The 288,358-nt window shown below is 46.5% G+C and overlaps 1 protein-coding gene across 1 annotated transcript; it reads right to left on the bottom strand.

Moving 5' to 3' along the window:
- Window positions 1–271,558: 271,558 nt before the first annotated feature.
- LOC134910885 (paraneoplastic antigen Ma2-like) lies at window positions 271,559–272,950 on the bottom strand. Its single transcript, XM_063919272.1, has one exon. The coding sequence runs from the start codon at window positions 272,948–272,950 to the stop codon at window positions 271,559–271,561; it is 1,392 nt and encodes a 463-aa protein (XP_063775342.1).
- Window positions 272,951–288,358: the final 15,408 nt, after the last annotated feature.

Here is a 288,358-nt window from a genome sequence, read left to right as displayed (position 1 = left end):
CGCATCTGGGAAAGTTCCTGCCAGGGTACCTGGGTACAGGACCTCATTTCTCAGGGCTACAAGCTGGAGTTCGACGGTGCTCCTCCCCAACTATTTTTCAAATCAAGCTTACCAGCTTTGGAGGATACACGTGTTATGCTGCAACAGGCCATCCTATAATTGGTACAGTCCCAAGTCATTGTTCCAGTGCCACTGCAACAACAGGGAAAGGGTTCTTACTCCAACCTGTTAGTGGTACCGAAACCGGATGGTTCGGTAAAACCCATTTTGAATCTGAAATCCTCAAATCCTTACTAAGGGTTTTTGGGTTCAAGATAGAATCCTTGCCAGCAGTAATTGCGGGTCTGGAAGAACAGGAGTTCATGGTCTCCCTGGATATCAAAGACGTCTATATCCATATCCCGATTTGGCCACCCCATCAGGCTTACCTGAGGTTTGCCCTGCTGACCGATCACTACCAGTTCCAGGCGCTACCCTTTGGCCTGTCCACAGCTCAGAGGGTGTTCACGAAGGTGATGGTGGAGATAATGTTCCAACTATGGGTCCAGGGGGTCAATATTGTCCCTTACCTGGATGATTTCTTGATAAAAATTAGATCCTGGGAGCTTTTATTGCTCCAAATAGACCTCACTATCCAGCTTCTGTCACACCATGGGTGGATCCTGTAAGAGTAATATTGATTTAAAATGCTTTTGCTGTATTAATGTTTCAATATAGTCTAAATACTGTATATATGAACTTTACATATATTGTAAGGTCATCGTTGCTTGTATGTGTGCTAGAGACAACAGATGTTTTCCTTAATTTTTTACAAGAAAGAAAGCGAATCCAGAGGACAGAGAAAGACAGAAATAGGATATCTTCAGCAATCACCTCATTCTTTGACAAGACAGACTTCCAGAAAAGTTTAGGAATGTGTCTTATGTATACTACCTTCTATGTCACTGAAACTTGTAATTTGTATGATTAGCTAATTTTATACTTCACTGTGATTGGTGGGCATGTAATGAGACCACTTCTTACTTGGTATAAATAAAAGCTTTCTCAGTCATTGGAAGGATAGAGCAGTGTTATACTGACAACTGTGTGTAGTGTGATTTCTTGCTCTCCAGCCGGCTGTGTCTAGTACTTTGAATCTCCAAGACAGAAGGGCTACTAAGGTGTTGGTAATAGGTGTAAGCCTTATTACCCTAACATTTCCTGTGGGTCTCATCTGGGATTCCCCCACATTCCTGCCGCCACTGCCCAGACCAACCTCTGATGCCCAAGAGTCAACTGAAATAATCTGTACAGTGGGGTAAGCAAAGGCAAGTGCATTTGCACCTTCTTACTTTCAGCTCTTCCTGAGGTATGTTGGGGTTCAGTGGGGACGGGCTAGCAGGGATCCAAGAATCCAGTAATCTTCTGTCTTTAAAGTATAAGTTGTCTCGTTATTAGTGTATGACTGCATGATATGAGTGTGTTGTATGAGTGGTACATGAGAGGAATATAAAAGGCTGACAAAATTGATCAGAGGACCAAAGATTACCCCTTCCTGAATGCAATTTAAAGACTTGTCCTGTCTTTTGGGAACGGTGCCCCTGGGCCCAAAGATCTTTTTTGCATATAGACCTTGGCTCTCATGAGAAAGAAGTGATACGTGGACATTAAGTAAGGTGTCTGGATACGTACCCACGATTCCAGGTCAGGGTCCTTCACATTTGGAGGGTGTCTTGTATGACATTTGTGTTATATTTCTAGATTGCCAGATTTATGTTAGAACTGCATTTGTTTTTGCTTAAAAGTTCAGTCTTTGCAACACCGAAATTCTAGGAATTGCAGATAGGTCTGTTGGTTGTATTTGGGTGGAAGACAAGAGAGGTGGGGGAAACAGTGGTCATTGTAGGAACACATCTCAGTAGAAAATATCTGTCACAAGTTGTAGGATAAGATTGGTGTAAGGTGATCACATATTTTCCAGTAAATTTTATTTCTGTATAGAGATATAGTATTTGTCCTATATTCCAGCCCTATATAACTGTTACGTCAGAATAAATATTTGCAGATGATACCAAATTGTGTAAAGTTATAAATGCGGAGGGGGATGCTGAGTCGCTTCAGAACGACTTAGTTAAATTAGAAGCTTGGGCAGCGAAATGGAGAATGTGCTTCAATACAGACAAGTGTAAGGTAATGCACTGTGGTAACAAGAACAAAAATAACACCTACCTACTAAATGGGGTAAAATGAGGAGATTCTGTATTGGAAAAGGACTTAGGTGTCCTCATAGATAGCAAACTAAGCAGTAGTATCCAAAGTAGGACTGCAGCAAAGAAGGTTAATAAGATATTAGCATGCATAAAATGGGGAATTGATGCTAGGGACGAGAGTATTATACTCCCGTTATATAAATCACTTGTGAGGCCACACCTTGAATACTGTGTACAATTCTGGGCACCTTACTACAAAAAGGATATCCTGGAGCTAGAAAAGGTTCAAAGGCGGGCGACCAAACTAATTAAGTGTATGACGCTGGAATACGAGGAAAGGCTTGCAAGACTAGGCATGTTTACACTGGAAAAGAGGAGATTAAGAGGGGACATGATCAACATTTACAAATATATAAGGGGACAATATACAGGACCTGTTTTTGGTTAGATCAACACAGAGAACTCGTGGACACTCGCTCAGGTTAGAGGAGAGGAGGTTCTGCACAATACGGTATAAAGGCTTTTTTTACGGTAAGGACGATACGTGTTTGGAATTCCCTGCCTGAGGGAGTTGTAATGGCCGACTCAGTCAACACCTTTAAGAATGGGTTAGATAAATTCCTAATGGATAAGGATATCCAGGGTTACGGGGCATAGTCACGCACTATGGTTATTTCAAAAAAGAGGGGTAAAACGTAACGGCAGTCATCAACTTCAGTCAAAATTTTATACAAAATAATCGTGCATAGGAGACCACAAATAGGTTGAACTCGATGGACAATTGTCTTTTTTCAACCTTAGATACTATGTTACTATGTTACTATATATTATTTTAAGGGGATACCATGAAGATCAGAGTATCAGAAATAGTAGATGGGTGAGGGCACAGAAAATGGAATAATTTTAATGTGTCTCTTAGTGCTGGTAGTCATATTATACTGTCTTTGGGAACTTAGGCAGGGGGTACAAGGTGTTACGAAAATACTGAATGGTGGAATAATGATCTAGTGATCTTATCTGTGCACACTGTACAGGAGTTTTAGTATTCCAAACAGAGGGAGATCCCATACCCACACTTATGGGGGATCCTGCTTCTAGGAACAACTCCAGGGGTGTACATTAGAGAACTGCATAAAAAAGTTACAACACGCACTGACCATATTGGTTGGAACACATGTATCAGACCACAATTACCTAAATAAATTACAAGGCATTATTTGGGTATCATTGGTGTTAAATTTGCCCATGAATAAAAGAGGTACAGGAGCAAATGCAAGGCAAATGTTTGTCTTTACGAAAGGATGCAGGAGGTAATAGGTGTTGCAGTATATAAGGTAATTGAATCTAGAGAGAGGGGAAAATAAAGACCTTGAAAGGGTCAGACTATACATAAAGTATCTGTGACTGGGAACTCATATGGGGGCACTAAGGTAACTGTGACCGGTAGCCCATGTGGGGGCACAGGGGAGCAAGGCTATGGCGGATCATGCACCCAAGACTCCCATTGAGATAGTCAGACAAAAAGGAGGTCCTGAAGCCATTAAGGGAATACAAAATGTATTCAAAAGGGCATGATTTCCCCCTCAGGGAACTCTAGATTTCAAGAGATGGGAAATATTTTTAAGGGAAAAAAAGAAACATCAAGTAGAAATGTGAAAGAGAGCAGCAACAGAATATCTGCCCAAAAAAGAACCAGAATTTTTAGAAGACATACCATGGGACATACAGATACCAGTACCAACACTAGTAGTAAACCCACCACACCACAAGTGACACCATTGATTCAGGTACTACCACCATTAGTACCTATCACAGCACCAACTCTGACTATACCTTCAGCACCCTTTCACTCACCAGTACCTAATGTGGTACTGAAGAAAAGAGATGGCAAGTGGTATACAGTTTCTTCAGAACCATACAAACCAATATATCCAATATATCCAGATCTGCAAAAGGAATTGAGACAAAGAAAGTGTCCACAATGTCACCAATGTATACCTGAAGGATATGAACATTGCCCCTTTTGTGACAATTGGGTACCCCCCAGCAAACCACCCTGTGACAATAGCCAGAACACACCCATAATGTCTAAGAACAACCCGTTTCTGGCAAATAGTCCCCAGACTATTGGGACCAGGATAATACATAGAGAACAGTGTAAGAAAATGCAATCAGGGGACCTTAGTACACCATGTTTATGTAATACCTGTGCACCACATGTCCAGAAGTTTTTATCAGACACAGCCACCACCATATCCTGAAGAGACCATCACGGCATACCCAGTATCTGTACAAATCACTAGAGACCTTAATGCCGCGGGACTGGCAGGAAATTTTGTAAACCACCTTAGGCAAGAATTGAGGACGAGTCCGCAATTCCGCTCTATCCATATGGAAAACCAGATAGGGGCTTTTATGAGACAAAGCCGCCAATTCCGACACTCGCTTAGCCGAAGCTAAGGCTAACAACATGACCATTTGTAAAATAGAAAAACTGCGCTTGTAACTGGGATTTGAGTGTTTGAGCAGCCCTGAACAAGAATAAATGGATACTAATGATAAAAAATATAATAGACAAGGCCCTTGTTACAATGTATTATGTGTTTTGCAACAAGTGAATGTTGCCAAAACTATAGTGCAATACCTGTGAAAAAAAGGGGGTTAGATAAATGTTAACAGCCCTTTTGCTTTTTTTGGTCCTGTGGGGTTCCAGTATTGCCGTTTTCATCCCGGTATAGTCTCTGCACATAAGTCCAAGACCTAACTTTCCCTATGCTACCCACCTTGTTCTTACGGGTGGTGGGACGTGGTCTTGTCTCCGGGCGGCTAGGTTCCCTTCTCCGCAAAGCCGCTCGCTTCAGCCACGTCTCCCGTGTGCTGTGCGCTTGTAGCCGCTCAGGATCCCGGCTGGCGGGGCGGACGGATTCTTCTGTGTGCTCTGTGTGGCGGAGGACACCCGGACCGTAGTTCTTACCAACGCGTTTCGGGCTACATACACAATAACAGTAAAAAAAAGAGGGACCCCTTTCGGGTAATAGGGATGGACTAGTGGGAATACGAAGTACCACGTAGTTTGGTCAGAGGGGGTCCCTTTATATAAAAGGAGTAAGAAACCCAACAATGGATAAAAGCTTCTTGAATGATTGTATCAGGAAAATGGCTATTTTCCCTCTTTAAAGATGGCGGAGAGGGCCTCGGTTTGAGTGATCGATCCATTCACTCTATTATGGACTTAATATACATGTGGAGTTAATGAAAAGAGAGATGCATCGTACAATTAATCTAACCAAGTGGGAGTAGTTGGAATCAGAACCGCTATGTTTACAATGCCAGCGTCGAAATGGAATGCAAACGATCCCACATCCGGCTAGCACTGGAACGCACGGTGCGTCACTTCCGGTCACGGTTGGAACGCAAAACGCGGCACTTCCGGGATAGAACGCTCTGCAACTATGGACCCTCTACCAACAGGTGTAAATAATTGAAATCAGCTAAAGGGGTATAAATACACTCCCAGGAAGAGGATCCGCCATCCTATACTTGAAAAAGGTAATAGCTACATGACCGAAACGCGTTGTTCTTGGACGGAGGAGTTTTGTGACAAGGAGCAGTGACGCAAGTGAAAGGACTTTCACGCTGAATAAAGCCTATTGCGGTGGTGCCGGGCTATTTTCATCCTCGGACCCATGTTGCTTTGTTTAAAGCTAGCCCACCGCAATCCCATTATATGGTGAGAGACCCTTGTTTTACCTACTGCACGGTCACTTTGAATTGGTCACTGCGATCAGGTTCACTATTGCACTTTATGTATGTTATATGTCAGTAAGTTAATTTGTCACAATAAACATATTTTTTTATGGAATAAATCATTTGTTTCACTGATACTGTTGGTTCACACATCCCCAATTGATTTAAGGGATGCATCTGTAAGTCGGAGCGCCAGTGCATGCTACATATCTCATCCCATATTATATTTTTTAACAACATGACCACTTTCCAAGTGAGATATTTTAATTCCACTGTTTTAATTGGTTCAATCCAGTGCGACTTAAGGAAATTCAACACCTCGTTGAGGTCCCAAGGCGCCACCGGAGGTACAAAAGGAGGCTGAATATGCAGCACTCCCTTCACAAAAGTCTATACTTCTGGGAGAGAAGCTAATTCCCTCTGAAAGAAAATGGATATGGCCGAAATCTGAACCTTAATGGAGCCTAATTTTAGGCCCAAGTTCACTCCAGTTTGTAGGAAGTGAAGGAAACGGCCCAGATGGAATTCTTCCGTAGGATCATTCCTGGCCTCACACCAAGAAACATACTTCCGCCATATACGTTGATAATGTTTAGCTGTCACGTCCTTCCTAGCCTTTATCAGAGTAGGAATGACCTCATCCGGAATGCCCTTTTCCGCTAGGGCCGGCGTTCAACCGCCATGCCGTCAAACGCAGCCGCGGTAAGTCTTGAAACAGACAGGGCCCCTGTTGTAACAGGTCCTGTCTTAGAGGAAGAAGCCACGGATCTTCTGTGAGCATTTCCTGCAGATCCGGATACCAGGCCCTTCGCGGCCAATCTGGAACAATGAGCATTATCTGTACTCCTCTTTTCCTTATTATTCTCAACACCTTGGGGATGAGAGGAAGAGGAGGAAACACATAGACCGACTGGAACACCCACGGTGCCACTAGGGCATCCACTTCCACCGCCTGAGGGTCTCTTGACCTGGTGCAATACCTCTGTAGTTTTTTGTTTAGGTGGGACGCCATCATGTCTATCTGGGGCAGGCCCCACTGACTTGCAATCTGTGTGAAGACTTCCTGATGAAGTCCCCACTATCCTGGATGTAGATCGTGTCTGCTGAGGAAGTCTGCTTCCCAGTTGTCCACTCCCAGAATGAACACTGCTGACAGTACGCCTACATGATTTTCCGCCCAGTGAAGAATCCTGGTGGCTTCCACCACTGCCATTCTGCTCCTTGTGCCGCCTTGGCAGTTTACATGAGCTACTGCGGTGATGTTGTCTGACTGGATCAGAACCGGTAGGTCACGAAACAAAGTCTCCGCTTGACGAAGGGCGTTATATATGGCCCTCAGTTCCAGGACGTTGATGTGAAGACAAGTTTCTTGACTTGACCAAAGACCTTGGAAGCTTCTTCCTTGTGTGACTGCTCCCCAACCTCGGAGGCTCGCGTCCCTGGTCACCAGAACCCAGTCCTGGATGCAGAATCTGCGACCCTCCAGAAGGTGAGCACTCTGCAGCCACCACAGGAGAGATACCCTGGCCCTGGGGGACAGGGTGATCAACCGATGAATCTGTAGATGTGACCCGGACCACTTGTCCAGTAGGTCCCATTGGAAAGTCCTCGCATGGAACCTGCCGAAAGGAATGGCCTCGTAAGATGCCACCATCTTTCCCATGACTCGAGTGCAGTGATGCACCGACACCAGTTTTGGCTTCAATAGGTCCCTTACCAGAGTCATGAGCTCCTGGGCCTTTTCTATTGGAAGATAAACCCTTTTATGGTCCGTATCCAGAATCATGCCTAAGAAGGTCAAACGAGTCGTAGGAACTAACTGTGACTTCGGGATATTGAGAATCCAGCCGTGTTGCTGTAACACCTTCAGTGAAAGTGACACGCTGTTCAACAACTGCTCTCGTGATCTCGCTTTTATCAGGAGATCGTCCAAGTATGGGATAATTGTGACACCCTGCTTGCGCAGGAGCACCATCATTTCCGCCATTACCTTGGTGAAAATCCTCGGGGCCGTGGAAAGCCCAAACGGCAACGTCTGAAATTGGTAATGACATTCCTGTACCGCAAATCTCAGGTACGCCTGATGAGGTGGATATATGGGAACATGAAGGTATGCATCCTTTATGTCCAGGGATACCATAAAATCCCCCCCTTCTAGGCTGGCGATGACCGCTCTGAGCGATTCCATCTTGAACTTGAACCTTTTCAAGTATAGGTTCAAGGATTTTAAATTTAAAATGGGTCTGACCAAACCGTCCGGTTTCGGGACTACAAATAGCGTTGAGTAATACCCCCTCCCTTGTTGCAGCAGGGGAACTTTGACCACCACCTGTTGAAGACACAATTTTTGAATTGCATTTAAAACTATCTCCCTTTCTGGGGGAGAAGCTGGTAGGGCCGATTTGAAAAACCGGCGAGGGGGCACCTCTTCGAATTCCAGCTTGTAACCCTGGGAGACAATATCTATTGCCCAGGGATCCACCTGTGAGTGAACCCAGATGTGGCTAAAAAGTCGAAGACGTGCCCCCACTGGGGCGGACTCCCTCAGTGGAGCCCCAGCGTCATGCGGTGGATTTTGTAGAGGCCGGGGAGGACTTCTGGTCCTGGGAACTAGTTGTGGTTGGCAGCTTTTTCCCTCTGCCCTTACCTCTGGCAAGAAAGGATGATCCTCGTGCTCTCTTGTTTTTATTTGACTGAAAGGACTGCATTTGAAAATGTGGCGCTTTCTTAGGCTGTGGGGGAATATAAGGCAATAAATTCGATTTACCTGCCGTAGCTGTGGAGACAATTCCTCACCTCTATAAGGTAATACCTCCATATGCCTCTTTGAGTCGGCATCACCTGTCCATTGCCGGGTCCATAGGACTCGTCTGGCAGAAATGGACATAGCGTTGACTCTAGAACCCAGTAGGCCAATGTCTCTTTGAGCATCTCTCATATATAAGACAGCATCTTTAATATGGCCCAGGGTTAACAAAATGGTATCCCTATCTAGGGTATCCAAATCTGCCGATAAGCTATCAGTCCACGCTGCTACAGCGCTACAAACCCACGCCGACGCTATCGCCGGTCTGAGTAAGGTACCAGAGTGCGTGTAAATGGACTTTAATGTAGTCTCCTGCTTGCGATCAGCAGGATCCCTGAGGGTAGCCGTATCCTGGGATGGCAGTGCTGCCTTTTTGGATAAGCGTGTCAACGCTTTGTATACCCTTGGGGAGGATTCCCACCGTATCCTGTCCTTAATCGGGAAAGGATACGCCATAAGAATTCTTTTGGGAATCTGCAGTTTCTTGTCTGGAGTTTCCCAAGCTTTTTCAAATAACTCGTTCAGCTCATGAGAAGGAGTAAATGTTACCTCAGGTTTCTTTTCCTTATACATGTGTACCCTCGTGTCAGGGACCGGGGGTTCCTCTGTGATATGCAAAACATCCTTTATTGCAATAATCATATATTGAATACTTTTAGCCAACTTTGGCTGTAATTTTGCATCCTCGTAGTCGACACTAGAGTCAGAATCCGTGTCGGTATCAGTGTTTGGGATAGTGGGCGCTTTTGAGACCCCGAGGGTCCCTGCAACATAGGGGCAGGCAGGGCCTGATTCTGTGCATAATTCCTGGACTCAGCTTTGTCCAACCTTTTGTGCAGTAAATTCACATTAGCATTTAACACATTCCACATATCCACCCAGTCAGGTGTCGGTCTTGCCGACGGAGACACCACATTTATTTGCTCCACCTCCTCACTAGGAAAGCCTTCTACCTCAGACATGCCGACACATGCGTACCGACACACCACACACTCAGGGAATCCTCTTATCTGAAGACAGTTCCCCAACAAGGCCCTTTGGAGAGACAGAGAGAGAGTATGCCAGCATACACCCAGCGCCAATGACCCAGGAAAAAACACAGTATGTTTACCCAGACAGCGCTGTATTTATCTTATTTTGCGCCAAATTATGTGCCCCCCCTTCTTTAAAACCCTCTTTCACCGTGGTTAAGCAGGGGAGAGTCCGGGAAGCTTCCTCTCAGCGTGTGTTGTGGAGAAAACGGCGCTGGTGAGTGCTGAGGAACAAGCTCCGCCCCCTCAGCGGCGGGCTTCGGTCCCGCTTAAAAATTCAAAAAATGGCGGGGGATCTCTTTTATATATAGTGCCCAGCCTGTATATATGTTTTTAGCCAGTTTGGAGGTCCTTATTGCTGCCCAGGGCGCCCCCCCCCCCCCCCCCCCTGCGCCCTGCACCCTTACAGTGACTGCTGTGTGTGTGCTGTGTGGGAGCAATGGCGCACAGCAATAACTTATTGCTGTGCGTTACCTCAGTGAAGATCTGAAGTCTTCTGCCGCCTTTGAAGTCTTCTGTCTTCTCATACTCACGTGGCTTCTATCTTCCGGTTCTGTGAGGAGTACGGCGGCGCGCATTCGGGACGAACTCCTGGGTGAGACCTGTGTTCCGACTCCCTCTGGAGCTAATGGTGTCCAGTAGCCTAAGAAACAGAGCCTGACATTTAAGTAGGTCTGTTTCTCTCCCCTCAGTCCCTCGCTGCAGGAAGTCTGTTGCCAGCAGGCTCCCTGAAAATAAAAAACCTAACAAAATACTTTATTTTCAGGAAAACTCAGGAGAGCTCCCTGTAATGCAACCAGTTTCTACTGGGCACAGTATTCAACTGAGGTCTGGAGGAGGGGCATAGAGGGAGGAGTCAGTGCACACCCATACCTAAAGTTCTTTCTTAGTGCCCATGTCTCCTGCGGAGCCCGTCTATCCCCATGGTCCTTACGGAGTCCCCAGCATTCTCTAGGACGTAAGATAAAATGGTATGTTATCCTTTATAACACCCGGCTGATATTCGCATCTGATCTGTATACCCCATACTACTGTATGCAGCGGACATAACATGACTGTATGTTGGACAAGAATATGATGTTATACTGATTAATCCAAGACGGTGATTTTGTTAGGTACCAGATGTGTGCCTGTGGTGGGAAATAGTACCATGTATATATTTTATGCCTATCATGGAATATCTCCCTGAGCCTGATATGTGTCTGTCACAGTAATGTAGTTTATTGCATGGGTGTAATATTTTGTTGTCCAGTGTGGGCCCATCCAGGTAGCTATCATGAGTGTAATATTTTGTTGTCCAGTGTGGGCCCAGCCAGGTAGCTATGTAAGTTATAAACAGGAAGTGCAGGGCTGACCCCCCTCTGTCGCGGCGCCCCCCCCCCCCCCCTTAACAGGAAACAGCAGTTAGCTTAAGGGCTTTTGACATCACAAATGACTGCACTGGGTTAATTGTGACTCATTTTACTATACCCATGTGAACTACCCCATTATCAGCATAATTACCTGTCCTTTATTCTAACAGGGCTCTTTCTAGACTTAGTAACTCCAAAGCCAAAGGGGGTCCCCTGGTGTCCCTGGACACTTTTAAAATATTAGGATTGTGTAAAGTTCAGATTATTTCTAAATAAACATTTCAAATGCCAGCGTTAATATATGCTGCGGACGCATGGCACATCTTATTACCATATACGATAAAAGTGCGCTGTACGTCGCAAACACTACATCCCTTAAGAGAAAGCAAGTACTCGCACACATTGTAGGCTGAGGTCCAATGCTCAGAGATATATATTTGATATTAAAAGGGTATGCATACAATATAACATATGTACAGTATATCATTCAGTTATAATATGTATATATATGGTTACAGAGTTACAATCACAAAAGAAGTTGTAGTTAAAAAATCAGATACAGCCAAATTTACATACGCTTAGTTTCACTGGTCCCAGGTAGCTAGTCATAAGGTAGGAGACTTCTGATAATGGTGTGTGTGTGTGTGTGTGTGTGTGTGTGTGTGTGTGTGTGTGTGTGAGAATGTATCAGAGAGCGAGCTGCCTGGCATCTGAGTCTCTTTATACAGTAAAATAATGGGTGTATACAACAGTGAGTTTCATCTTCTTCCATTGGTCCAGGAACCAGACCTGTCAAGAACTCGACGGGTCATAGGTCAGTGTGAGGGCTTTTGTCCTAGGTTGCAAACACATGTGTCTGCCCTTAGGGTCATGCTGTGAGGCCAGTTTCTAGTATCAGAAAGTCCTTTGTATTCATACATTTAATCATAACTAATCGTTGCAATGTGCTATACCCATAGCTATCAAATTAACACACACATTACTGATCATTTTGAAACTAAGCATGATATGTTTAACTTGTTCCATTCCAACAATACATACCGTATATACTCGAGTATAAGTCGACCCGAATATAAGCCGAGGCACCTAATTCTACCACAAAACCTGGGAAAACGTATTGACTCGAGTATAAGCCTAGGGTGGGAAATGCAGCTCTAGCCGTACACAGCCCTCAGTGCCAGATATGCCCTCATACTGCCAGATATGCCCCCACAGTGCCAGATATGCCCTCATACTGCCAGATATGCCCCCACAGTGCCAGATATGCCCTCATACTGCCAGATATGCCCCCAGTGCCAGATATGCCCCAACAGTGCCAGATATGCCCCACAGTGCCTGATGTGCCAGATATGCCCTCATGCTGCCAAATATGCCCCACAGTGCCAGATATGCCCTCATGCTGCCACATATGCCCCTCATGCTGCCACATATGCCCCTCATGCTGCCAGATATGCCCCTCATGCTGCCACATATGTCCCTCATGCTGCCAGATAAGCCCCTAATGCTGCCACATATGTCCCTCAATGCTGCCAGTTGTGCCCTCATGCTGCCAGTTGTGCCCTCATGCTGCCAGATAAGCCCCTCATGCTGCCAGATATGTCCCCTCATGCTGCCAGATATGTCCCCTCATGCTGCCACATATGCCCCCTCATGCTGCCAGATATGCTCCCTCCCCAAGTGCCAGATATGTCCCACAGTGCTGTTACTTACCCCTCCGTCGATCCCTCGCTGTCTTCTGGAGGGACACGAAGCGCACAGCGCGTGCCTCTCCTGTGTCCCTCCTGCATCTTCGGCGGCAGCGGCGGGTCTATTAAAGGAAGTGCCGGTTCATGATCAGAGGTCACGAATGGGTACTTCCTTTAATAGAACCACCGCTGCCGCTGGAGATGCAGGAGGGACACAGGAGAGGCGCGCGCTGTGCGCTCCGTGTCCCTCCTTCACACTGCTCTGCTTCTGCCTGTCACTGACTCGAGGTGGCTTTTTCAGCACAAAAAAAAGTGCTGAAAAAGTCGGCTTATACTCGAGTATATACGGTATATATCTGATGTTACACTCTATTATATAAATACATTATAATGTCTGGTGCTTGACATGTTTAATTTATGTGTTGTATGAAATATGTGTTGAATATATCTGTGGCTTGTCTGTGTGAATGCGTATGCTACCATATATCGCTGTGCATGCTGCATGTATGCGTACGCACAGAGACCCATCTGTATGAATTTGTATGTGGTGTGTATGTAATATTTTTGAATTCGACAATCCACCCTTTGTCAGTAGATAATAACTGTCATAACTGACACACTAAACATGATTACAAAACAAATATTTCAAACACATCATCGGTGACCTAGACACACGTATGTATTCATTTCGCAAATCAGACATTGACTATATTTGGGGAAGACAGGGAGGAGGACGGGACATCCTCTATATGCACTCGGCGGTCACGGGACCACTGGTTGGGTGTGGGACAACATTCAACCTATAGAGTTTGCTGGGACAGTGCTATGGCCTATGATGTCTGATTTGAACAAATGTTGCACACATACATACACCTATGTCTTTGTACATTGATGTTCGGATTCGATAGAGGTTTTGATGGGTTGAGGGAGAAAACACAAACAAATCGTGAAAGAGACATATAAAATTTTCATGGTATATATTCCTATCACTCCCTGAACATTGGCCCTCATTCCGAGTTGTTCGCTCGCTAGCTGCTTTTAGCAGTTTTTCACACGCTAAGCCGCCGCCTACTTGGAGTGAATCTTAGTTTAGCAGAATTGCGAACGAAAGATTTGCAGAATTGCGAAAAGAAATTTCTTTGCAGTTTCTGAGTAGCTCGAGACTTACTCTGCCACTGCGATCAGTTCAGTCAGTTTCGTTCCTGGTTTGACATCACAAACACAGCCAGCATTCGCCCAGACACTCCCCCGTTTCTCTAGCCACTCCCGCATTTTCCCCAGAAACGGCAGCGTTTTTTCGCACACACCCATAAAACGGCCAGTTTCCGCCCAGAAACACCCACTTCCTGTCAATCACACTCCGATCACCAGAACGAAGAAATTTCTTCATTAAGCCGTGAGTAAAATACCAAACTTTTTAGCAAATTTACTTGGCGCAGACGCACTGCGAACATTGCACTTGCGCAGTTTGCGACTAATCGCTCCGTTGCGAAAAACACTAACGAGCTAACAACTCGGAATGAGGGCCATTGTTTCCATTTCTAGATCGTATGCTAGGTCTGTTTCATCTTTGACCAAGGGTTATTAGTAGTGTTCTTCCTAGATAACATAACGCTAAAAAGAAAGATAGAACAAAACAAATCTTGCTTATAGCAAATCTGTTACTACGACTGGTCTTTCTGTAATCCTTTAGTACGCTCAGGTAGTGTTCAACAGTGCCACCTCTCAGTCTTCACGGAACAGATTCTTGGGTGATATTTCTGCGATTTCACTCCCTTTATGAGTTCCTTCCGGACTAACGGCTTTCCTGCGATGGGAATTCCTGGACTCAAGTTTCTCACTCGGCTACTTTCACTGGGATCGTGCTGTTAACAAAACTTGGTACGGTCCTTCCCACCTGTCTATTAGGCAACCAGAGTGTAAGAATAATCACACAGTCTCTTGTTCACAATCAAGACAGTTAGTAGTTGGCATATCAGGAATCAACAGTTTCAAGTTCTTTTGTTAAGTTCTCAAATGCTGGCTCATCTTGATAAGGTACTGTACTGTCACCTCATTGAGTATTTCTGATCATAGTGCAAATCGATCATGACATGAGGTTGTCTTCCAAAACCCCCCAAAAAATAAAAAATTCAAAGAGGGTGATTCGTTAAGTGGGGATCTGGGAGTGGTTCCGATGCTACATAACACTAGTGGCAGTGTCTATGACCACAATAGTCCAGTTTCAAGCTATCACTTTGCTCCTACTCCTAAGGATACTATATCTACACACAAATTTCTGCACAATTTCCTTTGCGGTAAACACAGCATTATTTGTGGCAGCAGTAAATGCCTCTACCCAGTTTGGGAAAACATCAGTGCACACCATACATATTTCAAATTCCTACAGGGTGTTAACTGTACGAAGTCGATTTGTATTACCTGAAAAGGTCCATCTGCAGGAGGAGTGTGGGATGGCTCTGTCAGTGCAACCTTACCAATATTCTTCCTCAAGCAAGTAAGATATGTCATTGCTTTCCTGCTTGCCTGAGAAGAGAACCCTGGTACATGCCAGTAAGCTCTTATCAATTTGCACATACCTTCCTTACCCTAGGTGAGTCAGACCATGTGCCGTCTCAGCTAGGCCTGGGAGATATGTCCTGGGGGCCACTGGCTTACCTTGTCCATCTCTCCAGAGTCCTGAGGACTCCTGACCATACCCCTTCGCCTTCCAGACCTCCTTTTCCTGTAGGGAACACAAATTTGCATCTCAATTTAATTGTCTGTTTGCAAATGTAGAGTACCATGAGCATCACTCAAAAAAAGAAAAAACATCTCTAGAGGTCTGCGTTCACTAAAGGGCTGTCACTTATGTCTGGTCTCATAGTAAAGGTCTGATTCAGATATTCCATACCATCATGCATATCAGTGTCCAGTGATCGCAAAAACGCGCTATAGCGCGTATTTTACCCGATTTTGAGGGAAGGTGACTCACTTTTCTGAAATGGGCGAGTCCCCGGGGACGCGCTCTGCTGCATCAGCCAATCACTTCCTGTTAAGTGAGTGATTGATTCCTGTGACTGTGGGGGGAGAAGGTGAGCACCGCGGAGGCGATGATTCATCACAGACTTGGCGCTGCTGCCTGAATACTCCGCTAACGGCAACCGTGCTCATGGACTGAGCGCACCGCCTCTCCCCAGGTCAGTTTCCCCGCCGCTCCTGTCAGCCGCTCTGAGCGCCGGCCAGTGTGTGTGTGTGCGGTGTACATCTCCCGCCATTCCGGTCTCCGCGCTGCTGTAAACGGACTTCTAGCTGCCGGCTCTCGCCGTGCCTGCCATATGGGCTCTGCCAGCGAGGAGGTGCTTGCACTGTTGCGGGGTGTATGTGGAGGGGGCCAGTTAGTGTGTGTGTGTGTGCCTGGGGTACAAGGGGAGATGGTCAATTACTGCTTGTGTGTCCGGGTTGTTTTTTTTTTTGGGGGGGGGCAATTACTGGGTGTTTGCAAGGGGTATAAGGGGGGGGGGGGGATTATGAGGTTGGCAGATGCTGTGTGTGTGTGCCTGGAGTATGAGGTAGTCAGCTGCTGAGTGTGCCCAGGGTATGAGGTGACAGCTCCTGTGTGTGTGCCCCAGGTATGAGACAGTCAGATGCTGTGTGTGTGCATGGGGTATGAGGTGGGCAGATGCTGTGTGTGTGTGTGTGTGTGTGTGTGCGTCCGGGGTATAAGGTGGGCAGATGCTGTGTGTGTTAGCGCGTACGGGGTGTGTGGTGTGGTGGGTAGCTGCTGTGTGTGTGTGCCCGGGGTATGATGCAATGTGTCTCTGCGCTCTACCTGGAGCAATGTGTCTCGGCGCTCTACCTGGTGCAATGTGTCTCGGCGCTCTACCTGGTGCAATGTGTCTCGGCGCTCTACCTGGTGCAATGTGTCTCGGGGCTCTACCTGGTGCAATGTGTCTCGGCGCTCTACCTGGTGCAATGTGGCTCGGCGCTCTACCTGGCGCAATGTGTATAACGTGCTCTGCCTGGCGCATTGTGTATAACGTGCTCTGCCTGGCGCATTGTGTATAACGTGCTCTGCCTGGCGCAATGTGTAGAACGTGCTCTGCCTGGCGCATTGTGTAGAATGTGCTCTGCCTGGCGCATTGTGTAGTACGTGCTCTGCCTGGCGCATTGTGTAGAACGTGCTCTGCCTGGCGCATTGTGTAGAACGTGCTCTGCCTGGCGCATTGTGTAGAACGTGCTCTGCCTGGCGCATTGTGTAGAACGTGCTCTGCCTGGCGCATTGTGTAGAACGTGCTCTGCCTGGCGCATTGTGTATAAGGTGCTCTGCCTGCTGCAATGTGTATAGCGTGCTCTACCTGGAGCAATGTGTGTAACGTGCTCTGCCTGCTTCAATGTGTATAGCGTGCTCTACCTGGAGCAATGTGTGTAACGTGCTCTGCCTGCTGCAATGTGTGTAGCATGCTCTACTGGGCGCATTGTGTGCACCGTGCTCTACCTGGTGCATTGTGTATAATGTGCTTTACCTGGCACAATGTTTATATTTGATTTACCTGGTGCAATGTGTCTTAAGTGTTCTACCTGGTGCAATGTATATAACGTGCTCTACCGGGCGCATTGCGTATAACGAGCTCTACTGGCACAGTGTGTATAAAGTGCTCTACCTGGCGTAATGTGTATAACGTGCTCTGCCTGGTGCAATGTGTATAAAGTGCTCTACCTGGTGCAATGTGTATAACGTGTTCTACCTGGCGCAATGTGTATAATGTGCTCTACTTGGAGCAAAGTGTATAGCGAGCTGTACCTGGAGCAAAGTGTATAACGTGCTGTACCTGGTGCAATATGTATAATGTGCTCTACCTGGTGCAATATGTATAACGTGCTCTACCTGGTGCAGTGTGTATAGGAGGTTCTACCTGGTGCAATCTGTATAAGCGGCGCTACTGTGTGGTGTAATGTGAATTGGCACTATTATGTGGTCACGCCCCTTCTGCGTGAAGCCACGCCCCTCAAATTTTGCAACGCGCCTTCGGCGCGCACTGCCTATACTTTGCACTCTAGTAAGGTGGAACACCAATTCACTTTCTGCCTAAGGGCACCAAAATGTCTAGTTACAGCTCTGGTGCAGGGTGTCCTGCATGCTACACAGCCCAGCAGCACTGTCACCCCCATACCCCCACCTTGCAACACTTTTGTAGTGTCCAAACAAGATTAAGATTAATAATTCATCATTCCGATGGGACCCAGAAAAAGACCGCTAGGACCCCAATTTTTGAAAGTGAGGGGTCCCTGGGACCCACTTTTTTTTTGGATCAGTGCGATCACTGAGTGTCTATACAAAATTTTCCTTCACCAGTATTCTCATCCTCCACCCTTTGTGCATGACAAGGCACACTGCAGTAATATACTGGTGCCATCGTGCTTATGAGACATACCGGTTTCGGGCAGAACTTTGAAGGACCAACACGACATGTGGTGTATGAACTGTCAAATCATTTACCAGTACTACATCCCAGGTATTTGACCCTTGTCCTAAACAATTGCAGTTTATCCTTTGAGACCTTGTGTCCTGTCTGAAAAAGGTGAAACAGAAACTGTTTCTGATCTGCCAGAAACAACTCAAATGAATCAGCGCACAACAACAAATCATCAACATATTGTATCAGAACCAACCCATTCTCAGGCTGAAACGACTGTAAACAGTCATGTAGGCCTTGAGGGGAAAATACTCAGGCTTTCACTGAAACCTTGGCGAGAGTCAAGTCCATGTATTGTACCCCCTTTGTGAACGCAAAGATGAAGAGGAAACTGAAGAAAACAGAATAGAGGTTGGTGTCAGATAACTTTGTAGAGGTGGAAAGGATTTTATTAAAATGACAACTGGATTGGGCACTACAGGGAATTAATTAACTACTTGGTCTACCCCCCTTAAAGCTTGTGCTTGCTGTGTCACTACTGGGACTACCTGAGCCATCAATCCAGTGTCCTGTCCATCCTAAATTCATAGGGAACCCGGTATCTGTGAGATAATTTCCTCTACCTGTGATGGACATGAATCTAGAACAGTGGAATGCAACATTAGTCTTTGAGGAGTATCTAACATACCTTGTACTTCCTGAGCGGGAGTACAATATATGTATTTCATATTTCAATTTACATAACAAAATCTCTGTCGATTAAGTTAGTCAGGGGCCACTGCTGCTAGGGAAAAAAAAAAGGGTTTAGCATCATAGAGGCCCAATTGTAACTTCTGCAGGTATTGTCAAAGGGTAATGTTGCACTTCTCTCGTTCCTCCCATTTGCCGAATTAGTGTTTACCAGTGATCTTATCCTGACAGAGAATTTTCTAGTACTGCAAAAAAAAACAACAACAAGCTACTAGGTCATGCAAAGTATTCATTCAATCCTTCTCATCCCGAATTAAGGGTCTGTACATGGTCCAACAAACATTTCCGAGCTTATCTAGACAAGGGCATTCCTAGAAATTAATACTTCTTATGTGGTAATTAAAAAGAAACACCCGGGGGTTACCCCATCTCTGTCTGCTTTCCTACTGGGAAATACTAATGTGCGAACAGGATGTTCTCCATTTATGACATTACTTTCTTGATTTTTATTTTATTTTTGGCTATATATGTACTTGAATGACTCCATACTTACCAGTTCCACTGGTCTCAGCCACTTCCCCTGCAGGCTACAGCTCTTCTTTTACCAGTGGGATATTACTCTTCTGAGTGCATGAGAAATGGCTGAAACCAGTCAGGTCACCTTCTCCTCCTAAATAAAACTTTGACATTTATTAGTACATATATAGGTTACATTCACATTTTTCATATTTTTATTTTTATTATTTTATATAGTTTGTATACTGGTTGTAAGTGAAAAATTCCTTTACTTTACACAAATCACATCTGCGTATGCTTTACACAGCGCGTATGATGATGCAATTGCGTGGAATTACGCAAATGGTATTACATTGCGCCGTGTATCACACACATGTGCGGTCCAATCACACAGCTTATAGATAATTGTTATCTATACGCCCTACGATCACGCGAGTCGAATTCACAAGCTGCGCTCCACAGCCGAAGCGTAACACCAAAAATCACGCTCCTCCGCACGTTTTACCTTTAAAAACACACACACTATGTGCCTAAATACCAATAAATACGTGAGGTCGCTAGCTTCCACGTCACTGAGCCTCTGATAACTCAATGTCTTCTACGGGAACCCGAATTAGTCATGGAGTTCAATGCATTCACACTTACTTTTCAACAACCCACACTTTTAGGTTTTCTGTACATAAAAAAAAAGTCATTTACCAGTGATTGATAACATCCCCTTCAAGGTAATACACTTTAAACAAAGTATTATAGTAATGTGCTTTAAAATCGGATAGTTACCTGTTAAAATGTGTTTTATCCCACCTTAACAATCAATTTCTATTATGCGGCTAACTTCCGCTTGCGTTAATGCGCACTCACGTTTCCTGCCTGTACGTCCATGTGTGTAACCGTGCGTTGCTATATACGCGTCCACGTACTATTGTACTATGACACGTGTATACTTGCGTACGTAAATGTGTATCGCTGCGTACCTTTGCACGTAGTTTGCCACACTCTGTTACCCAACTCTAGCAATACAAGAAAAATAAAACATTATTTGTATGTATTGTAGTAGTTAGATAAATGCTTCCACATTCCCTTTGAGCACCGGAAGTCCCTTGCCGGAAAGCTTCCGCTACGTGCTACCTAAACTTTTAGGCAGGAACGGAGCTTCACTTATGAAATGCAAATATTTAGCAAATTTTCGTTAACAATAACACTTTAACAATCAATTTTAAAACACTTCAATATAATATGGCTATTGACTATAATTTAAACGCTATGATTCATATTGGATAGCTATCTTACAGAACATACACTGATACAAATATCCATATAATAATAATATACAGTACAAGGTGGCAGTGACGTGCGGTGAGGTCATTGGCTGGGGAGGCACTGATATATATATATTTTAGTGTTTGAAGTAGAAATTTTGAAGTGGGGGTATGCAACAGTTAAGGATGCAAGTATGTGCGCGACGAAGGCGCGCACACTCCAGAAAAGGGGGCGTGGTCACCCAATAGGTGGCGTGTCCAGTGTAGTAGAACCCCTTATACTATCTAGTACTGGTGCACCTTTTACCTTGTAGCACATGGTACGAGCCGAAATTCACATTATAGCACATGGTACGAGCCGAAATTCACATTGTAGCACACAGAATGAGCCGACATTCACATTGTAGCACACTGAAAGAGCCGAAATTCACATTATAGCACACTGAATGAGCCGACATTCACATTGTAGCACACTGAACGAGCCGAAATTCACACTGTAGCACACTGGATGAGCCGAAATTCTCATTGTAGCACACTGAATGAGCCAAAATTCTCATTGTAGCACACTGAATGAGCCGAAATTCACATTGTAGCACACTGAATGAGCCGAAATTCACATTGTAGCACACTGAATGAGCCGACATTCACATTGTAGCACACTGAATGAGCCGACATTCACATTGTAGCACACTGAATGAGCCGAAATTCACACTGTAGCACATTGAATGAGCCGACATTCACACTGTAGCACACTGAATGAGCCGAAATTCACATTATAGCACACTGAATGAGCCGAAATTCACATTGTAGCACCAGAGCCGGCCCTAACAAATATAATGCCCTAGGCAAGATTTTGGCTGGTGCCCCCTAGCACCACCGCTGGTTCCACCTCTGACTTTGCACCTCTTTCCCAGCACCATCACCCCTCACCCATAGCAGTCCTTATTTTGGTGCTTGTACCCCCTATATTTTAAAATGGAACAGTTCGCACTTTTGGCGCACAGCCCAAAAAGGGGTGTGTTTTTGCAGGCAAGGGTCATGGCCACACAATACTAACCCCAATTCCAATTACACCACACAGTACTGCAACTTTATTCACATTTTATCATGCAATAGTGTCCATAATTCATATTACATCCCACAGAAGTATCACTTTACCTTATAAACGTTACTCCTCACAGTAGAGCCCCTTATTCACATTACATCACACTGAATTTCTCCTTTTTCACATTACACCACACCCTATTGCTCTTTATTCACATTAGATGACACAGTAGTGCCCTTTCTATACACAATGCCACATAGTAGAGCACCTTATACACATAATGCCACAGATTAGTAATGCATTTATACACATAATTCCACACAGTAATGCCCCTTACACATATGAGACACATTATTAATGTCCTTATAAACATAATGTGCCTTACACATTATGACAACCTATATTAATGCCCTTTTACACATAATGTCCCTTACACATATGCCGCACATTATTAATGCCCTTATACACATAATGACACACACAGTGCCCCTACACATTTGCGCCCATTATTAGTGCCCCTATACACATAATGACACACATACAGTAGTACCCTGTTATACATATGCCGCACATTATTAATGCCCTTATACACATAATGACACACATAGTGCCCCTTTACACATATGTTGCACATTATTAATGCATTTTTACATGACACACATAATGCTCCTTACACGTATTCCAAACACTACTGCACAACGAACCCACTCACATGCACACAGCACTCACACTGCCACTAACACTGTGACCTCTGCCTCTGCTTGGATACAGATGTGTCCTCATAAATCTTGCCTCAATGCTAATGTCGGGCACCTTATTTTTATGAAAATGCATCTTATTTGCATTGCTATGTGGCTAGGATGCACAAGCAGCTTCTGCTGATTAAAATGATATGCAGCATGCCTATATACTGTGTGAGACTGTGGCTGTATCTGCATATGAAATGCTACACACAGAATATAGGCATGCCACATATCATTTTAATCAGCAGAAGCTGCTGATGCCCCTAGGCATATCAAATGCCCTAGGCAATTGCCTAGTTTACCTATGCCTATGGCCGGCTCTGTGTAGCACACTGAATGAGCCGACATTCACATTGTAGCACACTGAATGAGCTGAAATTGTGATAGCAGGGAGAGCCAGAGTGACGACAGGGAGAGCCAGAGTGACGACAGGGAGAGAGAGTGACGACAGTGACAGCAGGGAGAGAGAGTGACAGCAGGGAGAGAGAGAGTGACGATAGTGACAGCAGGGAGAGAGACGACAGTGACAGCAGGGAGAGAGAGAGTGACAACAGTGACAGCAGGGAGAGAGATTGACAGCAGGGAGAGAGAGAGTGATGATAGTGACAGCAGGGAGAGAGACGACGGTGACAGCAGGGAGAGAGAGAGAGAGTTACAACAGTGACAGCAGGGAGAGAGATTGACGACAGGGAGAGAGAGTGTGACAGTAGGGACAGGGACAGTAACGACAGGGAGAGAGGGTGACAGCAGGTGAACATTACCTGACTCATTTGTTGCGGCTGGTGGCGGTGAGTGGCTGTGCGCTCTACACAGCCGCCGGCCGTCAAGCAAGGGCTTCTGTCTGAGAGAGGGAGGAGAGCACCGGGCGCCGCTCAATTCACGCTGGGTCTGTGGCTTCCCGCCGCTGTCGCCGTGCACATTAGCCAGCATTTGGGCCAGCGGGGGACATGGAACACACTTTAGCTAGTAGGGGGAGGGGGGTACATGGCACATACACATTAGCTAGTATGGGGAGGGGGGGACATGGAACACACACATTAGCTAGTAGGGGGAGGGGGGAACATGGCACACACACATTAGCTAGTAGGGGGAGGCGGGGGACATGGAACACACACATTAGCTAGTAGGGGGAGGGGGGGACATGGAACACACACATTAGCTAGTAGGGGGAGGGGGGGACATGGAACACACACATTAGCTAGTAGGGGGAGGGGGTGACATGGAACACACACATTAGCTAGTAGGGGGAGTGGGGGGACATGGAACACACACATTAGCTAGTAGGGGGGGACATGGCACACACACATTAGCTAGTAGGGGGAGGGGGGGACATGGAACACACACATTAGCTAGTAGGGGGAGGGGGGGACATGGAACACACACATTAGCTAGTAGGGGGAGGGGGGTACATGGAACACACACATTAGCTAGTAGGGGGAGGGGGGGGACATGGCACACACACATTAGCTAGTAGGGGGAGGGGGGGACATGGAACACACTTTACCTAGATTACAGTAGGAAGATCTGCCGTTCCGCTCTCCCCCTCCTCCCTGTACCGCTGCTGGTGCACTCCTGTCTTCCGCTCTCCCCCTCCTCCATGTACCGCTGCTGCTGCACTCACTGTCTTCAGGCTCTGCCTGTGTGTGACAGGCGCCGGACCAGCAGCGCCAGCAACAGCAAGAACAGTACTATGAAGTCAGCCCCGCATGGACTCCTGGGCATCTCGGCGCCGCCGCAGCTGGAGCAGTATGACTGGTCCCGGCGCCGCTTCTCCCGGCCGCATCTATGTGATTGGACCAGCGGATCCAGCACTGGATCCGCTGTCCAATCACAGGTGCCTCGCTAGCAGGGGCGTGCTTTCCCTGCCAGCGAGGCACTTGTATAAGTGCCGCATTCTAGTCTTTTTGTAATGGGCTTTTCCAGCCCAGCGCATGGCCCCGCCCCCCGCTTTGTCCCGTTATCACTAGCTACGGGAGGCACTAGCTGTCAGTGCCTCCGAAACGTATTAGATGGGCTAAAATGATTATATTAATATAAAGAGGGTACATATGACACAGAATATGTGTCTTATGTATCTTCTTTCTATTATTTTAATCATAATGACAGGGGAGGCACTGCCTCCCCTGCCTCCCCTGACTGCACGTCCCTGCAAGGTGGGCGCTAAAATTTGGTATATTGACAATTAAGATGTTAAATGGCTGCTCACACAAGGAGGATCTGGATGTCCTCCTAAATAAAGAGACACTGCACCTAAGAAATATAGTTACACGTGTGAGCGCACATATGATTAGAATATATGGTTAATTAGGCTGCTGGTTTAATAAAAAAAAATCTTTTATTTCTTGAAAACAGACTAAATAGACATTACCAAAATTAAAAGAACATCACAATGGAAATCACAAAGTGACAATATGCATATATCCCCGCTATGGCCAATTGGACTTTAAGCAATTAGTATTTTGCATGCATGCCAATAGATTTAATGATTAGTTATAACAAGACATAGTCCTTGAGCACAGTCTTAATCATTAGAACTGTTTTCTCCCTCCAGGGAGTTTTTGTTAATAGTGTTAGTATTTGGTTAAGGATTGATTATGCTGAAGAATCAAATGTCCCTTAATACGTATTGATGGCACAGTCCGTTAGTGTGTAACAGCTTTCCTCAGATAGTATTGTGTGGTACTAGCCTGCACTGGTCAAGGGTGTGATGCTGATAGATTAAATAATCAGTTAGTCCCCCGTCGTGACACTCATATGGGCAATGCTTACCCTCCCACTCTGCGCTTCTCGTGTCTGCGGCTGGGATATATCACACTGGTGGCATGTAACTTTGTCCAGCTGAGCGGTGGCACGCTCAAGGCATGTAGTATAGCAGGGAGCGCTTGGCCGCGTACCGCGGCTTCCGGGTTGGGCGGAGCTTACGGCTTCCGGCTTCCGATGCACTCCACCTGCGTTCAACCTGCGTTCCACCTGACGTCCTTAGATCACCTGACGTGTTTCTCCGCCTTTTGTGGGTGGCGGTTTCTTCAGAGGTTTGAGAATCCAACAGCACAGTCTCTATTTATCCCCCTCGGGGACTTCTCATTGGTCACAGAATTACTGATCATTGCTGATTACATCTATTCCGTCCTTCTCAGGAATACCCTGATTAAGCCAGCTGTTTCTAATCAGTTGTACCACTTATATGCATAGATCATATAAATAATATATATAAAAAAATACATATATTTAAAATAAACAAGTAAATATATAAATATAAATATATTCTCTCATGACCACAATGAGGTGTCGTATCGGTCCAGATAGTACTTGCTTGTATATACACATTTAATTATGACTCAAATAGTTATGAGCCATTACTTGCAGTTAATTATAGCTATAATTGATATTAAGGAGAAATGGTATAAAGACCCAATTAGTTAGGAAGATATATAACTCGGACCAATTTGGTCCCTAATGCATAACCATATAAATGCAGAAAAATAGAGATGAAGTGAGAACATATGGATAGACACACATTTAGATGTATGCCAAATACATATATAGATAAATAGATACACAAATATATCTAATATAGAAATCTGCTGAGAGAATAGTGCAGGTATAGAGATCCATATTGTGGACACATATATAGATGGGGTAAATCTATTCATATGATATATAGTGTAAGATGGCCCATTTATATATATATATATATATATATATATATAAAAGATTAACCATTTATAACCACCCCTTCTAGTTTCTCGCTCCACAATTAATATCACCCATGTTATCTAGAGATGGGGAAAGAAAAAAGAGAAAGGGGGGGGGATCACTAACCTCATATTTACGGTTATTTCTGACCCCACCAATACTTAACCCTAAAGAGTGGCATTAGCCATATCAGTTGATATATTCCATATATAGAGATAGTATAGAACTCACAAATTATAAAAACTACAATATAAATAAACATAGTAACGAAGAGTTAGTTAGCCCAATGTTTATAATTACAGAGTTCTGGAGAGTACAACTAACGTAGAAAATCTAATTAGAAAAAGCATGTCAAGAGTTAATTGATATATGTCCCTTCTTATTATTAGATGTTGTTAAGTTCTATATTTTCATTTAGGCCCTGGGGTTCCAGGGTCTTTAGACGGAAAATCCAGTAGGCTTCTTTTCTACATAGAGTGTTAAATCTGTCACCTCCCCTTTCTGTTAACCCAATCTGTTCAAGAACTTTTAATCGGATGTTAGAGATTTTTCCCTGTTCACACTGATTTGTATGCCTTGATACTCTGTGGAGAGTATTTTCGTTTATAATGTTTCTTCGATGCTCAAGGAACCGTACCTTCAGCTTTCTGATTGTGCGTCCTACGTATTGGTACCCACAACCACACTCAACAAGATAGACTACATAAGTGGACTCACAGTTCAAGAAACCCTCTATATCGAAAGATTCTCCCATCACCCTTGATTTAAATGTCTTGTTGCATGAATTTACATTCATGCAAGTGAGACATTTTGTTCTAGCACACCTGAAGAAACCCTTAGGTTTCTCTCGCAATCTGTCTAGAGGGTTTGTAACTTCTGATTCTAACACCCTATTACTTCTCTGAATTTTTTTCTTTTTATCTATATTAAACATGCTTGGTGCTAGTTTCACCTGTAATGTCTCAGATTTCTTATATACAGTTCTGATGTTTTTGCCTATTACGGGTTCTAACAGGGGATCTACTGTATCAATAGGAGTGGGGTGTTTTTCTTTATTATTTGATTGATCTTAGTAGCATGAGTGTTGTACTGTGTTACAAAGACACATTTTTCTTTAAAAGCATCTCCCTTTTGAGGTTTTCGTTGTTTTTTAGGGAATTTTTTAGTCAGAAGACTGTTTCTATCCTGTTTCTCTACATCCTTTAATGCTTTTTGGAGGATATGGTCTGGGTAGCCCTGTTGCTCAAAGGAAGAGTGTACCCTCATTACTTGTTCTTGATATTTATGTTCTCTTGAACAGTTTCTTTTTACTCTTAGAAATTGGCTCTGTCGGATATTGTCCCGCCAAGCCCTAAGGTGACTACTGCTATATTTCAGGAAGTTATTTGTATCAACCGGTTTGAAATATGTTTCTGTATGTATGTTTTTGCCATCGGACAGTAGAGCAATATCCAGGAAAGTAATAAAGTGAGGGTCACACGTGCAAGTGAATTTCAATCCATAAGTATTAGTGATCAGATGTGATAAAAATGATGTGATAGAATTAAGGTCCCCATCCCAAACAAAAAATAAATCGTCTATATATCTGCCATAGGGGACCAGGCTCCCCCCGAGGTCCGCCCCCCAAATGAGCTCCTCCTCAAGGGTGCCCATATATAGGTTGGTGTAGCTCGGGGCGAACCTGGTCCCCATGGCAGTCCCCCGTGACTGTAAATAATACTTGTGATTAAACGTAAAATAATTATGCTCAAGAATAAATTTTATGGATGTCACCACCAGGGTCTTTAGATTGTCATCAACCGATTCATCTTTTTTCAAGGTATCAGTTATGACTTGTAGTCCTTTCTCATGTGGTATATTAGAATAAAGAGATTCTACATCACATGTTAGAAAATAATATGTATTTTTCCACCTGAGTGTCTTCAACATGTTTAAAAATTGAGTAGTATCTTTAATATATGATTTTAATTGTACTACGTATCCCTGGAGGTGAGCATCCACAAAGTGCGACAAATTAGAAGTTATTGACCCTATACCAGAAATAATTGGACGCCCCGGGGGTGATGTGAGTGACTTGTGCAGTTTGGGCAAATGATAATAAACTGATGGGATAAGGTGTAAACAAAAATTTACATGTGTCCCTGGATATTGCTCCCCTGTCCAACGCCTCATCCAACATGACCTTTAGTTCACCTTGAAATTTGGCGGTGGTGTTAGAGGGCAAGACCTCATAAAAAAAGGACATTATGGGGGGGCGTGGCCTGGCTGCTGAAGGGGATAGACACGTACTGAGTGAGCTCCGGTGTTTTGGGGCTCCAAATCTCCCAAATACACCCTCTCTGTGCCCCTTTGCTGCTCCCAGCAGTTCCCCTGTCCTCCTGTTCCCCCTGCAGTGTCCCTGTTGGAGCCGCGGAATCGGGGAGCTGCACTCTGTGCTCCCGCGGCTTGCGGGACTCCCTCAAGCCGGGGCCTTGATTTCTTCCTCGTCCCGGCGGCGGGTTCGAGAACCTCCGGTTTTGCCTGAGGACTCCCCCCTGACCTCCGGCACCTACGCGGCCGCTGGCCGCGGCTGGAAGTGACCCCCAGCTGCTTGCTGCCTACCTTTACCGCCCGCAGCCGCCGAAGCCCTGGAGAAACGGACGGGATCGCGGGACGCCCGGCGGCCATCTTTGTGGTGATATTTGTGCGGCCTGCTGTCTCTCTCCTGCTGGGCACCGCTGTGGATATTACTTGTGTGCTGCCGCTCGCGGGATTCCTGCACTGGGACGGGGGCTGGCTCCAGGGCTGTGCTCTCTGCTGGAGCTGGTGAACTTGGAGTTGCCCACACAGCGCTGCCTGCCCTAGTGGGATCTCCAGCCGGCTGTGGCTGCTGCCTACTCCTGCTGGGGCTACGCTATAATTGTCAGCTGCTGCAGCCGCCCCTATCCAGTCTGTCTGCCAACTGCTGCAGCTGCCCTTCGCCAGTTGGGCCCCTGTGAATGAAGTGACCCCCAAACCATCAGAGGCCGTGCTGTGCCCGCAAACCCCCTGCTGCAACATGTCACACCCTATATTCTGGCCTGACTGAGCACTGGTATTGTGATATTGCAATCCAATGCACAGGCCCCTAGCTATGTGTCTGCCTGCCGGATGTTGCCCTAAAGCCACGTGGGGGGCCACCGCACGGGGATGACCCACATTTTATCTAACACCAAGGCCATATGAAAGTATAACGCTACACCACCTTCCTAGCAGACCGATCTCATGGTGAGAGGCATAAAGAAGAAGAAGGCCAAGACCAAGCCGGACGCGACCCCGTCTCCTGCGGCCCGTCACTCGTCAGATCTGCGTCAGTTCTTAACTCAACAGACCTCGGACCCAGCCGCCTCCTCTGCCGTCCGGGCCTCTCCGATTTTGCATACCCCGGTGGAGGAGTTGTCGTCCTCCAGGAACCCGCTTCCTCCTATGGCTTCCTCTTCGACCGCTGAGATTAGCGAGATCCTGTCGCATGTTAGATCTCTTCCCACGAAACAGGATTTTTCAACCTTAGACTCTCGCTTGCTGTCCACCATCAAACAGGAAGTGACAGCACTTCGACAAGATATGTCTCAAATTGCGGACCGTGTGGACATATTGGAACGACACGAGACATCCAGCGTTGACACTCTTACCAAATTTCGGGAGGTGCTTTCTCATCAGCGGAGCGACATATCTTTTCTCAAATCACGTATTGAGGATATGGATAATCGCGGCCGGCGAAATAATACCAGGGTCAGGGGTCTCCCTGAGAGCGTCCAACAGGCTGATCTGACGAACGCCTTAACTGCAATATTTGGAGAACTTATCGATCTGGACTCTAACAAGGACATCGTATTTGATAGGGCACATTGTGCTCTCCGTCCCCGTGGCATACCATCCGACAAGACGCGAGACGTGATTTGCAGGCTCCACTACTATGTCCAGAAGGAGGAGATAATGAGAAAGGCCCGTCAGCTGGATGGTATTGATTTTCAAGGCGAAAGGATTCAGTTATTTCCAGATCTCGCATGGTCGACTCTACAACAACGCCGAGCCTTGAAACCCCTCACCGATTCCCTTCGGAAACTGGAACTGAAATACAGATGGGGCTTCCCTTTTTCTCTTCAGGTCACTCTTAATGGCAAAGTAGCTACCGTTTCCAGACCCTCGGAGCTTCCGGCCTTCTTCACGACCCTAGGCATACCACCAGTCCTATTACCTGATTGGGAGGCCTTTCATCACCAGCCTGACATGCCTACCGTGACCCCTCCAAATGATATGTGGCGGCAAGTGCGATCCCCGCGTACACGGGGGCCTCATCCTGCTGGTTCACTGTCTTCTGAACCTCCTTGACTGAGAGGCCCTATCCGGTTTTGATGTGAATTCTCCTGCTGCTGCTGTTACATGCTTGGTTTTTCTTCTTCTTCATGATGAACTACGTTGCTCACATGTGTGATCGTTTATATACTGGTTTTGTAGTTAAGCTGTATGTTATCGTTAGAATGTTTTGTATTTTGCCCATATGCGCCCCTTGGTAATTTTTCTCACTATTTCTGCTTCTACATTGTGGGTGGTCGCTGTCCTTGGTCCCCAATATGCTGTATCCCCTGTTTCTTTGGGCTAGGAGTCGGCAGGATTCCGGTCCTGTCCCTTTTGCAGCTGCTCCTTTTCTAATATTGCTCTTAGATTTGTTAGGTATTACTGCCCTTTGCAGAGTGGCTCTCCACTCCGCATCTTCTTTCTTTACTTTTTCTGATTTCTCTTTCACTCAGTTTCCTACCTTTGTTGTTCTTTCTCTACCACCTGGCTTACCTATCACAGGGATGTTCAATGCAATTCTCTTCAGACTACCGCAATGGCGGGGATGAATGATTTACACGTCACTACCATTAATGTAAAGGGTTTAAATATTCCTGAGAAAAGGTCTAAACTCCTCAAATGGCTTAGAGATGAGAAGGTCGATGTTGCTTTCATTCAGGAGACACATTTTAGGTTAGGACAAGCACCGTCCCTGAAAGTCCATTATTATCCTCATGTTTTTATGTCCAATAACCCTTCAGGTAAGACATTGGGGGTGACTGTTTTATTGGCTCATCACCTCCCTATCCTTAATGTTACTTCACATAGGTTAGCTGAAGGTAGGGGGCTGTTGGTTAAATGCGATATACATAATCAGCGTTTCTCTTTTGTGAATGTTTATGCTCCCAATGCTCAACAGCCTTCCTTTCTGTCTTCGGTCCTGGAAACAGCTGAGCCTCTCCTTGAAGGAGTGGTAGTGATGGGAGCCGACTTAAATTGGACTCTTGATCCCCTTCATGACACCTCTAAAAAGATCTCCTATAGGCCGGAGAAGGAGTACAGGAGGGTGAGACGCGCCTTGCTCGACCACCAGCTGATCGATACATGGAGACTGACGCATCCTGCTGAGGTAGATTATTCCTTTTTTTCTCTGACGTCCTAGTGGATGCTGGGAACTCCGTAAGGACCATGGGGAATAGCGGCTCCGCAGGAGACTGGGCACAACTAAAGAAAGCTTTAGGACTACCTGGTGTGCACTGGCTCCTCCCTCCTCCAGACCTCAGTTAGAATCTTGTGCCCGGCTGAGCTGGATACACACTAGGGGCTCTCCTGAGCTCCTAGAAAAGAAAGTATAATTTAAGTTTTTTATTTTCAGTGAGATCTGCTGGCAACAGACTCACTGCTACGAGGGACTAAGGGGAGAAGAAGTGAACCTACCTGCTTGCAGCTAGCTTGGGCTTCTTAGGCTACTGGACACCATTAGCTCCAGAGGGATCGAACACAGGGCCCGACCTCGATCGTCCGGTCCCGGAGCCGCGCCGCCGTCCCCCTTACAGAGCCAGAAGCAAGAAGATGGTCCTGGAAATCGGCGGCAGAAGACTTCGGTCTTCAACAAGGTAGCGTACAGCACTGCAGCTGTGCGACATTGCTCCTCATGCACACCTCACACTCCGGTCACTGATGGGTGCAGGGCGCTGGGGGGGGGGGGGGGGCGCCCTGAGCAGCAATATTAAACACCTTGGCTGGCATAAAATCACATAATATAGTCCTAGAGGCTATATATGTGAAAAATACCCCTGCCAGATATCCATAAAAAAGCGGGAGAAGTCCGCCGAAAAAGGGGCGGGGCTATCTCCCTCAGCACACTGGCGCCATTTTCTCTTCACAGTGCAGCTGGAAGACAGCTCCCCAGGCTCTCCCCTGTAGTTTTCAGGCTCAAAGGGTTAAAAAGAGAGTGGGGGCACTAAATTTAGGCGCAAAATTGTGTATTATAGCAGCTATAAGGGAAAAATCACTGTGGGTAGTGTGAATCCCTGTATTATATAGCGCTCTGGTGTGTGCTGGCATACTCTCTCTCTGTCTCCCCAAAGGACTTTGTGGGGTCCTGTCCTCTGTCAGAGCATTTCCTGTGTGTGTGCGGTGTGTCGGTACGGCTGTGTCGACATGTTTGATGAAGAAGGTTACGTGGAGGCGGAGCAGATGCCGATAAATGTGATGTCGCCCCCTGTGGGGCCGACACCAGAGTGGATGGATAGGTGGAAGGTATTAACCGACAGTGTCAACTCCTTACATAAAAGGCTGGATGACGTAACAGCTGTGGGAAAGCCGGCTTCTCAGCCCGCGCCTGCCCAGGCGTCTCAAAGGCCATCAGGGGCTCAAAAACGCCCGCTACCTCAGATGGCAGACACAGATGTCGACACGGAGTCTGACTCCAGTGTCGACGAGGTTGAGACATATACACAATCCACTAGGAACATCCGTTGCATGATCTCGGCAATGAAAAATGTGTTACACATTTCTGACATTAACCCAAGTACCACAAAAAAGGGGTTTTTATGTTTGGGGAGAAAAAGCAGCCAGTGTTTTGTTCCCCATCAGATGAGTGAATGAAGTGTGTGAAGAAGCGTGGGTTCCCCCGATAAGAAACTGGTAATTTCTAAAAAGTTACTGATGGCGTACCGTTTCCCGCCAGAGGATAGGTCACGTTGGGAGATATCCCCTAGAGTGGATAAGGCGCTCACACGCTTGTCAAAAAAGGTGGCACTGCCGTCTTAGGATACGGCCACTTTGAAGGAGCCTGCTGATAAAAAGCAGGAGGCTATCCTGAAGTCTGTATATACACACTCAGGTACTATACTGAGACCTGCAATTGCCTCAGCATGGATAGTGCTGCTGCAGCGTGGTCTGATACCCTGTCAGATAATATTGATACCCTAGACAGGGATACTATCTTGCTAACCATAGAGCATTTTAAAGACGTCGTCTTATATATGAGGGATGCACAGAGGGATATTTGCCGACTGGCATCCAAAATTAATGCAATGTCCATTCTGCCAGGAGGGTATTAGAGACCCGGCAGTGGACAGGTGATGCTGACTTTAAAAGGCACATGGAGATTCTGCCTTATAAGGGTGAGGAATTGTTTGGGGATGGTCTCTGGGACCTCGTATCCACAGCAACAGCTGGGAAGAATTTTTTTTACCTCAGGTTTCCTCACAGCCTAAGAAAGCACCGTATTATCAGGTACAGTCCTTTCGGCTTCAGAAAAGCAAGCGGGTCAAAGGCGCTTCCTTTCTGCACAGAGACAAGGGAAGAGGGAAAAAGCTGCACCAGACAGCCAGTTCCCAGGATCAAAAATCTTCCCCCGCTTCCTCTGAGTCCACCGCATGACGCTGGGGCTCCACAGGTGGAGCCAGGTGCGGTGGGGGCGCGTCTCGGGAACTTCAGCGACCAGTGGGCTCGCTCACAGGTGGATCCCTGGTTTCTGCAAGTAGTATCACAGGGATACAAGCTGGAGTTCAAGGCGACTCCCCCTCGCCGTTACCTCAAATCAGCCTTGCCTGCTGCCCTCGGAGAAAGGGGAGGTAGTACTGGCGGCAATTCTCAAGCTGTACTTCCAGCAGGTGATAATCAAGGTACCCCTCCTTCAACAAGGCCGGGGTTACTATTCCACAATGTTTGTGGTACCGGAACTAGACGGTTCGGTGAGACCCATTCTAAAATTGAAATCCTTGAACACTTATATTCGAAGCTTCAAGTTCAAAGTGGAATCGCTCAGGGCGGTTATTGCAAGCCTGGAAGAAGGGGATTACATGGTATCACTGGACATCAAGGATGCTTACCTGCATGTCCCCATTTACCCTCCTCACCAGGAGTACCTCAAAATTGTGGTACAGGACTGTCATTACCAATTACAGACGTTGCCGTTGGTCTGTCCCCGGCACTGAGGGTATTTACCAAGGTAATGGCCGAAATGATGATACTACTTCGCAAAAAGGGAATTATAATTATCCCGCACTTGGACGATCTCCTTATAAAGGCGAGGTCCAGGGAGCAGTTGTTGGTCGGAGTAGCACTATATCGGGAAGTGCTACAACAGCACGGCTGGATTCTGAATATTCCAAAGTCGCAGCTGGTTCCTACGACGCGTCTACTGTTCCTGGGTATGGTTATGGACACAGAACAGAAAAAAGTGTTTCTCCCGGTGGAGAAGGCCAAGGAGTTGTCATCTCTAGTCAGAGACCTCCTAAAACAAATACAGGTGTCGGTGCATCAATGCACGCGAGTCCTGGGAAAGATGGTAGCTTCTTACGAAGAAATTCCATTCGGCAGGTTCCATGCAAGGATCTTCTAGTGGGATCTGTTGGACAAGTGGTCCGGGTCGCATCTTCAGATGCATCGGCTGATAACCCTGTCTCCAAGGGCCAGGGCGTCGCTGTTGTGGTGGCTGCTGAGTGCTCATCTTCTAGAGGGCCGCAGATTCGGCATACAGGACTGGGTCCTGGTGACCACGGATGCCAGCCTTCAAGGCTGGGGGGCAGTCACTAGTGATGAGCACCGGAAATTTTTCGGGTTTTGTGTTTTGGTTTTGGGTTCGGTTCCGCGGCCGTGTTTTGGGTTCGAACGCGTTTTGGCAAAACCTCACCGAATTTTTTTTGTCGGATTCGGGTGTTTTTTTCAAAAAACCCTAAAAAACAGCTTAAATCATAGAATTTGGGGGTCATTTTGATCCCAAAGTATTATTAACCTCAATAAGCATAATTTCCACTCATTTTCAGTCTATTCTGAACACCTCACACCTCACAATATTATTTTTAGTCCTAAAATTTGCACCGAGGTCGCTGGATGACTAAGCTCAGCGACCCAAGTGGCCGACACAAACACCTGGCCCATCTAGGAGTGGCACTGCAGTGTCACGCAGGATGGCCCTTCAAAAAACTACTCCCCAAACAGCACATGACGCAAAGAAGAAAAAAAAGAGGCGCAATGAGGTAGCTGTGTGACTAAGATAAGCGACCCTAGTGGCCGACACAAACACCTGGCCCATCTAGGAGTGGCACTGCAGTGTCACGCAGGATGGCCCTTCCAAAAAACACCCCCCAAACAGCACATGACGCAAAGAAAAAAAGAGGCGCAATGAGGTAGCTGTGTGACTAAGATAAGCGACCCAAGTGGCCGACACAAACACCTGGCCCATCTAGGAGTGGCACTGCAGTGTCACGCAGGATGGCCCTTCCAAAAAACACCCCCCAAACAGCACATGATGCAAAGAAAAAAAGAGGCGCAATGAGGTAGCTGTGTGACTAAGATAAGCGACCCAAGTGGCCGACACAAACACCTGGCCCATCTAGGAGTGGCACTGCAGTGTCACGCAGGATGGCCCTTCCAAAAACTACTCCCCAAACAGCACATGACGCAAAGAAAAATGAAAGAAAAAAGAGGTGCAAGATGGAATTGTCCTTGGGCCCTCCCACCCACCCTTATGCTGTATAAACAGGACATGCACACTTTAACCAACCCATCATTTCAGTGACAGGGTCTGCCACACGACTGTGACTGAAATGACGGGTTGGTTTGGACCCCCACCAAAAAAGAAGCAATTAATCTCTCCTTGCACAAACTGGCTCTACAGAGGCAAGATGTCCACCTCATCATCATCCTCCGATATATCACCGTGTACATCCCCCTCCTCACAGATTATCAATTCGTCCCCACTGGAATCCACCATCTCAGCTCCCTGTGTACTTTGTGGAGGCAATTGCTGCTGGTCAATGTCTCCACGGAGGAATTGATTATAATTCATTTTAATGAACATCATCTTCTCCACATTTTCTGGATGTAACCTCGTACGCCGATTGCTGACAAGGTGAGCGGCGGCACTAAACACTCTTTCGGAGTACACACTTGTGGGAGGGCAACTTAGGTAGAATAAAGCCAGTTTGTGCAAGGGCCTCCAAATTGCCTCTTTTTCCTGCCAGTATAAGTACGGACTGTCTGACGTGCCTACTTGGATGCGGTCACTCATATAATCCTCCACCATTCTTTCAATGGGGAGAGAATCATATGCAGTGACAGTAGACGACATGTCCGTAATCGTTGTCAGGTCCTTCAGTCCGGACCAGATGTCAGCATCAGCAGTCGCTCCAGACTGCCCTGCATCACCGCCAGCGGGTGGGCTCGGAATTCTGCGCCTTTTCCTCGCACCCCCAGTTGCGGGAGAATGTGAAGGAGGAGATGTTGACAGGTCGCGTTCCGCTTGACTTGACAATTTTGTCACCAGCAGTTCTTTGAACCCCAGCAGACTTGTGTCTGCCGGAAAGAGAGATCCAAGGTAGGTTTTAAATCTAGGATCGAGCACGGTGGCCAAAATGTAGTGCTCTGATTTCAACAGATTGACCACCCGTGAATCCTTGTTAAGCGAATTAAGGGCTCCATCCACAAGTCCCACATGCCTAGCGGAATTGCTCTGTGTTAGCTCCTCCTTCAATGTCTCCAGCTTCTTCTGCAAAAGCCTGATGAGGGGAATGACCTGACTCAGGCTGGCAGTGTCTGAACTGACTTCACGTGTGGCAAGTTCAAAAGGTTGCAGAACCTTGCACAACGTTGAAATCATTCTCCACTGCGCTTGAGACAGGTGCATTCCGCCTCCTATATCGTGCTCAGTTGTATAGGCTTGAATGGCCTTTTGCTGCTCCTCCAACCTCTGAAGCATATAGAGGGTTGAATTCCACCTTGCTACCACTTCTTGCTTCAGATGATGGCAGGGCAGGTTCAGGCGTTTTTGGTGGTGCTCCAGTCTTCTGTACGTGGTGCCTGTACGCCGAAAGTGTCCCGCAATTCTTCTGGCCACCGACAGCATCTCTTGCACGCCCCTCTCGTTTTTTAAATAATTCTGCACCACCAAATTCAAGGTATGTGCAAAACATGGGACGTGCTGGAATTTGCCCAGATTTAATGCACACACAATATTGCTGGCGTTGTCCGATGCCACAAATCCACAGGAGAGTCCAATTGGGGTAAGCCATTCTGCGATGATCTTCCTCAGTTGCCGTAAGAGGTTTTTAGCTGTGTGCGTATTCTGGAAAGCGGTGATACAAAGCGTAGCCTGCCTAGGAAAGAGTTGGCGTTTGCGAGATGCTGCTACTGGTGCCGCCGCTGCTGTTCTTGCGGCGGGAGTCCATACATCTACCCAGTGGGCTGTCACAGTCATATAGTCCTGAGCCTGCCCTGCTCCACTTGTCCACATGTCCGTGGTTAAGTGGACATTGGGTACAACTGCATTTTTTAGGACACTGGTGAGTCTTTTTCTGAGGTCTGTGTACATTTTCGGTATCGCCTGCCTAGAGAAATGGAACCTAGATGGTATTTGGTACCGGGGACACAGTACCTCCAACAAGTCTCTAGTTGGCTCTGCAGTAATGATGGATACCGGAACCACGTTTCTCACCGCCCAGGATGCCAAGGCCTCAGTTATCCGCTTTGCAGCAGGATGACTGCTGTGATATTTCATCTTCCTCGCAAAGGACTGTTGGACAGTCAATTGCTTGGTGGAAGTAGTAAAAGTGGTCTTACGAGTACGACTTCCCCTCTGGGATGACCATCGACTCCCAGCAGCAACAACAGCAGCGCCAGCAGCAGTAGGCGTTACACGCAAGGATGCATCGGAGGAATCCCAGGCAGGAGAGGACTCGTCAGAATTGCCAGTGACATGGCCTGCAGGACTATTGGCATTCCTGGGGAAGGAGGAAATTGACACTGAGGGAGTTGGTGGGGTGGTTTGCGTGAGCTTGGTTACAAGAGGAAGGGATTTACTGGTCAGTGGACTGCTTCTGCTGTCGCCCAAAGTTTTTGAACTTGTCACTGACTTATGATGAATGCGCTGCAGGTGACGTATAAGGGAGGATGTTCCGAGGTGGTTAACGTCCTTACCCCTACTTATTACAGCTTGACAAAGGCAACTCACGGCTTGACAAATGTTGTCCGCATTTCTGTTGAAATACTTCCACACAGAAGAGCTGATTTTTTTGGTATTTTCAAAAAATGTCAATGGCCCTATTCCTCCCACGGACAACAGGTGTCTCCCCGGGTGCCTGACTTAAACAAACCACCTCACCATCAGAATCCTCCTGGTCAATTTTCTCCCCAGCGCCAGCAACACCCATATCCTCCTCATCCTGGTGTACTTCAACACTGACATCTTCAATCTGACTATCAGGAACTGGACTGCGGGTGCTACTTCCAGCACTTGCAGGGGGCGTCCAGTGTTGGGAAGGTCAGGCATCGCAAACGACACAATTGGACTCTCCTTGTGGATTTGTGATTTCGAAGAACGCACAGTTCTTTGCTGTGCTTTTGCCAGCTTGAGTCTTTTCATTTTTCTAGCGAGAGGCTGAGTGCTTCCATCCTCATGTGAAGCTGAACCACTAGCCATGAACATAGGCCAGGGCCTCAGCCGTTCCTTGCCACTCCGTGTGGTAAATGGCATATTGGCAAGTTTACGCTTCTCCTCCGACAATTTTATTTTAGATTTTTGAGTCCTTTTTTTACTGATATTTGGTGTTTTGGATTTTACATGCTCTGTACTATGACATTGGGCATCGGCCTTGGCAGACGACGTTGCTGGCATTTCATCGTCTCGGCCATGACTAGTGGCAGCAGCTTCAGCACGAGGTGGAAGTCGATCTTGATCTTTCCCTATTTTTGGAACCTCAACATTTTTGTTCTCCATATTTTAATAGGCACAACTAAAAGGCACCTCAGGTAAACAATGGAGATGGATGGATACTAGTATACTTATGGATGGACGAGCGACTGCCGACACAGAGGTAGCTACAGCCGTGGACTACCGTACTGCGTCTGCTGCTAATGTAGACTGGATGATAATGATATAAAAAATATATATATATCACTACTGCAGCCGGACAGGTATATATTATATAATGACGGACCTGCTGGACACTGTCAGCACTGCAGACTCCTAAAGTAAGCTACTAGTATCAAGAAGATAGAAAAAAAAACACAACAGGTAGGTGGTATACAATTATGGATGGACGAGCGACTGCCGACACAGAGGTAGCTACAGCCGTGGACTACCGTACTGCGTCTGCTGCTAATATAGACTGGATGATAATGATATAAAAAATATATATATATCACTACTGCAGCCGGACAGGTATATATTATATAATGACGGACCTGCTGGACACTGTCAGCACTGCAGACTCCTAAAGTAAGCTACTAGTATCAAGAAGATAGAAAAAAAAAAAAAACACAACAGGTAGGTGGTATACAATTATGGATGGACGAGCGACTGCCGACACAGAGGTAGCTACAGCCGTGGACTACCGTACTGCGTCTGCTGCTAATATAGACTGGATGATAATGATATAAAAAATATATATATATCACTACTGCAGCCGGACAGATATATATTATATAATGACGGACCTGCTGGACACTGCCAGCACTGCAGACTCCTAAAGTAAGCTACTAGTATCAAGAAGATAGAAAAAAAAAAAACCACCACAGGTAGGTGGTATACAATTATGGATGGACGAGCGACTGCCGACACAGAGGTAGCTACAGCCGTGGACTACCGTACTGCATCTGCTGCTAATATAGACTGGATGATAATGATATAAAAAATATATATATATCACTACTGCAGCCGGACAGGTATATATTATATAATGACGGACCTGCTGGACACTGTCAGCACTGCAGACTCCTAAAGTAAGCTACTAGTATCAAGAAGATAGAAAAAAAAAACACAACAGGTAGGTGGTATACAATTATGGATGGACGAGCGACTGCCGACACAGAGGTAGCTACAGCCGTGGACTACCGTACTGCGTCTGCTGCTAATATAGACTGGATGATAATGATATAAAAAATATATATATATCACTACTGCAGCCGGACAGGTATATATTATATAATGACGGACCTGCTGGACACTGTCAGCACTGCAGACTCCTAAAGTTAACTACTAGTATGAAGAAGATAGAAAAAAAAAAAACCACCACAGGTAGGTATACAATTATGGACGAGCGACTGCCGACACAGAGGTAGCTACAGCCGTGGACTACCGTACTGCATCTGCTGCTAGTATAGACTGGATGATAATGATATAAAAAATATATATATATCACTACTGCAGGACAGGTATATATTATATAATGACGGACCTGCTGGACACTGTCAGCAGAATGCGTTTATAGAATAAAAACACCACACGACGAGTGTTTAACTTTTTCAGGCAGACAATCACAATATACTGGTGGTCACTGGTCACTGGTCAGTCACACTGGCAGTGGCACTCTGGCAGCAAAAGTGTGCACTGTTAAATATATGTACTCCTGCTATAACTGCTCCCCAGTCTCCCCCACAATTAAGCTGTGTGAGCAGTGAGCACTCAGCACAGTCAGATATACATAGATGATGCAGCACACTGAGGCTGAGCACAGATATGGTATACTGTGTCACTGTGTATCGTTTTTTTTCAGGCAGAGAACGGATTATATTAAATAATAATAAAACTGCACTGGTGGTCACTGGTGAGTCACTAGTAAACTCTGCACTTTCTGAGTACTCCTAAGCTCCAGTAAATCAAGTGTCTCACTCTCACTATCTATTTCTATTCTAAACGGAGGGGACGCCAGCCACGTTCTCTCCCTATCAATCTCAATGCACGTGTGAAAATGGCGGCGACGCGCGGCTCCTTATATAGAATCCGAGTCTCGCGATAGAATCCGAGCCTCGCGAGAATCCGACAGCGGGATGATGACGTTCGGGCGCTCTCGGGTTAACCGAGCAAGGCGGGAAGATCCGAGTCTGCCTCGGACCCGTGTAAAAAACGTGAAGTTCGGGGGGGTTCGGTTTCCGAGAAACCGAAACCGCTCATCACTAGCAGTCACACAGGGAAGAAACTTCCAAGGACTATGGTCAAGTCAGGAAACTTCCTTACACATAATATTCTGGACCTAAGGGCCATTTACAAGGCCCTAAGTCAGGCTAGACCCCTGCTTCAACACCAGCCGGTGCTGATCCAGTCAGACAACATTACGGCGGTCGCCCATGTAAACCAACGGGGCGGCACAAGAAGCAGGATGGCGATGGCAGAAGCCACATGGATTTTCCGATGGGCGGAAAATCATTGGTTAGCACTGTCAGCAGTGTTCATTCCCGGAGTGGACAACTGGGAAGCAGACTTTCTCAGCAGGCACGACCTCCACCCGGGAGAGTGGGGACTTCATCCAGAAGTCTTCCAAATGATTGTACACCATTGGGAAAGATGTGATCGCAAAACATTATCACCGCATATGGCGAAAATATGTTGCTTGGTGTGAGGCCAAGCAGGCCCCAACGGAGGAATTTCAACTGGGTCGATTTCTGCATGGGCCTAAAATTGGGTTCCATTAAGGTCCAGATTTTGGCTCTGTACATTTTCTTCCAAAAAGAACTGGCTTCACTGCCTGAAGTTCAGACTTTTGTTAAGGGAGTGCTGCATATTCAGCCCCCGTTTGTGCCTCCAGTGGCACCGTGGAATCTCAACGTGGTGTTGGATTTCCTGAAGTCGCATTGGGTTGAGCCACTTAAATCCGTAGAGCTAAAATACCTCACGTGGAAAGTGATCATGCTATTGGCCTTGGCGTCGGCCAGGCGTGTATCAGAATTGGCGGCTTTGTCATGCAAAAGCCCTTATCTGATTTTTCATATGGATAGGGCGGAATTGAGGACTAGTTCCCAATTCCTTCCTAAGGTGGTACAGGTTGAGTATCCCTTATCCAAAATGCTTGGGACCAGAGGTATTTTGGATATCGGATTTTTCCGTATTTTGGAATAATTGCATATTATAGTGAGATATCATGGTGATGGGACCTAAATCTAAGCACAGAATGCATTTATGTTACATATACACCTTATACACACAGCCTGAAGGTCATTTTAGCCAATATTTTTTATAACTTTGTGCATTAAACAAAGTGTGTCTACATTCACACAATTCATTTATGTTTCATATACACCTTATACACACAGCCTAAAGGTCATTTAATACAATATTTTTATAACTTTGTGTATTAAACAAAGTTTGTGTACATTGAGCCATCAAAAAACAAAGGCTTCACTATCTCACCCTCACTCAAAAAAGTCCGTATTTCGGAATATTCCGTATTTCGGAATATTTGGATATGGGATACTCAACCTGTATCAGCTTTTCATGTGAACCAACCTATTGTGGTGCCTGCGGCTTCTTGGGACTTGGAGGACTCCAAGTTACTGGACGTAGTCAGGGCCCTGAAAATATATGTTCCAGGACGGCTGGAGTCAGGAAAACTGACTCGTTATTTATCCTGTATGCACCCAACAAGCTGGGTGCTCCTGCTTCTAAGCAGACTATTGCTCGCTGGATCTGAAGCACGATTCAACTTGCACATTCTGCGGCTGGACTGCCGCACCCTAAATCTGTAAAAGCCCATTCCACGAGGAAAGTGGGCTCTTCTTGGGCGGCTGCCCGAAGGGTCTCGGCTTTACAACTTTGCCGAGCTCTTACTTGGTCGGGTTCAAACACTTTTGCAAGAGTCTACAAGTTTGATACCCTGGTTGAGGAGGACCTTGAGTTTGCTCATTCGGTGCTGCAGAGTCATCCGCACTCTCCCGCCCGTTTGGGAGCTTTGGTATAATCCCCATGGTCCTTACGGAGTTCCCAGCATCCACTAGGACGTCAGAGAAAATAAGATTTTACTCACCGGTAAATCCATTTCTCGTAGTCTGTAGTGGATGCTGGGCGCCCATCAGGGACGTGCAGTCAGGGGAGGCAGGGGAGGCAATGCCTCCCCTGTGATTAATTATCAAAATAATAAAAAGAAGATACTTATGACACATATTCTGTGTAATAAGTATCTTCTTTATTGAATGCTAATAATTTTCCTGGTTTAAAGCAGTTTGGGAGGCACTGATAGCAGTCAGTCGCTGACAAAGACACCACCCCCATGTCAGCAAGGCACCTGTGATTGGACAGCGGATCCAGGGCTGGATCCGCTAGTCCAATCACCGACATGCGGCGCTGGAGGCGGCGGGTGCCGGCGCTGATGGGCCTTCAGTGTGTGCGGCTCCCCCCCCCCCTTCCCGTCCTCCTGCTCCGGCTCACCTTACCAGCAGCGGTAGTCCTGCGGTGCTCTCCCCTGTCCTCCCGGCTCCCGATCACCTGACAGTGACACTCAGCAGCAGCGGTGGCCGTGCAGTAAGTACGGCTGTCCGGCTCCAGCAGCAGGTCTCTCCTCCCGGCTCCCGATCACCTGACAGTGACACTCAGCAGCAGCGGTGGCCGTGCAGTATGTACGGCTGTCCGGCTCCAGCAGCAGGTCTCTCTCTCTCTCTCTCTCTCTCTCTCTCTCTATCTCTCTCTCTGAGGGACAGAATGCTCTGCTCCTGGAGTTCCCTATTAATTTATGATTCCCATCACCTGTGCTGAAACACCTTTGTAATCCATAGACCTGTTCAGCACAGGTGATGGCAATCACAAATTAATAGGGAACTCCAGGAGCAGAGCATTGTGTCCCTCCTGGAGAGGTCATGTTGGGAGGTATGGATATGTCAGTATAATTTTCATTTTTACAGGTGTCTCTACCCCTTTGGATTCTACTGGACAAGTGGACGTGACCGGCGTGGGATGTAGGTAAGTAATCTCTCTCTCATTTTTACAGGTATCGCTATTGGATTCTACTGGACAAGTGGACGTGACCGGCGTGGGATGTAGGTAAGTATGTGTTAATGTGTAAGTGTGTTATAATAAAATTTTACTGTCACGGTGTGTGTGTTTGTGTTTTTATTTAAGTATTTTTGTTGTTGTAGAACTACAGGTACCAGTGAGCCCGTTATTTCCCCGCCTGCTGGTACTTGAGGTACTCCAAGTACCAACAAGCTGGGGAAACTTGCTGGGCCTTGTAGTTCCACAACAAAAAAAAATATTCTTTTTTTACACACATGGCTATCAGCCCAGCACCCACCGCCCAGGGGTGTTGGGGACAGCCTCGGGCTTCACCCCTGGCCCTTGGGTGCCTGGAGGGGGGGACCCCTTGATTTAAGGGGTCCCCACTCCCCCAGGGTACCCCGGCCAGAGGTGACTAGTTGGGGGGGTAATGCCACGGCCGCAGGGACCTACATAAAAGTGTCCCCCGGCTGTGGCATTATCACTCTGGCTAGTGGAGCCCGGTGCTGGTTTTAAAAATACGGGGGACCCCTACATCTTTTGTCCCCCGTATTTTTGGAACCAGGACCAGTCTAAGAGCCCGGTGCTGGTTGTCTAAATACGGGGAACCCCTGTCCAATTTTTCCCCCAGTATTTAAACAACCAGGACCGGCTAAAAGAGCCCAAGGCTGGTTATACTTAGGAGGGGGGACCTCACGCATTTTTTTTAACCCATTCAGACCCTTCTCCATTAAGTTAATGGAAGCCCTGGACAACAAAATTGCATTCATGTCCTCCTCCCTCGCCCTTCCCAGTCCCAAACACTAATTTTTTTTTCTATAAAAATGAATAATATATCACAAGTATGATGAGCAGGCAGGCAGCGGGCATTGGCGGCATCGGACTGAGATAGAAATTAGTGGCGGAGGGCTGGGTCAGTTGATTGTGGGCGAGTTTGTAAGCCATTGGCGGTGGCAGCGGTTATCGGCTCAGAGGCAGTAGCGGGCATTGGCTAGGGGTCATCGGCAGTATTCGGCGGTCATTATGGCTGTAGTGCCTCACTAGCCACTGACCTCACCGCACGCCACTGGCGCCCATCCCAAGTGCGGATTGTCTGCAATACTTGTATATAGTTATTGTTAACTAAAGGGTTATTGTTGAGCCATCTGTTGAGAGGCTCAGTTATATTTCATACTGTTAACTGGGTATAGTATCACGAGTTATACGGTGTGATTGGTGTGGCTGGTATGAGTCTTACCCGGGGTTCAAGATCCTTCCTTATTGTGTCAGCTCTTCCGGGCACAGTATCCTAACTGAGGTCTGGAGGAGGGTCATAGAGGGAGGAGCCAGTGCACACCAGGTAGTCCTAAAGCTTTCTTTAGTTGTGCCCAGTCTCCTGGGGAGCCGCTATTCCCCATGGTCCTTACGGAGTTCCCAGCATCCACTACGGACTACGAGAAATAGATTGACCGGTGAGTAAAATCTTATTTTCGCACCCACATCAGACATATTCCAGGATTGATTACTTATTCCTGAGCCACCAACACCTACATCTTCTTTCTGACGCATCTATTGGACAAATTGTATGGTCGGACCATGCCCCTGTTAACCTTACAATACACCTCCCGTCTTGTACACGTCGCCAATGGTCTTGGCGTTTCAATGATACGTTTTTACAAGATGCGACGTGTCGCTCTCAAATTGACTCCGCCTTAGACTCCTATATCGGTACTAACGATCTAGATGATATCTCCAAGGTCTCAGTGTGGGAAGCACATAAATGCGTCATAAGGGGGGTTTGTGTCCAGATAGGCTCATTTCGTAAAAAACAGAGAGAAAAACTTAGAGATGATTTATTGTCTAAGATAAAATCTCTCGAACTTTTACATAAGAAATTCCAAACCCCACAACATTACTCTGATCTTGACAATGCTAGGGCTGATTCGAATAAATTGCTTTCTGATAGAGTTAAATTTTCATATCGGAAGTGCCGCAGCAGATACTACCAATGGGGCAACAAACCTGGGAAACTATTGGCCAAAGCTCTTAGAGAGCAACGTGCACTCACTTTTATTCATTCTATTAAAGATAGTCGCGGACAGCCCCAACACGAGACACTCCACATTGCCAAGGCCTTTCGGACCTTCTACTCCACTTTATACAATCTTTCTGGGCCTTCTGGACGGACAGATAGGCTATCTCACCGAGCAGCTATATCTGACTACTTAAGGACTCTAGACTTCCCGACAAGGGCCCTCATTCCGAGTTGTTCGCTCGTTATTTTTTTCTCGCAACGGAGCGATTAGTCGCTAATGCGCATGCGCAATGTCCGCAGTGCGACTGCTCCAAGTAAATTTGCTATGCAGTTAGGTAATTTACTCACGGCATTACGAGGTTTTTTCTTCGTTCTGGTGATCGTAATGTGATTTACAGGAAGTGGGTGTTTCTGGGCGGAAACTGGTCGTTTTATGGGCGTGTGCGAAAAAACGCTACCGTTTCTGGGAAAAACGCGGGAGTGGCCGGAAAAACGGAGGAGTGTCTGGCCGAACGCTGGGTGTGTTTGTGACGTCAAACCAGGAACGACAAGCACTGAACTGATCGCAGTTGCCGAGTAAGTGTGGAGCTACTCAGAAACTGCTAAGAAGTATCTATTCGCAATTTTGCTAATCTTTCGTTCGCAATTTTACTATGCTAAGATTCACTCCCAGTAGGCGGCGGCTTAGCGTGTGCAAAGCTGCTAAAAGCAGCTTGCGAGCGAACAACTCGGAATGACCACCAATGTCCAAAGATGAGATAGACGGTTTGGAAGCCCCCTTTTCTTATGAGGAGGTTGCTAAAGTTATTGATTCCTCACCCAACGGCAAAAGTCCTGGCCCTGATGGGTATACTATTGCCTATTATAAGGCTTTCAAGGAGAAATTAACCCCTCTTCTCACGAGAGCCTTTAATACTATATCAGAACACTCACATTTCTCCCCACAATCCCTTGAAGCCCATATTATAGTTTTACCCAAAGAGGGCAAAGATCCCAGTCTCTGCTCTAGCTATCGGCTGATCTCGCTGCTGAATATAGACATAAAACTCTTTGCCAAACTAATTGCAAATCGCCTCAAAACATTATTGCCCGGTTTGATTCATGGAGACCAGGCCGGATTTGTCTTAGGCCGAGAGGCCAGAGACAACACCTCTAAAGTGCTTAATATGATTCACTACGCTGGCCGGGCTTCGTCCCCCTCGATCCTGCTGTCGACCGATGCTGAAAAAGCTTTTGACAGGGTGGACTGGGACTTCCTGTCTGGCGTCTTGAGGCATCTAGGGCTTGGCAACGCCTGTCTCCATAGAATCTTATCTCTTTATACTTCACCATCTGCTAAAATTAGGGTTAATGGCTACCTATCCGATTCCTTTTCAATCTCCAATGGCACACGACAGGGCTGCCCACTATCCCCGCTACTTTTTGTTCTATGCATGGAAGCTTTGGCCAGAAGCATTAGGGCTAACCCCAACGTCTCTAGTTTGGTGGTGAGGGGGACCGAATACAAATTGGCTTTGTATGCCGACGACTTACTCGCTTTAATCTCGAACCCGGTCACCTCACTACCAAATCTGATGATTGAATTTGATAAGTTCGGAGCCCTTTCTAATTTTAAGATAAATTATTCCAAATCTATTGCCATGAACCTGACCACCTCCCCCGGTGTGATTGTGGGTTTAAAGAGCTCCTTACCTTTTGCCTGGCATGACCACAAATTAAAGTATTTGGGGATTTTACTCTCCAACGACTTATCCAAACTATTCTCCTTGAATTTTAGCCCTTTATTGACAAAGCTCCGTATGGACTTCCAGAGGTGGAAGAACTTACGACTATCGTGGTTTGGTAGAATTAATGTAGTCAAAATGAATACCCTCCCTAGGATATTATTCTTTCTTCAAACTCTCCCTATACACATCCCTCTCCTGTGGTTTCGGGACGTCCAGAATCTCATTCGCGCCTTTGTTTGGGGTTGCAACGCACCTAGATTTAAACACGATATCCTATTTCGGAGAAAACACCAGGGTGGACAACAGCTCCCACATATTCCCAGCTATTACCATGCAGTACAGTTGACTAGGATTTTAGAATGGACGCGTGCCAAAGACTGTAAACAATGGGTGCTTCTGGAGGAGGGATGTCTCCAACATCATATTGAGGTCGTACCATGGTTGCCTATCCTTCCAAGGGTTACTCACCCCACAGTCTCCCCCACGCTCAAGCTGTGGAACAAACTGAGGTCTGGAAGCCATATATCCTCCAAATGGTCTCCCTTAACTTCCTTTCTATATAATCCCGAATTTATTCCTGGTCTCCATGAGACGGCCTTTGCTCCATGGGCGGAGGCTGGGATTTTTAGGGTCGGTCAGTTGGTGAGTTCGGGCAAGGTGCGGTCATTTTCGGATATTCAATCTCTCTGGAATATACCTAGCTCCGGTTTTTGGAAGTTCCTTCAGGTTCATCATTTCATAACATCCTCCAGGAACCTCCCTGATATAACTAGGGATCTTACCTCTTTTGAAAAAATGTGTGTCTCTCCTAGATCTCCTATACACACCATCTCTCAAATCTATGTGCTTCTTATTGAGAACCTATTTCCACAGCCCCCTACCTTCATGACTTCCTGGGAGAGGGAAATGCCGGGATTAGCTACACGGGCCAATTGGGACACCATATTTCGTAACACCCAGGCGAGCTCCTTATGTTTATCAACTATGGAGACTCTTTACAAGCTCATATATAGGTGGTATAGGACTCCCCTTGTCCTCAATAAAATGTTTCCCTTTCTCTCAAATCTTTGCTGGAGATGTAAAGGTGCCCCAGGGAGCTTTTTACACATTTGGTGGGACTTCCCTCTTATGACCCCATTTTGGAGGGAAGTATTTAAATGCTCCGAACTGATAGTAGGGGATGTAGTTCCTAGAGACTCAGAGTTTTGGCTTCTCAACCTCACCTCGGCGGGTGTACATTCCTACAAATACTCCCTGCTGAGACATCTTAGCAATGCTGCTAAGGAGGTTATTCCGACTCTTTGGAGATCCGCCTTACCGCCTTCGATTAAACTATGGTTTAAAAAGATTGACTACTTTTTAGATATGGAAGACCTTGTCTCCTTTTCAATAGGAAAAACCACCAACTTTACAGCCATTAGGGCTCCCTGGTATGTTTTTAAGGAGTCTCCTATATATCGGTCTTTCATGTTTAACTAGACTGTCTACCATTATTCATTCCAGGCATATACTGTACTTAACATGTTTTGGAACTTCAACTAGAATAACCCTCCTGCTATTCACTCATAGGACTCATCCCTTCTCTGCAAATTTCCTCATCTAACACTACCTTCCACGGCTTCTCCCTTTCTTTCTTTTCATTTCTTTTCTATCTCTCTCTTCCTTTCTATATTAACCTCAGCTGTTTTGTTATGACGTTTGTTTTTGCATGTTTATTATGCTATTAAAAAGCAGACAATTTTTCTTTCCTTTTTTTTATGCCTTAGGAGCTTTACATGTATCTCATTGATATACATACTATGTGTTGATTTTGTCTCCTATTTTGGGAAATGTATTGTACTATTGTTTTTGTCTGCTGCCTTAATAAAAACAGTTTACATTAAAAAAAAAAAAAAAAGGATATTATTCAACTGTATGTTAGCCTCCCTAATGTAGTCTGCTGTATCCTGCAGTACTACCCCACCCCCTTTATCTGCCATTTTAATGGTAAGATTTTCATCTGCCATCAAGATTTTTAGAGCTTTCCGTTTATCATGGGTTAGATTATCTCTTAAAGGTTCTCTTTCTGCGGTCTCACATAACTTCCTGAAATCCTCCATGGTTATATTATAAAAACCCTCTATGGAGGGACCCCTAAACTGTAGGGGATAAAAATCTGATTTTTAAAAAAAAACTTTATCATTTTTTTGGACTTTATCTATGTTATATAGCTGAATAGTCCCATTATTTGTACTCTCCAGTTCTAACGCCTCAAGAATATTTAATGCACCCGTATCCTCCTCATCTAGAACTATGGGCATTGGATCCTCGCCACTAGCCAACTTTTTAAATTTTCTCTTACGTCCTAGAGGATGCTGGGGACTCCGTAAGGACCATGGGGTATAGACGGGCTCCGCAGGAGATAGGGCACCTAAAAATAACTTTGACTATGGGTGTGCACTGGCTCCTCCCTCTATGCCCCTCTATGCCCCTCCTCCAGACCTCAGTTAGATCTTGTGCCCAGAGGAGAATGGGTGCACTGCAGAGAGCTCTCCAGAGTTTTCTGTGGAAAATAATTTTGTTAGGTTTTTTATTTTCAGGCTCCCTGCATCGTGGGACCGAGGAGAGAGAAGCAGAGCTGGCTTGTTAAGTTGGGCACTGCTTCTAAGGCTACTGGACACCATTAGCTCCAGAGGGAGTCAGAACACAGGTCTCACCTGGGGTTCGTCCCGGAGCCACGCCGCCGTCCTCCTCACAGATGCCGAAGATAGAAGCCGGGTGAGTATGAGAAGGCAAAGAAGACATCAGGCGGCAGAAGACATCAGATCTTCATGAGGTAAGCGAGCAGCGGTAAGCTGCGCGCCATTGCTCCCAGTCACACACACACAAGCAGGCACTGAAGGGTGCAGGGCGAAGGGGGGGGGGGCGCCCTGGGCAGCAATATTCCTCATATTTGGCATTGATAAGCATGGATTAGGCTGTGGCACAGTAAATCTGGTAACCCCCGCCATTTTTCTATAGAAAGTTGATGGGACCGAAGCCCGCCATCGGGTGGGCGGGGCTTGATCCTCAGCACTAACTAGCGCCATTTTCTCCACAGAGACTGCACGAGGAAACGCTGGCTCCCTGCTCTCTCCCCTGCTGAACTTCACAGGCTGGAAAAAAGAGGAGGGGGGCACTTTGGCGACGCAGTGAGTGGAGATTACAATTATATACATATAACAGCGCTATCTGGTCATATATTCCAGTGTTTTTAAGTGCTGGGTGTGTGCTGGCATACTCTCTCTCTCTCTGTCTCTCCTAAGGGCCTGCTTGGGGTTTTGTCCCCTTATAGGTAACTCCCTGTGTGTGTGGGGTGTCGGTACGTGTGTGTCGACATGTCTGAGGCGTAAGGCTTCTCCAAGGAGGAGGTGGAGCAAATGAGTGGTGTGTCCCCGTCGGTTGTGCCGACTCCAGATTGGATGGACATGTGGCATATGTTGCATGCAAGTGTGGCATCTTTACATAAAAGGCTTGATAAGGCTGGTTTAGGGGGTACATCAGGCGGTCAATCCTCAGATTGGACCGACTCACAGGGCCCGTCGGGGTCTCAAAAGCGTCCCTTAACACAAGACACTACTACCGACACGTATTCTGATTCCAGTGTCGACTATGACGAAGTAAAATTGCACCCTAGGGTGACTAAAACCATTCAGCGTATGATTGTGGCAATATTGGATGTGTTGCATATTTTGGATGAACCCTCGGTCCCCGACACAAGGGTACACATGTTTAAGGAAAAGAAACAGATTATTAATTTTCCCACATCTCATGAATTAAATGAGTTCTTTGGAAAAGCTTGGGAGACTCCGGATAAGAGACCGCAGATCCCCAAAATAATTTTTATGGCATACCCTTTCCCTAAGCAGGACAGGGAGATTTGGGAATCACACCCCACTGTGGACAAGGCCCTGACGCGCTTGTCCAAGAAAGTGGCGCTACCGTCTCCTGATACAGCGGCCCTTAAGGACCCTGCAGATCGCAGGCAAGAAACCACCTTAAAGGGTATTTATTCTCATACGGGTGCTGTGTTAAGACCGACGATTGCGTCGGCATGGGTGTGTAGCGCAATTGCAGCTTGGACAGATGAGCTGACAGATCAATTTGATACTATGGATAAGGATACTATATTCCTAACTAGCCCATATAAAAGACGCAGTCTTATTTATGAGGGATGCTCAAAGGGACATTGGATTGCTAGCTTCTAGGGCCAATGCCATGTCTATCTCAACGAGAAGATCCCTATGGACTCGCCAATGGACGGGTGATGCGGATTCCAAAAAACATATGGAAGTACTACCCTATAAGGGTGATGTATTGTTTGGGGATGGGCTGACGGACCTGGTTTACACAGCCACAGCAGGTAAATCAAATTTTTTACCATATATTCCCCAACAGCAAAAGAAAGCAACACCCTATCAGATGCAGTCCTTTCGGTCGCACAAGTCCAAAAGAGGTCGGGGATCCTCTTTCCTCGCCAGAGGTAAGGGCAGAGGCAAGAGAGCACCTGCTTCGGCAAGTGCCCAGGAACAAAAGTCCTCCCCGGCTGCTCCAAGACCCACAGCATGACGCTGGGACTCCCCTGAGGGAGTCCACACCGGTGGGGGCACGTCTTCGACTTTTCAGTCAGGCCTGGGTCAGTTCGGACCTGAATCCCTGGGTGTTGGAAATAGTTTCCCAGGGTTACAAATTGGAATTCGAGGAGGTGCCCCCGCGCCGATTTTTCAAATCGTCCCTACCAGCTTCCACATCGGAAAGGGATGTAGTGTTAGCTGCAATTCAAACGCTGTGTATACAGCAAGTGATAATCAAGGTTCCCCTGCACCAGCAGGGAAGAGGTTACTATTCAACCCTATTTGTGGTCCCGAAACCGGATGGTACGGTCAGACCGATTTTGAATCTGAAATCCCTAAACCTGTACATAAAAAGATTCAAATTCAAAATGGAATCTCTCAGAGCAATAATAGCCAACATGGAGGAGGGGGAGTTTATGGTGTCTCTGGACATAAATGATGCGTACCTTCATGTAACCATATATGCCCCCCATCAGGAATACCTGAGATTCGCTGTACAGGATTGTCATTACCAATTTCAGACGTTGTTGTTTGGACTTTCCACGGCCCCGAGGATTTTCACCAAGATAATGGCGGAAATGATGGTGGTCCTGCGCAAGCATGGAGTCACAATTATCCCATACTTGGACGATTTCCTGATAAAAGCGAGATCAAGAGAGAAATTGCTGAGCAGTGTGGCGCTCTCTCTGAGAGTGCTCCAGCAACACGGTTGGATTCTAAATCTACCGAAGTCACAGTTGATTCCGACAACTCGATTACCGTTCCTAGGTATGATACTGGATACGGAACAAATGAAGGTCTTCCTCCCAATAGAGAAAGCCCAAGACATCCAGAACATGGTCAGAGACCTGCTAAAACCGAAAAGGGTGTCAGTTCACCAATGCACTCGAGTTCTGGGGAAAATGGTGGCGGCCTACGAGGCCATTCCCTTCGGAAGGTTCCATGCAAGGACTTTTCAATGGGACCTTCTGGACAAGTGGTCCGGGTCCCATCTGCATTTACATCGGAAAATAACTCTGTCCCCAGGAACCAGAGTGTCCCTCCTGTGGTGTTTGCAAAGTGCTCACCTGCTGGAGGGTCACCGGTTCGGGATTCAGGACTGGATCCTGGTTACCACGGACGCGAGCCTCCGAGGATGGGGAGCGGTCACACAGGGAAAGACTTTTCAGGGTCTTTGGTCAGACCAGGAGTCCTGTCTACACATCAATGTGTTGGAACTCAGGGCCATTTACAACGGCCTTCGACAAGCGGAGAGTTTTCTTCGAAACCTTCCAGTTCTGATTCAATTAGACAATGTCACAGCAGTGGCTCATGTGAACCGCCAAGGCGAGACAAGAAGCAGAGTCGCGATGGCGGAAGCCACAAGGATCCTTCACTGGACGGAAAATCATGTAAGCGCTCTGTCGGCTGTCTTCATTCCGGGAGTGGACAACTGGGAAGCAGACTTCCTCAGCAGACATGATCTCCATCCAGGAGAGTGGGGACTTCATCAAGAAGTCTTTGCAGACGTAACACGTCTTTGGGGAACTCCTCAAATAGACATGATGGCGTCACGCCTCAACAAAACACTTCGGCGGTATTGTGCCAGGTCTCGGGACCCTCAGGCAGTAGCAGTAGACGCACTGGTAACACAGTGGGTGTTCGAATCGGTCTACGTGTTCCCTCCTCTTCCTCTTATCACGAAAGTGTTGAGGATCATAAGACGAAGAAGAGTACAGACGATACTCGTTGTCCCAGACTGGCCTCGAAGGGCTTGGTACTCGGAATTACAAGAGATGCTCACAGGAGACCCCTGGCCTCTTCCTCTGAGGGATGACCTGTTGCAGCAGGGGCCCTGTGTATTTCAAGACTTACCGCGGTTACGTTTGACGGCATGGCGGTTGAACGCCGAATCCTAGCAAAAAAGGGGATTCCGGAAGAGGTCATCCCTACTTTAATAAAGGCTAGGAAGGAGGTGACGATAAAACATTATCATCGTATCTGGCGAAAGTATGTGTCTTGGTGTGAGACCAAGAATGCACCTACGGAAGATTTTCATTTGGGTCGTCTTCTCCACTTCCTACAGACAGGAGTGGATATGGGCCTGAAATTAGGCTTGGTTAAGGTACAGATTTCGGCCCTCTCGATTTTCTTTCAGAAGGAATTGGCTTCTCTTCCAGAAGTCCAGACGTTTGTAAAGGGAGTGCTGCACATCCAGCCCCCTTTTGTGCCTCCAGTGGCACCATGGGACCTGAACGTGGTGTTGCAGTTCCTAAAATCACACTGGTTTGAACCACTTAACAAGGTTGAGTTGAAATTTCTTACCTGGAAGGTGGTCATGTTGTTGGTCTTGGCATCAGCAAGGCGAGTGTCAGAATTGGCGACTCTATCACACAAGAGCCCCTACTTGATTTTTCATGTGGATCGAGCTGAATTGAGGACACGTCCGCAATTTTTGCCTAAAGTGGTTTCGTCGTTTCATATGAATCAACCTATAGTGGTGCCTGTGGCTACCGGTGACCTGGAGGATTCCAGATCCCTGGACGTAGAAAATTTATGTAGCCAGGATGGCTAGAATTAGGAAAACAGAGGCTCTGTTTGTCCTGTATGCGGCCAATAAGATTGGCGCTCCTGCTTCAAAGCAGACTATTGCTCGCTGGATCTGTAATACAATTCAGCAGGCTCACTCTACGGCTGGATTGCCGGTACCAAATTCGGTTAAGGCCCATTCCACTAGGAAGGTGGGCTCTTCTTGGGCGGCTGCCCGAGGCGTCTCGGCTTTACAACTTTGCCGAGCGGCGACGTGGTTGGGGTCAAACACTATTGCTAAATTCTACAAGTTTGATACCCTGGCTGATGAGGACCTAGCGTTTGCTCAGTCGGTAGTGCAGAGTCGTCCGCACTCTCCCGCCCGATTGGATGCTTTGGTATAAACCTCATGGTCCTTACGGAGTCCCCAGCATCCTCTAGGACGTAAGAGAAAATAAGATTTTAAACCTACCGGTAAATCTATTTCTCCTAGTCCGTAGAGGATGCTGGGCGCCCGTCCCAGTGCGGAAACTCTGCAAGACTTGTATAGAGTTGTTGCTTACATAAGGGTTATGTTACAGTTGACATCGGTCTTGGACCGTTACTGTTGTTTTTTGTTCATACTGGTAACTGGTTATGTATGAATCTTGCCCTTGGATTGTTAAATCCTGCCTTGTATTGTCCATCTCCTCTGGGCGCAGTTCTCTAACTGAGGTCTGGAGGAGGGGCATAGAGGGAAGAGCCAGTGCACACCCATAGTCAAAGTTCTTTTTAGGTGCCCTATCTCCTGCGGAGCCCGTCTATACCCCATGGTCCTTACGGAGTCCCCAGCATCCTCTACGGACTAGGAGAAATAGATTTACCGGTATGTTTAAAATCTTATTTTTTGTTGCAAAATAACGTTTACGGCATAGGTTCCTTGTGAACCTGTTAAGGTCAACAAATAATCCAAATAGATTTGTTTTTTTTGCAGGAGCATATTTCAGTCTCTTGCTGAGTAACTGATTTTCTGCTGTGGTTAATTCTCTGGAAGACAGGTTAAAGATTCCCTTGTCACTTATACTTTTCTTTGACTTTTTTCTTTTTTGTTGTAATCGTCCTCCCCTACATCCTCTGAATCTCTTTCCCTTCCTCTTTTCATATGGTTGGTATTCAATCTGTTGGTATGATTGTGTTTCATTGGGTTTATCTCTATAAAATGGTTTTGTTCATCATCTTTACAGTTATCATGTAAGTATGTAGGTCTCTTAGATTTAGCCCCTCCCCTTTCAAGGGATTTTGGTGAGTAATCGACCCTAATTTGTTTATCATGCTTATAGTTATCCCAATAGTGGGGTGGTTTTTTGGGTTTAGTCACTCCCTTTTCTATGGTTTCTGGTGAGAAGTCCTCCCTATTGAGACATTCATACCTATTTTTATGCACAAAACCTCTGGGATCTTTCTGAGGGGTATTAGGCTGAGGGAATCTTTTACCATTTGTAATCCATCTATTTTGCTTGCTTCTTGATCTATTACGTGTATTACTGTTCCATCTCTTATTAGAGCGTTCTCTATATGGTTGTCTGTTTTGAGATCTAGAGTAATCCCCTCTTTTCCTGTTATAGGTCCTCACTGAGTCTGTCTCATAGTCCCCTCCATCTCTCTCAAGTTTTTGGTCTTTCGACTGTATGACTGTCTTTTCGTATGCCTCTATCTTATTATTCACCCGCTGGTCTCTTTCCCTATACTCAGCAGTATTTTCAAAAGGTTTCAAGAGTTCCTGGATTTTTTCTATTTCTAATTGTATATTCTTAACTTTAGTGGTTCTATATTCAACCAGAAGCTCCATAAGATTGAAGGAGCACCTGTCCAATATAGTATTCCAATTGTCCAGGAACTCTTTATCATCCTTAAAGGAGGCCGATTTAAAAATACGTAGACCTCTGGGAATGAATTGATTCTTAATATATTTCTGAAGGGTCTGCTGATTCCACCAGTGTCTAGTCTCAGCCATACAGAGTGTTTCCAATTTGTTGAATAATTTATGTATATCACTAATTTCACTATTCCTAACTTCACTTCCCTCTTTAAGAATGGGATCTTGTATATACCTATTTCTCCTTTCTAACCTTTCGGTTAGACACCTCAGTGTGGTCATTTTATCAAACAAGCAGCCACACAACCAGAACTCCCCCTAATAAGGAGGAACCTCAAAACAATATACAGTACAAGGTGGGTGCTAAAATTTGGTATATTGACAATTAAGATGTTAAATGGCTGCTCACACAAGGAGGATCTGGATATCCTCCTAAATAAAGAGACACTGCACCTAAGAAATATAGTTACACGTGTGAGCGCACATATGATTAGAATATATGGTTAATTAGGCTGCTGGTTTAATAAAAAAAAAATATTTTATTTCTTAAAAACAGACTAAATGGGGGAGTGGCCTGACTGGAGAAGCAGATGGAAGCAGGAATCTGGAGCTCCTGCTATCTTCATTATAAATAATACCTGCCATAAGCTCTATAACCCCCATCACACCCCTACAGTCCCCTCTGTGGCCCTGGTTGCCTGAGTGCTTGGCTGCGGAGCCGGGAGATCATTTTTGTGGTCTTTGCAGGTTGCGGCCTACACCGAGTGCCGGAGCCGCGGACTGGATTTTTGAGTGTCCCCCGCCGAGAGGCTCCGTGAGGAGAGTGAGCACCGTAGCCACCCGAGATTACCGGATTTCGTGGCCGTGCCTTCCCGCCTGCTGGCTGAACCTCCGGATCCCCCTTGAGCCGAGTCTGGTGACCCGTGGAGCGCCTGCTGAGACCTGGCGGTCGCGGACGGAGGGAGTCACGGGACCGCGCTTCCGGTGCTGCGGCGCCTGCCAGACCTGCCAGACGTGAGTTCCCTGTGAGGCGGCTGCACCCTCCGTGTACTCCTCTCCCCCCTGAAATCCGAAACCCGCAATTTCACTGCAATTTCACTGCTGGGGCTGAGAGGGGTAGAGATATAGGTGGGACTTGGCACTGAGGGGGCCTATAATTATAAGTATAAGCACCACACCTAAGGGAAAGGCCTGAAGGGGACTGCCTGACACTCTGGGCCACTTGCATTATATAAAGTGCAGTAACATCACAGCCCTACCAAACCTTGCCCCCCTTCATCCTTCAAGCTAAGTACATCTTCACCTCATACTGGATGTCCTTTACACCACACTAAAGTGGGATGAAATACCTCCACTACCACTACTACTGATCCTCAGCACCTGTGCTGTTTCTCCGGTCCGCTGCCACAAAGTGAATTACAACTCCTACCCCCTCTCCCTGTCGCCGCGTGTGTGGGAGGTGTGTGTGGTTATCTCAATACTTACTAATCAATCGTCAGTTGGCGTGCTTGCACGGTGATGCCGCTGGCCGGATTGCCGTTGTAATTGAAAATTACATTGCTGATAATATTCACCACGCTCTCTCTATTTGGCTGCTTGATCTCCCACATAAGCCGACGACATTAAATTTATACCTGGTTAACACGATTACATCCTACTGACAACCTGGTGGACCGCACCCGCTCTCAGTTCCCTTGAGGCGACACATCTCATGACGATATGTGAGTTCACACCACCCGCAGCTGTGATGTAAAATTCTTCATGCTTCCATAACCAACGGCATACCTTCGCATACACCCGATCCTCATGAACCTGCACTCATTATTATGGACAAATTCTTAAGTCCTTCTGCACCAAAACCTCAAAGATACAGAAGTGGAAGTAAACGCGGGGAACCGACCCCCAACTCGCCACCACTGCCTTCTAATCCTGTCAACCTAGACATCGAAGTTGGATCATCGCCTACCATGGCCCCAAAAGTTCCCCCCGCTCCCGCTCCCCCTTCCTATTCAGAAATTGTGAAAGCAATCAAGGAAACCGTGGAACCTTTATTACAAGCACAGGCGGACAAATTTATGACAGCAGTATCAGACCTGAAATCAGAACTTGGGTCTATGACTCGTAGAATCTCAGTGAATCAGAATAGGATTGGAGTTAACTTCAAAGAAATTGAGGATCTCAAAGAGCAGGTCGTCTCTTTGACATCTTCGCGGCAACATATGATGGTGAAGATGGACGACCTGGAAAATCGTTCGAGACGTAACAACCTGAGAATTGTGGGCCTTAAGGAAACACTGAAAGGACCTGATCTTTTAAAATTCCTCCTCTCCAACCTTCCAGAACTTCTGGGTATCCCTGAAGAACTCTCTTCGATGGAAATTGAACGAGCTCATAGACTGGGTCCACCACGTGACTCTAATCAATCTAGACCCCGCCCGGTTATCTTTAAATGCCTCAACTTCAGACACAAAGAGCTGCTGTGGTCCGCGGCACGGAATAAAGGCCCACTTCAATGGGATGGCCAACGGCTGTTTCTCTTCCAGGATTACTCCGCAGAAGTCTCTAGAGCTAGACGGGAAATGTCTCCAATATGCTCTCAACTGGTGAAAAGTGGCATCCGATTTGCTCTTCTTTACCCTGCGAGGCTACGCATATTTACTCCACAAGGTCCGAAAGATTTTACTTCTGTGGACTCGGCTAAGGACTTCGTCACGGAACTCAGAAGATCCACGCGGTCGTCCTTGGCCTCACACCCATCTTCTCCGAGTAGAGCAGATGATAATGATTAAGACCTGTATTAAAACCTGACCCATATCCTTATGCTGGTTGATATAGTTAATGTTTCCCTTCTATTGCGGGGTGGATTTGGATTGACTCTTAACATGTTAATTTAGAGGTCACCCCATTATTCTTGTTTTAAGGATCATTGCGATGTTTCTTTTGAAGTTTATTATCTTGGTATTGCCTGTTGGTTATGTTGATATTTCTCTTTATTAATACATAGCAGCGGGACCATGCTGGAAGTTTATACTGATGTATGCTGGTGTGGACGCTACTATATATTGTTATTGTTTTTGTCTTAACCTTTGTCTCTACTTTTCTTTCTCCTCTCTGATTTTTTCTATTTTCTTCTTTCTTCCCTCTTGCCTGAAGATGCCTAGCCGATTGGGATGGGGATTGTCCATGCTTATGACACTCTGGATTGTTTATGTAGGGTGGTCTCTCGTCGCAGGATCAGGTACTGTCCTTCTGTATTCCCCCACCGATGGTGTAGATGTCGCAACTTAACATAATTTCGTGGAATGTTAGGGGCGTTAATTCTCCTATAAAAAGGAGACGTATCCTTACCTACTTAAATAAGATAAAAGCAGATGTCTCCATGCTCCAGGAGACACACCTGACCCCTGCCGAACATGCTAAACTTACCATGCTTAGACAAGAAGTTGTAGCTTCTTCCTCCTTCTCTTCAAAAGCGAGGGGGGTAGCGATCCTTATCCGTAAGGGGGTGGTGTTTGATATTCATCATCAGATCATCGACCCTCTGGGTAGATACATTGTATTAGATATCACCTTGGAGGGCACCAGAATCACCTTGTGTAATGTCTATGCCCCGGCTGTCTATGATAAATCATTTTATCTAGAAATAACGAACATCCTACGCCCATATTCACATACCTCTCTTATTGTTGGGGGAGATATGAATATGGTGTCCTCTTTGATCTTGGATAAAAAGGGTGCCTCGTCTCAGAGGACCCGACTTCCCGGGATTAATCTGGATTACATGTCTGTACAGCTGGGACTGATTGATGTATGGCGTCTTCATAACCCTGTGGAATTGGAGTATACTTATTACTCTTCCACTCACAATTCCTTTTCACGTATCGATTATTTTCTGGTTTCCACCGATCTGTCCCCCAGGGTCATTGAGGCAACCATTAACCCCATAACCATTTCAGACCATGCCCCTATATCGATTGTACTACAAGGTAAACTCACTTTGGGTAATAATTCACATTGGAGGTTCCCTGCAAAAATGGCGGCTTCTCCAGACTTTAAAAATATGTTGATAACTTCCTGGGACTCTTACGTTCTTAATAACTCTGATCACACGTCTGACCCTGCTCTGTTTTGGCAGACGGCTAAGGCTGTCTTACGAGGAGATATAATTGCATACATGACGAAACACAGACGGGACCAGGACGCCGCATATAGGGAGTCACAATCTATACTAACTTCCTCATTTCAAACCTTTAAATCCTCACCCACATTAGCTAATAAACAGAAATATAGAGACGCCAAGACTCAGTTTGATCATACTCTGACACAAATGGACAATAGATTCCTTATTGCAGGAAAATACAAATATTTTCAATACGGGGATAAGCCTAGCCGAATGCTCTCCAATCTTCTTAAATCCGATAAGGGACCCCAACATGTAACAGCTCTAAGGGACTCAACCTCAGAGATACATTCCGAAGGGAAAAAGATCACTGATATTTTTTACTCTTTTTATAGTGAACTCTACTCACGTAGCGATATTGACCAACCTACTAAAAACTCCTTCTGGGACACATTACAGTTACCCCAGATCTCCCCGGATCAGTCAGATTCCCTTATGGCTCCTGTTACAGCCATTGAAGTGACAGAGGCTATTAAAGCCCTAAAACCACTGAAGACCCCGGGCCCTGATGGTTTATCTGGGGAATTCTTTAAGTTACTCTCCCCTAAAATAGTGGATTCTCTAACAGCCTTTTTTAATTCCATTTTCTCCAACCTTACTATCCCACACTATTTTACCGCCCTATCTCTTTACTTAATGTAGACTACAAATTATTCACTAAACTGTTGGCGGACCGACTGAAATTTATCCTGCCTGAAATAATCCATGAAGATCAAACCAGTTTTATTTCCGGCAGACACTCGGTGACCAATATTCGTAAAGTTCTGACGGTGCTACAATCACTGGAGACGGAGGGGACGAGTGATCCCGCTTTCCTACTGTCATTCGACGCCGAAAAAGCGTTTGATCTGGTGACGTGGGACCACTTGTTTGAGACACTCCGACGTTTTGGTTTTCCTGACCGATTCGTCGCCGTTATACACGCCATATACCATAATGCATCCACACAAATTTTCACTAATAGATATTTATCACAACCCTTAATGATTCATAGGGGAACTAGACAGGGATGCCCCTTATCCCCCCTGCTTTTTGCGGCAGCATTGGAACTGCTAGCTGTAGCGCTGAGACGATTACCGGCCTTTTCGGGGATCTTGGTAGGGAAAAGGGAGGTTAAACTTGGATTATTCGCGGATGATATGGTCCTATTTGTCTCCAATCCCCGTACTTCGATACCAGCTATTTTTGACACTATACATTGTTTCAGCGCCTTTGCTGGTTATCGCATAAATACCCATAAATCTGAATTACTCCCTCTGACTAACATAAAGGACCCCCTTCTCTATAATGACTTCACTTCCCAATTCACGCTGACCCCTACTAAACTAAAATACTTAGGTATATTCCCTCAGAACTCTCCCGGCTATATTTATTCAACTATACACCCATCATTCAACAAATTAAAGCACGTTTAGAAACCTGGAAAGACCTCACACTGGGGTAAATTTACTAAGATTCGTAATTTCCTAAAAAAGGTCAAAGTTCAATCACGAATGACATCGACAGTGTAAAACTGCAACTTTTTGAATTGATTACGATGGATTTACTAAGCTGTCGTATTCGGGTTTTTCTTTTCTTCCGATGTCGATGTCATTCGTTTTTTTTTACCTATTTTTACGGCAGTGATTAGCAAAACACTGCCATTTTTTTTTACAATCAATCTCGGCCGGATCTGTGTGATCCGTGCTGGGGTTCTTATTTTTTTTTTTTTTAATTAAACAATGTAAAATCCCAAAAAAAAATGCGTGGGGTCCCCCCTCCTAAGCATAACCAGCCTCGGGCTCTTTGAGCCGATCCTGGTTGCAGAAATATGGGGAAAAAATTGACAGGGGTTCCCCCATATTTAAGCAACCAGCATCGGGCTCTGCGCCTGGTCCTGGTCCCAAAAATACGGGGAACAAAAAGAGTAGGGGTCCCCCGTATTTTTAAAACCAGCACCGGGCTCCACTAGCTGGACAGATAATGCCACAGCCGGGGGTCACTTTTATATAGTGCCCTGCGGCCGTGGCATCAAAAATCCAACTAGTCACCCCTGGCCGGGGTACCCTGGGGGAGTGGGGACCCCTTCAATCAAGGGGTCCCCCCCCCAGCCACCCAAGGGCCAGGGGTGAAGCCCGAGGCTGTCCCCCCCCATCCAATGGGCTGCGGATGGGGGGGCTGATAGCCTTTGTTGTAATTGAAAAGATATTGTTTTTAGTAGCAGTACTACAAGTCCCAGCAATCCTCCCCCGCATGCTGGTACTTGGAGAACCACAAGTACCAGCATGCGGCGGAAAAACGGGCCCGCTGGTACCTGTAGTACTACCACTAAAAAAATACCCAAAAAAACACAAGACACACACACCGTGAAAGTATAATTTTATTACATACATACACACATACATACATACTTACCTTAAGTTCCCACGCAGGTCGGTCCTCTTCTCCAGTAGAATCCAAGGGGTACCTGTTGAAGAAATTATACTCACGAGATCCAGGGGTCCAGGCTCCTCGGGAAATCCAGGGGTAATCCACGTACTTGCATAAAATAAGAAAACGGAAAGCCGAGCCACGAACTGAAAGGGGCCCCATGTTTTCACATGGGACTCCTTTCCACGAAAGCCAGAAACCCACTCTGACTGATGTCTAAGTGGGTTTCTTCAGCCAATCAGGGAGTGCCACGTTGTAGCACTCTCCTGATCAGCTGTGTGCTCCTGTCCTCACTGACAGGCGGCACACGGCAGTGTTACAATGTAGCGCCTATGCGCTACATTGTAACCAATGATGGGAACTTTCTGCTCAGCGGTGACGTCACTTTAGGTCAACCGCAGGGCAGAAAGTTCCCATCATTGGTTACAATGTAGCGCATAGGCGCTACATTGTAACACTGCCGTGTGCTGCCTGTCAGTGAGGACAAGACCACACAGCTGATCAGGAGAGTGCTACAACGTGGCGCTCCCTGATTGGCTGAAGAAACCCACTTAGACATCAGTCAGAGTGGCTTTCTGGCATTCGTGGAAAGGAGTCCCATGTGAAAACATGGGGCCCCTTTCAGTTCGTGGCTCGGCTTTCCGTTTTCTTATTTTATGCAAGTACGTGGATTACCCCTGGATTTCCCGAGGAGCCTGGACCCCTGGATCTCGTGAGTATAATTTCTTCAACAGGTACCCCTTGGATTCTACTGGAGAAGAGGACCGACCTGCGTGGGAACATAAGGTAAGTATGTATGTATGTGTGTATGTATGTAATAAAATTATACTTTCACGGTGTGTGTGTCTTGTGTTTTTATGGGTATTTTTTTAGTAGTAGTACTACAGGTACCAGCGGGCCCGTTTTTCCGTCGCATGCTGGTACTTGTGGTTCTCCAAGTACCAGCATGCGGGGGAGGCTTGCTGGGCCTTGTAGTACTGCTACTAAAAACAATATCTTTTCTTTTACAACAAAGGCTATCAGCCTCCCCATCCGCAGCCCATTGGATGGGGGGGGGACAGCCTCGGGCTTCACCCCTGGCCCTTGGGTGGCTGGGGGGGGGGACCCCTTGATTGAAGGGGTCCCCACTCCCCCAGGGTACCCCGGCCAGGGGTGACTAGTTGGATTTTTGATGCCACGGCCGCAGGGCACTATATAAAAGTGACCCCCGGCTGTGGCATTATCTGTCCAGCTAGTGGAGCCCGGTGCTGGTTTTAAAAATACGGGGGACCCCTACTCTTTTTGTCCCCCGTATTTTTGGGACCAGGACCAGGCGCAGAGCCCGATGCTGGTTGCTTAAATATGGGGGAACCCCTGTCATTTTCCCCCCCATATTTCTGCAACCAGGATCGGCTCAAAGAGCCCGAGGCTGGTTATGCTTAGGAGGGGGGACCCCACGCAATTTTTTTTGAAAAAATAAGCACTTTCCCACCCCTTCCCACTGATATACATGCACGGATCTCATGGATCCGTGCATGCCTATCCAATCACGAATAAAAAAAGCAGGTCTGTTTTTTTTTAGCACTTTTTTACGAGTTGTAATTTTTCACGGCAGTGTTTGTTCTTTTTTTGCTTTGCACTTCTTAGTAAATGACCGAGATTCATACTTAAACAGCCGCGTTTTGACCGATGGTGTATTCATTCGTAATTTTTTACCTGAACTTGCAAAAAATTACGAATGCCCTCATCACTGCCGTGATTAGTGCTTAGTAAATTACCGAGATGACACTTTGATGAAAAAATGGCATCTCGGTCAAAATCGGGAGCTTAGTAAATTTCCCCCACTGTCTCTACTAGGCAGGATAGTAGTGATAAAGACTGTTATATTCCCGAAACTGGCTTATTTGCTCCAGATGCTCCCCGTTACGATCAATAAACAAGACTCCCTACTTTGCACACAAATATTTTCAAAATTTATCTGGAAAAATGCTAGACCTCGCATGCCCAAGACCCGAACTTATATTAATAAACGAAAGGGTGGTCTGAGTATGCCCAATGTGATGATGTTTGCTAGATCAGCACTATTTAAATTCGCCTCAGACTGGCTGCTCCGGTCAGATATATTTACGAACCTGGAATTGGAGGAGGCGCTATTTTTCCCTTACTCCCCTGCAGCTTTGCTCCACACACCATTGTCTAAATTACCCCAAGAATTTAGGACTAATATTTTATTTTGGGATACCTATAAGGCCTGGACCTCCACTCATAAACTATTCCGTACTAACCCTTTTGAGTCACCATACATACCTTTATGGGGCAACCCTAATTTCCCCTCCTCATTAGATAATCGCCATTTCTACACATGGAAATGTAAGGGAATATATTCTATCAGAGATGTATTTGACCCTGGTGGACAGATGTTCTCCTTCACGCAACTACGTGACAGATTTTCTTTGCCCCATTCTAATTTCTTTATGTACCTCCAAGCGCGCCATTATATTAACTCCCTAGATGACCCCTTAGGCAAAAAGGCCCCTACTCGAACAATACTCGACACTCTCACGTTTTGCAGACATAATCCATTCAAAATTCGTTACCTATATAGTGACCTGATTGAGATATCAGCCCCCTCTTGGTCCCCTCTCTCTGCTTCATGGCAGCGGGAGCTCCCGGAGGCACCCGCGATGGGCGGGGTTTCTGCAAACACTGAGCTAGTCCTAAAGGCTCTAAAATCCGCTGCATTACAAGAAATACATTTGAGGATAGTGAACAGAATGTATATAGCCCCTTCTCAAAGACAACACTCCCGCCCCGGTGAGTCGAGCAATTGCCCTAAATGTGGATTAAGTGGAGCGTCCCTGGTTCACAATCTTTGGTTATGTGGGAAAATTAAACGGTTCTGGCGTAAGATCCTCCAGTATTTATCCCGTTTACTTAAATTACCTCTGCCTGAAGAGGTGGGCCCGTTGCTGTTCGCAGACTTTTCGCCCTGGCTGTCGCGGTTTGACCTAGCCCCTGTGATCCCTCTGCTGACTGTGATGGTCACGGTGGCGAAACAGACGATACTGCGACATTGGATATATAAAACTGCTCCATCGGTGGGGGAATGGGAATCTGCCTTATTAGACGTACTATTCTGTGAGAGGCGAATGGCCACTTTTCAAATTGAAAATGGAGTGAAGCTTTTCCATAAGAAATGGGGGACCTATATAGAGAGTTTGCCCCTAGACAGACGCGACTGTATCTGGAAGGTATTCCGAGACACAGCATGGTACTGGACTAGTCGAATAGTGGGAATTATCACTTGACCTCCTGTAGACTGGACGATAGATTTCATTGGGAGACCCAGATTATGCTTCGATCCCCCACATTAGGGTAATACATACCACATTACTCACTCCACGACCATGACCTACTTTCCTTATCCGGAATATGGACTTTATCAATAGTACCTCTGCTCTACTTCTCTTACTTTCATTTCTATATCTATCCCTTTTTCTTTTCTATCTCTTCTTCCTTTTAACAGCTGTGAAATTTGATTCATTTTTTGACAGTTATCTGATATTGGGGAGAATGGTACACCTAGGTGGGCCGCGACCCCTACTGCTACTCGTCCTAGACGGCTGTATTTGCATTATTTGATGTGAAATATTTCTATTTTTTCTTTTTTATTTTCCTTCTCCTATAAAAAAAAAAAAAAACAGTACAGCCTTTAAATTTTTATATTCTGTACATTCTTGAACTTGTTTATGTGACATCGCAGAATTCTCTTGTACGGTAATATCTAGTAACGTATGTTGTGACATTATGGCTGTCTAATAAAGAAATTTATAAAAAAAAAAAAAAAAACAGACTAAATAGACATTACCAAAATGAAAAGAACATCACAATGGAAATCACAAAGTGACAATATGCATATGTCCCCGCTATGGCCAATAATAATGATAATAATAATAATAATAATAATAATAATAATAATAACATATACACACACACACACACACACACACACACACACACACACACACACACACACACACACACACACACACACATTATTTATTACACTTCTATGAAACCCCTCACACAGCATATATTTTTTTATATCCACATACTGAATGAATGTAGTTTCTACAGAGCCTCTAATTTGCATATTAACAGATGCATATTAACATGCTTGCTGTTCCAGGGTGGTTGAACAGGTTCATTAACATTTCAATTGCCTATCTTGTAGCAAGCAGAGGGTTAACAAATCCTGGGGAAAATAACTTTATCATTTGTGTGTAATTTTTACATCAAGTTAAGTATTTATCTCATTATTTCTCTCTCTAGGCCCAATTGAAACACTATTTATTATTGACTATGGCATGGGTTAGTTAAATTCATTGGTAGCTTTTAAATGGTGTTGGATTTGTATATATATATATATAGTTTATATTGGCCCTCATTCCGAGTTGATCGGTCGCAAGGCGAATTTAGCAGAGTTACACACGCTAAGCCGCCGCCTACTGGGAGTGAATCTTAGCTTCTTAAAATTGCGACCGATGTATTCGCAATATTGCGATTACTAACTACTTAGCAGTTTTAGAGTAGCTTCAGACTTACTCTGCCTGTGCGATCATTTCAGTGCTTGTCGTTCCTGGTTGACGTCACAAACACACCCAGCGTTCGCCCAGGCACTCCCACCGTTTCCCCGGCCACTCCTGCGTTTTTTCCGGAAACGGTAGCGTTTTCAGCCACACGCCCCTGAAACGCCGTGTTTCCGCCCAGTAACACCCATTTCCTGTCAATCACATTACGATCGCCGGAGCGAAGAAAAAGCCGTGAGTAAAATTACTTTCTTCATAGTAAAGTTACTTGGCGCAGTCGCAGTGCGAACATTGCGCATGCGTACTAAGCGGATTTTCACTGCGATGCGATGAAAAATACCGAGCGAACAACTCGGAATGAGGGCCCTTGTGACAAAGGCTACAGATTGTTTAACAAACTGAAAGTCAGCTGTTAGCTAGGTGGATAGAGAGTGACCTTATGTACCTAAAATGGCCACTGCTGGTCCCCCTTCCCAAGCCATATGCATGGACAAAATGGTGATCACACCATGCGGCCAGAATACACAAACACTCTATCCTTCGTCACAAATAAATCACAAATTATAAAAGCACTGAAGTTTGTTACTTCAGGCCTGCGTTAACACATCTATATCATACCTATGCACCAACTTTTAAATGCTCTTTAAATTTACTTAACAGATAAACAATCCAATCTGAATCAAACACAATATGAGTTATTGAACCTCGTTTAGCAACAATAAATATACGCTGTAGCATTTCTAATATTGTGCGTTTTTGTCACACTCACACAACAAAGAAATATATTGTCCCTTGATTCATATCAGCGCCTTACTGATAACACAAAAAAATAACGCATGTGGTTCAGTAGCATCTAGATGCGTCCATCCTTAGCTGGTAGACCATAGCGTGTCTGTACTGCGTATCATTAAGTACGTGATATCGCAGCTGTGAACCCCCAACTGTAAAGTTCAGATTATTTCTAAATAAACATTTCAAATGCCAGCGTCAATATATGCTGCGGACGCATGGTGCGTCAGTTGAGTGAAGCTCCTGCTTTGTGAGGAGTTTTGGAACGAGGCTGTTGCCAGGAGTCGAGAGATCTTGTCAGCCCGTTTGTGTGGAGACCTGGCTATGCGGAGAGGGTCCAGTATACGCAACTAAGCGTTTGCTCCATCGGGAGTTATCCCAGGTGTGGGACTGGTGCAGGGGCGGATTGGGAACAAAAAGTAGCCCTGGAAAAAATTTGTACTAGTGGCCCCACTTGGCCAGCACCAGAGGTGTGAGGTCTAGCCATGGGCCATGGCAGCAGCACCCTCCCCCCAAGACTTCCCAGATAGTGGGGATGTCCAGCATCAAGGGGAAGTTAAAAGGAAATAAAATTTAATGTTATGAGCACATTATATGATACACCTTTAGAATTTAGGAAACAATATAATTCTTTAGAAAGATATATTTTCTTGCTTATTACACCAACCATATCCCAATCACTATTCACTCAATCTTATATGTCAGCCAAGCAGGCAGACAGAGCATACACTAGATCATCTGCAATCACAGGCTAAGTGGCAAAGTCATTTTCATATTTGCAAATTGTTTGGAATCTTATTCATTATGTCTATAAATAGGACCACATGTCCTCAAACAAAACAGGCCCCACGGGTGCGTCGGTCCACCGGGAATCTTCCCTGTAGACCCTATGGCCAATCCGCCTCTGGACTGGTGTGCCAGCTGGAGCTGGGTGACTAGTCAGAACGCCCTACCTCTGCAGGGTAGAGGACCATCAGGCCAAGAGCGGCTGGGATCAGCAAGACAGACATCATTGGCTCTTCCAGGATCCAGTATCCGCCAGGAGTCGCCAAACGCAAGTATTCCCTGAGGTGGCTAGTGACTGTGTAGGGGCAGGAGTTGTTGCTTTTGTGTGGTTCTTTCTCTCATATAATCTTAACTGTAATTGTTATTAATGCTACCTGTAAATAATGTATAAAGTGTGGTTATGCATTTTCCTGTATAATTAGTGTGTATGAATATAAAGGTGCATTTTGTACCTTGCTATTGTGTGCTTACTGTGTGATCTCAGAACTCGGTAGTGACCTCAGGGCGCAGTGCAGAGCTGTAAACACTGCCTTTCTCAAGGCGGAGATGAGCGATAGGCGAGAATAATGCACACATGTACCCACGGTAATCGCATTCTGGCAGTCGGGATTCCGGCGTTGGTATTTTCACCATTGGGATTCTGACCGCCGGAATTCCAACTACATCCCCATCTGATGGTATGTTTTCAATTAATTGTTGTTTCCTTTTCAAAACCTAAAAAAGTATATGGAAAAATCAGACATTACATTTTTTGATAACCACAGTTATAAATATTCATTCATAGGTGCTGGTTTCTGCTAACATTTTTTCTTCCACTGTATTTTTGTTTCAAATCACAATTTGTTTTTACTTTTGAGGATGCCGTCCCTAATTTTCCATGCCCATTTCTAACAATCTATTTATAAATGATGTGGGTATAGCAGCCAGTACAGCTAGATGGGGAAATGGGGGTGGGGGTGCAGCATAAAGTGGCTACAGCTTTTTATAATTGATGGTAGTAACTTCCCTTTTCAATTCTGTACAATCTATAATAATGCACATTTAACAAACTTGACGTCAATAATTTCCAAATAAATCATTTTTATTAAGTGTGCATTTGAAGCTGAGTCAGGCAATTTCATGGGCTGTCTGACAATCTTCAGTCTGGGAGCAAAAAAATAAGCAAGTGGGCCGTACTTTTCTACCAGAAATCTGTGACAAAAGATAGCCATGTTAAAAAATGTAGTTCCTCTCACATTATATAATACTATGCATAATATTACTGACCCTACTTTCCTCATTAAAAATGTTACCCCACATCTGAGCCCCCTCCCTCATTAAAAATCACATTCCATATTTGACCCCCCTCTTGAATTAAATATCATAACAATAATCTGACCATACTCCTTAATTAAAAATGACACCCCATCTCATTAATAATTAGATCCCAGATTTGACAGCTTCCCCCTCATTGACAATCATACTCCAAATCTGCAACCCTCCCCCCCATTCTCCAGTCATTGAAAATCTTGGTTGAAATCTGCACACAATGTCTTTGGTCCCACCCAGAGGCGTAGCTAGGGTTTTCGGAGCCCAGGGCAAGATGGAAAATGCCCTACCCCCCAAAAAAAAAAAAAAACACACACAAAAAGAAGCATGTGAGAGTGCCGAAGGCGCGCGTGCCGAAAAAAGAATGGGCGTGGCCACACACCAGAAGGGGTATGGCACGCTCCAGAAGGGTTGTGGCCACTGAAAATGGCCCACAGTGCCAGTTACATTGCCCCACAGTGCCAGATACAATGCCCCACAGTGCCGGATACATGCCCCACAGTGCCAGATACATGCCCCACAGTGCCAGATACATTGCCCCACAGTGCCAGATACATTGCCCCACAGTGCCAGATACATTGCCCCACAGTGCCAGATACATGCCCCACTCAGTGCCAGATACATTTGCCAGTTACATTGCCCCACAGTGCCAGATACATTGCCCCACAGTGCCAGATACATTGCCCCACAGTGCCAGATACATTGCCCCACAGTGCCAGATACATGCCCCACTGTGCCAGATACATGCCCCACAGTGCCAGTTACATTGCCCCACAGTGCCAGATACATGCCCCACTGTGCCAGATACATGCCCCACAGTGCCAGTTACATTGCCTCACAGTGCCAGTTACATTGCCCCACAGTGCCAGATACATTGCCCCACAGTGCCAGATACATGCCCCACAGTGCCAGTTTCATTGTCCCACAGTGCCAGATACATGCCCCACTGTGCCAGATACATGCCCCACGGTGCCGGATACATTGCCCCACAGTGCCGGATACATTGCCCCACAGTGCCAGATACATTGCCCCACAGTGCCAGATACATTGCCCCACAATGCCAGTTACATTGCCCCACAGTGCCAGATACATGCCCCACAGTGCCGGATACATTGCCCCACAGTGCCAGATACATTGCCCCACAGTGCCAGTTACATTGCCCCACAATGCCAGTTACATTGCCCCACAGTGCCAGATACATGCCCCACTGTGCCAGATACATGCCCCACAGTGCCACATACATTGCCCCACAGTGCCGGATACATTGCCCCACAGTGCCAGATACATGCCCCACAGTGCCAGTTTCATTGCCCCACAGTGCCGGATACATTGCCCCACAGTGCCAGATACATTGCCCCACAGTGCCAGATACATTGCCCCACAGTGCCAGATACATGCCCCACAGTGCCAGTTACATTGCCCCACAGTGCCAGTTACATTGCCCCACAGTGTCAGATACATGCCCCACTGTGCCAGATACATGCCCCACAGTGCCGGATACATTGCCCCACAGTGCCGGATACATTGCCCCACAGTGCCAGTTACATTGCCCCACAGTGCCAGATACATTGCCCCACAGTGCCGGATACATTGCCCCACAGTGCCGGATACATTGCCCCACAGTGCCAGTTACATTGCCCCACAGTGCCAGTTACATGCCACACAGTGCCAGATACATGCCACACAGTGCCAGATACATACCACACAGTGCCAGTTACATTGCCCCACAGTGCCAGTTACATTGCCCCACAGTGCCAGTTACATTGCTCCACAGTGCCGGATACATTGCCCCACAGTGCCGGATACATTGCCCCACAGTGCCAGATACATTGCCCCACAGTGCCGGATACATTGCCCCACAGTGCCAGTTACATTGCTCCACAGAGCCAGATACATGCCCCACAGTGCCAGATACATTGCCCCACAGTGCCAGTTACATTGCCCCACAGTGCCAGATACATGCCCCACAGTGCCAATTACATTGCCCCACAGTGCCAGTTACATGCCCCACAGTGCCAGATACATGCCCCACAGTGCCAGATACATGCCCCACAGTGCCAATTACATTGCCCCACAGTGCCAGTTACATGCCCCACAGTGCCAGATACATGCCCCACTGTGCCAGATACATGGCCCACTGTGCCAGATACATGGCCCACTGTGCCAGATACATGCCCCACAGTGCCAGTTACATTGCCCCACAGTGCCAGATACATGCCCCACAGTGCCGCATACATTGCCCCACAGTGCCGGATACATTGCCCCACAGTGCCAGATACATGCCCCACAGTGCCAGTTTCATTGCCCCACAGTGCCGGATACATTGCCCCACAGTGCCAGATACATTGCCCCACAGTGCCAGATACATTGCCCCACAGTGCCAGTTACATGCCACACAGTGCCAGATACATGCCACACAGTGCCAGATACATACCACACAGTGCCAGTTACATTGCCCCACAGTGCCAGTTACATTGCCCCACAGTGCCAGTTACATTGCTCCACAGTGCCGGATACATGCCCCACAGTGCCGGATACATTGCCCCACAGTGCCGGATACATTGCCCCACAGTGCCAGATACATTGCCCCACAGTGCCGGATACATTGCCCCACAGTGCCAGTTACATTGCTCCACAGTGCCAGATACATGCCCCACAGTGCCAGATACATTGCCCCACAGTGCCAGTTACATTGCCCCACAGTGCCAGATACATGCCCCACAGTGCCAATTACATTGCCCCACAGTGCCAGTTACATGCCCCACAGTGCCAGATACATGCCCCACAGTGCCAGATACATGCCCCACAGTGCCAATTACATTGCCCCACAGTGCCAGTTACATGCCCCACAGTGCCAGATACATGCCCCACAGTGCCAGATACATGGCCCACTGTGCCAGATACATGCCCCACAGTGCCAGTTACATTGCCCCACAGTGCCAGATACATGCCCCACTGTGCCAGATACATGCCCCACAGTGCCAGTTACATTGCCCCACTGTGCCAGTTACATTGCCCCACAGTGCCAGATACATTGCCCCACAGTGCCAGATACATGCCCCACAGTGCCAGTTTCATTGTCCCACAGTGCCAGATACATGCTCCACTGTGCCAGATACATGCCCCACGGTGCCGGATACATTGCCCCACAGTGCCGGATACATTGCCCCACAGTGCCAGATACATTGCCCCACAGTGCCAGATACATGCCCCACAGTGCCAGATACATGCCCCACAGTGCCAGTTACATTGCCCCACAATGCCAGTTACATTGCTCCACAGTGCCAGATACATGCCCCACTGTGCCAGATACATGCCCCACAGTGCCGCATACATTGCCCCACAGTGCCGGATACATTGCCCCACAGTGCCAGATACATGCCCCACAGTGCCAGTTTCATTGCCCCACAGTGCCGGATACATTGCCCCACAGTGCCAGATACATTGCCCCACAGTGCCAGATACATTGCCCCACAGTGCCAGATACATGCCCCACAGTGCCAGTTACATTGCCCCACAGTGTCAGATACATGCCCCACTGTGCCAGATACATGCCCCACAGTGCCGGATACATTGCCCCACAGTGCCGGATACATTGCCCCACAGTGCCAGTTACATTGCCCCACAGTGCCGGATACATTGCCCCACAGTGCCGGATACATTGCCCCACAGTGCCGGATACATTGCCCCACAGTGCCGGTTACATTGCCCCACAGTGCCAGTTACATGCCACACAGTGCCAGATACATACCACACAGTGCCAGTTACGTTGCCCCACAGTGCCAGTTACATTGCCCCACAGTGCCAGTTACATTGCCCCACAGTGCCGGATACATGCCCCACAGTGCCGGATACATTGCCCCACAGTGCCGGATACATTGCCCCACAGTGCCAGATACATTGCCCCACAGTGCCGGATACATTGCCCCACAGTGCCAGTTACATTGCTCCACAGTGCCAGATACATGCCCCACAGTGCCAGATACATTGCCCCACAGTGCCAGTTACATTGCCCCACAGTGCCAGATACATGCCCCACAGTGCCAATTACATTGCCCCACAGTGCCAGTTACATGCCCCACAGTGCCAGATACATGCCCCACAGTGCCAGTTACATGCCCCACAGTGCCAGGCCCCACTCAGTGCCAGTTACATGCCCCATTTGGTGCCAGATACATGCCCCACTGTGCCACCGCCCCCCCCCCCCCCCGGTCACTCACTGCCGCTTGCTGATGATATGTGAGGGGAGGAGAGCGCAGCGCCTCTCCTTCCCCTCACCGCTCCAGGTCACTGGCGGTTGTCTGGCGCCGGTTCGCTAGCCAATCAGAGCTCGCGGACCGGCAGCCAATCAGGAGCCGGTCCGCAAGCTCTGATTGGCTAACGCCGGAGACCGGACACAGCAGCGCTGCTGGCAGCACTGCTAGTGCTGGCAGCGGCGGGGAGGGGACGGAGAGACGCTGAGCTTTCCTCCCCTCACATTTCGGGTTGACGGGGGCGAGTGGGGCATGATGCCCTGGCCACCGGCGGCACCCCCCTCTGCTGGGCCTGCCAAGGCGCCCAGGGCACGTGCCCCACTCGCCCTACCCTAGAAACGCCTCTGGTCCCACCCTCTCTTGGTCCCTACAACTTCATGCTATCTGATTGGTGGATAGCTCCAGCCATCCACCAACCAGTGTGTGCAATCATTCCACCACTTGATGCATCATGTTGCACTGTAACCTAACAGAACAGCTGGATCTGCAGTGCCTTTATAACATGGTGTTGACACAATGACAGGCAGAAAATGCTGCCCTGCCATCCTGATTGTATTTATAACACAATCAGAGCTGCTGAGGGGGATGCCTAGTCCAGAATGTCCTTGAGTGCTTTAGTCCCAGATTAGTTATATATCTGTAACAGGGCTGGGGCGTGATGCAGTGCCTGCTGCCGTGCAGGTGTCATCACACTGCTTACCTGGGGCCGCTCCTGTCACGTACAGTACGCGGAAGCGTCAAGAAACCCAACCTTCCGGATCAATCACAGACGCGGACACCTCTCAACATCGGTCGACAATCAACCTAAAGGGAAGGAACGTACCAATTAAGATGTGTCAACCCTCTTTCTCAAGAGCGGGGCACATCAGGGGTCATCACTGTCCAGAGGCCTCAGCTACCCAATTCTCACACACTCGCACACTTGCGCGTAGTGTGGTGAAAGGGGTCCTCACGTCCATGAGCGAAACCCCTAACCGGTATACGGGGACGATAACAAATGGACACAGAGCAATACTCACTCCTGACTCACTGGTCACCTTGATAGTTGCACCTCTCTGCTTCTGTTGGGGCAAGAAGAACAGCCCCCCTAACTGCAGGCTACTCTAATGGCTAACAACAAATTACAGCCTAACTACGCCTGCTTGAACAAATTAACATTAACAACTGAGACTGCTGGTTCTAATCCAAACTAACAGAGACCGGACTAACCAGTCACAATCACTATACAAGTCAGTGGAATAATACCCCGATACAATAGATTAACCCCGAATGACCAGCTCCACTTACCGCTTACTGGTCGTTAGCCACTTCTTCCCCCTCTTTACTGAGGACATGAATGGGGGTCTGTTATGGACAGCCGTCCACTCCTGACTAACGGGAAGTAGAGGCGGTTGGGACAGGAATGTTACTCCACACTCTGTCCAATCCCTTGCACTATACACCGCGTGGGACCAGCCGGTTCCTCACACCCGACCAGACGCGAGTCCTCCAGGAGCTGCCGTACAGACCCACTCCCAGCAGAACCCATCCGGGCCGGTCTGTACAATACAACCCCAGGTCCTATAAAATACCATGGGTGTGGCGCAGGCCAGAGGCCTAGGTGAGACGCAGGCCGGTGGCCTGGTTCTGGGCACAGGCCGGTGGACTAGTTCTGGGCACAGGCCGGTGGCCTGGGTGGTCGGCACAGGCAGGTGGCCTGGGTGTGGGGCACAGGCCGGTGGCCTGGTGGCCTGTGGTGGGGCACAGGCCGGTGGCCTGTGGTGGGGCACAGGCTTGAGGCCTGGTGGTGGGGCACAGGCCGGAGGCCTGGTTATGGTCACAGACCGGAGGCCTGGTTATGGGCACAGGCCGGAGGCCTGAGAATGGGGCACAGGCCGGTGGTCTGAAAATGGGGCACAGGCCAGAGGCCTGAGGATGTGGCACAGGCCGAAGGCCTGAGGATGGGGGACATGCCGGAGGCCTGGATAGTGGGCACAGGCCTGGAGGGCCTGACTGTGGTAGGCACAGGCTGGGAGGGCCTGGTTGTCCCTGCAGTCCTAATGCCTGTCCCTGGTGCTCTAGGGAGGATTATAAATAAGTGTAAGTGGCCCACGGCCGCTTACCCGTCACGGTGGGAGAGGCTGCAGCGGGGAGCTTCTTTAGCTCTTTTGCTTCCCATATGCTGCAGCACTCTCCGCCGGACTTCTGCCGCTGGGCGTCTTCCCCCGCTGAGTCTACCGTTGACGTCTTCCTCCTCTTCTTCTGCCTTGCCGTCACCGTCGCTGTCTCTGCCGTCGCTGCCTCCGCTTCTCTGTCTTCTTTCTTCGCCAGGAGCTCTTCTTCTGTCAGCGTCTGGCACCCGACTGAGCTCTCCCGCTCCGCAGCGTCTCTTATATGATGCTAGGAGTGGGCGGAGCTATGACGCGGCGAGCCCTGATTGGCTCACCGCAGCTTCTCCCCATTGGCTGCCAATGCGTGATCCCCCCATTCAAAATGCTGTGACGTGATTGGAGGGGCTTGAATCCCAACGGATGCAAGTCCTTCCATGCTGGAAACCAGCCGCCGCGCCCACCGCTGCGCCGGAGCCCGCCGCCGTGCTGAAGCCTGCCACGCTGGAGGGGAATGGAGAGCAGCACTCTCCGCATTTTTCCCCCTTAGTCCTTTGTGGTCCGTACAAAGCAAGAACCCGACCACACAAAGTCAGGATCCACGTAGCGGGCGCCTGGAACACCCTGATTAGAACGCTGAGAACGTCTTAGTAAGAGAGGAGTGACCACGTCAGTCGGGGTTGAGTCCTTGGCGACTCGCTCGGCTGATTCTCCACGGCAGGCAGCCACCACTCTATGCCTGACATAGGAATAGGTACTTCCCAGGCAGGAGTCCCAACCCCTTCAGCCTCCTCTGAGGACCCAGTATCTGCAACAGGATACGGGAAAGGACAAGGTCGCAGTTTATTCCGATGTAACATACGTAGACGTCCAGTCCCATCGGTTGACTCTACTTCATAAACTGGACCACCCGGAGACAGGCAATGGCGAACAACATACGGGATGACCTCCCACCATTCTGACAGTTTTCCCCCAGGGCGGACCTCACGCACCAAGACCCGCTGGCCCACCGCCAATGACCCAGTTTCATGGGACATCACAGGTGCATGTTGTTGCTCCGTGATGAGTCTTCCCGCCAGCTCGTGGACCGCCTTCAGGCGTAGCCGATGTTCCTCCACCCATCCGGCAGGGGACAGGAGGACTCCCTCTTCGGTCCCGGACAATCGTAAATCATGCGCCTCCCGGCCCGGCCGACCAAATAGCAAAAAGAAAGGAGAGAACCGAGTGGTGTGATGAACCCAGTTATTATAGGTCCAGACTAGCTCCTGCACATGTTCGGGCCACCGATGCTTCTTTGCTCTCTTTAGCACGCGGAGCATTTGCAGCATGGTCCGGTTAAACCTCTCACAGGGTCCATTCCCCTGCGGGTGGTAAGGCGTTGTAAGGGACTTCTGGACGCCATAAAGATGGCAAAGTCGTTCCATCAACTGTCCTTGAAAAGAGGCCCCTTGATCAGAATGAATCCGCTCAGGACAACCATACTGCTGAATGAAATGCTCAACGATCGCTCGTGTTGCTGATTCGGCAGTTTGGTTTTGGGTAGGGACCACTACCGTGAACTTGGTGAAATGTTCAGTCATCACCAGGGCATACTGGTGTCCACTAATTGACTCCCCAATCAAAACATAATCAATCATCAGCAATTCCAATGGCCGACTGGTCCGGATAGTTTGGATGGGCACATGCTGTTCCTGTGGCTAGACTACCGCACATCTCCTGCACTCTCTACATACCTGATCCACGACAGCTTGTAGTCGAGGGGCGAAATACTGGCATCTCAACCAATGGTATGTCTTATGGGTTCCCAAATGAGCCCACTGCTCAATGCCCGCACCCGGGCTTCCGGCACCACCACCTGTTCAACAGTACGAAATTCTTGCTCCAAATAGCACTGTCTCCGCAAGGTACCAGCACAGCCCCACAATTGGTCCCAATGACGCATTACCTTCCTGCAGAATGCAGTCAGCCCATCATGTTCTCGTCGAGACGGCAGATGACCTTCCTGTTTCCAATGCCGAATGAGATTCTGACCCTCGTCATCTTGCTGCTCCTGCTCCCAGTCCATTTCCGTATATCTGAGCAGCACAACCTGGGTGGTCAGCCGACTCCCCCCCCAGTAACTGGCTGCCGCACGCAAGTTAGATCCGGTATCTCCTCCCCGTCATCATCTTCCTCCCCACCAGGGCATCCGCGTTGGCGTTACTCTTCCCTGAACGATAGTGAATCTTATGGGAAAACTTGGCCAACCTGGCCACCCACCGTTGCCTCAGAGCACCCAGCTTGGCGGTCTCCAAATACGCCAAGGGGTTGTTATCCGCAAAGATGTCCACGTAGGCCACGGTCAAGTAGTCAAATTTTTCAGTTACTGCCCAAACTACCGCCAGCAATTCCAGCTTGAAGGAACTGTAGTTGTCTGGGTTCCTCTCGGTCTCTCGCAAGCTACGACTGCCATAGGCAATCACCCGCTCTTGTCTATACTGAACTTGAGAAAAGACCGCACCCAGTCCCTGTAGACTTCCATCCGTATGCAGAATGAAGGGCTTCTCGAAATCCGCATACCCTAACACCTGAGCCTCCGTGAGACTTTTCTTCAACCGGTTGAAGGCCAGGTCCTGCGTTTCTCCCCACGTCTCCAGGGTTGCTCTCCTCGTAGTCACGATCCCTCGAAGCAACCCATGTAGGGGCACCGCAATCTGGGCAAAGTCTTTGATGAAGCGTCGGTAATACCCGACCAAACCCAGGAAAGCTTGCAGCTCCGTGACAGTGGTGGGCACCTTCCACTCTTGAACTGCTGCAATCTTGCTGGGGGTTGGGTACACTCCATCACGGGACACCACATGCCCGAGATACTCCAAATTGGACTACAACAGGTGGCACATCTGAGGTTTAAGCTTCAGGTCATACTTTTCCAACCACTGGAGAACCATGTTAAGCCGAGCAAAGTGTTCCTCCAATGTCGCTGCGAACAAAATGATGTCGTCCTGATAGATCAGTAAGGCCTAAAAATTTAAATCCGCCAAGCATCTTTCCATCATCCGTTGGAACGTGGCGGGTGCATTGTTCAAACCAAATGGCATGCAACAAAATTCATACAACCCCATGGGCATAACAAATGCGGTTTTCTCCCTATCCTGTACTTGCCAGTATTCGCTGGCCAAGTCCAAGGTGGAAAAGAATTTTGTGTTGCCCAATGCAGCTAAGGACTACTCGATCCTGGGAAGAGGGTAAGCATCACGGACAGTACAAATGTTCAACTTCCTATAGTCCACACAAAAATGGATGGTCCCATCCTTCTTCTGGACAAGGACTATGGGTGCAGCCCATGGACTCTTACTCTCTTGTATCACGTGGTTGTCCAACATCTGATGCAGCATTGCCTTGACTTCCTGGTACAATCAGTGAGGTATCGGCCGATACCGTTCTCGGACAGGTGGGGCGTCCCCTGTGCGAATCTCATGTTGCTGGTCATTGGTGTACCCAAAATCATCCTCGTGTCGTAAAATAACTTTCTGTCGATTCCAGAGCATCTGGTCCAACTTGGTCACATCCCCGACATCACACTCTTCCAGCGACACGTCCATCTGTTTTCGGATAACCGTGCTGTACCACTCGGGGCAGGCCTATTCTAGCTCCTCCACTAGAACAGAAGTCTCGGGTTGTGGGGAGAGTTTCCGCATCCCCTGAGTGCTACCTTCATCGATTGCCACCACCTGAGCGATAACTGTTCCCGCCGGCATTCGCCAAAGCTGATCTGTGAGATTGCAGAAACGAACAGAAACCTTCCCTCTGGTCACTGCCGACACGGTATGGTCCACCATCACCCCAGACCCTATTCCTAATACGTCCATAGGCTAAACCATTACTTCCCCGTCATTCAGGCGCTGATGGGTCCGTACCTCCAAGGGAATAATGGTCTCTTGACGAGGGGGCAATTCCAGGCGTTGGCGGTGACCGACCTTCAAAAGTCCCAGATGCTCATCGGTCGTACCTTGGCCCCTGGTCCCCTGTCGCCGGCCTGCCTGTTGGAAAGCCTGTTGGACAGGATGCTGAACTCCAAAATTTTTCCAGTATCGTGGTCCATTCTCCTGGAACAGTAGTTGGTCTAGATGTCGTAGTACATGGCTCAACCCGGGGCTATTGACTACCAGCAGTCCCTTTTATCCAGGTTCTGACCACAAACTTCCATTTCCATCCACACCACCTCCACCACTGGGATGGGCAGGTTATTAGCTGCAGTGAGGACCCTCGTCATCTTGCTGCTCCTACTCCCAGGAGATATACACAGAAGATACAATATTACAGAGAAAAAGCTACAACCAATAGTACATACGTTTGTTCACCAGCTCTTCCCGCATCTGGTCCTCAGTCAGTCTTAGCAAGATGACCTTCAGAGAATAGACTGAGGCCGGCCAGGAGGCCTTTCTTTTATATAATGGGTCCAAAACACAATACAAAAGGAACTGTAAGCTCTTCTTCCATAGGTCAAGGGGCAGGTCATTTACAGTACATGAGGGGGTCATAGGTTGGTTTGAATAGGTGGGCGACGCTTGGTCCAGGTGTACTTGCAGAGGTCCGCCACTGGGTCCCCGCTGAATATCACGAGTACAGTAATTACAGTAGGTTATGAATATTGTATTCCTGCGCATATCTATGCGCAGGAGCATGCAATAATCTGCAAACTGCGATCGAAATACTGTACATTTGAATACCAAACACTATGTTCTAACCTAGTTCTGTCCCCTCACATCCTGTAAAGCTGGATATCTCTGTTGTTCTATTTCCTAAGTAAATGTAACTTGCTGGTGTGGTGTGTGTAGACTATGTGTAAATGATGCACTATGTGGATAAAATATTGAATATGTCTTTGTGGCTCTTCAATGCGAATGCGTATGCTACCGTATTCACCCATACCACTCGCCAATATGCACGACTCGTGAACCATTGTACATAGCATGTGTGTACGCGTACGCACGGCAGAACACGTGCACGCACAGAGACCACTCTGTGTGGACTTTGTACATGTGAATGCGGTATGTAATATTTTTGACTTCGACAGTCCACCCTTTGACAGTAGATGATAACTGTCATAACTGTCACACTAAACATAAAAATATTTCTTATACAATATACACAACATTCGAGTATGTACCTTAGAACAGGGGGAAGAGTTGTAGGTGGAAAATATGTAGCCTAGTGTTATAGGAAAAAGCGTGTATGTATGAGTAAATGTTTGAGGGGGATGTATCATCGCGCCATGTAAGTTCTATGAAAGCTTCAAGGTTCTGCGAAGTATACATTTAATCCTCATCCTGTATTAAGGGTCAGTACATGGTCCAACAAACATTACCGAGCTCTTTCTAGACAAGGGCTTTTCGCCCTCACCTTGTTCGGCTTTTTTTTTTTTAAATCATAAATTTTTTTATTTATAGAACAATCGATAATAACATACAAGAAACATGAATACAATCAGAATAGAGCATGGGAGAATAGGAAAGTACAAAAATTTGCTAATATGACGCTCGGAGACCCAAGTAAAATCAAACATTTATAAAGTAAATTGTGGGTGGAGGAGAGTCATATGTATCCAGAAAAAAATATAAAATTATAAAAAAGAAATTGGTAGTAGACAGATATCCATAAATAGAACAAGAAATAGGAGAAAAGAAAAAAGGGGATAGAAGAAAAATGACTTGCCAGGGCCAGCCAGTGGAACACCTGGGACAGTGTAGAGAGAGAGAAAAAAAAAATTATAAGAGAGAAATATAAGGAGTAAACATTGGGAAGAAAGAAAAGGAGGGAGGAGTAGGGCAGGAAGAGGGAAAGGGAAATAGAAAAGAAAAGAGCGTAGAAGAGAAAAGAAAAGAAAGCGAGCCGTGTGTGAAGGGGGGGAAGAAGGCAAAAGAGGGAGTGAGGAGGTATCAGCGGCGGCCTGGTAGATTCATTTGAAATTCAGAGTACCAGGGATGCCATGTATCATGAAATTTATCCACGGTGTTGTTCAGCATAGATGAGAGATGTTCCATCCTTGCCACAAACCAAATACGTTTCACAAGTTCCTGACGCGTGGGAGGAGAGATTTGTTTCCAAGATTTTGTAATTTGAAGCTTAGCAGCACAAGAGATATGAAGTACCAATTTGTTTTCAGATCTAGATAGTTGACAGGCTGGAGGACACAAAAGAAGCACCTTGGGTGAGACTGAGGGGCAAAAGGGAATAACTGAATTGATCAAATTTTGAACCAAGGTCCAAAATGGCGCAATCTTGGGACAACTCCACCAGACATGAAAATATGAACCAATTTGACATAGGTCGGGCGTGTTGGGATACATCTGATGTAAGCGGTCTGGAACCAGATACCACCGTGTATATACCTTGTAGGAGTTTTCTTTAACAGACACGCTGATTGAGCACTTAGAGATATTTGAGCGTATATCATCGCATTCTTCCTCTTCAAGAGGGGTCCCCAGATACGTTTCCCAAGCGGTTTCATGCGGGGCACGAGAAGGAGGGGTGGGTGTCAAGATAGTTTGGTATAGAGTGGAAATAATGCCTCGATCCATAGAGCGATGAATACAAAGACGTTCCATAGGGGTCGGGAGAGCAGAAAGAGGCGTTTTTCTCATAGCAGACAGAGCAAAGTTTCAGATTTGGAGATATTGGTAGAACGAGGATGTGGAGATAGAGTGTTTTGCTTGGACGTCTGCAAAGGAGTAGGGTGTGTTATTGTGGAGGAAGTGATGAGACGAGTGATTCTTGTGCTGGACCAAATGGACACCATATGAGTGGAACTACCCGGGGGGAAGGAGGGGTTATTCCAGATAGGAGTTAGAGGGGAGGGGGATGTATAAAAGGACAGCTTATTGTGTTGTGAGTCCCAGACCGACAATGTGAGAGATATTGTAGGAATAGACTTGACGTTTATAGGCCGGTGAATTCTAGGAAGCCACGGGAGGTTAGAAATGGAATCAACCTGGGCCAGATCACTTTCCAGGTCCACCTACTGTCCACCTACTGTTTCAGACAACGTGGAGATTGCCAAGTGACTAATTGACTCAAGACCGTGGCATGGTAGTATCTCGCAATAGAGGGAAGGCCCAAGCCACCACATATGGAGCTTTTCTGGAGGGTTTCCCTGCGTAACCTAGGCTTTTTATCGTTCCATATGAATTTACAGAATTGAGTTTGGAGAGATTTTAGAGTACGGGGAGGAATAGGGATAGGTAGGGTCTGGAAGAGGTATAATAGTTTGGGGAGAACATTCATTTTAATAGCATTTATCCTGCCTATCCAAGAGATAAAGTGTTTTCACCAAGATTGAATGCCCTGAGATATTTCTTTAAATATGGGGGGGGGGGGGGGGATAGTTCGCTTAATATGGATACCTAAATAGTTATTGGAGCTGTGACGCCAGGTGAAGTCAAAATTAGTTTTGATGTGTAAGGGGTGGGCTTCGGATTTCTCATTATTAATTCTGGAGAGGTCCCCATATAAGGTTAGTTCCTTGAACAGATTAGGCAAAGAGATTACCGGGTTGGTGATTGTGAGAAGAATGTCATCGGCAAAGAGGGAAAGTTTATATTGTGAGTCTTTGACGGTGAAGCCCGAGATGTCCGGGTTAAGACGGATGTGACAGGCTAGGGGTTCAATTATTAAGGCAAATATGAGGGGTTATAGGGGGCATCCTTGGCGTGTGCCGTTAGCGACGGGAAAGGAGTCCAAAAGGATGCCATTTGTGAGGACCGATGTGGAGGGGTTGTGATAAAGAGCTGTAATGGCATGGAGGAATTCACCCTGGAAACCAAAGCTACGGAGGGTTTGAGCAAGAAACGCCCATGAAACTCTATCAAAGGCTTTTTCTGCGTCTAAAGCCAGTAGCATGGAGGAGAGCTTATTCACGTTAGCATGGTGAACCAGAGCAATAGTACGTCTGGTGTTATCCAGAGCTTGATGGGAAGGGACAAATCCGACTTGGTCGGGGTGTATGAGGGATGGGAGGAGTAGGTTGAGACGCAAGGCCAATATTTTTGGTGTGGGTATGTGTGCGTCAGAAGCAGTGGATTCAATGTCTGGGGAGTTGTATAGTCGTGTGTAGTATTCTTTGAAGATAGAGTTAATGTCCGAAGGGTTATAGTGAGTAGCGCCATTGGAGTCTTTGATAGATGCAATAGAGGAGAGAGCTTTACGAGCTTTCTATCTGTTTGCAAGGAGTCAGTTGGCCTTATTACTCTTTTTGTAGAAGCGCTGATTAAGCCAACGTAGGGATTTCTCAATTTTTTCCATCAGGAGAGCATTGAGAGCTGCTTTGGTGGTGAGTAGCTGTTTATAATTCGCATCTGTAGGGTTTCTTTTATGAAGAGAGTCTAAGGTGTGGACTTGGTCAGAGAGAGATTTGAGAAGTAACTTGTGTTCCCTATTACGGTGTGAAGCAAAGCTGATTATGTGTCCACGGAGGACAGCTTTGTGAGCTTCTCAGACTAGAGGAGAACAGCCCGTGGGAGGGTTATTTAGGGAAAAGTAGTCGTTTAGTACATCTCCAATTTTAGATTTAAAGGATGGGATCTTGAGAAGGGTTTAATTTAGAAGTCAGGAAGGGCGGGAATTAGGTACGTCTAATAGGTCAAAAGCGACAGTTATTGAGGAGTGATCAGACCAAATACTGGGAATGATGGTTGAGGACAGGATATGTTTGGAGGCCATAGGGCCGCAGAACAGGTAGTCAATTCTGGAGTACGAGCGATGTGGTGCAGAAAAAAAAAGTATAGTCCTTGGAGGACGGGTTAAGGGCTCGCCATGTATCAAACAAATAGGCTTCTTTGATCTGTTTAGAAAAAGCAAGGGAGATTGGGCAAGGGCGAGAGCCTTTCTGGGGAGCGGATTTGTCGAGAGAAGGGTCCAGTACTGCGTTAAAGTCACCTCCCAGAAATACATAACCCGCTCTATGTTTATGTAAGTCGTTGAAGAAGGTTTTAAAGAATCGTTCTTGTCCTGTGTTGGGAGCATAGATGTTTGCAATGGTCACCTCTAGGTGACCCAGCCTGCCAACTAAAATTATATATCTCCCATCTGTGTCCGTGTGAACCGAGGATTGAACAAAGGGAAATTTGTTGCTGATCATAATAGCCACTCCGTTGTACAGCAGCGTGGAGAAACGTTTAGAAGAGTACAGCAGCGTGGAGAAGAGTACAGCAGCGTGGAGAAACGTTTAGAAGCTATAGTGGGGTGGCCTGGGTACCTAAAGTGAGTTTCCTGGTGCAGTACTATGTCCGCTCGTAGGGTGCGGATTGTGTGAAATAGGTGTGAGCGTTTCTGGGGGGCGTTGAGGCCCCGGACATTCATGGAAGCTATAGTGAGAGGCATAGTGGATGGGGAGAAAGGAAAGAATAAAGGGAGATATAGATAGAGAAAACAAGGTAGAAAAGACGGCTCGTTTAGTGTCGAGAAAAGAAGGAAGAAGAGAAGATAAAAAGAGAAAAAAAAGGGGGGGAAGGGAGAAAGGTGAAAAGTACTCAACCTAGGTCGAGCTGGGTATATTGGGAAAGTGGGGTGAGAAAGCGTAGTACCCGACACAATGCAAAAGCAGGTACTCAATAAGTAGGATTTAAGAATCCAAATGGGCGAAGGAGAAGAAGACAACAAAAATAAAAAAATAAATTGCCTGGTCGCCACAGAGAAGGAAGCGTAAAAAATAGAGAGAGGAAAAAAAAAAAAAAAAAAGGGAGGAAGAAAAGGATTTGAGGGTATGGAAAGTAAGTGGAGTAGTGAGAGCGCGGTAAGGAGGAGAGTGGGAAGATTTACGAGTTAGAGATAAGTATGTAAAGGTCGGAGGGGGGGAGCGAGCACCCCTGGATAATAAAAGAGAAGGGAGAGGGGAGGAGAAAAAAACAAAACCCCACATAGAGGTGCAGAGCAGTACTACAGTTGTGAGAGACAGCCCCATCTTGTGGGGAATACAAACCTAACATGGATTTCGGTGGATGTTGTCGAGGTTTTTATCAGATATAGGGGGTCATTCCAAGTTGCTCACAGCAGGAATTTTGTTAGCAGTTGGGCAAAACCATGTGCACTGCAGGGGAGGCAGATATAACATGTTCAGAAAGAGTTAGATTTGGGTGGGTGATTTTATTTCTGTGCAGGGTAAATACTGGCTGCTTTATTTTTACACTGCAAATTAGATTGCAGATTGAACGGGTGGTCTTCTGTATGCCGGCGGCCGGGCTCCCGACTTCCAGCATCCCGGCGCCGGAATCCCGACCGCCGTCATGCCGACATTTATTCTCCCTCTTGGGGGTCCATGACCCCCCTGGAGGGAGAATAAATAGCGTGGCGCACATAGCGCGCCACCATGCCCGCGGCGTGGCGAGCGCAGCGAGCCTGCAAGAGGCTCATTTGCGCTCGCCCAGCTGTCGGTATGCCGGCGGTCGGGATTCCGTCGCCGGTATGCTGGTCGCCGGGAGCCCGGCCACCGGCATACACTACTACACCCGATTGAACACACCACACCCAAATCTAACTCTCTCTGCACATCTGCCTACCCTGCAGTGCACATGGTTTTGCCCAACTGCTAAGAAAATTCCTGCTGCGATCAACTTGGAACTACCCCCATAATACCTAACGATTTAGATAGCAAACGGTATACATATATATATAGAAGTCAAACCATAACTGAGTTTATCCAAGGAGGGGAAACATTAAAAGCATGAGGATAAAGCATAACCATAAACGTAGTTGTCCTGTAACCCAGGTAGTAAGAAATATGTCATAAAAGCTTTACATAGCAAGACTAGCAACTGGTTCACTAGGATGGAAAAGGCATGAGAGGTCACACATGGTCAGATAAAGGCGGGGGAGGAGAGGGAAAAAAACAAACAAACACACACACATTGTAAATATATATATATATATATATATATATATATTTATTTCCATACATACACATATATACACATAAAAATTCAAACCCCCTATAGAAAAATACAAAGCAGTAATACAGTTGTGAGAAATAACCCATGCATGTGAGGGAAACCTACATAACACGGTTTCTGGAGGATATTGCTGAGATATTTACAACAAACAATATCAGACTTATATATATATAAGTCAAACCATAACAGAATTCTCCCAATAAAGGGAAACATTAATGGACCAAGCATAAAGCAAAACAGTAAACGTAGCCGTCCTGAAACTGAGACAGCAAAAAATATGTTATAGACGCTATAAATAGCAGGGTTGAGAGCCGGTCCATCAGGATGGTATGGGAGGTCACTTGTGGACATTTACTGCATGGTTTGGAGCAAATTCAACAGTGGGGGGAGGGAGAAGCATCTTAAAGGAGACCTGCTTGATACAGGGATAAGGTGTTAATTGGAGTGACCCGCATCAGGAGGGCGTCCCGATTCTTCAATGTGTGACAATAGATCCTTGCTTTCACGAGGATCCCTCACAATTACAGTCTTTCCGTGAAGATCTACAATCAGCTTGAAGGGAAACCCCCATCTGTACCGGATATTCCTATCCCGTAGAGCTTTAGTGAGATCACGAAGTTCCCTTCATTTGGCGATGGTTAGGGGGGCCAGATCTTGGAAAAACTGAAGTGTGGAGGATTTGAAGAGGATTTGGGATTTGCCCCGTGTAGAGAAAAGGACCCTCTCTTTATCCTTGAATTTCAGAAAGCGTAGTACCACATCTCGGGGGGGGTTCACCCTCTCTGGGTTTGGGACATAGGGCCCGGTGAGATCTCTCCAGCGGAAGTTGAGTATCTCCAAGGTCTGGAAGCAAAAAGGAAAAGAGAGTGTAGAGATAGGGCTCAAGGTTGTCCGCAATAACGGTTTCCGGGATGTTTCCGATATGGAGGTTACATCTACGTTTGCGATTTTCAAGGTCCTCATTTTTGGTGCAGAGATCAGAAAGTTCTGAAATTACTTGATCCAGGTCCCTGCCCGTATCGTTTAAAGCTTTTTGGAAGTTGTCTTGTCTTGACTCCGTTTTAGTAGCTCTAGAGGCGAGGGAGGAAATATCCAACTTAATGGAGACCACCGCTTTATCTAATTTGGATTATAGAAATTCCTTAAAGTCAGTGATGAGAGAGCGGAGGGCCAGAATATCATCTTTGGTAGAAAGTGCAGGGGCCGATTTGGCCGGAGTTTCCATTGAGCTGTGGGTGGGAGAGGGGAGTCCCCTATGTTGAGTGCCTTTGGTGGCCCTAGTGAAGTGTTGAGAGATATCAGCACCCCCTTGTTTAGGAGTTTTTGATGAGGATTTCTGCATGTGGACCAGACCAAGGCTGGGTAGCTTAGGACTAGATATGGATACACAGGGGGACAATGAAGACCAAGCAGGGGTGGATTCGGGGGAAATAAAAATCAAATCACCCAGGAGGATCGCTCTATCCAACTTTAGGCGGGCATAGAAGCGGCCTCAGAACTAGGCATATTCAAAAGCGCAGCATGTGTGCCCGAAGAAATAGAAAATACAAAGTCAGTGAAAATGATGTCGCGTAACCCTGGAGGAGTGAGAATCTCTGAGAAAACACAGAGACCTGTCCAGTAGAGTCCAGTATGTCCAGCAACTCACATCCAGAGATATATTGCTAGCAGTAATAGGGAACACTCCGTAATTAAGGTTGCAGCAAAGGGCGATCTTCCAATCACTGGGGGTAATTCCAAGTTGATCACAGCAGGAAATTTTTTAGCAGTTGGGCAAAACCATGTGCACTGCAGGGGGTGCAGATATAACATTTGCAGAGAGAGTTAGATTTGGGTGGGTTATTTTGTTTCTGTGCAGGGTTAATACTGGCTGCTTTATTTTTACACTGCAATTTAGATTGCAGATTAAACACACCATACCCGAATCTAACTCTCTCTGCACATGTTATATCTGCCTCCCCTGCAGTGCACATGGTTTTGCCCAACTGCTAACAAAGTTCCTGCTGCGATCAACTCAGAATTACCCCCACTGTCCCTACTGTATATCACTAAAGAGAATATGGAGGTAGGGTGTAAAGCAGCACTGAAGATCAGGGTAGGGTGTGATTATAGCGACCACTAGATAGCTTGTAGAGAGCCCCAATCTCACAGCCATTCATTGATCCCAGTAAGGGCAGACCCAGGTATGTGGAGTGAGCTCTTCTGTGTGCATGCACAAACCTTAGGTCCCGTGATGTCTGCCTCGCAGGTCACTGAGGAACAGGGAACGTCGACCAGAGTGTTGCAGACGTTCAGCCCTCCCAAAGCAGGGTTCCAGTGGGGTCCACCCGATGCTCCCCTGCCCAGCGTCCGTCTCCCAGTGGGGTCTATGGGCCACCGCGCCGAGCGCGGACCCACCGCGGGTACTGAGGGAGACTCGGCCGCAACCTGCAGGGACACAGCTAGCGTATCCCCCGCTCCGCGAATCTCCTCCTCCACAGCACTGTCAATATAATAATAATAGGGGCACTTATGGGCCTATTTCCAGATATGGAAGGCCTTTAAGGGAGATGGTGTTGGGGAGCTTTATTAGGCTGCCTCCGTTCCACTCAGCAGCTCCAGCGTCTGGTGCATTGGGGATGAGCAGGAGATTGTGTGCCCTGGGTCCCTTTCAAGATGGCCGCCGGGCGTCCCGCAGCTCCGTCCGGCCACCGGTGATCCAGGGGGCTCCGGGCAGCGGGTGCAAGCCGGGGCAGCAGGAGACATCTCCCTGGGGCGGCTAGTAGTAGCGGAGTCACCAGGGGAGAGCCGCATCTCGATGCAGTGGCGCCGGAGGTGCGCACCGGCCCGGGAGAGAAATCAAGGTCCCGGCTCGGGGTCTGGAAGTAGGCCGCAGCCCTCGGCAGCACCGGAGCTGGCTCCGAGACTTCGCGGCAGGTGTCAGGTCTCACCAATAGGGTAAGGAAGGCAGGGAGGGAGGCAGGGAGATGGGAGGTGCCCAGGGGGAAGTGGATTTGGGGCTTTTAATGGCGCTAATTGCAGGAACCACTTCCCTCAGCAGCTAAAACACGCCCCCCCTCCCTTGTTTGGCTTTTTAATAATAAATGGAGAGCACATTTATCTGATGACACATCCGGGGAGATGTATGTGTATGCCTGTCACGATCCGGGTACCTAGACGCCATGTCTTACCAGTTAGCTGTCTCCTGAGATTGGCTCAGCATGCCAGAGCCGGGACTTAACTATGCTTTGTTTTACATTTCATTTTTATGTTACCCGCAGCGCTGGTTCAGCGGCCTTCTTAGTGTTTTCACTTAGCTTAGTATGGCGCTCTCAGTTCCGTCGCTGCCGTCACAGCCGCACCCGCGATCTTGCCGCGTAGAAGCTGAGTGTGGCGTCCTCTGTGTGCCGCGGCCGCCGCCGTCATCTCTGTGGCCATTGTGCGTATGAGGGAGAGCGTGGAGTCTTCTGCTGCTGAGGCCTCCGCCGCCATTATTGTTTGGCACATGGTTCTTTCCCCTTCAAAACTCTGTCATGGGCGCAGCCATGTTGGATAAAGTCACATGTCATTCTCTTCACCAATCTGCAGCGCTGCTGGTACCTGAGTCAAATTGTCAGCCAATGCCTGCCCACCAGCAGGTATAAATATCCTGTCCCAGCACCCAGGAAATTGTCAGTGCTTCAATTGTCTTTTCAGTGATTCCAGTCTTCAGCTTCACTAGAGACTCTCCTGTAAATTAGACTCTGCGGTGCAGCCTGTTTTTCCTGTGGTTACACTCTGCGGTACAGCCTGACTTCCTCGTGATTATACTCTGCGGTGCAGCCTGCTTCTCCTGTGAATACCCCTGTGGCGCAGTCTGACTTTCTTGCCATTACACCCAGCGTTGGCAGAGTATATGCCTTGGCTTCCAATAGCCTTCCTCCAGCAGTATCCTGTTCTCATTGTTCTCAAATATCTACTATTGCAGCTAAGTGCTATTCCTACGATCTCAAGCATCATAAATTCACCTTGACAGCTAAAGTGCTGTCCCTGCGATCCCTAGCATCACTTTAACCTTTCACCTACGAATTTAAGTATCATAATACACCTTGAACCAAATCCTAAAGTTACTGGTCTCCAACCAGTAGGAATTCAGAGACTCTCTTTGATGATTATTGTTTTGTTGCACCTTCTATGACTTTTATTATTTAATAAAAACAGTAAACCTCACTTCCAGTTGTCATGGTCATGCCTTCGGCCATTGGTGCTGCAGCTCCTGCACATGTCTAGGAGTCTCATCTCACCTCCTAGATTTAAGTACCTGTCAGCACCTACAACTGAGGCTTCTCCGCTACCAATACCAGCCCTCAGTTGTGACAGTAAGCACTGACCTAATGGAGCCGGTCGGAGATCAAGTCCGAAGGACTAGGCCAATGCAAGAACTGGCATCCCGTCTTGAACATCAGGAGGCTGCACAAGGCCATGTCATCCATGTCTTCAGGACCTCTCTTCCCAGCTGGATGAAATCCAAGTAACCCTCCGTGGGTCAAGGGCGTCCAGTGTGCCGACTACAGTACCTACGGTGGTATCCCCACCCGCCATACCCATTTCTGCTCCACGTCTTCACTTGCCGACACCAGCAAGAAAAGATGGGGAGGTGGATGTCATTGTCCACCTAGGGACAAATGACCTCGCAAATGCTGAACTCATGGCTGTAAAAGATGAATTTAGGAAGTTAGGGACTGCTCTGAAGCAGGTGGCAACCACTGTATCTTTTTCAGAAGTATTGCCAGTACACAGAGGGGAAGACAGAACTCATTGCATCAGAAACTTCAATGTTTGGCTAAGGACATGGTGCAATGAGGAGAGATTTGGATTTATAGGCCACAGTCACACCATCTGGCAAGATAGGAGCTTATACAAAAGTGACGGCCTGCACCCATCTTCAAGGGGAACAAGACTACTAACTGAACAGTTTGGATGCTTCATCAAGAACTATTTAAACTAACAAAGGGGGGCAGTGAACCAAACAGGAATAAAGAAATCTGCTCCCCCAACACAGAGGTATTGTTTCTGCAGGCAAAAGGAATAGGAAGCATATCCACAGCAACAGAAGATAATTCAGATCAAAACCAAATAAAAATAGGCAGAGAGAAGAACATAGCTAGGAACAGAAAAAGCACAAACAAAACTCTAAAAGCTATGTGTGCAAATGCTAGGAGCTTAGGAAATAAAATCCCAGAACTAACTGCAATAATGACAAGGGATGATCTAGACATTGTGGCAATTACAGAGTCATGGTACAATGAAAATCATGACTGGGACATAGCTATACCGGGATATACTTTATTTAGGAAGGACAGAATTGGAAAATCGGAGGAGGGGTAGCAATGTATGTAAAAAATGCCATAAATACTACATTAATACAGAGTATTGAAGAAAAAACTGAGGCCCTTTGGGTGTCCATAGAAACAGGGGAAAAGTTGATTATTCATATTGGCGTGATATACAGGCCACCAGGTCAGGAAGAGGAACTTGACAAGAACCTATTGCAGGACATAACTAAAATGGCATTAAAAGGAGAGGTAATAATCATGGGAGACTTTAATCTTCCTGATGTAAACTGGGAGGTGTCTGTTGCTAGTTCCACTAGAGGTAGGAACATTTTAAATTTCCTTCAGGGAGCATCCCTCCACCAATTGGTGAGGGAGCCCACTCGGAAAGACGCAATATTAGACTTAATACTTACAAATGGAGACAGATTATCGGACGTAAAAGTGGGTGAAAACCTGGGATCCAGTGATCATCAAGCAGTATGGTTCAGCATTAAGACAGAGACTGACTCGTCCCATACAAAAACAAAGGTGTTGGATTTTAGGAAGGCTGATTTTGTAGGGATGGGAAAATGTGTAAGCGATTCTTTGGCAGAGTGGAGGAACTTGGAAACAGTGCAGGAGAGGTGGGAAACATTAAAATTTGCAATATTGAAGGCAACAGACCTTTGTATCAAAACTGTTAGGAAAAACACAAGGAAAAGGAAGCCAGTGTGGTTTGCAAAAGAAGTAGCAAATATTGTGAGAGCAAAAAAGATGGCTTTTAGGAAATATAAGCAGACACAAAATAATGAAGACAAAAAGATATATCTTGTTAGACAGAAGGAGACAAAGAAGGTAATCAGATGGGCAAAGGCACAAGCTGAGGAGAAAATGACCCAGTCAGTGGGTAAAGGAGGCAAAACTTTTTTTAGGAATATAAGCGAAAGAAGAAAAACAAAAGGCGGAATTATAAAACTAAAGACGGACACTGGGAGTCTTGTTGAAGGAGACAATTTAATAGCAGATCATCTTAATGATTATTTTTGCTCAGTATTTACTACTGAAAGAGAGGGGAAGGGGCCACAGTTAAGTTGCAGGGATATTCAGGAAAATGAAACAAGTACATTTACAGAGGAGAAGGTCCTAACAGAACTCTCAAAGCTGAAAGTGGACACATCTATGGGGCCAGATGGGATACATCCAAGGATACTAAAAGAACTTAAAGAGGTGCTGGTAGCACCATTGACAGAATTATTCAACCAGTCATTAGCTACAGGAGTAATTCCAGGGGACTGGAAAAGAGCAAACGTAGTCCCACTGCACAAAAGTGGAAGCAAGGAAGAGGCAAACAACTACAGACCAGTGAGTCTTACATCAGTAGTAGGGAAATTGATGGAAACACTCTTAAAAGAGGTGTAGATTATCTCAAATCCGGCAATTTACTGGATCCCAAACAGCATGGATTCACTGGGGGGAGATCATGTCAAACAAATCTTATTGACTTTTTTGATTGTGTGACTGAAGTGATGGATAAAGGTGGAGCCATGGATATAGCTTATCTAGACTTTAGTAAGGCTTTTGACACAGTTCCACATTGCAGACTGCTAAATAAACTTGAAAGTTTGGGATTGGATATTAGGATTATTGAATGGATAAGATCTTGGTTGAAGGATAGAAAACAGAGAGTTGTGGTAAATGGAGTGCATTCACAGGAGGGAAATGTTACCAGTGGAGTACCCCAGGGATCTGTACTTGGACCAGTGCTTTTTAATATCTTTATTGGTGACATTGCAAATGGCATTAAAGGGAAAGTATGCCTTTTTGCAGATGACACAAAGGTATGCAACAGGGTAGACACACCAGGTGGGGTAAAACAAATGATTGAGGATCTAGGTAGACTAGAGGAATGGTCAAGAGTCTGGCAATTACAGTTTAATGCCAAAAAATGCAAAATCATGCACTTGGGTCTCAAAAATCCTAAAGCTAAATACAGTATTAATGGCACTATACTGGAAACTACTGAGGAGAAAAGGGATTTAGGAGTCACTATTTCAGATGACTTAAAGGCAGGTAAGCAATGTAACAAGGCAATGAGGAAGGCTAGTCAGATGCTTGGCTGCATTGGGAGAGGAATCAGCAGCAGAAAGAAAGAAGTAATAATGCCACTGTATAGGTCATTGGTACGGCCTCATCTAGAATACTGTATTCAGTTCTGGAGGCCATATCTTCAAAAGGATATTAATACATTAGAAACTGTACAAAGGAGGGCAACTAAAATGGTGCATGGCCTACATCACAAAACATACCCAGAAAGACTAAGAAATCTCAATATGTATAGTTTGGAGCAGAGAAGGGAAAGGGGGGACATGATAGAAACTTTCAAATATATCAAGGGTTTTAACAAAGTCCAGGAGGGAAACATTCTCCAAATGAAGAGAAGCAATAGGACACGAGGACATGCACTGAGACTGGAGAGGGGGAGGTTCAGGGGAAATTTGCGGAAAAATTATTTCACAGAAAGGGTAGTGGACAAGTGGAATAGCCTCCCATCAGAGGTGGTAGAGGCTAAGACAGTAGAGCAATTTAAACATGCATGAGATAGACATAAGGATATCCTTACAAAGAAATAAGGATCAAATAAGGTTAGAGATAAAAATAATATAAAAAAAAATAGGGGCAGACTAGATGGGCCAAGTGGTTCTTATCTGCCGACAAATTCTATGTTTCTATGGATCCCCAAAAGCCTACAGGGGTTTCTTAAACCAGTGTGAGATCCACTTTGAGTTGCAACCTGGCAGTTTTCCTACAGACCGCACTAAAGTTGCCTATATCATCTCTCTTCTCAGTGGCTCCGCCCTCGACTGGGCATCACCCTTATGGGAAAAATCAGATACGCTGTTGTCATCCTATTCTGATTTCGTGACAACATTTAGACGCATCTTTGATGAGCCAGGTCGAGTGTCATCAGCTTCTTCTGAAATCCTCTGGCTACGTCAGGGGACACGAACTGTCGGCCAGTATTTACTTCAATTCCAGACTTTAGCATCTGAAGTTTCCTGGAATGAGGAAGCCCTCTATGCAGCTTTCTGGCAAGGCCTGTCTGAACGTATTAAAGATGAGCTCGCTACTAGAGACTTGCCCTCCAAATTGAATGAGCTCGTATTGCTCTGCACCAAGGTTGACCTAAGGTTTCGTGAAAGGGCTATAGAGCGAGGCAAGTACACAGTTCATAAGACTACTTCCACTCCTCCTCCTCGCCAGCCGTCTACACCCAAAGATGAACCTATGCAGATAGGTCACTCACGTTTGTCTCCAGCTGAGCGTAGAAGATGTCTATCTCACCATCATTGCTTGTATTGTGCTGCACCGTCCCACCTCATTAATGCCTGTCCTGAGCGTCCGGGAAACTCCAAGTCCTAGCCCGCCAAGGAGAGGGTCGGCTAGGAGCAATGAATTCCTCTCCGTCTTCAAGTGACTGTAACCTCTCAGTTTCTCTTCAGGTGGCTCAACACACTAAGAATCTTGTTGCCATGTTGGATTCAGGATCAGCCGGAAACTTTATAACTGAGAAGTTTGTTAAGCAGTGGTCTCTACCCACTGAGAGAATGTCATCTTCTATATCTTTGACTGCCATGGACGGTAGTAAGATTTCTGACGCAGTGATTACCTCCAAGACCCTACCTATCCGTCTGAAGGTAGGGGTGTTACACACCGAACTGATTTCCTTCCTGGTAATCCCAAGGGCCACGCATCCTGTGGTTCTTGGCCTCTCATGGCTTTGTTTGCATAACCCTCAAGTTGATAGGAGGACTACCCATATCCTGGCATGGGTTCCTTCTTGTTCTGAGACATGTCTACGTAAAGTGCTTCCAGTTTGCAAATCTTCTTCTAAATCTCCTGATGTTCCACCTTCTCCATATCAGGATTTCACCGATGTATTCAGCAAGTCCTCAGCCGATATTCTTCCTCCCCATAGAGAATGGGATTGCCCTATCGATCTCATCCCAGGGAAAACTCCTCCTCGTGGACGCACGTATCCTTTGTCGCTGCCTGAGACCCACTCCATGGAAGAGTATATTAAGGAAAATCTGGCTAAAGGGTTTATCCGGCCTTCATCTTCTCCAGCTGGTGCAGGCTTCTTCTTCGTAAAGAAGAAAGATGGTGGCCTGCGGCCTTGTATCGACTACTGGGGCCTGAATGAAATCACAGTGAAAAATCGGTACCCTCTGCTGCTCATCACCGAGTTGTTTGACAGCGTCAGCGGAGCCACCATTTTTACAAAGTTAGATTTGAGGGGTGCCTATAATCTCATCCGAATCTGGAAGGGTGACGAGTGGAAGACCGCTTTTAACACCCGTGATGGACATTACGAGTACCTCGTCATGCCTTTTGGACTCAGCAATGCTCCAGCGGTGTTTCAACACTTTGTGAATGAAATTTTCAGGGACATTCTCTATCGACATGTTGTGGTCTATCTCGATGATATCCTTATCTTTGCGAATGACCTGGAGGAACATCGGTTCTGGGTGAAAGAAGTTTTGTCCCGTCTCCGTACCAATCATCTGTATTGCAAACTGGAAAAATGCATCTTTGAAGTTAAATCCATCCCATTCCTGGGGTATATTGTGTCCGGTTCTGGCCTGAAGATGAACATCCAGAGATTTCTAGGTTTCGCCAACTATTACAGGAAATTTATTAGAGACTTCTCCACTATTGCAGCACCTATTACTGTGCTCACGAAGAAAGGTGCTAATGCTTCTAAATGGTCAGAGGAAGCCATTCAAGCCTTCCATCACTTGAAACAGAGGTTCACCGCTGCTCCAGTATTAAAACAGCCAGATACTAGCTCACCTTTTACCATGGAGGTGGACGCCTCTTCTGTTGGAGTGGGCACAGTCCTATCTCAAAGAGCCAATGATGGTCATCTACATCCCTGTGGTTTTTTCTCTCAGAAGTTTTCTCAAGCCGAGCGCAACTATGCCATTGGTGACCAAAAGCTCTTGGCTATCAAACTTGCGCTGGAAGAGTGGAGATATTTGTTGGAAGGTGCTTCTCAAACCATCACCATTCTGACGGATCACAAGAACCTTCTGTATTTAAAAAACGCTCAATGTCTCAATACTCATCAAGCCAGGTGGGCACTCTTTTTCTCCAGATTTGACTTCAAACATCAGTTTTGTCCTGGGTCGCAGAATCATAAGGCTGATGCCCTTTCCCATTCTTGGGAGCAAGAAAATGAGTCGGAGTCTACTGACAAGCATTATATTATTGATCCAGTGGCGTTCTCCGCAGTTGTTATGATACCAGTACGTCTGACCAGAGGTGATCTTATGACGGAGGTCAGAGTACTGGAATAGAATGCTGGTTACGGGAGCAGGATAGCCTAGTAACCCCTGGCGCCCTAACTCCGTTGTCTCGCCCGTGTTATCAGAAATCCCCTGCGAGACTATGGTTGCTTGAGCCCATGGCAGCCGCGTTTGAAGGGCGGATTATGTCTGCCCAACTCCGATGCCCCCTCAGGTCTTAATGGGAGACAAAGGGAAATCCGAGACAGGGTGATAACAAGGGGCCCTCTGACTAAGCAACCAGGCCAGGGGCTACAAGCTAACTAACTTAAACCAGAAGTATGTGCGGACAAACCGCCAGGGAAAAGGACAACCAAAAATCCACGAATCCGTTACTCCTATCCAGCACCGCTGGATACCAGAGTGGATTTGTGGGAGCGGAATCCTCCGCAAAAGCTCCGAAACACAATATAACCAAATAATAAATAGTAAGCGGTCAAGCCGCAACACACGGCTACGCCGCGACTCACGAACACCACAGGATGTTAAAGGTGCTCGGTCAGGACTCCAGGAAAAGATGACAACTTCCGAGTATTGGACCACTGAGGACAAGAACGACCGGATAGACAGGACTGGAAAACTCTCTGCAACAGACACAGCAAACAGGAAGCTATTACCGGCGTCTGTGAGAAGTCCAGAGAGTGCTTTTAACTGGGAGCTCTCCAATCAGGAGCCAGACAGGGTAATTAACAATCATGCCGTGCAGCTGCATGCTGCACGGCCAGGATACCAATGAGGTGATTAATCTAGACCCAGCAACGGGGAACACGGTCCGACAGTGGCGTCCCCGTTGCTAGGGTCTGAGCGGCTCCGTGCGCCCGGCGTCTAACGTTGCTAGGGAGCCGGCGGCTGTCCGCATGCGGCGTCCCTAGTTGCTAGGCGCCGGGCCGCACTGACGGGCGGACCCTCGGCGCCTAACAGTACCCCCCCCCCTTGAGGAGGGGTCAAGGAACCCCTAAGGCCAGGTTTCTGAGGAAATTCTCGAAAAAATACCTTTTTGAGCCTCGGGGCATGGAGATCCTCATCCAGGACCCAAGACCTTTCTTCTGGACCATAACCTCTCCAATGTACCAAAAAATAAAGCCGACCCCGGGACAACTTGGAATCGAGAACCTTCTCCACCAAGAACTCCTGCTGACCCTGTACATCTATTGGTGATTTCCCCTGAGAGATCTTCCGAGGAAATCTACTGGAAGAAACGTATGGTTTCAACAAGGAGCAATGGAAAGTATTTCCGATCCGGAGAGTTCTTGGTAAACGTAACCGGAAAGCAACTGGATTGATTTTTTTTATAATATGAAATGGTCCAATAAATTTAGGGCCCAATCTGGCTGAGGTTTGTCGAAGTCTAATGTTGCGAGTCGACAACCACACCCTATCTCCAACTTTAAAAGTGCACGGCCGCCGGAGCCTGTCAGAAAATTTTTTCTCCCGAAATGCCGCTTTTCTGAGAGCAAGGTGCACTTTTCTCCAAATGAGTCTGAGATGAGCGGTCAAGGTCAGTGAGGAGACAGAGGAATGTTGAAAAAAGGAATTAGCTCTGGGGTGAAAACCAAAAACTGTAAAAAATGGAGACACATTGGTGGAGGAATGACAGGCATTGTTGTAAGCAAACTCCGCCAACGGAAGAAACTCGGACCAGTCATTTTGGAGTTTGGCCGAGTACAAACGCAAATATTGTTTTAATGATTGATTAACTCGCTCAGTCTGCCCGTTGGATTGGGGATGGTAGCCAGACGTTAAAGACAATTTCATCTTTAAAGAGGCACAAAAAGACTTCCAAAATTGTGCAATGAATTGTGGACCCCGATCAGAAACAATATCAGTGGGTAACCCATGGAGTCTGAAAACATGGCGGAGGAACAAAACTGCCAATCCCTGGGCAGATGGCAATCGGGGAAGAGCAATGAAATGGGCCATCTTGCTAAAACGGTCAACTACCACCCATATGACTCGGCATCCGGCTGACAGAGGGAGGTCCACCACAAAATCCATGGAAATATGAGACCATGGCCTGAGAGGAACATTCAAGGGCATAAGTTGACCGATAGGCAAGGAACGGGGAACTTTATGCTGTGCACAGACCTGACACGAAAAAACAAACTCCTTAATGTCTTTGGAAAGACCAGGCCACCATACTGAGCGGGAGACTAATTCCAAAGTCTTAGCGATCCCCGGATGCCCGGCAACTCTGCTATCATGAAACTCCGTCAAAACAGTTGCTCTCAAAAACTCAGGGACATAAAGACGACCAGCAGGAGTATTTCCAGGAGCTTGATGTTGAAGCTGCTTTAACTGGGTAAATAAATCTTGTGTGAGGCCTGCCCGAATGACTGAAGACGGAAGTATGGGAGTAACAGGACTGTTATCATGAACTGGAAGAAAACTGCGTGACAGGGCATCCGCCTTGGCATTCTTGGAACCTGGCCTGAAGGTGATAATAAACTTGAAACGAGTAAAAAATAAAGCCCAACGAGCTTGCCGGGCATTCAGCCGTCTAGCTGATTCAATGTACTGAAGATTTTTGTGATCAGTCAAAACTGAAATGGTATGTGTTGCTCCCTCAAGCCAATGCCTCCACTCCTCGAAAGCCCATTTAATAGCCAGTAATTCCCGGTTACCAACATCGTAGTTGGATTCAGCAGATGAGAATTTCCTGGACATAAAGGCACAAGGATGTAATTCTAGAGAATCCGGATCCTTCTGAGATAGGATAGCCCCTACTCCAACCTCCGAGGCATCAACCTCAACAATGAAAGGCAATTCTGGGTTGGGATGTCTGAGGACCGGGGCTGAGACAAAGGCTTGTTTCAAGGCCTGAAAAGATAACTCAGCTTCACGTGACCAGTTGGTTGGATCCGCTCCCTTCTTAGTCAGTGCCACAATGGGAGCAACTAGGTCGGAGAAAGAGTGAATAAATCTTCTATAATAATTCGCAAACCCTAAAAAGCGCTGAATTGCTTTTAAGTTGGTGGGTTGCGCCCAACTAAGGATGGCTTGGAGCTTCTTCGGTTCCATACAGAATCCCCGAGGGGAAATAATGTACCCTAAAAAGGATACCTCCGTGACATGAAATTCACACTTCTCCAGCTTGGCATATAGGTGATTTTCACGTAATTTTTTTAGAACCTGACGCACCTGGGTAACGTGTTGTTCAATAGAGTCAGAATATATCAAGATATCGTCTAAATAGACAACTACGAATCTTCCAAGAAAATCACGGAGCACATCGTTAATGAGATCCTGGAAAACTGCCGGAGCGTTAGACAGGCCGAATGGCATAACCAGATACTCATAGTGACCCGACTGAGTACTGAATGCCGTTTTCCACTCATCCCCTGACTTGATTCGGATGAGGTTATATGCTCCTCTCAGGTCAATTTTAGAAAAAATCACAGCCGAACGTAGCTGATCAAAGAGGACAGAAATCAGCGGCAAAGGGTAAGTATTTTTTACTGAGATTTTATTCAAGGCTCTAAAGTCAATGCAAGGTCTGAGTGATCCATCCTTCTTCTCCACAAAGAAGAAGCCTGCACTTAAAGGGGATTTAGACGGCCTGATAAATCCTTTCCCTAGGCTTTCTTTAACATATTCATTCATGGCCACAGTTTCTGGTCCGGACAATGCATATAACCTTCCCTTAGGCAAAGTGGCACCAGGAATTAGCTCAATAGCACAATCATAAGGCCGATGGGGAGGCAGAATGTCCGCATTGCCCTTGGAAAATACATCAACAAAATCCTGGTATTCCACAGGAATGGGTGCGGGAATGACAGCAGCTATTCTGATGGGAAGCGTAATACATTCCTTATTACAGATGGTACCCCACTGTGAGATCTCCCCCGACTGCCAATCAATGATGGGATTATGAAAGGCCAGCCAAGGGTGACCCAGAACCACTGGAACTGCTGGGCAATGGGTAAGGAAAAATTAAATTTTTTCGGAATGAAGAGCTCCTACCGAAAATAGTACAGGAGGTGTACAGAGAGAAATAACCCCATTGGACAAGGGACTCCCATCTAAACCATGCATGGTGATACACCTACCCAAGGCTAACTGAGGAATACCTAAGGCCTTGGCCCACGTTAAGTCCATAAAGTTCCCTGCAGCTCCACTGTCAACAAAAGCCGACACCGAGGAACAGAGGCTGCCAAAGGAAACTTTAGCTGGGACTAACAGTGAATTATTTGAGGAGATAAGCTGCAGACCAAAGTGAACCCCCTCACAATTCACTTGGTCGAGGCGTTTCCCGACTTGTTCGGACAATTACGGGCAAAATGTCCCTTACTCCCACAGTACAAACAAAGACCAGAATTTTGCCTTCTGGTTCTTTCTTCAGGAGACAGCTTGGAGAGACCTATCTGCATGGGCTCCTCTATGTCCACAGGAATGGAAAAAACACCAGGAGTAGACCCGACAGATGCTCCTTTTTCAGCCCTCCGCTCTCTGAGACGACGATCAATCTTAATAGAAAGCTCCATGAGTTTATCAAGAGTCTCAGGAGCGGGATACTGAAGGAGACTGTCTTTTATAGACTCAGATAAGCCGAGGCGAAACTGACTGCGCAGGGCTGGGTCATTCCATCCACAGTCGTTCGACCAACGGCGAAACTCCGTACAATAAATCTCTGCGGGATTCTTACCCTGTCTGAGAGCACGCAAATGACTCTCGGCGGATGCCTCTCTATCAGGGTCATCATACAATAGCCCTAAAGACCCCAGAAAGGCGTCTACAGACAACAATGCCGGATCGTCTGTTCTTAAACCAAAAGCCCAGGTCTGGGGATCCCCCTGAAGTAAAGAAATAATAATTCCGACCCGCTGAGATTCCGTACCTGAGGAGACTGGTCTTAAACGAAAATAAAGTTTACAAGACTCTTTAAAATTAAAAAACTGCTTTCTATCCCCAGAAAAACGGTCAGGCAAATGCATTTTTGGTTCAGGAACGACCCTCGGGGAAGTCCGTAACAGATCTTCCTGTGACCTCACCCGAAGGGATAGATCCTGAACCATCTGAGTAAGTTCTTGAATCTGACTAACTAGAAGCTGGCCAGGATTTGGCCCTACACCAGTGGGATTCATGAGGCCGACAAATCTTCCAAACTGAAATAAGGGAAAAAATCAAACCCTGTTTAATTTTAAATTTTAGTCAGGCCGGTAATAATGTTATGATACCAGTACGTCTGACCAGAGGTGATCTTATGACGGAGGTCAGAGTACTGGAATGGAATGCTGGTTACGGGAGCAGGATAGCCTAGTAACCCCTGGCGCCCTAACTCCGTTGTCTCGCCCGTGTTATCAGAAATCCCCTGCGAGACTATGGTTGCTTGAGCCCATGGCAGCCGCGTTTGAAGGGCGGATTATGTCTGCCCAACTCCGATGCCCCCTCAGGTCTTAATGGGAGACAAAGGGAAATCCGAGACAGGGTGATAACAAGGGGCCCTCTGACTAAGCAACCAGGCCAGGGGCTACAAGCTAACTAACTTAAACCAGAAGTATGTGCGGACAAACCGCCAGGGAAAAGGACAACCAAAAATCCACGAATCCGTTACTCCTATCCAGCACCGCTGGATACCAGAGTGGATTTGTGGGAGCGGAATCCTCCGCAAAAGCTCCGAAACACAATATAACCAAATAATAAATAGTAAGCGGTCAAGCCGCAACACACGGCTACGCCGCGACTCACGAACACCACAGGATGTTAAAGGTGCTCGGTCAGGACTCCAGGAAAAGATGACAACTTCCGAGTATTGGACCACTGAGGACAAGAACGACCGGATAGACAGGACTGGAAAACTCTCTGCAACAGACACAGCAAACAGGGAGCTATTACCGGCGTCTGTGAGAAGTCCAGAGAGTGCTTTTAACTGGGAGCTCTCCAATCAGGAGCCAGACAGGGTAATTAACAATCATGCCGTGCAGCTGCATGCTGCACGGCCAGGATACCAATGAGGTGATTAATCTAGACCCAGCAACGGGGAACGCGGTCCGACAGTGGCGTCCCCGTTGCTAGGGTCTGAGCGGCTCCGTGCGCCCGGCGTCTAACGTTGCTAGGGAGCCGGCGGCTGTCCGCATGCGGCGTCCCTAGTTGCTAGGCGCCGGGCCGCACTGACGGGCGGACCCTCGGCGCCTAACAGCAGTGAGGATGGACTCTACGCCCCCATCAGGGAAAAGTTTCGTAAAGCCAGCTCTCAGAAGGAAGCTCTTGCATTGGGCATATTCCTCTTGCTTTGCCGGACACGCTGGCATTCAGAAGACCTTAGAGTTTGTTTCCAGATCATACTGGTGGCCGACCCTGAAGAAGGACATTACTGAGTTTGTTGCGTCATGCCCAAAATGTGCTCAACACAAAGTGCCTTGCCAGTCACCCATGGGGCAACTGGTACCGTTATCTGTTCCTCATAATCCGTGGACTCATTTATCTATGGATTTTATCACAGATCTTCCTATGTGTAATAAATTCAATACTATCTGGGTGGTAGTTGATCGGTTCACCAAGATGGCTCATTTCATTCCTCTCACCGGTCTCCCGTCAGCTTCCAAGTTGGCACAAGTCTTCATTCAAGAGATCTTCAGATTACACAGCCTTCCAAAAGAGATAATTTCCGACAGAGGTGTTCAGTTTGTGGCCAAGTTCTGGCGGAGTCTTTGCCAGGCTCTCCAAATCAAGTTGAAATTCTCTACAGCCTATCACCCTCAGACCAATGGGCAAACTGAGAGGGTGAATCAGGACTTGGAGGCCTTCCTCCGTATCTATGTATCATCTTCCCAAGATGATTGGGTTCAACTCCTCCCATGGGCAGAATTTTGCCACAACAATCAGTACCATTCTTCATCTTCCGCCACACCATTCTTCACCAACTATGGGTTCCACCCAAAAGTTCCAGAGTTCCAACATCTTCCAACAACATCGGTGCCTGCAGCTGATATCACGCTTCGGCAGTTTTCAGATAACTGGAAGAATGTTCGAGCAGCTCTTCTGAAAGCGTCCTCCAGGTACAAGAAATTTGCGGATTAGAAGCGTAGGGCAATTCCTGCTCTTAAAGTTGGTGATCGTGTCTTGTTGTCTACAGAGAATCTAAGATTGAGGGTTCCAAGCATGAAGTTCGCTCCCCGCTTTATCGGACCTTTCTTGATTGAACAAGTTATTAACCCAGTGACTTACAAACTCTAGCTACCTACGTTTCTGAAAGTTCCTAAGACATTCCATGTTTCACTCCTCAAGCCAGTAATTCTGAATTGTTTTCATTCAACGCCTCCCTCTGCTCCCTAAGTCCAAACTCAACGTGGTGTTGAGTATGAGGTTGCCAAGATCCTAGATTCACGCCTCAGATATGGTCAGCTTCAATATTTGATTGATTGGAAGGGCTATGGTCCTGAGGAACATTCCTGGACAAATGCATCAGATGTCCATGCTCCTAAATTGATCCGGGATTTCCATGTCAGATTTCCTCAGAAACCTAAGAAGTGTTTTGGGGCCACTCCTAAAGGGGTGGGGGGGGGGGTGCTGTCACGATCCGGGTATCTAGATGCCATTTCTTACCAGTTAGGTGTTTCCTGAGATTGGCTCAGCGTGCCAGGGCCAGGTCATAACTATGCTTTGTTTTACATTTCATTTTTATGTTACCTGCAGCGCTGGTTCAGTGGCCTTCTTAGTGTTTTCACTTAGCTTAGTATGGTGCTCTCAGTCTCGTCACGGCCGTCACCGCCGCACCCGCGATCTGGCCGCATGGAAGCTGAGTGTGGCGTCCTCTGTGTGCCGGGGCCGCCGCCATCTCTGTGGCCGCTGTGCGTATGAGGGAGAGCGTGGAGTCTTCTGCTGCTGCGGCCTCCACCACCATTATTGTTTGGCACATGGTTCTTTCCCCTTCAAAACTCTGTCATGGGCGCAGCCATGTTGGATAAAGTCACATATCATTCTCTTCACCAATCTGCAGCGCTGCTGGTACATGTGTCAAATTGTCAGCCAATGCCTGCCCACCAGCAGGTATAAATATCCTGTCCCAGCACCCAGGAAATTGTCAGTGCTTCAATTGTCTTTTAAGTGATTCCAGTCTTCAGCTTCACTAGAGACTCTCCTGTAAATTAGACTCTGCAGTGCAGCCTGTTTTTCCTGTGGTTACACTCTGCGGTACAGCCTGACTTCCTCGTGATTATACTCTGTGGTGCAGCCTGCTTCTCTTGTAAATACCCCTGTGGCGCAGTCTGACTTTCTTGCCATTACACCCAGCGTTGGCAGAGTATATGCCTTGGCTTCCAATAGCCTTCCTCCAGTGGTATCCTGTTCTCATTGTTCTCAAATATCTACTATTGCAGCTAAGTGCTGTTCCTATGATCTCAAGCATCATAAATTCACCTTGACAGCTAATGTGCTGTCCCTGCGATCCCTAGCATCACTTTAACCTTTCACCTACGAACTTAAGTATCATAATACACCTTGAACCAAATCCTAAAGTTACTGGTCTCCAACCAGTAGGAATTCAGAGACTCTCTTTGATGATTATTGTTTTGTTGCACCTTCTATGACTTTTATTATTTAATAAAAACCGTAAACCCACTTCCATTTGTAATGGTCACTCCTTCGGGCATTGGTGCTGCAGCTCCTGCACATGTCTAGGAGTCTCATCTCACCTCCTAGATTTAAGTACCCGTCAGCACCTACAACTGAGGCTTTCCGCTACCAACACCAGCCCTCAGTTGTGACAATGCCATTATGTGTGGATAACGTTTATCGGCTATGTGTATTATTAACTGAAGATTGCAGAGATGAGAGTTAAGGTCCATACACACAGATCGATATAGCTGAGAGATTTTGACTATATAGTCAAAATCGCTCAGAAAGTTAGTGCATATCGCTCTGTGTGTACACAGCCAGCGATAGCGATGCGCGTCCCCGCCAGGTCGCTATCGCTGCTAAAATTAGACTGTGCAGGCAAGTCAATTTTAGCTAGGTCGCTGGAAAAGAAAAAGCATCCCCTTGCTTAAATGAGTTAGCCAAAATCGCCCATAGCCAAAATCGCTGGTAAAGTTAGTCAAAATCTCCTACTGCCAGTTCAAGGGAAAACGCTCAGTCAAAATCTCTCATAGACAAAATCTCTCCGTGTGTGTATGCACCTTAAGACATGTAAAGGTACATACACCTAAATCAGGGTACAAAGATGTCGTTTCTGATTGTAGATCTCTGGGTAGAGGAGAGAACCAAAAATAAATAGTGAAAAAGAAACAGATCATGAAATTAATTTACATTCCTTATCACAACACTGTTTCTATGGTTGGATCGTATATTAGATCTGCCGCTTTTACAACGCCCTCGCTCCTTAGACTCATCAAATTTGCATTATGCCTTTTTCGCTGCGTCAAAATCCGAACACATCTCAATATTGGGCTGATAATTATGACGACACCCAGGATACAGAGGACAAACTTTCCCACACTTGCAATCACACCTTGTGCCCACTCTCCTAACCCAAAGAACCATTTGAGTTGGTTCAACCATGAGGCCCATCCGGTCAATTCATTACCCCAGCCGCTAAAGTGAGATTGTGTTTTTTCTGAACTCCCAATTCAACTGCAAGATCTCATCCATCTTTTGATCAATGATCTCTGTTGGGTCCTCGGTACTGTTCGTAATATACGTGCAGCACTTTACCCCATATTGAGTCGCTAAAGTAACAATACCCACCTGTCACGGCCGTGACATAATTCAAGACCATCCTGTGTTGGACCAGTTCCGTCTTGTAGGCCTGTAGTTCCCTACCTGTATACCTGAAGGTGTCATCATACATCTCAGTGATATTATCTATCAAGTTCGCTAGCGCATGGATGTACCTATAATTTATAATTCCTCTGGCAGTATGGGTGATATCTAATGCAAGAAGAATCTGAATCCCAGTGGATTCATGGATCAAATTAGAGGCTGCGAGCTCTCCCCTGTTTATGAGGTGTCTCTTGAAAATGTGCTCGTAGTGGGTGTGAGTATAAGGAGGCGGGGCGCTGTGGTGAATTTCTTTCATTTTGTCATGTGCAATGGTCATGACCTCTGGTATTACTCTGCCTATGTAGCACAACCCTTCAGAGCTCGGAGTAAGCCACTTGTACTCCTTTCTTCCACATATGAAATAGGCATCATCTGGAAGAACATAGGGGACAAAATGCATCAAGATCTGTTCACAAATAATTATCACGAAGAAACCTGTCCCCAGTTTTGCTATCTGTTCGATACAAATATCTGGCTGAATGATGTGCGCACAATATCCCTATGACACTTTACCATCCCACATGGTTTTGATCCCACGTGTATACCTGTATCGGACGTACCTTCCACTTGTGGTTATCCCACGTACAAGTTCAGAGTTGATGGGTTCCGTATCAGCTCTGTGTGAGAAGGTCATTGTCTGATTGTTCCAAGTCAGTTCCCAATTTCCTGGTTTCCGGAAAATTGTTACGTTGAAACACAGTAGTGATCTATCTACGTGGTACTGGTGGAGCTTTAAGCTAGGGGGTCTAGACAGGGCCGTAACTACGTGTGTGCCAAGTGGGCTTGGCACACAGCGCAGTTGCCCTGAGGGCACACGGCCAGCGGCATGTAATGAGTCAAATTGACTCATTACATGCCGCCTCTAAGTCTCTGCGCCGTGCGCCGCGCTGTGAAGATAGAAGACATCAGCGTCGCCGCCGGGCAGCGGAGAAGGAGGAGGGAGGGGGAGCAGGGAGCCGCAGCAGCGCTATGTTATTGGTAGTAAGCGCCGCTGCAGCATCCCCCTCTCCTTCCGTATTGGCTGCTGGGCAGCCAATACGGAAGGAGAGGGGGATGCTGCAGCGGCGCTTACTACCAATAACATAGCGCTGCTGCGGCTCCCTGCTCCCCCTCCCTCCTCCTTCTTCTCACCTCACTGCCTGCACCGAGGGAGCTGCACGAGGAGCCTGTCAGCGGGGAGAAGGTAAGTATATCCCCCCCCCCCTCTCTCTCTCTCTCTCTCGGACACCGCCTGCCGCAATGTGTAAAAAATGGGACTGGCTGCCGCAATGTGTAAAATGGGACTGGCTGCCGCAATGTGTAAAAAATGGGACTGGCTGCCGCAATGTGTAAAATGGGACTGGCTGCCGCAATGTGTAAAAAATGGGACTGGCTGCCGCAATGTGTAAAAATTGGGACTGGCTGCCGCAATGTGTAAAAAATGGGACTGGCTGCCGCAATGTGTAAAATGGGACTGGCTGCCGCAATGTGTAAAATGGGACTGGTTGCCGCAATGTGTAAAAAATGGGACTGGCTGCCGCAATGTGTAAAATGGGACTGGCTGCCGCAATGTGTAAAAAATGGGACTGGCTGCTGCAATGTGTAAAAAGGGGGACTGGCTGCTGCAATGTGTAAAAAGGGGGACTGGCTGCTGCAATGTGTAAAAAGAGGGACTGGCTGCCGCAATGTGTAAAATGGGACTGGCTGCCGCAATGTGTAAAAAGGGTCTATCTGCCGCAATGTGTAAAAAGGGGGACTGGCTGCCGCAATGTGTAAAAAGGGTCTATCTGCCACAATGTGTAAAAAGGGGGCCTGGCTGCCGCAATGTGTAAGAAGGGGTCCTGGCTGCCGCAATGTGTAAAAAGGGGGACACTGTCTGCTGTAATGTATAAAAGGGGCTCTACCTGGTGTAGTGGCGCTACTGTGCAGCGTAATTTGAATAATGTAGACTACTGTGCACCGTAGTATGAATTGCTATTATTTTGTGGCCACGCCCCTTCCCTGTGAAGCCACGCCCCCAATCTTTCATGGGGGGGGGGGCGCGCCACTGTCGTTTCTCGCACACTGCGCTAAAATGCCTAGTTACGGCACTGGGTCTAGATATATAGAATTTTTTGTCCACCGGTCTCCCCCCATGCAATTCGAGTACCTAATTTACGGTTAATGGGTATGGCACTAATCCCGATTTACTCTGTCCTTGAGGTACTTATGAGCACACCCAGCATTCCGTTTGGTTTAAGACCGTACCCACTAATGAGTGATAGTCACTCAAAGGATGTCCGTCGATATTGATATTATTGTTTGACTGACATCTCTGGATGCACCCATCTTCGGCTATGTTATCGCAGTACGCACATATGCAGTATTCATCAGACAATAACCCTTCACATTGCCTCCAAGCTCCGTGACTACCAGATCTCTTACCTATACCAGCTTTGACCAAAGTGATGGACTGATCCTGGGGTCCTACAAATTCATTCTCTCCATCAGAACCCATTCCAGATCCTTGCTCGACTTCTCGGGGGCCCTCACAAAAACAAATTGTCCTGATCAAAAATAGAATCACAAGAAAAATCCGGAATACAATCTCTTGATGTGGAACCATTCCGGTAGGGGGGGGGGGAAGGGGGGGGGGGGAAGGGGAGGGGAGGGGAAAAAATGAAGAGGGTGGGGGTGGGGGGGGGGCTGTGTTTGGAGAGAATTTTTTTTAAAACAACCGTCCTTGATTTTGCTTTTCACCACGCTCAGGTGCCGTTCAACAGTCCTGCCTTTCAGCCTTCCCGGAACAGATTCTCTAGAGATATAAGGTTTTCTTCACATTTCTCCTTCTCACGAGTTTTCTCCAGGTCAGCGACCTTCTTGCAGTGGGACGAGTGGACCCAAGTCTCTCGGCAACCTTCAGTGCTGTCGTGCTGGTCAACAAAACTTGATACGGTCCTTCCCACCTGTCTATGAGGCAAACTGAGCGTAGAAAATTTCGAATCATCACATAGGGGTACATTTACTAAGCAGTGATAAGAGTGGAGAAGTTGCACATGGCAACCAATCAGCACTGAAGTAACATCTATAATTTGCATACTATAAAATGATACAGAGCTGCTGATTGGTTGATGAGGAAATTTCTCCACTGGCTCACTTCTCCGCTCTTTATCACTGCTTAGTAAATGTTCCCCATAGTCCCCAGGTTCAATTTCATGACAATTACTGTTTGGTAGGTCAGGAATCGCCAGTTACAGACTCCTTTGCTGGTTTCCCAGTTGCTGGCTCATCCGAACCAAATATTGCACAGTTATTTCATTATTGCATTTCAGATCATCCTGGGGGTCTATCATCACATGGGGCTGTCGACTAAAAAGAATTTCAAAGGGTGATAGGTTAAGCGGTGACCTGGGAGTGGTTCTGATGCTGTACAACACTAATGGCAGTGCTTCCGGCCACAACAGTCCAGTTTCAGCCATCACTTTGCTCAGCTTGTTCTTAATAGTGCTATTCATTCTCTCCACCTTCGCACTGTCCTGTGGCCGGTAGGGAGTATGTAGCTTACTATTAATACCCATAAGTTTGCACATGACTTGAATGACTTCACCTGTAAAATGGGTACCCCTATCACTTTCAATAATCTTAGGGATACCATATTTACACACGAATTCTTGTACAATTTTCTTAGCAGTGAAGACAGCAGTATTTGTGGTGGCAGGGAATGCCTCTACACAGTTTGAGAAGACATCAGTGCATACCAGAACATACTTCAGATTCCTACAGGGTTGTAGCTGTATGAAGTCAATTTGTATTACCTGGAAAGGTCCGTCTGTAGGAGGGATATGGGATGGCTCCGTCGATATTGTCTTACCAATATTCTTCCTCAAGCAAGTAAGACATGTCATTGCTTTCTTGCTCACCTGAGAAGAGAACCCTGGTGCACTCCAGTAGGCTCTTACCAAATTGCACATACCTTCCTTGCCCAGATGAGTCAGACCATGTGCCGCCTCAGCTAGGCTTGGGAGATATGCCCTGGGGCCCAATGGCTTACCTTGTCCATCTCTCCAGAGTCCTGAGGACTCCTGACCATATCCCTTCACCTTCCAGACTGCCTTCTCCTGTAGGGAACACAAATTTTGCATTTCAATTAACTGTTGCTTGATTACCATATTGAATGTCATCAGTTGTGTGGTGTTACTTGCTGCTAATTTTGCAGCTTCATCTGCTCGGCTGTTACCAAGTGAAATTGGGTCTTAGTTGTAGGTGTGTGCTTTACACTTGATAACAGCAACTCTGTCAGGTTCCTGTATGGCTGTCAGAAGCCTTTTGATATGTGATGCATGTACCACGGGTGTGCCAACTGCCGTCATGAAATTTCTGAGGCACCACGGGGCCCTGAAATCATGCACCACTCCAAAGGCGTATCTAGAGTCCGTGTATATATTAGCTGACTTACCCTTTGCCAGCTCACATGCTCTGGTCAGTGCTACCAGTTCAGTGACTTGTGCTGAGTGAGGTGGACCAAGGGGTTCAGCTTCTATGATACCTTCGTCATCTACAACTGCGTATCCGGTGCACATGTCTCCTGAGTCTGTCTGTGACAACTACCGTCAGTGTAGAAGGTAAAGTTTACGTCTTCTAGTGGGTTGTCACTGATGTCAGGTCTCGCAGTAAAAGTCTGGTTCAAGTATTCCATACAATCATGCGTATCAGTGTCTGTACTAAATCCTCCTTCACCATCATTCTCATCCTCCACCCTCTGTGCATGACAAGGCACACTCAGCAAATAAGTTGCAGGATTTAGTGTGCTACACCTCTTCATGGTGATTTTTACTGTGGCCATCAGTGATAGTTCCCACTTTGTAAACCGAGCGGATGAGACATGTCTGGTTTGGGCGACGTTTAGCAAGTCTGATACAGCATGAGGTGTATGGATTGTCAGGTCGGGTCCTAACACTACGTCTTCGCTCTTACTTACCAACAAAGCTATGGCTGCAACACTTCGTAGGCAAGTGGGGAGAGACCATGCTACAGTGTCCAGTTGTGCACTGTAGTAGGCTACCTGTCTGCTGGCATCACCATGTTTCTGGGTTAAGACTCCTGCTGCGCACCCAGCACTTTCGGTACCGTACAACTCAAAAGGTTTATCATAATCTGGCATCCCCAATGCTGGTGCTTGTGACAAACACTCTTTTAGTCTCTCAAACGCCAGTTCAGACTCCTCTGTATGAGAGACCCGTTCTGGTTTGTTTGAAGAGACCATTTCTTGCAGTGGTAGTGCCAGTATAGAGAACCCCGGAATCCAGTTCCGACAATACCCACACATTCCTAGAAATGTTCGAATTTGTTGCTGGGTTTGCGGCAGAGTCATGTCACAGATGGCCTGTATCCTGTCTGTGGTCAGGTGTCTGAGTCCTTGCATCAAGCAGTGTCCCAAGTATTTAACCTTAGTCCGGCACAACTGTAATTTATCCTTAGAAACTTTGTGTCCTGTCTGGGAGAGATGAAACAGAAGCTGTTTAGTGTCTGCCAGGGACGACTCGAATGAGTCAGAGCATAACAACAAGTCATCAACATATTGTATCAGCACCGACCCATTCTCAGGTTGAAAAGATTGCAGTCATGTAGGGCCTGGGAGAAAATACTTGGGCTGTCAATGAAACCTTGGGGAAGACGGGTCCAGGTGTACTGTACTCCCCTGTAGGTGAAAGCAAAAAGGTACTGGCTGTCGGGGTGAAGAGGGACAGAAAAGAAAGCAGAACAGAGGTCAATCATAGTGAAGTACTTGGAGGTGGAGGGAATCAGCATGAGGATGACAGCTGGAATGGGCACTACAGGGAATTGGCTCTCGACTTTTTTGTTTATCCCCCTTAAATCCTGCACTAGCCTGTAACCCCTCCCCCCACACTTTTTCACAGGGAAGATGGGACTATTGGCTGTGCTGGACGTCCTGACTAGGATGCCCTGCTGTAGCAGCCGTTCTATGACAGGGTATACTCCTAATTCCACCTCTGGTTTCACAGGGTACTGGGGGATTTTTGGAGCTATCCTGCCATCTTTTATTACAACTACTACTGGGGCTACATTCGCAATCAATCCAGTGTCATGTCCATCTTTGGTCCGGGATCCGGTCTGAAGATCGACAGTGTCTAGGTTGACAATGTTTAGGTCGACCACTATAGGTCGACATGGATGGAAGGTCGACAGGGTTTCTAGGTCGACATGTGCTAGGTGGACAGGTCTAAAGGTCGACATGAGTTTTTCACATATTTTTTTATTTTTTTGAATTTTTTCATACTTAACGATCCACGTGGACTACAATTGGAACGGTAAAGTGTGCCGAGCAAAGCGGTAGCGGAGCAAAGGCACCATGCGAGGGGACGCGGTGCACTAATTTGGGATCCCGGTCACTTTACGAAGAAAACGACACAAAAAAAAAATCCTCATGTCGACCTTTAGACCTGTCGACCTAGCACATGTCGACCTAGAAACCCTGTCGACCTTCCATCCATGTCGACCTAGTGACTGTCGACCTATAGTGGTCGACCTAAACATTGTCGACCTAGACACTGTCGATTTGATGAACCACACCCCTTTGGTTCACAGGGAACCCGGTATTTGTGAGATCATTTCCTCTACCTGTGATGGACATGTGTCTAGAATAATGGAGTGTAACATTAGCCTTTGAGGGGTGTCTAACATATCTTGTACTTCCTGTGCATGGTTCTCAGGGATATCTAAAAACACACACTCAGGGGTACAATATATGACAAACCGCATTTTACATAACAAATCTCTACCAAGTAGATTAGTCGGAGCTGATGCAGCCAACAGGAAAGAATGTTTGGTATGCAAGGGCCCTATCGTAATCTCTGCAGGTCTACTCAAAGGGTACTGCTGCACTTTTCCCGTTACTCCCATTGCCGAAATCATTTTGCCCGTGGTCATTATACCTTCTGTGGAGTTTAGTACTGATCTGGCCTCCCCTCTATCTACAAGAAAAGGTTGTGGTGTGCCAGCTACATTGACCATGACCTCAGGTTCATTTCCAAGGCCAGCAATCAGTTTCACTGGCTGCAGAATACAGGTGTGACCTGACCTCTATTGTGGGTGTTGGCCTTCCCGTAGGGCATTGGCAGCTATTATGTGTGAGGGAGATATCTGTGAGGTTTTGGAGGCCTACCAGTCCTTCCTTGGTGGGTACCTCCGCCTTTCCCCTCTATGTGGTTCGTAGTCTCTCCTATATGTTCCCTGATCCCGTCTATGGGGTATATTTACAAAGATTCGTGTTTTTGCCGTTTTTAAGGGTGTTTGATCTTGAATGGTATCGGGTGCATTTTACTGCAACTTTTTGAATCCTGATACGGTCATTCACTAAGCTGACGACTTTTCCAAATTCATATTTTCCGATGTCGATGTGATTCGTAATGTCAGGCAGTGTTTTACGGGAGTGATGAGTAAAACACTGCCTGACAAAACACAAGGAATCCCGGCCGGATCTGTGAGATCCGTGCAGGGCTTCATTGTGTACCTTAAAAAGGTGTTTAAATTGTTTTAAAATCTGAAAAAAATTGCGTGGGGTCCCCCCTCCTAAGCATAACCAGCCTCGGGCTCTTTGAGCCGGTCCTGGTTGAAAAAAGATGGGGAAAAAAAATGACAGGGGTTCCCCCATATTTGATCAACCAGCACCGGGCTCTGCGCCTGGTCCTGGTGGCAAAAATATTGGGGACAAAAAGCGTAGGGGTCCCCCGTATTTTTGGAACCAGCACCGGGCTCCACTAGTCAGAGAGATAATGCCACAGCCGGGGGACACTTTTATCTTGGTCCCTGCGGCCCTGGCATTAAATCACCAACTAGTCACCACTGGCCGGGGTACCCTGGAGGAGTGGGGACCCCCTAAATCAAGGGGTCCCCCCTCCAGCCACCCAAGGGCCAGGGGTGAAGCCCGAGGCTGTCCCCCCCATCCAAGGGCAGCGGATGGGGGGCTGATAGCCTTGTGAAAAAAATAGAATATTGTTTTTTGTAGCAGTACTACAAGTCCCAGCAAGCCTCCCCCGCAAGCTGGTACTTGGAGAACCACAAGTACCAGCATGCGGGGGAAAAACGGGTTCGCTGGTACCTGTAGTGCTAATACAAAAAAAATACCCAACAAAAAACAGGACACACACCGTGACAGTAAAACTTTATTACATTCATGCACACCTACATACATACATACTTACCTATGTTCACACGAGGCTCGGTCCACTTCTCCATGTAGACTCCACGGGGTACCTGAGAAAAAAATCATACTCACATAATCCAGGGTAGCTACTGTCCTCTTTGTAATCCACGTACTTGGCAAAAAAACAAACCGAAAAAGCCGAACCACGCACTGAAAGGGGTCCCATGGGGACCCCTTTCCCCGACTGCTGGGACCCCCCCTGACTCCTGTCAAAGAGGGTCCCTTCAGCCAATCAGGGAGCGCCACGTCGTGGCACTCTCCTGATTGGCTGTGCGCTCCTGTAGTGTGATTGAGGCTGCGCACTGAAGATACAATGTAGCGCATAGGCGCTCCATTGTATCCAATGGTGGGAACTTTGCGGTCAGCGGTTGAGGTTACTCGCGGTCAACCGCTGACCGCAAAGTTCCCACCATTGGATACAATGGAGCACCTCTTTCAGTGCGTGGTTGGGCTTTTTCGGTTAGTTTTTTTGCCAAGTACGTGGATTACAAAGAGGACAGAAGCTACCCTGGATTATGTGAGTATAATTTTTTTCTCAGGTACCCCGTGGAGTCTACATGGAGAAGTGGACCGAGCCTCGTGTGAACATAGGTAAGTATGTATGTATGTATGTAGGTGTGCATGTATGTAATAAAGTTTTACTGTCACGGTGTGTGTGTCCTGTTTTTTGTTGGGTATTTTTTTTGTATCAGTACTACAGGTACCAGCGAACCCGTTTTTACCCCGCATGCTGGTACTTGTGGTTCTCCAAGTACCAGCTTGCGGGGGAGGCTTGCTGGGACTTGTAGTACTGCTACAAAAAACAATATTCTATTTTTTTTCACAAGGCTATCAGCCCCCCATCCGCCACCCTTGGATGGGGGGGACAGCCTCGGGCTTCACCCCTGGCCCTTGGGTGGCTGGAGGGGGGGGACCCCTTGATTTAAGGGGTCCCCACTCCTCCAGGGTACCCCGGCCAGGGGTGACTAGTTAGTGATTTAATGCCAGGGCCGCAGGTACCAAGATAAAAGTGTCCCCCGGCTGTGGCATTATCTCTCTGACTAGTGGAGCCCGATGCTGGTTCCAAAAATACGGGTGACCCCTACGCTTTTTGTGCCCCGTATTTTTGGCACCAGAACCAGGTGCAGAGCCCGGTGCTGGTTGATCAAATATGGGGGAACCCCTGTCATTTTTCCCCCCATATTTTTTCAACCAAGACCGGCTCAAAGAGCCTGAGGCTGGTTATGCTTAGGAGGGGGGACCCCACGCAAATTTTTTTCCCAGTTTTTACAGTAAACAGACCCTTTCCCATAGATAACCATGCACAGATCTCACTGATCCGTGCATGGTTATCCAAACTCGACTGGAAAAAGCAGGTCTATTTTTTTGCTGCTTTTTTTAACGATTCGCAAAAAAATACACCCGCACTTGAGCACTCAGAGACTAACACCCAAATACGAATGAATAGTGAATACCCGTGTTGTATGAAATAACAGCCGTGTTTGACCGATGGTCTATTCATTCGTATTTCTGAACTTTGCCAATCAAACCATTACGAATAGCCCAAACACTGCCGAGATTTGTGCTTAGTGAATTCCCGTGTTGGGACTTAGAAAAAAAAACACAAATCGGACAAACTCGGATTTTTAGTAAATATTGGCCTATGTGTTTGGTAGAATGGCTCGTGTTCTTGTCTAGGAGGTCTATACTTGTTATGTGTCCCTGCATACCTACATTCTCTGGCTATGTGTCCCTCCTTTTTACAAACAAAACATGTTATTGACCTTCTCCAGTCTTCAGGGGTCTGGGGTTTTGGTTGGTTGGACATCCCTTCAAGTGCCTGTATACTTACCAGCATCAACCTATCCCCCTGCGACTCCTTGTGCTTAAGGATAATACGGTCGTGTTCGATAGCAGACTCTCTCAGGGCATCTACCGTAATCCCGCTCCAATTTGGCAAAGAGGTTTGTACTCTGGTTCTTCGTGCCTTTTTGAGCCTGTCCATTAGAACAGAGACAGCTACCTCCCTGTGGTTGGCATTTTCCTTTATATCCCCTATCCCAGTGTATCTAGCCATTTTCTGTAAAGCTCTATGGAAATATTCGGATGCAATTTCACTTTCTTTCTGTCTTATGGAGAAAATTTTATTACACTTGACAACGGTGGGGAAATACAATCCTAGTTGTTTGTTAATTTGTGTCATCCTCAATCCTGATTGTATTCATCAGTCAGAGGCACGTCTGCGTCTATCTTGCAATCTGTTATAAATTTCTGGGTGTCAATATTTGAGGGTAGGCTCGCTCTTAACATTTCCGCCAATCTTTGTTTGTGGGCTCATGGGCATTGCCCAGTTCTTTAATAAATTTCTGGCATCCGACTAAATCTCTCCTGGGATCTGGGAATTCTGACATGATTGACCTCAGTTCAGACCGGGACCATGGACAATGCATTGCAATGTTCCTGATGGGGGTTACTCCATGGTTATCAGTTCTCATATTGGGGACTGCTATTACCCGAACAGGGTTTAACTCAACCACTTCACTCCTGTTTGTCTCAGTGCGGGGGGCTACTGTCTCTGCATAATGAACGGTCCCATACTTACCGGTGGATATAATCTCACCTGTTCCTCCAGTGGAGGGCATCGCCACGGCTCTTACTGGTTGGGCCGTGTCCACCTGAGTTTCCTGTATGGTGGCTGCCAGGGAGAGGGCTGAGATCATGCTGGGCTCGTCATCTTCCTCAGAACTACAACCTTTGGAAAAATTTAGAACAGGGTACAATTTGCATGGGTTAGGGTTAGTAAAATTTGTATGTGTGTTCCTATCATTTCCCGATGTACCATTGGTTGTAGCTACCTTCTCTCCATCGACATATGGCGGTGGTGGTGCACTCGCATTCGCATTCCTGTTTGGTTTGGAATTTACTATGCGAGCAAGTTCCCTTTGCATATCTCCCTCTTGTTGCCATATGTTTAAACAGTCGTTATGTCTGATCCTTTGTTTCTTAGATTTGATCAGACATATTCTATTTCTAACATTTTGCAGCACCTCTGGTTCAAAACTACCAACCCTAGGAAATGATGCCCTATCGTCAACAGTCATTCGTACCCATTTGTCACAAAAAGCCTCTGCATGTGGACCATACTTTCCTCACATTATCAACCGAGCAGACCCTCTTGGCCTCAGCTCTCCAGCCTGAACCCTGGCTGCCGAACGTTTCCCACTTGTGCACTTGGCTCCCATTGTGGGCTTTCTTTACACGATCCCCAAATGGACAATACGAGCAAACGGTGAAAGTCCTCTGAGTTCTCTCACCAACTCCTTCTCCGCTGGAATGTATAACGACTCACTCCAATAGTGACCACCGCGTACCCAGTGAGGATCCCTACCAGACCTCTCAGCACTGTAAGTATTGACGTATTAACAGCAATAAATCAATGCGCCACCTTTTTCAATGGAGGTTAAACAGCCTGATCTTTTTGGTATCTATCCGCTGAAATTTTCTTGGGTGAGAAACAACTTATCGATCACCCTATCCAGCGAATGTCTACCTAGGAAGATTTACTGGGAGAGAGTCAGCGAAAAATTCCTTCTACCTTACACAAATCACGTTTGCATATGTTCTACACAGCGCGTATGATGATGCAATTTGCGCCAAAGAACGCAAATGGTATCATGTTGTGCCGCGTATTGCAGACACAGACATGCGGTCCAATCACACAGCTTATAGATACTTGTTATCTATACGCCCTACGATCACAGGATTCGAATTCTACTAGCTCAGCTCCACAGCCGGAGCGTAACACCAAAAACCTTAAATCAATACTTCACAATCTATCATGCTCCTCCGCATGTTTCCTCACTACTTGTGTATTTCTCTATAACGTACGGTCGCTAGCCTTCACGCCACCAAGCCTCTGCCAACTCAGTGTCTTCTACGGGAACCCAAATTGGTCATGGAGTTCAATGCATTCACACTTACTTTCAACCCACACTGATACACAATGTTTTCTGTACAGAAAAAAATATCACTCCCTTTGACTGATAGCTTGTACCAGAGGTAGTACACTTTAAACAAAATATTATAGTAATCTGCTTTTAAAATCGGATAGTTACTTGTTATTGTATAACTATGGGGGTCATTCCGAGTTGATCGCTCGTTATTTTTTTGTCACAACGGAGCGATTAGTCGCTAATGCGCATGCGCAATGTCCGCAATGCGACTGCGCCAAGTAAATTTGCTATGCAGTTAGGTATTTTACTCACGTTTTTTTCTTCGTTCTGGTGCTCGTAATGTGATTGACAGGAAGTGGGTGTTTCTGGGCGGAAACAGGCCGTTTTATGGGTGTGTGCGAAAAAACGCTACCGTTTCTGGGAAAAACGCGGGAGTGGCTGGAGAAACGGGGGAGTGTCTGGGCGAACGCTGGGTGTGTTTGTGACGTCAAACCAGGAACGACAAGCACTATACTGATCGCAGATGCCGAGTAAGTCTGGAGCTACTCAGAAACTGCTAAGAGGTGTGTAGTCGCAATTTTGAGAATCTTTCGTTCGCAATTTTAAGAAGCTAAGATTCACTCCCAGTAGGCTGCGGCTTAGCGTGTGCAAAGCTGCTAAAAGCAGCTTGCGTGCGTACAACTCGGAATGACCCCCCATATCTTCTATTTCACCTTAAATTTAACTTTTATTGTGTGGCTATAATTTGTGCTCGCTACTTTATGCAACTTTACGCAACGTAAGCACGTGACCTTGCGTAAGCACGCAACCGTGCGCATTCTCGCGACACATGCACTTTCCCGTATGTTCACCTCACGTACTTTTTTCTACTGTACCACGTGAACACCGTGCGTTCCCACCTCAATATTCCACACTTATCACGATCAATGTAAGCAAAATTCTACTGCTCACTACACAATACACTTTTGTTCCTCACACCCGCTGGAAGTCGCCCACAAGGGTAATCCTCCTTTGAGTATTTACCTAAATTTTTAGGCCGGAACTGCGTTTTGTGTTTTTACGATTACCCACTTAAAGAAATACACCAAATGTATGACAAATAAACGTATCCGATTCTATGCAGATCTATAATGACTATTACAACCTATGGCAACAATATGTGAGTATGTATGCAAACTATCAGTACGTTTTGTGCGTGTTTTCGCGCCAAAAATTACACACAAAAGAAAGTGAATGGCTTTTCCCTGTTGTCCCTCGGTTCGCACCAGCACCTCTAAGACTATACCGGACAGTTGTGGTTTAATAACATTAGATAGTTTTAAACACAATAGAAAATTACTTAAGATGCATCTCCACCCTTTGTTGTTAGAACAAAGTCTGTTAGGCCCTGTAAGTCCGTGAGTATGTGGTAAACCGGAAGAGCCGCCAACTGTTCTATTCTATTAACTTTCAGGGAAATGCAGTACCTTATTACACTATGGTTCGAGCTGCTGCAGCCGCTAAATGCAAACAATAACCCCTGCGATGTGTATGCACTTTGCGTATACACGCCGACACGCTATGCGCACTATACGGCGACACGTGTGGCTGAATACACCTCTTTACCCAAACAAGAATGGAATGCGACAACAGTAGTTAAATGTTATGTTGTGGTCCAACGCAGCAACAATATTTACTTAAAAGATATACACAGAAGATACAATATTACAGAAAAGAAGCTACAACCAATAGTACATACGTTTGTTCGCCAGCGCTTCCTGGATCCAATCCTCAGTCAGTCTTAGCAAGATGACCTTCAGAGAATAGACTGAGGACGGCCATTAGGCCTTTCTTTTATACAATGGGTCCAAAACACAATACAAAAGGAACTGTAAGCTCTTCTTCCATAGGTCAAGGGGCAGGTCATTTACATGAGGGGTCATAGGTTGGTTTGAATAGGTGGGTGATGCTTGGTCCAGGTGTACTTGCAGAGGTCCGCCGCTGGGTTCCCGCCGAATATCACAAGTACAGTAATTACAGTAGGTTATGAATATTGTTTTCCTGCACATATCTATGCGCAGGAGCATGCAATAATCTGCAAACTGCGATCGGAATGTAGCCCTTGAAATACTGTACATCTGGATACCAAACACTATGTTCTAACCTAGTTCTATCCCCTCACATCCTGTAAAGCTGGATATCTCTGTTGTTCTATTTCCTAAGTAATTGTAACTTGCTGGTGTGGTGTGTGTAGACTATGTGTAAATTATGCACTATGTGGATAAAATATTGAATATGTCTTTGTGGCTCTTCTATGCGAATGCGTATGCTACCGTATTCACCCATACCACTCGCCAATACACAAGGCTCATGAGCCATTGTACGTAGCGTGCGTGTATGAGTACGCATGGCAGAACACGCACACGCACAGAGACCACTCTGTGTGGACTTTGTACGTGTGAATGCGGTATGTAATGTTTTTGACTTCGACAGTCCACCCTTTGACAGTAGACGATAACTGTCATAACTGTCACACTAAACATAAAAATATTTCTTATACAATATACACAACATTCGAGTATGTACCTTAGAACAGGGGGAAGAGTTGTAGGTGGAAAATATGTAGCCTAGTGGGATAGGAAAAAGCGTGCACAGAGACCACTCTGTGTGGGGTTTGTACGTGTGTATGCGGTATGTAATATTTTTGACTTCGACAGAGGTGACTGATACAAGTGACTGTCCTTTTATATAGTGTATGACTTATTTCTTGAACTGGGAGCTTTCTTGGTGCTTCTTGTAATGTTGGAAAACTAGCAGCCATGATGACATTGTCTTGTAGTGCATTACTGATTAATAAATCCCACCCATGCGTGGTTTTATTTTTTTGAAGATGGCTGTGGATGTATCCAATGTAATTTTTTGCTTCGTTGCCATGGCCACTAGCATTACTTCTTTTCTTGTACAATGCACTTAGTAATGTGAGGTTGTTTGAACGGATGTGATACGTGTGACTGGGATGCCAGTGCTCAAAAGACAGACATCGGCATTCTGATGCTGAGAATCCTGACAAGTGTCGGGTAAGTATACTTACCCTCCCTCCTACCCCCCCCCCTAATTCTAACCCATCCTTCCTGCAGCCTAACCCTAAGCCTCACCAGTGGTGCCTAAACCTAACTCCCACTCCCCACAGCCTAACCCTAACCCTCCCTTCCCAGCAGCCCAATTATCACCTAATTTGTGATATGGCAAATAAAAAATAAAAAACTGCTGCACAACCACTGAAATGTTTAAAGTGCACCTCAACAATTCTGTGAAGTGAGCCAATGTCAGCACATAGAGTGTGACACTCTGAAAAGGTCCCGTTACCTGAACGTATAGGGGTTTTATATATATATATATATATATATATACTCCTCCTGAAATCACGGCACTGGAGACAGTTTGCATATGAGCAAATGACTTGTATTTAGGTAGACGCACGTTTCGGAGCTACAGCTCCGTCCTCAGTACCTTACAAGATCAGCAAAAAACTTGTAAGGTACTGAGGACGGAGCTGTAGCTCCGAAATGTGCGTCTACCTGAATACAAGTCATTTGCTCATATACAAACTGTCTCCAGTGCCGTGATTTCAGGAGGAGTGCATGTGAGTTTACACTGCTGCACGGAGACTTGTTGCTGTTTCAGGGTTGCAGTGCCGGCTGCTATCTGCTATGGACTACATATATATATATATATTACTGGCAACATCGCTATTGACTGAAACCACCCGAGGGAGAGCCCCTTAATACCCCTTCTCATCACCCCCTATGATGACGTCGGCGGCAGCCCTAACACAGTGGACACAGTCAGGGACCCTGGGAATCCTAGTCGCAGCTCCTCCGAGCGGGAAGGCTAGGAGAGGGATGATTGGCTGCTGTGGAGCGGGAATCCGAGAGGCGGGGTTCGTGCCCATTGTGGTGGTAGAGAGCCCTCTGAGGAAAGAGAGGTGCCATGACCCGCTGATGAGAGCCGCGCTGAAGGAGGATCCACTGACAGGAGCCGAGTGGAAGACGGGAGCTGAGAGCTGCCAGCCGCCCACCGCGATCAGAGCCGGCACACATCCGCCGCTGCCAGCCTGCCGTGGAGGAGATCGGTGGTGAGGGAGCCCTGAATCATCGCCCGCTGCCAAAACCGGAGCTGGTGAGAGCCGTGACCCACTGTGGAGAAGTGCCGCACGCAGGGAGAGAGAACTTTGAGCCACTGCAGGGGCACCCGCTTGTCCAGCACGGAGAGAAGCCGACAGGTACCTCCTTCTGCTGCACAAACACCTCAGCCAACACCTGCAGTTAGGGACAACTCTCACAGCTAATGAGAAGGAGAGACACTCTGCCATTACCCCTTTCTACTCAGTTATTGAGTAGAGAAATCAGGGGGAAATCAGATGACTCCGAGGGATATAATGCTGTGCTGGGAACTGTGGTACCTCAAAAAACATACCTCCCTGTAATCTTACCACAGACTTAGATAGAGACTTGTAGACTGTATAACTTTTAGGGCTGCCGGCTCAGGAGATGTTTGCTTCTAGAAAAGTGACCCTCTTCATTTACCTTAGTTGCCTAACGCCCTGGTTAGGGGAGTAAGTTATCTTGTTTCACCAGCGCTATCTCACATCGAGTTGTTAGCATCCTTAGAAACCCTTAGAGTTCACCTGTCAGTTTATAGTGGCACAGAAGGTAGCGACACACAGAGAGACACTGCCATTCCCGCCCCTGCAGACTCCGCTAAGCAGGGCCAAAGACGCTGACTCAGCTTGAGGTATAAATTCGTTTTCACTCATTTTGTGTGCCTAAAAAAACTGTTCTCCTTTGCAACATACTGTAAGAGAATTATGCTGTCAGCACATTAATTAATCCCTTGTTGAACCTGTCAGCTTAAGCATGCTTCCCCATCTTGACTGAACTCTGTGAGGAATTTGCATGCTATTCTTCAGTCCACACTGTACTGCTTGCTTTAAACTGTGTACCTTCTGCCTGCTATTCCGCACTTATGAACTGTGCTACATTCTGCGATTTACTGTGATTTATTTGCTTTATCTACTACCTTTGGGACTGCAAGTGGTAAGGCATTCACACTGCAAAGACTTAAAGGGACTTCTTTGTACTTGGAGTAGCTACAAACTCATTCACTAGTCAGCAACTGCTTGCAGGGTCAGTTAAATTCAGACTGCAACCTAGTAGACACGGAAAGCTGGTACTAAGAGACACTTTTATGAGGTGATTAGGGAACTGTATCTCCCAGGTTACGCCCGATTCTTATTAGAGATGAGCGGGTTCGGTTCTCAGAGAACCGAACCCCCCCGAACTTCATTACCCGAGCCCGGCTCGGGTTTTCCCACTGTACTCGGAAACCAGAACGAGGAAAAACGTCATCATCCGGCTGTCGGATTCTAGTGGGGTTTGGATTCTATTTAAGGAGTCGCGTGTCCCCGCCATTTTCACTCCGGCATTGGAGAGTGTAGAGAGTGGACGTGTCTCTGTCCTCAGTGGTCGTGTCTTGTGCTGCATCTGTCCAGTCACAGTGGTGGTGTCTTGTGCTGCATCTGTCCAGTCACAGTGGTTGTGTCCTCTGCTGCCATATGTCCAATGCTGCTGTATAAGTCCAGTCCAGTGGTGCTGTGTTGTGCTGCATTAGTCCAGTGGTGGTGTCTTGTGCTACATCAGTCCAGTCACAATGGTGGTGTCCTCTGCTGTCATATGTCCAGTGCTGCTGTATAAGTCCAGTCCATTGCATTGGTGCTGTGTTGTCCTGCATCAGTCCAGTGGTGGTGTCCCTGTGCTGCTGTATATGTCCAGTGATACTGCCATATATGTCCAGTGATACTGCCGTATATGTCCAGCGGTGCTGCCGTATAATTCCAGTGGTACTGGTGTATAAGTCCAGTCCAGTGATACTGCCATATATGTCCAGTGAAACTGTCGCATACTGGGGGAGATGTACTAAGCCTGAAAAGTGATAAATATCACTGTGATAAAGCGCCAGCCAATCGGCTCCTAACTGCCATATTACAGGCTGTGTTTGAAAAATGACAGTTAGGAGCCGATTGGCTGGTACTTTATCACTGTGATATTTATCACTTTTCAGGCTTAGTACATCTGGCCCACTGTATGTCCATTGATACTGCTGTATAAATCCAGTGGTCCTGCCGTATAATTCCAGTGATCCTGCCATATATTTCCAGTGGTACTGGCGTATAAGTCCAGTGATCCTGCCGTATAATCCAGTGGTACTGGTGTATAAATTCAGTCCAGTGGTCCTGCCGTATATGTCCACTTATACTGCCGTATATGTTCATTGATACTGCCGTGTATATATATATATATATATATATATATACATACACACACACACACACACACACACACACACACACACACAGAGAAAACCACAGCACTCGCCACCCCAGAATTGGGGTACAGCTATGCACTTACCACTCACAGGGTGGGGTGCATGTAACACAGCACTCTCCACCACAAAAGCGGGGTACACAGCCAAACTTACCACTCACAGGGCGGGGTGCAAGTAGCCCATGACCACATCGCTCTATTTATATATATATATATATATATATATATATACACACCAAACAGAAAACCCAGCACTCTCCTAAGCAGCTTCATTCACCTTAATGCTTTAATATACATCTAAATAAACAATGGGGTTTTGGTTTATGAATTGTACAATGCATGTAAGCTTGCGGCCCACTCCACGGGACCCCATTTCACCACAAGTCCTACTCTATCACAAACTTTCACATAGATTTTATAGAAACCTGGCAACTGCTGTCTCATAGAGGAAAATGTGCTTATCTGGTTTAAAGCTTACCTGCCACACTTATGGCTTTTAAAAGGTAAGACAGTCACCAAACCAAATAACACAACTACACAAGTGTGCTTACCCAGGGCCGGATTAAGCCCTCGGGGGGGGCCAGGGCACCCAAGACAGCAGGGCCCCCCCACCGACCACCAGCTCCCCACTCCCGCCAACCACCAGCGCTCCCCCCCACCCTGCTGCACGTGCTGCTCACCTCCCCCGGTCACAGGCAACGGGAGCCGCGCTGCAGCAGGGGGAGAAGAGAAGACACTAGGCTGCCGGGGGAGGAGTGTGGCTGTGCATGCGGCTTCCTCCCCTCCTCTCGGGCAGCACGGTCGGGGACTGAGTCAAGCAATCTCCAGCCTCTGCTGCCAGCAGCATCTCTCCTGGCAGCAGCGAAGGCTGGAGATTGATTGACTCAGTCCCTGACCGTTGCCCGAGAGGAGGGGAGGAAGCCGCATGCACAGCATGGATCCCTCCTGCCCTGGCAACCTGTAGAGTGGTGCAGAGCTCCGGCCGGGGGGCCCCTTAAGACAGGGGGGCCCAGGGTACTGACACCCTGGGCACCCCCTTTAATCCGGCTCTGTGCTTACCTGGTTTACAGCTCACCTGCCAACAGACTAATGGCTTTCAAAGTGAGACAGTCACCAACACACCTAAATAGCAGCTGATCCAGGTTAAAGGTAAATGAGCTTAGGGGTGCATGAGAGAGAGAGATATGGTCACAAATGGGCCAATTAAAAATTAACCCTGTTATACAAACAAACACGAGGAACCACTGCACTCGCCATTCCCAGGGGTTGGGGTGCGGTGGGCTGTGACCACCGAACTCAAATATACCAAACAGAAAACTAGTGATGAGCGGGTTCGGTTTCTCGGAAACCGAACCCCCCCGAACTTCACCCTTTTTACACGGGTCCGAGCCATACACGGATTCTCCCGTATGGTTCGGGTAACCCGAGCGCGCCCGAACGTCATTATCCCGCTGTCGGATTCTCGCGAGATTCGGATTCTATATAAGCAGCCGCGCGTCGACGCCATTTTCACTCGTGCATTGGAAATGTTAGGGAGAGGACGTGGCTGGCGTCCTCTCCGTTATTGTTGAATTTGATTGTGCTTATTGCTTAATTCATTGTGGGGAGGACTGGGGAGCAGCTGTATAATATAGGAGGAGTACAGTGCAGAGTTTTGCTGATCAGTGACCACCAGTTATCCGTTCTCTGCCTGAAAAAAACGCTCCATATCTGTGCTCAGTGTGCTGCATATATCTGTGCTCACACTGCTTAATTGTGGGGACTGGGGAGCAGATGTATTATATAGCAGGAGTACAGTGCAGAGTTTTGCTGACAGTGACCACCAGTATACGTTGTCTGCCTGAAAAACACTCCATATCTGTGCTCAGTGTGCTGCTTTATTGTGGGGACTGGGGACCACCAGTATAATTAATATTATATAGGAGGAGTACAGTGCAGAGTTTTGCTGACAGTGACCACCATTATACGTTGTCTGCCTGAAAAACACTCCATATCTGTGCTCAGTGTGCTGCTTTATTGTGGGGACTGGGGAGTCGGGACCACCAGTATAATATTATATAGGAGGAGTACAGTGCAGAGTTTTGCTGACACAGTGACCACCAGTATACTATATATAGCAGTACGGTACGGAAGGCCACTGCTGTACCTACCTCTGTGTCGTCATTAAGTATACTATCCATCTAGATTCTATACCTGTGGTGCATTTTAGTTTTGCAGTTTGCTGACAGTGACCACCAGTATATATAGCAGTACGGTACGGAAGGCCACTGCTCTACCTACCTCTGTGTCGTCAAGTATACTATCCATCCATACCTGTGGTGCATTTCAGTTGTGCGCAGTATATATAGTAGTAGGCCATTGCTATTGATACTGGCATATAATTCCACACATTAAAAAATGGAGAACAAAAATGTGGAGGTTAAAATAGGTAAAGATCAAGATCCACTTCCACCTCGTGCTGAAGCTGCTGCCACTAGTCATGGCCGAGATGATGAAATGCCATCAACGTCGTCTGCCAAGGCCGATGCCCAATGTCATAGTAGAGAGCATGTAAAATCCAAAAAACAAAAGTTCAGTAAAATGACCCAAAAATCAAAATTAAAAGCATCTGAGGAGAAGCGTAAACTTGCCAATATGCCATTTACGACACGGAGTGGCAAGGAACGGCTGAGGCCCTGGCCTATGTTCATGGCTAGTGGTTCAGCATCACATGAGGATGGAAGCACTCATCCTCTCGCTAGAAAAATGAAAAGACTTAAGCTGGCAAAAGCACAGCAAAGAACTGTGCGTTCTTCTAAATCACAAATCCCCAAGGAGAGTCCAATTGTGTCGTTTGCGATGCCTGACCTTCCCAACACTGGACGGGAAGAGCTTGCGCCTTCCACCATTTGCGCGCCCCCTGCAAGTGCTGGAAGGAGCACCCGCAGTCCAGTTCCTGATAGTCAAATTGAAGATGTCACTGTTGAAGTACACCAGGATGAGGATATGGGTGTTGCTGGCGCTGGGGAGGAAATTGACAAGGAGGATTCTGATGGTGAGGTGGTTTGTTTAAGTCAGGCACCCGGGGAGACACCTGTTGTCCGTGGGACGAATATGGCCATTGACATGCCTGGTCAAAATACAAAAAAAATCACCTCTTCGGTGTGGAATTATTTCAACACAAATGCGGACAACAGGTGTCAAGCCGTGTGTTGCCTTTGTCAAGCTGTAATAAGTAGGGGTAAGGACGTTAACCACCTCGGAACATCCTCCCTTATACATCACCTGCAGCGCATTCATCATAAGTCAGTGACAAGTTCAAAAACTTTGGGTGACAGCGGAAGCAGTCCACTGACCACTAAATCCCTTCCTCTTGTAACCAAGCTCCTGCAAACCACCCCACCAACTCCCTCAGTGTCAATTTCCTCCTTACCCAGGAAAGCCAATAGTCCTGCAGGCCATGTCACTGGCAAGTCTGACGAGTCCTCTCCTGCCTGGGATTCCTCCGATGCATCCTTGAGTGTAACGCCTACTGCTGCTGGCGCTGCTGTTGTAGCTGCTGGGAGTCGATCGTCATCCCAGAGGGGAAGTCGGAAGACCACTTGTACTACTTCCAGTAAGCAATTGACTGTCCAACAGTCCTTTGCGAGGAAGATGAAATATCACAGCAGTCATCTTGCTGCAAAGCAGATAACTCAGGCCTTGGCAGCCTGGGCGGTGAGAAACGTAGTTCCGGTATCCACCGTTAATTCAGAGGCAACTAGAGACTTGATTGAGGTACTGTGTCCCCGGTACCAAATACCATCTAGGTTCCATTTCTCTAGGCAGGCGATACCGAAAATGTACACAGACCTCAGAAAAAGACTCACCAGTGTCCTAAAAAATGCAGTTGTACCCAATGTCCACTTAACCACGGACATGTGGACAAGTGGAGCAGGGCAGACTCAGGACTATATGACTGTGACAGCCCACTGGGTAGATGTATTGCCTCCCGCAGCAAGAACAGCAGCGGCGGCACCAGTACCAGCATCTCGCAAACGCCAACTCGTTCCTAGGCAGGCTACGCTTTGTATCACCGCTTTCCAGAAGAGGCATACAGCTGACAACCTCTTACGGAAACTGAGGAAGATCATCGCAGAATGGCTTACCCCAATTGGACTCTCCTGGGGATTTGTGACATCGGACAACGCCAGCAATATTGTGCGTGCATTACATCTGGGCAAATTCCAGCACGTCCCATGTTTTGCACATACATTGAATTTGGTGGTGCAGAATTATTTAAAAAACGACAGGGGCGTGCAAGAGATGCTGTCGGTGGCCCGAAGAATTGCGGGCCACTTTCGGCATTCAGCCACCACGTACAGAAGACTGGAGCACCACCAAACATTCCTGAACCTGCCCTGCCATCATCTGAAGCAAGAGGTGGTAACGAGGTGGAATTCAACCCTCTATATGCTTCAGAGGATGGAGGAGCAGCAAAAGGCCATTCAAGCCTATACATCTGGCCACGATATAGGCAAAGGAGGGGGAATGCACCTGACTCAAGCGCAGTGGAGAATGATTTCAACGTTGTGCAAGGTTCTGCAACCCTTTGAACTTGCCACACGTGAAGTCAGTTCAGACACTGCCAGCCTGAGTCAGGTCATTCCCCTCATCAGGCTTTTGCAGAAGAAGCTGGAGACATTGAAGGAGGAGCTAAAACAGAGCGATTCCGCTAGGCATGTGGGACTTGTGGATGGAGCCCTTAATTCGCTTAACCAGGATTCACGGGTGGTCAATCTGTTGAAATCAGAGCACTACATTTTGGCCACCATGCTCGATCCTAGATTTAAAACCTACGTTGTATGTCTCTTTCCGGCAGACACAAGTCTGCAGAGGTTCAAAGACCTGCTGGTGAAAAAATTGTCAAGTCAAGCGGAACGTGACCCGTCAACATCTCCTCCTTCACATTCTCCCGCAACTGGGGGTGCGAGGAAAAGGCTAAGAATTCCGAGCCCACCCGCTGGCGGTGATGCAGGGCAGTCTGGAGCGAGTGCTGACATCTGGTCCGGACTGAAGGACCTGCCAACGATTACTGACATGTCGTCTACTGTCACTTCATATGATTCTCTCACCATTGAAAGAATGGTGGAGGATTATATGAGTGACCGCATCCAAGTAGGCACGTCAGACAGTCCGTACGTATACTGGCAGGAAAAAGAGGCAATTTGGAGGCCCTTGCACAAACTGGCTTTATTCTACCTAAGTTGCCCTCCCTCCAGTGTGTACTCCGAAAGAGTGTTTAGTGCAGCCGCTCACCTTGGCAGCAATCGGCGTACGAGGTTACTTCCAGAAAATGTGGAGAAGATGATGTTCATCAAAATGAATTATAATCAATTCCTGCATGGAGACATTCACCAGCAATTGCCTCCTGAAAGTACACAGGGACCTGAGATGGTGGATTCCAGTGGGGACGAATTAATAATCTGTGAGGAGGGAGATGTACACAGTGAAAGGGGTGAGGAATCGGAGGATGATGAGGAGGAGGACATCTTGCCTCTGTAGAGCCAGTTTGTGCAAGGAGAGATTGATTGCTTGTTTTTTGGTGGGGGCCCAAACCAACCAGTCATTTCAGTCACAGTCGTGTGACAGACCCTGTCGCTGAAATGATGGGTTCGTTAAAGTGTGCATGTCCTGTTTATACAACATAAGGGTGGGTGGGAGGGCCCAAGGACAATTCCATCTTGCACCTCTTTTTTCTTTCATTTTTCTTTGCATCATGTGCTGTTTGAGGACAATTTTTTTGAAGTGCCATCCTGTCTGACACTGCAGTGCCACTCCTAGATGGGCCAGGTGTTTGTGTCGGCCACTTGTGTCGCTTAGCTTAGTCACACAGCGACCTTGGTGCGCCTCTTTTTTTCTTTGCATCATGTGCTGTTTGGGGACTATTTTTTTGAAGTGCCATCCTGTCTGACACTGCAGTGCCACTCCTAGATGGGCCAGGTGTTTGTGTCGGCCACTTGTGTCGCTTAGCTTAGTCACACAGTGACCTTGGTGCGCCTCTTTTTTTCTTTGCATCATGTGCTGTTTGGGGACAATTTTTTTGAAGTGCCATCCTGTCTGACACTGCAGTGCCACTCCTAGATGGGCCAGGTGTTTGTGTCGGCCACTTGTGTCGCTTAGCTTAGTCACACAGCGACCTCGGTGCAAATTTTAGGACTAAAAATAATATTGTGAGGTGTGAGGTGTTCAGAATAGACTGGAAATGAGTGGAAATTATGGTTATTGAGGTTAATAATACTATGGGATCAAAATGACCCCCAAATTCTATGATTTAAGCTGTTTTTAGGGTTTTTTGAAAAAAACACCCGAATCCAAAACACACCCGAATCCGACAAAAAAATTTCGGTGAGGTTTTGCCAAAACGCGTCCGAATCCAAAACACGGCCGCGGAACCGAATCTAAAACCTAAACACAAAACCCGAAAAATGTCCGGTGCACATCACTACAGAAAACCCAGCACTCTCCTAAGCAGCTTCATTGACCTTAATGCTTTAATATACATCTAAATAAACAATGGGGTTTTGGTTTATGAATTGTACAATGCATGTAAGCTTGCGGCCCACTCCACGGGACCCCATTTCACAGCAAGTCCTACTCTATCACAAACTTTCACATAGATTTTATAGAAACCTGGCAACTGCTGTCTCATAGAGGAAAATGTGCTTTTCTGGTTTAGAGCTTACCTGCCACACTTATGGCTTTTAAAAGGTAAGACAGTCACCAAAACAAATAACTCAACTACACAAGTGTGCTTACTTGGTTTACAGCTCACCTGCCAACAGACTAATGGCTTTCAAAGTGAGACAGTCACCAACACACCTAAACAGCAGCTGACCCAGGTTAAAGGTAAATGAGCTTAGGGGTGCATGAGAGAGAGATATGGTCACAAATGGGCCAATTAAAACTTAACCCTGTTATACAAACAAACACAAGGAACCACTGCACTCGCCATTCCCAGGGGTTGGGGTGCGCTGGACTGTGACCACCGAACTCAAATATACCAAACAGAAAACCCAGCACTCTCCTAAGCAGCTTCATTCACCTTAATGCTTTAATATACATCTAAATAAACAATGGGGTTTTGGTTTATGAACCAAAACCCCATTGTTTATTTAGATGTATATTAAAGCATTAAGGTGAATGAAGCTGCTTAGGAGAGTGCTGGGTTTTCTGTTTGGTATATTTGAATTCGGTGGTCACAGCCCACCACACCCCAACCCCTGGGAATGGCGAGTGCAGTGGTTCCTCGTGTTTATATATATATATATATATATATTTCTCTTACGTCCTAGAGGATGCTGGGGACTCCAAAAGGACCATGGGGTATAGACGGATCCGCAGGAGTCTGGGCACACTACAAAGACTTAAACTGGGTGTGAACTGGCTCCTCCCTCCACGCCCCTCCTCCAGACCCCAGTTAGACTTTGTGTCCAGGCATGAATGGACACACACTAGTGGAGCTCTACTGAGTTTCTCTAAAAGACTTTATGTTAGGTTTTTTATTTTCAGGGAGACCTGTTGGCTACAGGCTCCCTGCATCGTGGGACTGAGGGGAGAGAAGTCAGACCTACTTCTTCTTAGTTTAAGGGCTCTGCTTCTTATGCTACTGGACACCATTAGCTCCAGAGGGTTCGATCACTTGGTTCGCCTAGCTGCTTGTTCCCGGAGCCGCGCCGTCATCCCCCTCACAGAAGCCAGAAGAAAGAAGCCGGGTGAGTATGAGAAGAACAGAAGACTTCAGTGACGGCAGAAGACTTCAGTAACCGAGGTATGCGCAGCGGTAGCGCTGCTTTCCATGCTCCCACACTACGGCACTCACAGGGTGCAGGGCGCTGGGGGGGAACGCTCTGGGCAGCAAGTTACTGATATTCTCATGATGCTGGCATTAGAGTCTTTCTCGGTGCCTCGGCACCGTGTCCCATACCCCCGCCAGCATAGCGCATCATACGCGCCAGGGACTCCCGCGCCGACGGCTCATACGGGTGCAGGGCGCAGGGAGGGGGCGCCCTGAGCGGCATGTTTTACACTTGTGCAGGGTGTAGATACTAGATGGAAGGGTAGCCGTGTCCTGTCCCCCGCCGGCTGAAAGCGGCGCTGCGCACCACTTACTCCCGCACTGAAGGCTCACTCGGGTGCAGGGCGCGAGGGGGGGGGGGGGGGGCGCCCTGGGCAGCATGTTTTCAACTTGTTCGGGGTGTAGACACTAGTTGTACGGGTAGCCAGTGTCCCGATCCCCCCCGGCATGGAGCAGCGCTGCGCGCCACTTACTCCCGCGCCAATGGATCACACGGGTGCAGGGTGCAAGGGAGGGGAGCCCTGGGCAGCATCGTGACCACTGTTTAACGCTGTGGATCTTATATACAGTGTGTTCAATCGTGGGGGGGGGGGGCACAGTGTTTAGATTATCACACTTGGTGGTTAAATGGGACTATTGCATGTACCCTGTGTGCTTTGGTCAAAATGCCCATTATAGTTTTTTAGTCGACATATGTCGACAGGATTCAGTGATCTGTCGCTAAAGGGGATCGCTGTCGGCATCACTGGCACCTATTGGTCCTCGATGCAGTTTATGCAGTGTCAGCAGGTCGGTAATTGGTTACTGGTCTAAAGGGAACACTATTTGGGTGACACAGTTGTATGCGGGTGACCCTGTCGGCACACACTGTTTTTTACTGATAGTAACTTAACATGCTGTAACTGCCTTAGGTCAGTATATATATATATATATATATATATATATATTTGTATGTATATGTATGGTACGGTTCCTTGGGCATGTAGCTCAAGCACTGATATGGTAGTAGGTGTGGGATACTACTCCCGGTTTGTCGACAAATACTAGGGTTTCTCTCGACCATATGGTTTCCTGTCTGATCCACAACGGGGGCATGTCAGCACATGGTCATACACATACAGTACACAATACTGTCACTAGGGACCCTACGGTTTGGGACAATCCACTTATATGTATGTTATATATATATATATATATATATAGAATCACAAAATCGCTGGCACTCAAAGAGACTCATAAAGAAAACACAACTGCTAGTGCTATAGCTTTCAGTCAACGTTTCAGGGCTATGCCCTTTTATCAAGACCTACTATACATATAAAAAAGAAAACATTTATACATTACCAGTGACACCTCGTGTGCAGACAACCGCCGCTCTCCGGGAGACCCGCTGACGTCATGGGCGCGCGCCGGCGCCGGCGACCCGGCGTCTCCAGGGGGCGTGGTGAAGACAATTGTGTAACCCGTAACCATGGGGACAAGTGTAATGGTACTGGAAGGGAACAAATACAGCAGCCATATGTAAAAGGAGAGCACAGTATGAGTCAAGAGGCAGTATAATCAATCTAATAAAGCAGAAATGGCAATCAACAGGGGTTAGACTGTGCAGAATAAGATATAGACATGAACATACGAATATAGAGTATGCTGATGCCACAAGCCCTGATATACTAGCCAGATATACAATGATAACTAGCATAAATGAATTTGTTAATAAACGAATAGAGACTGATAATGTAACAAATACGATGTCAAAAGGGCTATGCATTGAGGACTATGAAACAGATGACACAGACTGATAGCTCATAAGAAACATGTATAAGAAAGCATATCATTCAAACCAAACGGTTTGACCGTTTGGAGGGTATGTATCCAACGGGCTTCTCTTTGCAATAGAAGACGACCGCGGTTGCCACCCCTAGGGTTGTCAGGAACTCCATCTATTATCTTGTAACGGATAGAAGCAAGGTTATGTTGAAATTCTTTAAAATGACGGGCAACGGGTTGGTCAGACCCGCGTCCTTCCAATGCAGCCCGAATGCTGGAGCGATGTAAGGCAATTCGCTCTTTAAATTGTCGTATTGTCTTGCCTATGTACAGGAGCCCACATGGGCATTTGATGTAATATATGACATATCGACTGGAACAGGTGAATGATTGAGTAATGCTGAACCTTTTACCAGATCTAGGATGGTAAAAAGAATCGCCAGTTTCCAGACTGCTGCAAGTAGTGCAACCCAAGCACTTGTAGTTGCCGGCTTTGCGTGAAAGAAAGTGCATTGGCACTGTAGGTTTCATCCTTGTGATGTCGTTATGTACCACAATATCCTTAATGTTTTTTCCTCTACGGAATGACGGTAAGATCCGTGATTTGGCCAGTCTTGGTAGCTGTTTATCATGTGATAGAATAGGCTATAACCGTTTTGCCGTTTTCATAGCTGTAGCGCTAAAAGTAGAGAAATCTTGTGGCCAAGGGATCCGACCCTGTTGCTGCTCTTTGGTCGTAGTTTGTAGAAGGTTCATACGATCCAGTGACAGTGCTCTCTCCTTAGCTTTCTTTAAGTGATGCCATTTATACCCTCTATTGAGGAATTTGCGCGACATTTGCTCGATGTGGAAAATGGCATCTGTGCGGTCACTACAGATTCGTAGGATTCTGATGAATTGGGAGTACGGCAAGCCCCACTTTAGTGCTGGAGGGTGGAAGCTGGCTGCATGCAGCGAGGTGTTTCTGTCCGTAGGTTTTACGAATAAAGAGGTATGGAGCCTGTGTGCCTCATCCTGTGTGATCAGGACATCGAGGTAATTGATTTGTTCAAAGCTGGTTGTAAAGGTAAATTTAATGGATGCGTCCATTGTGTTAATGTCCTGCATAGCCTTCGTAAAAGTATCCTCAGTGTCAGCCCAAAGTATGAAGATGTCGTCGATATAACGAAAATAGGCCTTAATTTTGTGTGCTACAGCCGGGTTTGATAAGAACAAATCTTGTTCCACTTCGCACATAAATAGGTTGGCTAGGCTCGGAGCCACACAAGACCCCATTGCGCATCCAGATCTTTGTAGGTAGATGCGACCATCAAACATGAAGTAGTTGCGGGTCAGGGTCAGTTCCAGCAATTGAATAAAGAAGTTGATATCTGGGCCTGTGTAGTTAATATTACATGAAATGGCCCTTTTAATAGCCTGCAGACCGCGCTGGTGCGGAATGTTGGTGTAAAGACTGACCACATCGACCGTGCACATCAGGAGTCTCTCTGGAAGTGGAGTAAGGGTAGCCAACTTGGAAAGAAATGCTGTAGTGTCCTTAAGGCAAGTGGTTTGATCTTGTACCACAGGTTGAAGAAAGTGGTCTAAATATTTAGACACCATGTAGTATAAGGAATCACGAGCCGCAATTATCGGGCGCCCAGGGGGGGCTGGTGGGGTTCTTATGAAGTTTAGGTATGGTGTAGAGTACCGGAATAATCGGCCAATCCTGTGTGAGTGCTTCTTTCATTTTATTGTCGATAACATGTTCCAGGGTGGCCTGCTGTAGGATTTCATCCAGCTCCCTTTTGTACGCCACAGTAGGATCCATGGGTAATAATGAATAAGTGGCATTGTCCTGGAGTTGGGTATAGATTTGACTTTTGTAGGCGATGAGGTCCTGGACGACTATCCCCCCGCCTTTGTCGGCAGGGCGTATAACTATGTCTGTATAGGTACCCAGGTTTTTCAATGCCTTGTACTCAGAGTTGCTCAGGTTGCCCTTTTGGGGGACAAGTTGCATGTCCATGTTGTCATACATATTACTCATGTGGTTGACAAAGCATTTGATGTTGGAGTTGCTTGATGCTGGATCAAAAGTAGATGGTTTGGAAACCGGAGGCAGAAGTGCAGCAGTGGTAGTTTCATCACCAAAGAATTCTTTGAGACGGACCCTACGTCCGAATTTAAAGAGGTCAACTTTATTCTGAAAGGCGTCAGGTTTTTTCATGGGGACGAAGGACAGTCCTTTATTCAGAACAGAAGTTTCATCAGGAGTAAGAGTACGTGTTGATAGATTGAAGACTATGTCTTCTTGCTGGTGGTCTTTTTTGAAGTGCCTCGTCCACTGTCCACCTCGGCGGGTGTAGCGCCTTTTTTGGGGGCTCGCTTTGCCCTGGTAGTGACCCCCGATGGGGGCCTTTTGGAGTTTTTTGATGCTGTTGCTTCTGCACATTCTGTATCACTTGAGGATCTCGCACTAGAGTTGTCAGTGTCTAAGTTAAATTTCTTGTGACGTCTGAATCTTGGTCTTCTATCTGTAGCGGGGTTGCGATTGTAGGCCCACGCATAGACCTTCTGTTCTAGATAATCTTTGTCCACCGTGACACGTTTGGACTTTTTGAACTGAATCAATTCTGTGCGGTACTTATCTATGTCCGCCGTCAACTTACTGACAAACTCTTGTGCTGTTGTAGACTTGAGTAATTCTTGATGGGTTACTTCAAACGCTGTAATTTTATCTTTTGCAAGATTGAGTTCTCTACGTGATTCTTCTATCACTAGGAGAATCAAATCGTATGAGCATTTGTTGAGTACGGCCGCCCAGCGTCGGCAAAAATCTGGATTATGGCGGCCAATGGTGGGGGTATTCCGTATGCGGAACCCCCGTGGAATTTTTTTGTCCCGATAATAGTCGGAAAGGGTTACTCCGTGGTAATAAAAATCAATTTCACGTTTTTTCAATCTATTCAGTGCTAGGAAGATTTGTTCTATAGTTTCATTCCCACAGGAATCTTGAAACTTGTCTGAAAAAAGGATAGATTCTGCATCCGAGTCTGTAAGTACTAGTGCTTCTCCCACCGGTAGTGTAATGTTACTGAATCCTGGTACTGCTTCCGCAGATGACATGTTTTATCCAGTACCCAAATGGTTAAAAACTGTAAACCAAATCAAAAAAAGGGAAAAAGGGGTAGAAAAAAATCGTCCAGACTTGAGGCAATATAGGCACCCGAAATAAAATAAACACAAATACCTTGGTGATCCAGTCCTATCATGGGGTAGCCATGATTAGATATTTCCAAGAAGAGGGACGGCACTCATAGGATTTTGCAACAAACATTGTATTCCAATAAGAAAAAGTTCCAAAGATTACATCACAATTTGGTGTGTTGCATGAACTCCGGCTGACTGAGGAACAGTCTGTTCTCCTGAATAAACATGAATATGTTTGCATAAGTCGGTGAGACATTTGATCCCATTGCACACCCGGCTGTCTGGACGTAATACTGAGAGTCAAAAAGAAAATAATTACGATGTAATACTAAAGATAGCAGTTGTAACACAAACTCTAGATCTGGCCCACCTATCTTAAAGACACCTCTGCGTTTTTGGCTGCGGTGTGTGAATTCACCAAGGGTCCTTTCGATTTACTGATGTGTACACTGGGTGTACACAGTTTGTACACTTCAATTCTGCACGATGAAGGCCTTGCAGCTGCTGCGGAATTTCTGCGGGGAAATCGCAGTTACAGTGGGCCAGATCTAGAGTTTGTGTTACAACTGCTATCTTTAGTATTACATCGTAATTATTTTCTTTTTGACTCTCAGTATTACGTCCAGACAGCCGTGTGTGCAATGGGATCAAATGTCTCACCGACTTATGCAAACATATTCATGTTTATTCAGGAGAACAGACTGTTCCTCAGTCAGCCGGAGTTCATGCAACACACCAAATTGTTCCTACGGTACATTGACGATTTGATTGTATTCTGGTCAGGCTCTCAGGAAGCTTTTTGTTCCTTTATTGATAGCATTAATCTTGCTCAGGGCTCTATCAAATTCACCTATAGAATGAGCTACCAGGAAATTGAGTTTTTGGATGTTAAACTAACTAATCATGAGGGACGTTTAATGACATCAGTCTACTCTAAACCCACAGACTGCAACACTCTGCTTAGGTTCTCCAGCCATCATCCATCAGCATTAAGAGCAGGATTGCCTTATACACAAATGCTTCGTGTAGCCAGAATTAACAGTGATAGAGCCATGCTAGAATTGCAATTAGCTGACATGGTTTCAAAATTTATTTGTCGGGGGTATCCGGAGCAACTATTGTTACAACAGAAAAAGAAAGTGCTCGATATTCCTCGTGAAACTCTATTTCTTCCCAGTAACCGTAAACAACATCAGTCGAATAGAATTATGTGGCCTTCTCTCTTCACAACTAGCAGCAACATTACATCTCAAGCTACCAAGGCACTATGGCCGATCATTAGTACGGATACTGAACTAAGCGGTTTGAAAAACAAGTCTCCTATGGCTTGTTATCGTTGTGGGAGAAACATTTGTGACATGGTTGTGCGTAAAGACATCTCTAGGTTTAAGAACGAATCTACAAGAACGTTGTCCAGACGTAAGGCTGGATGTTATAGGTGTATCAATTGTGCCACCTGCAATCATCTTGATGTTGGCAGTTCATTTAGACATCCGCTCAGTGGTAAATACATTCCAATTAGACATGTAGTAACGTGTACAACTACATTTGTTATCTACATAATTCGTTGCCCGTGTGGGTACTATTATGTAGGAAAAACCATTCGTCAGTTTAAGGAACGTGCCAATCAACACCGATCAGCCATACGTGCAGCATTAATTTCTGGCAAGAGTGAACAACCGGTAGCACAACATTTTGCTGATAGAAAGCATAGCCTGGCCAGTCTCAAATACATGATTATCGATCACTTACCTGAGTTCAAGCGTGGTGGAGATAGAAACAAACAATTTCTTATTATGGAAGCAAGATGGATTGTCCGGCTTGACACTGTCGCCCCACGGGGCTTAAACGAAAAAATCTGTTGGAACAGTCTAGCTTGATAGTGTTTGCATAGTTGAGTCCATATAGCATTTTTACATATGTGGCTGGTAGTCTACAACTAGCCTATAGTTGTTATGGTACAGTTAATTAAAACCAGGATGCTGTTTGTGATATAATGCATATGTACTGGTTTCTAATGTTGTCCTCGCTGTCCTCTGTTTACGGCGGGTTTCATGATTCTCTGCTTTTTTACACACTGGGGATCCGGTGTTGTTTTTAAAGTGTATTTGTTATTGTTTGTTTTGGTGACACGTACTGGCCATGCCCACAGCTCTGACGACGGCGTGACGCGGGCCGTCTAGTCCAATGACACAGCTGCGTTGTGGGCTTCCATGGTAACCGCGGCCGTTGTCATGATTGCTGCGAGACGCGGCCAGGGCGCGCATGAGGATGACGTCACTGGCATGCGCCCCGCGATGCTGGCGGGCAAGCCGGGCGGCTCACGTGTTTGTGGTGTTGTCATTTAGGGGTCTTTATAAGGCTGGTAAGTTGCTGTTACTTTTATGTTCACCATTGTTCGTGTATGTGATTTCTGTGCATCCTGATGATGGTGTTCTACACTGAAACGTTGATGTAATCTTTGGAACTTTTTCTTATTGGAATGCAATATGTTTGTTGCAAAATCCTATGAGTGCCGTCCCTCTTCTTGGATATATATATATATATATATATATATATATGGGAGACGTGTGTATTTGTGTATTACATTATGATTTATAATGTCGACTGAAGTAAAAGTATTCTTTCTAATGTGCTGGTCGCTCTGTTGATAAAGCTCTAGGTCGGCCGTGACGAGTTGGTCTCAGATCCTCACAAGGAGTCCGAAGGTTTATTCTTTTCCTGCCACGGATAGAATACTGTGAAAGTTAACTCCTGGTCGACACAGGGCCCTGTCTCAAAGGATCGTATACAGGAAAGCTAAGTGATATTTTATTTCTATACTGTGGGCTTATTTCCGTTATATACACATGAGGGAGTGTTTGTATTCGGTAAGGCTTCAGATTGATTTACCCTAAAGAGAGAGGGGAGTTTCCTTATGTTGGTTCTTCTCTATAACATTGCGGCAGGCTGTCGTACGAATGCAGGATGTGTGGCCGGGGGGATTGCTGAGGCTGACTCCGAGAGTTACTGGAGTTTTTTTCCCTGGGACGGTGTACCGCTGTTTGGGGGGATGCTTCAGTTCAGTCAATCTCGGTGGATCCTGCTGGTAAGTCTAGGTTTGGGAGTTAGATTTCCCAACAACGGTTGTTGACGCATTCCTTTATGGGATCCAGTAATTTTAATCGGTTTGATACGATTCTTTTTTCCTTTTCCATACACCCTGGGGAAGGTGAAAAGGTAAGAGTTCTGCAGCCTTGTTAGGTTCGGAGAAGAGGATGTCGTGTCTGTTTCTACCACATCCACCACATGTCGCAGTGTCTATATGACGGGACCCCACTCCGGTGAGGACTCAGTTACTATTTTCAGTAAGTCCAGGAATGGACTAGGACCGGTGAGTTACTTATAGAATCCAGTGTGGAACATTCTGGAGTTACAGTTGTTTCCCCTCTCTAATTTTCTGATGGATATTACTATTGCCCTCCGGAAGGGGTGGTAGTACGCGATGCCATACCAGAGGGCGTCAGGTTCAGGGCCTCGTCCTCCTGTCCCGGTTATAAAAAAAAAAAAAAAAAAGGAACCATTGTTATTCTGTACTGAGATGTTCGCCTGATTGAGGCGAGGTATAGAAATCGTTGTTTCTCTCTAACTGTGCTTCGACACAGGGTAGGGCTGTTGTTTCCAACGGCGCAGAGGTCGGAGGTAGTATCAGGGTAGATACTGAACGGTTGCGGTTCGGTGGTTTCCTGTGGACAGAGGTCTGAGGATCCGGAATCGGATCAGATTGGCAGTGCCAATCCATCAATTTCTTCCGTTGATGAAGACGTTGGATGCGGCCTAAGAGGCCTTTTGGTGTACAGGTCAAATGCCAGAGTGGTTTTCATGGGACCTGTTGGGAATGTGGTCTGGGTTTACACCGGCACATGCACCGGAATATACTTCTAATGGCCAGGATATCGCTCCTGGGGGGTCTCCTCAGTTCTCCCCTCCTAGAGGATGGCGGTTCAGAAGCCAGGATTAGATCCTAGTGTCCATATTTGTTGGTCTTCGAGGCTGGGGAGCAGTCCTTGCATGGGAAGTATTTCCAGAGGAAAAGGTCAAGCTGCAAAACTTGTATACAATATGTTTCTTGAATTAGGAGCTATCTTCAACAAACATATTCTGCGTGATCTGCCCGTGTTACTTCTGTCGGAGAATAAGGAGCGAAGCGGCACTGGCAGAAACTGAAACAGTTTCCCCTGGGTGGAAAGACTGGAAGACGTTATATTAACAGTCTTCGTTACGGAAATGACAGATGGAGAAATGGATTTCCTCTGCGGACGCGCTCTCCATCAGGGAGACATACTGTCGTCATCAAGAAATCTCACAGAAGTGGCAAGTCTTTCAGGTGTGCCTCAATTGGGCATGTTGGCGTCTCGCCTCAACGAGGGACCTCTGGAATATATTTCCAGATCAAGGGACACTCATGCTATAGCAGTAGACATCCTCGTGACACCTGGGGTGTTTTCAGTAAGTCTAGGTGTCCCCTCCGCGTTCACTCTGCTGCAGGAGATAGCCGTAAGAAGAACAGAGGTTCCGGCGATCCTCATTGTTCTGGTATAGCTAAGGAGGGCGTGGTATCCAGTTCTTCAAGTTTATTCATAATAGATGACTGGCTTATTCCTCTACGGGAGGAACTGTTACAGCAAGATCCGGGCGTGTATCAGGAATTACAGCGGCTGCGTTTGACGGCGTGGCGGTTGAATGACATATCCTAGTCCGAATGGGTATTCCAAGTGAGGTCGGTTCCACACTTCCTCAGCCTAGAAAAGAAGTTACGGCGAAGCCTTGCCACCGCATTTGGTGTATCTATGTGTTTTGGTGTGAATCTACGAAGGTTCCTACGGAAGACTTTCAGCTGAGTCGTTTTTCTCCATTCCTTGCAAGCAGGCGTCGATGCAGGCCTAATGTTAGGCTTTGTTTAATTGCAGGTTTGGCCTTATCAAATTTTCTTTAAAAAAAAAAGAAAAAGTATTGGCCACCTTTCTGGAAGTTCAGTCTTTCGTGAAAGGAGTTTTCCACGTCCAACCTCCATTGCTGCCCCATTGACACAGTGGGTTCTTGACGTGGTGTTGCGTTTCTTGTGTTAAATTTTCTCTCTTAGAGAGTGGTCATGTTGCTGCATTCTGGGAGACCGCAAGGCGGTTGTAGGAAGTAACAGCTTGGTCTCACAAGAGCCCCTGTTTGATATTCCAAGTGGATAGAAGGGAGAACTCGGTTAGTAGTTCTGCCAAATGAAGGTTTTCGGTGTTTATCAAGTTCATCAGTGAGGTTGATTTTTTCCCTGTTCCTTCTTATGGAAAAACAGTGTGATAAATGGGGGAGGCTGAGTATGTGAAATTTCAGCGGTGACTGATTCAAAGTCTCTCGATGTAGTCAGGGCTTTGAAGAGTTATGTCGTCAATTGGGCTCAGTTTGCGGAAACAGAGGCTCTGTTTGTCCGGTATGCTCCCAGCGTGTTTGGGGCGCCTACGTCTCTGCGGTCTGTTACACGCTGGATCTGTGATACGATTCGGTGTGCTAGTGCTACGGCTGGATTGCCGTTACCGAAGAAGGGGGAGACCCATCCTACTAGGAAGATGGGCTCTTCTTGAACAGAGGCCGAGGAGTCTCGGCGGGTTAACTTTGCCGAGCAGCTACATTGGTGGGGTTTCAAACACCTTTGCTATGTTCTACAAGTTTGATACCCTGGCTCATGGGGACCTCATATTTGCTCATTCGGTGCTGCAGAGTCGTCCGCACTCTCCCGCTCGTTCTGGAGCTTTGGTATAGACCCCATGGTCCTTTTGGAGTCCCCAGCATCCTCTAGGACGTAAGAGAAAATAGGATTTTAGTACCTACCGGTAAATCCTTTTCTCCTAGTCCGTAGAGGATGCTGGGCGCCCGTCCCAGTGCGTACTGTATCTGCAGATTATTGAGGTTGGTTGCACTTTGTGGTTTTTCTTTTCTGTCAGGATATCACTGACGTTGTTCATGCCATGGCATGTGGTTTCTTGTTATTGGTTGGGTTGACACACAGGTTGTGTTGCATAATCTCTCAGCGTAGGGCTGTATGTTTTCATTCCGTGGGCTGGTATTCTGTTGAAGGCCATGTCTTGCGGTATGTTCGTGGTGTGAGCTGGTATAACACTCACTGTGTTTAAATTATAAATTCTTTCCTCGAAATATCCATCTCTCCTGGGCACAGTTTTCTGGCTGGGGTCTGGAGGAGGGGCGTGGAGGGAGGAGCCAGTTCACACCCAGTTTAAGTCTTTGTAGTGTGCCCAGACTCCTGCGGCTCTGTCTATACCCCATGGTCCTTTTGGAGTCCCCAGCATCCTCTACGGACTAGGAGGAAAGGATTTACCGGTAGGTACTAAAATCCTATTATATATATATATATATATATATATGATACAGGGCCGGCTCCAGGCATGTTCGACTAGAGCGGCCGCGCGGGGCGCCACTCTTACAGGGCGCCGCACGCTGCGGCAGCCATATTCCTGCCTGGAGCCAGCCTCTGTGTGTCCCACTCCCGGCCGCTTGTGTGCGCGCTATGTAGCGCGCTGTGCGGCGCCGGCGTCTGACGTTGGACGCCGGCGCCGCGCAGCGTGCATAGCGCGAAGACAGTTTCGTTCCTCCGTCCGCAGCCCGCCCACCCGCCCGCGCCCACAGCAGTATTCCCGGCTCCCAGCAGCACCGCAGTGTCAGTGACAGGTAAGTTAAAATCTGCCTGGCACTGTGTGGGGCCGTTTATGTTTCTGGCACTGTGGGGGCATATCTGCACTGTGGGGGCATTATTTTTCTGGCACTGTGGGGGCATTATTTTTCTGGCACTGTGGGGGCATATCTGCACTGTGGGGGCATTATTTTTCTGGCACTGTGGGGGCATATCTGCACTGTGGGGGCATTATTTTTCTGGCACTGGGGGCATATCTGCACTGTGGGGGCATTATTTTTCTGGCACTGTGGGGGCATATCTGCACTGTGGGGGCATTATGTTTCTGGCACTGTGGGGGCATTATGTTTCTGGCACTGTGGGGGCATATCTGCACTGTGGGGGCATTTATGTTTGGCACTGTGGGGGCATTTATGTTTCTGGCACTGGGGGCATTTATGTATCTGTCACTGTGGGGGCATATCTGCACTGTGGGGGCTTTTATGTTTTGTGGCATGGCGGGCATTTATTTATCTGGCACTGTGGGGGCATTTATGTTTTGTGGCACTGGGGGCATTTATGTATCTGGCACTTATGTATCTGGCACTGTGGGGTCATTGATGCATCTGGCACTGTGGGGGCACTTATGTATCTGGCATTGTGTGGTCATTTATGTATCTGGCATTGTGGGGGCATTTATGTATCTGGCACTGGGGGCATATCTGCACTGTGTGGCCATTTATGTATCTGGCACTGCTGGGGGGCATGTCACGTGTAGCTGGCACTGCTGGGGGGTATGTCACGTGTAGCTGGCACTGCTGGGGGGCATGTCACGTGTAGCTGGCACTGCTGGGGGGCATATCATGTAGTGTATCTACTAGGCGTCTGTGGCTAGGCAATGTGTCTATCGTGCGCTGCCTGGCGCAAAGTGTCTATTTTGCTCTGCCTGGCGCAAAGTGTCTAACGTGCTCTGCCTGGTGCAAAGTGTCTATCGTGCTCTGCCTGGCGCAAAGTGTCTAACGTGCTCTGCCTGGCGCAAAGTGTATAGGAGGTTCTACCTGGTGCAATGTGTATTAGCTGTACTACTATGTGGTGTAATGCGAATTGCCACTATTCTGTGGTCATGCACCTTCCCCACGAAGCAACGCCCCTAAATTTTTGCTGCGCGCCTTCGGCGCGCACTGTCCATGCTTCAGCATGTGGGTGGAGGAGCACCAAGCATTACAGTATGTACATCATTTTGCCCTCCTTACTTAAAAATGTGCCCTCCTTGTGCTCAGCACCCTGCCCTAAAACGTGAACACTATCATGTACTGCTGGGGGTCTATTGTGTGTAGCTGGCACTGTTGAGGGGCATGTCATGTGTAGCTGGCACTGCTGCGGGGCATGTCATGTGTTGCTGGCACTGCTGCGGGGCATGTCATGTGTAGCTGGCACTACACTGGAGACATTGTGTGTAAGGAACACTACTGTGGCTGTTCTGCATAAGGCTGTTAATTGTGTGCATAGAGGGGGTGTGAAAAAATATATTTATTTATAGTTTAATAATATGAAGTTACGAGGCCACACCCACTTTCCCAGGAGGCCACGCCCACTTTTCCCGAAGCGCGCGCGCCTTCGGCGCGCGCATAGGGGTTGGGGGGCGCTTTTACATTTTCTCGCTCAGGGTGCTAGTAGGCCTGGAGCCGGCCCTGATATGATATATATATATACCCTGTTGCAATGCGGATTACTGAGGCCATAACAACTATGCTGGTGTTAGACATGCATCCGTTATCCACCATTAGTGCAGTGGGACTGCAGTGCCAACCCTAGATGGGCCAGGTGTTTGTGCCACACACTTGTGTCGCTTAGCTTAGTCATACAGCTACCTCATTGCCCTCTTTTACTTCTTGGCATGATGTGCTGTTTGGGTACTATTTTTTTTTTAAGTGCCATCCTGTCTGACACTGTAGTGCCACTCCTAGATGGGCCAATTGTTTGTGTCGCTTAGCTTAGTCATACAGCTACCTCATTGCACCTCTTTTTCATCTTTGCATGATGTGCTGTTTGGGGCTTTTTTTTTATATCTGCCCTCCTGTCTGACACTGCAGTGCCACTCCTAGATGGGCCAATTGTTTGTGTCGCTTAAGGGGGGTACTCACGGAGCGATCGCTGCTTAAAATCTAAGCAATCTGACTAGATTGCTTAGATTTTAAGCACGATCGCTTCGTGTGTAGCCCCCTCAGCGATAGCGATGCGCAGCCCCGCGCATCGCTATCGCTGCTGCTAGATTGGCCTGCATGCAGGCCAATCTAGCGGGTCGCTCACTTCACCCGCTGGGTGAAGTGAGCGGCCCCCCGTCTCCCCCCGCACGCTCAGCACAGATCGCGCTGTGCTGAGCGCCGGGAGAGATGTGTGCTGAGCGGTTCGCTCAGCACACATCTCTCTGACATCGGCCAGTGAGTACTGGCCTTTAGCTTAGTCATACAGCTACAGTACCTCATTGCACCTCTTTTACATTTGTGCATGATGTGATGTTTGGGGCCTTTTTTTTTTATATCTGCCATCCTGTCTGCCACTGCATTGCCACTCCTAGATGGGCCAAGTGTTTGTGCCGCACACTTGTGTCGCTTAGCTTAGTTATACAGCAACCTCATTGCAATTATTTTTCTTCTTTGCATGATATACTGTTTGGGGCCTATTTTTTAAATCTGCCATCCTGTCTGCCAATGCAGTGCCACTCCTAGATGGGCCAGGTGTTTGTGCTGCACACTTGTGTTGCTTAGCTTAGTCATATAGCCAAATCGGTGCAACCTTTTGGCCTAAAAACAATATTGTGAGGTGTTCAGAATAGACTGGAAATGAGTGGAAATTAATGTTATTGAGGTCAATAATACCATAGGTTAAAAATTACCTCCAAATTCTGTGATTTTAGCTGTTTTTTATGTTTTTTTAAAAAAAATCATCCAGATCCAAAACCAAAACCAAAACACGAAAGGGTGGTTTTGGCAAAACCAATCCAAAACCAAAACACGAGCGGGGAATTAGAACCAAAACACAAAACACAAAAAGTGCCCGCTGCACATCTCTAATCTTATGCTTATCACCCAACGTGAATGTCTTTGCTGTAAAGTGCAGTTTCCTATATGTAGTACATCCAATTTGTTGCATACTAATTAATGCTGATCCTTTGTTGTGATTATACTTTGATATTGTACTGTAAATGTGAATACTGTCTTAACACTTAACTGGGAGTTAAAGTTACAGCAGTGCTCATTATTTTGTTCCCGAATAATAAATCTTTATATCACATGCCTAACGTGTGGTGACTTATGTGTTGGGTTCTCCGGGGTTGGGGTTCCTCGTCCCTCTGCCTAGGGTTCCAGTAGTGAGAAGTGATCCCGGGTGAAGAATCCAAGTATGTCAACCAACACCTGCACCTGCATCAACACTCCACCTATACTTACCTGTTACAACAGAACATACTGAGATTGTATAATCTCATCAGCTGTTCCAGTCCAGGTTGAAGATTAATGTCCAATCTACATTTTAGCCCACAGATCCTCTGCCTAGTACTGGACTCTTTGACACTGCCACAGTGGTACCTTCTGGCCATAGGCATAGAGAGGAGCGGGATATTACTGGGACTTGGAGGGGCCTGGTGGTAGCCCAATTCAGCTGTTGAGGGGCAGGGTTGGACTGGCCCACAGGGGTACCAGGGAAACTACCGGTAGGCCCCACTACCTGAGGGCCCACTCCTTCCACTAGGGATCAGGTTCCAGACTATGCACTTGTATTATACATGGTAGATATGTTGCATTACACTGCACTAAACTATTGTGCATTTCAAGCCTCTGTGGAGGCTGACCACACCCCCTTTGTAGTCTGGCAACACCCCAAAGTATGGGCCCCTGTAACTGCATCCCCCCTGTTGGCCCTTCATGTCCCAAATGGATATATTGATGGGGTACCCCTCCAATGCGCGGTAAAGGCTGCCTTAAATGTGTAAATCAAATATGGGTGTTCCCACTCCCATAGAACAACAGAATATCAAAAGAAATAAAATAAACACTGTATAGGGCGCCAATAAGACAATGTATAACGCTAAATGATAAAAGAAAAATATGGATAAATCTTTTACCATATTTTTCCTTCATGTCCCAGTCCGACACTGTTGAGGGGAAAAAATGTCCCTCTTCACAGTACTACTGAGGGAGAAGAATGTCCCCCTTTGCAGCATTAGATGCTGCCTTGTGGCATGGTATTTTTCTCTTTTTTCTAAATGGGCATGGCCATTCCTCCCAGATTTGGCCACATTCCCTAAGTACCTGAGCCCTGTTCAGCTCTTTGCGGGCCTTGCTCTGGCAATAGGGGTGATAATATCACCAGTACCAGGAGCTGTTGTTTGGGACTGTGTTATAGACTATATGTGGTGAAGCGGGATGAGTACGTAATTGTGAGGAAACATACCCTTGAATGGGACTCGTGACACCATATACATTATCCACAGGAATCAGATAACCTTGTCAGCAGGCAATCATAGGGGTGTATAATCAAGATACCGTATATATATTTTAGGAGGTATTGGTCTGCATACTAGACAGGATGTGAAACTATACCATGGAATACATTTATTATCCATAGGAATTAGAACAATCCTGTCAGCAGACTCCAAACACCCCATAAAATGTGCATAATAGACGTGGCATGTGGAAATGTTTCTCTCATCTCCTGTCCAGCAAATTAATTTAATTTAGTGGATGTGTCTTCCTGTGTATATGAAAAAATCCATATATTGTGATAATTTATCCCTCCTTGCTCTTACAATATTGTAGATACAGATTATAACATACATACAAACACTGATCCCCCACAAAATAAAAATTATTTATGACCAATTCCAAATTGACCAATCATTTATTAAACAATATGATGGAATAACAATACAGTTAGCCCATATGATATTATAATTATTTTTATTGATTCATATTGTATATACATATATGCATTTATATTTCATGAAACAGGATACTTTAATTTATGAAATTAAGAATTAAAGCTAAGTTTCAAAATAAGGATATTTTAGGAAAGTAACGAATAAACGTTAAGTTTTAAATCCAATAATCATATTGAAATCATACTATTTTTCTCTCTAAGTGCGCCAATGTAAAAGACAATCTTGTTCTTTTGTTTTCTCGTATTTCAGTACGTAATCCCGCTGGACGGGATCCCGGCGGTCGAAATCCCGACGCCGGAATCCCTACTAGACAATCCCGACAGGGGTGGCGAGCGGAACTCAGCCCCTTGCGGGCTCGCTTCGCTCGCCACGCTGCGGGCACGGTGCCTCGCTACGCTCGGCACACTATTATATTCTCCCTCTATGGGTGTCGTGGACACCCACGGAGGGAGAATATGTCGGGATTGTGCCGGTCGGGATTCCGGCGTCGGTATTTCGACTGCCGGAATTCCGTCGGGCGGGATGTTGACCGCATCCCGGTGAAGCTACACACCAACTACTTGGAAATCCCTTAACACCAATAACTGCACTAACATCAGGCATTAGGCAGGATGTACTAAAGGGAAAATGTGGCCAAAACACTAAAAACTAATTTTCATGCTTTGTCCGCATTTCCCATATGTACTAAGGCTTCGGGTCAGGGACTCCAGGTCGACACCAAAAAGGTTGACACACCGTATATCGACACCAATTGGCCGACACACCTTAAGTCGACATGGGCAAAAGGTCAACATGGACAAAAGGTCGACGTGGAAAAAGGTCGACATTATTATTATTATTTTTCTTCGTAGAGTGACCGGGAACCCCAATTAGTGCACCGCGTCCCCTCACATGGCTCGCTTCGCTCGCAGATTACCATTCCCATTCGTAGTCCACGTGGATCGTAAAGTATGAAAAAGTTAAAAAAGTTAAAAAAAATATGTGGAAAACTCATGTCGACCTTTTTCCATGTTGACCTTGTTCATGTCGACCATGTCGACCTAAGGTGTGTCGACCAATTGGTGTCGACATACGGTGTGTCAACCTTTTTGGTGTCGACCTGGAGTCCGGATACCAAGGCTTCTATGTGGTGGGTAACACCAGCTTTTGATGGCATTACCCTATAGGAGCCTATGGACTTCATTCCACATTCTGCCTTAGAAGGATCCAATCAGATCATTCCCAACACCACCTGTGCCTGCCACATCCCAGAAGTGCAATGATTGCAAAGGACAGCTCTTCTTGGGAGAGCTGTCTTTTGTGTAACTAATTGCAAATGTAAGTACATATGTGATTAGTTAGATGTGGTGACAGTGGCAAACGCAGGATTTTTCTGGGGGGGTTTCCGTGTGTGTGTATATATGTGTGTGTGTGTGTATATATATATATATATATATATATATACTAGGTGCTTCATCGCGCCCTACGGGCGCTCTTCACACCGTCGCAAGGGGCTACGCCCCTTTAACCCTTGCATGCCTATAAGGGTTCAATATTTGTATTATATGGAGTATTACCTGCATTCCTTTGTTAGTGGTTAAATATTGCACAATGAAAGGGCGTGCGATGGTGAAGGAGGCGCAGCCCCTTGCAACGGCGTGAACAGCACCTGCAGGGCACGATGTACAGAATGAGCGGTTGCGGGGGGGGGGGACTGCGGATGGGGGAGGGTGTCTGTAGATGCTGCAGGTGGAGGGGGGGCAGATGCGGGGGGGCCCGGATGGGGAATGGTTGGGAGGTGCTGCGGGTGGGGGAGAGACAGAAGAGTGGGGGCTGTAGATTGGGGAGGGGTCCGGAGGCACTGCAGGTGGGGGAGGGGCAGGGGTGCCACGGGGGAGGGGCAGGTGCAGGGATGTAGCGGATGGGTGAAGGGTTCCGGAGGTGCTGTGGGATGGGAAGGGGCGGGGGTGCCAGGGGTGGGGTAGGGGGTCCGGAGGCACCGCGGTGGGGGAGAGGCAGGTGCGGGTGGTGCAGCGGATGGGGAAGGGGGTCCGGAGGCGCTGCAGGTGGTGGAGGGGCAGGTGCGGAGGTGCCGTGGGTGGGTGAGGGGGGGACCGCGAATGGAGGAGGGTGTCTGCAGTTGCTGTGGGTGGAGGGGGGCAGGTGTGGGGGGAGACATATATGGGGGGTGGATGGTGGAGGGGGTCTGGATGTGCTGTGTCTGGAGGTGCTGTGGGGGGTGGATGGTGGAGGGGGTCTGGAGGTGCTGTGTCTGGAGGTGCTGTGGGTGGTGGAGGGGTGGGGGAGTGGGAGCAGCTGGTGGTGGAGGGGGTCTGGAGGCACAGGGTGTGGGGGAGGGGTGGAGTGTCGCATGTGGTGGTGGGGAAGGTGCGGAGGTGTGGTGCATTGGGGAGGGGTCTGGAGGTGCTGCGGGTACTGTACCTGCCAAAAAGGTAGTTGGAGGGTATGCAGTAACAGAGCCAGGACAGGGGTGACAGGGTCAGAACAGGGGTGACGGGGCCAGGACAGGGGTGACGGGACCAGGACAGGGGTGACAGGGCAAGGACAGGGGTGACGGGGCCAGGACAGAAATGACAGGGACAGGATAGGAAAGACAGGGCCAGGGTAGGGGCGGCAGGACCAGGATTTGGTTGACAGGGCCAGGATAGGGGTGACAGGGCCAGGATAAGGGTGACAGGGCCAGGATAGGGGTGACAGGGCCAGGATAAGGGTGAAAGGGCCAGGATAAGGGTGACAGGGCAAGGCCAGGGGTGACAGGGTAAGGCCTGGGGTGACAGGGACATGACAGAACACAGGGCATGGGAGAGATTGGTATTAGGGACAAAACAGTGGTGACAGACAGATGTCTTACCGGAGTCACTGCTGCTGGCTGCTGCTGTTCCACTCCAACCTGTTTGGCTCTGCTGCTGGTGGAGACTTGGCTTCCTCTACCCGTCCGCCTCCCTCCCCCCCACTCCTCAGTCACACACCACGGACCTCGCGCGGCTGCTGGGCACTGTGGTAAGGGGAGACTGGGAGTGACTGGTTAGCCCCCAGGAGACGCTGCAGCTGGAGGGAGGAGGGGATCATAGCATGCACGCGGCGCGGACCTCGCGGCTGCCGGGCACTGTGGTAAGGGGAGACTGGGAGTGACTGGTTAGCCCCCAGGAGACGCTGCGGCTGGAGGGAGGAGGGGGTCATAGCATGCACGCGGCGCGGACCTCGCGGCTGCCGGGCACTGTGGTAAGGGGAGACTGGGAGTGACTGGTTAGCCCCCAGGAGACGCTGCGGCTGGAGGGAGGGGGTCGGAGCCTGCAAGCAGCGCGGACTTCTGCAGCGCTGCCCGCCGGCTAAAGTGTGTGAAGGAGCTGGGCGCACTTCACTGCAGGTGGCAGCGCTGCAGCTAGCGGTGGGGTTGCCGGGGCTGGAGATAACAGAGGCAATACGGAACCTGCACAGTGGCAGGTGCCCCACAAACTGCAGCTAAGAAGCGTGGAGTGTGCCAGAAAGTGACGCTCCTCCACGTCAGAGAGACCCTGCTGAGTATGCTGATGTGGGGGGTCAAGTACACAGTGAGCCGGTACCCGTCTGTCTGTATGGCATACCCCTCACACACACCCATACCACACAACTGTCCCGATTTTCGTAGGACAGTCCCATTTTTGGGGTCTGTCCCACCCGCGGGCCGCAGTGGGGGGGGGGGGGGGGGGCAGTTGGGAAGCTCCTGTACTCGCTGTTCTGCTTAGCATGCACACAGCGTCTATTTAGTGGAGACAGAGGGAGAGGGGGCATCAGGGGGTGCGGATTAAGGGTGGGCCCAGGGGGTACGTACCCTGGGCCTCACAGTTTTAGGGGGCCCCCCGGCTGGAGTAGCTCTGTCCCAGCTCAGAAGCTCCCCCGTCCTGCCAGTAACAGCAGCAGCATTGTCCTACAGTCAGCACACGCTGCTGCGTGTTGGCAGGTCTGTGGTGTTGCAGGGAGGCAGCAGCCTCCCTGCTTTCTTCTGCCTGTGCGGGTGTGTAGAGGGGAGCGACCACCCGCTCTGGATTTACCCCTAGCTGAGGGGCCAAAATCCCATTAAAAAAAAATATCCTGGAATTTGCTTAAAGGGGGCGTGGCCACGAGGGCCGCAATTAGGCCACACCCCCAAACCCACAGCAGGCACAGCAATGAGATAGGGTTCCTGTCTCAAGTGCCCTGGGCCCCCTGGACTCATAATCCGCCACTGGGGGCATGCCAGCAGCTCACAGAGCGCTGGGCATGCCCCCTCACTGACGAAAAGAGGGGCGTGGCTCGTGATCGCGGGTCCACCTGCGAAGCCACGCCCCCTTTCCCGTTGGTCATGCCCCCTTTTTACTGTGCGTGTGTCCCTCCTGCCTGAAGAAAGTTGGGAGGTATGCACTCCTGCTTGTGCCATGGCCATACCATCTGCTCCTGCTCCTGCTCCAAGTCTCCTATAGATTTGCCCAGATCTGTGACTCATTTGACTAACTCCACCCAGCGTTAGCAAATGAAGCACAAAGTCACAGATCTGGGCTATTATATAGGAGATATATATATATATATATAGATATATATACACACACACACACACACACACACACACACACACACACATACACAATGTATACTTACAAACACACACATAGTATACACACGGGCCCTCATTCCGAGTTGTTCGCTCGCAAGCTGCTTTTAGCAGCATTGCACACGCTAAGCCGCCGCCTACTGGGAGTGAATCTTAGCTTCTTAAATTTGCGAACGAAAGATTCTCAAAATTGCGATTACACACCTCTTAGCAGTTTCAGAGTAGCTCCAGACTTACTCGGCATCTGCGATCAGTTCAGTGCTTGTCGTTCCTGGTTTGACGTCACAAACACACCCAGCGTTCGCCCAGACACTCCTCCGTTTCTCCAGCCACTCCCGCGTTTTTCCCAGAAACAGTAGCGTTTTTTCCCACACGCCCATAAAACGGCCTGTTTCCGCCCAGAAACACCCACTTCCTGTCAATCACACTCCGATCGCCTGAACGAAGAAAAAGCCGTGAGTAAAATACCTAACTGTATAGCAAATTTACTTGGCGCAGTCGCAGTGCGAACATTGCGCATGCGCACTAAGCGGAAAAACGCTGCGATGCGAAGAAATTTACCGAGCGAACAACTCGGAATGACCCCCACAGTACACACCCACAAATATAGTCACACATATAGGGGTAAATTTACTAAGGTGGGAGATTTTTAGAACTGGTGATATCAGGCACATATACAGCATACACACACACACATACACACAGCAATCATCATACTTACACAAACGCAATCACTTTCAATGTGTTCCGAGGCTGACCGCCGGATTTCAATAGCAGATGGCTTGCTAGCAGAGCTGCTGCTGCTGCTGCTGGGCATCCCCAGGAGCAGCTCCCTCAGCCATCTGTATCGTCAGTGAAGTCTCTCTGTATGCTCAGCAGCTCTCCTTTATCCCGGCAGCTCCCTTCTGATCGCAGCTGCGGGTAGCCTCCATCTCTGAAAAATACATGTGGTCTATCAGAGGGGTTTCTGGGTACTCAGAAACCCCCCACTGCGTGCGCCACTGGGTGACGGGATATACCACATTGCGAAAGCTATGTTTATTACATCCCACCCATTGTGTCTAATCCAAATAAACAGTTCTTATTAACTCATGAGAATCTAATCTGATTATGTATTATGCATGCATACTAATTTGTGGCCAGAAAAGGGGTGCCAAGAGGTGGGTGGGTAGTGAGTGCTGGTCACCCTAGTCCTGGGCCGATTTCAGTATAGCTGAGGGGGGCACACACAGTGATCTTTTTTTCATTTGTTTACGGAGGGGGAGTGGTCATACCTCCCTGCAGGGCTGTTTCTAGCCAATTTGGCTCCCAGTGCGAGATTTAAAAATGCGCCCCCCCATGACATAAAAAAATCCCCCCCCCCCCACACACACACCTGGATAAAAAAAAAACTTGCGCGCGCACCCGGCAAGGGGGCGTGGCCTCATCTAAATGGGTGTGGCCTCGTCTGAAAAGACTACCTCGCAATCCAGTTTTTGACCCTGCTCCAACAGATCACGACCACCACAGGAAAAAAAAATTCTACCATATTAAGCCCCACACAGTAATGCCCCCTGCACCATATTATGCCACACACCGCAATGCCCTTGATACATTAAATCCCCACACTACGGCAGGCAAGAGTACCCATTTCACACATTACGGCAGGTGTCCCCATTTTACACATTGAGAGAGAGAGAGAGAGAGAGAGAGAGAGAATACTTACAGAGGCGATTACCGCTCTTCGGCCCGCCTCACTAGTCGCTCCTCGCGCCGGCCTTTCCCTCTTCCTAACTTGGATCCCCCTCTGTACTCCGCTCGGGGGGGGGGGGAGTTTCGCGGAGTGACGGGGTTGCGTCGTGACGCAACGACACAACCGCGTCATTCCGTGAAACTCTGGCCCCCGACCGGGTTACTCGGGGAGAAATAGGAGGGGGAAGCAGGGAGCCACAGTTAGTGCCGCGGCGGGCGCCCAGTGCGGTTGCACTGCTCGCCTGCCCCAAGAAACGGCCCTGCCTCCCTGATTTGGCCACACCCCCTGTACTTGAATCCTGTACAGCTCTCAGCATTGGTCTCCCAATTGTAGTGCCTCTCCCATAGGTTTCTGGCAAGCTAATGAATTCTCATGCATAACAGTGCAGCCCACAAGTGGATGCTATAAATGTGGGTGCCCTTTAAGTGCACAGAACGGAAACAAGTCTATCTCAAGTTATTGCAATAGGAGGGAGTGAAGGGTTAATACTTTGTTCTATTTTATGTTACATATGCTTTATTATATTTTCGTAGTGTCATCATAAAGATGCATTCCTCTATATGTACCGTGTGCAAACTTTCTTCTGTAATACACACCCTTTTCTGTTTGAGTGCAAACTTGCCCATATATGTATATCCTTCCGCTGCGGCAGTTCCTAGCCAATCATGTTATGTTAACCCCCTTTTGTGTTCTATCCAATTAGTTATTGACTTGGGGCATACACGCCCTAAATCCTTTCTTTTATATACTTTTGTTAAACAAACAATAAACAGTGTGAACTTTTACTACTTGTGTTTGCATGTTACTTGTAGCATAGGGTTTACACTCACGGACGTCTAAGAGACTATCACATCGAGGGTTAAAGAATAGAGGAACAGTCCTTACAAGTGGGGGCTCGAATGCCGGGATTCAGTTGATCGTCCCCGGACCGGTAAGATAGAGAATTTATTGTCTGTCTTTGCCATACGGGATTGCGGTCATACACTGAAGCTGAATCCGTGTCAGTGTTCTAGGAACACGTGACCTAACATCTTTAATGTCTAGGACTTAAAGATACGTCTGAGAAGTGACCAGGGGTCCAAGCGCAATTCTCCAAAGACGTTAGTATCCGGGATACTTAAAATAGACCTGGTGGTCTATACATAACGTACATTTAGATTTTACCTCGATTTGATTGTCTACTTATTATGTTATGGCCATAACAAATATTAGAGTATAAGTTTCATGTATTCAACCTGACGGGTGGTAAGTGCACGTCTGGGGAATACCCTTATAACTTTCTTGCTTCCTATCACAATACGCTGCATTTCCAAATCTCTGTACGAGTGGTAAGTAAACGTACAGATTATTGCTACCATTGTTTTGTCAAGTACTATGCAGATGATACTGTGATATTGTCAATAACTAATTAACTAGTTAGCTGATGCATGCATAGGAAGTTGTTGAGAATTGTATTTTTACTATGGGATCTGGACAGAGCAAGAGAACTGTATACCCCCCTCCCCTACCCGGGGAGACATGTAAAGACTACGTAGCCCGTAATTCTACTTCTGACTATTATTTGATTAATCCCTGGGTGGATAATTTAGTGGGGTGGACAGAAAAGGCAGGACAGAACCCATTCCCACGGGAGGGCAGTAATTACCCTTTCTATATGGATATGGTTAAAGGTCTTTGTTTAGGGGATAGGGAAGCCTGGCCGTGGTATGATCATGATCCACAATGGGATATGACATATATGCGGGCCGGGGGCGAACAGTGGTTAACCATAGCGCCCTATTGGTATGATAAATCCATCAATAAGAAACAAAGGAAGATTAAAAATATCAGCTCCCAACAGCACAGAAAAGAGGAAGTGAGAACCTGTAAATCTTTAAAAACCCTCTCACCTCCTCCTTACAGCCCAATATATCCTGCTCTTAAAGATACAGATCTTTTAGCAGCAGTAGCCCTTTCACAACAGATGGGACCACCTCCACCCCCGCTACAGAATAATTCAGTTATTCCAGAAAATGCGCCCACTAACTCTATCCCTAGCGCGCCAGCAACCCAGAGTTTAGATAATGTCATAGTAACCTCCCAACCCACATCCCCCATACAACCAAGCACACTCCAACCGACCTATACCCCAGGTCTAATTTCCAGCGCCGCCCAGGGAGCATGGGAATACGTCACGGGGCAATCAACCCCCGTTAGACAACCAGCTACCCGCCGCACAGCCGATACCACTATCGCTGCCGAAGGCTCCCTCTCCCCCCATGTCACCCGAGGAGGAACTGAATTCTCTGACGGCGGTGAAGCTTCTTCCACCACCGTTGCCCTCCACTTACCCTTTATGACAGTAGGAGACCAAATGTTAATAAAACCTATTGAAATAGAAGATTTAAATAGGATAGTAAAACACTGCCCCAAGCCTACCGTTACCCCTGATGGCTGTATGTCTTATTTGCGCAAGGCTTGCAAAGGACGCAGCTATACGCAGGAAGACATGAGACTAATTATAGATGGTGTAATTGACCACTATAATGGATGGGACTGGACAAAGGTCCCTACCATACACACACCCGCTGCACAAAATAGTGCCGCTGCCTACACCCTCAACACACAGACAGGTATCGAAAATATGTGGAAGGAAGTTGGTGCACACATGAAGGAAGTATTTAAAACCCGTGCTTCTTTGCCTGTCGCTGTAGCTTGTAAACAGAAACCTTCAGAGTCTGTTACTGAGTTTTGGAAAAGGTTTAAGAAATGCTGGACAGATGACGCTGGCCAACCTTTGCTTAACTCGGAAAGCTTACTCATTTCCACCTTCATTAACAACCTTCTACCTTCTGTCATAGTTTCTGTTAAACAAAGCGTCTCTTCATGGACTTCTGATAGTACGAAAGATTTTGAAAAACATCTATATGAGAAAGAGGCTGCAGGGTGTTTTGATATAAAGAAACCTGCACCCACTCATAACTATCAGAACTCCAAACGCTTTGACAGACAGAACCAACCCCGCAGTCAGGGAAGATTCCAAAGACCCCAACATAAACCACCAACAGGAGACATGGCCGGCAAACGGCACACCTCCTGTTACAACTGTGGCCAGGATGGTCACTGGGCAAGAGATTGCCCCCAACCCCCTCAAAGACCACGACAGCCTGCTCTGAATCCTACCCCTCAGCAACACCCCCGCCCACGCCATGACAACCCTCTCTCTGATCATGTACGTTTCAGAGTTGACTGGCAAGACCCCGCACACTGACGGGGCCCGGAGGAGGGTATCCCAGCCTTTATTCAACTCACCCGTCATTGGAAAGATTCACCTCTGCTGCCACTCGTTATAAACGGAAGTAAAGTTCCCTTTTTAGTGGACAGCGGTGCAACAACCAGTGTTTTGTGTTCTGACCTATATGATGGTGATTTGGAAAAGACTGCTCCTTCAATGGGAATCAATGGGATACCCACCAATGCCTATCTAACCAATGCCCTCTCTGTTTCCACAACAAAGGGGTTACATATGGGCAAGCATAGGTTCACAGTCATACCTGAGTGCCCCATCAACCTACTAGGTAGGGACCTACTTAGCAAACTTTCCATCTCTATTCTTCCCTCACCTACTGGTACTGGGTTGGATATTGAATCCCCTCATTTTCCAATTTGGGAAATGACTACCAACATGCCTGACCTAGCTCAAATAAACCCTGCTCTTTGGTCAGAGGGCCCATATGACACTGGCCTAATCTCATGTACACCATATAAGGCCAATCTCAAACCCGACTCACAACCTGTTTATCAAAAACAGTACCCCCTCTCACCGGAAAAAATAGAGGGACTCCGCCCCATGATACAGCAATTTTTACAACAGGGTATTCTCAGATACATTGTATCACCATATTGTACCCCTGTAAACCCTGTTGCCAAAGCTGATGGCAGTATAAGATTTGTACAGGATCTCAGAGCGATCAATCAGCTAATTGTCCCAATTGCTCCAATTGTTCCAGATATAAACTCACTCATTTCTGCAATCCCTGCAAATGCTGCGTTCTTCTCTGTAATTGATTTGAAGAATGCCTTTTTCAGCATACCTGTAGATTCACAAACACAATTACTTTTTGCCTTTTCTTTCGAGGGTAAACAACTTACCTGGTGCAGACTACCCCAGGGCTATATTGACTCACCCGTTGTCTATAGCATTGTACTCCAGGCCACATTGGGGCCCTGGCAACCTCACCATGGTTCAGTCCTGCTACAGTATGCAGATGATCTGCTGCTCTGTAGTCCAACTGAGGAGGCCTGCCGGGAGGATGGTGTTTCATTATTAAACTGGCTTTGTGAATGTGGACACAGGGTGTCCAAAACAAAAATGCAATGGTGTAAAACGCATGTTGATTACTTAGGTTTTGTGCTCACTCAGGGGGAGAGGAAAATCAGTCCACAACGCATACAGTCTGTATTGGGCCTGGTCACCCCAACTACCCAGAAGGAACTGCTGTCCTTCCTGGGTATGGTAAATTACTGCAGACAGTGGATATCTGATTGCTCCCATTATGATAACATTTTGAGACAAGCCACATTGAAGGACAAACCTAAAACTGTACAATGGTCGCAAGAAATGTTAACTGCATATGAAAGTTTAAAAAGTATGTTGATGAAAAGTCCGGCACTTGGCCTCCCCAATTATGTACTACCTTTCCATCTATATGCAAGGGACAATTGTAAAACCATGGCGGGGGTGCTCACACAGTTTCATGGAGGGAAGTTGCGCCCTGTGGCATTTTTTTCCAAAGTCATGCCAGTGTCTGTGCAAGCCTGTGCTATGGTTGCAGAAATGGCCACTACCCTCACTCTAGGCCACACCACAGTACTCCACACCACACATGATGTCCTGGCAATACTTAAAGGCTTACACACACAGCACATGTCTGCTCAACGCCTTAGTGGATATGAAGTACTTCTTTTGGGTAACCCTACCCTTACCATCAAGTACACTGCTAGTTCTTCTGGCCCTGCACCCATTCTCAATGCCCTTTTAGGCTTGAAAGGTCCCGAGGATGAACCACCCGACCTACATGACTGTGCTGCTTCCATTGAAGCTGAAACTTCTCCCAGACTTGACATGTCTCCCGTTCCCATACCAGGCGCAGACATAATTTTTGTTGACGGCTCCTGCAGTAGGCCCAATGACAATACATACCAAGCTGGTTATGCCATTGTCACCCTCCCTGACACTGTATTGGAAGCCCTGCCAATACCTTATCAGTCCGCGCAAGCTGCAGAACTCATTGCACTCACTAGAGCATGTCAGCTCTACCAGAACAAGCCTGTTACCATCTACACTGACTCCAGATACGCCCACGGCGTTGTTCATGACCATGGGGTCATTTGGCAACGCCGTGGCTTCCTCGGGGCAGATGGTAAAGGTATCTCGCATGCGCAGCTCATCTCTGACCTGTTACATGCCATTACCCTCCCTTCTGACATTGCCATCATCCACTGCAAGGCACATACTGGTGGCAAAGATGATATCTCTCTTGGTAACGCCCTTGCAGACACTACTGCTAAACAAGCGGCCCTACAACCTACTGCCCACGCTCACATGGCAGTTATGTCTCCACCCTCCCTTGACAACGTCCATCTGCTCACTCAACTTCAAGCTGCGGCTACTAATACTGATCTCTCCGACTGGACTTACCCAATCTTGCAGAAAAATCCTAAATCAGGATTGATCTGCAAAGAGGGGAAGCCCTGTATACCCCAGTCCAGTGCCCCTCTGCTCATTGCCCATTACCATGGTGTTGGTCACCATAGTAAAGCCACAACACTCCTCCTACTAACCAATGATTTTTATGTTACTAATGCCAAATCACTTGTGGACCAGTATGTTAGCAGATGCATCACTTGCCTCAGGAGCAACCCTAACAACCCCAATAAAGCTAAACACCAGCATCTTGAATACCCCACCACTCCTTTTACACACTTACAAATTGATTTTACCCATATCCCTGGCATAGGCAAACAAGAATATGCCCTGGTCATTGTAGATATGTTCTCTCGCTGGCCAGAAGTATTCCCAACTAAGTCAGAGGATGCTAAGACAGTAGCTAGAATCCTAACACAGGAAATCATCCCTAGATGGGGGTGCCCCCTGCAAATAAATAGTGATAAAGGCTCAGCCTTTACAGCCAAAATCACACAGGCTTTAGTGAAAGCTCTGCAGGTGGAGTGGAAGTTTCACATCCCGTACCACCCGCAGAGCTCAGGGGTCGTAGAAAGAATGAATAGGACCCTCAAAGACAAACTAAGGAAGGCCACAGGAGGTACCTTCCACAAATGGAAGCAAGTCCTCCCTATCATCCTAGCAGAAATTAGGATGACCCCACAGAAAACCCTAGGGTATTCCCCTTTCGAGATATTGATGGGTAGGCCCTTCCCCACCCCATGGGCCAGAAAACCACTGATAATACAGGAGGGAGATCTAGAACTTATAAGGGAAGAGTATGTCAGAGCCCTTATAACCAAACTTGATGAGATTGAACATGGTGTCGCTTGTAAAAACCCTCTGAATCCACAGGAACCAACACACCCTTTTAAGGTCGGAGACAGAGTCGTAGTGAAGATTCTTCCCCGCAACAAGAGCCCAGGAGATTTTACCTATGGCCCAGAAACGGAAGTCGTTGCTGTAACCCGAACCGCAGTTCTGACAGAGGAAAGTCCCACCTGGATCCATGCTTCCCGAGTGAAGAAAATTCCTAGACCAGACCTAGAGGGAGAAACAGGTGATTCCAGTGAGGTACGAACGGGGGCGGACAGCCCTGACCTCCCACCTAGCGAAGACAGAAGACCAGAAGAGGATGAAGAAAATGCCCCCTATCTTTACCCTGGGGACTATCTTGATAGCCCTACTGGCCCATTTTCCCCTCTCAATGACTGAGGTTGACATAACTCAGCATGAAGGAAAACTAACACTATGGTATAACTCCTCCACCACATACACCGCAACCTACATAGTAGATTATTTTCAATTCCCCCAACTGGCTGCTGTCCAGACTTCTGTTGATTACCAGATCCGCGGTGCCACCACCTCCAATCCAAGCCCCGAGGTACCTTATATTTGTGTTACTGGTCATAATTGGGGAAATGATTGCAGCTCATGGTCCGCGGCGGCTTGGAACACAGGTACCCCATGGGGCTATAAACCCGCTGAAGCCTTAGATAGAAGAGATAAACACGGAACATCATTAACCCAACGATTAACCCTTCTCAAAATGCCCAACACTAACTGCAACTCCCGCTCTGGCCGGACACTTAGCTGCAAATTTAGAATAAACATCCAAAATCCTTCCCCACATGACAGTGGTCTATACATATTTGGGTTATGGTACCCACGTAGCCCAACTGTTCACCAAGCTCAATTTTTTATCAAGGATATGTATAATGATAAGAATTATGTCTCCTCCTCCGCCACGATTAAACAAAATACCATCCTTAAACCCCACATAACCACTTTTAAAGAAATGATAGCCATTGATAACCCCACCTTTGAAGACACCATAGCCATTGAAACAGGATATGCAAATGTTAATTTTTGGTTAGAATGGATGAAATATAATGCCAGAACCCATAACATGAGCAATTGCTATGTTTGTGGCAAATCTCAACCTCACTTAGGCACCGTCCCCCTAACCATACCCCTAGAACAAGAGGACTGTTTCTTCAGTCTGTACAACGATACTAAAACTAATAGTAGCCAGTGTGAGATGTGGAAAAAGGAGTACCCCATTGTTAATAAGGAGTCTAAATTAAGTAGTACCATAACCATCTATCCAGGAAATTATACATGTTACTCCTCTAACCACACCTCAGGTAAAGACCTAAAGCAATTTCCCACAGGATATTGTTCAGAATATAGGTCTATTATTTTAGGTAACCACACTAAATCTCTGGGAGATATATATTACATCTGTGGAGATATGAAACTTAGAACTAAATTAAGTGTACCTTGGAAAGGTCAGTGTGCTTTGGCAAAAATAATAATGCCCATTCACATATTCCCAGATGATCTGCCTGACCACTCTGAAAATACCCCATCCCATAGAAATAAGAGGGAACTCCCAGGAGGAAGTTTTGACCCCCATGTATATATAGATGTCATAGGGGTCCCTAGAGGGGTCCCTGAAGAATTCAAAGCCAGAGATGAGGTAAAAGCTGGGTTTGAATCACTTATCCCTATAATAACTGCCAATAAAAATGTAGCGTGGATTAACTATATATATTATAACCAACAAAGATTTGTTAATGATACCAAAGAGGCCCTTCTGGGAATATCTGAGCAACTAGAAGCTACTTCCCAAATGACCTTCCAAAATAGGATGGCTCTGGACATGATGCTAGCAGAAAAGGGTGGTACATGTGTTTACATCAACAAAGCCGAAGGATGTTGTACCTATATCCCTGATAACACAGGCCCTAACGGTAAAGTAACACTAGCCATACAGAAACTAGAGTCATTATCCAAGGAACTCAAAAAGAACTCAGGTGTTGATAATCCATGGAGCCAATACTTTGGATGGTTCGAGAATTGGAAACAAGCCCTTATACAAATAGGTATATTTACACTCATCACCCTTATCCTTATTGTCACTATTGTTTACTGTATTATTCCTTGCTGTAAAAAACTCACCTCCAAAGGTATCGATAATGCTATAATGTACAATGATGCCCTATCCCCTCCTACTGAAACCAAGGTACCTGACCCTGAGTCTTACGCTCGGTATCTAGTCCACTGGCGGACAGAGAGACGTAAGCTCTGCGAGAATCATATAGTATAACAATTATGATTCTAAGAGGGGATTGAAGGGTTAATACTTTGTTCTATTTTATGTTACATATGCTTTATTATATTTTCGTAGTGTCATCATAAAGATGCATTCCTCTATATGTACCGTGTGCAAACTTTCTTCTGTAATACACACCCTTTTCTGTTTGAGTGCAAACTTGCCCATATATGTATATCCTTCCGCTGCGGCAGTTCCTAGCCAATCATGTTATGTTAACCCCCTTTTGTGTTCTATCCAATTAGTTATTGACTTGGGGCATACACACCCTAAATCCTTTCTTTTATATACTTTTGTTAAACAAACAATAAACAGTGTGAACTTTTACTACTTGTGTTTGCATGTTACTTGTAGCATAGGGTTTACACTCACGGACGTCTAAGAGACTATCACATCGAGGGTTAAAGAATAGAGGAACAGTCCTTACAGGGAGCTCTCTGCTAATAGTCAATACTTGCATGGAAACAAATGTCTATATAAACTGTGAAAAAAAGAATCCTCTTTATTCTTTGCTATAGCAGTAGAGCTTCTCCTTTGAAAATGCTGATTAAATATCTAGGTATAAACAGAGAGTGAATGTGAAGGAGGCTTTTGTTTGCTTTTTCTTACATTTTTTTAGGATTGATCCAGACGCCATGGAACAGAGATTTGTTGTACTAAGCAAACCACATTGCACAGTTCCGTTCCTTCAAGCAAGTGTGTTCAAGTTTATGTTCCACTGAAATGCATCAACAATTTCATGTGTACGGTTGTGTACTGTAGGTTGTCTGAATACATGGATTCATAAACAGAACACATCTAGTAGTGCACAATAATCTTTAAAATATGTAACATCACAGACTTTATTATTCTCATCCCATATGATTTCTGTGAGGTAATTACCTGGATATTTGGCACATGTGCAGTAGAAAATAATCACTAACTAACTGCACAAACATCTGCATTGTGTGTGGTTAACGTGCATCTCGGAATTAGGCCCACTGTCTGTTTAAAAATAAACCTTATTGTCACAACATCAGGAGATAAAGATTCTTTATTTTCAGGCATTGGCTGCAATTATTACTAAATCAATGACGTGCGGTGGCAGTGGCGGAACTAGCGAGCGGTGGGCCCAGGTGCGACAAAATGCTTTGGCCCCCCCCCCCCACACACATCCCCCCCCACACACATCACATCCAAGTCCACCCCCTCACCCCTGGAGAGGATCTGGTGAGGGGGACCTGCTCAGGGCCAGAGAAATGGATACCTAGCAATAGTGATGAGCGGGTTCGGTTCCTCGGAATCCGAACCCGCCCGAACTTCACCTTTTTTTACACGGGTCCGAGCGACTCGGATCCTCCCGCCTTGCTCGGTTAACCCGAGCGCGCCCGAACGTCATCATCCCGCTGTCGGATTCTCACGAGGCTCGGATTCTATCGCGAGACTCGGATTCTATATAAGGAGCCGCGCGTCGCCGCCATTTTCACACGTGCATTGAGATTGATAGGGAGAGGACGTGGCTGGCGTCCTCTCCGTTTAGAATAGATAGAGAGTGAGACATTTGATTTACTGGAGCATTAGGAGGAGTACTCAGAGAGTGCAGAGTTTTGCTGATAGTTATACTAGTGACTGACCACCAGTGCAGTTATATTTATTTTTATTATTTAATATAATCCGTTCTCTGCCTGAAAAAAAACGATACACAGTCACATACCATATCTGTGCTCAGCCTCAGTGTGCTGCATCATCTATGTATATCTGACTGTGCTGAGTGCTCACTGCTCACACAGCTTAATTGTGGGGGAGACTGGGGAGCAGTTATAGCAGGAGTACATATTTAACAGTGCACACTTTTGCTGCCAGAGTGCCACTGCCAGTGTGACTGACCAGTGACCACTGACCACCAGTATATTGTGATTGTCTGCCTGAAAAAGTTAAACACTCGTCGTGTGGTGTTTTTACTCTATAAACGCATTCTGCTGACAGTGTCCAGCAGGTCCGTCATTATATAATATATACCTGTCCTGCAGTAGTGATATATATATATTTTTTATATCATTATCATCCAGTCTATACTAGCAGCAGACGCAGTACGGTAGTCCACGGCTGTAGCTACCTCTGTGTCGGCAGTCGCTCGTCCATCCATAATTGTATACCTACCTGTGGTGTTTTTTTTTTCTATCTTCTTCATACTAGTAGTTTACTTTAGGAGTCTGCAGTGCTGACAGTGTCCAGCAGGTCCGTCATTATATAATATATACCTGTCCTGCAGTAGTGATATATATATATTTTTTATATCATTATCATCCAGTCTATACTAGCAGCAGACGCAGTACGGTAGTCCACGGCTGTAGCTACCTCTGTGTCGGCAGTCGCTCGTCCATCCATAATTGTATACCTACCTGTGGTGTTTTTTTTTTTTTCTATCTTCTTCATACTAGTAGTTTACTTTAGGAGTCTGAAGTGCTGACAGTGTCCAGCAGGTCCGTCATTATATAATATATACCTGTCCTGCAGTAGTGATATATATATATTTTTTATATCATTATCATCCAGTCTATACTAGCAGCAGACGCAGTACGGTAGTCCACGGCTGTAGCTACCTCTGTGTCGGCAGTCGCTCGTCCATCCATAATTGTATACCTACCTGTGGTGTTTTTTTTTTTTTCTATCTTCATACTAGTAGTTTACTTTAGGAGTCTGCAGTGCTGACAGTGTCCAGCAGGTCCGTCATTATATAATATATACCTGTCCTGCAGTAGTGATATATATATATTTTTTATATCATTATCATCCAGTCTATACTAGCAGCAGACGCAGTACGGTAGTCCACGGCTGTAGCTACCTCTGTGTCGGCAGTCGCTCGTCCATCCATAATTGTATACCTACCTGTGGTGTTTTTTTTTTTTTCTATCTTCTTCATACTAGTAGTTTACTTTAGGAGTCTGCAGTGCTGACAGTGTCCAGCAGGTCCGTCATTATATAATATATACCTGTCCTGCAGTAGTGATATATATATATTTTTTATATCATTATCATCCAGTCTATACTAGCAGCAGACGCAGTACGGTAGTCCACGGCTGTAGCTACCTCTGTGTCGGCAGTCGCTCGTCCATCCATAATTGTATACCTACCTGTGGTGTTTTTTTTTTTTCTATCTTCTTCATACTAGTAGTTTACTTTAGGAGTCTGCAGTGCTGACAGTGTCCAGCAGGTCCGTCATTATATAATATATACCTGTCCTGCAGTAGTGATATATATATATATATATTTTATATCATTATCATCCAGTCTATACTAGCAGCAGACGCAGTACGGTAGTCCACGGCTGTAGCTACCTCTGTGTCGGCAGTCGCTCGTCCATCCATAATTGTATACCTACCTGTGGTGTTTTTTTTTTTTCTATCTTCTTCATACTAGTAGTTTACTTTAGGAGTCTGCAGTGCTGACAGTGTCCAACAGGTCCGTCATTATATAATATATACCTGTCCTGCAGTAGTGATATATATATATTTTTTATATCATTATCATCCAGTCTATACTAGCAGCAGACGCAGTACGGTAGTCCACGGCTGTAGCTACCTCTGTGTCGGCAGTCGCTCGTCATCCATAAGTATACTAGTATCCATCCATCTCCATTGTTTACCTGAGGTGCCTTTTAGTTGTGCCTATTAAAATATGGAGAACAAAAATGTTGAGGTTCCAAAAATAGGGAAAGATCAAGATCGACTTCCACCTCGTGCTGAAGCTGCTGCCACTAGTCATGGCCCAGACGATGAAATGCCATCAACGTCGTCTGCCAAGGCCGATGCCCAATGTCATAGTACAGAGCATGTAAAATCCAAAACACCAAATATCAGTAAAAAAAGGACTCAAAAATCTAAAATAAAATTGTCGGAGGAGAAGCGTAAACTTGCCAATATGCCATTTACCACACGGAGTGGCAAGGAACGGCTGAGGCCCTGGCCTATGTTCATGGCTAGTGGTTCAGCTTCACATGAGGATGGAAGCACTCAGCCTCTCGCTAGAAAAATGAAAAGACTCAAGCTGGCAAAAGCACAGCAAAGAACTGTGCGTTCTTCGAAATCACAAATCCACAAGGAGAGTCCAATTGTGTTGTTTGCGATGCCTGACCTTCCCAACACTGGACGTGAAGAGCATGCGCCTTCCACCATTTGCACGCCCCCTGCAAGTGCTGGAAGGAGCACCCGCAGTCCAGTTCCTGATAGTCAGATTGAAGATGTCAGTGTTGAAGTACACCAGGATGAGGAGGATATGGGTGTTGCTGGCGCTGGGGAGGAAATTGACCAGGAGGATTCTGATGGTGAGGTGGTTTGTTTAAGTCAGGCACCCGGGGAGACACCTGTTGTCCGTGGGAGGAATATGGCCATTGACATGCCTGGTGAAAATACCAAAAAAATCAGCTCTTCGGTGTGGAAGTATTTCAACAGAAATGCGGACAACATTTGTCAAGCCGTGTGTTGCCTTTGTCAAGCTGTAATAAGTAGGGGTAAGGACGTTAACCACCTCGGAACATCCTCCCTTATACGTCACCTGCAGCGCATTCATCATAAGTCAGTGACAAGTTCAAAAACTTTGGGCGACAGCGGAAGCAGTCCACTGACCAGTAAATCCCTTCCTCTTGTAACCAAGCTCACGCAAACCACCCCACCAACTCCCTCAGTGTCAATTTCCTCCTTCCCCAGGAATGCCAATAGTCCTGCAGGCCATGTCACTGGCAATTCTGACGAGTCCTCTCCTGCCTGGGATTCCTCCGATGCATCCTTGCGTGTAACGCCTACTGCTGCTGGCGCTGCTGTTGTTGCTGCTGGGAGTCGATGGTCATCCCAGAGGGGAAGTCGTAAGACCACTTTTACTACTTCCACCAAGCAATTGACTGTCCAACAGTCCTTTGCGAGGAAGATGAAATATCACAGCAGTCATCCTTCTGCAAAGCGGATAACTGAGGCCTTGGCATCCTGGGCGGTGAGAAACGTGGTTCCGGTATCCATCATTACTGCAGAGCCAACTAGAGACTTGTTGGAGGTACTGTGTCCCCGGTACCAAATACCATCTAGGTTCCATTTCTCTAGGCAGGCGATACCGAAAATGTACACAGACCTCAGAAAAAGACTCACCAGTGTCCTAAAAAATGCAGTTGTACCCAATGTCCACTTAACCACGGACATGTGGACAAGTGGAGCAGGGCAGGCTCAGGACTATATGACTGTGACAGCCCACTGGGTAGATGTATGGACTCCCGCCGCAAGAACAGCAGCGGCGGCACCAGTAGCAGCATCTCGCAAACGCCAACTCGTTCCTAGGCAGGCTACGCTTTGTATCACCGCTTTCCAGAATACGCACACAGCTGAAAACCTCTTACGGCAACTGAGGAAGATCATCGCGGAATGGCTTACCCCAATTGGACTCTCCTGTGGATTTGTGGCATCGGACAACGCCAGCAATATTGTGTGTGCATTAAATCTGGGCAAATTCCAGCACGTCCCATGTTTTGCACATACCTTGAATTTGGTGGTGCAGAATTATTTAAAAAACGACAGGGGCGTGCAAGAGATGCTGTCGGTGGCCAGAAGAATTGCGGGACACTTTCGGCGTACAGGCACCACGTACAGAAGACTGGAGCACCACCAAAAACGCCTGAACCTGCCCTGCCATCATCTGAAGCAAGAAGTGGTAACGAGGTGGAATTCAACCCTCTATATGCTTCAGAGGTTGGAGGAGCAGCAAAAGGCCATTCAAGCCTATACAACTGAGCACGATATAGGAGGTGGAATGCACCTGTCTCAAGCGCAGTGGAGAATGATTTCAACGTTGTGCAAGGTTCTGCAACCCTTTGAACTTGCCACACGTGAAGTCAGTTCAGACACTGCCAGCCTGAGTCAGGTCATTCCCCTCATCAGGCTTTTGCAGAAGAAGCTGGAGACATTGAAGGAGGAGCTAACACAGAGCGATTCCGCTAGGCATGTGGGACTTGTGGATGGAGCCCTTAATTCGCTTAACAAGGATTCACGGGTGGTCAATCTGTTGAAATCAGAGCACTACATTTTGGCCACCGTGCTCGATCCTAGATTTAAAACCTACCTTGGATCTCTCTTTCCGGCAGACACAAGTCTGCTGGGGTTCAAAGAACTGCTGGTGAGAAAATTGTCAAGTCAAGCGGAACGCGACCTGTCAACATCTCCTCCTTCACATTCTCCCGCAACTGGGGGTGCGAGGAAAAGGCTCAGAATTCCGAGCCCACCCGCTGGCGGTGATGCAGGGCAGTCTAAAGCGACTGCTGATGCTGACATCTGGTCCGGACTGAAGGACCTGACAACGATTACGGACATGTCGTCTACTGTCACTGCATTTGATTCTCTCCCCATTGAAAGAATAGTGGAGGATTATATGAGTGACCGCATCCAAGTAGGCACGTCAGACAGTCCGTACTTATACTGGCAGGAAAAAGAGGCAAATTGGAGGCACTTGCACAAACTGGCTTTATTCTACCTAAGTTGCCCTCCCACAAGTGTGTACTCCGAAAGAGTGTTTAGTGCCGCCGTTCACCTTGTCAGCAATCGGCGTACGAGGTTACATCCAGAAAATGTGGAGAAGATGATGTTCATTAAAATGAATTATAATCAATTCCTCCGTGGAGACATTCACCAGCAGCAATTGCCTCCACAAAGTACACAGGGAGCTGAGATGGTGGATTCCAGTGGGGACGAATTGATAATCTGTGAGGAGGGGGATGTACACGGTGATATATCGGAGGATGATGATGAGGTGGACATCTTGCCTCTGTAGAGCCAGTTTGTGCAAGGAGAGATTAATTGCTTCTTTTTTGGTGGGGGTCCAAACCAACCCGTCATTTCAGTCACAGTCGTGTGGCAGACCCTGTCACTGAAATGATGGGTTGGTTAAAGTGTGCATGTCCTGTTTATACAACATAAGGGTGGGTGGGAGGGCCCAAGGACAATTCCATCTTGCACCTCTTTTTTCTTTCATTTTTCTTTGCGTCATGTGCTGTTTGGGGAGTAGTTTTTGGAAGGGCCATCCTGCGTGACACTGCAGTGCCACTCCTAGATGGGCCAGGTGTTTGTGTCGGCCACTTGGGTCGCTTATCTTAGTCACACAGCTACCTCATTGCGCCTCTTTTTTTCTTTGCGTCATGTGCTGTTTGGGGGGTGTTTATTGGAAGGGCCATCCTGCGTGACACTGCAGTGCCACTCCTAGATGGGCCAGGTGTTTGTGTCGGCCACTTGGGTCGCTTATCTTAGTCACACAGCTACCTCATTGCGCCTCTTTTTTTCTTTGCATCATGTGCTGTTTGGGGGGTGTTTTTTGGAAGGGCCATCCTGCGTGACACTGCAGTGCCACTCCTAGATGGGCCAGGTGTTTGTGTCGGCCACTTGGGTCGCTGAGCTTAGTCATCCAGCGACCTCGGTGCAAATTTTAGGACTAAAAATAATATTGTGAGGTGTGAGGTGTTCAGAATAGACTGAAAATGAGTGGAAATTATGGTTATTGAGGTTAATAATACTTTGGGATCAAAATGACCCCCAAATTCTATGATTTAAGCTGTTTTTTAGGTTTTTTTGAAAAAAACACCCGAATCCAAAACACACCCGAATCCGACAAAAAAAATTCGGTGAGGTTTTGCCAAAACGCGTTCGAACCCAAAACACGGCCGCGGAACCGAACCCAAAACCAAAACACAAAACCCGAAAAATTTCCGGTGCTCATCACTACCTAGCAACAGTGCCGTAACTAGACATTTTAGCACTGTGTGCAAGAAACGGCATCGGAGCCCCACCCCTGCATGCAAAACAGGGGCAGTGCGCGCCGTAGGCGCGCGCAAAAATACATAGTGGCGTGGCTTCGTGGGGAAGGGGTGTGGCCACAAAATAATACCAATTCATAAAACGGTACACAGTAGTCTCCATTATTCAAATTACGCCGCACAGTAGCATCACTACACCAGGTAGAGACCCTTTTACACCTTACAGCGGACAGATTCCTCTTTTTACACATTACAGCAGACAGCGTGCACTTTTTACACATAACGGCAGACAGCGTGCCCTTTTTACACATAACGGCAGACAGCGTGCCCTTTTTACACATAACGGCAGACAGCGTGCCCTTTTTACACATAACGGCAGACAGCGTGCACTTTTTACACATAACGGCAGACAGCGTGCACTTTTTACACATAACGGCAGACAGCGTGCCCTTGTTACACATTACGGCAGACAGCGTCCCCTTTTTACACATAACGGCAGACAGCGTCCCCTTTATACACATTACGGCAGACAGCGTGCCCTTGTTACACATTACGGCAGACAGCGTCCCCATTTTTACACATTACGGCAGGCAGATTCCCCATTTTTACACATTGCGGCAGGCAGATTCCCCATTTTTACACATTGCGGCAGGCAGATTACCCCTTTTTACACATAGCGGCAGGCAGATTACCCCTTTTTACACATAGCGGCAGGCAGTCCCCCATTTTTACACATTGCGGCAGGCTGATTCCCCCTTTTTACACATTACGTCAGGCAGTCCCCCCTTTTTACACATTGCGGCAGGCTGATTCCCCTTTTTTACACATAGTGGCAGGCAGGCCCAAGAAAGAAAGAAAGAAAGAGAAATAAAGAAAGAAAAAAAGAAAAAGAAAGAAAGAAGAATTATACTTACCCTCTCCGCCGGCTCAGGCTCCTCGGTGCAGCCGCGTCAGACGATTCCCGGGCAGTAGAGGAGGTGGAGGACGGAGGTGAAGAAGGGAGCCGCAGCAGCGCTTTGTTACTGGTGGAGGCGCTGCTGCTGCTGCCGCTCTGCTCCCCTATAGGCTGTTCTCGGAAGACAGCCTATAGTGAAGCAGAGGAGCAGCAGCAGCAGCGCCTCCACCAGTAACAAAGCGCTGCTGCGGCTCCCTCCTTCACCTCCCTCCTCCTCCATCCCCCGTCCGTGCCGCTGCTCCTCTCCTCGCCGGGCGGCTGTGCGCTGCGGGCAGCGGTTGCCAGCAGCGGACAGCGGCATGTAATGAGTCAGTTTGACTCATTACATGCTTGGGCCCCTGGACAGAGGCGGGCCCCAGTGCAACGCACTGCTTGCACTGCCGGTAGTTCCGCCTCTGTGCGGTGGGGTGAGGCAGAGCCTTTCCTGTCATACTTACGTTTTTTAAACCAGAGTTTTGACTGAATAAAGTATATGAAAAATACTGATAATTTGTTTGAAATATCTCCTTTGCATTATTCTAATAATTTTTATAGCCCAAACTCTGGAGTAAAAAGTCTGTGGCAGGTGAGGCAGTGCCTCACCTGTGTATCCTTTCCACACATCTCTAATAAAAAATCACCAGATTTCCAGGAGTTTATAATGCTGCACCTGTGTATAATGCCCAGATGTACCCTTTGGCTCATATATTGCATGTAAATCTGGCTCTGGGGTTAGCCAGTGCCTCCTGAGCCATTTAGCTCACTGCACGTCCATGCTAAATATGCCCCTTAATCATCTATAAAATACTAATATAAATGACACCCCTTGCTTTGTAGAATTTGACGGCAGATAAGAACCACTTGGCCCATCTAGTCTGCCCATAAATCATTATCCCCAGGGACATTTTCTATCCTGTATCTCCAATAGAAGAACATAGATACTGTATATTTCTCTAACGTCCTAGTGGATGCTGGGGACTCCGTAAGGACCATGGGGAATAGACGGGCTCCGCAGGAGACAGGGCACTTTAAGAAAGAATTTGGATACTGGTGTGCTCTGGCTCCTCCCTCTATGTCCCTCCTCCAGACCTCAGTTTGAATCTGTGCCCGGACGAGCTGGGTGCTACTTAGTGAGCTCTCCTGAGCTTGCTATAAGAAAGTATTTTGTTAGGTTTTTTTATTTTCAGAGAGATCTGCTGGCAACAGACTCTCTGCAGCGTGGGACTGAGGGGAGAGAAGCAGCCCTACTCTCTGAAGATAGGTCCTGCTTTTTAGGCTACTGGACACCATTAGCTCCAGAGGGATCGTACACAGGACCTCACCCTTTGTTGTCCGATCCCGGAGCCACGCCGCCGTCCCCCTCGCAGAGCCGGAAGACAGAAGCCGGTGAAAGAAGCAAGAAGACTTCGAAATCGGCAGCAGAAGACTCCAGTCTTCACTGAGGTAGCGCACAGCACTGCAGCTGTGCGCCATTGCTCCCACATTAAACCCACATACTACGGTCACTGTAGGGTGCAGGGCGCAGGGGGGGGGGGCGCCCTGGGCAGCAATTAGAGACCTCTTTGGCAAAAGTTTGCATAATATACAGTTGGGCACTGTATATATGTATGAGCCCCCGCCAAAATTGTACATGAAAGCGGGACAGAAGCCCGCCGTCGAGGGGGCGGGGCTTCTTCCTCAGCACTCACCAGCGCCATGTTTTTTCTCCACAGCACCGCTGAGAGGAGCTCCCCAGTCTCTCCCCTGCAGTTACACGGTAGAAGAGGGTAAAAAGAGAGGGGGGGTACATAATTAGGCGCAAAAATCAATATAAACAGCAGCTACTGGGTTAACATTAAGTTACTGTGTTATTCCTGGGTTAATAGCGCTGGGGTGTGTGCTGGCATACTCTCTCTCTGTCTCTCCAAAGGGCCTTATGGGGGAATTGCCTTCAGATGAGCATTCCCTGAGTGTGTGGTGTGTCGGTACGTGTGTGTCGACATGTCTGAGGTTAAAGGCTCCCCTAAGGAGGAGATAGAGCAAATATGTGTGTGTGAGGGTGTCTCCGTCGACAACGCCGACACCTGTTTGGATATGTGTAATTAAGTGCTACGGTGAATTTATTGCACAAAAGATTAGAGAACAGACAGGAAATCTACCCATGTCTGTCCCTATGTCGCAAAGACCTTCAGAGTCTCTCAATGCTCACTATCCAAAATAATAGACACTGATATCGACACAGGGTCTGACTCTAGTGTCGACTACGATAATGCAAAGTTACAGCCAAAAGGCAGAAAAGTATTCAATATATGATTATTGTAATAAAATATGATTTGCATATCACTGACATCTGCCCCTGACACAAGGGTACACATGTTTAAGGGGAAGAAAGCTGAGGTAAATTTCCCTCCTCTCATGATGAAAAAGAGCGGGAATCTCCAGACTGCAGTTTCCCACAAAGAATTCTCAGGCAGTATCCTTTCCCCACTAGGGCCAGGATAGGATGGGAATCTTCCCCTAGGGTGTCACATTTGCCCAAAAGGTAGCCCTGACGTAAGAGCTATTCTCAGGGATCCTGCAGATAGCGTGCACATTCTGGTACACTACTCAGACCGGCGATTGTGTCGGCATGGGTTTATAGCGCTGTGGCAGCGTGGACAGGTACCTTATCAGCAGAGATTGAGACCCTAGTATGTAGATGTATATATATGTATATATAGAGATATATATATATTAAAGATGCTGTCTTAAGAGATATATATATATATATATATATATATATATATATATAAAACATGCCCAAGGAGACATGAGTATACTGGGTCCTAGAGTCAAAGCTATGTCGATTTCTGCTTGACGTGTCCTGTAGAATATGCAATGGACAGATGATGCCGACTTAAGAGGCATATGGAAGGCTGAGGGTTGTGTGGAGAAGGGTTCTCGGACCTGGTCTCCACAGCTATAGCTGGTTATTCTGATATTTTGCCTTATATTCCTGCACAGCCTAGGAAAGCACAACATTATCAAATGCAGCCTTTCGAACAAAGAAACAAGAAAGTCCGAGGTGCGTCCTTTCTTGCCAGAGGCGGGGGCAGAGTGTTATGATTCCAGCACTCCTGGCCAGAGGAGATCTTATGACTATGACCGGAGCACTGGAATGGAATGCTGGGAATGGGAGCAGGAAAGAATAATAGCCCCTGGCGCCCTAACTCTGTTGTCTCACCCGTGCTATCGGAAATCCCTTGCGAGACTATGGTTTCTTGAGCCCTTGGCAGCCGCGTTTGAAGGGCGGATTATGCCTGCCCAACTTCGATGCCCCCCGGTCTTAATGAGAGACAAAGGGAAATCCGAGGCAGGATGATAACAAGAGGACCTCTAACTAACAAACAGGCCAGGGGCTACGAGCTAACTAACAAACCTAAAGTATGTGCGGAAAAACCGCCAGGGAAAAGGACAACCAAAATCCACTTATCCAATACTCCTACCCGGCACCGCCGAATACCAGAGTGGACCTGTGGAAGCGGAACCCTCCGCAAAATGCTCCAAACACAAATAACAAAGGGTAAAGTGGCCGAGCCGCTACACACGGCAGAGCCGCGACTCACGAACACCACTGGATGTCAAACGGTGGTCGGTCAGGACTCCAGGGACGAGATGACAACTCCCGAGTACAGGACTTCAGAGGACTGGAACGACCAGATACAGCAGGACTGGAAACAGACTCTCAGCAAACAAAGACAGCATGCAGGAAGCTATTACCGGCATCTGTGAGAAGCCCTGAGAGTGTATTTAAACAGGAGTCCTCCAATCAGCTGCTGACAGCTGATTAGAATGAATGCCGTGCAGCTGCCTTGCTGCACGGCCAGAAAACAGGTGCACCTATAATTTAAACAGGACCCAGCAACGGGGAACGCGGTCCGCCAGTGGCGTCCCCGTTGCTAGGGTCCGTGCGGCTCAGCGCACCCGGCGTCTAGCGTTGCTAGGGAGCCGGCGGCTGCACGCGCACGGCATCCCTAGTTGCCAGGCGCCGGGCCGCGCAGACGAGCGGACCCCGGCGCCTAACAGTACCCCCCCCTTGAGGAGGGGTCAAGGAACCCCTAAAGCCAGGTTTCCGAGGAAATTCACGAAAAAATGCCCTCTTGAGCCTCGGGGCATGAAGATCCTTATCCAAGACCCAAGATCTTTCCTCCGGACCATAGCCTCTCCAGTGAACCAGAAAATACAGCCGGCCCCGGGACAATTTGGAATCGAGAACCTTCTCCACCAAGAACTCCTGTTGTCCCTGTACATCCACCGGAGATCTACCCTGAGAGATCCTCCGAGGAAATCTACTGGAAGAAACGTATAGTTTCAACAGGGAGCAATGAAACGTATTTCCAATCCTAAGAGATTTTGGTAAACGTAACCGGAAGGCAACCGGGTTGACTCTTTTAATAATAAGAAATGGCCCAATAAATTTGGGTCCCAATCTAGCCGAGGATTGTCGAAGCCTGATGTTACGAGTCGACAACCATACCCTATCTCCCACCTTAAAAGTGCAAGGACGTCGGAGCCTGTCAGAAAATTTCTTCTCTCGAAAGGCCACTTTTCTGAGAGCAAGGTGCACTTTTTTCCAAATGGCTCTGAGATGGGAGGTTAAGGTTAGCGGGGAGACTGAGGAATGATGAAAAAAAGAATTGGCTCTGGGGTGAAAACCAAAAACTGAAAAGAATGGAGACACTTTAGTGGAGGAATGACAGGAATTATTGTAAGCAAACTCTGCCAACGGAAGAAACTCGGACCAATCATTCTGGAGTTTGGCTGAATACAAACGCAGATACTGTTTCAATGATTGGTTAACTCGCTCGGTTTGCCCGTTGGATTGTGGGTGGTAACCGGATGTTAACGACAATTTCATCTTTAATGAAGCACAAAAACACTTCCAGAATTGTGCGATGAATTGTGGACCCCGATCAGAAACAATATCAGTAGGCAACCCATGAAGTCTGAAAATATGACGTAGAAACAAAACTGCCAACCCTTGGGCAGATGGCAGTCGGGGAAGAGCAATGAAATGAGCCATCTTGCTAAAACGGTCCACTACCACCCATATGACTCGGAACCCGGCTGAAAGGGGAAGGTCTACCACAAAATCCATGGAAATATGAGACCATGGCCTGAGAGGGACATTCAAGGGCATAAGTTGCCCGATAGGCAAGGAACGGGGAACCTTATGCTGTGCACAAACCTGACATGAATAAACAAACTCCTTAACGTCTTTAGAAAGACCAGGCCACCATACTGAGCGGGAGACTAACTCCAAAGTCTTAGAGATTCCCGGATGCCCGGAAACTTTGTTATCATGGAATTCAGTCAAAACAGTAGCTCTCAAAAACTCAGGGACGTAAAGACGACCAGCAGGAGCATTACCAGGAGCTTGGTGTTGCAGCTGTTTTAACTGGGTAAATAAATCTTGTGTGAGGCCTGCCCAAATGACCGAAGATGGAAGTATGGGAGTAACAGGACTGTTATTGTGAACCGGAAGAAAGCTGCGTGACAGGGCATCAGCCTTGGTATTCTTGGAACCAGGCCTGAAAGTGATTATAAATTTGAAACGAGTAAAAAATAAAGCCCAATGTGCCTGCCGGGCATTAAGCCGCTTAGCTGATTCGATGTATTGCAGGTTTTTATGGTCAGTAAATACTGAAATAGTATGTTTTGCTCCCTCCAGCCAATGCCTCCACTCCTCGAAAGCCCACTTTATCGCCAGTAACTCCCGATTACCAACGTCATAGTTGGATTCAGCGGAGGAGAATTTCCTGGACATAAAGGCACAAGGATGTAACTCCAGAGACTCCGGATCCTTTTGAGAAAGGACAGCCCCCACTCCAACCTCCGAGGCATCAACCTCCACAACAAAGGGCAGTTCCGGATTGGGATGTCTGAGGACTGGAGCCGAGACAAAGGCTTGTTTCAAGGCCCGAAAGGACAACTCTGCTTCACGTGACCAGTTGGTAGGATCCGCTCCTTTCTTTGTCAGAGCTACAATGGGAGCAACCAGGTCAGAAAAAGAATGAATGAACCTCCTATAATAATTCGCAAACCCTAAAAAGCGCTGAATTGCTTTTAAATTGGTGGGTTGCGCCCAACTAAGGATGGCCTGGAGCTTCTTCGGTTCCATGGAAAATCCCAGAGGGGAAATAATGTACCCTAAAAAAGATACCTCCGTGACATGAAACTCACACTTCTCCAGCTTGGCAAATAAATGATTCTCACGTAACTTCTGAAGAACCAGACGCACCTGGGCAACATGTTGTTCCATTGATTCAGAATAAATCAGGATGTCGTCTAAGTAAACGACCACGAATTTCCCTAGGAAGTCACGGAGCACATCGTTAATGAGGTCTTGAAAAACTGCTGGAGCATTGGACAAGCCGAACGGCATCACCAGGTACTCGTAGTGACCTGATTGAGTACTGAAGGCCGTCTTCCACTCATCTCCAGACTTGATTCGGATGAGGTTGTACGCTCCTCTAAGGTCAATTTTAGAAAAAAATCACAGCCGAACGTAACTGATCAAAGAGTACAGATATCAGCGGCAAAGGATAAGTATTTTTAACTGAGATCTTATTCAGGGCTCTAAAGTCAATACAAGGTCTAAGCGAGCCATCCTTTTTCTCCACAAAGAAGAAGCCTGCACTTAAAGGAGATTTTGATGGTCTAATAAATCCCTTCCCTAGGCTCTCCTTAACATAATCATTCATGGCCGCAGTTTCTGGCCCGGACAAAGCATATAATCTTCCCTTTGGTAATGCGGCACCAGGAATTAACTCAATAGCACAATCATAAGGCCGATGGGGAGGCAGAATGTCCGCATTGCCTTTGGAGAACACATCAGCAAACTCTTGGTATTCCACAGGAATGAGTTCAGGAATGGCAGCTGCTACTCTGACTGGAAACGTAATACACTCCTTATCACAAAAGGTACCCCATTGTGAAATCTCCCCCGACCGCCAATCAATGGTGGGATTATGAAAGGCCAGCCAAGGGTGACCCAGAACTACTGGAACTGCTGGGCAATGAGTAAGGAAGAACTCAATTTTTTCAGAATGTAGAGCTCCTACTGTAAGTAATACAGGGGGTGTACGGAGAGAAATAACCCCATTGGACAGCGGACTCCCATCCAAGCCATGCATGGTGACACACCTACCCAAAGGTAACTGAGGAATGCCTAAGGCCTTAGCCCAAGTTAAATCCATAAAGTTTCCTGCAGCTCCACTGTCAACAAAAGCCGACACCAAAGAACTGAGGCTGCCAAAGGAAACTTTAACTGGGACTAAAAGGGAGTTATTCGAGGAGATAAGCTGCAGACCTAGGTGAACCCCCTCACAATTCACCTGGTCAAAGCGTTTCCCGACTTGTTCGGACAATTACGAGGAAAATGTCCCTTACCCCCACAGTACAGACAAAGACCAGAATTTTGCCTTCTGGCTCTTTCTTCAGGAGACAGCCGGGAGAGACCCATCTGCATGGGCTCCTCTACGTCCTCAGGAATGGAATATACACACGGACTTGACCTTACAGGTGCTCCTTTTTCAGCCCTCCGCTCTCTGAGACGACGATCTATCTTAATAGAAAGCTCCATGAGCTTATCGAGAGTCTCAGGAGCGGGGTACTGAAGGAGACTGTCTTTTATAGACTCTGATAAGCCGAGGCGAAACTGACTGCGCAGGGCTGGGTCATTCCAGCCACAGTCGTTCGACCAACGGCGAAACTCCGTACAATAAACCTCCGCAGGATTTCTACCCTGCCTGAGAGCGCGCAACTGACTTTCAGCGGACGCCTCTCTATCAGGGTCATCATACAAGAGCCCTAAAGACCCAAAAAAAGCGTCCACTGACAACAATGCCGGATCCTCTGCTTTTAAACCAAATGCCCAGGTCTGAGGATCCCCCTGGAGCAAAGAAATAATAATCCCGACCCGCTGAGATTCAGTACCCGAGGAAATCGGTCTTAAACGAAAATAAAGTTTACAGGATTCTTTAAAATTAAAAAACTCTTTCCTATCACCAGAAAAACGGTCAGGCAAATGCATCTTTGGTTCAGGGACTACCCTCGGGGAAGCTCGCAAAAGATCTTCCTGCGACTTCACCCGAAGAGAAAGATCCTGAACCATCTGAGTAAGTTCTTGAATCTGGCTGACTAAGAGCTGACCAGGATTTGGCCCTAAACCTGTTGGATTCATGAGGCCGATAAAGTCTCACAAAACTGAATGAGAAAAAATTAAACCCTGTTTAATTTTAAGTTTTGGTATTGGCCGGTAATAATGTTATGATTCCAGCACTCCTGGCCAGAGGAGATCTTATGACTATGACCGGAGCACTGGAATGGAATGCTGGGAACGGGAGCAGGAAAGAATAATAGCCCCTGGCACCCTAACTCTGTTGTCTCACCCGTGCTATCGGAAATCCCTTGCGAGACTATGGTTTCTTGAGCCCTTGGCAGCCGCGTTTGAAGGGCGGATTATGTCTGCCCAACTTCGATGCCCCCCGGTCTTAATGAGAGACAAAGGGAAATCCGAGGCAGGATGATAACAAGAGGACCTCTAACTAACAAACAGGCCAGGGGCTACGAGCTAACTAACAAACCTAAAGTATGTGCGGAAAAACCGCTAGGGAAAAGGACAACCAAAATCCACTTATCCAATACTCCTACCCGGCACCGCCGGATACCAGAGTGGACCTGTGGAAGCGGAACCCTCCGCAAAATGCTCCAAACACAAATAACAAAGGGTAAAGCGGCCGAGCCGCTACACACGGCAGAGCCGCGACTCACGAACACCACTGGATGTCAAACGGTGGTCGGTCAGGACTCCAGGGACGAGATGACAACTCCCGAGTACAGGACTTCAGAGGACTGGAACGACCGGATACAGCAGGACTGGAAACAGACTCTCAGCAAACAAAGACAGCATGCAGGAAGCTATTACCGGCGTCTGTGAGAAGCCCTGAGAGTGTATTTAAACAGGAGTCCTCCAATCAGCTGCTGACAGCTGATTAGAATGAATGCCGTGCAGCTACCTTGCTGCACGGCCAGAAAACAGGTGCACCTATAATTTAAACAGGACCCAGCAATGGGGAACGCGGTCCGCCAGTGGCGTCCCCGTTGCTAGGGTCCGTGCGGCTCAGCGCGCCCGGCGTCTAGCGTTGCTAGGGAGCCGGCGGCTGCACGCACACGGCGTCCCTAGTTGCCAGGCGCCGGGCCGCGCAGACGAGCGGACCCCGGCGCCTAACACAGAGGAAAGAAGCTGCACAACACAGCTAGTTCCCAGGAACAGAAGTCCTCCCCGGCCTCTACAAAAATCCACCGCATGTCGCTGGGGCTCCACAGGCGGAGCTAGGCCCGGTGGGGGCACGCCTTCGTAAGTTCAGCCACAAGTGGGTTCACTCCCTGTTAGATCCCTGGGCAATAGATATTGTGTCTCAGGGGTACAAGCTGGACGTTGAGAAGATGTCCCCTCACCGACGGCCCTGCCGGCGTCCCCCCACAAGAGGGAAACAGTGTTAACTGCAATTCACAAATTGTATCTTCAACAGGTGGTGGTCAAGGTTCCCCTCCTTCAACAAGGAGGGGGTTATTATTCGACCATGTGGTAGTCCCGAAACCGGACGGTTCGGTCAGACCCATATTGAATTTAAAATCCCTGAACATATACCTGAAAAGGTTCAAGTTCAAGATGGAATTGCTAAGAGCGGTCATTGCAAGCCTGAAAGGGGTAGATTTTATGGTGACTCGGGACATAAAGGATGCATACCTTCATGTCCCCATTTATCCACCTCATCAGGCGTACCTCAGAATTGCGGTACGGGATTGTCATTACCAATTTCAGACGTTGCCGTTTGGTCTCTCCACGGCCCCAAGAATGTTCACCAAGGTAATGGCGGAAATGATGGTGCTCCTGCGGAAGCAAGGTGTCACTATTTTCACGTACTTGGACGATCTCCTCATAAAAGCGAGATCAAGAGAGCAGTGGCTGAACAGCATATCACTTTCTCTGGAAGTGTAATGGCAACACGGCTGGATTCTATATATTCCAAAGTCGCAGTTGGTTCTTACAGCTCATCTGCCTCTCCTAGGCATGATCCTAGACACAGACCAGAAAAGGGTTTATCTCCCGGTAGAGAGAGCTCAGGAGCTCGTGACACTGGTCAGGAATCTATTAAAACCAAAACAGGTGCACTCGAGTCCTGGGAAGAATGGTGGCATCATACGAGGCCATTCCCTTCGGCAGGTTCCATGCGAGGACCTTCCAATGGGACTTACTGGACAAGTGGTCCGGATCACATCTTCAGATGCATCGGTTAATCACCCTATCCCCCAGGGCCAGGGTGTCTCTCCTGTGGTGGCTGCAGAGTGCTCACCTTCTCGAAGGTCGCAGATTCGACATTCAGGGCTGGGTCCTGATGACCCCGGATGCAAGCCTCCGAGGGTGGGGGGCAGTCACATAGGGAAGAAATTTCCAAGGGCTGTGGTCAAATCAGGAGACTTGCCTTCACATCAACATCCTGGAACTAAGGGCCATATACACCGCCCTACGTCAAGCGGAGTCCCTGCTTCGCGACCAACCGGTTCTGATTCAGTCAGACAATATCACCACAGTGGCTCATGTAAACCGCCAAGGCGGCACAAGGAGCAGGGTGGCGATGGTAGAAGCCACCAGAATTCTTCGCTGGGCGGAGAATCACGTAAGAGCACTGTCAACAGTGTTCATTCCGGGAGTGGACAACTGGGAAGCAGACTTCCTCAGCAGGCACGACCTCCACCCGGGAGAGTGGGGACTTCATCAAGAAGTCTTCACGCAGATTGCAAGGCGGTGGGAACTGCCACAGGTGGACATGATGGCATCCCGCTTCAACAAAAAGCTACAGGGATATTGCGCCAGGTCAAGAGACCCTCAGGCGATAGCTGTAGACGCACTAGTGACACCGTGGGTGTTCCAGTCGGTTTATGTATTTCCTCCTCTTCCTCTCATACCAAAGGTGCTGAGAATCATAAGAAAAAGAAGAGTGAGAAAAATACTCATTGTTCCGGATTGGCCAAGAAGGACTTGGTATCCGGATCTGCAAGCAATGCTCACAGAGGACCCATGGCCTCTGCCTCTAAGACAGGACTTGTTGCAACAGGGGCCCTGTCTGTTCCAAGACTTACCGCGGCTGCGTTTGACTGCATGGCGGTTGAACGCCGGATCCTAGCAGAAAAAGGAATTCCGGATGAGGTTATTCCTACGCTGATAAAGGCTAGGAAGGACGTGACGACTAAACATTATCACCGTATATGACGAAAATATGTTGCTTGGTGTGAGGCCAGGAATGCCCCTACGGAGGAATTCCAGCTGGGCCGTTTCCTTCACTTCCTACAGTCGGGAGTGACTTTGGGCCTGAAATTGGGTTCCATTAAGGTCCAGATTTCGACTCTATCCATTTTCTTTCAAAAAGAACTGGCTTCTCTTCCTGAAGTCCAGACGTTTGTAAAGGGAGTGCTGCATATTCAGCCCCCTTTTGTGCCTCCAGTGGCACCTTGGGATCTTAACGTGGTGTTGAGTTTCCTGAAGTCACACTGGTTTGAGCCACTCAAAACTGTGGAGTTAAAATTTCTCACCTGGAAGGTGGTCATGCTATTAGCCTTGGCTTCAGCTAGGCGTGTGTCAGAATTAGCGGCTTTGTCACATAAAAGCCCCTATCTGGTTTTCCATATGGACAGGGCAGAATTGCAGACCCGTCCACAATTTCTGCCAAAAGTGGTGTCATCCTTTCATATGAACCAACCTATTGTGGTGCCTGTGGCTACTCGTGACTTGGAGGATTGCGAGTTACTAGATGTGGTCAGGGCTTTGAAGGTTTATGTAGCCAGAACGGCTAGGGTCAGGAAAACAGACTCTTTGTTTATCCTGTATGCTTCCAACAAGCTTGGGGCGCCTGCTTCAAAGCAAACTATTGCTCGCTGGATCTGTATCACGATTCAGCAGGCTCATTCTGCGGCTGGGTTGCCGCTGCCTAAATCAGTTAAGGCCCATTCCACAAGGAAGGTGGGCTCTTCTTGGGCGGCTGCCCGAGGGGTCTCGGCATTACAGCTTTGCCGAGCGGCTACTTGGTCAGGTTCAAACACCTTTGCAAAGTTCTACAAGTTTGATACCCTGGCTGAGGAGGACCTTGTGTTTGCTCATTCGGTGCTGCAGAGTCATCCGCACTCTCCCGCCCGTTTGGGAGCTTTGGTATAATCCCCATGGTCCTTACAGAGTCCCCAGCATCCACTAGGACGTTAGAGAAAATAAGATTTTACTTACCGGTAAATCTATTTCTCATAGTCCGTAGTGGATGCTGGGCGCCCGTCCCAAGTGCGGACTTCTTCTGCAATACTTGTATATAGTTATTGCTTAAATAAGGGTTATGTTGGTTGCATCAGGGTTGATCTGATGCTCCGTTGTTGTTCATACTGTTAACTGGGTAAGTTTATCACGAGTTATACGGTGTGATTGGTGTGACTGGTATGAGTCTTGCCCTGGATTCCAAAATCCTTTCCTTGTACTGTCAGCTCTTCCGGGCACAGTTTCTCTAACTGAGGTCTGGAGGAGGGACATAGAGGGAGGAGCCAGAGCACACCAGTATCCAAATTCTTTCTTAAAGTGCCCTGTCTCCTGCGGAGCCCGTCTATTCCCCATGGTCCTTACGGAGTCCCCAGCATCCACTACGGACTACGACAAATAGATTTACCGGTAAGTGAAATCTTATTTTCTCTTATACAGATAGTAATATTATAGAGTTTATTATATATCATACAGAGAGAATACTAGATGAGTATCACATTTTCCTGCTATAATAGACCAACATATTGAAATTACTGATAGGAAACAGCATTAATGAAAATATATAGATATTTTGTGTACATGATATACTGATAACATATATGAATAATTGGTGTGAAAAGATACATTTGCTAACTGTCGGTTTTTGGTTCAGACATCAACGATGCTTAGCTATCAGAAAATCAGCTATTAATCACCTGGTGTTTTTCAGCATCAATTGAAACCCAACGTTGATATCACTCGGTTTTTGTATTAGTAAATGCCGTCGGTTTTGATATTTCAGCTAAGACCGACACCATATACTGTAGAAGTTAAAAAATTACAGCAGAGAGGCTTCATTAGGATGAACAAAAGCAAGGGATAGAGGACTGCGCTAATATGCCTCACCTGATAAACTTAAGCTGCTACGGAGGAGAGATGAGGATTTCCACTATCCTCACAATTGTGCAAAAGAAAAGAGTATCTCCCAGCGCTAATGTTATCAGGTGTATACTCTATCGATTATAATAGTGTCTACTCATAGAGATGGTGTATATAGAAATAACTCTAACACCAATATAGTTTAAAAATAAGAATAGTATTTATTTCCCTAGCACAGAACAAAACATAAAAAATGGACCATATAGGAGAGACCCTCACTGGTTCCAATAAAATCAGGGGTTCAGAATAAAAATAATTGCTAGTGAATCCTAATACCGGTATACTAAATACAAACAAAACAACCACATACAACATAAAACATAAAAGATCAGTGATACACGGGGAAATTACTGGAAGCAGACCTAATTTAGGGTAGGGTTTGTTGAAGGGGTGGGATACTCCTTCCTTATAGGGCCTGATTCTGAGACACAGGCATTCACAGCCTTTCTTGCATCTTTGCAGTGGCAAGTCCCCTTATTCACATTACACCACACAATAGTGTCCCTGATTCATGTTACACTGCACAGTAGTAATTCTTATACAAGGGCGTAGCTACCATAGGTGCAGGCAGTGCAGCTACTATGGGGCCCAGAGCTGAGAGCGGCCCCCCTTCCCTGTCAAAGTTACATGTATTTTATACATTTTGCACCATTGGGGGGTACATAGGGGTCCTTTCAAACTTTTGCCTTGGGGCCTACAATATATGTCCAATTTGAAATAGATAAAAATCTAGGTTCCGCACAGAAATATCTCCTTAAATAAGGAAGATTTTATTTGTATTTATTATCAAGCCCCTCTCGTATTCAATTGTATATTTAATCACATAGAGGCGGTGCTACCTGTCTCACCATTAATCAATATAGTCATAACAAACTAGAAAAAGGTGGCGAGATCCATTGGTGCACTCTCAGGGCCTCTACCCGCCGGGCTCTGCTAATACTGGGGGCCTGGTTGCCAGTTAGATGGTGCAGTGGGCCCCTGACCTGTCTGATGGTGCTGGGGCCTTCTTGCCCATCTGATGGTGCTGTGGGCCCACAGGAAAGTCAGATGGTACTGGTGGCCTTTTTGCCTGTCTGATGGTGCTGGGGGCCTTCTGACCTGTCTGATGTGTTGGGGACTGGCTGGCATGTCGGATGGTGGCGGTGGCCTTCTGGCCTGTCAGATGGTGCTGGGGGCATTGTGGACTGTCTTGTGGTGCTGCGGGTCCGCTGGCATGTCAGATGGTGCTGGTGGCCTTCTGTCCTCTGTAATCATACTGTGGACTTACTGGCCTATCTGAAGGCGCTGGAGTTCTTCTGGCCTGTTAGATAATGCTGGTGCCCTGCTGGCCTGTTAAATAATGCTGGGGTCCTGTTGGCCTGTCAGAATGTGCTGAGTGCCCTCTGGCCTATCAGATTGTGCTGTGGTTCTTCTGGCCTACCTAATGGTGCTGGGGTCCTCTTAAAATAATGGCTACTGGTAGAGATGATGGGGAAAATGCTGCCATCATGTACCGACTTGCAGTAGGCACTCCTTTTCAAATTGATCTTGAAAGCGGCCTTGTCACTATCAGGGAGATTACAAAAGTCGCCGCCAATATACACTGAGTACTGAGGCCAAAGACCTGGGCACTCCAACACTTACTGGCTGTGCAGAAGCAGTTGTCTGTCTGATTGATGTTAATGACAATTACTCTGTTGTAAAATTCCATTATTTTCCTGCCAATCTCATTATGCATCAGTGATGAGAATGCCCAGGTCGGAACCGTGGAGTCATTACTTACTGTCACTGACTCAGGCTCTCCTGCTGCAAATGGTAATGTCAAAGTGGCTATTTTGGGAGGCAGTGAGCAGTGCCATTTTGAGGTACAAACATCCAAAGTACCCAACCTGAGCATAATCAAAGTAGCAAGTGAACTGGACCAAGAACACATACCTTCCTAGAATTTTACTGTCGGTGTGTCAGATCAGGGTCACCCTAGGCAAGATCATCAGTGGCTAGCCTTGTGATTTATGTCAATGACATCAATGATCAATCTCCAGTCTTCAAGGAACCACGAAGTAAAGTAGAGTTCAGTGAGGACTTGCCTCCTGGCTCATACATCTGAGGTGTTTCTGCTACAGATGGTGACACAGGCTGAATGCCAATCTACGATACACTATTGTATCTGGAGATAAGTTGGGATGGCTCTCCATCAGTGGTTTGGTGACAAGCACTTCCACATTAGACTGTGAAACTGCCAACCAATTGCTTCTTAATCAGTGTGGGGGATCAGGGCCCTGAGCCCAAAACTAGCTATACTTCTCTTTTTGTTAGTGTTTTGGATGTAAATTATCAAAGGCCTACTCTCACTGGCTCCCCAGCTTATGACCAACACTTACCAGAAAATTCCCTTATTGGCATTGAATTTATCACATAAAAGGCTACAGGCTACCTTAGGAACAATGACACCATGCTTTTCCATTTTGATTCTGATAACCAAAGTCCATGTAAAAGTTCTTTCTGTCTAGACCCATTTACTGGCAAACTTAGTACTAGGACTGAGATGGACAGAGAGCAGCAAGAAAAGTGCAAGTTAGTGGTTCTGGCTATTGACCTCGGAACCCCATCATTGTCGTCTTCTTCTTCTTCAGCTAAAATCACTGTGACTCTATTGGATGTACATTACAACAGTCCTGTGTTTTATCCTGTGCACTACTTCACCAACAGTCAGGAAAATGAACTACTTGTGAGTTTCGCTGTGTCTGTGACTGCTGCAGACCCTGATTTGGGTGTAAATGGTACCGTTAAATATTCTATCAGGGTCAGGAAAGCTTCCAAATTTCAGATAAATCCCAACACAGGAGCCATTTCTACAAAAGCTGCTTTAGACAGGGAAGTAATAACAGCTTACCAATTGAAAGTCATGGCCACTGATGACGGAGGTTTCCAATCTCACAACTATGCTATTATGACCATCTCTGTGTGGGATACTCAAGATAATACATCATCATTTACCTAGGACACATACAGTTTTGTCATATTTGAGAATGTGCTATTAGGATATAAAGTTGGGGCAGTGACAGCAACCACTATGGATCTGAATACTAATATCACTTACCTTATCACCACAGGGGACCAAAAAGGGGTATTTGCTATCCAGAAAGTCACAGGTTCATCATGACTGCAAGTGTGATAGATAGAGAAGAACAAGTATTTACTAGAGATGTGCACCGGACATTTTTCGGGTTTTGTGTTTTGGTTTTGGATTCGGTTCCGCGGCCGTGTTTTGGATTCGGACGCGTTTTGGCAAAACCTCACCGAAATTTTTTTGTCGGATTCGGGTGTGTTTTGGATTCGGGTGTTTTTTACAAAAAACCCTAAAAAACAGCTTAAATCATAGAATTTGGGGGTCATTTTGATCCCATAGTTTTATTAACCTCAATAACCATAATTTCCACTCATTTCCAGTCTATTCTGAACACCTCACACCTCACAATATTATTTTTAAGTCCTAAAATTTGCACAGAGGTCGCTGGATGGCTAAGCTAAGCGACACAAGTGGCCGACACAAACACCTGGCCCATCTAGGAGTGGCACTGCAGTGTCAGGCAGGATGGCACTTCAAAAAAATTGTCCCCAAACAGCACATGATGCAAAGAAAAAAAAGAGGCGCACCAAGGTCGCTGTGTGACTAAGCTAAGCGACACAAGTGGCCGACACAAACACCTGGCCCATCTAGGAGTGGCACTGCAGTGTCAGGCAGGATGGCACTTCAAAAAAATTGTCCCCAAACAGCACATGATGAAAAGAAAAAAAGAGGCGCACCAAGGTCGCTGTGTGACTAAGCTAAGCGACACAAGTGGCCGACACAAACACCTGGCCCATCTAGGAGTGGCACTGCAGTGTCAGGCAGGATGGCACTTCAAAAAAATTGTCCCCAAACAGCACATGATGCAAAGAAAAAAAGAGGCGCACCAAGGTCGCTGTGTGACTAAGCTAGTATACTTGACGACACAGAGGTAGGTAGAGCAGTGGCCTTCCGTACCGTACTGCTATATATACTGGTGATCACTGTGTCAGCAAACTGCAAAACTAAAATGCACCACAGGTATAGAATGTAGATGGATAGTATACTTAATGACGACACAGAGGTAGGTAGAGCAGTGGCCTTCCGTACCGTACTGCTATATATACTGGTGGTCACTGTGTCAGCAAACTGCAAAACTAAAATGCACCACAGGTATAGAATGTAGATGGATAGTATACTTAATGACGACACAGAGGTAGGTACAGCAGTGGCCTTCCGTACTGCTATATATAGTATACTGGTGGTCACTGTGTCAGCAAACTGCAAAACTAAAATGCACCACAGGTATAGAATGTAGATGGATAGTATACTTAATGACGACACAGAGGTAGGTACAGCAGTGGCCTACTGTACCGTAATGCTATATATTATATACTGGTGGTCACTGGTCAGCAAAACTCTGCACTGTACTCCTCCTATATAATATTATACTGGTGGTCCCCAGTCCCCACAATAAAGCAGCACACTGAGCACAGATATGGAGTGTTTTTCAGGCAGACAACGTATACTGGTGGTCACTGTCAGCAAAACTCTGCACTGTACTCCTGCTATATAATACAGCTGCTCCCCAGTCCCCACAATTAAGCAGTGTGAGCACAGATATATGCAGCACACTGAGCACAGATATGGAGCGTTTTTTTCAGGCAGAGAACGGATAACTGGTGGTCACTGATCAGCAAAACTCTGCACTGTACTCCTCCTATATTATACAGCTGCTCCCCAGCCCTCCCCACAATTAAGCAATAGTGCACAGCACAATCAAGTTCAACAATAACGGAGAGGACGCCAGCCACGTCCTCTCCCTAACATTTCCAATGCACGAGTGAAAATGGCGGCGACGCGCGGCTGCTTATATAGAATCCGAATCTCGCGAGAATCCGACAGCGGGATGATGACGTTCGGGCGCGCTCGGGTTACCCGAGCCATACGGGAGAATCCGAGTATGCCTCGGACCCGTGTAAAATGGGTGAAGTTCGGGGGGGTTCGGTTTCCGAGAAACCGAACCCGCTCATCACTAGTATTTACCACTTGAAAGTTTTAGCTAGTGGTAGAGCAGTAACTGGGGAAGCAATAATATTATAGTAAAAGACCTTGATGAAGGTGTAAATGGCAGGATTGCTTATATCTTAAAAACAGAACGCTTTAGGCTTGTTTCATGTAAGTAAGTGGTGCTGTGAGTAACAGGAGCATTAGATGTCAATGCTGGTTCATACCAAGTAGAAATTCTAGCATCAGAGATGGTTCTTTCACAGCTCTGATCCAGCATTTTATTAACTGTTTCTGTGGAATACATACTATTTACCGGCGGGCAGGATCCCGACTGTCAAGATCCCGACATCGGCATCCCGCCTTCCAGAATGCCAGCAGTGGGGCAAACGCTAAGAGTCCCCTTGTGGGCTCGGTAGCTCACTGCGCTCGCCACAGGTTCTATTCTCACTCTATGGGTGTCATGGACACCCACGTGTTAGAATAGCCCCTGTGCCCCAGTATTACGGCTGTCGGGATTCCGGCGTCGGTATCCTGAAAGCCGGCAAATTGACTGCATCCCATTTCTGTGATGATGTGAATGACAACCCTGCAGTGTTTGATCAGCTGTCATATGAAGTGACCCTCTTAGAGTCAGAACTAGTTGACTCCAGGATTTTTAAAGTGCATGCTTCTGACAAAGATTCAGGGGATAATGGGGAAATCACATATCATATTACAGATAGAAATGTGTGGGAGGCATTTGGCATGTTCACAGATGGACAGCTATATGTAAAGAGTGAGCTGGACAGAGAGGTTACGGATATACAGTAGTGTGCAAAAGTTTTAGGCGTTGTGGAAAAATTGCTGCAAAGTAAGAATGCTTTCAAATACAGAAGTGTTAACAGTTTATTTTTTTATCAATTAACAAAATGCAAAGTGAATAGATAGAAGAGGAAATCAAATCAATATTTGGTGTGACCACCCTTTGCCTTTACAACAGCATCAATTCTACTAGGTACACTTGCACACAGCTTTTAAAGGAACTCGGCAGGGAGGTTGTTCCAAGCATCTTCGCGAACTAACCACAGATCTTCTGTGGATTTAGGCTTGCTTTGTCTCTTTATGTAATCCCAGACAGACTTGATGATGTTGAAATCAGGGCTCTGTGGGGGCCATATCATTACTTCCAGGACTCCTTGTTCTTCTCTATGCTGAAAATAGTTCTTGAAGACAATGGCTGTATGTTTCAATGTCCTGCTGCAGAATAAATTTGGAGCTAATCAGGTGTCTCCCTGATGGTATTGCATGATGGAATCTACCTGCCTGTATTCCTCAGCATTGAGGACACCATTAATCCTGACCAAATCCCCAACTCCATTTGCTGAAATGCAGTTGAAAGTTGCAAGGAACATCCACCATGCTTCACTGTTGCCTGCAGATACTCATTATTGTACCGTTCTCCAGCCCTTTTTTTTTTTTTTACAAATTGCCTTATGTTACACCCAAATATTTAACATTTTGACACATCAGTCCAGAGTACCTGCTGCCATTTTTCTGCACCCCAGTTCCTATGTTTTCATGTATAGTTGAGTCGCCGGGCCTTGTTTCCACGTTGAAGGTATGGTTTTTAGGTTGCAATTATTTAATGAAGACTACTTCTGGCCAGACTTTTCCGAAAAGTAATTAGGTGTACCTGGTTCCCACTAGTTTTTGCCGGTTCTGAGCTGATGACACTGTTGGGCATCTTACAATTTTAAAGGGAAGCAAGATGTGTCTTTCATTTGATGCACCGAGTTTCCTAGGCCAACCACTGCGTCTATGGTCCTTAACGCTGCCCGTTTCTTTGTGCTTCTTCAAAAGAGCTTGAACAGCACATCTTGAAACTCCAGTCTGCTTTAAAATCTTTGTCTGGGATAGACTTTGCTGAAGCAGTGTCTTGTGTCTTGCCATGGTGTCTTGCCATGGTGTATGACCTGTGACATGAAACTGTCTTCCACACAACCTCACCTTTCTAGCAGAGTTTGGCTGTTTTCAGTCTCCTACAAAGCTGTTTCTGTTTTAGTTAATGACTCTGTTTAAACCTACATATGAAAATGATGATCATTATTACCTGTTTGGTATGTTTGGTTGATCATACACCTGACTATAATCCTACAAAACCCCTGACTTTGTGCAAGTGTACCTAGAAGAATTGATTCAAAGGGTGATCATGCCAAATATTGATTTGATTTAGATTTCTCTTCTCTTCTTCATTCACTTTGCATTTTGTTAATTGATAAAAAATAAACTATTAACACTTCTATTTTTGAAGCATTCTTACTTTGCAGCATTTTCCCCACACTTGCCTAAAATACTTGCGCAATACTGTGTATAATGATATTGTTTGTTAATTAGCCAGTTAACATTATAGCAAGATGATTCAAACTATAGCCTATATTATTCAGAGGATCTCAAGGAACATTTCAGTGAAAACCCAAACAAATTCGGTTCAGTACAGATGTACTTTTGCATCCTTGATGTATATTTTATATTGTAAACATTGATCACAAAATTTCTTAATAAGCAATATTTGCAGTTTATCCTTCAGAGATTAACACAAAAGATGCTTGGTGCTACTAAGTCGTGAGCAAGCCACGTATAGCTGCCCATGGGAGAAGCAGCTGGTCCTGAGCTCTATACCTGCAGTCCTAAGCATTTGACCCTGCAACTTGATGATCATCATAGCAAAGCAAACGCTTACAGAAAATTGCAGGTGCTTGAATTGAAAAGGAAAACTGTAGGGGATAAAGGGTATATATGGTATAAACAAAGTCTCACCTGCATAACATCCCATTAGAATCTCTGCCTCGATTAGGTTCCTCTGCAGAGCAGTCACTTTAAATCAGTCTCCATTGCATAACTTGGGTGGAATCCAGTTCTGCAGAAGCATGATTGGAACACCAACTTTCAGTATGCCGAGTGTCACGTGTCTGTTTTCCTTTGTTGCTCCTCTCACTGATGTCACATCGAGTTCATACATACTTTAGTTTCTTTTTATGTCACTAAGCTATACAATGGTGAAAACGCAATTCAAATTCATCCAGTAGTTTTTGCGTAATGCCGGAGTGAACAGACAAAAACTTTGATATTTTTTTATGTCTCCACAGTCCATAAACATGTCCCTAGAAGTATATTTCTCAAAAGGAAATTGCTATATAAGGACATAATCTGTTTACGGTTATCATTCAGGGTGCTGGGGGAAACAAATGCATTTTTTTCTTGCTTAGAAATACCCCTCCCTTTCGAGCACCTGAATGGTATCACTAAGCTTATTGAGCATCTACCAATATATATGTTTGTTGTGAGAGGCAGAGAGGTTCCTGCATTAGGAGGAGGTGCAGGCCCTGACATGCCACATGGAGCATTATGGGGTTGCTCCAAGGTAGGTAGCTCTTAGCTTAGACATATTGTAGTAAGGAGCCATTATCATGTGGCTCCTTGCTGGTTAATCTTAGACCCAGATTGGGGTAATGGAGGTGTGAGGTGTGGTGCCTCTGGACTGGCTGAGCTGGATGGCCTTAGTGTGGCATACCTTTACATTCTATTAACACTTTTCACTTATTATTTTTTAACACTATTTCTCTATTTTAATTGCATTTCATTTTTGTATCACTTTTTCTATAGCTTCGGCTTCCTAAATACTAATTAATTAACACTATAGTTTTTTCACTGGTATGCTACGCTGGGGTTTCTGGCTTATGCTGGTGTTTTGGGGTGCCACACCCTGCACCTAGATATAGCACTAGGGACCCCAAATATACAGAGATGCCTTGATGCGGCTTTGGGGCTTATTCACACATTTGCACAAATATGTGTAACGAAGATCTCTGAATTCTATTATTATGTGGAATTTATATCTGGTTACTGTTATCATTCAGGGTGCTGGGGGAAACAAATGCCTTTTTTCTTGCTTAGAAATACCCCTCCCTTTCGAGCACCTGAATGGTATCACTAAGCTAATTGAGCATCTACCAATATATATGTTATATAAGGACATAACCCTTACAGTTTTATTATATGTATACTGTAAATATATAAAGTGTGTTCACAACAACTACATGTCAGTGATCGTGAATGAATTAATAATCTCTTTCCACTGTTGGTGAAAAGCAACTAAGCAGTGTACTGCTCAGAATCTGTTGTATCTTCTTTAAGATAAGTATGTCAGCTGTGGTGCATGCATGCAGCGCCGGTGCTAGGGTGTTCGGCGCCCCCCTACAAACTATAAATTTGCTCTTTCCCATATTTCTCTGACGTCCTAGTGGATGCTGGGAACTCCGTAAGGACCATGGGACGGGCTCCGCAGGAGACTGGGCACTCTAAAAGAAAGATTAGGTACTATCTGGTGTGCACTGGCTCCTCCCTCTATGCCCCTCCTCCAGACCTCAGTTAGATTTCTTTGCCCGGCCAAGCTGGATGCACACTAGGGGCTCTCCTGAGCTCCTAGAAAGAAAGTATATGTTAGGTTTTTTATTTTACAGTGAAACCTGCTGGCAACAGGCTCACTGCAACGAGGGACTAAGGGGAGAAGAAGCGAACCTACCTGCTTGCAGCTATCTTGGGATTCTTAGGCTACTGGACACCATTAGCTCCAGAGGGATCGACCGCAGGACCCGTCCTTGGTGTTCGTTCCCGGAGCCGCGCCGCCGTCCCCCTTACAGAGCCAGAAGCATGAAGATGGTCCGGAAAATCGGCGGCAGAAGACTTCAGTCTTCACCAAGGTAGCGCACAGCACTGCAGCTGTGCGCCATTGCTCCTCATACACACTTCACACTCCGGTCACTGAGGGTGCAGGGCGCTGGGGGGGGGCGCCCTGAGCAGCAATAAAAACACCTTGGCTGGCAAAATAATCACAATATATAGCCCCAGAGGCTATATATGTGGTAATTACCCCTGCCAGAATCCATAAAAAAGCGGGAGAAAAGTCAGCCGAAAAAGGGGCGGAGCCATCTCCCTCAGCACACTGGCGCCATTTCTCCCTCACAGTTCCGCTGGAAGGAAGCTCCCTGGCTCTCCCCTGCAGTCTGCACAACAGAAAGGGTAAAAAAGAGAGAGGGGGCACTAAATTTAGGCGCAGTATAACTTATAGCAGCTATAAGGGGACATAATTCAGTTAGTCCCTGCATTATATAGCGCTCTGGTGTGTGCTGGCATACTCTCTCTCTGTCTCCCCAAAGGGCTTTTTGTGGGGTCCTGTCTCCTTTAAGAGCATTCCCTGTGTGTGTGCGGTGTGTCGGTACGACTGTGTCAACATGTTTGATGAGGAGGCTTATGTGGAGGCAGAGCAGATGCCTATAAATGTGATGTCACCCCCTGCGGGGCAGACACCTGAGTGGATGGACTTATGGAAGGAATTACGTGCAAGGCGCCCACTACCTCAGATGGCAGACACAGATGTCGACACGGATACTGATACCAGTGTCGACGACGAAGAGTCACATTTAATGTCCACTAGGGCCATTCGTTGCATGATTGAGGCAATGAAAGAGGTATTACACATTTCTGATATAAACCCAGGTACCTCAAAAAAGGGTATTATGTTTGGGGATAAAAAACTACCAATAGTTTTTCCCCCATCTGAAGAATTAAATGAAGTGTGTGAAGAAACGTGGGCTTTCCCCGATAAAAAATTGGTAATTTCAAAAAAATTACTAATGGCGTTCCCTTTCTCGCCAGAGGATAGGTCACGTTGGGAAACTCCCCCTAGGGTGGATAAAGCGCTCACACGTTTGTCAAAAAAGGTGGCACTACCGTCTCCGGATACGGCCGCCCTAAAGGAACCTGCTGATAGAAAGCAGGAGGCTATCCTGAAGTCTATATATACACACACTGGTATTATACTGAGACCAGCTATTGCTTCAGCTTGGATGTGCAGTGCTGCTGCTGCATGGTCAGATTCCCTGTCGGAAAATATTGACACCCTAGACAGGGACACTATATTGCTAACCGTAGAGCATATAAAAGACTCAGTCTTATACATGAGAGATGCACAGAGGGAGATCTGCCGGCTGGCATCTAGAATAAGTGCATTGTCCATTTCTGCTAGGAGAGGCTTATGGACTCGGCAGTGGACAGGGGATGCCGATTCAAAAAGGCACATGGAAGTTTTGCCTTATAAGGGTGAGGAGTTATTCGGGGATGGTCTCTCAGACCTAGTTTCCACAGCAACAGCTGGGAAGTCAGCATTTTTGCCCCATGTCCCCTCACAGCCTAAGACAGCGCCGTATTATCAGGTACAGTCCTTTCGACCCCAGAAAAACAGGCGGGGAAAAGGCGGGTCCTTTCTGTCTAGAGGCAGAGGTAGGGGAAAAAAGCTGCAACAAACAGCAGGTTCCCAGGAACAAAAGTCCTCCCCCGCTTCTTCCAAATCCGCCCCATGACGGTGGGGCTCCACAGGCGGAGCCAGGTACGGTGGGGGGCCGCCTCAAAAATTTCAGCGATCAGTGGGTTCGCTCACGGGTGGATCCCTGGATCCTTCAAGTAGTATCTCAGGGGTACAAGCTGGAATTCGAGGCGTCTCCCCCCCGCCGTTTCCTCAAATCTGCCTTGCCGACAACTCCCTCGGGCAGGGAGGCTGTGCTAGAGGCAATTCACAAGCTGTATTCCCAGCAGGTGATAGTCAAGGTGCCCCTACTTCAACAAGGACGGGGTTACTATTCCACACTGTTTGTGGTACCGAAACCAGACGGTTCGGTGAGACCCATTTTAAATTTGAAATCCTTGAACACATACATAAAAAGATTCAAGTTCAAGATGGAATCGCTCAGGGCGGTTATTGCAAGCCTGGACGAGGGGGATTACATGGTATCCCTGGACATCAAGGATGCTTACCTGCATGTCCCCATTTACCTTCCTCACCAGGAGTACCTCAGATTTGTGGTACAGGATTGCCATTACCAATTCCAGACACTGCCGTTTGGACTGTCCACGGCACCGAGGGTGTTTACCAAGGTAATGGCAGAAATGATGATACTCCTTCGAAAAAATGGAGTTTTAATTATCCCGTACTTGGATGATCTCCTTATAAAGGCGAGGTCCAAGGAGCAGTTGTTGGTCGGAGTAGCACTATCTCGGGAAGTGCTGCAACAGCACGGCTGGATTCTAAACATTCCAAAGTCACAGCTGGTTCCTTCCACACGCCTACTGTTCCTGGGAATGGTTCTGGACACAGAACAGAAAAAAGTGTTTCTCCCGCAGGAGAAAGCCAAGGAGCTGTCATCTCTAGTCAGAGACCTCCTGAAACCAAAACAGGTATCGGTGCATCACTGCACACGAGTCCTGGGAAAAATGGTGGCTTCATACGAAGCAATTCCATTCGGCAGGTTCCATGCAAGGACCTTCCAGTGGGACCTCTTGGACAAGTGGTCGGGATTGCATCTTCAGATGCATCGACTGATAACCCTGTCTCCAAGCGACAGGGCGGCACAAGAAGCAGGATGGCGATGGCAGAAGCCACAAGGATTCTCCGATGGGCGGAAAATCACGTCATAGCTCTGTCAGCAGTGTTCATTCCGGGAGTAGACAACTGGGAAGCAACTTCCTCAGCAGACACGACCTACACCCGGGAGAGTGGGGACTTCATCCAGAAGTCTTCCAACTGTTGGTAAACCGTTGGGAAAGGCCACAGGTGGACATGATGGCGTCCTGCCTCAACAAAAAGCTAAAGAGATATTGCGCCAGGTCAAGGGACCCTCAGGCGATAGCTGTGGACGCTCTAGTGACACCGTGGGTGTACCAGTCGGTTTATGTGTTCCCTCCTCTGCCTCTCATACCAAAAGTACTGAGAATAATAAGAAGGCGTGGAGTAAGAACGATACTCGTGGTTCCAGATTGGCCAAGAAGAGCTTGGTACCCAGAACTTCAAGAAATGATATCAGAGGACCCATGGCCTCTACCGCTCAGACAGGATCTGCTACAGCAGGGGCCCTGTCTGTTCCAAGACTTACCGCGGCTGCGTTTGACGACATGGCGGTTGAATTCCGGATCCTAAAGGAAAAGGGCATTCCGGAGGAAGTCATTCCTACGCTGATAAAAGCCAGGAAAGAAGTAACCGCAAACCATTATCACCGTATTTGGCGAAAATATGTTGCGTGGTGTGAGGCCAGGAAGGCCCCTACAGAGGAATTTCAGCTGGGTCATTTTCTGCACTTCCTACAGTCGGGAGTGACTATGGGCCTAAAATTGGGTTCCATTAAGGTCCAGATTTCGGCTCTGTCGATTTTCTTCCAGAAAGAACTGGCTTCACTGCCTGAAGTTCAGACTTTTGTAAAGGGAGTGCTACATATTCAGCCCCCTTTTGTGCCTCCTGTGGCACCTTGGGATCTCAATGTGGTGTTGAGTTTCCTGAAATCACATTGGTTTGAGCCACTTAAAACTGTGGATCTGAAATATCTCACGTGGAAAGTGGTCATGTTATTGGCCTTGGCTTCGGCCAGGCGGATGTCAGAATTGGCGGCTTTGTCATGTAAAAGCCCTTATCTGATTTTCCATATGGATAGGGCAGAATTGAGGACTCGTCCCCAGTTTCTCCCTAAGGTGGTATCAGCTTTTCACTTGAACCAACCTATTGTAGTGCCTGCGGCTACTAGGGACTTGGAAGATTCCAAGTTACTGGACGTAGTCAGGGCCTTGAAAATTTATGTTTCCAGGACGGCTGGAGTCAGGAAAACTGACTCGCTTTTTATCCTGTATGCACCCAACAAAATAGGGGCTCCTGCTTCTAAGCAGACTATTGCTCGCTGGATTTGTAGCACAATTCAGCTGGCGCATTCTGCGGCTGGATTGCCTCATCCTAAATCAGTAAAAGCCCATTCCACAAGGAAGGTGGGCTCATCTTGGGCGGCTGCCCGAGGGGTCTCGGCTTTACAACTCTGCCGAGCTGCAACTTGGTCAGGGGCAAACACGTTTGCTAAATTCTACAAATTTGATACCCTGGCTGAGGAGGACCTTGAGTTCTCTCATTCGGTGCTGCAGAGTCATCCGCACTCTCCCGCCCGTTTGGGAGCTTTGGTATAATCCCCATGGTCCTTACGGAGTTCCCAGCATCCACTAGGACGTCAGAGAAAATAAGATTTTACTCACCGGTAAATCTATTTCTCGTAGTCCGTAGTGGATGCTGGGCGCCCATCCCAAGTGCGGATTGTCTGCAATACTTGTATATAGTTATTGCCTAACTAAAGGGTTATTGTTGAGCCATCTGTTGAGAGGCTCAGTTATATTTCATACTGTTAACTGGGTATAGTATCACGAGTTATACGGTGTGATTGGTGTGGCTGGTATGAGTCTTACCCGGGATTCAAAATCCTTCCTTATTGTGTCAGCTCTTCCGGGCACAGTATCCTAACTGAGGTCTGGAGGAGGGGCATAGAGGGAGGAGCCAGTGCACACCAGATAGTACCTAATCTTTCTTTTAGAGTGCCCAGTCTCCTGCGGAGCCCGTCTATACCCCATGGTCCTTACGGAGTTCCCAGCATCCACTACGGACTACGAGAAATAGATTTACCAGTGAGTAAAATCTTATTTTTACAAAGGGACAGCGTGCTGCAAAAAGGGGTGTGGTCTCACAAGGAAGGGGAGTGGCCACACAATAGTAATCCCATTTCAAATTACGCCACACAGCAGCACAATCTTATTCACATAACCCTGCGCATAGTAGTGCTGTTTGTTTATACACATAATATTCCCAGTAGTAGGGCCAGTTATACGCATAATAGCCCCTGTAGTAGTGCCGGTTAGACGCATAATAGCCCCTGTAGTAGCATCAGTTATACGCATAAAAACCCCTGTAGTAGCGCCGGTTATATGCATAATAGCTGCTGTAGTAGCGCCGGTTATTTACACTGCTCAAAAAAATAAAGGGAACACTAAAATAACACATCCTAGATCTGAATGAATGAAATATTCTTATTAAATACTTTGTTCTTTACATAGTTGAATGTGCTGACAACAAAATCACATAAAAATTATCAATGGAAATCAAATTTATTAACCCATGGAGGTCTGGATTTGGAGTCACCCTCAAAATGAAAGTGGAAAAACACACTACAGGCTGATCCAACTTTGATGTAATGTCCTTAAAACAAGTCAAAATGAGGCTCAGTAGTGTGTGTGGCCTCCACATGCCTGTATGGCCTCCCTACAACCCACACAAGTGGCTCAGGTAGTGCTACAGCATATCCCTGAGCCCTAGCTGCCGCTGCACCGTATCGCTGCTTACACTTCTCCAACATATCCCTGACCCAGTGGCGGAACTTGCAAGTGGTGGGCCGAGGTGCATATGCACTCCCACCACACACACACACACCCCTTGCACCCCCCTCCCCCCCGTCATCTACACGCCATTTTTGAGTGGGCCAATCTGTAAAGTATGGGAGATTTAGGGTGCCGAACATTTCAGTTTTAATACAACAGTTTAAAATTTACAGATGTGCCATCAGAGCCAAATTGGGCTATTTCTATGCCATCTACTAGCAGTAGTGCCCCTTATTCACATTACGCCACACAGTAGGAGCAGAAATTCACATTCCGCCACACGGTATCAGCAGAAATTCACATTACGCCACACAGTATGAGTAGAAATTCACATATCGCCACACGGTATGAGCAGAAATTCACATTATACCACATGGTATGAGCTGAAATTCACATTACGCCACATAGTATGTGTTATGATTCCAGCACTCTGGTCTGGGGAGATCTTATAGCAAGGACCTGAGCACTGGAACGTAATGCTGGGAAAGGGAGCGGGAACGGGAATAGCCCCTGGCGCCCTAACTCCGTTGTCTCGCCCGTGCTGTCAGAAATCTCTTGCGAGACTATGGTTGCTTGAGCCCATGGCAGCCGCGTTTGAAGGGCGGATTACGCCTGCCCAACTCCGATGCCCCCTCAGGTCTTAATGGGAGACAAAGAGAAATCCGAAACAGGGTGATAACAAGGGGCCCTCTAACTAAACAACAAAGCCAGGGGCTACAAACTAACCTAAAACTAGAATATGTGCGGAAAACCGCCAAGGAAAAGGACAACCAAAATACCCACTTGTCCACTCTCCTACCCGGCACCGCCGAGTTCCGGAGAGGACTTGTGGAAGCGGAAACCTCCGCAAATGCTCCGAAACAGAATACAAAATGAAGCGGGCTAGGCCGCAGCACGCGGCAGAGCCGCAACTCACGAAAACCACACGAGATCCTCTGGCGACTATTGCGGGCACTTGAGGACTAGAAGACTCCTTGGGATGAGATGACAACTCCAAGATTCAGGAACTCTGAGGACAGGAATGACCGGACACAGCAGGACTGGAACAGACGTTCAGCAAACCTAAGCAGCATGCAGGAAGCTATTACCGGCGTCTGTGTGAAGCACTGAGAAGGTATTTAACAGGGAGTCCTCCAATCAGATGTTCAGAGCCTGATTAGCATAAATGCCGTGCAGCTGCCTTGCTGCACGACCAGAAGACAAGTGTATGTGTGGTTAACTTGATTGACCCTGCAACGGGGAAGGCGGTCCGCCCGTGGCGTCCCCGTTGCTAGGGTCCAGGCGGCTCAGCGCGCCCGGCGTCCCAGCGTTGCTAGGGAGCCGGCGGCTCAGCGCGCACGGCGTCCCAGCGTTGCTAGGGACCCGGCGGCTAGCACGCTCGGTATCCCTAGTTGCTAGACGCCGGGCCGCGAGGACATCGCGGACCACGGCGCCTAACAGTACCCCCCCTTGAGGAGGGGTCAACGAACCCCTAAAGCCAGGTTTCTGAGGAAATTCCAGCAAAAAATGCTCTCTTGAGTTTAGGGGCATGAAGATCCTTATCTAGGACCCAAGACCTTTCCTCCGGACCATAGCCTTTCCAGTGAACCAAAAAATAAAGCCAACCCCGGGACATTCTAGAATCAAGAACTTTCTCTACCAAGAACTCCTGTTGTCCCTGCACATCCACTGGAGATCTACCCTGAGAGATCCTCCGAGGAAATCTACTGGAAGAAACATATTGTTTCAACAGGGAACAGTGAAAAGTATTTCCAATTCTGAGAGATCTTGGTAAACGTAGCCGAAAGGCAACTGGGTTGACCTTCTTAATAATAAGAAACGGTCCAATAAATTTGGGTCCCAGTCTAGCCGAGGATTGTCAAGCTTGATGTTGCGAGTAGACAACCACACCTTATCTCCCACCTTAAAAGTGCAAGGACGTCGGAGCCTGTCAGAAAATTTCTTCTCTCGGAAGGCCGCTTTTCTGAGAGCAAGGTGCACTTTTCTCCAAATTGCTCTGAGATGGGAGGTTAAGGTCAGCGAGGAGACTGGAGAATGATGAAAAAAAGAATTGGCTCTGGGGTGAAAACCAAAAACTGAAAAGAATGGAGACTCTTTGGTGGAGGAATGACAAGAGTTATTATAAGCAAATTCAGCCAATGGGAGAAACTCGGACCAATCATTCAGGAGTTTGGCTGAATACAAACGTAAATATTGTTTTAATGACTGGTTGACTCGTTCGGTTTGCCCGTTAGACTGTGGGTGACAACCAGATGTTAAAGACAGTTTCATCTTCAATGAGGCACAAAAACGTTTCCAGAATTGTGGGATGAATTGTGGACCCCGATCAGAAACAATATCAGTGGGCAAATCATGAAGCCTGAACACATGGCGGAGGAACAAAACTGCCAACCCTTGAGCAGAAGGCAATCGGGGAAGAGCAATAAAATGAGCCATTTTACTAAAACGGTCCACTACCACCCAAATGACTCGGAATCCGGCTGAAAGGGGAAGGTCAACCACGAAATCCATGGAGATATGAGACCATGGCCTGAGAGGAACAGTTAAAGGCATGAGTTGCCCGATAGGCAACGAACGAGGAACCTTATGCTGTGCACAAACCTGACAGGAATGGACGAATTCCTTAACGTCTTTAGAAAGACTAGGCCACCACACTGAGCGAGAGACTAACTCCAAGGTCTTAGTGATACCCGGATGCCCTGAGACTTTGTTGTCATGAAACTCAGTTAAAACAGTGGCTCTCAAAAATTCAGGGACATAAAGACGACCAGCAGGAGTAAGTCTAGGAGCTTGGTGTTGAAGCTGGTTTAACTGGGTACATAAATCCTGTGTGAGGCCTGCCCGGATGACCGAAGATGGAACTATGGGGGTAACAACAGTATTGCTATTGTGAACCGGAAGAAAGCTACGTGACAGGGCATCAGCTTTCGTATTCTTGGAGCCAGGCCTGAAGGTGATGATAAACCTGAAACAAGTAAAAAATAATGCCCAACGTGCCCGCCGAGCATTAAGCCGTTTAGCTGATTCAATATATTGCAGGTTCTTATGGTCAGTAAAAACCGAAATAGTATGTCTAGCTCCCTCCAGCCAATGCCTCCATTCCTCGAAAGCCCATTTTACTGCCAGTAACTCCCGATTACCAACGTCATAGTTGGATTCAGCGGAGGAGAATTTCCTGGACATAAAGGCACAAGGATGTAACTCCAGAGACTCCGGATCTTCTTGAGAAAGGACAGCCCCCACTCCAACCTCTGAGGCATCAACCTCCACAATAAAGGGCAATTCCGGATTAGGATGTCTGAGGACAGGAGCCGAGACAAAGGCTTGTTTCAAGGCCTGGAAAGACAACTCAGCTTCATGCGACCAATTGGAAGGATCCGCTCCTTTTTTAGTCAGAGCTACTATGGGAGCAACCAGGTCAGAAAAAGAATGAATGAACCGCCTATAATAATTCGCAAACCCTAAAAAGCGCTGAATTGCTTTTAAATTAGTGGGTTGCGCCCAATTAAGGATGGCCTGGAGCTTCTTCGGTTCCATAGAAAATCCCTGGGGAGAAATTATGTACCCTAAAAAAGATACTTCTGTGATATGAAAATCACACTTCTCCAGCTTGGCATATAAATGATTCTCACGTAACTTTTGAAGAACCAGACGTACCTGGGTAACATGTTGTTCCATCGATTCAGAATAAATCAAGATGTCGTCTAAATAAACGACCACGAATTTCCCTAGGTAGTCACGGAGAACATCGTTAATGAGGTCTTGAAAAACTGCCGGAGCATTTGACAGGCCGAACGGCATCACCAGGTATTCATAGTGACCCGACTGAGTGCTGAAAGCCGTCTTCCACTCATCCCCAGATTTAATTCGGATGAGGTTGTAAGCTCCCCTAAGGTCAAATTTAGAAAAAATCACGGCGGAACGTAACTGATCAAGAAGCACAGAAATTAACGGCAAAGGATAGGTGTTTTTAACGGAGATCTTATTCAGAGCCCTAAAATCAATGCATGGTCTAAGCGAGCAATCTTTTTTCTCCACAAAGAAAAAAACAGCACTTAAAGGAGATTTCGATGGTCTAATAAATCCCTTCTTTAGGCTTTCCTGAATATAATTATTCATGGCCGTGGTTTCTGGCCCGGACAAGGCATATAATCTCCCCTTAGGCAAAGTGGCACCTGGAACTAGCTCAATTGCACAATCATAGGGCCGATGGTGAGGCAGAATGTCCGCATTGCCTTTGGAGAAGACATCGGCAAACTCCAGGTATTCCACAGGAATGAGCTCTGGGACGACTGTTGCAACTCTGACTGGATACGAAATACATTCTTTAACACAAAAAGTACCCCATTGGGAAATCTCCCCGGACCGCCAATCAATGGTGGGATTATGAAAGGCAAGCCAAGGGTGACCCAAAACAACAGGAACTGCCGGGCAATGTGTAAGGTAGAATTCAATATCTTCAGAATGTAAGGCTCCTACTGTAAGTACTACTGGAGGTGTACGGTGAGTAATTACCCCATTGGAAAGCGGACCCCCATCTAAGCCGTGCATGGTGATACATCTATCTAACGGTAAATGTGGAATGCCTAAGGTCTTAGCCCAAGTTAAATCCATAAAGTTTCCTGCAGCTCCACTGTCGACAAAAGCCGACACCAAAGAACTGAGGCTGCCAAAGGAAACCTTAACAGGGACTAATAGAGAGTTGTTTGAGGAGATAAGCTGCAGACCTAAGTGAACCCCCTCACAATTCACCTGGTCAGAGCGTTTCCCGACTTGTTCGGGCAGTTACGAGCAAAATGTCCCTTATCCCCACAGTACAAACAAAGACCGGATTTTTGTCTTCTGGTTCTTTCCTCAGGAGACAGCCGGGAGAGACCTATCTGCATGGGCTCCTCGACGTCCTCTGGGAAGGTATAAACACAAGGACTAGACCTTACAGTTGTTCCTCTTTCAGCCCTCCGCTCTCGGAGACGACGATCAATCTTTATAGCAAGCTCCATGAGTTTATCGAGAGTCTTAGGAGCGGGGTACTGGAGGAGACTGTCTTTAATAAATTCAGATAAACCGAGGCGAAACTGACTGCGCAGGGCCGGGTCATTCCAGCCACAGTCGTTCGACCAACGGCGAAACTCGGTACAATAAACCTCCGCTGGATTTCTACCTTGTTTGAGAGCGCGCAGATGACTCTCAGCGGACGCCTCTCTATCTGGGTCATCATACAAGAGCCCTAATGACTTAAAAAAGGCGTCTACAGATAACAACGCAGGATCCTCAGCTTTTAAACCAAATGCCCAGGTCTGAGGATCCCCCTGGAGTAAAGAAATAATAATCCCAACCCGCTGAGATTCGGTACCAGAGGATGTAGGTCTTAAACGAAAATAAAGCTTACAGGCTTCTTTAAAATTAAAAAAATCTTTTCTGTCACCGGAAAAACGGTCGGGCAAATGCATCTTTGGTTCAGGGACTACCTTCGGGGAGGCTCGCAAAAGATCTTCCTGCGATCTCACCCGAAGAGAAAGATCCTGAACCATCTGAGTAAGTTCTTGAATCTGGTTGACTAAGAGCTGACCGGGATTTGGCCCTAAACCTGTCGGATTCATGAGGCCGATAAACTCTCACAAAAACAGAATGAGAAAAAATTAAACCCCGTTTAATTTTAAGTTTTGGTATGGCCGGTAATAATGTTATGATTCCAGCACTCTGGTCTGGGGAGATCTTATAGCAAGGACCTGAGCACTGGAACGTAATGCTGGGAAAGGGAGCGGGAATGGGAATAGCCCCATGCGCCCTAACTCCGTTGTCTCGCCCGTGCTGTCAGAAATCTCTTGCGAGACTATGGTTGCTTGAGCCCATGGCAGCCGCGTTTGAAGGGCGGATTACGTCTGCCCAACTCCGATGCCCCCTCAGGTCTTAATGGGAGACAAAGAGAAATCCGAGACAGGATGATAACAAGGGGCCCTCTAACTAAACAACAAAGCCAGGGGCTACAAACTAACCTAAAACTAGAATATGTGCGGAAAACCGCCAAGGAAAAGGACAACCAAAATACCCACTTGTCCACTCTCCTACCCGGCACCTCCGAGTTCCGGAGAGGACTTGTGGAAGCGGAAACCTCCGCAAATGCTCCGAAACAGAATACAAAATGAAGCGGGCTAGGCCGCAGCACGCGGCAGAGCCGCAACTCACGAAAACCACACGAGATCCTCTGGCGACTATTGCGGGCACTTGAGGACTAGAAGACTCCTTGGGATGAGATGACAACTCCAAGATTCAGGAACTCTGAGGACAGGAATGACTGGACACAGCAGGACTGGAACAGACGTTCAGCAAACCTAAGCAGCATGCAGGAAGCTATTACCGGCGTCTGTGTGAAGCACTGAGAAGGTATTTAACAGGGAGTCCTCCAATCAGATGTTCAGAGCCTGATTAGCATAAATGCCGTGCAGCTGCCTTGCTGCACGACCAGAAGACAAGTGTATGTGTGGTTAACTTGATTGACCCTGCAACGGGGAACGCGGTCCGCCCGTGGCGTCCCCGTTGCTAGGGTCCAGGCGGCTCAGCGCGCCCGGCATCCCAGCGTTGCTAGGGAGCCGGCGGCTCAGCGCGCACGGCGTCCCAGCGTTGCTAGGGACCCGGCGGCTAGCACGCTCGGCATCCCTAGTTGCTAGACGCCGGGCCGCGAGGACATCGCGGACCACGGCGCCTAACAGTATGAGCCGAAATTCACATTACGTCACACGGTATGAGCTGAAATTCACATTACGCCACACGGTATGAGCCGAAATTCACATTAATCAACACGGTATAAACCAAAATTCACATTAAGGCACACAGTATGAGTAGAAATTCACATTACCCCACACAGTATGAGATGAAATTAACATTACGCAACACGTTATGAGCTGAAATTCACATTAAGGTACACAGTATGAGCAGAAATTCACATTAAGGCACACAGTATGAGCAGAAATTCACATTACGCAACACAGTATGGCCCCAGCGGTGCCAGATACAGATTATCCTCCTCCCCCCAGAGGTGCCAGATACAGATAATCCCCCCCCAGCAGTGCTCACTGCCGCTGCTGTTACTGGCTTGCTGTTACTTCTTGTGCTGTGTGAGGGGAGAAGAGCTCAGCAAGCGTCTCTCCTAAATCCTGCTCCTCACTGACAGAAGCCTTCCTGCGGCACCGGCCATTTGAAACATGGCCGCAGCCGTCAGCCTATCAAAACTCGCGGTCCAGCAGCCAATCAAGAGCCGCCGTGGCTGGTCCATGAACTCTGATTGACTGGCGGCCGACACCAAATTTAGAATGAATGGGTATGTGCTTGGGTGCAGGGAGAATCGATCGACACCATGAGGTGGGGGCCGGACATGATTAGGCGAACTCAGGGAGGACAGAAACCTCCCGTGCGCATGCTTATGTAATGCCCTTAGAAGTGCCATTTTTTTAACAAATTATGCCCCCCCCTCCCACACAGACATACACATAGATAGATACACACATACACATATACACACATACATACACACACATACTGTAGATATACATACACATAGATAGATACACATACATATACGTACACACATACTGTAGATACACACACAAACCCATTCATACAAATAGATACACACACACACACACACACACACACACACACACACACACACACACACACACACACTTTTTCACTCTCCTTCAACATACCATTTGGCTGGCTAGAATCTGGATCTGCTGCAGTTTCTTTCCTCCTCCTGCATCATGGTCTCATGTAGCTCCACCCCTTGGCACCATGTAGCCCCACCCCCTTTCCGGCCAGGACACGGACGGGCACTGCAGGGGGCTAGAGGGAAGATTCAAGCTGCCAGCGCCGCTGCCTGTCAAACGGTATGACAGGCATAGCAGCTGGCAGCAGGGGGCCCATGCGCAGCACAGGGATGCAGAGCAGGGAGAGCGCCTCTCCCAGCCAGGCGCCTACCTGCTTTGCATCCCTTTGCTGAGCGGGTAGCGCTGGGCCTGCATGCATGGTTTCAAATAATCAATAGACGCAGGCACGTTCACACTTGCATGTGACTCAGAATGAGACTCAACATGTGTACAAATAATAAGGTAACTCAGAAAAGGTATTTTGAAAAGTAGAGAGCCTACCACATCAAATGAATACAGGAAAGAGGAGATCTGGGCATTAGAACCCACACATGTCCATGACACTTTCTGTAGTATACTGTATAGGGGGTACTTATCAAATATTCTGAACAGGACAAGTGGAGGTGTTGCCCATAGCAATCAATCAGATTCTATTATATTTTAGAATGTACTTTATAAATGATATCTAGAATCAAATTGGTTGTCATGGACAACAGCTCCACATGTCCTATTTAGAAGGTTTAATTAATCTCCCCCATAGTATTAATGTCTCGTGACCACCAAATGATATCTACTAAGGATATTTTTTTGTAAATAACAGTCTTCCTTCTTGGTGTTTCTTGGTGCTTGAATGGGGGAAGATCTATTACTTAATGTGCCCTCTCTCATCCCCTGGCTTTACTAATATTTGATGTGATCCCAGACCATAGCCACTAAGAGGCCTCGTAATTTGAAAAGAGGGGACTTCTCTCTTTCAAATGAGGGTACCATTTAGTTAATAGAAATCAGGAGGGATAAAGGAGATGATCCACATCACGTAGGGTGGCCAATCCCGGGATCGGGAGTCCGGGATTTGGGGCAAAAAATAGAGAGATTTGAATCCCAGTATTGGAGGTTCCAATCGTGGCATTTCGAGATTGTCCTGCGCATGCGCTGTTTCATCTTAGCGGAGCGGAGCTGAGCACTCATCTCGGACGCTGCCCGGCTGTGAGCTGCATCGCGTGATGTCAGAGGTCACGTTGCGCAGCCCCATGCTGGCCTGCCTCTTCAGCTGCCGGAGTCGGAACTCGGGAGAAGGAGGGAGCCCTGCTGCTGCAGACCACTGCAACAAAGGCCAGCCCATTCCCAGTGGAACAGGGTCAGGACCACTGCCAGGGTTCTGCTTGACCCTGTTGCTTCTCTTAGAGGAATGAAGAGGAGGCCTGGGTGAGTATACATATGATTATGAATATTTTATTTGATTATTTCTGTGTTGTGGGGGGGGGGGGGAGGGGGAGGGGGGCTGCAGGCCTGTGCTGGGCCATTAATTTTATACCTGTGGTGTCAGGGCCCCGGCTGAGCCCTAGCATAACACCACAGCAATAAAATAGCATAAATGGCCCAGCACAGGACCACAGGAAAAATCATAGTTTTATTTTTTACCTGTGAACCTGTGCTGCTCGGCCGTGCATAAAAAATAATATTTTCATTGGCCAACTCAATCCTGGGAATCCTGGGATTGAGAGTTTTTCAGTCCCGATACCCGGTTTTGAAAAAACACTTCCCGGATTGGTGTCCCTACCATCACTAGGCTTGTGTAGGGAGTTATTATTTGGTGATCATACTGATAATGAAAAAGAGAGGACTCTCTTTCAAACAAGTCTCCCCTAACATTTCTAGCTGCTTGGATGGAGGATATAGAGCACTCTATGTGCCCCCCAATCTGATCAGTCAGTATCATTTTCTCTAGTACGGTTTTCGTACCCAACCACCCAGTGGCGGAACTAGCGAGCGGTGGGCCCAGGTGCGACAAAATGCTTTGGGCCCCCCATCCCATCCAAGTCCACCCCCTCACCCCTGGAGAGGATCTGGTGAGGGGGACCTTTCTCAGGACCAGAGAAATGGATGCCTAGCAACCAGAGCCGGCCCTAACCAATATGATGTCCTAGGCAAGATTTTGGCTGGTGCCCCCTAGCACCGCCGCTAGTTCTGCAGGAGATGCCTGGCATGAGTCAGCTGGCAGCTCTGCTAACATCGGGCACCTTTTGTTTATGAAAATGCATCTTATTTTGCATTACTATATAGCTAGGATGCACAAGCAGCTTCTACTGATTAAAATGATATGCAGCATGCCTATATTCTGTGTGCGACTGCAGCTGTATCTGCATACGAAATGCTACATTACAGTGATTTCCAGGAATACACACAACGTAGCATTTCGTATGCAGATACAGCCACAGTCACACACAGAATATAGGCATGCCGCATATCATTTTAATCAGCAGGAGCTGCTGGTGCCCCATAGCATACCAAATGTCCTAGGCATTTGCCTAGTTTGCCTATGCCTAAGGCCGGCTCTGCTAGCAACAGTGCCGTAACTAGACATTTTAGCACTGTATGCAAGAAACGGCATCGGAGCCCCACCCCTGCATGAAAAACAGGGGCAGTGCGCGCCGTAGGCGCGCGCAAAAATACATAGTGGTGTGGCTTCGTGGGGAAGGGTTGTGGCCACAAAATAATACCAATTCATAAAACGGTGCACAGTAGTCTCCATTATTCAAATTACGCCGCACAGTAGCACCACTACACCAGGTAGAGACTCTTTTACACCTTACGGCGGACAGATTCCTCTTTTTACACATTACGGCAGACAGCGTCCCCTTTTTACACATTACGGCAGACAGCGTCCCCTTTTTTACACATAACGGCAGACAGCGTGCCATTTTTACACATAGCGGCAGACAGCGTGCACTTTTTACACATAACGGCAGACAGCGTGCCATTTTTACACATAACGGCAGACAGCGTGCCATTTTTACACATAACGGCAGACAGCGTGCCCTTGTTACACATAGTAGCAGACAGCGTACACTTTTTACACATAGCGGCAGACAGCGTGCCCTTGTTAAACATAGCGGCAGACAGCGTACACTTTTTACACATAGCGGCAGACAGCGTGCCCTTTTTACACATAGCGGCAGACAGCGTGCCCTTTTTACACATAACGGCAGACAGCGTGCCCTTTTTACACATAACGGTAGACAGCGTGCCCTTGTTACACATTACGGCAGACAGCGTGCCCTTGTTACACATTACGGCAGACAGCATCCCCCTTTTCACACATTGCGGCAAGCAGATTCCCCCTTTTTACACATTGCGTCAGGCAGATTCCCCCTTTTTACACATTGTGGCAGACAGTCCCCCATTTTACACATTGTGGCAAGCAGATTCCCCCTTTTTACACATTGCGGCAGATTCCCCCTTTTTACACATTGCGTCAGGCAGATTCCCCCTTTTTACACATTGTGGCAGACAGTCCCCCTTAAGAAAGAAAGAAAGAAAGAAAGAAAGAAAGAAAGAAAGAAAGAAAGAAAGAAAGAGAAAGAGAATGAATTATACTTACCCTCTCCGCTGGCTCAGGCTCCTCGGTGCAGCTTCTGGTCACTCACGATTCCCGGGCAGGAGAGAAGGAGGAGGAGGGAGGTGGAGGAGGGAGCCGCAGCAGCGCTGTGTTATTGGTGGAGGCGCTGCTGCTGCTGCCCCTCTGCTTCACTATAGGCTGTTCTTGGAAGACAGCCTATAGTGAAGCAGAGGGACAGCAGCAGCAGCGCCTCAACCAGTAACAAAGCGCTGCTGCGGCTCCCTCCTCCACCTCCCTCCTCCTCCTTCACCCCCGTACCGCTGCTCCTCTCCTCTCCTGTCCGGGCGGCTGTGTGCTGCGGGCAGCGGTTGCCCGCAGCACACAGTGGCATGTAAGGAGTCAGTTTGACTCATTACATGCTTTGGGCCCCTGGACAGAGGCGGGCCCCAGTGCAACGCACTGGTTGCACTGGCGGTAGTTCCGCCTCTGCAACCACCTCTAAGCGGTGGCATGATGAAAATATAATTCTGCTGTCTCCTCCCCCAGTCTTACCCCAAAAATATGAAATATGGGACAGGATGCATCAACCTGTAAAATGTGTCCAAATCTCTGAAAATGCAGTTTTGGAGGTTTGGCTGTTTACCGCATATGCAACAAGCCCTGGAATGCGATAGATTCCGGGATCTGGATGCAGTGGGCAATTCTGTGTTTAGGTGGCATTGGCCTTCATTCCGAGTTGATCGCTAGCTGCTTTCAGTCGCAGAGCGGCGATCAGGCAAAAAATTGGCATTTTTGCGCATGCGTATGGGTCGCAGTGCGAACGCGCGAAGTGCTTTCACACAAAAGTATGCAGTTTTACACAAGGTCTAGCGGCGCTTTTCAGTCGCACTGCTGATTGGTGAGTGATTGACAGGAAAGAGGCGTTTCTGGGAGATAACTGGCCGTTTTCCGGGAGTGTGCTAAAACACGCATGCGTGTCAGTTAAAGACGCAAGCGTGCCTGGGGGAACGGGGAGTGGCTGGCCGAAAGCAGGGCGTGTTTGTGACGTCAAAGCAGGAACCAAAATGTCTGCAGTGATCGCAAGGTAGGAGTAGGTCTGGAGCTACTCAGAAACTGCATGAAAATATTTACGAGCAGTTCTGATAACCTTTCGTTCGCACTTCTGCTAAGCTAAGATACACTCCCAGAGGGCGGCGGCTTAGCGTTTGCATTGCTGCTAAAAGCAGCTAGCGAGCGATCAACTCGTAATGAGGGCCATTGTCCTATAGAAGTCTATGGGCTTCTTTCGCATTTCCCTGCTGAGAGCGATCCAATCAGATCCCTAGCATCACTGCCTGTGGCGCGCGTGTCACTAGATGCATGCGCAGATGTGCTCCAGGTTCATAAACCCAGAATTCTATACATCGCAAAGGACAGTTCTTATTGCAAGAGCTGTCCTTTGCTTAATAAACCTTAGTAAATGCCGATATGCATGGGGTGAGTGGTGGGATGCGCGATGATTGATGCACCTCGTCCATGGTTGCTACTTCGTAATTACTAAACTTTGATTTTCTATATTATTGTGCTAATATATGTAATGCCAGATGATAATTCTTTATTGGTCTGTTTTGTTTTAGGTAGCATACCGTAGCTACTGTATCAGTTGGTTCACCTCCTGAGAAAACCAGCTCACGTTTAAGATATTTCTACAAGAACCAGGGTAGATCAAACATAATTTGTACTGAGTCTGAGGACTTTTTCTAAATTAAAAAAGTGAATTCATTAATATCTATGTGTTATATGCTCGTTAAACATAGGACTTGCCTTTTACATTAGGAAACAAGAGGTGCTGAATACATTTTTATTGCCCTAGTAATAATACAATTCTAGGTAACACCGCTTTAATATTGCCAGCACGGTCGGGGCAGGCTGTATTGTAGCCGAAAATGTGGAAAAACATTTAAAAACTAAAATTTTTGGTGATTTACTGTAATACATATGGATCGCCATATGTAATAAAGGGTACAAAGATGATATCTGCTGTGGATCCGCGGCACAGCAAGCCTCAAAGAATCCTGTGTGACTGCGATATTCCCATACACAGCATGCATAACTTTCTGCAGCTTGTGCCCTCGTAAGCAACAACATCTATACATGGCTTTGCCTATAGAAGCCTACGCACTTCTTTTCATAACAAGGCCATGCAATGGGATCTCCTGCAACTTCTTTTGCTATGACAGCTCTATATCGGTAGAGCAGCCGCGGTGGGCAAGTATTTATGTATATTGGCATTATGAAATGCCGCTATGCATGTGTGAATAAGGGTGGGATGTATGGCAACGAAATTGCAATAAATTATACACCCACCATTGTTGAAATTTCCAGGAATTTATTGAAAGATTGGAGTGTGGCGTAAGCTACATACAAATCTCTAAAGCCACTTCTTTATTGAGCCAATGCCAATATGTTACTTGGAGGGCAGGTGAGTTTAATGCTAGCATATACTGTAGCTGAGAAAGGTGTCTCACTGATGTCACTGATTCCCAGGGAGTCAGTAGTTAACATCATGATTATTTGATACAATGACTGTCTTCAGTGTATGTAAGTAAGAAGAGCCTAATAAACGCTTGTTAAAGGCTCAAAAAGAAAAATGGTGATCTCTGCTGTATTAAATCAATTATTAAAACGTTCATGTAAAGAAACAGACCAATAAAAATTAAGATGACACAGGTATGCATAGACGGATTGACAACAGGGTAGTCACAGTGGTTTCCCCAGAGTCCCCACACACACAGTAGCGGATCTTGCCACGGGCAAGCAGGACTTTTGCCCGGGGCGCCGCCTTTCCGAAGGGCGCGGGCGCCATCCGGAGGGTGGCGCTACTGGGGGCACAAATGCGGCTGCTACTGGGGGCACAAATGGGGGCACAACTCTACAGGGGGAGTAACTGACCATGCCCCTGTATGAAGCCACGCCCCCATTTTCCGCCCAGGGCGCCACAAGGGCTAGAACCGGTCCTGCACACACAGCTACATCTCCAGCATTGGGAGCGCACTGCTACATATGGAAACTGGGGTTATATATATATATATATATACAGTATATATATATATATATATATATAAAGAGAGGGAGCAAGAGATTAAAAGATTAAATGCCTTTCAAAACAAGGACAGTATGGAGGTGAGAGATGGTGGAGGATGATCATCATTGTGAGCAGCTCACTATCTTTCCTCATTCCTTATTCATACTACATCACCAGCTGTCACACTACAGTTTTTATCCCACTACATTATTAGTTGTTTCCTACAGACAGGGCCGGACTGCCCATCTGGCACTTCTGACAAATGTCAGAAGGGCCGATGGGCCGGTCCGGTCCACAAAGAGCCGGGAAGGCTCCGCTCAGCGCAGCTTCTGGCTTTCTGGTCTGACCCCCGCTGCCGCCGCCAGACATGCCCCATTGCTAAGAAATATAGGGGCATGCCGCGAGTCCCCACCCCCTGACTTGTGACATACCCCTATTTGCTGTGTCCGCGCCCTTTCACATGCGCGCATGCATACGTATGCCAGGGCCGGACGAAGTCCCCAGTCCATCCCTGCCTACAGCTCTTAGATTGTAATCTTATTTGGGTAGGGCCATCTTTGCCTTCTGTTTAATGTCATTGTGTACCTTGTTCAGCCATCTTGATGTACAGTGCTGCGTAATATGTTGACTATTTACGAATAAGGATAATAATGGTAACTATCTATCATCTTCTCCTCAATTTAATTATCTGTCACTTTGTCTTTTTCTTGTTTTGTCTACTGCCAAGTGCATTCTATGTGACAAAGAGGATGAAGAAGGAAACAATCTTGTATATGTAATAATAATCGTGTATGGCCATCATCACCATAGCTTTGGTGAGAGGAATGAAACCGTATTTTCACAAGTACACTTCTGCATAGCACAAACTTTACCACTCCTTGCTTGTGGTTTAAAATAATGAACTGTGATTTCTTCTACCAATTAATAATAGTGCTTTTGTCTATGAAACTAAAAAAGTTTCTTATTTACAAACAATTGTATGACTAAAATACAGATGCATCAGAAAATAGGTCATGGAGAAGAATAAGTGGAAAATTAAATTAGCTGCGGGTCTTACAATGTGGCTGCAGCCAGGGTAGGATTGGAATGGAAAACCAGCCCGGGAAATTTATGGAAGCAGCCCTAATGGTGGTGCAGTCTGATGAGGGAGTGGGATCCCTTCTCATAGGGCCTGATTGTACACAATTGTGGCCTTCCTTGCATCTTTTGCTGCAATTGTGTCTGATACCAGGGGCGGATTGGGAACTAAAAGTATCCCTGTAAAATTCTGTAGACCTGGCCCGACATGGGCAGCAGAAAAGTTATAACATACTGTGTAGTCATGGCAGCATCACTTTTATGGCAGAGTTGCTGTACTGCAGAGATCTAATAACAGAATGAATAGGGACAATGGAGTGTAATGACTGCGGTGGGCTGCCTGTTATGTTGGGGGTTGGGCCACATGACAACACATAAAACAGGCCCACAGACATGTCAGCATACCAGGAGTCTTCCTGGTGAGCCCTATGGCCAATCCACCCCTGGCTGCAGCTCCCGGGTTTAACACCCAGAGCTATTTAATAAATTGTCAATGCACGTTAAACGTTGAAACCTTGGTTCCCGGGTTAAGTGACCTATTGAATTACCCTTTGTTGTAAGCCCCACAGGGTGCACCTAGCGTAGTTCATAAGTAATAGAGTTTGCAGGGAAAAAAATAAAGAAAAAAAAGAAAAATGAAAATGCAGGTGCACACTCTAGAATATGGATAGTCAAAACAATTATAATAAAGTGCAAATTATCATATAGTATAATTGAGTTTCTTAGCATATTTGGCCAACAATGTTGGCCCATCCACCACGTCAAGATGAACCTTTCTAGATTAAATCAATTTATCAAGGACTTACCTAAAAGAGTGTCCATTTCAATATGTAGACAGCAATGAAGGAACCTCTTACTGATTAAAAACAGCTATGCCTGTCCCATCTTCACTAATTGGTTCAAAAATGAATATTCTGCTTTTCACTATGCTGCTAATGTAGGCTGCTGTAACAACGGTTCTATTTGTTTGGGACCCATGAATGTTGAGTGTCAATGTTACCGTGCACTTAAGTGGAAAGACAAGTCAAAGGAACTTTGTTGCCAAAACAGAAAAGTAAACTTGCCCATAATCCTCCAACCCCCGGAGCCTCTCTTTCATTGCTTTCCAGTCAACATCCTCTATCCAAAGAATTTGTCAGAAATATTAGCTTGTTACCAAACAAAATGTTTGGTTGCAAGGTGTGGCAGTAGTTGTGCTGATATTCACAAGATCACCATTTAATTTGCATCGAAGGAAGAGTAACAAGTGCACCTGTACATAAAAATAAAAATAATAAAAAGCAAGCAAATCGATTTCCAGTGGGTGGGGCATCTGGTATGGCCACATTTTAGCAACCCTCCCGACGGAGACAACTGGAATCTGCTTCCATCCCCAGCTAAAAGTCTTCTTTGAGCACGAATAGTTGCTCCATCTGATAACCCACACAATGGGGATTCTTGTGATACCAGTTTGAGGTCTGGGTGTTAATTATCCACCAGAGTCTGGCCTTTTTCAGTATAGGCCTGTATGAACGCCACCATTGTGGCGCGAAATATGGCGTGGTGCAGTGTCGGACTGGGGCATGAAGGGCCCACCGGGGAATGCAGTTATAGGGGCCCATACTTAGGGGTGTGGCCAGCCTCCACACAAGCTTGAATTTACACAATAGTTTAGTGCAGTGTAATGCAACATATCTACCATGTATAATACAAGTGCACAGTCTGGAACCTGATCCCTAGAGGAAGGAGTGGGCCCTCAGGCAGTGGGGCCTACCGGTGGTTTCCCTGGTACCCCTGTGGGCCAGTCCAACCTTGGCGTGGCGGTGAGAGTACCTGAGCCTGAGCATTTCTTAGTGGAGGAATACCTTCTGCCTAATGCGGCCCCCGTTCAAAGACCTCCCTCACCCTGTGGTGTTAAATGCGATGACACTTTTTCTGACCCTTGGGTGCCGATCTGCATGATCCCCTGTGGCGCTTGCCAGCCCGTAATGAGGTAGCCTCACACCTAAAAGACTCACCTTTAAAGTGAAAAATCTGCCTGCTGGAATCGTGTCGTGGTGGACTACGGTGCCCCGCTGGCATCCTGGAGTGGTGCGCTCATCCTGCCCTGACTGCTATGTGTTCTTGGATTCGGCGATCGGGCCACGGATTGCCTCCTCTTGCTGCCGGGTCCCCCTGTTTGGCACTGCCACATCTTCAGTGGCAGCCGCGGATCTTCTATTACAGCTTTCTGGGGTGGTTCCAGGCCCGGTAGCTCCCTGTATGCCCCTGTCTGCTGGTCAGGCTGAAGTGACCTGCTGCGCTCCGTGGACACTGCCGGACCAGCCTATCATTGCTGCCTGAGAAGTTTGTGTTAGATCCAGCGGCAAAGCTCTGTTTTATCGCCGCGGGTCCCCTGCTGCCCCTCTTGCTAATGGACAGAAGCTTGACTGCCCTCTGTAGATACCCTGCTGCCTGGTCCTGCGCCTTTGGATGTGTGGCTGCTCCTGCTGCGTCTACCTGCTTGTGTTGCCGGACTCTGGGTTTTCGTCCTTGCTGCCTCTGCCCAGAGGGTTGCTACCCAAGCGGAGGAGACGTGCTGTTGACTGAGCTGAGGAGGTCCAGTGATTGCAGATCCTTATGGAATTGCCCCAGAGGCAGTGGGCGTGAGTATCACACGATACCTCTGACTGACGACGGTGCGGAGAGTCAGGATGGGAGTGGAGTCTGTCTGGCGTCTCTCACTACAGATGCCCCACGCATGGCTGACTGACGCCATACCTGGCTTCAGCATAGAGATCAGATTTTTTGTACCCACGCCCGACTTTAGTAGTTCCTAACTGCAGAGCTCCAAATTCCTGGTGGTACGGATCTTATTTGTGTGTGCCTGAGGGGTGAGTCAGGTTTACTCTGAGGAGGTAGGAGAGGCACTCCAATCTGGGCTGACATAGTGCTGTGTCTCATATATTTTTAACAAAACATATCTACTGTGGCCCCTATGCCTACTCTGTGGGGCTGGTCTCTTCCAAGTGCTGCTGGGATTTCTAAGTGTGAGTTGGTAACAGTAAAAAGGTGAACTCTGATTAATCTCTGTCTATATAGGGATAGTAATTTTGTGAGAGAAAGTAATCTGATTCTGATTGATTGTTTGTATCTATACTGTTTCTTTTTGTTTTTATATATCTGTACTGGGTTTGTTTGTTTTTTTTTGGAGGGGAAAAAATAAAATAAAAAAAAATAAAGTGTGAGGTGATAGCCAGAGGGGTTAACTCAGGTGTGAGTAATCAGGAGTAATCAGGAGGGAGAGGGGCTGATTGAAGCAGCTGGGTGAGCCTATATAAGCAGTGACTAGACTCTTGGAGCCTGCTCTGTGGGGCTGGTCTCTTCCAAGTGCTGCTGGGATTTCTAAGTGTGAGTTGGTAACAGTAAAAAGGTGAACTCTGATTAATCTCTGTCTATATAGGGATAGTAATTTTGTGAGAGAAAGTAATCTGATTCTGATTGATTGTTTGTATCTATACTGTTTCTTTTTGTTTTTATATATCTGTACTGGGTTTGTTTGTTTTTTTTTGGAGGGGAAAAAAACAAAAAAAAAACAAATAAAGTGTGAGGTGATAGCCAGAGGGGTTAACTCAGGTGTGAGTAATCAGGAGTAATCAGGAGGGAGAGGGGCTGATTGAAGCAGCTGGGTGAGCCTATATAAGCAGTGACTAGACTCTTGGAGCCTGCTCTGTGGGGCTGGTCTCTTCCAAGTGCTGCTGGGATTTCTAAGTGTGAGTTGGTAACAGTAAAAAGGTGAACTCTGATTAATCTCTGTCTATATAGGGATAGTAATTTTGTGAGAGAAAGTAATCTGATTCTGATTGATTGTTTGTATCTATACTGTTTCTTTTTGTTTTTATATATCTGTACTGGGTTTGTTTGTTTTTTTTTTGGAGGGAAAAAAACAAAAACAAAAACAAATAAAGTGTGAGGTGATAGCCAGAGGGGTTAACTCAGGTGTGAGTAATCAGGAGTAATCAGGAGGGAGAGGGGCTGATTGAAGCAGCTGGGTGAGCCTATATAAGCAGTGACTAGACTCTTGGAGCCTGCTCTTTGGGGCTGGTCTCTTCCAAGTGCTGCTGGGATTTCTAAGTGTGAGTTGGTAACAGTAAAAAGGTGAACTCTGATTAATCTCTGTCTATATAGGGATAGTAATTTTGTGAGAGAAAGTAATCTGATTCTGATTGATTGTTTGTATTTATACTGTTTCTTTTTGTTTTTATATATCTGTACTGGGTTTGTTTGTTTTTTTTTGGAGGAAAAAACAAAAAACAAATAAAGTGTGAGGTGATAGCCAGAGGGGTTAACTCAGGTGTGAGTAATCAGGAGGTAGAGGGGCTGATTGAAGCAGCTGGGTGAACCTATATAAGCAGTGACTAGACTCTTGGAGCCTGCTCTGTGGGGCTGGTCTCTTCCAAGTGCTGCTGGGATTTCTAAGTGTGAGTTGGTAACAGTAAAAAGGTGAGTTAGAATACAGAAACAGGGGAGTTTTATAATACACAATCAGGAACACACATTTGCAGTACCATTAAACTTCTGGTGAGGCTGCAAGGGGCTGACCTTGTGAGTGAGTGAGAGGGTCTCTTACTTGGAGTAGCAGAGGGGCTGTGATTGTGCGGGTGTGAGGGGCTTTTTTTTTCTTCTTTTCTTAGCAGGAGCTGGAAGCCGAGTGAAAAGGAGGAGCAGGGAGCTGGAACAACTGCAACTGCTAAGTGGAGTATAGGTGCCGCAGGAGAGAGTACTACAGCTGCATAAAAGTGAAGGACCGAGAACCGCACGAAGATAGATAAGTATAAGCCAGCTTAATTATTGTATAAGTGATATTGCTTGTCTTCTATTTTTTATTTTTGCTGCTTTTTCTTTGAGTGTAACAGGGAGTTAGACCTTGCAAACAATATGGGAGGGGCTGTGATTGAGGACCTCACTCAGTGCATGTCGTGCAAGATGTATGCACACCTGGAGCTACCGGCCCAGTGTGAATACATCTGCACGAGGTGTGTGCGAACGGTTGCCCTGGAAGCCCAGGTAACTGATCTAGAGCAAACCGTTACGCGACTGAGGGAGATTCACAATCTCGAGCGTAGTTTAGACAGAACAGTGGAGGAGTTGCGGGAGGGGTCACTGGTAGAAGAGGATGATGATCAGGTAGCCAGTTGGGTCACAGTTAGAAGGAAGAAAAAGAGGGGGAGGCACGACATCTCCGAACTATCAAACCCGAACAAATTTGCCCGATTGGACGAGGAATCGGAGGATGATAGTGAAGAAATGACGGTGCCGGAGGAGACTGCTCCCTCTAGCATCCAGAGGTGCGGTCCCTCTGGCGCGGTTGGGATAAAAGATAGAGAGGTGCCTAGTCAAATGGTGGTGGTAGGGGATTCTATCATCAGGAAGGCAGATAGGGCAATCTGCTACCGGGACCGTGATCGCCGTACAGTCTGTTGTCTCCCGGGTGCTCGGGTACGGCACATCGCGGACCGGGTAGATAGATTGTTGGGAGGGGCTGGCAAAGACCCGGCGGTCTTGGTGCACGTTGGCACCAATGACAAAGTTAGCGGAAGGTGGGATGTCCTTAAGAAAGACTATAGGGACTTAGGAAAGAAACTGAAAGCAAGGACATCTAAGGTAATATTCTCTGAATTATTACCCGTGCCACGCGCTAGTCCAGGGAGGCAGAGGGAGATTAGGGAGGTAAATGTGTGGCCTAGGGATTGGTGCAGGAAAGAGGGGTTTGTATTCCTGGAACACTGGGCGGACTTCTCAGTCAGGCGCCATCTCTTTTGTCGTGACGGATTGCACCTGACTGAGGAGGAGGCAGCGGTGCTGGGGGGAAGGATGGTTAGAAGGTTGGAGGAGATTTTAAACTAGGAGCCTGGGGGGAGGGTTTAGCTAGAAACTACGGGTCATGCAGTGAGAATAGTGGGGATGGCGGTAGTAAATGAAATGGGGGAGAAGTTGGGGGGAGGGTAAGAGCAGGCAGTAAGGTAACTAACATGGGTACTAAAAGGGATTTTACCAAAGTACTAACCAATGACGATTACAAGTCATCCTTGCCACATAAGGTGAAAGATGTCCCTAACGCAAGGGAAAATACTTATCTTAGTTGTATGTATGTAAACGCCAGAAGCATTACTGGTAAAAAGGGTGAACTAGAAATACTTGCAGCAAGCAAACAGTATGATATTATAGGCATTACTGAAACTTGGTGGGATGAATCTCATGATTGGACAGTCAATCTAGAGGGCTATACACTGTTTAGGAGAGACAGACTAAATAAAAAGGGTGGAGGGGTGTGTCTGTACGTAAAGCCGGTTTTAAAACCTAATATATGGGAAGATATTCAGGAGGGGACTGTAGACACTGTTGAGACATTATGGGTAGAAATTGCATGCGGAGAAAAAGGAACAAAAAAGTTAGTATTGGGTATATGCTATAGGCCGCCTGGTATCAACGCATCTGATGATGAATTGTTACTAAAGCAAATTGAAAAAGCAGCAGGAGTAGGAGACATAGTAGTGATGGGCGATTTTAACTATCCAGAGATAAACTGGAAAAACGATTCATGTGATACTGCTAGGGGCAGTATGTTTTTAAACACACTAAATGATAACTACCTAGTCCAACTAATTGAGGAACCAACTAGGTACAATGCAATCTTAGACCTGGTATTAACAAACAATCAGGATTTGGTATCGGGTATTATAGTAGGGGAACCCATAGGAAACAGCGACCACAATATGGTCACATTCAATATCAGTTTCTACAAACAGCCCTATACTGGCTCAACTAGGACTTTAAACTTTAGCAAAGCAAATTTTGAAAAGATGAGGGTATTTTTCAGGGATATTGAATGGGAAGGTTTGTTTTTAGGAAAAAATACTACAGAGAAATGGGAGGTACTAAAATTCCTGCTAGCTAAAAATACACTCAAATATATTCCTATGAGTAGCAAAAAAGGGAATAAAAATCATAAACCGATGTGGCTTAACAAAAAGATTAAGGAACTTATGGGCAAGAAAAGGCGAGCATTTAAAAAATACAAATCTGACGGGGAAGCAGAGTCATTTCAGCACTATAAGGAATGTAACAAAAATTGCAAAAAGGAAATAAGAGCGGCTAAAGTAGAAACTGAAAAACTAGTAGCAAAGGAAAGCAAAGCGAATCCCAAAAAATTATTTAAATACATTAATAGCAAGAGATTAAAAAAGGAGAGTATAGGCCCTTTGAAAGACAAGTTGGGAGTCTTAAGCAAAAATGATAATGACATAGCGGACACACTAAATGAGTTTTTTTCAACAGTATTCACTAGAGAGGACCCAATTCAGGGACTGACACATAATCTCAATAATGACAATATCACACTGATAGGTACTTATTTAAGCGAGGAAGTAGTCTGTGACAGACTAAAACATTTAAAGATTAATAAATCACCAGGGCCCGATGGTATTCATCCAAGGGTTCTAATGGAGCTTCACTCTGAACTGGCAAAACCGCTATCTTTGAGGATTCAGTTATATCAGGTATGGTTCCCAAAGACTGGCGTATAGCGGAAGTAGTGCCTATATTCAAAAAGGGAAGTAAAGCTGAACCAGGTAATTATAGACCAGTTAGTCTTACATCTATAGTGGGGAAAGTATTGGAAGGTATTCTAAGAGATAATATTCAGAAGTTCCTTGAAAGCAATAAGGTCATTAAAAGGAATCAACATGGGTTTATGAAGGACAGATCCTGTCAAACCAACTTACTTGGCTTTTATGAAACAGTAAGCGCAAACCTAGATCAGGGTAAAGACGTGGATGTAATCTTTTTAGACTTTGCCAAAGCGTTCGATACTGTACCACACATGAGACTTATATACAAGCTACAAGAATCAGGGCTAGGAAGCACAATATGCACTTGGGTCAAAAACTGGTTAGATAATAGGAAGCAGCGCGTTGTGGTTAATGGATCTTTTTCAACTTGGACTGAAGTGCTAAGTGGTGTGCCGCAAGGCTCAGTATTAGGACCGCTATTGTTCAATATTTTCATTAACGACCTAACAGAAGGTCTAGAGAGCATGGTGTCAATTTTTGCAGATGATACCAAATTGTGTAAGGCTATAAATACAGAGGAGGATGCAGAGTCTCTTCAGAACGACTTAGTTAAATTAGAAGCATGGGCAGCCAAATGGAGAATGCGCTTCAACACAGACAAGTGTAAGGTAATGCACTGTGGTAACAAGAACAAAAATTACACCTACCTACTAAATGGGGTAAAATTAGGGGATTCTGTACTGGAAAAGGACTTAGGTGTCCTCATAGATAGCAAGCTAAGCAGTAGTACCCAAAGTAGGACTGCAGCAAAGAAGGCTAATAAGATATTAGTATGCATAAAACGGGGTATTGATGCTAGGGACGAGAGTATTATACTCCCATTATATAAATCACTAGTGAGGCCACACCTTGAATACTGTGTACAGTTCTGGGCACCGTACTACAAAAAGGATATCCTGGAGCTTGAAAAGGTACAGAGGAGGGCGACCAAACTAATTAAGGGCATGGAGACGATGGAATACAAGGAAAGGCTTGAAAGACTAGGCATGTTTACATTGGAAAAGCGGAGACTAAGAGGGGATATGATCAACATCTACAAATATATAAGGGGACAATACACAGAGCTTGCGCGGGACCTGTTTTTGGTTAGATCAACACAGAGGACTCGTGGACACTCGCTCAGGTTAGAGGAGAGGAGATTCCGCACAATACGGCGTAAAGGCTTTTTCACGGTAAGGACAATACGTGTTTGGAATTCCCTGCCCGAGGGAGTTGTAATGGCGGAATCTGTCAACACCTTTAAGAATGGGTTAGATAAATTCCTATTGGATAAGGATATCCAGGGGTATGGTGCATAGTCATGCATTATAGTTACTATAAATAGGGATAAAATGCAATGGCTGACAGCAGCATCAGTCAAAAATTTTAGTCAAATCATCATGCATAGGACACCACAAATAGGTTGAACTCGATGGACAATTGTCTTTTTTCAACCTCAGATACTATGTTACTATGTTACTATGTTATGTTACTGACTATGGGAAACGCAGCATACAGCTGTAGCGGTCCTCTCAACCATGAATACTTCGGGTCTAGTGTAATCTTGTTCTAAAATACTTGCTCTGTTTATTAGAATTTGTTACATTCGGCATTGGGTATCTATTATTTGTATAGGCTGATCCTCTATATGTACTGTACATTTCTCATCCTTACTATTATGGAGGTCAGAGAGTTATAACTAGAGATGTGCGGGGGGCACTTTTCGCTCTTTGTGTTTTGGTTTTGGTTCTGGTTTCATGCTCGTGTTTTGGATCTGAATTGGCTTTGCCAAAACCACCCTTTCGTGTTTTGGTTTTTGGTTTTGGATCTGGATGATTTTTAAAAAAAAAATATAAAAACAGCTAAAATCGCATAATTTGGGGGTAATTTTGATCCTACGGTATTATTAACATCAATAACATTAATTTCCACTCATTTCCAGTCTATTTTGAACACCTCACACCACACAATATTGGGGGTCATTCCGAGTTGATCGCTAGCTGCCATTATTTGCTGCGTAGCGATCAATTAAAAAAACGGCTAATCTGCGCATGCGTATGCACCGCAATGCACATGCGCATCGTACGGGTACAAAGCTGATCGTTGCTGTGCACTGGTTCTAGCGAAGAATCCATTCGCACAGCCGATCGCAAGGAGATTGACAGGAAGAGAGTGTTTCTGGGTGGCAACTGACCGTTTTCTGGGAGTGTTTGGAAAAATGCAGGCATGGCTAAGCGTATGCAGGGCGGGTATCTGACGTCATTACCGTATCACTCGTCGCAGCAATCTTCGCACACGATAAGTAACAATAGGGCTGGTCTTGTTTTGCACAAAATGTTTTTTGCAGCCCCTCTGCTGCACAGGCGTTCGCACTCCTGAAATGTGAAAATACACTCCCCTATAGGCGGCGACTATGCGTTTGCACGGCTGCTAAAAGTAGCTAGGGAGCGTTCAACTCGGAACGAGGGCCATTGTTTTTAGGCCAAAAGGTTGCACCAAGGTGGCTGGATGACTAAGCTAAGCGACACAAGTGTGCGGCACAAACACCTGGCCCATCTAGGAGTGGCACTACAGTGGCAGACAGGATGGCAGATTTAAAAAATAGGCACCAAACAGCACATCATGCAAAGAAGAAAAAGAGGTGAAATGAGGTAGCTGTATGACTAAGCTAAGCGACAGAAGTGTGCGGCACAAACACCTGGCCCATCTAGGAGTGGCACTGTAATGGCAGACAGGATGGCACTTAAAAAAACTAGGCCCCAAAGAGCACATCATGCAAAGAAGAAAAAGAGGTGCAATGAGGTAGCTGTATGACTAAGCTAAGCGACACAAGTGTGCGGCACAAACACCTGGCCTATCTAGGAGTGGCACTGCAGTTGCAGGCAGGATGGCACTTAAAAAAACTAGGCCCAAACAGCACATCATGCAAAGAAGAAAAAGAGGTGCCATGAGATAGCTGTATGACTAAGCTAAGCGACACAAGTGTGCATCACATACAACATGGGACGTGCTGGAATTTGCCCAGATGTAATATACGCACAATATTGGTGGCACAGGAGAACGTACCCCTAAACCACACACACACACACACACACACACACACACACACACACGGCAAAGCCTGTACAATTAATTTGGATAATAACCCTTTTATTTGGAGCTATTATAATAATACGCAGCACAGGCGAGTGTACCCCTACACCACACAGGGCAAACCCTGTAAAAATTATTTGGATAATAATATAAGTAGAGATGTGCGGTTGGCACTTTTTGTGTTTGGTTTTGGTTCTAATTCCACCTTCGTGTTTTGGTTTTGGCTTGGTTTTGCCAAAACCACCCTTTCGTGTTTTGGTTTTAGATCTGGATGATTTTTGAAAAAAAAAACATAAAAATGGCTAAAACCACAGAATTTGGAGGTAATTTTGATCCTACGGTATTATTAACCTCAATAACATTCATTTCCACTCATTTCCAGTCTATTCTGAACACCTCACACCTTAATTGTTTTTAGGCCAAAAGGTTGCACCGAGGTGGCTGTATGACTAAGCTAAACGACACAAGTGTGTGGCACAAACACCTGGCCCATCTAGGAGTGGCACTGCAGTGTCAGAGAGGAGGGCAGATATAAAAAAAGGCCCCAAACAGCACATGATGCAAAGAAGAAAAATAGGTGCACCAAGGCTGCTGTATGACTAAACCAAGCGACATAAGTGTGCGGCACAAACACCTGGCCCATCAAGGAGTGGCACTGCAGTGTCAGACAGGATGGCACTTTTCAAAAACTAGGCCCCAAACAGCACCTCATGCAAAGATGTAGAAGAGGTGCAATGAGGTAGCTGTATGACTAAGCCAAGCAACACAAACAATTGGCCCATCTAGGAGTGGCACTGCAGTGGCAGACAGGAGGGCAGATAGCAAAAAAAGGCCCAAACAGCACATGATGCAAAGATGTAGAAGAGGTGCACCGAGGTTGCTGTATGACTAAGCTAAGCGGCACAACCACCTGGCCCATCTAATAATGTAACGCAGTGGCTGAATGTTGAAAGTGGGCTGCAATTGTTCGGTCCACTGACAGCATCTCCTGCACGCCCCTGTCATTTTAAAAAAAATCTGCAATTGGTGGACTTATACAGCAGTACCCCAGGACTAATACAGCAGTACCCCTGAACTCATACGGCAGTGTCACCTTAGGTAAAATAAAGCCAGTTTGTGCAAGGGCATCCAAATTGCCTCTTTTTCCTGCCAGTATACGTACGGACTGTCTGACATGCCTACTTGGATGCTGTCACTCATATAATCCTCCACCATTCTTTCAATGGTGACGGAATCATATGCAGTGACAGTAGGCATGTCAGTAATCGTTGGCAGGTCCTTCAGTCCGGACCAGATGTCAGCACTTGCTCCTGACTGCCCTGCATCACCGCCAGCGGGTGGGCTAGGAAATCTTATCCTTTTCCTTGCAGCCCCAGTGACGGGAGAAAGTGAATGAAGAGCTGTTGATGGGTCACGTTCCACTTGAGTTGACAATTTTCTCTCCAGCAGGTCTTTGAACCTCTTCAGACTTGTGTCTGCCGGAAAGAGAGATACAACATAGGCTTTAAACCTAGGATCGAGCACGGTGGCCAAAATGTAGTGCTCTGATTTCAACAGATTGACCACCCTTGAATCCTGGCAAAGCGAATGAAGGGCTCCATCCACAAGTCCCACATACTTTGCGGAATCGCTCCGTTTTAGCTCTTCCTTCTCCAGCTGCTTCTGCAAAAGCCTGATGAGGGGAATGACCTGATTCAAGCTGGCAGTGTCTGAACTGACTTCACGTGTGGCAAGTTCGAAGGGTTGGAGAACCTTGCACAAGTCGGAAATCATTCTCCATTGCGCTTGAGTCAGGTGCATTTCCCCTCCTTTGCCTATATCGTCGGTGGATGTATAGGCTTGAATGGCCTTTTGCTGCTCCTCCATCCTCTGAAGCATATAGAGTGTTGAATTCCACCTCGTTATCACCTCTTGCTTCAGGTGATGGCAGGGCAGGTTCAGGAGTGTTTGTTGGCGCTCCAGTCTTCGGTAGCTGAATGTCGAAAGTGGCCCACAATTTTTGGGCCACCGACAGCATCTCCTGCATGCCCCTCTCATTTTAAAAAAAAATTTGCACCACCAAATTAATTGTATGTGCAAAACATGGGACGTGCTGGAATTTGCCCAGATGTAATGCACGCACAATATTGGTGGCGTTGTCTGATATCACAAATCCCCAGGAGAGTCTAATTGGGGTAAGCCATTGTGCGATGATGTCCCTCAGTTTCTGTAAAAGGTTGTCAGTGGTGTACCTCTTATGGAAAGCGATGATACATAGCGTAGCCTGCCTAGGAATGAGTTGGCGTTTGCAAGAAGCTGCTACTGGTGCCGCTGCTGTTATTGTTGCTGCGGGAAGCAATACTTCTTCCCAGTAGGCTGTCACATTCATATTGTCCTTTTTCTGCCCTGTTCCACTTGTCCACATGTCCGTGGTTAAGTGGACAGTGGGTACAACTGCATTTTTTAGGACACTGAGGACACTTTTTCTGATGTCTCTGTACATTCTCGGTATCGCCTGCCTAGTGAAGTGGAACCTTGATGGGATTTGGTACCGGGGACACACTACCTCAAACAATTCTCTAAGTCCCACTGAACTAATGGCAGATACCGGACACACGTCTAACACCAACATAGCTGTCAAGGCCTCATTTATCCGCTTTGCAACAGGATGACTGCTGTCTTATTTCATCTTCCTCACAAAGAACTGTTGGACAGTCAATTGCTTAGTTGAAGTAGTACAAGTGGTCTTCCGACTTTATAAATTTATTTTTTGGGGTCATTGTACTGAACTTTTGCAAATTATATTTGGATTAAATGTTAATAACCCCTTTATTTGGAGAAAATAATATACAGCACAGGACACTACCACTGGTCTGATGCAGGACAACACAGCGACACTGTAAGGGACTTATTATACAGCAGCACTGGACATATGGCAGCAGAGGACACCACCACTGTGACTGATCACTGGACTGACAGATGCACAGGACACTACCACTGGTCTGATGCAGGACAACACAGCAACACTGTTGGGACTTATTATACAGGAGCACTGGACACATGACAGCAGAGGACACCACCACTGTGACCGGTCATTGGACTGACTGACGCACAGGACACTACCATTGGTCTGATGCAGGACAAGACAGCAAGACAGCACTATAATCGCCACCCCACTTTCCCACCTGCACAGACACTGAGGACGGAGACACGTTCTCTCACTACACTCTCCAGGACTGGAGTGAAAATGGTGGCGACGCACGGCTCCTTATGTGGAATCCAAACCCCACGAGAATCCGCGAGATTATGACGTTTTGCCTCGTTCTGGTTTCCGAGTCAGGTGTGAAAACCCGAGCCGGGCTCGGATCCAGGCTCGGGTAGTGAAGTTCGGTAGGGTTCGGTTCTCTGAGAACCGAATCCACTCATCTCTAGTTATAATTAGCTGTGGTTAGGATGATCGGTCTACTTTAATCAGAGAGGATATTCATATCTCATTCCTTTGTTAGTGATACCAGAGGTCATTCAAAGAGCTGTTGCGAACTGCAAAGAGAACTGTTCTTTCTACATGTGAACTGGTGTTTATTTTAGTGCTTGTTATTAGTTAAATTGCTATCCCTGATATCTATATACGCTACCCGTTATATAGTATGTGCACAACATTATACTGTTCTTATTATATTTGATTTGACTGATGTTTTATTGCTGCTTAAGGACACTATGACTCGAGACATACATCCTTGTCTATCTCCCACTGACATTCTAACACATAATTGTTCTCTGCAACACAGGAAACTTTATAGAGACCATTAGCTGTAACCTGGTAGTATATTACCTTTGATACCTATATACTTTTACTGCTTAGGGCAGAGGTTCCCAAACGTGGTCCTCAAGGCACCCAAACGGTCCTGGTTTTAAATGTATCAATGCTTGGCCACAGGTGACTTAATTAGCACCTCAGTTAATTTGATTTAACCATTTGTGCTGAGACATGGATTTACCTAAATCCTGGACTGTTGAGGTGCCTTGAGGACTGCGTTTGGGAACCTCTGGCTTAGGGTGATACATCTTATAGTACCCTTATTATAAATACTACTATTGTTAAAGGTTTGCTGCCATCTTGTGGTACCTTGGCGTAAAGTACAATTCTTACAAAACAAGTAGCACAAGATTGCTATATTATAACTATTTCCATCATTATACTTCAAGTACCTTTTTAAGAGGTATTAATTAGTTTCTGACGGTCACAGAAATTCTGTGAAGCATTTGCACGGCCTTTTTTTATTAGGGTGTATTGCTATTAACGATCACTAATTACCCTTGTTAAGCTAACCTGTGTAATATAATTTCCTTACAGTCTCTTTCATAACTACTTGGTATATGGTATAATGCTTAGGTTTGATATTTGCTAACCCTGAGTATAAAGTCATTTGATTTGCGCTTTTTCCTCTACTTTTTTTTTTATATTTAATACTTTTCTCCATCATTTGAGAAAATGTGAAACTGCATGCAGTGACGGGGGTTTGGGGGAGGGGGAAAAAATAAATTTTTGTGCATGCTTATCATTGATCAGAGCTATTGGAGTAGTTAAATCTTGGTTCAAGTACTCATTTCGGTAATACAACGTCACTTTGGGTTAAGTTCTGGAGTCTGGCCCTATACAGGGCATGGATAAATTTGTGGATATGTTTCCAAGGTCAAGACAAGCTTCATCCACTTCTGATATGGTGAAGAATAAGAATAAGGGGGATAAAACAATTACTTCCTCACCCGCTTCTCATTCGGGGGGCATCCCAGATCCAGCCATATCCCCAACACTACAAGTTATACCTGTTGAATATTTGCCTCTAGCTGATATGGCGAAAGAAATGTCTAAAATTAGCATGCCACTGCTAAATAAACCCGTAGAAGATTTAAATACTAAACTTGATGCTGCATTAGCCAAAATTGATTCACATTCCACACACTTAGATACACTAGAACAGCGCACTAGCGATGTGGAAGATTCCATACAAGTGGTACAGAAGCATGGACAGTCATGCTCAAATGTTATCCAGGCCATGCAGGAAAAAATTGATGATCTGGTGAATAGAAATACTGGATAACCTTTGTTTCATAGGCATTCCCGAATCTGTTCCTGATTCTCAATTGATAGAATTTCTCAGCACTGAACTTCCTTGGGCAGTAAGCCTGGATGAGACATTCCCTACTCAAATTGAAAGAGCGCATAGAGTGGGCACTATCCAGAGAAATGCACAAGGGAGATCCCGACCGGTGGTGGCTAAATTCTTAAACTACAGAGTAAAAGAGAAAATTCTTTCTCAATATAGTAGATCACAGTCAATCTCTCTAAGAGATAGCAGAATTTTAATGTTCCAAGATTTCTCTGCTAATGTAGTCCAGAAACGTAAAGCTTTCTCAGATATTTGTAGATATCTTCATAACCATGAAAGACGTTTTGCTCTACTCTACCCAGCTAAATTAAAGGTAATGCTTGATGGTCTACCAGTATTCTTTGACAATCCAGCTTAGGCTAAACGCAGCCTCATGACACCCAGATCTACATCTCGCTCACCTAGATCACCTTAAATAGCTCTATAAATATAAGGGACTTATTAGAGTATCCGCTCATACTATACATAACACACACAGGAAGGGGGTACACATTTTTTAGTTTTTTTTTCTTTAATTTTCTTATGTATGATTGCCCTGTTATAAGCTTTACAGTGTATTCGGGCACTGACTCAGCATGCAGTTCTTACAACTACTTAATTACTGTTCATGGTTATGTATTTCTTTGAAGGGTCAGGTAGGGTAGCTGGGTTTCTATGTTGTCCCCTCCCTACCGATTTCTCTTTAACTTCATTTTCATTCCCCATTTCCCTTCCCTCTAATAACATTTCTCTACATGTTAATGTTTGCTGAATTGCCCAAGACAGCAGGAATGCTGCAGGGCTCAGTATTTTTTGGCTATGGTTAGGAAAATTAGAAAATGGTAGAAGGATGAAGCATGGATTTTTAATCATATTGTTTTTGATGAATATTGATGTCACAGTGCCTGAGTTTTGGAAGCTATTCATTTCTTGGTGGTTCACATTATCACTCGTCCTCCTGGTGGATGGTCTCTACCCAGTATCCCCTAATATGTTTACTATCTGCTGCTCTCATATCTCCCCGAAAGGGTATGGGTTACCTATGGTACCTAGTACTAGTCTTACTAATACTACCCCAACAAATTTACATCTAGTTTCCTGGAATGTGAGAGGGGTGAATAGTCCTGTCAAATGAAAACGCATAGTGTCACATCTCCACAAATTAAACCCGGACAGAATGGGGGGAATTCAAATGTTTGAAAAGTCGGTTGGGTGTCTGTTTTTTCCTGTCTACTAGACACCCAACTGACTTTTCAAACATTTGAATTCCCCCAATGTTTGTCCAGGAGACTCATTGGAGATTGGGACATGATTCTTCCCTTAGAGCTACTTGGATTGCCCAATGTGTGTCTGCACCGTTTCGCACCAAGTCCAGAGGCGTTGCAATTCTATACTGCAGAAATCTACCGGTCACTATATTGAATCAGATTATTGATCTGGAGGGGAGATATATATTAATGTATGTCAAAATATATATAACCACAATTCTACTTTGATAAACTTATATGCACCTAATACAAATACTCAATTATTTTTAAATTTCTTGCTCCAAACTTTGGGACAACGTGAGAATTTCCCTTTAATTGTTGCAGGTGATTTTAATACAGTTTCAGATCCTATTATGGATAAATTTCCCTTAATTAACAAACCCCGCTCGCCGCAATGGAATATTATCTCATCTTTTGCAATGGCTTTACACTTATCTGACCTGTGGCGATTGCTAAACCCTTCAGACAAATCCTTTGCTATCCACTTAGAGGTACACCGTTCTTTCTCAAGAATTGACTATTTACTGATTTCAGACACATTGGTTAATAATCTTTCACAGACAAAGATGCAATATATCTTAATTTCGGCTCATGCTCCTATTTCCATTGCGCTGAACTTGACGTGTTCCCCATTAGCGACTTGCATTTGGAGATTCCCAATACATCTAATATCTTGTGAATATTTTATGCTTTTTTTAAATGCGAAATGGTCAGAATTTGTAGACGACAACATTGAGCATCGGGATAATCCCCTTCTCTTGCGGGAGTCCTCAAAGGCAGACATGAGGGGTCACATAATTGGATATGTAGCTAAAAAGCAAAAGGAATCTAAAACTATATATAATTCTCTTAGGGCAGATGGTACTTCTAAATTTATGACATATTCCTTGGCTCCTGGGAATGACACTTTAGCGTCTTATAAACAGGCTAGATAACTTTTAGAAAGTTTTCTCTTCTCGGAGGCTAAGAACTCTTTGGAAATCTCAAAACATAAATATTACAGATGGGGAAACAAGGCCGGCAGACTATTAGCAACTATGTCACGCCCTTGGAGGTCGAGGAATCACATTACAGCTATTAAACTTCTATCACTGAATCTAAACATATACTAAATTTATTCCAAGACTATTTTGAAACTCTATATGCTGATAAACCAATAGACAAGGAGCTTCAAAATCGTCTCTTACAGGAAGCTCAACTTCCGCAATTATTGCAAGACCAACGTGACAAACTCAGCGGAGATATTACTAGTCTACAGAAGAAATTTCAAGGGTAATTACGAGTCTACACCCACGAAAAGCTGCAGGTCCTGACGGATTATCTGGGGATTATTACAAAATTTAGGTAGATAGTATTTTCCCAGCATTGCAAGAGCTTTATCAGAAAATTTACAAGGACTCCCCTCAATTTCCTACATTTAATGAATCACATATCATATTATTGCCAAAACCGGGAAAAGACCCTCAATTGTTATTTCACCTCATTAGGCCGATCACATTGTTAAATGTGGACTTAAAAATTGTTTCTAAAATCATGGCTTATAGATTGCAATCTACTGTATATTACCAAGTCTGCTTACAGATCATCAAGTGGGCTTTGTTAATGGAAGACACTCGGTACGTGCTATTTGTTCAGGAATAGCTGCTACGGTTTCTTCAATGAACCATCCTCTTTAGAATAATATTTTATTGAGCCTAGACATGTACAAGGCATTTGATATGGTGCTTTGGCTCCATCTTTTCTCTATTTTAGAACATAGAGCATTTGACTCTGCTTTTATTAGGCTACTCTCTTTCTTATATCAATCACCGACCTCTTCACTTCTAATAAATGGATTAGGTGGTCATAAACTGACACTACATAGAGCAACAAGACAGGGGTGCCCCTTGTCTCCTCTGCTCTTCAACTTATCATTGGACCGTCTATTAAGAATTTTACAAAATTGGACTATGTTTAAGGGAATTTGCATAAGTTCTAGTGAAATGCAAATTTCTGCCTTTGCGGATGATCTGTTGTTGTATGTCAACTCTCCAGAAGCCTCATTAGCATACGACGTCTCTGGCTTGGTGACCAATGCGGATAAATCAGTGGGTATGTTCTTGGAACCAAGCTCTAAGATACCCCAATGGAGCAGGTCAATTCCCATTCAATGGACTACATCAACATTGTCTTACCTAGGCATAACTCTGACAAGAAATCCTGCTGAGTTATATAAGTATAACATCACTCGTGCAATCCAGGGCATATCGGAGGAGCTCAGGGGATGTGCTCACTTGACCCTTTCATATCTTGGAAGAGCGAATTCCTAAAATACTTTACCTGCTACAAGTTCTCCCCTCCTCCTTACTAAGAAAGATGTCAAGCAGATAAATGCTTGCGTCCGATCATTCATTTGGAAGGGAAAACAATGTTGGAGTAGTTTGCTGAAATTGTGCTAAACAAGGGAAAATGGAGGTATAAACTTTCCAGAGATTGAACGTTATAGTCATGCAGCTCAACTGAGATATATTATCGATTAAATACATGGCACAAATGTGTATGCAAATACCCTATTAGATTCCCAATTTCTGAACAACATGAGTACCTCTGCTTTTCTTCATACACAGGATCAGGATATCCCCCTCGCACTTCAGGAGAACCTCCTTCTCTGGAGTGGGAGAAAGGTCTGGCATATACAGCGTGCCCGCTATGGCGTTAAAGCATACTACTCCATAAATATACCATTTTGCAAAACCCCACATTTCCGAGATGGTATGGAAGTTCACCCCGATACCATATGGAGAGGGATTATTACTATAGGACACCTAATTCACTTAGAGGATAAACGCCCACTCACTTACTCGGAGGCAATTGCTAAATTTGACTTTTTTCAAGTTTACCCCATGACCTTTTTACAAGCCCAGTATTACATTTCTAAAGTAATTAGGGAATTGGATGAACTAGATTGGGGAAACCCATTAGACAAACTGATACAGATGAAGCCACTCTTATCTATAGCGGCTCCATCGCAAACGTGCACACCCGATCGTGACTAGGCGATCCGTCCACCTAGTCACGCCAGGAGTGCACAGAGCCGATTCCCATTCTGAGCGTCTCTGTCTGGGTGTGCGCGCCCGCCCAGACGGAGACGCTCTCCATTCAAGTGAAAGGGGCACATCGCTGTCATGGGCACGCGCACCCGACCAGACGAAGATGCTCACAGCGTCCAAGTGTGCGCGCCTAGTCACAGACAGAGCCACGACTAGCGTGTCTCCATCTGTAGGATGAGGCCAATCTTGTAAGAGAGCAATTTCATATCACTGTTATGTTGTACAACACTTATGATCATACTGCTTCTCAGTCAGGTATGAGTCAATGGCTGATTAATTTTCCATCTATGTCGACACAAGACCTTCTCCGTATCTTAAACACCTCATGCAAACGTTTGTCCGCAAGCATCTATCAAGAACTATTTTATAATATTATACACAGAACATATCTTTCCCCCAATAGGAAGTTTCTCATGGGAGAGATAGATAGTCAAAATGCAATCGTGAACTAGCAGACTTATATCATATGCTGTGGGACTGCCCAATAATAAGGGTATTTTGGATGAGAGTAAAATATGAGGCAGAAAGAACTCTAATTAATTATGTTCCCCTATCCCCGGAGTGGGCTATATTTGGGTTCGCACCAAGGATGCAACGGGTGAGAAAGGGTGTCAAAAAAATTATTACTAGCAATAAGCTCTGCAGCTAAGAAAACTATTCTGCAGAACTGGGTGTCCTCAGGCCCTCCTGTGTTCTCTTTATATAAAGATAAATTACATAATATGTTTAGAATGGACTGGGTGGAGACCATGTTTGAAAAGGAGAGACGGGTGGGGGCCTTTTTGATGTGTGGGAGAGTTATATTGCCAACCAGTCCCTGCCAGTGAAAATAAAAATTCATAAAAGTCTTTACTTGACTTCTTGGTATGGTCTTAGAATTTTGGAAGATGACCCTCCAATTTGTATATCAACTGAAGGTTATCTTGACTTTTCTATATTTTTCATTATTTTACTTATTTATGTATTTTTCTTTTCTTGATTGGTACAGGACACTGGCGCTGAATAAACTAATAAATGCTGTATCCATAAGTATATTATTATATGCCGTAGCAAACCAACTGTAAAACTTTTTGTATTTTAAATACATGTTTTATCAACAGTATTGTTAGAACACAAATTCATAATATAACCACAGAATTGGAAGATATGTAATATCTTTATTACATTGCTTGTATAACTGATCCACGGCTTCAATAAAAATTTATTTTTCCCCCCAAAAAAGCAAGCAAATCATCTCATAATGTATTTTGGAATCAATTAGTCCGAAAACTTTTTACCTAGTTTTTACTTTCGACATACGACAAGTCAACTCATGACACAAAAGAAAAATTGCTAAAATCAGCAAAATCAATATAACACATTTTACCAACACCCTCCACTTCACCCCATATATTACCAAAATCCCCAAACCCTAGGTAACCTACTTCATTATTACTGACTTCCTCCCGAGTGGTCCCGGGTACTGCAGCTAGTTTTTTTCATATAAAGGTTGAATTAGGGGTTCTGGTGCTCAGCTGCACCTGGTAAAAGGTTTGGCTTTGCAATTAGATGACAAGTGCTTTCAGTAATAACACAACAATGAATACCACATTGCCAGGGGCGTTTTAAGAGAGGAGGAGGCCCGTGTGCCCGTGAGGAGGCCCCTTCTGCTTCAGGGGCTCCCTCCTCTCTGACTGATGCACAGGATTTAATACTTACCTCTCCGGAGTCCCCCGGCGGTGCCATCCTTCTCCTCGGCAGCGGCAATAGAGTCTGAGAACAGACTCTATTGCGCATGCGCAAACCTCCGGGAACACGGCACGGCGGCCATTTTCCCAAAGATTTTGCTAATACGCATGCGCGAAACTCCGGAAAAATGGCCGCCGTGCCATCTTTCCGGAGTTTTCAGCAGGCGCAATAGAGTTTGTTCCCCCTAGTTTTCAAACTCTATTGCGCTGCCGAAAAGGGATGGCTTCGACGGGGGACTTCAGAGAGGTAAGTATTAAGCAAATGGGTGCAGTGTGTGCGCGGTGGGCCCCCCTGGACCTGGAGGCCGGTGTGCCTTGCACACACTGCACCCATTATAGAAACGCCATGGCACATTGCATTCCATTGCTTGCACTATTATACATACTGTGCACACTGGGGATTCTATGATACATGTTAATAAGTGATAACATTTTATTAGAGATCAGGCTCCCGATGACCCATTTATGTTTAGCAAAAGCAAAGGAGCATTAACTCAGAAAAAAGCTGTACTACAGTCCATCATACTCTATATAACAAGCACTGTATACACATTTATGTTGACTATAGCCAAATTTGTGATGATTTAAATTTATATTTATGATTTGTAACACTGGGAAATAATAAGATTTTAATTACCTACTGGTAAATCCTTTTCTCGTAGTCCGTAGAGGATGCTGGGGTCCATTTTAGTACCATGGGGTATAGACGGTTCCACAGGAGCCTTCGACACTTTAAGACTTTTCAACAGTGTGAACTGGCTCCTCCCTCTATTCCCCTCCTCCAGACCTCAGTATAGGAACTGTGCCCGAGGAGACGGACAACTTCGAGAGAAGAATTTACATTAAACCAGTGGCGAGATTCACACCAGCTCACACCATACCAAAAACATGTCGCCTATCATGGCCTTTAACATAACCCATGCTAACGTGCATGCATAACGTAACAGCAACTGCTGTAAAACATCTTAACACATGAGAACCTGTGTAAAAAGACAAAACGTAATTTGCAGGAAAAATAAGCACTGGGCGGGCCCAGCATCCTCTACGGACTACGAGAAAAGGATTTACCGGTAGGTAATTAAAATCCTATTTTCTCTTACGTCCTAGAGGATGCTGGGGTCCATTTTAGTACCATGGGGATGTACCAAAGCTCCCAGTACGGGTGGGAAAGTGCTAATGTTCCTGCAGAACTGACTGACCAAACTGAAGGTCGTCAGCAGCCAAGGTGTCAAACCTGTAAAACTTAGCAAACGTGTTTGCCCCTGACCAAGTAGCTGCTCAGCAAATTTGCAACGCCGAAACACCCCGGGCAGCCGCCCAGGAAGTACCCACTTTCCTTGTAGAGTGGGCCTTTACCAAACTCGGTAACGGCAATCCTGCCGTGGAATCAGCGTGCTGAATGGTACCCCTGATCCAGCGCGTAATAGTCTGCTTAGAAGCAGGACCCCCTATCTTGTTGGGGTCATAGAGGACAAACATAGATTCTGTTTTCCTTATCCGAGCCGTTCTTGCAACATAAGTCCTCAACGCTTTGACAACATCCAAGGACTTTGAAACGGCTGAGGTGTCAGAAGCCACTGGCACCACCACAGGTTGGTTGATATGGAAATAAGACAGCCTTTGGAAGAAAATGCTGATGCGTCCACAGTTTAGCTCTATCTTCATGAAAAATCAAATAAGGACTCTTGTGTGACAGAGCCCCTAATTCAGACACTCGTCTCAACGTGGGGGTTGTCAGCGCACACAGGAATGGGGGTATGCGGATTGGAAGGAAGGGAGAGTGAGAAGGGGAAAGAATATATATATAGAGAGAGGGGGGGATGTGGAGATGGAGAGTCTGGAGTGCGGATTAGATGTGTGATGCTAAACAATATAGTCACAAACTGAGTGTATGTTCTGTACTTCCGACAAATTCAGTAACTAATGGGTGTTGGTAAAATCAAGTACTTCTTTTATTATAGATATAAATGCTTAGTGGGATAATTACTGAGTTGTGTCTTCAAGTTAGTCCTGCAGACTAACCTTCTGCTGTATAACAGTGTTTGCAAGGTTCCCCTATATGGGGGAAAATGTCAGGTAAACCTTTAGGGAATACCTTTACCATAGACTCTAAATGAGCCTATGTACCTTGTGTATGTTCACCAATCGTGGTGATGGGTATAGTATATAGTTATAACGTTAGGTGCTGCTAGGTTTTTTGACTATAACGGTGTCCCGCTAGTCATACCTAATGCCTGTGAAAGTACCAGTGGGAAACAGGGTAACGGGCTTGTTGTTAATACTTACCGCCGGGGATGCGTGATACGCACCTGTCCCGGCTCAGCTTCCGTCCCTTTTCCCTCTGGTGAACCTCTTGTCTTCTTAGGTGCGTGTCCGAGGTACACAGTCCCAGCTCGGCTGCTGCTGATCTCTCCAGCTCGTTCTCCACTACTTCCGGTTTTCGCGGTCACGTGATCCGACGCTGTTCTGTGTTCATGAGCTTACTCTCTCTGGCCAGGGAGGGAGAAATAGACGTTCAGGGTGTAAATGTCCTTGGTCGTTTGTGGGCTTTGGTCCAACGCATTTCAGCAACTCTGTGCCTTTCTCTAGGACCCTCGTCTGCCTGAGGCCAAGGCCAACAGCATGACCACTTTCCAAGTGAGAAACTTCAACTCTAGTAGAGGCTCAAACCAGTCCGATTTAAGGAACTGCAACACCACATTAAGATCCCATGGCGCTGCAGGAGGCACAAAGGGAGGTTGGATGCGCAGAACCCCCTTCACATACGTCTGGACCTCAGGAAGGGAAGCCAACTGTTTCTGAAAGAAAATGGACAAGGCCAAAATTTGGACCTTGATAGACCCTAATCTCAAGCCAGCATCCACACCCGCCTGTAGAAATAGGAAAAGACGTCCTAATTTAAACTCCACTGCAGGAGACATCTTGGATTCACACCAAGATACATATTTTCTACAAATACGATGGTAATGTTTGGACGTTACCCCTTTCCTGGCCAGAATAAGTGTGGGAATGACTTAATTGGGAATATCCTTACGGGCTAGAATCTGGCGCTGAACAGCCATGCCGTCAAACGCAGCCGCGGTAAGTCTTGATAAACAAACGGCTCCTGCTGAAGCAGGTCCTCGCGAAGAGGAGGAGGCTAAGGATCTTCCAGTAATAACTACTGAAGATCTGGATACCAAGCCCTCCTTGGCCAGTCTGGAGCAATAAGAATTGCTCGAACCCTTGTTCTTCTGATGATCTTGAGAACTTTTGGTATTAGTGGAAGTGGAGGGAACAGATACACCGACTGAAACACCCACTGGGTCACCAGTGCATCCACTGCTATTGCTTGTGGGTCTCTCGACCTGGAACAATATTTCTGAAGCTTCTTGTTGAGACGTGATGCCATCATATCTACTTGAGGAATGCCCCAACAATCTGCTACCTCTGCAAAGACTTCTGGGGGAGGCCCCATTCTCCTGGATGGAGATCGTGTCTGCTAAGGAAGTCTGCTTCCCAGTTGTCCACTCCCGGAATGAAAATTGCAGACAGAGCTTTTGCATGTCTTTCTGCCCAGAGGAGTATCTTTGCCACCTCTGCCATTGCCGCTCTGCTTTTTGTTCCGCCCTGGCGGTTTATGTAAGCTACTGCCGTTACATTGTCCGACTGGATCTGTATAGGACGACCTTGAAGAAGGTGTGCCGCTTGATGAAGGCTGTTGTACACAGCTCTCAATTCCAGAATGTTTATGTGAAGGAGTACTTCTTGACTTGACTATCATCCTTGGAAGCTTTCCCCTTGCGTGACTGCTCCTCAACCTCGGAGGCTTGCATCTGTGGTCACCAGGATCCAAGTCTGAATCCTGAACCTGCGTCCCTCCAGGAGGTGAAAACTTTGAAGCCACCACAAGAGTGAAATACTGGCTTTTGTTGACAGGATTATCCTCCGGTGCATGTGTAGGTGCAATCCGGACCATTTGTCCAGTAGGTCCCATTGGAACACCCTGGCATGGAATCGGCCAAATTGTAGAGCCTCGTAGGCAGCTACCATCTTCCCCAGCAGGCGGATGCACTGATGAATCAAAACGCTGCTGGTTTTAAAACTTGTTTGACCATCCTCTGGATCTCCAGAGCCTTTTCCACCAGTAGGAATACTTTCTGTGCTTCTGTGTCCAATATCATTCCCAGAAATGATAACCTCATTGTGGGTTCCAATTGTGATTTTGGAAGGTTTATGATCCAACCGCGCTGTTGAAGCACCGTCAGGGAAAGTGCAATGTTCTGCACTAGTTTCTCCCTGGATCTCGCTTTTATGAGATCTTCCAAGTATAGGATGACTTTGACTCCTTTCTTGCAAAGAAGAACCATCATCTCCGCCATCACCTTGGTGAATATTCTCGGAGCCGTGGAGAGCCCGAAAGGCAATGTTTGGAACTGGTAGTGGCAGTCCTGCACTGCAAACCTCAGGTATGCCTGATGCAGCGGGTAGATGGGAACATGTAAATAAGCATCTTTGATGTCCATCGATACCAGAAATTCCTTTTCCTCCAAGCTAGAGATCACCGCTCTCAGGGATTCCATCTTGAATTTGAACCTTTTCAAATAAAGGTTCAGAGTTTTTAGGTTTAAAATCGGTCTGACCGAGCCATCCGGTTTCGGCACTACAAACAGGCTTGAATAAAACCCTTTTCTCTTACGTCCTAGAGGATGCTGGGGACTCCAAAAGGACCATGGGGTATAGACGGGATCCGCAGGAGCTTGGGCACACTGAAAAGACTTAAAACTGGGTGTGAACTGGCTCTATGCCCCTCCTCCAGACCTCAGTTAGACTTTGTGCCCAGGACTGACTGTACACTCACTAGGGGAGCTCTACTGAGTTTCTCTGGAAAAGACTTTTGTTAGGTTTTTTATTTTCAGGGAGACCTGCTGGCTACAGGCTCCCTGCAGCGTGGGAGTGAGAAGCAGACCTACTTCTTCTTAGTTTAAGGGCTCTGCTTCTCAGCTACTGGACACCATTAGCTCCAGAAGATTCGATCACTTGGTGCGCCTAGCTGCTTGTTCCCGGAGCCACGCCGTCACCCCCTCACAGAAGCCAGAAGAAAGAAGTCGGGTGAGTATGAGAAGATCAGAAGAGTTCAGGACGGCAGAAGACTTCGGTAACCAGGTACAGCGCAGCGGTAACGCTGCGCTCCATGCTCCCACACACTATCACTGACGGCACTCACAGGGTGCAGGGCGCTGGGGGTGCCCTGGGCAGCAGGTTACTAGGGTCCGGGAAGCCGGCAAAAGCCTTTTCAGTGCCTCGGCACCGTTTCTCAGCCCCCGCCGGCATTTTCAGTATTTTCAAATCTGGCGCGCTGAAGCCCGCCGGGAAGGGCAGAGCTTAACGCGCGGCTCACAGCGCCATCTTTTTCTCCTCCACGCGGCTGAAGGAGACGCTGGGCCGGGACCTCCATCACTCTTCACAAGTAACGGGGAGATATTTCAGGGGGGGGCGCAGTGTGGTGCATTTATTACTATTATTTATAGCAGCGATGGTCATATATATCCCTTATAGGGATATATGGGCGCTGGATGTGAGCTGGCATACTCCCTCTGGGTCCTCTGTCTGGGCTTCACTGTGGGCCTGTCCCCTAGCTGAGACATTCTGAGTGTGTGTCGGTGTGTCGATTAAACGTGTCGGCATGTCTGAGGCTGAATGAGGAGGTTGTTGGAGGAGCGGTTGTGGGTCTAGATTTAGGCATGTCGGCGCAGCCGACACCTGATTTACTCACATTACTAAGTACAATCAATACGAATGTAGCTTCTTTATCAAAGAGGTTGGATAAGTCTGAGTCACAGACGCAGGTGTGGAAAAAGTCCATAGAGGAGGCTTTGTCTCAGGTACAGACCCCATCGGGCTCGCAAAAGCGTCCGTTTACTCAAGTGGTAGATACTGATACCGACACGGACTCTGATTCTGAGGTCGATTTTTCTGAGGCTGCTTTGCATCCACGTTTAGTGAAGAGTATTCAGTACATGATTGTGGCTATAAGGGATGTTTTACACATTTCTGATGAATCTGCGGTGCAGGAAACAAGGATTTGTTTGTTCAAAGGGAAAAAACCTGAGGTGAAGTTTCCCCCCTCTCATGAAATGAATACTCTTTGTGAAAAAGCTTGGGAGTCGCCAGATAAGAGGTGTCAGATTCCCAAGAGGATTTACATGGCGTATCCTTTCCCCTCTGATGACAGGGAAAAATGGGAGTCGTCTCCAAATGTTGACAAAGCTCTATCTCATTTGTCTAAGAAGGTGGCGCTTCCGTCTCCTGACACGGCAGCTCTCAAGGATCCGGCGGATCGCAAGCTGAAGACGTCTCTGAAGTCCATTTTCGCTAATACGGGTGCATTGTTTAGGCCTGCAGTGGTGTCGGTGTGGGTGAGTAGCGCTATTGCTAAATGGGCTGAGAATTTAGCTGCTGATATGGATACCCTGGATAAAGATAATGTTCTTTTGACTCTTGGTTATATCAAGGACGCTGCAGATTACCTGAAGGATGCGGCGAGGGATGTTTGTCTCTTGGGATCAAGAGCAAATGCCATGTCAATATCGGCAAGGAGGGCATTGTGGATCCATCAATGGAATGCGGATGCCGACTCCAAGAGAGCTATGGAAGCTTTACCCTTCAAAGGTAATGTCTTGTTTGGGGACGGCTTGGCGGACCTGGTCTCTACCGCAACGGCGGGTAAGTCCTCTTTTCTTCCCTATGTTCCCACACAACACAAAAAGGCACCACATCAGCAGATGCAGTCCTTTCGTCCCAACAAATACAGGCGTGGAAAAGGTTCGTCCTTCCTCGCTTCTAAAGGTAAAGGAAAGGGTAGGAAGTCGCCTGCCGTGTCGGGCGCCCAGGACCAAAAGTCCTCCCCTGCCTCTACCAAGTCCACCGCATGACGCTGGGGCTTCTCTGGGGGAGTCCGGACCGGTGGGGGGCCGTCTCCGAGTCTTCAGTCATGTCTGGATTCATTCAGGCCTCGATCCTTGGGTCCTAGAGATTGTATCTCAGGGATACAAACTGGAGTTTCGGGAGGTGCCCCCTCACTGGTTTTTCGTTTCGCCCTTACCAGCGTCTCTTCCGGATAGGGAGCTGGTGCTGGCAGCAATACAAAGATTGTGTCAACAGAGGGTCATTGTTCCCGTTCCCCCGTCACAACGGGGGGAGGGGTTCTACTCGAGCCTATTTGTTGTGCCGAAACCTGACGGTTCGGTCAGACCGATTCTGAATCTAAAATCCCTCAATCCATACTTGAAAGTTTTCAAGTTCAAGATGTAATCTCTTCGAGCTGTGATTTCCAGCCTAGAAGTGGGGGATTGTATGGCGTCAGTCAACATAAAGGATGCCTACTTACACGTCCCGATATTTCCTTCGCATCAGGCCTTCCTCAGGTTTGCGATACAGGATTCTCATTACCAATTTCAGACGTTGCCGTTTGGCCTTTCCACGGCCCCGAGGGTTTTCACCAAGGTCATGGCAGAAATGATGGTTCTCCTTCGCAAGCAAGGGGTTACAATTATCCTGTACTTGGACGATCTCCTGATAAAGGCGAGGTCCAAGGAAAGGTTGCTAAGGAGTGTGGATTTGGTGCTGTCGGTGCTACGACAGCATGGTTGGGTGCTAAGTATGCCAAAATCTCAGTTGATTCCGACCACCCGGCTGTCTTTTCTGGGCATGATTCTGGACACGGAGTTACAGAGAGTATTTCTTCCACAGGACAAGGCTCTAGAACTGCAGTCGTTGGTTAGGGAACTTCTGAGGGCGAAGACTGTGTCCATCCATCAATGTACGCGGGTTCTGGGGAAGATGGTTGCGGCGTACGAAGCCATTCCGTTCGGCAGGTTTCATGCCCGGGTGTTTCAGTGGGACTTGCTGAGCAAATGGTCCGGGTCTCACCTGCACATGCACCGTAAGATAAGTCTATCTCCCAGAGCCAGAATTTCCCTCCTGTGGTGGCTACAAGGGTCTCACCTCCTAGAGGGACGCCGGTTCGGTATCCTGGACTGGGTACTTCTGACAACGGATGCAAGTCTCCGGGGCTGGGGTGCAGTCACCCAAGGCAGGAACTTCCAGGGGAGATGGTCGCTCCAGGAAGCGGGTCTCCACATAAATGTTCTCGAGTTAAAAGCCATTTACAACGGCCTGATACAGGCGAGAAGCCTTCTTCAGGGTCGGTCTGTCCTGGTAAAGTCAGACAAAATCACAGCGGTGGCACATATCAACCGTCAAGGCGGCACAAGGAGCAGAGCGGCAATGGCGGAGGCCACAAGAATCCTTAGCTGGGCGGAACAACACGTGAGCGCTTTGGCAGCGGTTTTCCTTCTGGGAGTAGACAACTGGGAAGCAGACTTTCTCAGCAGACACGATCTCCATCCGGGAGAGTGGGCTCTTCATCAAGAGGTGTCTGCAAAAGTGACAAAGCGTTGGGGACTCCCTCTGATAGACATGATGGCGTCTCGTCTCAACAAGAAGCTCCCGAGGTATTGTTCCAGGTCAAGGGACCCCCAAGCCAGTGCGGTGGACGCCCTGGTGTCTCCGTGGGTGTTCAAGTCGGTGTATGTGTTCCCTCCACTTCCTCTCATTCCAAAGGTACTGGGGATCATTCGGCGAGCAAGGGTTCAGGCGATTCTCGTAGTTCCAGATTGGCCAAGAAGGGCCTGGTATCCGGATCTTCAGGAATTACTTGTGGAAGATCCTTGGCCGCTTCCTCTAAGAGAGGACCTGTTGTTGCAGGGTCCATGCGTGTTTCCAGACATGGAAGTTGAGCGCCAGATCTTAGCTCGTAAAGGTATTCCCGGGGGGAGGTCATTCCTACTCTCCTCAAGGCTAGGAAGGAGGTTACGGCGAAGCATTATCACCGTATTTGGAAGAAGTATGCTTCCTGGTGTGAGACTAAAAGGGCTCCTGCGGAAGAATTTAATTTGGGGCGTTTTCTCCACTTTTTGCAGGCTGGTGTAGATGCAGGCCTGAAGTTGGGCTCCATCAAGGTGCAGATTTTGGCATTGTCTATTTTCTTTCAAAGGGAATTGGCTGCCCTCCCAGAGGTTCAGACGTTTGTGAAAGGAGTTTTGCATATCAATCCTCCGTTTGTGCCTCCTGTGGCCCCATGGGATCTTGATGTGGTCTTACAGTTTCTCATTCCTGGTTAGAGCCTTTGCGTAAGGTTGAGTTGAAGTTTCTCACCTGGAAGGTAGTCATGCTGTTGGCGCTGGCATCTGCCAGGCGAGTGTCTGAGTTGGCGGCCTTATCTCATAAGAGCCCGTACTTGATCTTTCATTCAGATAGGGCAGAATTGAGGACTCTTCAACAATTTTTGCCAAAGGTGGTGTTTTCGTTTCACATTAACCAACCTATTGTGGTACCGGTGGCTATGGATGCTGTGGCAGTTCCATGGTCTCTGAATGTAGTGAGGGCTTTGAAGATCTACGTCGCCCGTACGGCTGTTGCCAGGAAAACTGAGGCGCTGTTTGTCCTGTATGCTTCCAACAAGATTGGTCATCCTGCTTCAAAACAGACTATTGCACGCTGGATTTGTAGTACGATTCAGCAGGCCCATTCTTCGGCCATGTTACCGGTGCCGAAGTCAGTGAAAGCCCATTCTACCAGGAAATTGGGCTTGTCTTGGGCGGCTGCCAGGGGCGTCTCGGCTTTACAGCTTTGCCGAGCGGCTACCTGGTCAGGTTCAAACACTTTTGCTAAGTTCTAAAAGTTTGATACCCTGGCTGATGAGGACCTTGCATTTGCTCAGTCGGTGCTGCAGAGTCGTCCGCACTCTCCCGCCCGGTCTGGAGCTTTGGTATAAACCCCATGGTCCTTTTGGAGTCCCCAGCATCCTCTAGGACGTAAGAGAAAATAGGATTTTGGTGTTTACCGGTAAATCCTTTTCTCCTAGTCCGTAGAGGATGCTGGGCGCCCATCCCAGTGCGGACTGTTTCTTGCAGTGTTCTCTTGTCGGTTCACTTAGTTTATACACGGGTTGTGTATTTCTGGTTTCAGCTTGTTGCTGTTGTTTTTTCATACTGTTATCTGGTTTACTGTTACTCCGGTTGTACGGTATGGTTGTGGTGTGGGCTGGTATGTTTGTAGCCCTTAGTTTACACAAAAATCCTTTCCTCGAAATGTCCGTCTCTCCTGGGCACAGTTCCTATAACTGAGGTCTGGAGGAGGGGCATAGAGGGAGGAGCCAGTTCACACCCAGTTTTAAGTCTTTTCAGTGTGCCCAAGCTCCTGCGGATCCCGTCTATACCCTATGGTACTTTTGGAGTCCCCAGCATCCTCTACGGACTAGGAGAAAAGGATTTACCGGTAAGCACCAAAATCCTATTTTTCCCGTTGTGACACAGGAACTAAGGAAATTAAGTTGTCTTGACATAATTTCTGTATTGCGTTCGGCACTTTTGCTCTGTCCTGAACAGAAGCTGGTAAGGCTGATTTGAAAAATTGTCATGGGAGAAGGTCCTGAAATTCCAATTTGTACCCTTGGGATACTATCTGCAATACCCAAGGATCCAGATCTGAGTGAACCCAGACCTGGCTGAAAGACAGTAGACATGCCCCCACCCGATCGTACTCCCGCAGGGGAGCCCCAGCGCCATGCTGAGGTTTTAGCAGAAGTAACTGTTGACTTCTGCTCCTGCGAGCCTGATGGTGTTGTAGATTTTTTACCTCTTCCTCGACTTCTTCCTGCGATGAAGGGGGTACCCTTTGCCTTTTTGGACTTGTTGGGTTGAAAGGATTGCATCGTATGAGAATGAAATCCTTTCCTAGGTGGAGCAGCTGCGGAAGGCAGAAATGCTTACTTGCCTGATATAGTTGTTGAAATCATGGCATCCAGCTTGTCTCCAAAGAGGGCTTCTCCATTGTAAGGAAGCACCTCAATATTCTTTTTTGATTCTGCATCAGCATTCCATTGGCGGATCCACAGCGCCCTGCGGGCAGAAATCGCCATAGCGGAGGATCTTGAACTCAGCAACCCAATAGCCTTCATAGCTTCAACTAAGTAACCTGCAGCATCTTTGATATGGCCGAGAGTTAGGACTATTTCATCCCTGTCAACTGTGTCTATGTTAACAAGCAAGTTGTCAGACCATTTTTCCACAGCGTTACCTGCCCACGCACAAGCAATGGTGGGCCTGAGCACCATTCCGTTAGCCATATATATGGATTTTAGGGTTGTTTCTAATTTACGTCAGCTGGATCTTTTCAGGAGGCTGAACCAAGGGCAGGCAAAGCTATTTTCTTAGACAGCCGAGAAACTGAGGTGTCTATCATTGGGGGTGTCTCCCATTTGTGCCTGTCTTCCTCAGGGAAAGGGTATGCTACACGTATCCTTCTGGAAAGGGTACATTTCTTCTCAGGGTTAGCCCAGGATTCTTCAAAGAATGCATTCAAATCCTTTGAAGGAGGAAAAGTCACAACCTGCTTTTATTTTATTTTTTTATTTAAAATAATCCTTTTCCTCTGGGACCAGTGTTGTTTCAGGAAACTCCAACACTTCCTTTATACAGAGCCGGCCATAGGCATAGGCAAACTAGGCAATTGCCTAGGGCATTTGATATGCCTAGGGGCATCAGCAGCTTCTGCTGATTAAAATTATATATGGCATGCCTATATTCTGTGTGTAGCATTTCATATGCAGATACAGCCACAGTCTCACACAGTATATAGGCATGATGCATATCATTTTAATCGGCAGAAGTGGCTCGTGCATCCTAGCCACATAGCAATGCAAATAAGATGCATTTTCATTTAATAAAAAATTGCCCGACGTTAGCATTGATGCAAGATTTATGAGGACACATCTGTATCCAAGCAGAGGCAGATGTCACAGTGTTAGTGGCAGTGTGAGTGCTGTGTGCATGTGAGTGGGCTGGTTGTGCAGTAGTGTTCGGAATATGCGTAAGGAGCATTATGTGTGTAAAAATGCACTAATAATGTGCAGCAGATGTGTAGGGGGCACTATGTGTGTCATTATGTGTATAAGGACATTAATAATGTGCGGCATATGTGTAAGGAACATTATTTGTAAAAGGGCATTAATAAAGGTTGTCGTAATGTGTAAGGCGCATTATGTTTATTATAAGGACATTAATAATGTATCTCATATGTGTAAGGGATTTAGGATTTATGTGTATAAATGCATTACTAATGTGTGGCATTATGTGTATAAGGTGCTCTACTATGTGGCATTGCGTATAGAAAGGGCACTACTGTGTCGTCTTATGTGAATAAAGAGCAATAGGGTGTGGTGTAATGTGAATATGGAGAAATTCAGTGTGATGTAAGGTGAGGAGTAACATTTATAAGGTAAAGTGATACTACTGTGGGATGTAATATGAATTATGGACACTATCGCATGATCAAATGTGAATAAAGTTGCAGTACTGTGTGACGTAATTGGAATTGGGGTTACTATTGTGTGGCCATGCCCCTTGCCAGCAAAAATACACCCCTTTTTGGACTGTGCGCCAAATGTGCGAACTGTTCCTTTTTAAAATATAGGGGGTACAAACACCAAAATAAGGACTGCTATGGGTGAGGGGTGATGGTGCTTGGAAAGAGGTGCAAGGTCAGAGGTGGAACCATTGGTGGTGCTAGGGGGCACCAGCCAAAATCTTGCCTAGGGCATCATATTAGTTAGGGCCGTCTCTGCCTTTATAGCAACTATCATATATTGTATGCTTTTGGCTAATTTGGGGTCTACCCCTCTCAAATCCCCAGTGTCGACATCAGAGTCGGAATCTGTGTCTGTGTCCCCTTGCATTATCTGGGCCAGAGACCTTTTCTGGGAACTGGATGGGACCAGAGTGGATGATATGGAGGGGTCAGTGAACAGTGCATCCTCCACAGACTGCCTCCAATATTTAGTCTGTTGTTCAGACTCAGAGAATTTCTTTGCAAGCATTGACATATTCTTTTGCAACATGCTCACCCACTCCGGCTCCTTCTGAGAGGGAAGGGCCACCACATTACCCTCTTGTGCATCTAAAATGGGTTCTTCCTGGGAAGAACCCTCCCCAATGTCTGACATGTTACACACTTGTACACACACACACACACACACACACACACACACACACACACACACACACACACACACACCCCTATCACACAGGGGAGCTATTGGGGACAGACCCACACTAAAGTCTGTCAGAGGGATCTGTCAGTCCACACACTGCACCTTATTGTGAATTGTGGAAATATTACCCACTTACAGTTACAGTGCATATACCAATAATAGCAGTGGCGTGCGGTGAGGTCAGTGGCTGGTGAGGCACTACAGCCATAATGCCCGCCGAATCCTGCCGATGACCCCTACCGCCGCCGAGCCAATGCCCACTACTGCCCCTGAGCCGATGCCCGCTGCCACCGCCAATGGTTTACAAACTCACCCACAATCAACTGACCCAGCCCTCCGCCACTAATTTGCATCTCAGTTTGATGCTGCCAATGCCCACTGCCTGCCTGCCTGCTCATCATACTTGTGATATATTGTACATTTTTATCGAAAAAAAATAAAAATTAGTGTTTGAGAAGGGAGTAGGAGTAGGACATGAATGCAATTTTGTTGTCCAGGGCTTCCATTAACTTAACGGAGAAGGGTCTGAATGTCTTAAAAAATGTAAAAAAAAAAAAAAAAAATGCGTGAGGTCCCCCCTCCTAAGTATAACCAGCCTCGGGCTCTTTGAGCCGGTCCTGATTGTTTAAATACTGGGAAAAAAATTGGACAGGGGTTCCCCGTATTTAGACAACCAGCACCGGGCTCTTAGTCCGGTCCTGGTTCCAAAAATATGGGGGACAAAAGATGTAGGGGTCCCCTGTATTTTTAAAACCAGCACTGGGCTCCACTAGCCAGGGACATAAAGCCACGGCCGGGGGACACATTTATGTAGGTCCCTGCGGCCGTGGCATTACCCCCCCAACTAGTCACCCCTGGCCGGAGATCCCTGGAGGAGTGGGGACCCCTTAACTCAAGGGGTCACCCCCCCTCCAGGCACCCAAGGGCCAGGGGTGAAGCCAGAGGCTGTCGCCCCCATCCGTGGGCGGTGGATGAGAGGCTGATAGCCATGTGTGTAAAAAAAAGAAAGTTGTTTTTTGTTGTGGAACTACAACAAGCCTCCTCCACTTGCTGGTACTTGGAGAACCTCAAGTACCAGCATGCGGGGAAATAATGGGTCCGCTGGTACCTGTAGTTCCACAACAAAAAAATACCCAAATAAAAACACAACTCACATACCGTGAAATTAAAAATGTATTAAAGCACACTTACACACTCACACATACTTACCTACATCCCACGCCGGTCACGTCCACTTGTCCAGTAGAATCCAATAGGGCCGGTACCTGTAAAAATTAACATTAAACTTTAAGCCACAGGAGGAGGGAAGAGAGAGAGAGAGAGAGAGAGAGAGTGACACTGACACTAACCTGCTGCTGCTGGCTGTGAGCGGGAGGAGGTCGGGGGAGAGCCGCACACCACTGCTCCTGTCACTGGGTTGGCACTGGATCTGCTGTCCAATCACAGGTGCCTCGCTGACATGGGGGTGGTGTCCCTGTCAGCGAGGCACTTTTTTCAGTGCCGCTTTCATGATCTTTTTGAATGGGCTTTTAAAGCCCAGTGCTTGGCCCCGCCCCCCGCTCTGTCCCGTTTCCATAATGTTTGGGAGGCACTGCTATCAGTGCCTCCAAAACGCATTTAAGCAGAGAAAATGATTAGAATTAAATAAAGAAGATACTTATGACACAGTATCTTCTTTATATTATTTTAATAATTAATCACAGGGGAGGCACTGCCTCCCCTGACTGCACCTAATTATAATGAACACTCTCTGCCCCGTATATAACACCCTGTACTTGTATCAGCATTGTCATAAGGAGAAACAGCGTTCAGGAGCTTCTCACTGGAGTTTCTGCAGGAGAAAATGGCATCCAGTGAGTGTTCTGGCAAGCCCGAGGAGAAGCCCCGCCCTTCAGCCTCAGCAATGTAATATATTTATACTGGCTGGGGATGGCACATCAGCGGCTGTACATGTATGTACCCTTTTTGCCAGTGAGAGTAAGGTTTTAAAACATGCCCTCAGAGCGTGCCCCGCCCCCCCCCCCCCTGCGCGCTCTGCACCCTTGTGCTGAGAGACATGGCGCGTACCTGTACGCCGCCAACGATGACCGGAGGATCCCCTCTCTGCAGGACTCCAGTAATATACTCACCAGCCTTCTGACTTCTGGCTCTGTTAGGGTGTGGTGGCAGTGGTGTGGTAGTGAACGCTGGCCAGACTTGGGCTTTGTTCAGTACCCTTCAGGAGCTAATGGTGTCCTGTCAGCGGAAGCAGAACCATTAACTAATTGCTGCCCATTGCCCTCTCCCGCCACCCTACCATTTGCAAAAAATAATAATAATAATAATAATAATAATAATAATAAAAATTAACAAACAAAATCGCCTGGCCTCATTAGGCCAATGGCCTGGCAGAGCCCTCATGCAGGGAAGCCTACTGTGAAGCCCCCTAGCAAATGGCGCCCCTAGGCATCTGCCAAAATGCCTTGTGGGAAATGCACCACTGCTTATACCTCCACACTCTGCCAATAGTAGATATATACTGAATATCCAATCATTCTGGAGTATCATTACGGGTAACCCTCCAATGTTAGTGGACTACCTGGACAATTTTGTGCACGATTTTATTAAAATCTTCTTTTTATCTAAATGAAATCCTTACCCTATTCCCTTCACAAAATATTACCATCTAACAATTTTGTGCTGGCCATATTACATACTAGTATACAGTATTTCAGCAGCTACCTACATTATATTAAATATAGAGGGAGGAAGGGCAATGTGAGATGTACAATATGCATGAATAGGGTTTGGATCCTTAATGGAAACCCTTCAAAATAGTTTTTTGTTGCTGCTTAGTTTGGAAGTCAGGTTAGTAAAAGTAGTAATTTCTGTATAAATATGGTATATGGCAGATTCATCATTTACTGTAATGCATAGCCATATGGCTAGTGGTTGGAGTCAGCTGGTGAAGGAATCCAGATATTATGGTTGTTTGGAACACACACTTTACTGATTTACATTGCCTCTACAACTGTATACGTTTCACTATTGAAAGGTGACAGTTTCTTTGTGGAAGCAGAATTATCAGTGGTGAATGTCACATTAGGCACGTGAGGCACATGCCTTGGGCCGGCACTTGGGGGGGGGGGACATTTGGATGCTTGTTTTAGTACTGTCAGACCGAAATTTATCAGTAACTGCTAAATATTTCCACTATACTTTACCATACGGCATGTTGCGTGACTGTAAATGGTGGTGCTGCCCCTGTAAGCTATCCTACATAGTAAGTATGCATACATAATTCAAAATAAAATCAAATGTCAGAGATATTGGTTTTTTAATTATTTTATTAAATTACCAGTTATCCAATGAGGGCTTATAACCAATCATTGAAAATAATAAAATTAGTCAGAGGGGGTAGCCTATACAGTTGTGCCTAGGGGCGACATGACCCCTAATTCCGCCCATGAGCATTACTTGTGCATTTTTATTTCTACAACTTTATTTATAAAAAGGAGATTTATGGTAAGAACTTACCCTTGTTAAATCTCTTTCTGCGAGGTACACTGGATTCTACAAGGAATAACATCAGGGGTGTAGAGTAGGATCTTGATCCGAGGCTCCAACAGGCTAAAAGTTTTGACTGTTCCCAAGATACTCAGCTCCGACTCCTCTATAACCCCGCCTCCGTGCACAGTCCAATGCAGTAACAGGTAAACGAGACGACAACAGTTAGTAGCCACAGACACCACATTCTCACGACAGGAGAAGGTATCAGCGGCGAATGCCATACCAACCCAAAGAAGCTAAGTGCGTCAGGGTGGGCGCCCTGTGGAATCCAGTGTACCTCGCAGAAAGAGATTTAACAAGAGTAAGTTCTTACCATAAATCTCCTTTTCTGCAGCGGGGTACACTGGTATTCCACAGGGAATAACATCGGGGATGTCCTAAAGCAGTTCCTTATGGGAGGGGATGCACTGTAGCGGGCACAAGAACCTGGCGTCCAAAGGAAGCATCCTGGGAGGCAGATGTATCGAAGGCATAGAACCTTATGAACGTGTTCACCGAGGACCATGTAGCAACCTTGCACAATTGTTCACGGGTTGCACCACGGCGGGCCGCCCAAGAAGGTCCAACAGACCGAGTAGAATGGGATTTGATGGTAGCAGGAGCTGGAAGGCCAGCCTGTACATAAGCATGTGCAATCACCATTCTAATCCATCTTACCAAGGTCTGCTTGTTAGCAGGCCAGCCACGTTTGTGAAAACCAAACAGTACAAAGAGAGAATCAGACTTCCTAAAGGAGGCTGTCCTCTTCACTTAGATACGGAGAGCCCGTACCACATCTAAAAACCGCTCTTTGGAGGATAAATCTGGATAGACAAAGGCCGGAACCACAATCTCCTGGTTAAGATGGAAAGAAGACACCACCTTAGGTAGATAACCAGGGCGTGTACGAAGAACCGCCTGGTCACGGTGAAAAAATCAGATAAGGGGGCCTACAAGACAAGGCACCCAAATCTGATACCCGTCTAGCAGAGGCAATAGCCAGCAGAAACAAGACCTTGAGGGAAAGCCACTTAAGGTCCGCAGATTCAAGAGGTTCAAACGGAGACTCTTGCAAAGACTCCAGAACCACCAACAAATCCCAAGGAGCCACAGGTGGGACCATAGGGAGGTTGAATCCGTAAACACCCTGAGTGAATGTATGAACATCAGGCAGAGGCCCTCATTCCGAGTTGTTCGCTCGCTAGCTGCTTTTAGCAGCATTGCACACGCTAGGCCGCCGCCCTCTGGGAGTGTATCTTAGCTTAGCAGAATTGCGAACGAAAGATTAACAGAACTGCTAATAAATTATTCTTTGCAGTTTCTGAGTAGCTCCTGATCTACTCACAGATTGCGATCAGCTCAGTCCGTTTAGTTCCTGGTTTGACGTCACGAACACGCCCTGCGTTCGGCCAGCCACTCCCCCGTTTCTCCAGACACTCCCGTGTTTTTTCCCTGACATGCCTGCGTTTTTTAGCACACTCCCGGAAAACGCTCAGTTACCACCCAGAAACACCCCTTTCCTGTCAATCATTCACCGATCAGCAGTGCGACTGAAAATCGTCGCTCGAACACCAGCAAATCTACTAAATTTTGTGTTAAACAACTTAGCGCGTGCGCATGCGCAGTTAGCAACAAATCGCAGCATAGCGAAAATCGGCAACGAGCGAACAACTCGGAATGACCACCAGAGTCACAATATTTCTCTGAAACCATACCGACAAGGCAGAAATATGAACCTTGAGGGAGGCCAGCCCAAGTCCAGGCCCTGTTGTTGGAAGGCCAAAAGTTTGGCCGTACTAAACTTGTAAACGTCATGATTGTTGGATGCGCACCAAGCAAAGTAAGAATTCCAGACCCTATGATAAATCCGAGCAGAAGCCGGCTTACAGGCCTTCAACATAGTTTGAATGACCAGCTCAGAAAATCCTTTGGCCCTCAGTACGGAAGCTTCAAGAACCACGCCGTCAAAGCCAGTCGGGCCAAATCCTGGTAAACACAAGGGCCCTGAACGAGGAGGTCTGGTCGTTGCAGAAGCAGAAGAGGACGCTCTAGGTCTGAGAACCAATGCCGTCTGGGCCACGCTGGAGCTATTAGAAGAAGGATTCCTCCTTCTTGCTTGAACTTCCTCACTACTCTGGGCAGGAGTGACACCGGAGGGAACACGTATGGCAGCCAAAAGTTCCATGGAATTGCCAGTGCGTCCACAAATGCCGCTTGAGGATCCCTTGTTCTTGCTCCGAAGGCCGGAACTTTGTGATTGTGTTGAGACGCCATCAGGTCTGCATCTGGTAGGCCCCACTTGTCCACTAGGAGTTGAAATACTTCTGAATGAAGGCTCCACTCTCCGGCGTGTACATCCTGACGACTGAGGAAGTCCGCTTCCCAGTTGAGGACCCCCGGAATGAACACTGCCGATATGGCTGGCAGATGGCGTTCCGCCCATTGAAGAATCTTTGACACTTCCATCATTGCCATGCGACTTCGTGTGCCGCCTTGATAATTTATGTACGCCACTGTGGTGGTGTTGTCTGACTGAACTTGAACAGACCTTTTCAGTACCAGATGCCGAGCTAGTTTCAGAGCATTGAACACTGCCCGCAATTCTAGAATGTTTATTGGGAGGAGAGATTCCTCCCTGGTCCACCAACCCGGAAGAGAGTGTTTCTCCAACACCGCACCCCAACCCCTCAGACTGGCATCCGTCATTAGAAGAACTCAGTTGGTGATCCGGAAGGGACGACCCCTGCTCAATCGTTGGTCCTGCAGCCACCAGGTCAGTGACAGATGGACCTCCGGACACAAGGAGATTATTTGAGACCTAATTCGGTGAGGCAGGCCGTCCCACTAGGCAAGAATCAGTTTCTGCAGAGGGCGGGAATGAAATTGGGCATACTCCACCATGTCAAAAGCCGACACCATGAGGCCTAGTACTTACATCGCCGAGTGTATCGACACACGCGGACGAGAAAGGAAGCAATGTATCTTGTTCTGAAGCTTCAGGACTTTCTCCTGTGACAAAAACAACCTCTGGTTGTGTGTGTCCAACAATGCTCCCAGATGCACCATGCTCTGGGCAGGGGCCAGGGATGATTTCTTCCAGTTGATGAGCCACCCGTGGGCTTGCAGAAACTGGACCGTCAGATCCAAATGACTGAGGAGAACTTCTGGGGAATTGGCCAGGATCAGCAGATCGTCCAGATACAGCAGGATCCGGATGCCCCGACGGCGGAGTGAAGCCGTCATAACTGCCATGACCTTGGTGGAAATTTGCAGAGCCGTGGTCAGACCAAACGGTAAGGCCCGGAATTGGTAGTGGAGATTGCCAATAGCAATCCGCAGGTATTGCTGATGTGACATGGCAATAGGGATATGCAGGTAAGCATCCTGTATATCCAGGGATACCATATAGTCCCCTGGTTCCAAAGCCAGGACAATAGAGCAAAGAGTCTCCATACAAAACTTGGAGACCCTCACAAACTTGTTCAAAGATTTGAGGTTGAGAATGGGCCGGGAGGAACCATTAGGTTTTGGAACTAGGAACAGCGTTGAATAGTACCCCCTGCCCCTCTGAGCCAGAGGCACCGGCACTAGCACTCCGGTGTCCAGGAGGTATTGTACCACTAAACGGAGAGTTGTTGCCTTCACCTAATCCGAAGGAATGTCCGTCAGGCAACAGCGAGGAGGGGGACATGTCTTGAAGGATATAGCGTATCTGTGAGTGACGACTTCCCATACCCAAGCATCTGAAGTGGACTTCAACCATACCTGGGTGAACTGTAGAAGTCCCCCCCCCCCACCCTGGGATCCCCGAGGTGGAGACCCACCCCGTCATGCCGCAGGCTTGTCAGATTTGGAAGCCGGCTGACAGGCAGCCCAGGCTTGGGCTTGGTGGTTTTGGAAGTGCGAGACTGTTTCGGGTACGCCTGACCCTCTGCTTTACCCAGAGGGCGAAAGGAATGAAAGGTAGTACTCGGCCTTCGGGGCCGAAGGAGTAGTACTAGGTAGACATGCAGTCTTAGCAGACGCCAAGTCAGCGACAATCTTGTTGAGATCCTCACCAAAGAGGATGTTTCCTTTAAACGGGAGCACCTCCAGGGTTTTCTTAGAGTTCAAGTCTACCGACCAGCACCGCAACCAGAGAATACGGCGAGCCAAAATGGATGTCATAGCAGTCTTGGCCGCCAGAACACCCGCATCTGAAGCTGCTTCTTTAATGTAATGAGATGCCGTGACAATATAAGAGAGACATTGTCTGACATGTTCAGAAAAATTAAACGGAAACTCAGCCTCTATTTCTTGAGCCCACGCCTCAATAGCTTCTGCGGCTCAAGTAACAGCAATGGTGGGCCTATGCAAAGCCCCTGCAAGGTATAGATAGCTTTTAAGCAGCCCTCCACCCGCTTATCCGTCGGTTCCTTGAGAGAAGTGACGGTAGTGACAGCCAGAGCAGATAACACCACCAGCCGAGCGATTTGCGAATCCACCGGCGGTGTCTTTTCCCAATTTTTACTCAATTCTGCCGCAAGCGGGCTAGCATCTTCTTGTGCGGGGTGAATTTCTTTCCTTGGTTATCCCAGGATTCCTGACATATGTCAACCAAGTGGTCAGAATGAGGTAAAACCAATTTAGTAACCTTCTGACGTTTGAACCTGTCCGGTTTCTTTGATGTAGTAGCAGGCCCAGGATCATCATCAATCTGAAAAATAAACCTGATAGCTTCTAATAGATCAGGAACATCCACCTGTGAAACAGATTCCCCAACAGAAACGTCATGATCAGAGTCTGTGGGGACAGTATACACGCCATCTTCATCGGAAGAGATATCCAGAACATGCGTGGATTGAGAGGAAGTAACAGCCTGCTTAGAGGACTTCTTAGGTTCAGACTTAGGCGGGCGAGCGTCAGGAACACGTTTATCCAAAGAGTTATTCAAGTGCTGTAACTGAGTGGACAGAGCATCTGTCCATGGCGGATTAATCGCAGGGACCATATAAGGCTGATAAGGCACAGGAGGTCCCATAGGGGGCGCAAGTCTAGTTACCAGCATAGTCAGTAAATTAGAAAAGGCAGCCCAAGGCAGGCCCTGATGTGCCCCCGTTGTTACAAACTGACTGGGGGGTACAGAACCCCCAAAACCTGAACTCTCCGTAGCCATGTTATCCTCAAATGCATCTGGGACATCATTACAGTGCACGGCGGAATCAGCCCCAGACCCATCGCCCCCTGTAGCTGACATGATATGAAAGCATAAACCACGGGCGACACAGTACAATATCAGCAAATATAATACCTAACACAACCCCCCCGTGCAGTGTGACAGCACAACCAGAGGATTTCTGAGGTAAAATGTGACTCAAAAACACAGAGAAAAATACAAAATACTTATGTCCTGTGAAATACCTATATTATTTAATAACCCTGACGCACGGAGCCCCCTCAGGTTACAGAATATAGGGATAGCAGTAGGAGTGAGATACACGGAGTAGAGATCAACCAGCAGCTATATGCACACACACACAGTCACATGTACAATGCAGGAATTATGACAAATAATAAAACTGCACTGGACTAGCAATACTATTACTGGGAAAAGCTATATATATATTTACACAGTAAAAACTGGATGAATATCACAGGGTACTTGTACTAAATAACCCTGAAGTATGCACTTGTTCTTAACTAACACTGTCTAAACGACATGTAGAATACTTAAGTGTCCTGTAAATGCACAGCGCTGATGATGCAGGCGGCTTTACAGAGGAGGCATCACCCAGCAGTCCCAGAATCAGCGCAGCTGTGTGTAATGGTGCCCAAACACACAGGGAGTGAGGGAGACAGAGAGATGCAGCTCAAAGGTGGGAACATTTACTCTAAATGGTGCCCAGGGGCTGGGGGAGGAGCTACAGGCCAGAGCCTTATCCCCTTGCTGGACTTCACCACCGGGTGCTGCGGGCCTTAATAAAATGGATTATAGCCTAATCCGACCTGTGCCCTTGCCCTGGTGGTCTAGTGGGGTCCCTGTACTGCCATAGTGTCCACGCCAGCGTGCGCGGCTTGCCTCCTAATGGCCGCGGCTGATCGCGATTTCCAGCGGGTCCCGCCTGGGGGACCCTCTTACCTACTCCCTGAGTGCGGCCACATGATCCCGGAGAACTTCGGTTAGTGTGTGCGCCCTGGGTGAAGAACCGGAGCCTCCGCTGTAAGTACCCGGCAACCAGAGATGCGGGAGTATACAGCGCCGCTGGGGGAGGTGATGGAGCTGCAGCAGGAGATGTCAGAATGATATCTAGCACTGGAGTGCCTCTGCTGCAGCCCTTGAAGTCTTCTATCTTCTTTAAAATAGCTCTTCTTAGGGCTGCTGGAGCAGCACTGCCTGTTATCTGCCTGCACTGCAAGCACCAACTTACAAACTGAACTCCTGTGCACGGAGGCGGGGTTATAGAGGAGGCGGCGCTGAGCGCTGAGTCAAAGCTTTTAGCCTGTTGGTGCCTCGGATCACGATCCTACTCTGCACCCCCGATGTTATTCCCTGTGGAATACCAGCGTACCCCGCTGCAGAAAATAAGCATGCATTATGAAGTATACAGTAAGAAGTTAAATAAACCAGTAACAAGATTACAGTATTGCTGGAAAATATCTGTTGGTGACCAGAGAAGCAAGGCTGGATAATCAGATCATCAATGGAATTTGCTGCAGCCACATAGAGAGAAGGAGTGGAGTGAGTTGGACAAAGAAAAGAAGGATGTGAGACAAGAGTGAGGGGTCTATCTGCAGTGGAGCACAACTTATTTCTGGTACTGTAGTTCCTGGAGGTCCAGCCACTGGCAAGTAGGTCAAATGGCTCTGATATTCCTTGTGCCAATGCCGGTAGCACAAGGAAAATATTAGAATGATGATGCTGAATGGACATTGGATAATGGACATAGAAAATAACTCTGGTAAGAAAATGCCACTCTAAATAACAGGACAGGGGTGCCCTTGCCATTTAGCACCTTGAATATTTCAACCTCATGCTCTTTGCTCTTCCTCCAACCCTCCTCTCTCATTTCAAATGGTTAATGCTGTCTCATCTGTTTACCTTGATGCTATGACTCAACCTCCCCTCTTTTTCTCTGACGTCCTAGTGGATGCTGGGGACTCCGTAAGGACCATGGGGAATAGACGGCTCCGCAGGAGACTGGGCACACTAAAAGAAAGATTTGGTACTACCTGGTGTGCACTGGCTCCTCCCTCTATGCCCCTCCTCCAGACTTCAGTTAGATTTCTGTGCCCGGCCGAGCTGGATGCACACTAGGGGCTCTCCTGAGCTCCTAGAAAGAAAGTATATGTAACCCTTTTGTTACGTACTAATAATGTGTTAAGCACAGCTTTACTATTTATACTCAATGCCTCCACCCAAGCTTAACTCAGATGTTATTTATTATTATTTATTAGGCTGGCTTGGGTCAGCTGGTAATGATAATATTCCCATTTAATAAATAATATTAACGCTCTACTCACTGCTTATTTAAAAAAGATAAATTTAATAGTTATAGTGGTATAATACTATAAAAATTTGTAATATAACAAGAAAATCTAAATTAGTAAGTTAGACGTTCACCTCTAATCCTACCCTCAATGCCTATACAGTTTCACCTGCATGCAATACAAAAAATTACCTTTTGGTAGCTACCGTATATGCCTAGGCAAATTATATAAAAAATATTCCAAGGTGTACACCTGGATTATACTACTAACTGTCATGCATGACACACTTTACCTATATTATACATAAATTTGTTATAATAGTGACATTAAGAATAAATATATACTTTGTATGTTAGTTCAACATTATATAGACACATATAGTGTTAATCAAATGAGTGCTCTAGAAATTATGTATACATTCACTTTCTGACAGTTCGTAATATCCTTTATGCAAAATGACTATATGATGTATCCGGAATGCTTTATGCTGCTTTAAGCTGAATCAGTATCTGTGCTGAGTCTTTTCCTTGTGTTAGTGAAAAATAAAATGTTGACTGAATTCCTATATATATATATATCCATATATATTAATTGTGTATCTTTCTTTCTGCTGTCAGGGAGGTTTCCACTAGGTAAATTACTTTCACTTTGCCTGACAGCTTGTGTTTCACTATTGTATCCTTTTTCTTTGTATCCAGTTTATGTAACCAGTCTGGCAGTGATCCCAGTACTTAAAGTTACTTTGTTTAACCAGACTGTATGATGTAAGTTAGTTTATCTCCCTCCACTGGGTAATTTCCTTCACTTTGCCTGATAGATCAGGTTTCACTATTGTATCCTTTTCCTTTGTATCCAATTTATATAAACAGTCTGGCAGTGTTCCCAGTACTTAAAGTTACTTTGTTTAACCAGACTGTATGATGCTTAATATATCTCCCTCCGCTGGGTGATTTCTGGTTATTCAGTTCTTAATAGTCTATATAACGGTACACTCTTGATAACTCTCTCTTACCCATGCAATATACTAATAGTCCTCTTGGTATATGTGTTCTTGAGGTAAATATTTCAGCACTTGCGATGAAATAAAATATGTAGACAGTTTATATCTTTCCTTGCACTATATTTAGTTAGTTATCATGCTATAACTGATAAAGAGTCAATGTTCCTTTTGGATAAGTGTCTAATAGTGCAACAAGTGGTGAGTGCAAGATTTTTTCTCACCACTCCACGACTAGTTGTGCTCCTTGACCTCTCTGTCCTTGGGCTCTGTCATACGTAAGGCTGCACTGGAATTACTGCTCTCTCTCTCTCCCTCGACTTCTTTCAAACAGCTTGTTACCTCAGCTGCCTGGTTCAGCTACAATCAAAGTCTTCTGTGACAAAATCACTCTCCTAAGCCATACATCAAAGAATGCTCCGCACACCTGTCTAATGTTTGCAGCTAGTGTTAACAGGAGGCAGAAACACTCTTAATGTGCCAAGCTCTTAGGTGTAATAGAGGTGTAGCGTCTTCAGCCTATCTACCGCCCACTGTTTACAGCTCAACAACGGCGGCGGCAGACACAGCTTGTAGAACGCTCTACAACCCCCTAGGCGTACATCAATAGGTGACCATTTCAGTCTTCTCCCTCTGCTCACTCGTGTTTACAGCTTAGATGAGTGATAGCAGCGGAGAGACCTCAACAGCACCACCCATCAATGTGCCTAACACTGGCTTATTCGGTACTGGCCTCAGTCATGGAGCTATCCTCCGCCAATGTTACAGCTCTATAGCGGAGGAAAAAGCACCCAAGTACTGCGCACTGACCGAGGGAACTGCAGACTGACCCTAAGTGCTCAAGAACCCACTTTTATTTCCCTTACCACAAAGCTCGCGCTGATCGGCAGGCTCCTATTGGTCTTCTTTTTTCCCTGCTGCCAATCAGCGCATGATCTCCTCCAGCGGCTCGCGGTCAGGGCAGCAGCGCGAGGAACCCCGTCCTTCCCGCCCTGCAGGCTATCGCTATAGCGGCTCGCGACGGTGCTTCACCGCCCAGCAGGGTATTACTTTTGTGTCTCGCGATCAGGACAACGGCACGAAGGACCCCGTCCTTCCCGCCCTGCAGGCTATCACTACAGCGGCTCGCGACTTACACAGAGCACCCGCTTTGCCGCTCTGCAGGATATTGCTTCCTTTGACAGCATAGTGATCTCCAAATGACATCTATATACTTTGTGTCACGAACAGTATAATACACAGCTCTTGTAATTACCTCCTAAGCAACCTCTACATAAATATACATATACATTAATCTCACATACATATATATACATATCCTATAGATTATATCTATTATTTTTATTCCATACTTATGAACAACTAATACAACATATATAAGAACCCTATACTTTATGGATTTTATATGTATAAACAGAGTTATTTTAATCCTATTTGTTACCACATATATTTAACTATTTATTAATTAATTATTAATTAATTCATGGCTACACTCTCCCTCTGGTGATCTCTGAACTAAAAGACCCTTTTCAATCCAAGATCACCATATTTTTTTTTTTTTTTTATTAAATTAGAATAACATTTTAATGCCATGTATCCCTATGAGTTTCAGTTGGCCACCCCAACTGGTCGTATGTAAGGATTAAGGGTGGATGCCTCACCCTTTTTGAACGCTCCCTTGTCTTCCCTTCATCTATTACCTCCATATTACTGAGCTGTGACTGTGATTCAGTTTCACAATCTAAAAATACATCTTCTTCTTCCCTTTCTTCCACATTTTCCAATTGAGAAATGTCCCTAATACTATGCTCTGGATAATTTTCCTGTATATCCCTGTCAACTTCATTTTCCTGAATAAGTTCAGATTGTATCTCAATATTTGACAGTTTGATTACATCATTGAAAGTAGTGTCAATATCTTTGTAATAACAACCATACCCTATGTCTTCTTCTTCTATTTCACTCTCTATTTCTGGTTCAGATGTCATTCTATTCACTTCACTACATTCTTTTGAAGTAGTACTACTAGTGTCTTCTCTACAGCCATCCAAGCGTACCTCTCTTCCTATTGGTAATAGATGTTGTCTGTGATATGTAAGGAGTATATCCTCTCCTGATTCAGGTTTTATTTTATATACTGGTAAATCCACAAACTTTTCAACAACTATAAAAGGGTCTTCTCTCCATCTATTGAAAATTTTAAATTTCCTATTAACCCCAAGCCGTCTTAACAATACCCTGTCTCCAGGTACTAATTCCACATCTCTGATATTCCTATCATAACGTGTTTTATTTTTCTTTTCCAGTTTACTAGCAATTTGTGTTGCTAATTTATATGCTTGATCTAGTTCTTGACGCAACTTTTCTACATACTTAGTGTGGGAGATAGGTGATTTCTTAGTGGGAGTTACCCCTAGACTGACGTCTATGGGGAGTTTTGCTTCCCCTCCGAACATTAAGTAGTAAGGTGAATGACCTGTTGTCTCATTTCTGGTACAATTGTACGCATGAACTAATCGATTAATATGTCTTTTCCAATGCCACTTATCAAAAGGGTTCAATGTTCCCAACATGTTAAGTAAAGTTCTATTAAATCTTTCTGGCTGGGGATTTCCTTGCGGGTGATATGGGGTGGTTCGAGACTTTGCAACCCCACAACAGTTACACAGTTCTTCTATTAGTTTACTTTCAAACTCCCTTCCCTGATCTGAATGTAATCTGTTGGGTAATCCGTAGTGAATAAAAAATTTCTCCCACAAAGTATTTGCCACCGTTATCGCTTTCTGATTAGGTGTTACGTACGCTTGTGCGTAACGTGTAAAATGGTCTGTTACCACCAATATATGACATTTCTTTTCTGGTTCTACCTCTAAAGTCAAATAGTCCATACAGACTAAGTCCATAGGTCCACTACTGCGAATAGTAACTAATGGGGCCCCTTTTGTTGGAAGAGTCTTCCGAGCAATACAATTCCCACATGTTTTACAGTAGTTCTCAACATCCTTTTCTACTCCAGGCCAATAAAATCTGTCTGTTACCAATACTGCGGTTTTTTCGCTCCCTAAATGACCATGTTTGTCATGTAAGGCTTGTAACACCATTCCTCTGAATTTCTTAGGTAGTACTAGTTGGTATCCTTCTCGCTTTCCAAACTTCTGTTTTTGTCTATATAACAACCCGTCTTTAATAATCAAATTCTTTCGTTGTCTATATAGCAGATCTCTGTCTTTCTTATTCTCACCCAATTGTCTTGTACAACTTTTGCCAGTTAACTGAGAAATTGCATACTTTATTTGAGGATCTTGATATTGTTCCCTTCTCATTTGTTGTTGTCTAATTTTTGGCAACCCCTCCATTTCCATTTGGCTTATCCAACAGTAGGATAAAGGCAATACATTTGATTTTGCTCCTAACATATATATACATCCTTCATGTTTAGGCATTGCATTTTGTATGACACAAATTTCTCTACATATGCCTTTTATATCCCCAGCTGGTACTTCTACCCACTCTTCACTCTGGGTTTCTTATACTACTTGGCCTGGGATTCTTGATAAACTATCAGCATCAATATTATTTATGCCAGGACGGTATTTTAAATTGAAATCATATAGTGCCAAAGCCGCTAACCAACGGTGACCCGTGGCGTCTAATCTGGCAGTGGTTTTAACATAAGTGAGGGGATTATTGTCCGTATGCACCTCAAACGTGACTCCATATAGATAGTCATGGAATTTCTCCACAATACACCACTTTAAGGCCAGAAACTCCAACTTATGGGTTGGATACCTCCTCTCACTTTTAGACAACCCTCGACTAGCAAATGACACAGGCCTAAGTTCATCAGAACATTTTTGGTACAATACCCCTCCTATCCCTTCTAGTGAAGCATCCACATGTACCACGTATGGTAATTTGGGATCAGCATAGGCCAATATGGGGGCATTTGTTAAACACTTCTTTAAATTTAGAAATGCTTCTTCACATGCAGGTGTCCACCTGTCTCCGAATAAATCATTCACTTTGAATTTAAATTTATCATGTTCTATTTTCCCTTTCACCCTTTTACTTTGTTTGTTAGGATATCCCTTAGTTAGATCAGTTAAAGGTTTGGCTATTTTAGAGTAATTTGGTACAAACCTTCTGTAATATCCACAAAATCCCAAATATGATCTTAATTCCTTCAATTTTGTAGGTCGTGGCCATTTGTTCACGGCTTCAACTTTGGATGGGTCTGTGGACACTCCATCTTTGCTTACAATATGCCCCAGGTATTTAACAGAGGATTGACACATCCTGCATTTATCAAGAGATAATTTCAATCCCCCTTCCTTTAATCTATCCAGTACTTTCAACAATCTCCTATTATGCTCTTCCAAGTTGTTACCAAACACTATAATATCATCTAAATATACAATGACTTCTCTGTAGTTCATATCCCCAATAATTTTGTCCATTGTTCTTTGAAAAGTAGCTGGAGCACCTTTAATTCCCTGGGGCATGCTCAAAAATTCAAAAAATCCTAATGGACAGATAAAAGCTGTTTTTTCTCTATCCTTTGAACACATAGGAATTTGATAAAATCCGTTACGAAGATCTAACACTGAAAACCAACAGCTTCCCTGAAGACAGTCTAAGGCTTCGTCTATTTTAGGAACCACATATTGATCCGGTACTGTTCGTTGATTAAGAGTCCTATAATCTACACACATTCTAAGCTTTCCACTTTTCTTTTGTGCGATTACTATTGGCGATGCATAGGAACTCTTAGATTCAATAATAACTTGGTTTTCTACTAGTCCTTTTAAATGAGTTCGTACGTCTTCAAAATCTGCAGGGGCAATTCGGCGGGATCTTTCTCTGAATGGAGTATCATTTGTCAATTTTATTTGATGTTCTACCCCTTTTACTCTGCCCAAATCCCATTCTCCCATAGAATATACCCCTTCTTTCTCTTTCAAGCTTTGAATCAATTTGTTTTTCTCCTTCTGATATACTACTCCCATCAAAACACCTGTTAAATTCATCCCGTATTTCCTCACAGTCAGATTGTACAAGTGTAACAGATGTGGTCACAGGGTGCTGTGATTCTTTACTACTGCACCATTCCATAAGAGCACCATACAATTGTGTATTTGTTCCTACAATTATAGAAACATCCTTTCCTCCCTGTGGTACCTCAGGGCATATAAGTGCAATGAATGGTATTAACACTGCATCTCTACTGGACTCATTTATAAATTCAATTTCTGTCTCTATGTATCCTAGATATGGGTACCTTTCTGTACTTAATCCCCATATCACAAGTCCAGTTAATGGTTTTATTGGTACCCCTGATAACTTATCTCTATACCACGGTTCAAATATGATAGACACTTGTGAACCGCTATCTAACAGTACCTTGCCGGGGTGTCCATTAATTCTAGCCTCTGTCAACGGGATGGGTCCTAATATACCTTCTGGCAATACTCCATTCCACCATGAATTCCCCATTGCATTTGCGTTGATATCTAGGGGGCCAGTGCGGGGGTCACAGGCCGCCCTCTTCCGTTTCCCCTTTCCGTGACCTGATCAGTATTAGTTTGGTTTCCTAGACTTTGACTACATTCAGCAGCTCTGTGTCCTAATTCTCCACATGTAAAACAGCCTCTTTGTCTATACCTATACCCCCTTCCCATACCTCGCAATGGAGGATATGTTACATTAGTATTACTTTGAGGTGCATTTGCTCTACTCTGTGAAGATATGAATTGGTCTATCTTTTTATTCTGTTCTTCAATCATTTTACAAATCTTCTCCTCTAATGTACTACTCTCCACAGTTGGACATACTACTTTTACTTTCTTGACTGTGCGTTCCCGCATATCAATCATTGTTTCCTCCATTTTAATTTCTCTCATTAATTCATTGAAAGCTGGAGGGGATTTACTTATCTCTGAGCACCTCAACTTTTGTGCAATCGGATCTTTAGTTAATGCCCCTCTCAATAACTGTTTCACCCTGTTCTCATCTACTTCTGTTTTCTTCATTCCCCCTTTTTCTATTATCTTATATAACAATCTGTCTAACCGGAACAGATACGTACTTAACTTCTCTCCGGTCTCTTGAAATGTATGGTGTAACCTGGATATTAAGTCCCCTACATCCTCTAATGTTCCATATGCATAATCTAATGCCTCAAAGTACGTTTCAAGGGTGGCTTTCGGATTACTTCTCCTTGCTGCTTGGATTACTCCCATTGCCGGGCCCCGCAAACTTTCTACCACTCTCTGACGTTTTATGTGATCAGGACATTGCCACTCTTCCGTTTGCTGAACTGCGGCTTCTTTCCATACCTCATATGTTTCCTCCCCTTGAGGTACAGGCTGCATCCCTGAAAACACTCTTAATCTACGGTAACTTCCTTCATAGTGCCAACGTTCTAACTGCGTGACAACTCTGTCCACTATAGTCTCAAATTGGGTTCCTAATTTTTCCTCATTTGTATTTACTGGAGTATTATTATCTTCTACTCCTTCAGCACTATTTCCACTATTCTCTCTTTGTCCTACATTAATATCTCCTGCAGATGCTTCTGTGATTCTATCATCACCCTCACTTACTGCAGGCATAATAATGCTCCAACGTCTACCAGTATCTCTATCTGCCATCATCATTGCAGGAATTAAATAGGGGTCTAATTCATTTTTATTCTCTATTAAAAAGGCGCATACCATTCCCAATTCCCCTCTCCATTTATCAATCACTTGGGGTTGCATTACACCAAATAGAGTACCTATTTGAGAAATAACATCTGCATCAGAGAAAGCTGAGAAGTTCCCCACTACAGCTATACATTTACGAGGGTCTTTCCCTTTCTGTTGACTCCAAAGGAAAATATCTTTTCCTGTTATATTTTCCATACTGACTACCTTTTAGTCTATACTGGTGCAATAGGGGTACTCCTATTTATTGGGATCTCAGCAGTGCCTCCACTATGTAACCCTTTTGTTATGTACTAATAATGTGTTAAGCACAGCTTTACTATTTATACTCAATGCCTCCACCCAAGCTTAACTCAGATGTTATTTATTATTATTTATTAGGCTGGCTTGGGTCAGCTGGTAATGATAATATTCCCATTTAATAAATAATATTAACGCTCTACTCACTGCTTATTTAAAAAAGATAAATTTAATAGTTATAGTGGTATAATACTATAAAAATTTGTAATATAACAAGAAAATCTAAATTAGTAAGTTAGACGTTCACCTCTAATCCTACCCTCAATGCCTATACAGTTTCACCTGCATGCAATACAAAAAATTACCTTTTGGTAGCTACCGTATATGCCTAGGCAAATTATATAAAAAATATTCCTAGGTGTACACCTGGATTATACTACTAACTGTCATGCATGACACACTTTACCTATATTATACATAAATTTGTTATAATAGTGACATTAAGAATAAATATATACTTTGTATGTTAGTTCAACATTATATAGACACATATAGTGTTAATTAAATGAGTGCTCTAGAAATTATGTATACATTCACTTTCTGACAGTTCGTAATATCTTTTATGCAAAATGACTATAATGATGTATCCGGAATGCTTTATGCTGCTTTAAGCTGAATCAGTATCTGTGCTGAGTCTTTTCCTTGTGTTAGTGAAAAATAAAATGTTGACTGAATTCCTATATATATATATATCCATATATATTAATTGTGTATCTTTCTTTCTGCTGTCAGGGACACTAGGTAAATTACTTTCACTTTGCCTGACAGCTTGTGTTTCACTATTGTATCCTTTTTCTTTGTATCCAGTTTATGTAACCAGTCTGGCAGTGATCCCAGTACTTAAAGTTACTTTGTTTAACCAGACTGTATGATGTAAGTTAGTTTATCTCCCTCCACTGGGTAATTTCCTTCACTTTGCCTGATAGATCAGGTTTCACTATTGTATCCTTTTCCTTTGTATCCAATTTATATAAACAGTCTGGCAGTGTTCCCAGTACTTAAAGTTACTTTGTTTAACCAGACTGTATGATGCTTAATATATCTCCCTCCGCTGGGTGATTTCTGGTTATTCAGTTCTTAATAGTCTATATAACGGTACACTCTTGATAACTCTCTCTTACCCATGCAATATACTAATAGTCCTCTTGGTATATGTGTTCTTGAGGTAAATATTTCAGCACTTGCGATGAAATAAAATATGTAGACAGTTTATATCTTTCCTTGCACTATATTTAGTTAGTTATCATGCTATAACTGATGAAGAGTCAATGTTCCTTTTGGATAAGTGTCTAATAGTGCAACAAGTGGTGAGTGCAAGATTTTTTCTCACCACTCCACGACTAGTTGTGCTCCTTGACCTCTCTGTCCTTGGGCTCTGTCATACGTAAGGCTGCACTGGAATTACTGCTCTCTCTCTCTCCCTCGACTTCTTTCAAACAGCTTGTTACCTCAGCTGCCTGGTTCAGCTACAATCAAAGTCTTCTGTGACAAAATCACTCTCCTAAGCCATACATCAAAGAATGCTCCGCACACCTGTCTAATGTTTGCAGCTAGTGTTAACAGGAGGCAGAAACACTCTTAATGTGCCAAGCTCTTAGGTGTAATAGAGGTGTAGCGTCTTCAGCCTATCTACCGCCCACTGTTTACAGCTCAACAACGGCGGCGGCAGACACAGCTTGTAGAACGCTCTACAACCCCCTAGGCGTACATCAATAGGTGACCATTTCAGTCTTCTCCCTCTGCTCACTCGTGTTTACAGCTTAGATGAGTGATAGCAGCGGAGAGACCTCAACAGCACCACCCATCAATGTGCCTAACACTGGCTTATTCGGTACTGGCCTCAGTCATGGAGCTATCCTCCGCCAATGTTACAGCTCTATAGCGGAGGAAAAAGCACCCAAGTACTGCGCACTGACCGAGGGAACTGCAGACTGACCCTAAGTGCTCAAGAACCCACTTTTATTTCCCTTACCACAAAGCTCGCGCTGACCGGCAGGCTCCTATTGGTCTTCTTTTTTCCCTGCTGCCAATCAGCGCATGATCTCCTCCAGCGGCTCGCGGTCAGGGCAGCAGCGCGAGGAACCCCGTCCTTCCCGCCCTGCAGGCTATCGCTATAGCGGCTCGCGACGGTGCTTCACCGCCCTGCAGGGTATTACTTTTGTGTCTCGCGATCAGGACAACGGCACGAGGGACCCCGTCCTTCCCGCCCTGCAGACTATCACTACAGCGGCTCGCGACTTACACAGAGCACCCGCTTTGCCGCTCTGCAGGATATTGCTTCCTTTGACAGCATAGTGATCTCCAAATGACATCTATATACTTTGTGACACGAACAGTATAATACACAGCTCTTGTAATTACCTCCTAAGCAACCTCTACATAAATATACATATACATTAATCTCACATACATATATATACATATCCTATAGATTATATCTATTATTTTTATTCCATACTTATGAACAACTAATACAACATATATAAGAACCTTATACTTTATGGATTTTATATGTATAAACAGAGTTATTTTAATCCTATTTATTACCACATATATTTAACTATTAATTAATTAATTATTAATTCATGGCTACATATATATTAGGTTTTTTATTTTACAGTGAGACCTGCTGGCAACAGGCTCACTGCAACGAGGGACTAAGGGGAGAAGAAGCGAACCTACCTGCTTGCAGCTAGCTTGGGCTTCTTAGGCTACTGGACACCATTCGCTCCAGAGGGATCGACCGCAGGACCCGTCCTTGGTGTTCGTTCCCGGAGCCGCGCCGCCGTCCCCCTTACAGAGCCAGAAGCAAGAAGATGGTCCGGAAAATCGGCGGCAGAAGACTTCAGTCTTCACCAAGGTAGCGCACAGCACTGCAGCTGTGCGCCATTGCTCCTCATACACACTTCACACTCCGGTCACTGAGGGTGCAGGGCGCTGGGGGGGGCGCCCTGAGCAGCAATAATATCACCTTGGCTGGCAAAATAACCACAATATATAGCCCCAGAGGCTATATATGTGGTAATTACCCCTGCCAGAATACAGAAAAAAGCGGGAGAAAAGTCAGCCGAAAAAGGGGCGGAGCCATCTCCCTCAGCACACTGGCGCCATTTCTCCCTCACAGTTCCGCTGGAAGGAAACTCCCTGACTCTCCCCTGCAGTCTACACTACAGAAAAGGGTAAAAAAGAGAGGGGGGGCACAGATTTGAGGCGCAGTAAATATTATAGCAGCTATAGGGGACATAATTCAGTTAGTCCCTGCATTATATAGCGCTCTCGTGTGTGCTGGCATACTCTCTCTCTGTCTCCCCAAAGGGCTTTTGTGGGGTCCTGTCTCCTTTAAGAGCATTCCCTGTGTGTGTGTGCGGTGTGTCGGTACGGCTGTGTCGACATGTTTGATGAGGAGACTTATGTGGAGGCGGAGCAGATGCCTATAAATGTGATGTCACCCCCTGCGGGGCAGACACCTGAGTGGATGGACTTATGGAAGGAATTACGTGCAAGTGTCGACTCCTTACATAAAAAATTTGACGACATGCCAAATGCGGGACAGCCGGCTTCTCAGCTCGTGCCTGCCCAGGCAATTCAAAGGCCATCAGGGGCTCTAAAACGCCCACTACCTCAGATGGCAGACACAGATGTCGACACGCATACTGATACCAGTGTCGACGACGATGAGTCAAATTTAATGTCCACAAGGGCCATTCGTGGCATGATTGAGGCAATGAAAGAGGTTTTATACCTTTCTGATATAAACCCAGGTACCTCAAAAAAGGGTATTATGTTTGGGGAGAAAAAACTACCAATAGTTTTTCCCCCATCTGAAGAATTAAATGAAGTGTGTGAAGAAGCGTGGGCTTTCCCTGATAAGAAATTGGTGATTTCAAAAAAATTACTAATGGCGTTCCCTTTCTCGCCAGAGGATAGGTCACGTTGGGAAACTCCCCCTAGGGTGGATAAAGTGCTCACACGTTTGTCTAAAAAGGTGGCACTACCGTCTCCGGATACGGCCGCCCTAAAGGAACCTGCTTATAGAAAGCAGGAGGCTATCCTAAAGTCTATATATACACACACTGGTGTTATACTGAGACCAGCTATTGCTTCAGCGTGGATGTGCAGTGCTGCTGCTGCTTGGTCAGATTCCCTGTCAGAAAATATTGACACCCTGGACAGGGACACTATATTGCTAACCGTAGAGCATATAAAAGACTCAGTCTTGTACATGAGAGATGCACAGAGGGAGATCTGCCGGCTGGCATCTAGAATAAGTGCATTGTCCATTTCTGCTAGGAGAAGTTTATGGACTCGGAAGTGGACAGGGGATGCAGATTCTAAAAGGCACATGGAAGTTTTGCCTTATAAGGGTGAGGAGTTATTTGGGGATGATCTCTCAGACCTTGTTTCCACAGCAACAGCTGGGAAGTCAGCATTTTTACCCCATGTCCCCTCACAGCCTAAGAAAGCACCGTACTATCAGGTGCAGTCCTTTCGACCCCAGAAAAACAGGCGGGGAAAAGGCGGGTCCTTTCTGTCTAGAGGCAGAGGAAGGGGAAAAAAGCTGCACCACGCAGCAGGTTCCCAGGAACAAAAGTCCTCCCCCGCTTCTTCCAAATCCGCCGCATGACGGTGGGGCTCCACAGGCGGAGCCAGGTACGGTGGGGGGCCGCCTCAAAAATTTCAGCGATCAGTGGGTTCGCTCACGGGTGGATCCCTGGATCCTTCAAGTAGTATCTCAGGGGTACAAGCTGGAATTCGAGGCGACTCCCCCCCGCCGTTTCCTCAAATCGGCCTTACCGACAATTCCCTCGAGCAGGGAGGCTGTACTAGAGGCAATTCACAAGCTGTATTCCCAGCAGGTGATAGTCAAAGTACCCCTACTTCAACAAGGACGGGGTTACTATTCCACACTGTTTGTGGTACCGAAACCGGACGGTTCGGTGAGACCCATTTTAAATTTGAAATCCTTGAACACATACATAAAAAAATCAAAGTTCAAGATGGAATCGCTCAGGGCGGTTATTGCAAGCCTGGACGAGGGGGATTACATGGTATCCCTGGACATCAAGGATGCTTACCTGCATGTCCCAATTTACCTTCCTCACCAGGAGTACCTCAGATTTGTGGTACAGGATTGCCATTACCAATTCCAGACACTACCGTTTGGACTGTCCACGGCACCGAGGGTGTTTACCAAGGTAATGGCAGAAATGATGATACTCCTTCGAAAAAAGGGAGTTTTAATTATCCCGTACTTGGACGATCTCCTAATAAAGGCGAGGTCCAGGGAGCAGTTACTGGTCGGCGTAGCACTATCTCGGGAAGTGCTACAACAGCATGGCTGGATTCTAAACATTCCAAAGTCACAACTGGTTCCTTCCACACGCTTACTGTTCCTGGGGATGATTCTGGACACAGAACAGAAAAAAGTGTTTCTCCCACAGGAGAAAGCCAAGGAGCTGTCATCTCTAGTCAGAGACCTCCTAAAACCAAAACGGGTATCGGTGCATCACTGCACACGAGTCCTGGGAAAAATGGTGGCTTCGTACGAAGCAATTCCATTCGGCAGGTTCCATGCAAGGACCTTCCAGTGGGACCTCTTGGACAAGTGGTCGGGATCGCATCTTCAGATGCATCAACTGATAACCCTGTCTCCAAAGACCAGGGTGTCTCTACTGTGGTGGCTGCAGAGTCCTCATCTTCTAGTGGGCCGCAGATTCGGCATACAGGACTGGGTCCTGGTGACCATGGATGCCAGCCTTCGGGGCTGGGGCGCAGTCACACAGGGAAGAAATTTCCAGGGACTTTGGTCAAGTCAGGAGTCGTCCCTACACATAAACATTCTGGAACTGAGGGCCATTTACAATGCCCTAAGTCAGGCAAGACCCCTGCTTCAAAACCAGCCGATTCTGATTCAATCAGACAACATCACGGCAGTCGCCCATGTAAACCGACAGGGCGGCACAAGAAGCAGGGTGGCCATGGCAGAAGCCACAAGGATTCTCCGATGGGCGGAAAATCACGTACTAGCACTGTCAGCAGTGTTCATTCCTGGAGTGGACAACTGGGAAGCAGACTTCCTCAGCAGACACGACCTACACCCGGGAGAGTGGGGACTTCATCCAGAAGTCTTCCTACTGTTGTTAAACCGCTGGGAAAGGCCACAGGTGGACATGATGGCGTCCCGCCTCAACAAGAAGCTAAAGAGATATTGCGCCAGGTCAAGGGACCCTCAGGCGATAGCTGTGGACGCTCTAGTGACACCGTGGGTGTACCAGTCGGTCTATGTGTTCCCTCCTCTGCCCCTCATACCAAAGGTACTGAGAATAATAAGAAGGCGAGGAGTAAGAACGATACTCGTGGTTCCGGATTGGCCAAGAAGAGCTTGGTACCCGGAACTTCAAGAAATGTTATCAGAGGACCCATGGCCTCTACCGCTCAGACAGGATCTGCTACAGCAGGGGCCCTGTCTGTTCCAAGACTTACCGCGGCTGCGTTTGACGGCATGGCGGTTGAATTCCGGATCCTAAAGGAAAAGGGCATTCCGGAGGAAGTCATTCCTACGCTGATAAATGCCAGGAAAGAAGTAACCGCAAACCATTATCACCGCATTTGGTGAAAATATGTTGCGTGGTGTGAGGCCAGGAAGGCCCCTACAGAGGAATTTCAGCTGGGTCGTTTTCTGCACTTCCTACAGTCAGAAGTGACTATGGGCCTAAAATTGGGTTCCATTAAGGTCCAGATTTCGGCTCTGTCGATTTTCTTCCAGAAAGAACTGGCTTCACTACCTGAAGTTCAGACTTTTGTAAAGGGAGTGCTTCATATTCAGCCCCCTTTTGTGCCTCCTGTGGCACCTTGGGATCTCAATGTGGTGTTGAGTTTCCTAAAATCACATTGGTTTGAACCACTTAAAACCGTGGATCTCAAATATCTCACGTGGAAAGTGGTCATGTTATTGGCCTTGGCTTCGGCCAGGCGTGTGTCAGAATTGGCGGCTTTGTCATGTAAAAGCCCTTATCTGATTTTCCATATGGATAGGGCAGAATTGAGGACTCGTCCCCAATTTTTCCTAAGGTGGTATCAGCTTTTCACTTGAACCAACCTATTGTGGTGCCTACTAAGGACTTGGAGGATTCCAAGTTACTGGACGTAGTCAGGGCCTTGAAAATTTATGTTTCCAGGACGGCTGGAGTCAGGAAAACTGACTCGCTTTTTATCCTGTATGCACCCAACAAAATAGGTGCTCCTGCTTCTAAGCAGACTATTGCTCGCTGGATTTGTAGCACAATTCAGCTGGCGCATTCTGCGGCTGGATTGCCGCATCCTAAATCAGTAAAAGCCCATTCCACGAGGAAGGTGGGCTCATCTTGGGCGGCTGCCCGAGGGGTCTCGGCTTTACAACTTTGCCGAGCTGCTACTTGGTCAGGGGCAAACACGTTTGCTAAATTCTACAAATTTGATACCCTGGCTGAGGAGGACCTTGAGTTCTCTCATTCGGTGCTGCAGAGTCATCCGCACTCTCCCGCCCGTTTGGGAGCTTTGGTATAATCCCCATGGTCCTTACGGAGTCCCCAGCATCCACTAGGACGTCAGAGAAAATAAGAATTTACTCACCGGTAATTCTATTTCTCGTAGTCCGTAGTGGATGCTGGGCGCCCATCCCAAGTGCGGATTGTCTGCAATACTTGTATATAGTTATTGCCTAACTAAAGGGTTATTGTTGAGCCATCTGTTGAGAGGCTCAGTTGTATTTCATACTGTTAACTGGGTTAAATATCACGAGTTATACGGTGTGATTGGTGTGGCTGGTATGAGTCTTACCCGGGATTCAAAATCCTTCCTTATTGTGTCAGCTCTTCCGGGCACAGTATCCTAACTGAGGTCTGGAGGAGGGGCATAGAGGGAGGAGCCAGTGCACACCAGGTAGTACCAAATCTTTCTTTTAGTGTGCCCAGTCTCCTGCGGAGCCGTCTATTCCCCATGGTCCTTACGGAGTCCCCAGCATCCACTACGGACTACGAGAAATTGAATTACCGGTGAGTAAATTCTTATTTTTCCACTCCTTTACTGGCTCCCATTCCCGTACAGAATACAATTTAAATTCTACTCCGTCACTTTCAAAGTACTTAATCACTCCTCCCCCTCCTACATCTCCGACCTCATTTCAGTCCACACTCCCAGGATATATAAATATATAAAAGATCTAAAAGGTGAGATGGATATAGAGTGCAGTATATGCACTCCTATTATGCCATACAGTATATTTATATATCTTGCTTATCGGTCAATTATTAGTGGTTAGGGCAACATCCTAGTATAGTTTATGATTATGCCCCCCTCCCCCAGGACTAATCATGCTTCTAGCTTTATTTTATTACATTTCTTGGGTCTGTAGTTTGTATTCATGTCCTATAGTGCTGGGTATAGGGTCCTCTCCAACATGCCTTTTGGTAAATGCACCACTGCTTATACCTCCACACTCTGGCAATAGTAGATATATACTGAATATCCAATAATTCTGGAGTATCATTATGGGTAAACCTCCAATGTTAGTGGACTACCTGGACAATTTTGTGCACGATGTTATTAAAATCTTTTTATTTGAATGAAATCTTTACCCTGTTCCCTTCACAAAATATTACCATCTAACAATTTTGTGCTGGCCATATTACAGACAGTATTTCAGTAGCTAACTACATTATATTAAATATAGAGGGAGGAAGGGCAATGTGAGATGTACAGTATGCATGGATAGGGTTTGGATCCTTAATGGAAACCCTTCAAAATAGTGTTTTGTTGCTTCTTAGTTTGGAAGTCAGGTTAGTAAAAGTAGTAATTTCTGTATAAATATGGTATATGGCAGATTCATCATTTACTGTAATGCATAGCCATATGGCTAGTGGTTGGAGTCAGCTGGTGAAGGAATCCAGATGTTATGGTTGGTTGGAACACACACTTTACTGACTTACATACATTGCCTCTACAACTGTATACAACCAAACTTAATCATGGGAGTTTGTTGATATCTTCCATCATCATATGAAATAATGCTTCTCTGTACCACAGCATGAATAAGTCATCTATACAGTATATCTAATATACCAGACAATATGTTTGCTGGGCTTTGGTCTGGAAAAGAAAAAAAACTTGTTCTTATTTGAACATAAACACGTTTGCATACCCTGCCGTCACGCTAGATCTTATGGAGCAACCAGCTTGTTGCAAATAATATGCCCAGTTGTATAGAAAATTATTTCTTGTCAAAGTCAGCCATAGTAATTGTTGAAAAAGGGAACAATCCAAATTCTTCAAAAACTGTTGCATTGCTTGTGGGGAATTGATACTGTATGTGTATAGAGATCATACATCTAACGTAAAGAGCATCACATCATCACCAAGACTGAAAAATTGGGTAAGATAGTTGAGAATAGTAAAGTCTTTTAAGTACGCAGGTTGTTTGACAATGTGTGGCTGTAATGATGCACCAAAAATTCTGAAATAGGTTGATATAATGAGCCCCTTGGCAGAGGTATTGGGTCTGTCTTTGTGGCTTTTCGGGACTTTATATAACACTGGAACTACAGGGAATGGTTGAGAAAGAGCCTTTTGTGCTTTGGAATTGATGTAATTTCCATCTACTGTAGTCTGAAGGACATCACTGAGTTCCTTTTGGAATTATGCTGTGGTATCATCAGGGAGTCTCCCATATACTTCTGTACAAAACAGTTGTTGCTGTATTTATTTTTTGTACTGGGATAAATCTTGTAGTACTATACTTTATTGTCTGGATGAATTATAATACTCCTGTCATTACTTAGGTCAGTGGTTCCCAAACTGTGTGCCGTGGCACCCTGGGGTGCCTCGGGACACTTGCAGGGGTGCCTCGGGTTGGTGGTCCAGAACCAATTTAAATTCTGCATGGTCAATGTAAAAAGCAAAGCCAGTGTTAATGGCTGCCAATCATAAAATATATTGACAATCAGAAGCAAATCTTGTCCCTCACCACATAAGTTACCCTAAGGATGACCTATAAAGACAATTTACTTAATTTAATATTTCTTTATAAATTTTTCAATAAAAAAGTATTGGCTTAGGGGTGCCATGAAAAAAATTCTGATACCCTAGGGCAGTGGTTCTCAAACTCGGTCCTCAGGACCCCACACAGTGCATGTTTTGCAGGTCTCCTCACAGAATCACAAGTGAAATAATTAGCTCCACCTGTGGACCTTTTAAAATGTGTCAGTGAGTAATTAATACACCTGTGCACTTTCTGGGTTACCTGCAAAACATGCACTGTGTGGGGTCCTGAGGACCGAGTTTGAGAACCTATGCCCTAGGGTGCCGGGATTTTAAAAAGTTTGGGAACCGCTGACTTAGGTCTTGAACTCTTCAAAATTCCTTCTAAGAGAGACTGGGATAAATGTGACTGGGGGCTTTAATGAATCTGTTTACTGAGTCATCCAGCAGACGAGTAAATGTTTTTATGGAGGGATTAAAACATTGGAGAAAATATGGAGATGTTGCATGTATTTTCAAAAGCTGATTTAGAGTATTAGTTTTGTTAGTCGTTTTCTGATGTTGAAAATGTTCACGGAGTCTGAGTTTTTCCCCAAATTGGTTTGTCCAAATGCCATTCAAAATGATTGTGTATACTAGTGGTCTGGACAAGAGATTGAAGATTACTTTTTCTTTTTTGCTGTTGCTTTTGTAGAGCCTTTTTTTGTTTTTGGCTAATATACAATTTAACAAAATGATTCTGCAATTATGAAAAAAAAGGACACACTCTTCCAAAGCATGCCAAACTATCTATGCGTTTTTTAGAGAGTAGGATTTTCAGACACATAAAAAGAAAAGGAGTAGGATCTTTGCCAGACTGGTTATGGACAGATGGACTAATGTTAACGTATAAGGCTATAACACAGATGATCCATCCAGATTTTATGACACCATTTTTTATTTTTTTAGCTGTGTTTTATATGCTTTTAATATTTGTGTATTTATTAGCATATTGAGATTGCTACAAGGTCTATAAACTACAGTCTATGCAAAATAATTTATTAGATATTAATTGAATATGAACAGAATCAATAGATACCTAATTAAATCTGGTCATGTGCCAAGAAGCAGGGCATAAATGCCCTGAGGAAGGATTTTAGAATTTGAAACACATTGGTGGGACTAGGATACCCATTTTTGGCTCTACTGCCTTTATACTTACAGTATTTTTACATCTGCTGTTTTTTTTCACCCTTCTTTACCATTCTTACCAGGATTTCAATGGTGGTATTGTGGACTTATTGGCCTTTCCTAGTATAAGATGGAACAAACTTTGGGGATCCAGGGGGGTCTGCCTTTATTTTTTTTATGTACGCGTATTGTGTGTTTTTTTAATCTTGTGGATATGTTTGCTGCAACATCTGTGAATAAAGCCTCTTTGGATATAAGTGTACCTTGGAGGAGCTATTGGTAGCTATGAAAAATAAGGATATATTCTGTCTACCATAGAATTGGCTCCATGTCCTGGTGTGCATGCACTATTCTAGATTAATGATACCTTTTGAGGAATGTAGTGGCTAAACAATAGGTCAGTGTATAAACTTTCTATCGGCCGATGTCGGACCGCATGACATCATTACACAATAACCTTACAAATAAATATGAACTAACTTAACTTATCTAGAAATAAATGACACAGAGAAATAACGACACAGACCACTGAAATGCCATTAAAATCGGTCAACCGTTATTTATTATGATATATTTAAACTAAGTATGGTGGCAATAAGAAAGAACGGCCAGACCAACAGTGACATTACGACTTATTGCCGCTACGCATGTCCACGACATGACTTGCTTTATCTCATTGGCTACGCCAATAAGTGCTGAGTTTCCAACTTTCTACCCCAATACACCATAATAGAGCCGGCCAGACAGCCAAGCCCCAATGACCCCTGGTAAGGAGGGACAGAGTATACGATGTATTGGTCAAAAAGCGCACCCACAAACAGCGGCGCAATAGCCACTGTAACTGCCGTTCTTTCCCGCCACACACCGGCCTGTAAGGAGCCGGTGCCACCACCATACCCTGACTAACAAAGGCCTAAGTGCTAACTAACTAAAACTAACTCGAAAACTACACTCCAACCTAAACAAATGCCCTATCAGTCAAAAAGGATGCCATTAGGTCCAGAGAAATGGGCGTCCTGAAAACGAGGAAGGGGCGGGGAGGGGATCGACCTGTCCCGAAGTGAAAACCTGCAAAACCTGCCGCAGAGGGCGCGGGCCAATAGCACCCTCCGGGTTCTCAGGAGAAAAGCAGGGCAAAATCCAACGGGACCCCCACCGTACAAACGGTGACGAGTGGCCAAAAAAGGCTACAGGTCGAGTCCAGTCGAGGAGAGACGAAAAGACGGGGAAACAAGTCAGAGCCGAGGCACTCCCGCAGAACACCGCTAAAATGTAGCTGCAAGCTAAGGCACCCCAACGCTGACCTGCCGGCCCACCATCCCGTCGTCCCTCGAGTGAACTGAAAATAAACCAAAGTATAACAAGAAAAATTTGAGGAAAACCAGAAGGAGGCCTGCCAGAAACTGGAAATTCCTAATTACCGGACATAGCGCTAGTAGGCATTGGATTTCCATCGACCAATTAATCTCAGACTCATAAAAACCCAATGAATGGCTGTTGTCGCAGCACCCATACGAAAGGAATGTGCGCCAGACAGTGATGGCGACAATCCCAACACAAGGATGCAGTATTGAAATACCCGCCAGAATTGGTTCAACACAAAGGAGACCCATCGAGGTGGACAAGCCACGCTACGCCACCACGTGGCCGGGAGTCACCATACACGGGTGCTAAGGTGACGGGACAGGCGCTAGTGTTAGGGCAGGTAGGCACGGTAATCCAATGCCCGCGCCCCAGTTAACCCAGCCATATAAACTACCAGCATTGAGAAGGGCAAACGTCACCTGTAAGCGCTGCAGAAGGAGCCAACGCGCGAAACCGAGCCCACTGTTGTCTAGAAAGAGCATCGGCAATGCTGTTGTCAACCCCTGGGACGTACCGCGCAACGAAGTGAACATTAAGATGCAAACAGCGCAAGACTAGGCGGGCCAACAAGCGAAGAACTGGAAGCGAGGAAGATCGCTGCCCATTGATCGCCTGAACCACGCCCAGATTGTCGCACCAGAAGACCACATGCTGGTCTTTGATCCGCTCCCCCCACAGCTCTAATGCAACGACGATGGGAAACAGTTCCAGCAACAAAAGGTTGCGGGTTAAGCCCAGCTGGAACCAGGAATCCGGCCAAAGGGCAGCGGACCACGCACCATCGAGGTACGCACCATATCCCCAGGAACCCGACGCATCGGTGAACAACTGGATACCTGGGCTGTGGACAGCATCAGACAGCCAAATGGCCACACCATTAAACTCCTGCAGAAAGGCATCCCAAACTCGCAGATCCCTGCAAATCTCGGATGACAATCTAATGAAGTGATGCGGCCTGCGAGCGCTAGCCGTTGCCCGCTCCAATTGCGGCAAAAGATCCTACCCATGAGAATGACCCTGCATGCAAAATTGAAAAGACCGAGAAGGGATTGACACTGGCGCAAGGTAACCTTGCCACCTGCCAATGCCCTCTCAATACTCTCACGCAACTTGGCAACTTTGTCTAAGAGCAACCGGCAGCATCCCGCCTCTGTATCCATTTCGATGCCTAGATACGAGAGGCGAGTGCAGGGACCCTCACATTTTTCCGGAGCGATCGGTACCCCGAACTCGGAAAAAAGTGCTTTCAAGGAGAATAGCAGCCGAGCACATCTGTCCGAGCCGCTGTTATGAGCCACGGCTGTGGCTCATTCCTGTTTTGCATGTCAGTTAGGTATTTTATGTTATTCTTCTGTTCATGTTCCCTGTGGGTGTTATGGGGTGCTCGGAACTCACCCTTAAGGAGGGGATACTGTTATGAACCACAGGTAGTGGTTCATTCCTATTTTATGTTTATAAGTTGTTTCGCAGGCCAGGATTTCCCGTTGTTCTGTTTAAGAGTACTCTTGGTTGCTGCCGCTGGTGAGTCTGTGTAATTGCAGCTTGTTCCCATGTGTTCAGCCTCACCTGGCTGCTAATTGCATCTTGTCAGTTTGGAGTCATGCAACAGGGCAGCTGCATGAGATTATTAATTAGGCCTCTCTGTTATATGCTGGCTCAGTGCTATTCACAGACGCTGGTGATATTTCTTGGTTTCCAGTCTGCTTGAGTTCTGAGCTTGTTCCTGCCAATTCCTGAGCTCCTGTGTAGCAGTGTCTGTCGAACTGCTTCCTGTGTCGATTCCTGTGTCAGTCCCTGTGTCGATTCCTGTGTCTGATCCCGTGTCCTGCCGTGAAGTGTTCCTGTACTTAGGTCCAGTGCCTTTGCCTGTGCCTGGTCAAGTTTCTGGCTTCTTGGTGTCCACCGGTCTGTCGTTTGGGATTCTGCCTGTCCTCCAGTTCTGAGAGTCTGTGTCAGCAGCATTGGGAGTTCCTGTCCGTTTGCCAGTATTCGTGAGTAGCGGCTCTGCCTTGTCCGTCGGCCTAGGCCGCTGTTTTCCGTTATTATTTCTGTCACTGGTGTTTTGCAGAGGGTTCTGCTTATGCTGTCACCGCCGGGACACAAGAGTATTGTGTCGGCGTGTGGTCAGCATTTCCTTTGTTGTTCTTTTCCTTTGGCGGCAAGCCGCACATACATTTAGTTTTAGGCTAGTTAGTAGCCCCTGGCTTTGGTTGTTTCAGTTAGAGGGCCCCTTGTTATCACCCTGTCTCGGTACACTCTTTGTCTCTCATTAAGACCTGAGGGGGCATCGAAGTTGGGCAGACGTAATCCGCCCTTCAAACGCGGCTGCCATGGGCTCTAGCAACCATAGTCTCGCAAGAGTGTACTGACAGCACGGGCGAGACAACGGAGATAGGGCGCCAGGGGCTATTCCCTTTCCATTCCCCCTTTCCCAGCATTACGTCCTGGTGCTCTGGACTCACTTCATAACATCTCCCTTGTTCTGAGCACCAGGAACCTAACATTATCACCAGCCCAACCACAAAAAAGAAATAAAACTTTTTTTCTTTTTTGGCCCAGTCCAGTGTCTAGTCTAGAATCCAGCCCTGTCTAGAATTCAATGTGCAGAATCCAATCCGGTGTTTAGAATCCAGTCCTGTTTAGAATTCCGTGTGCAGAATCCAATCCGTGTTTAGAATCCAGTCCTGTCTTGAATTTAGTGTGCAGAATCCAATCCGGTGTTTAGAATCCAGTCCTGTCTAGAACTCAGTGTGCGGA

This window comes from Pseudophryne corroboree, chromosome 4 (assembly GCF_028390025.1).
Source record: "Pseudophryne corroboree isolate aPseCor3 chromosome 4, aPseCor3.hap2, whole genome shotgun sequence".
NCBI lineage: Eukaryota > Metazoa > Chordata > Amphibia > Anura > Myobatrachidae > Pseudophryne > Pseudophryne corroboree.
This window is presented reverse-complemented; position numbering and strand designations above follow the sequence as displayed.

Excerpts from the sequence above, each read along its gene's own strand:
- LOC134910885 (XM_063919272.1), bottom strand. The coding sequence starts at position 272,950 with ATGGAAAATATAACAGGAAAAGATATTTTCCTTTGGAGTCAACAGAAA.